At 39.8% G+C, this 288,358-nt stretch overlaps 4 protein-coding genes and 2 long non-coding RNA genes across 16 annotated transcripts; 4 read left to right on the plus strand and 2 right to left on the minus strand.

The window, feature by feature from the left end:
* The first annotated feature begins 17,955 nt into the window (after positions 1 to 17,955).
* On the plus strand, positions 17,956 to 116,121 carry SAMSN1 (SAM domain, SH3 domain and nuclear localization signals 1). Of its 6 annotated transcripts, none has more exons than XM_080374515.1 (16): positions 17,956 to 18,153; positions 32,786 to 32,923; positions 40,665 to 40,705; positions 43,124 to 43,161; positions 44,641 to 44,727; positions 50,912 to 50,979; positions 55,646 to 55,714; positions 60,718 to 60,841; positions 62,005 to 62,378; positions 97,621 to 97,692; positions 98,264 to 98,422; positions 100,443 to 100,563; positions 102,239 to 102,390; positions 104,669 to 104,875; positions 105,881 to 106,031; positions 114,874 to 116,121. In XM_080374515.1, exons 1-16 carry the CDS (start codon positions 17,971 to 17,973, stop codon positions 115,077 to 115,079), a joined length of 2,190 nt encoding a protein of 729 aa, XP_080230641.1. In that variant the 5' UTR covers positions 17,956 to 17,970; the 3' UTR covers positions 115,080 to 116,121. The 6 variants fall into 6 exon arrangements, with proteins under 6 accessions (XP_080230641.1, XP_080230642.1, XP_080230643.1 ...); XM_080374516.1 differs by having other exon boundaries at positions 98,267 to 98,422; XM_080374517.1 differs by lacking the exon at positions 44,641 to 44,727.
* A 7,738-nt stretch (positions 116,122 to 123,859) lies between these two features.
* Positions 123,860 to 145,235, minus strand: LOC308058569. The gene is made up of 2 exons (XR_013925893.1): positions 134,200 to 145,235; positions 123,860 to 131,014 (listed from the first exon to the last, which is right to left on the minus strand). It is a non-coding gene; the product is annotated as an uncharacterized lncRNA (long non-coding RNA).
* A 355-nt stretch (positions 145,236 to 145,590) lies between these two features.
* HSPA13 (heat shock protein family A (Hsp70) member 13) lies at positions 145,591 to 154,718 on the plus strand. The gene is made up of 5 exons (XM_080374525.1): positions 145,591 to 145,753; positions 146,902 to 147,242; positions 148,167 to 148,380; positions 148,997 to 149,164; positions 151,274 to 154,718. The coding sequence occupies exons 1-5, from the start codon at positions 145,729 to 145,731 to the stop codon at positions 151,942 to 151,944; spliced, it is 1,419 nt and encodes a 472-aa protein (XP_080230651.1). The 5' UTR covers positions 145,591 to 145,728; the 3' UTR covers positions 151,945 to 154,718.
* A 2,801-nt stretch (positions 154,719 to 157,519) lies between these two features.
* LOC308058556 (multidrug resistance-associated protein 1-like) lies at positions 157,520 to 208,672 on the minus strand. 6 transcript variants are annotated; one of them, XM_080374492.1, is made up of 32 exons: positions 208,423 to 208,572; positions 206,144 to 206,548; positions 204,335 to 204,497; positions 203,340 to 203,418; positions 202,503 to 202,596; positions 195,730 to 195,791; positions 192,091 to 192,232; positions 190,594 to 190,751; positions 189,347 to 189,524; positions 187,528 to 187,782; positions 185,964 to 186,032; positions 185,235 to 185,372; positions 180,374 to 180,520; positions 178,998 to 179,082; positions 178,814 to 178,880; positions 177,179 to 177,305; positions 175,621 to 175,797; positions 174,929 to 175,096; positions 173,681 to 173,867; positions 171,990 to 172,059; positions 170,975 to 171,035; positions 169,570 to 169,789; positions 168,925 to 169,079; positions 167,659 to 167,814; positions 166,381 to 166,580; positions 165,410 to 165,536; positions 163,920 to 164,021; positions 162,813 to 162,956; positions 162,011 to 162,169; positions 159,622 to 159,788; positions 158,448 to 158,642; positions 157,520 to 157,963 (listed from the first exon to the last, which is right to left on the minus strand). In XM_080374492.1, exons 2-32 carry the CDS (start codon positions 206,144 to 206,146, stop codon positions 157,852 to 157,854), a joined length of 4,167 nt encoding a protein of 1,388 aa, XP_080230618.1. In that variant the 5' UTR covers positions 206,147 to 206,548; positions 208,423 to 208,572; the 3' UTR covers positions 157,520 to 157,851. The 6 variants fall into 6 exon arrangements, with proteins under 6 accessions (XP_080230618.1, XP_080230617.1, XP_080230616.1 ...); XM_080374491.1 differs by lacking the exon at positions 208,423 to 208,572 and adding an exon at positions 207,882 to 207,997; XM_080374490.1 differs by lacking the exon at positions 206,144 to 206,548 and having other exon boundaries at positions 208,423 to 208,672.
* On the plus strand, positions 208,406 to 209,958 carry LOC308058570. Its single transcript, XR_013925894.1, has 2 exons — positions 208,406 to 208,514; positions 208,920 to 209,958. It is a non-coding gene; the product is annotated as an uncharacterized lncRNA (long non-coding RNA).
* A 2,070-nt stretch (positions 209,959 to 212,028) lies between these two features.
* LIPI (lipase I) lies at positions 212,029 to 233,571 on the plus strand. The gene is made up of 10 exons (XM_080374526.1): positions 212,029 to 212,426; positions 217,052 to 217,428; positions 219,052 to 219,160; positions 221,661 to 221,762; positions 223,202 to 223,291; positions 224,469 to 224,636; positions 226,231 to 226,323; positions 228,363 to 228,474; positions 228,850 to 229,023; positions 232,784 to 233,571. The coding sequence occupies exons 1-10, from the start codon at positions 212,378 to 212,380 to the stop codon at positions 232,893 to 232,895; spliced, it is 1,386 nt and encodes a 461-aa protein (XP_080230652.1). The 5' UTR covers positions 212,029 to 212,377; the 3' UTR covers positions 232,896 to 233,571.
* The last annotated feature ends 54,787 nt before the right edge of the window (positions 233,572 to 288,358 follow it).

Consider the following 288,358-nt stretch of genomic DNA (forward strand, 5'->3'; position numbering starts at 1 on the left):
GGGTTAGGGTTGGGAGAGTAACAAAGCACTGAGTTGTCATTGGAGTGTGACTGCAAAGAGAATGCTAAGGGTAGGATTAGACTGCTAAATATTTCTCTCTTGACACCATTTTCATTTGGGCCATGGGTGGTATCTTGCGTTAAGGTTCAGCTCATTCTTCATTTTGGAGTTAGGGTTAAAGTTAGGAGACAGACAAATCCTATATTCCTCATTGGAGTATGGCTGCAGAGCAGCTGCTAAGGAAAGGGCTAGGCTGCCAAAATACTCCTTTTCTGGGCCACTTCTGTTTATCCTTAGCTGAAGCTTAGTCCATATCCACTATGAGGATTAACATTGCAAGCAGGCAAAAAGTTGGGAGAGAGACAGATCTTGGGGCTCTGGATGGAGTGAGGCTGCATGGGGGCTGCCAAGGGAAGGTGTAGACTACAAAAAGATTTCTTCTGTAATAAATTTTTAATCTCAGCCATGGCTTGGGGTCCCATGCTATGGTTCAGAGGACAATACGTTTTAGGTTTATGGTTGAAAGTGCAATGAAGATCAGGTTTAGTGTTAGGAGAGAGGCAATGCCTAGATCCTCTGCTGTAGTGGGGCTGCAAAAGGGCTGGCAAGAGGAGCAGTATCTCGCAGACCAATTTCTCATCTGACAGCTTTTTTGTCTGGGTGATGGCTTTTGAGTGTGGGCCAAGTCTCAGCCCATCCTGGTGATTAGGGTTACAGCTAGAAGAGAGGCAGTTTGCACTTTCTTCACTCCACCTGATAATCGTTTTTTCATTTTCCTTTCTAAGAGAGCTCTATATTTATAGGATATCCTTCTATCACATCTGAAGTTACACCCTTGGACTGGCGTGATGGCTCTGTATGTCAGGGAGTTAGTTCCTTCAACTTGCTGCAGTCAATTTACTTTTGACAACCAAGAAATTTGATCTTTATAATGAGGCATAAATCACAGGAAAGGGTTGTCTATAATGGACTTCAGCAGAGTTAGGAGTAAGAGTGCGGTAGCTCATATCAACCGGATTTTATGAGAGAGAGCTGCACAGTAAAGGACATACTCTTCATGAAGAAGGAGAATTTACAGAAATTTGGGACAGCTAGGTAATAGTGACACAGCTTGGAGGTTGAAAAGATGTTGTTGCCTTGTTATGGTCCATTGTTGCGCTGGTGTGGTGCTTGGTTTGATATATAAGAATACCAGTGAGCCAGGAAGCTGGCTGAAAGCAGAAAGACGGGGTGAAGTGCAGCACGCCTGAAACAGCTGCAGTACGTCTCACTGCTCAGTACACTGAGCTGCATGTTTGTTAAATTGAATTATACCTTTAAATTAATTCAATTGAATGTGAGACGAATGAATTATAAATCATTCTTGGTGAGGCTATAAATATGACTTGATAGAACCTACCACCACAAATAGGAAAAGCCTACAAAAATGTATTTGCATGTTTACATATCACTCCCCTGTGGTGGATTAGCAAGCAGAAAGAAGTCTAAAACCACAGGGGGAAGGTTTAAATAGGATGATGCAGACATTAGTGAATGATTAACAGTAATTTCACAAAGGTGGAGGGTAAGCTGCTCATTTTGCAGGATCTCACAAATGTGTTTTGAACGATTAACTAAATTTGCTCAGCAAAAGTTTAATTAAGGCTGCTACCGATTAACCACAATTATTTAACTCGGTGTATAGACTAGCTGTACACACTATGTCGAAAGCACAGCATTAAGGAACATGAAAGTGTTCAACGGTTCTTGGACCTGCCTGGGCTAGCTACCTTTTTGACACTTCATGTCTAAAGAACAGAGTCACTCAGAGAACATTACACGGTTCTCCTGAAAGCCCTCTGGTAGCCTCTAAGAGCCTTCTTAATCGAGTGCATATACATACACAGCGTACATACGCAGCCAGCTCTGTGGGCCAATGCATGAGTGAATAGGGTCAAATCCCTGTCCCCTTTGGTGAAATGATGGATGCTGCTTTCAACACTCTTGACATTTCTACAAAGCTGCAAAAAACAGACTGGGTCTTGTGTCTGCAAGTGAACTCAAGGCAGGGAATGAACTGAGCTCTCTTGCACCCTCCTTTGCCCCTGTTTCCTCTAACATCCCTCCCCTTCCTTTCCTTCTTTATGAGCCCAAATGTAATCTGCCCTTAGCTGGTTACACTAATATTTTCAAATGCTTCTTACTGTCTTTTATAGGTAATACTGCTTTGGCACAGTTGGACACACTCAAGAGAACAAGTGACATCTGTGTCATCTAACTGCCTTTTTTTTTCTTGTCAGAGGGAGAAAAAAAAAGACTAGTGCCCTTAGTAATAACTTATGATTAGAACTGATTAGGAAATATGTATTTCCTGGAAAGCATTTTGAGAGGAAGCACAAATTCTTCTTTAAAAAAAGAACAAAGAAATCTTTCCATAGTTTTATCAAGACCTTCTTACCTGTCATTTTACTCTGTTGTCAAACGTTCTCCTAGCTTTTTGTGTCATACATTCTGGTTTCACAATGAGACTCCGGTTGTCTGCATCCCAAGCTCCAGTGAAGAGGTGCTGATTGTCAGATAATGGTAGACCAGGAAAGGCACTCCGATGACTTTTGAATGCAGCTTTTCCTCCTAAACAGTTCCATGAATGTTATTAGAAATCAGTAGGAGATACAGTACATTTGCATGGTAGATGTACCAACAGATAAGTTAAATACTGTTTATTGTTAATGTTTTTCACTATTAAGAAGACCCCTACATCCCAGTCAGGATTTTTGTGGCTTCACAAAGCTTGACAAAGATGTCTTACAGAAACAGATCCTCCTGTGACTGAACCTCTTGCTGCTTTTATGTCTAAATCACGAAGTTTACTTGTGTTTTGTGTTCCATCCATTGGCTTGGTGCTCCACAATATACTTTGAATTTACTTTGAATATTTAAGATTTTGGATGTACTTAGTATTTTATTTACACCCCTCCTATGTTATGATGTTTGTAGAGTCATGGCGTTATTCAGGCAATAACTTTGCATGTCTCAGAAGTCCCAGCGTTGCTTCATTAGCAGTTTATATGAATGCTCAGTTCCAAAATATTTGTTACCTTGTTTACAAAGATTTCCAACCTCACACACAAATTAATTAAAAGGCTAACTAATTTTACTGTTCCATTAAGAAAACCATGTGCCTTGCTCTATATTTGTATCCAAGGCCTAAACTTAATTTCTACTGTACCAAGTACAGTATTTCTATTCCTTTATCAACAAGTTATAAAATCTAGCTAATTATTAACTAGCCCTTTCAAAAGCCTGCTTGCTTTCTGTTTGTATACTTCTAAGTTATTATTGCATACAGTAGTACCATAAGCAACACAGTCAAGTAGTATCATAGCCACAGAAATGAAAAAAAAAAGTATTCAGGACTGCAAACCATGAGTTACCTTTGGATCAGGTTATTAAAAGTGTTCATATCAATATGCCTACATGCTTAGTTTGTCCTAACAGCACTTTGAATATTCATAAGTAACTAGCTCATCTATTTCCATCTGTGTCTTAAGTAAAGGACTAATGGCGTCAGGACAGTTTGCTTTGGCATTTATGAAACATGCTATGAAGTACCTGTAACTGATTGTCAGGGTAGCTGGAAGATCATATTTTTAGATTGCTTCATTTTCTGTTATCAGAAAATCCGTCAACCCTAGCTGGAAGGCTTTAGCAAGCCCCCCTGATTCAGGGAGGCCTCCACAATGTGTCGTGCCCTTGAGAATCATCTGTTTAATTTTATGGAATGATATTCAGGTTAAACTGCAGAAGAGTAGACAGGTCCTCCTCCTCCGCCTCCTTTCTTTGTTTCCCCCTCCTGTTCTTCAGAGACCCTGAGGTGTGCGGGGGGCCAAGCGCTGTCTCTGGGATCGGGTCTGTAGGGCAGGCAGAGCCCCCCAGGCTGCCACCTGCCGGGGGGGGGGGGGGGGGGGGGTGTGCAGGGGCAGGGGTGAGGAGCAAAGCAGGGGGGAAGCAGGCTGTTGCCAGCAGTTCCCCCTGTTCTCTGACCTTCTTGGGCACAAGGTAACTCATTCTCTTGCCTTTGAGGCATCAGCTTTCCAGTGAGCTTCCCTCCCCTCCTGGAGGCAGGGTTTGAGCCCACTCCCCGCTTCTCCTGCATGATCCCTTGGATTACTGTCAGTATTGATACCATCACACCAGGTACCCAAAGGGGCAAACTTAAGACCACACGAGTGCCTTATATTCAGGTATATCTATTTTTTCAAGAGCTCTCTGAAACTCCCGTCTTTACAGTAGCATAGCTGTCCCACTTCCCTATTCTTTCAACAATATCCAACTATAATTCAGTCACAATGGCAAGTTTTCTATCGTTACCAAGCATCCTTCAGCTCCATGTGTCACTTCTTCCACTGGTGAACACAAATCCAGGTTTGCCGGCTGACGGGCTCTTTGCTCACCACCCACCCCACCTCGCACCAGAGGAACAGATGGATGTGGGTAGGGCGGTGAAGATGGGAGCCTGTTCCTTAGCAATCCCAGCAGCCGGTGTGTGGCAATGAAGACCTAGAGAAAATAAAATGAACAGGAGGAGTTTCTTACTGGCATGCAGTGCACGAAACAGTTCTGTTTCAATGTCAGCAGGCTATCCCCTGCAAAGCTGGGTGAGCCACAGAAAAATCCATGGACCCTTTTTCTCCACCCTGAATTCAGGACATTCAACTCAGTTTTGAGAATTCCATAGTCTCAGAAACAATTGCCAAGTCTCAGAGAAAGTGCTGGGCTGCTGCAATCTGGCTGTGAGGTGACAGACATTTGTTTAACTGGGTTTAGGTCATTAGGTGGGATATATTCTTCAGGTTAGTCCCAGGACATAAGACAGGTAGTAAGATGTTGTTTTGAAATTCAAAGTAACATAAGGTTACAGAGGAACTCTTTCTCTGGCAGTGTTTCGATGATTTGTGGCAGTCCGTCTTAGATACTGCACTGTGGCTCCAGATTCTTCAAAGTATCTGCTGCTTCCTTTAAGTATAATCTCAGTTTTGTGAAGGTTTAACATTAACCAGCTGTTCCACAACCACACTGTGACCTGAGCAAGACACTGGACTGACTGGATTTCTGTGCTGTTACTGAATGTAGGTTTTAATGTGGATGCAGAAAAATGCAAGATAGAGAAGTTTATTAAATCAATCTCTCTCTCTCTGTATTCACTTCTACTCTTGGAGCAGCTGCTTATGCTCAGCCTCTGAACTGAGTCAGTCAATTTACTCCAACAGACACTAGATCAATCCCTTCATCCATAATGATTAGACAGCAGCAAAATGCACATCTGATAAAATGTGGAGAAATCCAACACAAAACTTAAGCTTCCCTCACAGAGAAAGAAATGAGCCTTAACCGTGACTGAACAGGTTAATGGCAAAACTGTACCAAGTAAATTCATTCTGCAATATGAAAGCAGAATCAAAGACATTAGGCATAAGCAAAAGCATATTAAGGTGCAATAAAAAGAGTGCCTCAAGCCATATTTGTCAGCAATTATTTCTGCATAAAGACTGCCTTATAATTAACAAAAGATTATAATTGAGTTAAATCTTAACACTTTGCATTGCAGATTTTTTGTAAACGAAGTGATTTGTTTGGCTTAACTCTGTATTCCAGGCAACCTTTATGAAAGGTCTGCTTCACTGAAAGCTGCCATCCATCTCTCAAATTCAACAGTTTTATCTGACCTTGCTTCCTTAAATATTTTATGGTTTTTTACAGAGATTAAAAAATACAGTGTGGAGTAAAATTATCTCAACATTGAAAATATGAAATTGCATCTGAAGCAGTGCTTCAGTATGTAGTAATTTACTTATGGTAGCTCTAAAGCACAGATGGGAGAGTATAGAAAGAGGATTAAACTGCTTTCCATATCCTAAACTTTATCAGGGATAACACAGAAAACTGTGTCATTCATTACTGCCTGGGGAGTTCTTAAGTGTTAACAATTTATCTAGCTGATACATTAGAAAAGCTAAGAAGTATTTTTTTTCATTAGCAATAACAGACTGCAACTAAAATGAAAGTCAAAGTTGCATTGCAAGAGTTTTATTCACATGCCAAACAGGAAATTAATTGCTTCACCTGGAAATATTGATCATAATACATCTAAGCCAAAATCTAAGTGTATGTACCCAAGAAACGCACTGTTGAAAAAATTATTTTCCTGGTTCTTTACTTCTAAAAAGGCTATTTTTGTTGCATTACAAATAAAGAATAATGAGAAACTATTTGTGATACTTCATGTCATACAAGGTTTGTGTTTATATACCACGCTTCACATCACAAAAATGAAATGTTTTAGGATTAAGTTCAGAACCTATTAAAATCAAAAGAAAAACCCTCATTAACATTTAGCAGACTTTGGATCAGGCCTATCCAAAGATTCAGCTGATAATACCAATACAAGAAAGAGATTACAACCAAAGTCTCGTTATCCCTTGTAATTATATCCCCCTCATGTTTGTTTTCACTTGTATGCTTTGGTATTTTTTCTAGACACTTCTGTTTCAGCTGTGCACTTAGATTTAGCAGAGCTTTATGACTGCATTAGTTTTTCAGTGATTTCTGAGTTTCTACAAATCTAAAGTTATAATGCTCAAGTGGCAAGTTTACTGTGATTTTCTGTAAAACAGATGACATCACAGAGTTTTTGTTTAGTTTGTAAATAAACCCATTAAAATAACATATACTTGCAGGTTTTCTAGACTGGATTTTAAACCAGTATTCATATATATACACATTTACTTCTCTGCCTCAAGAGTATGTATTTCATCCTGAAAGCAGTGAGTTGATTAAAATTTTTTCCATCAGATTTCTCTGTCAAATTCAGTAGGACTTCTGTGTGAAAGCCTGAACCTGTCATAGACAGCTGCACTGAATGGTTATGTGGTATTTTGCTCTCAGTTTCCACTGCAAATGTTTGCTACAGATCTGTTTTGCATCTCCTAGCTTTTATTCTATCCATCTTTGCTTCCACTGGCTTTTTGTATCTTGGACTCTAGCTTATCTTCCACTACTAGGATTATTACGAAATCAACAGGTAGCATCCAAGTGTAGGATAGCTTTGGAAATGAGAAAACATCTCTCCAGTACTTAAGACCACATAAGCAGATATACTGCTCAGTATACTAAGATGTTTGGACAAGAACAGATGAGTATCCCATCTCCAACAGTGACTGAAATTGTTATTAGTCATATTCAGAAAATTGATTCCAGTCCTTACATTGTGTTTTTTCTTTTTTACTATCTAATCCCTTAATAATATATCATGCCTCTCTTGCTGTATGTGAGAAAAATAATGTGTCTTCTTTAACTGACTGTAAACTTATACCAGCAAAGCTGTGTCTGTGGCTAACACCACTCACAGTAGCATTAAGAGTTTCCAGTTCTGGGATAGGACATATGCATATATGTTTATACTTTCCTATTCAATTTTCATATAGTATCATCATTTTATCTTAAATGAGATTCCCCGTATCCACTCAATTTGACCACGCTTCTACAGCAAGGCACTGTTGACAAAATGGTCTGACTTCACTGTGGTTAATGCTACACCCAGCAGCGAGCTGCCAATAATCAGCTCATTGCATTTGGTTTTCCCACTGCCTTTATGAAATGGCTCCTTCCTCATCCTGACAGTTTATCTCCTGTAAGTTCCCAGAGACTGGAGGAAGGAGGTAAGCAGTGAGTAAGCAGTGAGCTGACAGAGTAAGAAGATGCATGCCATCCTTCATCCCCTTCATCCCTCCAGAGGTCATGCATTAGAGATAACAGAGAAAATTAGAGACCGACAGTTTATGACACGTACTGCACAGTTTACAAACTAACTGGAGAATTAAACTTTTCCCAGATTCATTCTGAGGACAAACAAGTATCTTCACTGTGTGCTCAGGATACAAATCTACAACTTTGGCATGTGGTTCAGGTTTCTGCAGACTTCTTGCCTAAGCACCTATAGCCAGTCCTCCAAAACATTTTATTTTATTTGCTGCAACAGTTTTCATTTCTGCTCCAGTTAACTAAATTAATATTTAATGTTTATTGGAGCTGGGACTGGGGAATCCAATTGTATCCCCTGTCAAGTGACTGCTCTAGCAACCAGGCCTGAGTGCCATGTGCAAACATATGCATATCTCCCCACCTCATCCCTCCCACCCTTAGTTCGAGTGACATATAATTACTCTATATAGAAAAGAACAACTAATTCAAGGTTCTGGAGAAGGAGAAAGTCTCTCACCTGGTGGTTGGAGAAATCACACAGAAGAGGAGAACAGAAACCAGAAGAAAAAATTGAACCCTAATCCCCATGGTGAGAAAGGAAGCTACAGTCGTTGGGCTGCGATCCGTGGGCTGTCAGGTAAGAAGCAGGAGGGGCAAGTCCTGTCCACTTCTTTACCCTTATTCTCTGTACAGCTTCTTTGGGTAAGTTTTCTCTGAGGAATGCAATCAGATTAATCTCAGAGGTAACATAGGAACATGAATGCATAAACTACAGATCCTGATTTATCCTAAATGTAGGGTAGCTAGCTAGCTGCTCAGTATTGTCAGGAGTTCTACAGTATCTGGATTTCTTCACAGACAGACTTTACATTTCTAAGTATCGTTAAGCACCTTAAGAATGAGGAAACAACTTGAACTACAGACTTGAAAATCAGTGTTTTGGATTCAGACGTCCCGTCATAAGTGACTGCTAGGTGACACGTATATGATTATAATTTTTAGTGACTGAAAATAAGCTCAACTGTATGATAACATGGGAATAGTACCACACTCACTGCCATAGGGATGTTCAAAGGCTAACTGTACTAAAAATTGTTAAGTTTTAGATCTGATAATAATGGTACCACGTGAGTGCCTGCAGTGAAGGTGGGACTGTATGTCCTGTGGAGCCATCTTTGAAGTCCCACTTGTACACTATGCTGGATAAAATCGCTTCTAGCAGTTTGTAGCAGTAAGCCAGTATGTGTGTGATTCACTGAGCTATTCCTGATGGACATTTGGAGCTTATTCGTGGACATCACTATCTGCATACAGCAGTGTTTTCTTTTGTGTGTTATTAGGGTAACAGGTTGTTGAACCACATCTGGATTCAATAGAATTAGAGTAAATCTTGGCTGTTCCATGGTTATCCAGGATAAAAGAGTCATCTATTCCATTGAATCCTACTTTGAAGAATTTGAGTGAAATAAGAGCAAGGGGAGTCACAGGGGGATGGGTCACTCTTTGATGTACAAGTCTTTGAACTGTAACTGTATCTGTATTGTCTGCACCCTTCTTGTGAATCTCTGGGTGCCAGTCTTCAAGAACTGTCCTGATTCTTCCTTTTCCTCATAAGTCAGAAGAAGTTAGGCTATACAGGTAGAAGTTTCTATGCAACTACAGAAATATTGCTGTGCAGTTTTCCCTCTGTCTCCTCTTTCAATCTCTCTGTAATCCATTAGGATGATATTAATTCTCCCGTTGAAAGACATTGTTCTACCTAAAGCAGAACAATACTGAAATTTCCTCAACAATGATAGTTGGGGTGTGTGTGTGTGTGTTCTATTTTTTTTAAAAATGTTTGTTCCAGTTTTAAATGTATGTTCCAGTTTTCAAATTATTCATCATAGGCTTTTAGTGAGTTGCCTGAGGTAATCATGTTCTGCTAAATAGAGGCAGGGAGGGCGGGGGGCAAGTAAGATGACCTACTCAACCTTTAGTAAAGTTTCAGGAACTGCCAACTCCAAGCATCTTGTTTAACTAGGATGGATTTAAATGAGTGATAATATCCAGTTACTAGCTCTGAGACAATTTGGCAGTCTGATGTACCATGAGGACTCAGCTACAGCAAGCAAGGCTGTTCTCCACAGAAATGAATATGTGCTGGTAGGCTGCCAAGGTTATTCTAGGGCTGCAGATGGCATCTACAGTTCCCACTGTATAAGCCTGGGTTTAATGTGACTGGTGCAGACAGTGTTGAGCTGATGCAGTTTTTTACTGGAATGTGATAATCAAATTTAAATTTTGTTTTCCCTAAATATTTTAGAACACACTGATATACCATGTGTTGTTCCTGCAACATGTCCTGACAGCAGTGTACAGACTTCTTCCCCTTAACATCAAACTCTTCTGCGTATTTGATTACCTTAATGAAAGCCAGTCATAGTGGGTACAGACAGGGCATATTTTGCAGGTATGTAAAGGCATGAGTTGCAATAGGGCATGAGGACTTTTTTAAAGAGTCCCTAATAGGCAAATACAGTTTGTCTTTTGTCTCTCACATGGCATGGTATGTTTGTAGAAGCGAAGAAAAGCACTGCAACACATGGAGAGGCAGTAAGACAGTATAGCAGGGTCACGGATAGTCAAAAACGAGGACACTCCAAGCTGGAGGCTCTGCCATCACATGCACAGGGATGTAAACAGCTCAAATTTCCATTGCATCACTTGATGTATCCTTGCCTCTAAAAAATAGCAGTGTCGCAAAAATTAGCTATGTGGGCGTAACTGGTTCATGACACTGGATGAGCTGGCATAACTCAGATGAAAAATATGAAGCTTTGCTAACACCTACCAACTAAAAGTCTATTCCGAGTAACTTCCAAAGAATATTAAGGGGCTGTCCAAACAGTGTGGAGCTGTTAAGCTATGTAAAACAGTAAAGTGGGAAGAAGTGTTCTGCATAGCAGCATGTATTACTTGCTGGAACATGAACTGTTTTGTGTGGTTGATTCCAGCTCATGGCTACATTTGCAGCCCTGAAGTGTCTAGATCATTGTCTTTTAAGCAAATTTTATACTTCCTGGATGCATTGGTACTCACATTTCAGAACTGGTCTAGAATATTAAGTTTTATCACTGTATTTCACAGTACAGATTGAAACCTGAGTTGCAGAGTGTTAGAGAAAAGCTTTAGCTGACACAACAGCAGCTGTATAGCTTTTAATGTATAACCGATATGGAATGCTGATCTTCTCTGGTTGTATAAAAGAATTCATTTTTTATCAGGAAGATGGTTTAAAAAAGCTACTGAGTCTAACATAAAATTAGTGTGGTCAAAATGTGGTGCTTGTACAGCAGAGTTTATTTGGAATGACTAGTGAAAGAACAGGCCATGGGCAGCAGGTACATATCTAAATCAGCTAAGGATCCATGAGATATATGAAGACTGAATGAGGAATTTCCGATTCCCTAATTTTGATTTCCTAAAAGGTGAGACTCGGACAAACTTGGTAAGAAAATTAAAACATAAGCCAGGACTTCCCCAATGAAACTGTTAGGCTTTAGTTTTTCAATTCTAGATGTTACTGTGGCTTCGCTGTCTTGTGAGTTACTCCTGATTTGTAAGAGACTGAGGGCAGAGACAGGACCCAACAGTCTCAGCATAGACTCCTGAAGGACAGAAGAATATTTTTAATCTTGTGTTGTGTCTCTAGATATAGGCAGAAGTCTGAACTGGCTGGCTGGGAACCAGCTCCAGTGCAGAAAGCTGCAAGTAAGATGGTGGTATGGATAAACCAGCGCTTTCTGCTCAGAGGCTACTCAGTCAGCTGCGTGGGGCTGTGTGAGCCAGTTGGCTCTTTCTGTGTCACTTGGAGCTCGGTGCCGGCAGCAGCCATCTGTGGGTACTCCCAGAGGTAAAGGGGATGTGGGAACAGGACTGGGGTGCCTATGGCCACAGGTAGTGGGTGCAAGTTAGGTGAGAAAGATTGTCCTCAGGCTGCATCCAACTTAGTATATAAATTGATAGAACTCTGAATTTGCCAGAAGTGCTGAGATCGATAGATGGATTCCTTTTGGCTTCATTTAGCTTTGGATCAGGCTTTCAAGGATGAAATAGATGACTGAAGTCCTTAACCTGAATTCTCATAGGCAAAAGTGGAGAGGCAATCTTTCTCACAGAGTGAACTGGAAAACTGCTGGCTTTTTGAAGTTCTGTTCTTAAATGATCACACACGAGGCCTGGGTTGCTACAGACTTAGAGGGCAGCATCAATTGTTTGGAGCTGTTTCAAGCAGGGTGTGCTTAATAAGACTGCCATCTTGATATTAAAAAAAAAAGCCATCAAAGTAAAAGGGAAGTGGGGTGATGGGAAGCTAAATGTTTGCAAAACAGGCTGGTTCTTTGAATTTCCCAATCCATTACATAACAAAAACGCATGAACTGTGTGATTAAGAATATTAAGTAGTAAGTACAGAAATCAATTCTGTTTCATGAGGCTTCAAATCCCCTTGAGGCTTTAAAATGTTTTTTAAAGTCTAAGGAGGTCGGGGGTGACATCTTTTCTATAAATGCATAGAATTAGTAAGCACAGGGGATTTATTTAACCAGGAAACTTACATTATTGAGATTAGACATCTCGTTTTCAAGGTGCTCCTGGAAGATAATGACTCCTATACCCATAATTCACTGTAGACATCAGTTTTGTCTGATAATACATAAATTGGCCTGACGATAGATGTTAGCAGTTTTCACTCTAAATTGCAGTATAGTGCTAGGTAGTGGCAAAGAATGTGTGGGCCAGATTCAAGGAGTTTCAGTAAAATTATAGAGCAGAGGATTTGGTCCTTCCATTTAGGAAGGAAACAAACATTTCCTCTCTAGAACAGAGATGCAGTTTTTCCTTTGATTAAAATGTAACTGCTCTGAAAAAAAAAAAAAAAAAGTACATCTTCTGGGACAAGGGAAAGAGCAATGCAATTATTTATCCTAGAAGGAATGTTAGCTTTGGGGTATGGGTGAATGTTACAATGAATTGTATGGGAAACCTCATGTGCTTTTATGATGTTGTGATTAAAAGTGATCAGTTAGCAAGAGAAAGTGCATGAAATTCTGATTGTGCTGAATTTGATGGGAATTTTGCAAGTGACTTTAATAGGCACAGGCCTTCCCTGGGATTCTGGAAACTGCAAAATCATTTTACTTGCCTGTTTCGTTCTGAGTTATGGAATATTTGCTCTTGTCTTTATTTGCTTGATTTTCTGGGCTGAAGTGAATGTCGTGGCTATTTATGCTGAAGTGAGCTTAAAATAATCTTTAACCAAGCTAAATTATGTTGCAAATCCTTGTTGCAAAAGTGTAAAATCTGCTGTGTTGAACTGATCATTGCATCTGTAAAATTGTCTTTTCAAAGGAGGAATGGAATACTGCAATTTGGCAGAGGTGAGTGGGTTGCAAAGCTTCTTCCTTACCAATTTTTAATTAGCTGCTGAATGTAAAAGGTGGAAATGAAGAGGCTGTCTCTAAATTGAAGGAGATTCTAAAAGAAAAAAAAAATCAATAGCATTTTAAGAATCAGATTTTTAGTTGGCTCTTCATGGGTCCTTTCCAAACTATTAAGTAGATGCAGTTTAGAGCCAGTGTTTGGAACGTTTGATTCAGGAATATCAAATGTTAGTAGCTCTGTCTCAGAGACACTATTGTATTTGTGGTCTGAAATGGACCTTTCTACCATTTGAAGTATTTTCAGGGGATGTTCATGACAGAAAAGGTTAAACTTGCTTTGTAATAGCAGTTTCCTAGAATGAAATAGTGGCTTATCATAGAGCACTCTGTCGTGGGTTGTGGGTCAACAAGGAAAGCATTCTGCACAGATCTGCCTTACCAGCTGCCTACTGTAAGTGAACAGGAGATGAAATAAGGTAGGGTCTTTATCCAGTGTGCCACCTACATTGCTGCCTTCACATGAGAGAGAATATGTGGTGCATTGAGTAGGCATTTGCAGAAAGTAGACACGCAGACCCTTTCCAAAGAAATGGGAGACCTCTGATGTAATTTCTAAATCTCTTAATTTCCACCAGGATAGCCTGTGAAGCCTAGTAGCAACACACTATGTTTACTTTGAGGCATGATGAAGTAATAGTTCAGCCTTTTATGTGGTGTGAATAGAGAATAAAGTGAACAGTGAATAGAGAAATGTGACCACTTAACATATGATTAGTTATATATTTAACGCATGCTATATCAGGCAGTAGCATTGTTGCTCTTAGTTTTAAATCTATATGAAGATGGTCAGATGACAAATAGATGATGATGAGAGGAGAAGTAGATGTACATTTACTTTAAGGATAGATTTCCTGTGGGAGGAAGAAAACGAGAAGAAAATAGGGGTAAATATTAGTTCCAGATGTACTGAAATGTGTCCAAGTTAATAGTTACTAATATGTTTTTCCTTTGTCCAGCAAACCAAAGATATCTGCAAACCGCACAGCTCTCCTAGTGAGTTCTCCCAGTGACAGATGAAGTTTCACCAGTAGAATGGCTATCATAGGACTGGGAGCCTGGAGCCAAGGCTGAATTGTGAGTACCCAAATCATGGCTCGACCTTAACTGCTTGTATGCCAGGCTAGATTATGGGTAGCCACGTACTGTAAATACACAGCTGAAATCCAGTCTCCTAAAAAGGCCAAGGATGGCTAGAGATCTTAGCTACAAAGTCTATTCACTGTGCAGGAATAGATAGCCCCTATATATGAAAGCCCTGATTTGTGGGCATTTTGGGGTTTTTAATGTGTTTGAACTACTTGCAAGGATGTACAGCCCAAGGATGTAAAAACTATGTAGCAGTGAAGAAAGAGAATCAAACGATAACAGTACTGCAAGATTACAGCTGGGAAGTGAAGATTCAAGGGTTTTCTGTTTAGTAAAACTGATTTCTGCACCCTCATTATAGTGTAGGTTTGCTGTTCTGCTGTGCTCCTGTTGCTGCAAATTGCTCTGTTTATACCAGATAAAATGTATATAGATGGTATAACACTGATGTTACATTCAGACTTACTGTTTTTTTATTTTCAAAGCTCAAATTATGTACACAGGCAGCTGTGGTATCTAGTAGCATTAAGAACTCTTGCTGAGAATTTTATTTATATTATTCACCCTCATCAACCAAAAAGAAACTGTTGCATCTTATTTTAATCAAAATAGTATTTAATAATTTAATTTTAATTATTAATATTATCTAATATTTAATTATTATAGTAGATGTTTCCTCACAGTTTGTAATTTATCCATTAGTCTGGAACCTCATAGGTAATGTCATCATAGGCCTATCAACAAACTTGACCTTTATAGATGTCTATATCAGTGAATTAGTAGAGGTCTAAAATGCTACCTTTTCATAAGAGGAGTCTTAACACTGTAAGTACTAAAAAAGATGCAATAATAACTTTGCAGTCTTTAATCTTAGTGGCTTGTATCCAAAATATCTGCAGCAGTGCTTTGGGATCCCACTTGAAGCCTTCACTGAAGGGTATTTCTTGTAAAGCTATTAGCCCAGAAGAATGGAAATCGGAGCGGGTTAAATTTCTATGTTTCTAGAGCAGGATATTTAAACTGAATATCTTAAACCTGACTTGAATAACTTTCAGCCAGTACTGTCACCATAATGCCTTCGGTATAGATATAAGCAGAGAGCTGATACAGCTGGAAACAAAAGGATGAATGGCGCAGGATATGAGATGAGAGCAATTGAATGCTGAGGGTCTGCCTCTGGGAGAATGAAGGAAGTCAAACAAGCCATCTGGGGCGTGCACTCAGCAGGCACATCCACAGAGTCTAAACCGGTATGACTCCCAGTTTCAATCTCCAGCTCTGTATTTGAGAAAAGCCTGCCTCTTGGTTTTCACATTTTACTTCAATGGAATAGTGCCTAGCTCATGAGATTCCAAGCCTGATGTGATGAATTGCACCTGTCCAACTGGTGAAACAAGAACAACTGAAACAAGAGTTGGCCCAATGCCCTAGAAAGTTTCCAGATGAGCATTTATTTCTCCTCACAAGAGATTGTCTTGTACAACTCTGCATTTTTGCCTTCCTGTATAGTTACTTGCCATATATGTGTATGTCTGTAACTGTAGATACAGGCTGCTTTTTATATTTTCATTTGTTTTTCTTCTTAAATTATTCTCTTTTCTGCATGTCTACAAATACAAGCACAACGAAAACTGAATAGCTTAGTATAAGATCTGTACTTTCTTAGCTATTCTTACCTCAAGGACCTGTGGTATAAAATTAAGAAATTTCCTTCTAAAATTTCAGAGTAAATATGCATAGCAAAAGCCCCTCAAAAGCTACAATCCAAAATCAAGAAATTAAATCAATCTAAATGAAAACATATCCCCTGTGTTACTTAGGCATTGGTTCCTTATTGTATGTTGTCATTTTGCTAGCTCTTCAGTCTTTCTGGAGTTTTGCAGGTAGCTATTACTTTAAATAGGCATAAAAAAAAAAAAAAAAAAAAAAAAAAAAAAAGAGAGAGAAAGAAAGAAGGAAAAAAAGGTAATTCTCCATAGCTAGGACTAGGTGCTTTTGTCCATTGCCCTCATAGTACTTTGCACATGAGGTTTGTGCTGTTATTTCATTTTTTCCAGCTGGAGAACCTGAGGCACAGGAAGGATAAGAACTTCCTCCCTCATGAGGAAACTAGCAAATAAGCACAAGGCAAATGCATGCCCATCTGTGGCAAGCTAGGCCTCTCAAATGTCTAGGCCTCTCAAATGTCTATTTTTGTATAATCACTTTAGGAAAGTGTCACTAGGTGGCAATTGACAAAATCTGTTAGTGTCCCTCAAGTTTGTAGGAGTTAATGAGAAGTCTGTGGTTAACTGGCTTCTAAAAAATAATATTTTTCATGATGCTCTTCATAGCCAACCCTGTTTTTCTAATATGTGAAACCAACCTGAAATTATTAGTGAAAAGGAAGCCTGGGAAAAGCCTTAAAAAAACTTTCATATACTTCACAGTAAATAGGAAAAGTGCAAACTAAAAACCTTTTCCTTTTAAAATCTTGGAACTTATCTGTCCTCTGGTGTTTGTTGGTGTGCCTTTGTGTGAGCCTTGTTTGGGTTTTGTTCAGTGCAGAAACTAACAGGCTAAAATGTATTTATTCTGCCAAAATATGGACATTTCAAATTCACTGTGGTACAGGATCCAACTGCAAAATTACTAGAATAAACTGAAATAGTCAGAAGTATGAGCAATGAAGGAGATGTTTGACATTTATAGATATGAAGCTCTGGGCCCAAAGAAAGGAAAAAAAGATCTTAATCACAAAATGATGCCACCTCTCCATTTGTGGTGTATTTATGTCTTTGGTACCAGCTGCTGCTTGTTCATATAAAAAAATAGTATTCACTTAAGGGCTCTGGGAAATTAATTGTGGGTTGGGAGGAAATATTATTCCAAAACCAGCCTGATTTCAGGTATTTCATAATCTGAAACATTTTGAGGCTCACAGTGCTTTTGGCATTGTTTCTTCTTCAGACTGTTCTGCACTATGAGTGATGGAATTTTGCTGATTTATACCAGTTAGTGACATTGGTTACTGTTTGGTTATCCCTCATCTGCCTGTCCATATACACTGTAATGCCTCTCATTACGACCCATGGATCAGCTTTGAATGCTCTCAATTTTTTAATTTCCAAATTTGCCATGTTTTCTAATAGCAAAATTGGTTTAGTCCTAATCTGTAACATCAAACAGTCAACATGTCAGACACCAGTCTGGTAATTGTTCTTTAGTGTACAGGTTCAGGGTGTGAGGTTTTCATTTGGGTCTGGGTTTTTTCTTTTAGTAATTTGATTGTGGCCCACAGTTGTTGGGGTTTTTTTCCCAAGGTCCCTAAGCAAGATGATTCCTTTCAAAATGTAGTCAACAATAATTACTGAATTTTCTAAATTACTTCATCTGTATAGAAAATCAGCATTTTCCAAGAATTTCTGTGTGTCTTTTGATAACCTGAGTAAACTGAGAATATTTGCCTTGGAGTTAGCTATATGTTCCTGTGGCTTTAGGTAGAAAAAAAATTAATTATTTCTATTAGTTGATAAACGAAATAGAAAAAAACAGCCTGTAAGAGAGCATTTCCTGAGTCCATCATAATCATTCAGACCATGTTTTTGTTTTGTTGGTAAACATTGCTCTTTAATTCAGAAAACAGTTTGTACTGTCCTGGGGAAGCCTGTCTCATTTGATAATGGGCTTTGAATCCAATGGATTATTGCAGGGATTTTATCTTGCAGTAATCTCCAGGGAGAAATGTACAAACAGCTGGGAGAGCAAGGAGGAGCTGCATTGTGCGGCAGGAGTTTGTGGAGCAGAATTTTGGGGTGCTGGAGGGGATCACAATACCAACATGAATCTTTTCTGTTTTTCTCTGGTAAGTGTACACACACATGTTTTTATTTAGTGGGTTGCTGAGTTGATAAACTGAACTGGTGGGTGTGTTTGGATGAAAAAAAATCAAGGTGTTATATCTCAAACTGTGCAAGGTTGTGTAGCAACAGTGAGTCTTTCTAGCATAGACAAAAGAGTTTATGTATGAGAAATTGTACATGGCAAAATATGATTCAGTGAAAATAAGATTAAGCAAAACGCATATACTGTGTACTATCTGTGACTATTACAAAAACATGCAGATTTAAACATGAGGCATTTGACCTGAGCACAGTAAAATGACTCATGTATATGTTATAATTACTAAATGTATGTATGCTATAAATTGCTTTAAGCTCATTTTTTTGAGATAATAGTACCTGTTTTCCTTAAGTAGTGTAAGAGAACTGCTAAAACTTTGAAGCATTAGTTTTCTCTTAGCCAAGAATGAATATATAGTCATCAGGGCTAGCCCACTCATATGGCAATATTTACTCACAGGCAGAGGAACTGATTTAAGACCCTCTTCAGTGTTTTTTTCACTTTCTCTCCTTCCCCCTCACTCACTTCCCTTGCCCCAAGGCAACTGGTCAGAATGAACAGGTAAATCAGGATAGGAAATCCACTGAAACTCTTTCTGTTTTCAAAGCTTAACCATCTGCCGATGCCAATGCTCAGTATTAGTAATGGTAATTAGATGAGTGTATTTGCTGTATTTACACAGCACAGTAGATCTGTCAGCCCGTTTTTCATCTTTTGTCCAGATGTTTAGTATATCTTCCCCATATGTTTCGAAAAAACAATAAAAACCATTATTCAAACTGCACTGACACAAATTCAAATAAGGGAGCTGCTTTGTGTAAACTGTTGTTCCTGATTGCTAATGCTATCTTAGCGCAGAGTACTGGTGTTCTTGAGATCATAAGGATTAAAACCTGCTTTGGAGTACTTAGAGTAAAATGCAGTGGTATTTTAGGATTCTGTGACAAGGGTCACTCACAAAAAAAAAAAAAAAAAAAAAATCCCTGAGAATTCAATGACACTTTTGATCGTAGTTTCATGTCGATACATGTGTATTTCTTCTAAGTTAACTATAACTTTCTGGTACAATCGGTAACAGCTTGAAAATACTGATTTCTGAAATTCTTTGGGAAAGAACAGGTCTACCAGTATTTCATTGTTCCATCGGGGCAGCTTCTTGCTTTCTACGTATGTAGTTTGCTTTTCAAAAAGGTGTTGAGCCTTGTATCAGTTGAGAAATCAGCATTTGAACAAGACATGAGGTAGATTGTGTGGGTGGCAGTCGGTCAAGTTACAGTTTCTCTGTTAAGCCAGGTATGCAGCAGCTGGAGTTTCTGTGAGAGAGATAATGGCTGCAGTAATAATGGATGGTGCAGACAAGTGAAAGCTAGTGCCATGATAGTTTCTGTAATGAAATAATTAGTTCTGTTTAAAGATTGTTGCTAAGAAGATAACCTCTGTTCTTTACAAGCTTTCCGTGGGAGCCATTCTGTTGGCTTTGGTAATCTTTTGAGCACCTAGCAAAACACCTCACAAGTTATCAAGATCTAAAGATAATTCATAGGTCACTAAAGCATTTCATAAAATGCAGAGCCCTGTGCAGCCCTCCCTATGGATGTGACACAGTGCAGTTGCTTTCTGTAATCAGATTGTCTAGCTTGGAAATGAGCTAGTGATCCAAGTATGTACCCTAGCTACTTTCACTCTGTTGTCCTGTGACTGTGAAAAGGCTAGCGACAAAATGGTTGAAGTATCAATATAAGGATATTTTTCTCTTCAAGAGAGTCAATTCAGAAGTAATGCACAGCAATAAAATAATTAGGGTTTAAAGACAACTTTTAAAGACACTAGAGGAGCCAGTTCCTATGTAGATGTGAATAGTCACTGATGAAATCGCTGCTGATTTACATCAACTGCACCTCTAGAGTAACTGCTAAACCTGAAACCAACGAAGAGTTTAGACTATAGGCAGACAGAATAAAAAGAGCTGCCCCAAAAAATAGTATTCTCATGGAAGTATGTTCCTCACGTAGACTGACTGACAAGATTTCAGACTGTGATGAGTGCATGCTTGTGTGTACGTGTGTGTGTACATATATTTTCAAATTATGTTATTTTATAGTTCAGACAACAGTTTTCAACCCTATGGAGTATTGCAGTTGAAGTAAACTACAACTTGAGGGAATTACAAGGATATTCTCTTTAAAAACAGAGTAGAACCAGACTTCTGGCTGATCCAAAGTGGTGGCACACTGTGGTCGTTAAAGGAACATCAGTTTCTGCTGTCAGATTTGACTCTCTGTGGGTTTGCTTCCATACGTGTCCATAAAAGGCATATTTTTGGCATGACAGACACAATATTATGGGCCAGTCTAGCAAGTGGTGACATGGAGGCTGAAGATATGAGTCGCAATATGGTTGTAAGGGCTTTGGAGTCTGGACTAGACTCTGCTTTTCCCAGGGAGGCAGACAGAGATTCCTGAAACCTGTTGCCGCCTGGGAGCCTTTTGATCTCCTCATGTGAGTGCTCCAGCATGGGGTGTTTCCTCAGCAGCACTTTGTGTCCTGAGTTGACATCAGAATGGTTTGGCTTCTCAACTGAGATTAATTTTGCATCAGACGCATTTTTTTGCCTTGGTCTCAAGGGATTTGCAGGCAAATTAGATTTGCCTTCAAACCCTTGTGTCCCTTTTCCATTTACAAAATGATCAAAAGGATAAATGTCCCTTCTTTTGCAGACAAATTACATTAAAATTTCAACCTTAGACTCTGAATTTGCTGTGTCTTTTCCATCTTATGGTGCTTAGCATGTCAGACAATTAAATAAAAACAATACTGTTTGTATTATGGACAATATACGGAGAGGTACCCAGATCAAGCACAGCTTCTGTATGCATTGCAAGAAATTATGTTGCCAAACCATCTGTTTTGATACCCTGCCTAATAAATAGCAACATCCCACAAATCTGAGAAATAGATATTATTGAACATGAAGTTCTTTAGTTAAGGTAGAATATTTTCCTTAGATTATTTTCCTGAATCAACTCTCCAGTATTGAGGGTTAGCAACAATTCACCTGGAACACTACCAGTTGATCCTGTCCTGAGTTATTCTCTTGTCTGGCAGGGTATACTTTTGCTTGTCTTGTAGCATTTACTCCTGGAAGCAGAAGTGTCTCCTTAGATGGGGCCATCTTTGACCATGGTTGTACACTCAGCCCAAATAACAGACTTTTCACACATTTCTCTACAGAGACTCCCATTAAAAACGCACACACATCCAGGAACATGTCCAGGCATTGAGCCTCCTTGGCACACAAGCACCTGAGTCTGTTCTAGCAAACCCTCCAAACCAAGGCAGCTGCATGCAACCTGCCTGTCAAGTACAGTTTTGATGGTGTTTTAACAACTGTGCCAAGGAGCTGTTTGGATGTCTGTTAGTTGACTTCAGACAAGTGTGGGCCAGGGACTGTTCTGGCAGGGGGCACTAGTGCAGATGATCACATTACAGTACTCTGGTTCATTCTTCTTTATTTACTAAGATTGATGCAACCACATATATTTCTGTTGCAAAGAAAAACTGAATTTCAGTAAAGTTTCTGTAAGAAGGATGTGAGGGGCACGAAAGACTTCACACAAGGAAATACTTAAAGACTAGGTCCTACCTTCTTTGGCAGTGAGCAGTGGCATTAGTAATGGAACTAATGAAGACAGGGAACAATTTCAGACGCTTAAGTGCCAGCATCTTGTATATCAGAGACCTGTGTAAGAAGGGCAGTAGGGAAAGGACACAGCACTCCTAATCATGGGGTCACTCAGATTAGTTATTCAAATTGACCACTGATCTTAGGGTTTAAGCCAAATAAGATCCCTTGCATTTGCCTATTTTTCTTCCATATGGTAGCTTGCTAAACACCACTTTTGCTAGTAAAACTTAAAGTACCAAGTGAAAGTCTAATCGCCTTAGTGACTTTCAGTCATTGAACTAGTTATATATTTTATTTTTAGAGCTCATTTAAAGATGTGCTGACGGTACAATGTAAAATGTATTACACCTAATGTTATAAACTGAAACAGCCTCTGGCACTAAAAACTAATGTTTCTATCATGCAAGATGCAGAGAAAATAAGTATTAATAAAAGCAGTGTAGTAGATAAATTATTAATTAGATGAAGCCTCCAAATGTTAAAGAAACCATAGAGTAAATAGAAAGATGCTAATGCTGCTATGGCTATTGGGAAGTGATGTTACTTAGAAATAGATCTGACCTAAAACCACGTGTTTTAACAAAGAATGATTACCTGAATGTGGAAAGACCATCATCTAAAGTGTAGTGTGAGTAGGAAAGATCTAAGAGGTTGAGCTTTGTAGTACTTCCCATGTAATAATCTTCATATACTCCTTGTTAATTTTAGCTGGACTGCTATCATCCCATCATACAGCAGAGTTCACATTTAAATGCTGAGTGGAGAATGACCTGACTGCATTACTAAATGCTCCTCTCTCTGCCTTATGATCGATATAGTCTCTCATGCCATGATAATAATACGCAAAGAAAAGAGCTACAATTAGTTTCTTCTAGATTTGAACTAGGATCTTTTCTCTCCTGGTGCAAAGGGCTTCAAAAGGCTTTCTCATCCCGTGTAGGAGAAATGAAATGTACTAACTACTCCAGGATTTAGTTTTCTTCTGCTGTCTCTTATATTGCTCTGTGATGTTTAGTGTGCTCCGGACTACTAAAGAGTTGATGTTTGAAATGGAAAACTTTACTGAAATTGCCTTTTTTGGTATAAAAAGAAACCTAACAAAACAACAACAACAAAAAAAAAGCAAGAATAATTCATTTTCATTTAAATACTTTGGGTTGCCCTGAAGGAGTTATTTCCTTCAATATTTCCCTCCTTCAAGGGATATATATGCCTACAAAGTATAAAACCAGTCATCAAATGTAACTATTTTGTAAGGTGTGCTTTTTCTTTGTTGGGTGCTCTGTTTCTCACTTTTTTGTGCTTTCTTGCGCACACTTCATTTCTTGCACTCCATTACTCACTTTTGGCCGTCCTCTTCTGCACCTCTCATGTGCACTCACTCTTTCTTATGCCTGCTCTTACTTGAGCCTGCTCTCTTATGCACTCTTTCCTGTTCCCTCACTCTTTCCCACACCTTTGCCTTTCCTGGAGCCCACCTTTCTTGTGCCCTTGTGCTTGCTCTTTGTATTGCCCAGGCTCTCATTCCCATGTTCCCTTTTGGTGGCACTCTCTCTGGCATGTTTCTCACATGCTGTTTCTTATGACCCTTCTCAGTCTTTCTCTTGCATTCTATCACTCACTCTTCCTCTCCCTTTCTCACACACATTTGCCTTTCTCATGCTTTAGCTCTTTCTCGCATACTTTGTTGCACATGCTTGCTCTCACGCGCTCATGCCTTTGTGCACCCACGCCCTTTCTCCTGCCCACTGTCTCTTGCACCTTCACACCCGCTCTTTCTCACATGTGCTTTATCTATCTCCCTTGCATGCCTGCCCTTTCTCTTTTACCCTCTATTCATTCTTTAACATGAATTTGCTTTTTCTCCTCCCCTTCTTGCACCTTTCTGATGCCTGTGTTTTCTCACACCTCTTTCCTGTTACTTTGCATACTTTCTTGTGACTGTTCTCGCTCTATCACACCATCACTTTATTACGTTTTCTTTTTCTCCTCCCATGCTTTTTTTTCCTGCACACTCCTATTCACATGCTGTCTTTCCCCTTCTCTTCCTCTTTTTCTCTCCCGCTTCCCCCCTACCTTCCCTCTACCCTCCTTCTTTCCCTTCTTCCATCTGTCTTTCAACCATCCTTTCTCTCATGCACATGCTCACTCTTTCTCACATGCTGGTGCACCTGTTCCATGACTTGTGCCCTTGCTGTCCTCACAACTTCATGCCCTTTCTTGTGACCCTGTGCTCTTTCTGACATACCTCTGGTTGGATTCTTGCATGAGCTTTTCTTGGTGCTCTCTCACTTCTCTTGTACAAACTCTGTATTTTCCCCACACCCTGTCTCTCTCCCCTCTTCCTGAATGCTTTCTTAAAAGTTCTGTCTCCTCCCTTTGCTCTTCCTCTATCTAGTTCTTCCTTGCTGTTGCTCTCACTGTCTCTCATACTCACATGCACTCTCATGTGCTTACTCTTTCTCAGTTACTCTTTCTTGCACCCTTACTCCCTTTCTTATGCCCTTTCTCATTTCCCCACCCCATTTCTTACAACCTTGTGCCCTTTTTTGTGACTTACTTTCATGCTTTCTCATGCCCTTGCACGCAATTTTTCATGTCACCTCTCTCTTCATGCAATCTCTTTTCCAGCACTCTCTCTTTAATCGTATGAGCTCTCATCTTTTCTTGAACAGGTGCTTTCTCACCCTTTAGATATCTCTCTCTCTGCACACACCCCACACACACCCCCAATCTCACATCCTTGAGCACACTCTTTTTCTTACATCATGATTTTTCTTGCAGCCTCACACCCTTTCTCATAACACTGCCTTTTCATGCAACCTCATATCCTTTCTCACAACCTCGCACCCTAACAACCTGACATCCTTTCTTGCAACCTAACATTCAGTCTTTCTCACAACTTCATGCTTGCTTTCTCAGGTACACATTATTTCTTGCATTGTTTTTTTTTTTTCACCTCTCATGCATGCTTTCACTCTCTCTTCCTTGGTCACCCCCTCCTTCCTTTTCTTACTTGCTAACACCCTCACTCTCTTCCTCCTGTGTTCCCTTTCCTCTATACACTCATGCTTTCTTGTGCACTCCCTTTCTCAAGTGCTCTCACTTTCTCATTCTCTTGCTTTCTCATGTGCTTACTCTCTTTTCTGCACTTGCATTTTCTCACATATTCATAAATATTGCACACTTTTCCCCGTTTTCTTTTGTATCCACCCTTTTCCCTACTTTCATGCTCAGTCTATTCTCTCTCTCTCTCTCCATTTCTTCCTCCTGTTTTATCCCTTTTCCCTCTTTCTCTGTATTACTCCTCTCTCTCCTTTTCCCTTTTCCTGTCATGTGCATTCTTTCTTGTGCATGCTCGCTTTTTGTCATGCATGCTTATTCTCATGCCCTCATGCCCTTTCTCTTGATTGTGCACTATTTTGTAGAATCAAAGAATAATTTAGGTTGGAAAAGACCCTCAAAATTGTTGAATACAACTGTAAACCTAACACTGCCAAGTCCACCATTAAACCATGTCTCTAGATGCCACGTCTACGTATCTTCCAAATACCTCCAGGGTTGGTGATTCCACCACCTCCCTGGGCAGCCTGTTCCAATGCTTGATAGCCCTTTTGGTGAAGATTTTTTTCGCTAATATCCAATCTAAACCTCTGCTGGTAACTTGAGGCAGTTTCCTGTCATCCTGTTGCTAGTGTTCTGGGAGAAGAGACCGACCCCCACCTGCCTACAGCCTCCTTTCAGGTAGTTGCAGAGAGCAAAAAGGTCCCCAGGAGCTTCCTCTCCAGACAAAAAACCTCAGTTCCCTAGCTGCTCCTCGTAAGACTTGATCTCTAGACCCTTCATGAGCTTCGTTACTCTCTGGACATGCTCCAGCACCTCAATATCTTTCTTGTAGTGAGGGGCCTAAAACCGAACCCAGCATTCGAGGTGCAGCCTCTCAGTGATGAGTACAGGGGTCGTTGCTGTTTAACCCCAGCTGGCAGCTAAACACCACCCAGCCACCCTCTCACTTCCCCACCCCAGTGGGATGAGGGAGAGAATCTCAAGAGTAAAAGTGTGAAAACTTGTGGGTTGAGCTAAAGGCAGATTAATAAATAAAGGAAAAGCCACACACACAAGCACGGCAAAACAAGGAATTCATTCTCCACTTCCCATGGGCAGGCAGGTGTTCAGCCATCTCCAGGAAAGCAGGGCTCCGTCACACACAGCAGTTACAAGAAACTCTGAACACGCCCCTCTGCCCTCCTCACAGCTCTGTATGCTGAGCATGACATCACGCGGTATGGAATATCCATTGGGTCAGCTGGGGTCAGCTGTCCCGGCTGTGTCCCTTCCCAAGTCCTTGTGCACCTCAAGCCTACTTGTTGGTGGGGTGGGGTGAAGAGCCTCTGTGTAAGCACTACTCAGGAATAACAAAAACTTATCTGCATTATCGACACTGTTTTCAACACAAATCCAAAACATAGCCCATACTACTATGAAGGAAATGAACTCTACCCCAGCCAAAACCAGCACAGGGGCTGTGTGTCCTGCTGGCCACTACTAGTGCTGATACAAGCCGTTGTGCCATTTCTCACCAAACTGAGGTTTGCTCTTTCTTACTCACACCTCACACTAGCTTTCTCACATGCACTTTCTCTCTTGTGCCACCTCTTTCCCTGTTTCTTGCTCCCCCCACCCCCACCCCTTCTTGCATGGTCTCTCACTCTATCCCTTTCTCCCTCTCTCCCTCTTTATCTTTCTTCTGGGTGCATCCTTGCTTTTTCTTGCAAGTGATCATATTCTTTTTTGTGGCCACGCTCTTTCTCACATCCATGCTCTTCCTCACACCTTATCTTGCACCTTCATGCCCTTCCTTGCAACCCCACTCTCTTTCTCGTGCCCTTGCACTCACTCTTTTTATGTGCATGTTCTCTCTCCTTTTCGCAGTCTCCAGGCTTCTTGCACACACTCCCTCTTTCTTGAGTTCTCTCTTTCTCCATCTCACTCCTTCTTTCTCTTCCCCCCCTTTCTCTTTAATTTGCTATATCCTTGTCTCCTCCTCTCTATACTCCTCTTTTTTCATCTCTTCTGTTCCATGAGTTGTCCCTCTCTCTAACTTGCTATCGCTTTCTCACATGCACACAAGCACTTTCTCATGTGCACTGGCTCTTTATCACACATCATGCTTTTCCTTGCTTGCTTGCTGTCTTATTCCCCTGCTCTTTCTTGCACCAAGGCACCCCTTTTCATTCTCTTATACCCTTTCTCATGGCCATGCCCCCATTCCTGTAATGTTACTCTCTTTCTCATGAACTTGCACCCTTTCTTGCAAAATTGCTCTTGCTTTCTTTTGCGCTTGTGCTTGTTTTCTTTCTCACACCACTTATTTCCTAAACACTGTGTCTTGCTAGTGCACTCTGTCTCCCTCACAATCCCTGCCTCTCACATTCATACACCCTCATTTTCTGCCGTGCTCCCCTCCTCTTTCTGTCTCTTACACCTTCTCTTCCTCTTCACCCTCTTCTCACTTCATCCTTCTCTTTCTTTCCCTCTCTTCATATTATTTTCTCCCTTGTTGTTTCCCGCTTTGTCTCTCCATCTCTAGCACTAGCACTCTTTAATGTAGTCATTCTTTAAGTCCATTTCTTGAGCCCCCCTTTTATTTTTTTTTTTTTTTATTTTTTTTTCTTCCCCGTTCTAGCAAGCTTGCTCTTCCTTGCATGCTTGCTCTCCCTTATTTCTTGCATGCTGGGTCTTTCTCCTGTGCTATCACACCCATCCTTTCTCATGCCGACTCTTTCTCATGCAAGCTCTAGCTCCCTCTTTCTTTAGAGCTTTCATTCTTGGAGTGTCTCTCTCTCTTTCATGCACTTGCTCGGTCTCTCAGCTGATAATGCTGCTTCCTGTGCTTGCTCCCTTTCTCTCAGTCTGTTCTTTTTCTCACATCCTTACTCCTTTTCTGAGAAGCCCCATTCTCATGACCTTATCCCCTTTCTTGTGACCTCACACCCTTTCTCTCAACCTTATCCTTGTTCTTATGCTCTCACACTCATTTTCTCATGCATGCCTTCTCTCCTGCTATACTCTCTCTCTTGTTTTCTGGTGGAGCCTTTCAATCTCTTTTTGAGCTTTATCTCCCCACCCTGTTCTCCCTCTCCCTCTTTCTTCCTCTTCCCTTTTGTTCTTCCTCATTCTTGACTCTCTTTCAGATGTTATCTCTTTCTTGACATCTTTCTCACACACTCAGACTCTTTCTTGCACACTTGTTCTTTCTCACATGTTAAGTCTTTTTCCTGTGCCCTCGTAGCCACATCTTACTGTGCCTGCTCTTTCTTACACATGGTCTTGCTCTTTCACGCACTTGCTCTTCTTCTCATCATCTCACTTTCTTTGTTGCACCCCATGCCCTTTCTCATGCCCTTGTTCCTTTTCTTGAGACTTCATGGTCATTCATTCTCGTGCCCTCATACTTACTTTCTTGCACTTTTTCTCCCTCTTTCTCGAGAGCTCTTTATCACAAGCATTCACTTTCTACCTTGCATACATGTTTCTCACAGGCATGCTCTTTCTCACAAGTTATCTTGTTCTTTCTCATGCTCACTCCCTTTCTCATACCCAATCTGTCTTGTGGCCTTGCACTCTCTTGCACCTTTCCCCCCATTCTCATGACCCCATCCCTTTTCTCACAACATCACTGTTTCTCGTTCCCACATGCTCACTTTCTTACACACACTTTCTTTTTCTTGTGCAATCTCTTTCACGTACCATCTCTTTCTCACATATACTCTCTGCACCTCTCATGTGATCTCTCTCCCCCTTTCTAAACGGTCTCATGATCTCCCCCACTCTTCCCCTTGCTCTCATTCTTACCCTCCCTCTCTTGTTCTTCCATTCTCGGATTCCCCTGTTTTTCTCTCATGGGCACTCTCTCACTCACATTTACTTTGCTGGGCCTGCTCTTTTTCTCAGACCATCACATCTTTTCTTCTAGCAGTTTTTCCTTTCTGACACAATCATGCCTTTCTTGTGACCTCACACCCTTTCTTGCACCCTCGCACGCCATTTTTCTCATGCCCTTATGCTTGCTTCCTTGTGTCTGCTTTTTCTTTTGCATGCCATCTTTTCCCAGCACACTTTCTCTCACATTCTCTCTCTTCCTCCCTTTTTCTTGACTCTTGTCATTCTCTCACATATGCACTTTCTTGCACCCTTGCTTACACACGCTTGCACTATTTTGCACACTTCCTTTCTCAACCACTTTCCCTTTCTCATGCCCTTGCCTTTCTCACACTGTTGTTCCCTGTATGCTTGTTTTCTTGTACTGTCATGCTTTCTGGCCCTCAAGCCTGCCCTTCCTTGCTCCCACCCTTTCCTGTGCCCTCACGCTTGCTCCTTCTCACATGAGTAGTCTGTTTTGTGAGCGTTCCCTCTCATGTGTGCTTGCTCTCATTTTCAGTGATATTTGCTTTTTCATTCTCTCTCATGTACTTTCTCATATGCTCACTTTTTCTTGCATGCAGGCATACTTTCTCATGCACTCTCCTTTTCTTATGCTCCTGATTTTTCTCACACTCTCACATTCTTGTGCCCTCACACCACTTCTCACAACCTTGTGCTTGATCCTTTTCACACCCTCATCCTTGCTTTCTCACTCCATCTTTCTGCCCCCTTCTCCTGTGCCCCCCTCGCCTGTGCTGTCTCCCTCTTTATTTGTTGCACATTCCCTTTCTGGAGTGCTCTCCTTTCTCGTGGCCTTGCTTCTTTTGTGCCCCCTCTCTTTCTCGCACCCTCATTCTTCCTTGCACATGCTTACCTTTTCTCATGCCACCACACTCTCACACGCTTATGTGCTTTATCCCACCCTCATGCCTTCCTTTCTTGTGCCCACCCCTTCCCATGCCCTCACACTCACGGTTTCTCACATGGGGGTATCTTTCTCATGCACTCTTTCTCTCCCCTGTTCTTTAGCACTCTTTCTCACATGTTCTTTCTCTCTCTCTCAGTCTTGCCTTCCCTCTTTCTCTCTCACCCTTTCTTGTTTTATTTAGCTTTTGCTCTTTCTTGCTTTCTTGCTCCTTGTCTCTCACCCTCTCTCTTTCCCTCTCTTTCTGTCCTGCTCGCACTCTTTTATAATTCATGCTGACATTCCCTTGCATATTTGCTCTTTCTGGGTATCGGTACACTCTTTCTCATGTCCACTCCTTTTCTCATGCCCTAGTTCTCTTTCTCATGCCTGGTCTCTTTGTTGCACCTTCACTTTCTCTCTCACAACTTTGCACTCCTGGCAACCTTGTGGCCTTTCCTGCAACCATGCACTTGGTCTTTCCCATGCCCTCATGCTTACTTTCTTCTTCATGCCTTCTCTTTCTCACACCTTCCCACACATTCTCCTTCTTATGCCTTATTTCCCTCTTTCTAGTGTGGTCTTTCTCACATACTCCTGCACACATGCACTCATTCTTTCTCATGCCTTTCCCCTCTTGCTCACTTTCTTGTCTGTGCTCACACTCTTTCTGTGCATTCTCTTTCTTGAGTGCGCTCCCTTTCTCACACCCTCACTCTTTCTGTGCCCTTGCTCTTTTTGGTGCTCTCACTCTTTCTCATTCCCTGGTTCTTCCTCACATGCACTTGCTATTTCCCATGCACTTCTTCCCCATCTCACACACTCACATGCTTCCTTATGCACTCACACCCTTTCCTATGCCCTTATGCTCACTCTTCCTCAGGCAAGCTTTCTCTTTCTTACTTAGTATCTTTTTCATGCTCTCTTTCTTGCCCTTTCTCACTCTCACTTGCTTTCACACAATCTTGTTTCCTTCCTTCCTATCTTGTCTTTCTTTCTCTTCTTCACCCACTCTTCTGTGCGCTTGTTCTTCCTCGTGCACTCAGGTTTTCTTGTGTTCTTTCTCGTGTGCCCTCATGCCTTCTCATGTGCTCCACTTCCTTCATGCATTCTCTTTCCCATGCCCTCATTACTATTCACATGCTTCCTATTCCTCATGTCCTCCCTCTCTTTCACATGCACTTGCTCTTTTTCTGCATACTTGCTTTTCTTACACACCTGTCCTTTCTCACTCCCTTGAACTCCACCTTTTTCACATGAACTTTCTTGTATGACCTTTCTCACCCTCTCCCTCTTTACCTTCCCGAGCACCCATTCTCACATGCTCACCCATATGCTTTCTTGTTGCTTCTCTCCTCTTCTCTCTCCTTATCTCTTTTCCCTCTCTTACTCTTGCTCTTCCCTCCCCCCTTATCTCCTTTTACATATTTTTATTGATCTCTTTGTTTTCTTTTTCTCTTTTCTTACCCTCTTCCTCTCCCCCTTCTCCCTCCTTTCATTCTTCCTCACCCTCTCTTTTCCCTCTTTCTCTTTCTCATGCCCTCTCTTTAACATGAGCTCTCTTTTATGCTTCCATCACTTAATTAAATACTCTCTTCACCAAAGTCCTCTACTATTCCCAATCCGGGGAGAAATATATGGTTACATTTTACATTGTGGAATCACAGAAGTATGTAATAAGGTTTTATACTCATCATTTTTGTCTAGAAATGCTCAATCAACAACTTCAGACTGGGAGCCTGAACCATCATTGCTACATGGCAACATAGTTACAGTAAGAAAAAATACCGTTCTTATGAATAGACAGGCACAGCTGTCTGTTAGGAGCACAAGCCATGTGTAGTGTGCTTCATAAGCCATGCACCACTTTCCCAGGAAGCATTAACTCATTAGTTTCTAGAATAAACTCCAGTATATAACATGAGCATTTTCAGGAGGTTCGGTTTGTAATATTTCTCCCACAATATTTATCTTGGCTTATGAAGACTCTAGTAGACTGAAGCAAATAAAGGCCCATACGTAAACACTGTGGCTGAAAAAATTAGTCATGGCTTTGAACTGCTGTTTCAATAATATTGCCTGTAAATCTTTACGTATTAACAATATAACTTCAAATATACATCTGTGTTTATGTTCTCTACTAGAGGAACAAATGCTTTTAAATAATAATATACCATGTTAATTTCAATGGTGTTGCTATGCTGTATGTCACACTGCTATAAATTTGATTTATTCCTTAATTAATGCAGTTAAAATCAGTAATCAAAATTCATTGGGAAAATGTTCAGTGCAGATCAAAGTGGCAACAGCTAAACTCTAGGATCATTAGATAGAGCATGTTTAGTTTTGCCATCTGCTTTCATTTAACTCCTGAATTATGGAATGGTGGTATGTATATGTAATCCTGGCTCTTGGAACAGTGGGATAAATGTGAAAATCTTAGTTTCTGTTAAAATGTTTATATTCTTGGTGGTTGGAGAAAAAGAACCCTCTTACATGTGCATTATAACATGAGTTAAAAAATTTGAATACAAATGGAATTTATTTTTAATTCTAGCCATTCTCATAATTTTGAGAGCCTAAACCATGGCTCAAATTCTGGGAGCTGGCAGAATTGTTTCTGTTTATTTCCAGAGAATAGGGTTACTTTTCTGCATCAAATTAACATTTTTCTCATAAAGAAGTACTAACTATAAAACATTTTTATAGTTTATATAGAAATTTTAATTGTTTATAGTTTTCATAGTTTTTACGCGAATTTTCACATAGTGTTCAGGTGGAGATATACATGTGATTTTACTCCTTCTGAGAAGATAATGTTCATTTTTCCTGTACCCTCAGCTTTACCCCTGCCAAGCTGTGGAATCAAAGCCACGATACTGTGAACTCTAGCATTTGAGTACTTACTATAATCAGTTTCTATATGCTTTTTAAAGAAAGAAGTCAATAAATTATTTCAAAAGACAGGGGAGCAAAATCACTCTCTATTTCGTAAATCACAACTACTTGCTTTTTTAATTGCTATAATTTTAATGTGTTTACAAGTGTTCATCTTTCAAAAGCTGTTTAAATATGTTTTAGGAGGGCTCAATGGACAGCTTGTATGAGCCTGTCCCAGAACATCAAGAACCCAAGGATACAACTCCTATTGACAGCCGGGCTAGCACTCCAGTGAGCGTGCATGTAAACTGTGGACCACCTGATAGGTCTATGTCTTTGGTAAGTAAAAGTTAATTGCAAAGTTGCATCATATTTTGAAGGCACATGTGTGTTCAGCTGGTTTAACTGCCAGTTTGAACTGTTTAGGCTTTTTAAAGCCACTGTTCAAATCTCATCTCTGTAGCAAATGACCTGATTTCTGTCCAGTCCTAACAAGCACCCTTGAAAAACAGGTCATGAGTTCCTATACAGCTAGTAGCAAAGTGAGGTTAGTGCAGCCCCACTGTACAAGGGAATTTCTCTTTGCAAGTCATAGCATATGAAAATGTTAGGAACAGATATTGAGTTTGTCTCTACAGGATATACTGTTGGTGTCTCTGGGTGTTCCTTTCATTAATAATAATTAAAAAAAAAGCATTTCTAGTATGAGTTTTATGAATTTTGTAACTCATGGCTTCTGGAATAACCTTTACATTTTACAAGACCTCATTAGGCAAACGTGAAGGAGATTGTCTTCTGGGTTTTTTTTCTTCCTAAATAATATTTCCCTACTTAATCCTTTATTATTGGTATGTTATTGGTATAATATATCATTGAGGCTTTGACAAATACTTTAACATAGTATATTAAATTTCATAATCTTTTTCATTTCATAATCTCTGTTCTCTACTTTACAATGCTCCTTCATTTATAATTACTATCTCTATCTATAGCAACATATGATGCAGCCTGGTGAAGGATTAAAAAGAAAACAGGAGGTTCATTATTCAAAGAAGAAAGACTGTCCTCCCTTCAGAAATTATGCCAAGCTTTACCCATGTGCGCTCCAGGTTAGGTGCTGTGTGCCTATGAGACTGCTGGACCTATGGTGTTGCAGTATCACTAAGCAGGTTTGCATACAGGACTTGTGTGAAGAAAGTGCAAGAGCTGGTGGGATAGGAGAATGGCTGGGGAATTGTGGCATGCACTTGTTGAATCCCTAAAGGAATGGAAATAGCCTGTTTTTCTCAGGCCCTTCTGCTGCAACCAACTCTGTGCATGCCCCTCTCTTCCAGATAATCACCTTGGTGCTTTATACAGTGGTCCTGGTTTTGAGAGCATAACAGGGCAGAGATCTCAAGATGATTCCTCATAGCATCAGCACAGATCTATAAGCCTGGGCTCTGAAATATGCCTACATTAACATTTTACTGCAGTAGGTAGGAGATGCTCTCCTGTGTGACAGGTTTCTCCCCATTATCAGGTTGTGACCTTGTTACTGTAAGAATGAGCCACCTCTACACTGTTCCAACTAAGTGTGTTTAATCATGGTTGTGAAATATCACTTGTAACCTGATCCTAGCAAGCCTGTAGTATTTCAGTTGTGTGAAGCTCTAGCTATTTGGCTAGGGCTGTGTTACACAACTCTATTGAAACATGCTGTTCTACTAACAAAGGTGGACATTATAGTTCAGCTCCTACAACTATTCAATCTTTTCCCCCTTTGCTGTGACTACAAACCAACTCTGTAGTTAATGAGAACGACACTAATATTTCCCTGTCCAATGGATGTTCATCTAATAGGAACAGTATTTAAAAGTCAAATTAAAATTAAAATCAGATTTGGTTTTTGGTTTGTACCCAGTGTGTGACATGTGATGTCCTAATATACTTTGAAATAGTTAACTACTAGAAATTATCCTTTATCTTATCAAGATATGGTAAAGACATATGCTATGGTTTTCATGATGTGTAAGACTAAGAATTAAAACTGCAGTGATATTTTAGGTCAGGCTTTTTGTTTCTTGCTTGTTCTTGTTTTGTTTGGTTTTCTCATTTGGCAGCATTACTTTAGGCTCTTCGTTTTATTAGTATAGAGTTAGGTTTCATAATTTTTTTTGCTAAATAAAAGTAATCAACCAATCCAATACAGAACCTCATTTTCATTGAGCCAACATAGAGAAGCAGATCTGCTACTACTGTTGGACCGGAAAATCCTCTGTGTTAATCTAAAAAAATTGTAGCAAAATAGTTTTCACATTGCTCAGTGCTGTTTTCGTGGTATGGCAATGCATAGTCCGTGAAGACACATATACAGCAGTGAATAGAATAATCCAGCACTTTGGTTTCTGCTACCTCTTACCATACATTTCTGTTTTCCTGAAGGGGATATTTTAGTGATGGCACATTTATTCATCACTAAGTTTAAATTTCACCATCAATAAAAGCAATGTTAAATGGGTAAGCAAACTGTTAGCTCACTAGCTATTAACAAGAAGCTTCCTAAGACTGGTGGTGGGTTTTATTTTGTTCTGTTTTCAGAGAATATTCAGCTGAGCATTTAACTAAAAATAACGGCTGGATGCTGTGTCACTGTGCTCGCTGTAGAATCAACATGATTATTTATAAAATACGCTCTAGAAATGGAAAACAAGATTAGTGATGACATGTCGGCAGTAAGACCTATGGAAAAATATCGCTAAGGCCAAAGGACTATGTGTAATCTTATCTGCTATTTCTAGCATGTGAGTTATTAGACCTACACCTTGGATGAAGCTGTTAAGCTTATTAACTGAGCCCATTTGTACTTCTCTCCCATTTTTAATTCCGTCACTTGGTTCCAGGCTGCAGGGCGGCCCCCACAGCATGATAAATTCAGAACATTATTGGCTCCCTCAGGCCCTGATTTAGCCATCTGTCATTATTCAGTAATGCACATACTTAAGTGCACCGCTAAGTAGGTATGGGCTCCAGTGTGTGTTTAAGTGGTTGGCTGAACCATGGCCATGCAGATTCCACAGAGCTGCTAAATCCCCTGAGGGTGGAGCAGCCTGGCACTGCACATTTCCTCCTTAGGAGGCTTTGCCGCCTTCCTTTTTTCTATACATCTTCAGAAATCAATAGGGCAGGTGTTCGAGGTCTGCTCCCCTCAACTTGAAAAGGGGAGGCTAGGGCTGGAGGAGATTTATCCTTATACTGCAGCAAGGTAGTTATTTTCTTGCAGTTGTCTTGTCTCTTGTGACTTGTCCGAATCATAGCTAGGCTGTGACATTCTGCTGGAGACGTGGGATATACACGGTACGGTGGTCACTGAAGCTGTGCATGACGTAATTCAGTGAACATACAATTTGGGCACCTTTTTGAACCATGATTATTTTTAACCCTGGCCAAATATCTGCCCAAATGGCACAGCCTGGAGGAAGAATAATCTTTCTCTCGCGTACACTGTTCTTCTCCCTCACATAACTTAGAAGACCTGTTTGGTTTATAAAATGTTTTGCCTGGAATGTTCCCACCCCAGCTTCCTGTGGTAGTGTCTTGTGCCCGTTATACACACATGCCTTTTGATTTTAATCCACTCAGGGAACTGGCCTGTTAACTTTTTGGTTACTTTTCCAGTTGATCAGCTTCAGTAACAGTAATATTCTCATACAGAAAGACAAACATAGATTTATGGAGTTGTTCCTGAACCTTATGCATAGCAAAACTGAATTGGGCTTTCCTCAGAAACAGTTGGTAGCCAACAGCATGTAATGAATCATATGTGTACTCCTTGCCTATAGCTGTGCTATTAACTGGGAAACTGAATTTCTACCTCTTGAAGCTTGGTGTTGCATTCTTCTACCTCATGAGCTGTCTTAAGCTGCTCAAGAAGAGTCTTCAGTATTAAAACTGTTTTCATTTATTTCCTGTCAGATTGCAATCACCAAACGTCATGAGATCCACATATTTTTCAGCTGCTGACTGTGATGTGATTGACTAGCCTGTGTATCAGAGAAGTGCCAAGTAATTTATCAGTTGTTCTAAGTTATTACCAGGAAAATCACAATCAGTCATGATACCTGCTTTCATCTGCAGCGTTGTAACTGGCATTCGGTTCCAGTGAGGGAAAGAAGAGGGTAAAGTTATCTGAAATGATCATTTGCCTGTTTGCAAGTCTTAACAGACACAGGAGCTCTAGTAAACTAGCTTGTAAACACCAGAGGGACTCATACAATTCTCTAGTTCAGAGTTATTTGATAAAAGCCGGGAGGAAAGGACTTTATTACTAATTTCATAATGCTGACTTTCCATGTGTGCAATTTGTTTCTAGGAAACAGATTGTTCATATTTGGGATAGGGAAGGAAAGAATTGTTCCCATAAATAAAATAATTATGTACTTCAGAGAACGTGGAGAGCAGAGTCTAGGTGAACCTTAATTTGCACTCTAAGATAAAACATTTTTTTAAACCGCTTAATTTCCAGTTTCAGATTGAAGTTACGTATGATTTTTAGTCCAATAGTGAAAAGATTATTAAAAAAAGAAGTACAAACAAGAGTCATTTATTCCTGTACCATGATTTGGCCAGCTGACTCAGACATAGCAAGAAGAGATGTGTTGGATAAAAGGTGACATTTTAAATGGCCATTTAAACCCACTGTCATATTTCGCTGTGGCACTGCATCCCATGATATCCAGTGATCACATGAATATCACCCCAATGTATAACGTGATGCCATAAATGCATCTTTTGTTGGATTTTAAGAAACTAATGCTGAAGCACTGGTTTCAAATCATAGAGCAAAAGATTAAACCTACAGTTCTGTGTTTCATGTTCCACTAGGTGTTTGGCATGTGAAGGCATAAATTAATAGTCTTCCCAGGTATACGGCCACAGTGAGGTTTAGAGAAAGCCCTGGGTCTTATACAGACTCTAACTTACAATATCCTTTGGTCTCTGACCTCCATGCATAATGCTTCCTTTAACAAGACTCTTTGAAATCAAATATTTGATATTTTTTAATGATATGTTGACACTACCCCTTTAAAAAAATCCTTTAAATCACTTCTTCAGCATTTTCCAACTTCTCTGTGTGCCTGTGCACCTCGTGTAGTTATTTCTTTAGAGCTTTTGCAAAGATTTTTCCCAAGACTAAAATGCTGATTTCTTTTCAGCAAGAAATTTACATTACATTGCTTGCAATATTGCAAAGTAGATGATAAATTCTGTATACTCTTTTGATCTTCCCACAGCATCTGTGAACAATTCTACACATGCAAAAAAAAATTCTGTAGAAGCTGTATACAATTATAAGCTTTCACAAATGTTCAGGTACTTAACAGGACCTCCTACACTCAGCTAAAATAACCTCAGTGCAGTAAAACAGCCTTTTCTTAATGCAGTCTCCTGAAGAAGCTTGAAAGTCTATGATGGGTTTTACTGAGGAGGGGAAAAATATAAAATGCTCAATTATGCGCTTACATCGGTTTATGTAGTACATGTTTTGGATTTTCATCATGCAACGTGGATGACATTTTTAAATTACTGTGGTCAGAGCCATGCAAATGTGACAGTATTACACAAAGGAAATAAATTAAACATAAGAATATGAGAAATAGGTCCATACACTGAAGTTTTCATATTTATATAATAATGAATGGTTGGGGGGGGGGGGGGGGTTAATGTCTCTTGTCGCACAGCAGATTGAAGTGGCATTCATCATGGACATTTTTATCCCAGTTTCTGCTTTCCAGGCTGGAAGAAATAGAAATGAAAGTGATACAGTGCTTTGATATTCTGTCTCAGGAGATATCAAAATAGTATAGGGATCAGAGAGCTCTTCTGTCCTAGCATGACATCCTCAGGTTTTCTTAAAGTTAAAATTAACTTCAAGTCCCTGGGTAACTGTGACAGCAAAGGTGCAGTGAGCTGTTTTGGCATTGCTTGCAGAATGAGGCGCACTTTTATTCACTCTCAACAACCACATAACTCTTCTCTTCCTTCCTGCATCTTGTCAGAGTGCATACCATCTGGACACTGGGGACCTTGCAATCTTGCCTCCAGACCAGTGCTTGATTCCAATTTGGTGCCCCTCACAGCTTTTGCAGGCCAACCTGCACAACTTTCAAGCTTACTTGCAGAGTTTCCTGCTCTCTTCCACCTTCCTCTGCATGTAATGGGGTTACAGAGTCTGTCCTTCTGTGTCCCTCAGAAAGCCACATCCCATTGTAACATATGGGGTCCATCTGAGGGTACTAAGGGAGCTGATGGAGGAGCTCACCAAGCCACTCTTCATCATTTATCAACACTACTGACTAACCAGAAAGGTCCCAGCAGACCAGAGGTTAGCCAATGTGGCACCCATCTAAAAGAAGGGTGGGAAGGAGGATCTGGGAAACTACAGGCCTGTCAGCCTGACCTTGTTACCAGGAAAAGTTATGGAGCAGATCATCCTCAGTACCATCACATGGCACATGGGATCAGGCCCAGCCAGCATGGGTTTATGAAAGGCAGGTCCTGCTTGATGAACCTGATTTGCTTCTACGATAAGACGACCCACCCAGTGGATGAGGGAAAGGCTGTGGATGTTGTCTACCTTGACCTTAGAAAAGCCTTTGTCACTGTCCCACAGCATTCTCATGGAGAAACTGTCTGGACATGGCCTGGATGGGTGTACTCTGTGCTGGGCATAAAGCTGGCTGGATGGCTGAGTGTGAAGAGCAGTGGTGAATGGGGTTACATCCAGCTGGCACCCAGTCACAAATGATGTTCCTCAGAGCTCAGTACTGGGGTCAGTCCTCTTCATTCTGTTTAATATCTTTATTGATGATCTGGATGAGGGGATGAAGTGCACTCTCAGTAACTCTGCAGATGACACCAAGTTGTTGGGGAGTGTTGATCTGCTGGAGGGCAGGAGGCTCTGCAGAGGGATCTGGACAGGCTGCACTGATGGGCTGAGGCCAGTTGTATGAGGTTCAACAAGGCTCAGTGCCGGGTCCTGCACTTGGGTCACAACCTCCCCACGCAGCGCTACAGGCTGGGGGCAGAGTGGCTGGGAAGCTGCCTGGTGGGAAAGGGCCTGGGGGTGCTGGTTGACAGCCGGCTGGGCATGAGCCAGCAGTGTGCTTAGGTGGCCAAGAAGGCCAAGAGCGTCCTGGCTTGCCTGAAACAGTGTGGCCAGTAGGACTAGGGAAGTGACCGTCCCCCCGTACTCAGCTCTGGTGAGGCTGCACCTCACTTTTGGGTCCCTCACTAGAAGAGGGACATTGAGGTTCTGGCGCTTGTCCAGAGAGGGGCAACGAAGCTGGTTGTCTGGAGCACAAGCCTTATGAGGAGCGGCTGAGGGAACTGGGGTGGTTTAGTCTGGAGAGGAGGATGCTCAGTGGAGACCTTATTGCTCCCTACCACTACCTGAAAAGAGGCTGTAGGCAGGTGGGGGTCGGTCTCTTATCCCAGATAACAAGTGATGGAACAAGTGGAAACAGCCTCAAGTTATGCCAGGAGAAGTTTAGTTTGGATATTAGGAAACATTTCTTCACTGAATTGGAACAGGCTGCCCAGGGAGGTGGTGGAATCACCGTCCCTGGAGGTATTTAAAAACCACGTAGATGTGCTCAGGGACATAGTTTACTGATGGGCTTGGCAGTCCTGGGTTGACAGTTGGACTTTATGATCTCAAAGGTCTTTTCCAATCTAAATGATTCTATGATTCTATTTTATACTCATAAAATATAAAAGAATCATACTATGAAAGAAATATGATATTCATTCTTGGGGTAAGAATTTTGTTCTCTGTCTTTTCAGGGGTATTATGGCTGTCAGCTTCTTGGGAGCCATGGATATTGAAGCCTCCTAAAATCAAAACACATAACTGCATATGCTTTCTGTTGCACTGTCCTCCACAGCTTCAGCTGTTGGAAAAAGAAAGACTGGACATGTTAGTAGATATTGAAAACACACCAAAAGTACATCATTCAGTGTCTTTCCGGTGAGGAAAATATTTTATATGGATTAAACATTTTGGATTTTCATAGACTTCTTTTCTCTATCTTTTTAAAAGGAATTTCCTGACTTTGAGAGCACAGTGACCAAAAAAAGAAAGTAAGTTGAGACCAGTTCGAGGTCTACACAGTGTCACTATGTTTGTGTGTTCCTTTCATCCTTGTTGTTTTATTAATGTTTGCCTATGTTGCTTTAATTCTCACAGAGTACATGTATTAATGTTGCAGTTGGAAAGCAAGTATCAAGCTTGTAATGCAGTACTAAAGCTCTTTTACCATGACTTTTTCATACACACAAATCTTTCTTCCAAAATATGAGAACCAGGACAGCGAAAATCAAATGCAGTTAATCTCAGCTTGGTTTAACCATATGTCTGTTTTTCTGAAAGATTGAAGTGGTAACCTATTTTGTAGCATGTTTGCACCATTGACCTGATAATCTCCTGAAGATTTTTTTGTTTGTGTTTTTAATCCAAATAAAAATGTAGTTTGAAAAATTATTCAGATAAAGCAGGTCAGACTATATTTTATCAAGCATGTTTGTGACAGCAGCATGCTTTGCATCCATTCATTAAGACACAATGCTATGGTTTGGGCTAATGATTAATATATGTTACTATGCAGAGGAATTTATTTTGAAAATTCTTTTTTGGCCTCAGGTTGAAGGCTATTACATTACTGAAGTGGTCCCCTTCAAACGAAATACAAAACCCTGCCTAGTGGAATGATAGAGGCAGAACTTATCTGTCTGCTGTGACTTTTTTTTTAGTTGGGGTTCCACTACATTCAGAACATCAATGTAATCTATGTCTATTGCTGAGAAATTTCAAATTATGTAAAGATTTCAAAGAAAATCAAGAGCTCCTTTGTCTTAAGTAACAGTTTCAACCCATTTCTGGTCATCTGATAAAAACACTAGTAACTTACCAACTGCAAACACAGAGATATATGCACTCAGATCTGTGAGACCTCATTATCTGTGACCGACGAGGGCCCTGTAAAAATGCTCCCAAAATTGCATGAATTAAAAACCGGACATAACTCTATTATTCACGGTTTTCTCATCATTCCTTAACACTTTTAAGGAAGCCAAATTGCTGTGTAGGCCCCACCCAAGGTTCATCCTACCAAACTCTACCAAACATCATGCAATCACCTAGCTGCCTATGAGTGTCCTGCTTAAATCAGAATTCAGTCTGCCCCAAGAATAGAAATAGTAGTCTATAGTGTCAAATCTTACAATGCAAATAAAACTATTCTATTCTAAAACTAATCCTATTATAAATGAATTATCAGAATTTAGAAGGGTTGTCTAGATAGTTTGACTAATCAATAGAAAAAATGAATAAGCTCGATGAAAATAATTTTACCGAACATGAAAAGATTTTGTAATGAAAATTACTTCATTGTGAGTGTCCAGCCATTACTATCCTGGCATGATACCTCCACTGATAATGCAGAAATTTTCACATTAGCCTTTTCTGTAGATATGGAGAAAGTGAATGAGGAATTATCATTCTCTTTTTCTTACAGCGGGGCAACAAGGAAGTATCAACTGAAACAGAGTAGCAGAAGTAAAATAAACAGAAGTATGCCTTGCTTAGACAGTAAGAATTAAATTGTGGAACTCTGGAAGCAAAAAGAATAAACCAAGTGGTTTCAAAAGGAACTAGTACTTACGGACCAGATCCTTAAAAACCCAATAGTTCTATTGCACCGTCTTGCTCAGGAAACCCTTCAGCATCTATGTGCCTGAAGCTGGGAGATGGATCTCAGTTTTTGTGCTCTTTCCTTTCCGCTGATCATTGTCACAGATTACAGAGTCTCTGGTCTCGTCTAGTACAATCTCCTGGCTTCATCCTCTAGCTCATAAGTTACTGTCCATTGGGTTTTTTATAGACAAAATGAAATTAATTCACAGGGTAAATCTTTGTCGATTCGAAGATTTCTTTCTCTTCTGTTAAGCTAATATATTCTTTAAGCCATCATCTATAAACTATCACCACAGATGGAAGTATGAGTTAGGACTATTCCTTGATGTAAATGTGCAAAAAGCTCAAGGTTTACTTGGGCAATCAAATGTCATCCAAGTTTGTGGGGGTGGTACGTTCATATGTAGCTCTTTGGTTTGACCCATTATTATGTCACCAAACCTCAGAAAATAATTTCTAGAAGTTGCAGGATACTTCAGATCATGTCTAAAGAAAAGTATCTCTTATATTCTTCCTGATGGGTTCCCTGATTCAGTCATGAATTCTTCATTCCAAAAAACTTGAATAACATATTTTTACAGAATGAAAACTCAGAAGCTTTCAGAGCTTTGTGTGGCATGTGGGAGTAGATGATTGGGTGAATGAGAAAAGTCAAGTAACACCAATTAATGCCAGTGGGAATTGCACAGCCAAATCCCTGTGGCCTGCTTTGAAGAATTAGTTTGAAAATATCCATATTTGATTAAATGTGCTTTCGTTTTTCATTCTGCCTTTCAGCTAATGGTAAATTCTTTTAATTCTTTTAGATCCATCCAGAAGTCCATGTCTGAAAATGAAGCATTTGGTTAGTAACTGCTTAAATCATTTACTGTATACTTGCTAATCTCACAGAGTAAACTTTAATTAAAGGGTCTGATTTGCTTTACAGCTATTGGAGCAAATGTAAAGGAAAGGAAAAAATACAGTTAAGCTATCAATATTTTCTACCTCCCCCTGCCCATGCTTTCCGCAGAAACATTTGTAGGTAGATATTGAAAACAAAGTAGCTAAACATAGAAAACAAATTGAGATTTCAAGAACCTATTGTGGGACAGTATGAGAAATACCCAGCATGCCCAGTGTTTCATTTAACCATTTCAATGAAAAACTGAAATATTTCTGATCGAAACAAATTCAGGTCCCTGCTTTTTTCCATGTTAAACTACTTTAATTCAGATTTCACAGACAAGTTCACTGAAGAAGAAATTCAGGGGTTTTGTTTCAGCCTGTCCTGGCACTGCATATTATTATCCACACTTGTGATTCAATGGGTCCTATTTTGTAAATCCCATGTAGGAAATAATCACCAGTTTCTTAAAAAGTAAAAATTCCTTATTTTTTCCAGTGAGAGTTTCCTATTAGCATTTTATTATTTATTCTTTTGAGTCTGGGTTTAGTTGCTGTATCTAGTCCTTACTGAGTAAAAAGTTTTTTATATCTGCCTGTAATGATGCAGTTATATTTCATAACAATGTGTCTCAGATAGATGCAAGTTCCCTTACATTAAGACTTCATTCTGTAGCCCTGCACTGGGAAGACTTTCATGCAGAGCAGCATCAGTTGGGCTGCAGCATCCAGGCTGCAATGAATTCCCAGCACTTAACAGAGTCAACAAGTGCTTTCATAAAGAAAATTTTCTGACAGTCAGAGTGAAACCCAACATTAAAAATACCCAACAAAACAAAATAATAATAATAATAAAAAAAAACGAAAACCAGAAAGCACAAAAACCTTGTAGCTATCAACGTGCTGTGAAGCATGATCACTCTGAAGTTCACCGAGGGAAGAGAATGGCCATCTTGTTCTCAACGCCAACCTAGTTTCTGCCATTCAAGCTGAGACAGTAGTAGCCTTGGAGTGTGTGTGACACACATGTGCGCATCTTTGATGCTATTTCTTGCAAATGCACTGGCTCATTAACTGTAAAATTAAATTATATTTATACAATTCCTGGAAGCAAAATAGAGGCACAGATGTTCTGTGAGCTCATAGGTCTTAAAACCAGGGTTAAGATAACAATCATTTTCATTATGTTTTAACAGTGTTAAATGAGGTATCAGACAGCAGCAAAAGATGGTAAAACTTGAGGCCTGCTCCCAATAAATACCATCCTTCCATCGAATTTCCTATATTGCAAAAATATTAATTCATTACCAAGTTCGAGCAGATGCTACACCGTTCTGCAAGCTTGTTTGATTTGCCTTTGATGCTATTTTTGTAGACCTTCCTGTTATTTCACGTTTGCTGTGAATTCAGGTGACTGCTCTCTGTGCTTTTACTTTAGACAGGAAAAATGTGAATGGCACACTTTGGCAGGGTTCCAGGAAGTCGGAGAATGATTCGTACATCAGAAGGCACTGTCAGCTTGAAGGTAATTGCTAAACATATTTCAGCTGATTTTGCATTTTCCACAAAGTATTTAAAAGGGCACCTAGGAAAATTTCTCATTTTTCACCAGTAATCTAGCTAAATAATTTGTCAAGTCCTTTTGAGATTTACCTTGTCCTCAAAGGGGAAAAAAAAAAAAAAAAAAGTAGTTAGAATAAAGCTTACCTTAAAACTGGGAAGCTAAGAACACACTTTGTGACCAATTCACTCCGTAGTGCAGGAGCCAAGGAGGACTTCCACTACAGCAGAGTGCTGTAGTTGTGTTGTATAGGGCTTGCCAACTATAACGTGAGCCTACAGGAGGAATCCATGTTCCCTGTATACTTTATACTGCTCCAGGTATCTAACAGAGAAACGGTATAAATTTTCCCAGACAAATCCTTGTGACTGGAAAAGAGAGTTGGCAAAATTTTGTAGGCAAATGTTTTTTTCCAATTCTCTTCCTAAACCTGTTTTAACCAACTTATTGAAACAACCTTACTGCTAATATATGGAAAGTTGCTAGTGACACTGTTAACCAGTATAAATTCACTAAAAGAACTGTGGGAAATAACAAGTGAGCAGGCACCTTGTCTATTTAAACACAAACTGGACTCTTAAGAAAAACAAAAAGCCTTGATAATCTGCTTAATGTTGCTTCCAGGAATGGAATTTGTGTTTGTACTTTTTAAAGTCAAGGTAAATTCATTATAGTTGCACAATCAGACTAAACCAGACCAGGTTCAACAGAATCAGAAACCAAGATAAGTGAAATTAAAGTGGATGCATGTTTTGTTCTCTACTTAAGCCAACAAAGTGGGAAGGTGACCATTGCCTTAACTATTAGTATCTCCTGTACAAATGGTTTAGATATCATCCAAATAGCTCCTGTACAAATGGTCTTGGTATCATCCACTGTCAGGAGATTCCGCTGTTACCTGGATATGCCAAAGAAAGCAGAGGACAGGGCACCAGCTTTCCCTCTGGATTTCATTCACTTCACACTTGAAGCTAAAATGGTGAATGCTTGGAAAGTAGATCTGACATTGCGGTACCTATCGTATTTGCCCATGTGTGGGCAAATTGGGTTTCTTGGAACCAGAACCAGAAAAAAGAGGTGACGGGAAAATTTAAAGGAACTCTGCTTTTGTGACGAGCAGATGAGGGGAAAAGGGACCTTCAGCTAGTCTCGTTGGCTTGCAAGGGAAAAGGTTGTAATGACAGGTGAAAGGAATATTAGGCATCTCTCTCCTGACAAGTCTTACTTTTAACCAAACCCATTTTGTAATAATTCCTCAAACTAGTGCAGAGGTTGACAGTTTGGAGGTGGAAAAAGGCTAAGTGAGAAAGCAGAACTTTTTGACTTCCCTCCAGAGTCTTTTCTACTCAAGACTTTTTTTACCCTTTTAAATATCCAAAGCATGCAAAAGAAGCAGTGCACATTTTAAAAGCTGACAAGTGTTGCAATTGAAGAGCAGGGGCCCAGAGGGAACAGGAAGCAAAGCTGGCAGCTAAATAAAAATCTCCTTTTCCCCTACTGCAGTAAAATTATTTCAAGGGAAGCCCCCTTCACACAGTGGTGAAAACCATTGCAAGGAGATTTACAGTGTATCACTGTTGATCAAGATAATTTGTCACTATTGATCAAACCTTTCTCTTAACAGAGATAATCCTTCAAGGTCTGCAGTCTATTGCATAATATGAATTTCTGTTAGCTGTAACAAGCCATGCATGGTGGGCAGCGTAGACTTCTCTGCTTGCTTCAGAGCTGTATTCACAGACCTAACCCAAATCTCACTGAAATCAATGAAAAAACATCCACTGACACTGGTAGCCTTTGAATTAGGTCCTTAATGCTGATGTGTGTATTACCTCTACAGAAATCAATTTTCCAGACTGATAAGGCAGTAAAAACATGTATATCCCACAGACACAACAGTGGTAATACCCGTCTTTGCTCACAAGCCCAAACCCAAATTACAAGTACCAGATCTGTCAGCCTAAAAGCATCATTGTAGAAAAAGTTGAGGGTGCAAGTCACAGTCATTGGGCTTCCATGAAAGGGTATTACAGAGACAAACAGAAAAGAGCCGACACCTCTCAGAGTCAGTGGATGTAATTCTCCACTGCTCCCAATTCACTTTGCAGTGAAGTGACTGGTACCTGTTGCCAAACTAGGAAGAAAAGAACACTGCAGCTTACATATAACTTTCGCATGTGTTGGTGTTTTTGTGAGGGTTTTTTTACCCAAATACTCTATTCCATATTTCAGTGGATTGAAGAGGTGATTTATGCAAGATTTAAGAGTACTGCGGATAACTGTTATTACAGCTAGCAAAAGAGATCATGGCTGGGGGGGGGACCACTAAGGTTTGCTTTGATAACTTGCCATTGTTCATGTGGTTTTGAATGAAATGCCATTAAAAGCAGTGTCACTGTATGTAGTCTTTCAGGCTGAGGTCATTATAAATTGCCTCGCGGTTCTTTGTGATTTAGCTGCAAACAGCTACCAAGTAATACTATTTTGGACTAGGCTGTAAGAGGACTTGTGGGCACAGGACTGAACGCTGCAAGGTTTAACCTTGAGTAAGCTTACAGAGCACAGGGCTACAGTGTGCGGAGATGCCTGCAGGAGGTGAAAGCTAATCAGCCTGCGGACCAGAAACAACCCAGTTATGTTAATCTGGTGTTGCATAAGCACTGCTTGACATGAGTTACACCGCTTCTAGAAGTCCAGCTAGCTCTATATTTAAATAAACAACTGGATTGTCAGACACCTGGCCTTCAGTCACTTCAAGGAGATTTGTAGCTGCTTGAGACAACTTAAACTCTGGTCAGTCACGTTAGATTTGCAATGTAATATACTTTTTAGGAAAGCTTTTGGTTTTATTGTAAACATCAAGTCTGTAGGAGAAAGGCATTGCCCTATTACCACAGAAGGTCTTACAGAAGCCTCTAAAGGCAAACTGGTGTGATAATATTTTCTGTGACTCATTTTTCCTCTTCCTGTTGATGCACATGGTAAATAAAGGAAATTGTTTTGATGGGGTTTTCTATGCAGCTGACCTTGGTTTCAACATGGAACTAGGATGTGAAAAGACAGTTGTTCTTTTTTGTCCAATGCCCAGACTGTAATTTGTAAGTTTTAACACAGTCTTACAACATCCAAGTTGCAAAACTATGAGTAAGATTACTTGTTATTCTGTTACAGTTTTTATTTGCAGAGGATTTACTTTTAGGAAAAAATAATAATGCTAAAAATGTCTCTTGATTCAGGATTTGCCTTAAAAATAACCTATGAAAATATGTGTGCTAACTTGCCTGTACAGTGGCCCTTTAATTGTTCACTCGCATGAGCTTAGGGGTTTTTTTGTCTAGCTTTATACCCATTGTAGTCTCATTCAATTCCAACATAAGCATAGGTGTTTTGAGGACTATTATCTTACCTATCCCTTTGAATATAAATATTCATGATCATATTCAAGCAAATTTTTTCATGTGATCACTGAGGGATCTCAGTCACTCAGAATTATTCACAGAATTAATCTTTCCTTTTCTGTTGATTGTAAAGAAAACAATGGAATCAGTCTTACCTGCCTACAGTTAGCCTTGGTCAATCTGTATGTTAAGCTGTCCTTTTGCAAACAGGAGAACTACTGGTGTTGTAAGATACTCCTCAGCATCAGTAAAGATGCCAAGTTATGATTTATGAGAAAAAAAACCCAACACATTTCTACTCGTTTCTAGTAACTTTGGAAAAATAGGATAGCACATTGTGCTATGATTATCAGACAATTTTGCTTCTGTTTTTCCCTGCTAAATGACTGAATGCCTCTGTGTTGATGGTACGTAATCACTAGGGCCTTTCCACAGCAGTATAATGGTGGAGGCTTTGCCTTAAGATTGGGAGTAAGAGTAGATCTTTCAAAGTAGATGAATTAATTACATTAATGGCAATTAATGACTGTCCTTCACGGTCAAGTAATGGCACTCCCTTGAATATGAATTAACCTGTTAGTTTGGAAAAGTATTTTAAACTATTTCTCGATCCAAGGATTCGAATATAAAATCAAAACTTCTAACAAAAATAATAATCGGCTATATCAAATTGGAAAGGCTCCCCTGAGACCATTTCAAAATATTGGTATTTTAAAGGGTTATACTTTACCATGTTTGATCTACTTGGCAGACCGAGCGGACATAAAAGTTGCATATTTAGAAACCCTTGACTCGGTACTTAGAACTGCCATCAAGGAACGGTTACATCTACCAGCAAGTACCTGTGATGCAATTTTATATTCTAGCACAAGGGGTGGCGGTTTAGGTATTGCCAGACTTGTAGGATTAGTTCCTAGTGTACAGGCTGGAAGGATGGATAGGGTAGCATAGTCTTTGGATAAAACAATAAGAGAAGCTGCTAGGCAGGAGGATATAAAAAATCAATTTGGGAGATTGTGGATTGCAGCAGGAGGAGATAAAGATAAAATACTTGGGATCTAAAATTGGTGATATTTGCTGAGGGGGAGGAATCAGTCTGGGAATGGGAAGTACCTGCTCAAAAAAAACACCTTTCTGAGGCCTTGTAACTGGTGAAAAGAAGAATTTATAAATTTAACTAAACTGGTATCTCAGGGCTGTGGTATTTTGAATTTTGAGAAAGACAAAATAAGTAATAACTGGATTGAACATTATAGGGGCATTCCTCACAGAAAACTTGTTTGGACAATACCATTGAGAACTAACATATCCAGCTAGAGAGTTTCTGGCAAGGGGCAGGTATGAAACCTATATTAAATCTTGTAGACATTGCCAGGTGGAAGGTGAATCCTGTGCTCACATTATCAGTTACTGCCCCATAATACAAGATAATAGAATTAAAAGACATAATCATATGCAAAATTCTGGCTGATGAGTCTAAGAAAAAAGGTTGGTTTCTTTTCCAGGAACCATTATTAAAAGATAAACAAAATGAGTTGTTTAAGCCAGAGGAAAGTCAGGCCCTCGTAGTCAATGTCACAATCAGACATGAGAGCAAATTAACATCTTTAACAGATTCTGCTAATGAAAAAGTAAAAAAATATCAACACTTAAAAGATCAAATTCAAGAATTAAAAGACATCGTCACCATCAAATTTATAGGATTCCCTTTAGGTGGTAGAGGAAAATGGCATCAAAGTAATTACGGGTTACTGGATGGACTTGGACTCTAGCTCCTGACAAGAGAACGTCGCTCAACTTTTAACAGAGCATTATTCTCATCAGCTGACATTGTACATATGTTTGCAAGTTATTCACATGCTATTGTTAGATCTAGTGAGTTGTAACGGTTTGTGGTTTTATGTTATTCATGTGCTATTGTTAAATCTATCAAATTACCACAGTTGTTTATGGATTACAAATGAAGTACTCATTCTCTGCTAGATGGGATTCGAGGTAGTAACTAGGGACATCAAATGAGACTCAAAATCATGACATGTCACTTATCCTGAAAAAGACAAAACTGCCGATTTTGACTTAGGTGGACAGGCCACCTTTACTTAACCTGGAAAAGGAACATGTATATCTCTATATATGTGTGTTCATTAAATAGACTTAGTAAAATTAAAACTCTTTTCAAAGAGTTGTTTGACCTGTTGTTGCTCGTTGTTGTAATGAAGGTACATACCCTTCCCATGCAAATCATTAATTTCTTGGAAGAAATGGAAGGACATTCATCCTTTGAAAGCAGTTTCTAATCTAACCTGAGATAAACACATCTCAGTTACAAAGAAAATTTTTGCCCATTATTTAAATGAATATTCTACACCCTGCTGCTTTAAATTAGCAGGGCAAGAGGAAGTGCTTTGTGGGGCTCTGGGTTAGTAAACTGAGGACTAAGTACAGATGAAGAAGTACGCATGAATGAGTTTTCTTTACAGGAACCAGTTTGCCAATTTATTCTGTAGACTTACTTCAAAGCAGTTTGAGAGAAAATGCCTGCTTAAATGATGTAAAATTAACTTTAGAGAGTCAAAATGTCAGCTCAAAATATCAGGTGTAATTCAAATTAAATTCCTCAGAAGAAGGATTTGAAACAGGATTGAAAAAAAAATGAATTAAAAAAAAATTGAAACAGGACATTTTAAATCATGTTTTCTTTTCTTTTCTTTCTTTTTTTTTTTTTTTTTTTTTTTTTACATAATTCACAGAAGATAATATTATTAGTGATGGGATACATTTGCTGCAAGGAAAGAAGATAGAAGAAACAACATGCCAGGTGAAAAAAGTACTTTGTTTCAGAATCTAACATTTCATTCATATAAAATGTCTATTTCTTGCTTCCATTCAGTATTTGCCTAACTTAAACTTCATACTCAGTGTGCCTATGTATTTGAGAAGCTGAGTTTAAAAGAAACTCTGGTGACTACCTAAGTTGTGCACCATTTTCATTATGCAGACCATATGGATTTTAAAACTTAGGATTTTTTTTTCCCCTGAGTGAATACATTTCTGTTAAATTGATGTGTTGGAATTGTGTCTAGCAAGATCTGTACTAGAGTGTTTAGATCAGTCTTGCGTGATCCATATTGGCATATGTATCCTAATGCTTTCTGAATTTTTATAAACATATGCCATATCTCCTCCTCATAACACTACATTAGTTATCTCACTAGGTTGAGGAATTGAGGAATTCTGACCCTTGGGTTTGCATAATAATAACAATAATTACATAAAAGTAGGTAACAGCCCATCAGCTGGTGAGCAGCAGAGCAGTGAGGAGAAAGACTTGTAGCTCTGGAATTAGAATGACTGGCATTTACTTTTCATTTCACTTCTAGTCCTATGTCTCCCCCAATATTATGTTACTTAAAGGGCCAGGTCATGATGCAACTCAGCTTAGCGCTGCTGATCTCACATGATGTAACAGTTTACCCATTCGGGGAATCCGACTAAAAGTGTGTAATACACACCTATATGTTTGTATGGCTATGTGTCTGTCTAAATGCAGAATTAATACAACATTATTTGAAAGCTGAAAATCTGGTAAATTCTCCTTGAAAGAAGAATATTACATTCAAGGTGAACATTAAACTTTATTAAAGGCTCCAAGCTAAGTTTCCTCTGCTGCTTCCATACAAAGTCAGGAAACCTTTTTGGATGCTTAGGTTAAAAGCAAGAAAAAAGTGTGCATGCATCACCCTGAAGGCACCTGAGAGAAGATGGAGAACTGTGAAGATCCAGACTTTATGCAGTGCTCATCTCTAGTGTAGGCCAGAGACATGATCTGGCTTAAAAAGAAAAGTCTGCTTTACCAGGGGACAGATGACTGTACTGGAAACTGGTGACTTCAGTGTGTTCCAGATTTCTCCTGCTTTCCCTCAGGGTTTTATCTGTCTGTGTATTGTTAGTTTGTTCCCATGATTACCTCCTCCTCTCCCCGCTGCCAAAAAGTAGGTGAGGAGGAAAGCAAGGAAAAAAGAACTCTTCTCTTCTGCACGTCTCGTTCTCTTTCTCTGTTCTCTTCCTCTCACCTTCTAAGTATTAAGAAGACAGATTATTCTTTGATTTCCCACAGCAGTTCTCCTCCTCCTTGGTGTGAGGGATGCCTGACTCTGCCCCTCTCCTGCCATGGCAGCCACTGGGCTGATTCCTGGTTAAGATCCTGGAGGCCATTCCCCAGACATGATAGAATGTGGTTGGGGGGGGGGGGGGGGGGGGGGGGGGGACGGGGAAGGAAGAAGAAATAATAAGTTAAAAGGCCCATGTTTGCTTTGAGTCTGTTTCCTTAAAGTCCCTTAAGGCATCTCTCCATGAACTATTTGCCCCATTTTAAAAGCAAAGTTCTATTTTTGACTTCTCTAATTTTTTTGAAGACTTTTTTGGGGCACATGACTAACAAGCTGTAGAGACTTGGATACCTCCAAGCTTTGGTACCAATTTGAGACCTGTTGAACTTGCTTTTCAAAAATTTAATATTTTAGAATGTTGTTTTGAGTTCTAGTGATTGTTACCTCTGGTCTTCATTATCATTAAGATAACATTTATATAATTCTCTTTAAAGCTTCCAAAACAGTCTGATGATGTCTGTTTTCATTTGCTGCACTGCATTACGCACACAAATAAGGAAATGCTGAGGGAACAGCATTATGTGGGAGGCTCTCACACTTCTGCAAAATCAGCACAAATGAGCACCTGTAGTGCCTGTAGGCTGATGCACACAGCATGGGGACTGAACAGGAGGAATTAAAAGGTCTGTATGCAGTTGTAAGGCTGCATTTTCAGCATGACAGAAATGTGGTGGAATAGCTCATGCAACTGGAGTGTAAGCTGCCATGGACATCACTCCTATCTTCAAGAGGGCCAGAAAGAAGATCCAATGAAATAGAAGCCAGTCAGTTTTACTTCAATCCATAGGAATGTGATGGAGCAAACCCTCCTGGAAACTATTCCCAAACATGTGAAGAACAAGAAGATAATTGGGGGTATCAGCAAGGATTTATGAAATGGAAATCATGCCTGACCAGCCTGAGGGTCTTCTACAATGAACTAGCTATCTTGATGGAAAGGGGAAAACCAGTGAATGTTTATCTTGACATTACAAACCTTTCAGCGCTGTCCCCCAAAACATCCTAATGGGCAAACTAAAGAAATAGGGACTAGACAAGTAGACAGTGAACTGAATTTGAAATAGGTTGAACTGCTGGGCTCAAAGGAATGTGATTAATGGCTCAAAGTCCCACTGGAAACCAGTGATTTACCCCAGGGGTCAGTCCTGGGTCCAGTACCATTTATCATCTTCATTAATCACATGGATGATGGGACAGAGAACACCTTCAGCAAATTCACATTCAGTACAATGCTGGAAGGAGTGGCTGATGCACCAGAGAGTTCTCCTTGCCCATCAGAAGGCCTTCAACAGACTGCAGAAATGGACAAAGAGGAACCTCATGAAGTTCAATAAAGGGAAAGGCAAAATCCTGAGCCTAGGGAGGCATAACCCCTTCTGCCAGTACAGACTGGGGGCCAACTGGCTGGAAAGCAGCTTTGCAGAAAAGGTCCTGGGGGTCCTGGTGGATACCAAGTTGACCACGCCCTTGGAGCAAAGAAGGCCAACAGCCTCTCAGGCTGCATTAGGCAGAGTGCTGTCAGCAGGCTGAGGGAGGTGATCTTTCCCCTCTGCTCAGCAGTGGTGAGATGACCCACCACACATGGGTGCTGGGTCCAGTTATTGCCTCTCCAGTACAACAGAAACAGGGAAAATACTGGTAAGTCCAATGAAGGGCCACAAAGATCATTAAGGGACTGGAGCATCTGTCATACGAGGAGAGGCTAAGAAAGCTGACACTGTTCAGCCTGGAGCAAAGAAGGCTCAGGAAGATCTGATGTATGTGTACAAACACCTGATGGGGGATGTAAAGAAGACTGTACTCAGTGGTGCCCAGTGACAGGATGAGAGGCAACAGGCACAAACTGAAATACAGGAAATTTCATTTAACATAAAGAAAACACTTTACTGATCTGAGGGGAGATCAAACACCGGAGGAGGCTTTCAAAAGAGGCTGTGTAAAGGCTGTCTTTGGAGATATGCAAAACCTGTCAGGACGTGAACCTATGCAACTTGCTCTGGTGACCGGCTCTGAGCAGGGAGCTAACTAATTATCCCCAGAGGTGTATTACTGCCTCAGCTGGTCTGTGGAGTCTGTGATTCTGAGACATGGAAGGGCCATTTTACAAGCAAGAGTAAATAGCATAGATGAACATTTTAGGTTACTTTTCCTCTCAGTCAAGGAAAAAATAAGAAAGAAAAAAAGAAAGAAAAATAAAGATGGGAAAAAAAAGCAGCAAATACGTTTCCCTGAGTACTTCACAAAAACTTTAATCCATTTCCATTTCCTAAATAGATGCTCATTTTTTTCCATTCATTCTGTATGTTCCAGAAAACGGGGGTTTCGAATGGAAGTATGGGTTTAGGGACACAGCATGAGCAACACTGTAATAATTGCACCTTACCATAAAAAGTAGCTTTACTTTCTGCATTTACTTTTCATATCTTTTTTTCTTGTTTGTTCATGTCTAGCAGGGCTCCCTTGATGGCTCAAAGCCTTTGTAGCATATTGGGAAGGACATAAAATATGAAGTAATACAGTCTTTGGGCTAATACATTTTCAAAAATGTTTCATGCCTCATTTCTCACGTAAATTCTTAGGTTGCATTCAGCCTTCAAAGTGTCATTCATATTCATGAAGAAAAAGGGCTAGTGTTCATTATTTTCACTGATAAGCTATAAGCACTGTCAGGCTTGCCCACTAGGGACTGCATCAGTGCCCCAAGGAAAGTGTATTCTCATGGTGTTCCTATCACGAGGACATTGTGACCAAGATGTGATTATAGGCAGATGATGAAAGTGTATATAGTCCTGTCTGCATAGTTCTGAGGAGTCTCCCATTTTCTCTGTACTGTTAATCCAATTCAAACTCATACCCTTGGGGCTCAACATCCCAGACGAGATGAGGCAAACTGAACAAGACCCTTTTTAGAAAATGCATCAGTGACATTTGCTCCTCAGCTAGGGGGTTGTTGCTGAGCAAGAAGTCTTCTGTGGCTTTCCTGCTCATTGAGAAAAGAGAGCCAAGATCTAGGATGAGACCCAAGTATCCCATGATATAATGGATGGCTCTTCCACTGTACCACACACACTGTGATGTCTCCAAGATGTTACTGAGCCCCAGATAACTAAAGAAATTAAGACAGTTCAATTTCAAACTGATTTCAATGGGTGTCAGCTGGTGTATGTCAGCCATTGCTTTTATATGCCCTTAATACTGTGTTGAAAGACTGCCGAGCTCTCAATCTGTTTTCAACGACATGATATTCATTATGTTTACTCATCTTATTTATGTCGGATTTTTAAAAAAAATTATTTTGCTTTTCTTACCATCTAGGTGATAAACTACGAGCAGTGGATTCCACCGCGAGTTCACAACCCAAGTGTGGCTGGTAACAGTGAAATGGTGAGTTGATATGAAAATTGTTCATTTGTTTTTCAGCAGCAGCAACTAGCAGCCTGGAAGAACATGCTGTTAGAGTAGGATTTCCTTTACTGTGTGCTGTTTCCCCAAAAGCTGAAAAATTTTACCCATATCCATATTATTAATCATGATCTTTCATAGAGTACCTTATTAATCTCTGCTATTAATCATGATATTTCTTAATCTTTTATAGAATATTTTATTATTGCTCTGTGGTTTGCAGGAGAAAATCTGCCTATAATCCTAGCCTGCTTAGATTGATTCTGCAGTCATTTTGAGTAGCTGGAGTACCAGACTAAAATAATGGGACTATTTAAAGGTCAGATATGTGTGGGTAGGAGCACATGAAAGATGTTTGGTCAGCACTTGTCTTTATATTGGTTGACCATGGCTTAACTGACATTTGTTAACATAAAATTTATCCACATTCAGTGCATTTTAGAGATCTAACTCTGTATAAATACAGCAGAAAGTCCTCTATCATCATGTAGTATTTTAATATTCTCTATGTCCAACAAGGGTATTACTGAACCTTTTCAAAAATTGCTATGGTACAGCAATGGTAGCACCATTGACACAATAAACACGCAGTAATTTTTTTCTTCTGACTGTTACACTGTACTCTGAATTTAAGTGCATAGGCAATCACGATTAAAACATTGCAGTTCTTCAGGAAAGAAACCAGTTGAGGAAAAATCACAGAGATTAGACTCTGCCATGACTAAGTTCTTTATGCTGAGAAGTGACACGCTGTGCAGGTACTTTTACTGAAATTAATGCAGTTACACCCAGGAAAGAGAGTGCTCAAGAGGACTGAGATTGCTGGAATCTGACCAACAGTGTTTTACACTTGGCTTCCAAATTGCTGTATTTCTGCCATCAGGTTAATCCTCATGACATCTCAGGGAGCAAAGATTTCTAAGGTATTAAGAATATCTTAGGATAAACTAGAAACAGTTTATCAGACACAATTTAGGTCTTTTTTGCTGTTACACATTTTTATTAGTGCATTTTTAAAATGTACTTTTTTTTGTCCATAAGTATTCATGCACACTTCATGCAAATTATGTGCAACTAGAGGACAGGCTGTGATAAGGTTTTTTACACAATTCATTTTTATTTGTGGTGTGACATGATTTTTCATAACTAAAACCTGTTAAGCAGGGAAATAAAGAATATTCTTGTCCATGAGGGAATACTTTCCTTATAGATAGCTTTGCTTTGCTTATAGATTGGGCAAAACACAAGTATAGCTAATAACATTCAAGTGAGCAAATGCTCTGCCTCTAGAACACGGAAGGTGGTGGTGGTGGTGGTGGGAGCAGAATTTAGAAGTCTTCAAATGGGTTTTAAATGAACTTTTTATGAGTGGAAACTTACTGCTCTGTGCACTGGTCTTCAATATTCCCCCATAATTGCTTTTGGAAACCCCTTTCCATTCCACAGAGAAGGAAGGTACTGGAAAGCAGCATACTCCAAATTAGTGTATGTTACTGATCCAGCCAGTACCACTGCACATTCCATCACTACGTTTCCTTCTCTCGTATCCTGGAAGGGCAACTAGAAATACCAGATTCTAGATAACACAAACATCAAGAAGAAAATTGTCTGAAACCAACACATAACATTTGGTGGGTTTTTCTCGCTTTTATGCAGGCTTTCCCTAAGTGGTAGCTGAGGGTTGCCAGGACAATACACAAAACCTGTGAGACCAGCATGGTCAGTTCACTGGGTAGTCTGGTTTTTACATCAAAGAATGTTTTACCTCTATTTGGATAGGCAGCTAAACTTCTGGATTTGAGTGCTTAGGTAAACCAAAATAAAATACTGCAAATTTAAAAGCTGTCCCATCACTAACTGATACTGTATGAGCTTTTTTTCTCCATAAAAGGGGGTCACTGTATTTATTATTTAATCAGTTATGACATGTCACTAACAATAGACTCTACCAAATGAGTATTTTTAAGGTAAAGAGGATTAGAGTTTGCCATTAATAAAATTATCTGAATAGATTATCTTCCATTTATCTTGATGTCTCCATGATGGAAATCCCAGATCATAACTCAAAGTCATCATGTTGCTTTTGTATCGTTACTTATAAGTGAATAAATGATTATTACTACAAGAGATCTATTAGAGCAATATTAGCACTTTAAAACTGGTGTGATTTATTTTGCAAAGACATCTCACAATGAGAGACTGAAAAATTACACCTCAGTTTCTCTCTTTAGCTAAGGTAAAACTGGAGTCCTACTATCTTGAATTTGGAAGAGGGGAGAGCGGGCTTGAAATACAAATCAGAACATGACTGATCTAAGGGTGCTTGGATTTGGCCCACAGTGGATGATGAATACTCAAATGCAAGCTGTGAAAGGGCCTTAAGCTGACTACAGCTTTAAGGTGGGTCTGCTGAGACCTTAACCTACAGTGAAGATCCTCAAGAAGACCTAAAGGGATTTAAACTCCAAGCTGCTAGGTTTTGTTTAGTCTACAAAATAAAATAACTAATTCTTCAAATGGCAGAAATTGAAAGCACCCAGGTTTTGTCTATATTAGGAACTAGCAAAGAGTAATACGTGAGTATCAGCACAGCAGAACATTTGGTCCTGATGAGCTGATGTCCACACTGTGCATTATGGGAGGTCTATCTGTGTTGGAATCCTCTCTGTTAGACATCCAGCAGTAGCTGGAGTTCATCAGTTGAACTTCTAGAAAGCATCTTCCATCTTAATTTCATCTGCACTATATTCAGTTTGTGCCACTTTGAGACCAAAACGCAGCTTACGGGGCTAGTGGTGAAACTCACTCCAAATATATGCCCCTGATGGAAACTAAAATACCAAAGTAGCCATAACTTACAAAAGACACTGGAGACATGAAAAGGTGTTTATATTCAACTCTCTGGCTTCCTGCTATATTCCTGTGTTTGAGTCCCAGTTCCCAGTACAGTCTGCATCCTTCAAGAAACCTAACATGCTGCTGAGAAGGAGGGAGTCTAAACCCAAGTGCTATCCAACATGGGCAAGTCTGCATTAGTCACCGTGTTTAGCAAGAGGAGGACTCCTAAGAACGTAGCCTTGAGGAAAGAAGCCAGCATAGCTTCACCAGCATGAGTCGAATCATGGCATGAAGAAAGCCATTAAAGGTGTATCTAGAGATAGACTAATAACTAATAATTTTACACAGCTAAGAATATTTCATCAGAACAGTGCCTGAAAGAATAAAATAGTTTCAGATTTTTTTTGTGTGTAATTTTCCACATGTGGGTACATGTTTATTTCACTAGGTCATGCTTGGTTCAAGCCAATTTCTAATATTCTGTTAGACCATTGGTCTTACATCAGAAGGATATACCAGATTCTGTAGGCTGTTAAATCGCCATGACAATTTATAGCTGGACCAAGATGAACTGGTAGTGCAAATAACTTGGTGCAAACCCTTTCAAGGTTTGAAACCAAACATCTGAATATACAGGGGAACATCTCACCTATTCTCACTTAGCTTTCACTAACTCTTTGCTTCAATTTATGATGTCAACACAATTGTCTACTGACACAAAACTAACTAAACACATAAAAATGTCTTTTGCCTGGGCATAGAAGTCTTGGACTTCTATTTCTGCTTACAGAGCCTCATGTCTTTGTAGAAAAATACCTGAACTTTTGGTACCTGAAGCACAGCTACCTTTATAAGCAGTTATCTGTCAAGTGAACACTGGTCTTTTTTAAAATCTGAAATTAATATATACCCTTCCCCTTATCATTGCTACTAGGGCTGGATGTAGCCTGTAATATGTGAATGCTGGGGTTTCAGGTGGGCTTCATGCTAAGATTTTGCAAAAAGCCTTTAACCCAAATGAAAGCTGAGGAGTTCAGAATCTCTTGAGACTCCTCCTGAAGCAGCCTGCCCACTATACATTAGACTGTGCTGGCAAACTCCGTGATGACTTTGTCTCAAAGGATTATGCATGTGAGGAAGTAGAAAGGATCTGTGATGTGTGACCTAATTGTTGGGGAGAGTGCAATAAAGGTCTCTGCATTTCTGCCTTCTGATAACATCAGCACTAGCACTTAATCACTTGTAATATCACCAAAGATGCATTGCCACAATAGGCCAAATTCTTTATCGGTGTAAATAGGTGAACATCCATAGAAGCCAGGCAGTATTGTTCCAGAAAGTAGCCATCGGTGGATTATGGTTCTACTAGTTTCTAATATATTTATTTTTTCTGGTTTCTAATGAAAAGCAGATATCCCATGTGAAACACTGCACGTGACTATGGGAGAGAGGTTATTTGCTGTCAGAGTATGAAATTTCTCTCTAAAGCTCACGTAGAAATTCAGTCTGATTGGAGGAGAACTCAAGAGTTTCTGGACTGATTTGCAAGGCTGGTTCACATAAGTGAAAGTGTCTGAGATGGCTGCATGTTCATAAAGTTCCTGCTCCAGGAGCCTGCAGTAGCCAAACCTTGAGTTTCTCCAGTAGGATGTTGTTGGAACGTACAATAATGGAATTGGATTGTCATTTACATCGTTGTCATTTGATCTAGGAAAGGAAATAAGGTCTTGAATAAAGGAATACATTTCAGAACACACCTCCATACATATTTAAATGCAGTAGCTCACCACATCTGGGAATTCCATGCATACCTGAAATGCTTCTGGATAATGTAGTGGTTGCATATATTAAAATGTTTTCTGGAACTAATCTGGAATTAGGTAATAAATAATACTGGGGTATTAAAGAAAAGTAATATGTAAACAGCAATATGAACACTGATCTAAGCTAGATGCCTCTTGTGACTTGCCTTTTCCCTTTTTTGTATCTATTGGTCCCAAGCAGGGAATGCCTTGCTTTTAAAGCATTTCGTAGGTGATTAATTCTCTGAATCTGAGACTTTGTCATTATCAAAAGAATCACCGTGTTGCCCTTACCTTTTATTTGTACGGTTTGAATGCTTCTAACATCTTTAGGTTTTTTGCCAGGGTACAGAACCAGATGATAAAACAGAGTCCATGGGAACATTAAAACGATTGCAGAAATTGGTCCGAACAAAAAAACCAAGTACACAAAGCCTGGAGGATGTCAAGCATGTTTTGCTCCCCCTCAGTAAGTAAAGCATCATATCAGCATTCTTTCCAACATTTGGTAAATGACACTGTATTGAACATAACTGTAAACAATCCTGTCCTGGTCTGTCATTCACCACCCATGATTTTCAAACCCCACTGAGACATTACTGTGATACCACTTTAGTCCTGACTTCCTCATAGTGTGAAAAATTGTTTCCTGTCGCAGTAGCTTGAGTTTTGTAACAGTATATCTTGCAAGTGGGGATTTTATCTAAATAGAATTGTATAACAGTGGGGTCTCCATGCAGAGCACCGCTTGTTTTTAGAGTAGTTCTTAGGTTTGTATCAAGTTTCAGACAAGAAAGGCAAAACTCAGAAACGCAATGATAACTTTCAGTGTTAATCCGCGAGCCAGTAGTAACTGGGAGCACAGGAAGATCTGTGATACGACAAGCAAGTCGTCCTCTCGTCATACCGAATTGCCTAGGGCCGTAAGACACAGAAGTTCCAAACTAATGCTGAGCTCAGGTTATTTTCTGGAGTGCCCTATAGATCATTGATCTGACTGTGCCACAGTTCTTCAGCTGAACTTGTTTTGCCAACAGTAATTTAACAGTGCATGAATTTGTTGTACCATGTGTTTGTGTATATGATTATTTTCAAACAAAAACTAGCAAAATGAGTGTAAACTATCTGAAGGACTACTGCTCAAGCCAAATCATTGCTTGGCTGAAACACATGAGGAAATTTGGATTTCAGCAACTACTTTGTAACTACAGCATACACACTGGGAAGGGGTGGAAGAGGAATTATCCAGAAAAGCTTTCCAAACTTTTCAAGTATTTAAGCTAAACTCATGGTCTCTGCAACTATGCAGCAATATGACATTTAATTAGTAAATTCTCATGTTCAGTGCAGAACCAGTAGCATTTTCCAGGACAAAAGCCTGGAAAGGCTGGAAAGGGAACAAGACACATTTACCAAATGGACAATAAATCTTGCTTTTGACTCAGATGTCTGACCCAGTACAAAATCCTTTTCATCTCCCTAATTATCATTATTATTTGTTTTTTATGGAGTCCTTGGCTTTTTCAATATATATAATGCAACAGTCAGAACTAAAAAAAAAGAAAAAAAAAAGTGTGCTATTTTCTCTATGAATTGCAACATATTATAACAGAAGTATTTGCATTTTTAAAGATACACTAGAAGATGGTTATCTCTCTGAAGAGGATGAAGAAGCACTAACGTCTTGCATGAAGCTGACAAAACCTCAGGAAAAGAAGACCTGGAAAGACAACGTAAGGAGAAAAGAAGCTGAGACTAGGGCAGATTTTATTTCTGCATCTCTGGGCCGCTCATATACTTCCAGGCTTAATAACTTAGGAACTATTTCAATCCATTCGGAAACCGAATTTCACTTGTGGAGTGACTGGAAGCCATTTCCTGATAACCAGCTCTGTCCTTGTGACTTCTTGATTTCAAAAATAGAAGAATGGGAAAACTGTACTTGCTCTTCTCATCAGCCACATCTTACATATTCCCTAACTGATATGGATCTGCAGTACTCCTGGGTAAGTGGAAGTGGTTTCGTTTGTGCTGATATGCATAAAAAGTGGAAACTTTTTGCTCTGATTCAGCATTAAAGAGATGCCGTCATCTTCCATGTGGTTATGAAATGTAATAAACCAAATTTAGATTTCAGGTAAATGGATATGAATGTATTGTTCAGGCTAACACCAGGGGTTCATACAGCCCTAGGTAGCTCATTTTTAACCATGCAGACATCAGCAGCATTGAGGTGGAAGGCTTGAGGCTATTCTGTTTCTCATCAGACACACTGTATTTTTCATCTGTATTCATTAAATTCTCATCCTTCCAGGCTCAGAAAATTTTCTGGAGGTCTGGCGTAAATCAGTAAGCGACAATGAAGCCGGTGGGCTTGGATCAGGCCCCTAGAGGTCACTGCAATACTAGTAAAGGACACCAGAGTTATTTAGACAAATGTCAGAGGTTGAAGGGGGATTGGTGATTCTGCTTTCTTGGATCAGCTTAGCTGGTGGAGCCTATTTTTGCAATTACCTTTGTGGCAGCAAGAAGATCTTAGGGCCAGATACAAAGAAGAGTTTTGTCTGAAATTATCTTTCTGGATAGCTATCTGGAGTATCTTTTCTATGTTCATTGCAGGCTTTTTTAAAGGTGATATTTAAAACTAGAAAAACAAAGGCAAGGAAAAACTGTAGTTGGTGAGGTATACAAAATATGGACACTGCAGTGAGGCTTTTCTCCCTCTCCTCACTGGGCACAGCAGGTCTTCTGGCACTCCACATAGTGGTAAGGACATGGAGGATGGGTGGCTGACTGAAATAATACGTCAGGGAAGAAGTAAAGAGTAGCCTCTTTCCCTTTATGCCCATTCTCTCGACAGCGCTCCAGGGACAGAGCCGGTTCTCACTGTGCAATAAGGCCAACCCCCAGGAAAGTGCATTTAAACGACAGGAGGCAAGATACCTGCTGACCTGCTAGCTGAGTGTTCAGATGGAGACCTGTGCAACCACAACCTCAGATCAGAAAGTCTCCTGCTGAAAACAGCATTTTCTTTAATGTGTGCTCATATATCATTAGGAAAGGCATAGATGTGTGGGTCAATATAGCAACTACATTTCTCAATACATGGATGTAGTAATTCAGTTTCTTTTCAATGACACAGTAGCTGACGTAACAACAGGCAGCACCTGAAACATGGGATTTATCTAGCTGAACGCAGCCCAGAAGATTGTCCTGGGATTTGACATAGAAATAGAAAGGCTAAAGCTTTGATTGATGGAAGTGTAATTAGGAGAGAAAGAAAGCAAACTACCCCTAAAAAAGACTGAGGAAGGTGCAGCCGTAAAACTGTGGACAGTCTCAGCACTGCAAACTGCCAGGGAGAGCCCCTGGAGACAGACCTTTAGGGCAGAGCATTGGCAGAAACAGGCTGGGAGCCATGGACAAAGCCTGCGTTTTGTTGGGTGAGTTCTCCTGTCTGCCACTAAATGGGAGCCCAGAAACCAAACCGCGTCAGGGATGCTGGGCTCCATCATGTGCCTGCTCCTAATGAAAGCAATTTTCAGCATCCCAAGCTAAGGCTGAAGACCCAAGGCAAAATAGTAATAATAGACATGTCGGTCAGATTTATGAGAGCATAAGTGTCAATTCAAATAATTTTATTTCATTTTGTCACAAACAGGTTGTTAACATTCTCTACCCTGGTGAGATTTGTCCTACCCATGTTACTATTAAGTGCCAGCAAGAGGTTTAGTGGGTTTTTTTTTCCTGCATTATAGTCTATTTCGCCATCTGTTTTTCTGACGGGCTCCCTGAATTTAATGTATCTCTGTGGGCTTAGTGTCTTTAGATTTAGATTACAGGCAATGGAAAGTTATCTCATTCTTTGCATTTGCATTCTACCAACTGGCTCAATTGAAGATTACAAAGACTGGATTTTCAGTTTTGCTTTTTAAGAATCAAACAAGCCAACACTGGTGGCTTTGCTAGGAGGGGATCAGACATTGGGGACAATGCAGATGTTCCTTCTGGTGTTGATTTACTTAGAGTAAAACCAATATATTCCATAATAATTTTTCTGATTCTATGAGTAAAATATTTCATTTTCATGGTTGGTCTTGGCTTGGCTACTACTCTGTTGTCTTTCCTGCAGCATCACGTGAAGGTGCGCTACTGAAATGTAGTCGGTATGTCCTGAATTGAGGCAAACAAGCAAAACTGGTTAGATGCAAGACTAAGGTCCAAGACATTGCTATTCCATTAGCAAACTGTGGCTGGTCTGTTCTGGGGGACAGATAAATATCTAGGTTGGACACATATTATCCAGACTCATCTCAGCAACATACACAAGGCTGATTGAGCCTAGTTTTAATTAAAGCTGGAAGTGCAGATAACAAATTAAGTCGTGCTCCCCCGTAATCATGAGGAAAAAGACCTGGATCTCTTAATGATAGATTGCTGTTTAGAGATATAAAATATGAGTGATCCTAATTCCTTTCCTCCAGTTTCTTCCTATGACTCCTTTCTTCCTCTTCCTTTCTTCCTCCTCAGCACTTTACATAGCCTCCTTTATAGTGTTTCATATTGCCACCGATTGTTTCACCTAAAACAATAAAAAGGCTGGCAGAGATCATCCAAGCTGGTCACCTAACCAAAAATTGTGAGAACAGACTGCAAAAGTCACATCCATCTTCAGCTGCAACAGGCTCACCAAACTCCTCCAGCGACTCCTCCTTCAGCCTCCCCCAGTTAAGCTGACAATAAACACCTGTGTTAGCTGACCGCCTCCGGCACAGGGACATCGGAGACAACTCATATCTCACCCATCCCTCACACCTTCATGTATTATGAAAACATTTCAGAAGTCTGCATTTCTGTCCTCTGATTAAATACAGAACTGAGTGTGCTGTGTTACCATTTTATAGCCACAGTGCCACCGTTAGCAACTTTGTGCAAAGTTAACTTAGACATAGGTCATTTTTTTTCTGCATTATTCAGCTGTTTATAGTATAATTAGCGGCTGGTCAAAATTGTGCTAGGGGCAACACAGCGGGTTTTTTTTTTTTGGTGTGTCAGAATTGCCATGTGAATTTATTGTTACTGATACTCTTCCTAAAGATATTTAATTTGTAAATAGTTCTTCCTTAAAAAGTGGAAGAATATATTTTAAAAAATACTGAATACTTCAGCAAAAAAGGAAAAAAAACCCTATGCCTCAATAAAGAAACTACTATGCTGTACATTTTCATATTATCACAAAGTATGTTGAGGAGGGAAATGAGGGATCCAGGCCGGTGTTTGTAATGTGATAAATCAGCTGAAAATCAGGCAGAGGATGGAAGACTGTCCAGACACCACTTTAACGCTCACGTGGCCTTAGTGTGAAAGGTTATTGGGTTTTACACTTCTTATTCCTCAAGCTTAGCCCTGCAGAAAACAGTTCAGCTGTCTGTCAGATTTTTTTTTCCTCCTTTTTTGTATTTTTTAAATTGTGGTTACTAGAAGCTGCCCTTCTGTTACTTGTACGCTAAGATCTTCCTAGCAAAGTAGTACACTTAGAAGTTTCACGTCTATATGACTTTTATACAAGCCCTTTCAGCCTTCTGTTGCTTTTTCTCAATCTGTGCAATTACGTAAGACTTTTGCAACCTTGTGTAAGGCATGGAAAACCCAGAGTCAGAAGCTTGGAAAGTACAGGAGCTTGATGGGCTGGACTGGCCCTGAAACATGCACAGTGTGGAGCACACGGTGGGGTCACAGCTGAGGGGTCCTCTTCATAAAAGTGTTCCCAGACTGTCTTGGACAGCCGGAGACAGAGAGAAAAAAGCTAATGAGTCCCTTTCTCCTCTCCCTCAATACTTTAACATGCTGCTTCACTGGCTGACCCACCCGCTCTCCCAATAACTGTGCAAGGTGGAAGCTGTGCTTGCAGGCTGACACAGGCATCCTTTACAGGAAAGGGAGAGCAGGCAACGTCTCCTGTTGGAGATAAATCAGACAAGAGCTGCTGGAAGGGGGTTTCTCTTCTTGCTGTATCTTAGAAGCATGGTTGCATTTCACAGAAGAAGGATTTAGTCATTGATACCATAAGAATATTTATCTGTTTCAACCTGTGTTTGGTATTCAGTGAGAATGAAAAGATGATGGTCATTTCCCAAGACAGAGAAGACCTGGGAATTTGGTGATTAGGAAGAAAAAAATCTAAGGGGGCTGCAAAGCAAGATACTTTCACATCCCATTTTCAGGTTATGAGGAGAGTAGAAATCTTCCAAAGACTGCTTTCTTTCCAATATGAATGTATTGCATTGTGATGGAATGAGCAGTAAGTTTAAGAAAACTGCAAGTGACTTGATGCCGATGTCTGTGTTCATTCTCTCCATATTCCTCTGAGGAATGTGTTCTGGTCTAATCACAGTTATTTTAGCCCTGCTATTATGGCCGTGGTTCTCTGCCTTTTGAGTGACTTTGTGGCTTTCTGCTTTCCTCCTGCTCTGGCTTGTTTTCTTGCCAGACAAGCCATTTCTCAGCATCTCCCTTTGACCCTTAGTAGACACGTCTAGTTTGACACTCATTTGTTTGTTCAAGAAACACTTATTTCCAGCTCTGGTTTTGGACATTTTCTTGTCCAAGCTTTTCCTGACATGTTCTACTTAATAGTTTCTGGTTCCTTGCTGCTCCATCCCAGCCTTGCTTGCTCGCCACAATTGCTCTTACCCCGCACTCTGCACTGCCTCTGCTGCTCCTAATCATCTTGGTTCTCAAAGAGGTGCTGTATGTTGCCTTGAGGTTTACACAGGATTTTGGATTTGTTGTGATGCCGGTGACGGATCATTGTTCTCTTGGTTAGTGAAGTAGGGGGGAAGAGTGCGGACAGCTGGTAATGAACAAGCAGGACAGAGAATGCTCTTCCTTAGCAAAATCCACTTCAAAGCTGAAAGCTGCATTTACCATTTGCACAGCTAAGAGAATGGCTGCAGGAAGATTTCTACTTCACTTCAGCCAGCAGTTTCTCCTGTGCTCTAGAATGCTGTCGGCTTTAATGGACTTTCTGGCTGCTCAGTTTTCTTAAGCAATTTGTCTGTTTTCTGCATTTTTTCCTTTCTTCATCTAATGCCTTTCTGTTGAGAGACACCTGAACATGCCTTAGAAGAGCTTTCTCAATTGCATTTTGAATCCCTATTTGGCACAAATGTAGCGCTAAAAAGAGTGCCTGGAAATCCCCAAATTGCTTTTCTGAGACACTGGTTTTCAAGTGCTCTGGTCACTCTAGCTGCTTCAGTGCCAGTAACAAGTGGTTGTTTGAAAATCTGTAGCTCTTACTTATTCCTATTTCAGTGAGAAGATAGGAAGACAGGTCTTCACCAAGTGTAAATCTATTTTCTACTCATGTTAGGAAGTCCTGTACTTAAGCTGACGCCCAAAATCTTTGCTTGGGGAAGAGATGAAGAGCAGCTGAAAGGGTGGCAGTAAGCAAAGCAGTCAGAACCATCGTGATGGGTGTTCAGCTGTGAAAACACTCTTTGTTTTCTAAGATATGAAACTGTCCCCAGCTGCTTCTTTTTCATCTTGTCATATCTTCAGTGACAAGCCCCTGACAGCCTTCCTTTTGCATTTTATAACATTCTAGCTAATTTCATCTGTTACCCTGCTCTCCCCATCAGTCGCCCAGCTCAGCCCTTCAGCCTGTGTGCTCAGCATCTCTCTCGCAGAAATGCCCCCGTGCTCCTCAGACTGCGGAGTCTTCAAAGATGCGTGAACTGATAGACAAAAAGGAACAGTGCTACAGCTAAATCTAGCACATGGTTAAATTCAAAGGCACTCCCTATTTTCCCGTTCAAATTCAGTCTCAGAAACATGTGAAAGCTTATTTTGAATTTTAAACCTTGTAAGGAGGTGGAGATTGAAATGTGTTTGTGCACGTCTGTCGTAGTCAAATGGTGGTGAAATTGGAACAGCTTAGATTTTAAAACTGGAGAAAAGTCAAGATCTGTGATTGACTTTCAGTGTTTACTTTTCCTGGAAATACCAAGCAAAACACGAACTCAGCCAAAAAGATAGAAATGCTAGTGAACTGAAGAGCACTCATTTTCCTGATGCTTCAGTGTCTGTAGAGTCTTACTTTGCCTCCTGTCACAGGGAGCTTTATTTAAGAAACTATTACATCAGGAAGTTGGTAAATATTGTATGGCTTCTTCAGTAAAATACAAAATGTGAGAGAAAATCACTTTTTAAAGCATGAGGCTTCATCTCTCAAGCCTTGTGCTTGGAAGAGAGGAGCCTGGGAGGGCGTCCAGCCTCGCTATAGCTGCACCATTGCACCGTGCTGATAGCAAGTATCTGATAGCAAGTATCTGCCGCTGCCATTCTGCACCCTACAGGGATTTTTGCTACTTCCTGCATAGTAATGTGAAAAGTTTAGTGTCATCTGTGGTGACTTTGACCATGCAGTCTCAAAGCAGGTTTTAAAAAACATGAAAAATCTGGTGATGCTGCTCTTCACTATGGTAACTCTTGTCCTATTTTATATTTTTAATACCTTACTAGAATTTTCATAGCTATACAGGGAATTATGTCACACTTTCCATTAATCTTAGAGGCATGTATACCTAACTCTATTAAAAAGCTTAACAATTCCAAACTTTTCCCTCCAAACATTGCTGGACTGTTCTGTAAAGTTGGATTGCTAGTACTTGCTAGTATATATAAGGCAGAATGATAATTAAGTGAATTTATTTGCAGTAAAAGATATTTTAAAATACCACAACATTTTTAATATGGTTACAAATAACTGCAGAAGAACATTTCAATTCACCTCAGCAGATTTCATGGGTTTCCTCTGACATAGCTGTAGGTACTGCAGAGCTACAGCTAGAGAGAGAAATGGAAGGTTAATTTGGATTGCTGTCATGAATGTAGTATGAAGGTAATATAATTGTTGGAAGTGTAGGGAAAATTGTGCCTTTCATATATTTATTCTTTGTAAATGGCATATGAATTCTTAATAGCAAAAAGGAATCCTACCTGCTTCATGAAACATGATGAAGAGTCAAAATATAATTAAATGAAGTGCAGTTGTTGATAACAAACTGATGAAAGGATGACTTCCTATTAACATCCTTTGGAATTGCCAAAATGATGCACTTTTGCATACTGAAAGAAATAGATTGTATTGTCTGTCTGCTGCTTTATGTACCTATGCTGTGGTAATATTATCCTTCTGAGGATCTGTTGTGAGTCCAATATCTTATAATTGACATTTTTCTTCTTGTTATTTTATATTAAAAAAAAAGCTATAATTTCTTCCCATACACCACAGAAAGCAAAAAATATATGTTATTCTTCTTGAGCAGTGCTCCTGCTAAGTGAATCCGCTAATATAAGGTGTGTTTTCATCCTGTGTTGTGCTAATGCATTAGCTTCTGATGCTGGCAGGAATGTTTTGACCAGTGAAGCCATCAGATGCCCTGGCATCTGCCTATCCAAGACTGCAAATTTTTAAATACAATGTATCTCCTTACACAAAGTGATGCAGTTTTACTTCTGCATAGATTCACTTTTGAAACCTAAACTTCGGCCTGATCTTATGCTTGTTGAGTTGGTGAAAAGCTTCCCATTTGTAGTCACAGTGTTTAATTTTCTCTGGGCTTAGCTCAGTATACCTTCTGTGCGTGCTCATCTTCATCCGGGGGAACAAGCAAGCTTAGAAGCTTAGCTTCAGATTTTTCCAGTGTCCCTGATGAAGTTGAAATTAAAGTGCTACCCACATGACTAATTTGGTAAGGATTTTGAGGCTAAGGCTCTGGTAAGGAAGCCACAACCTAAGATGACTGAACAATCTTCACTGACCTTAAGTTACAAGAATACGTAGGTGGTAGATATCAGTGCATACAACAGTGCCTGGTATTCCTTGTCTTCTTCCCCAGCTAATTCAAATAACTTTTCTTTTGGGGTACACTAATTTTCTGGAAGTTCTGGGCTAGATTAGGAGCTGATTATGTTTACTTGCTTGTTTTGTGAGTGTAGGTTGAGCAAGTTATTCTCCTTGGTAAGTTTTTTTTGTGTGCTTTGAAGTGTTCCTGTAAAGCCTGTTTGTGAAATATGCCTTTCATAAATCAGAAGTCATTGGTTCTGTTTTCATCACCCTCACACAGAAATGTAGGAAAAGTCTCATGGTATCAGTGCTCAGCAATGGCATAAATGGAAAAGTGAGAATTTTCAGTGCCAGAAAGGCATTAAAATTTCCAGGGCTGCAGCATTATTATAATGAACGTGTTTCAAAGTCCAGTAAAAGAAATATTTTTGTTGTGGCATTCTCCTAAAGCAGGGTATGTCTTGCATAATTTCAAACTTTTTTTTTTTTTTTAGAAACTGAAAATTTAATTTGAATATTGCATTTTCATCCAGCTTTGAAAAAATAGTTGTGGGTAAGATGAACAAGAATAAAGGCTTGAAAATAAGATTGGTAGTGAAACAATGGAGACACAGTGGACACACCTCTATTTCTACTATTTAAATACCTTCAGGTATAGGAACAGATCATTAGAAGACAAAGACCAGGGCTTTTCAGAAAGAACTGGGCAATGACTTGTATCTGAGTATTCTCTTTTATTTTGAAAGGAATTCACCCATGGTAATGAAATTTCTGGACTGAATTTCTGTAGGCATTTAATTGACTGAAAGAAGTTCACCTTCCCTAATACATGAGCAAAGCAAATTGGAAACTTGAACATAACATAACATAACTCTTGCTGGACGTGCTTATACTCCAATCCATTTGAAGAAATTTGGCTGAATATTTTTTGTGAAAGGACCAAATTGATTAGGTTAAATTACATGAAACTTCTCGTTCACTTCTACTTACAACTTACATTTGGTAGCATACCACAAGAAATGACGACAAACAGTGTGTGGGAAGTAGGAAAATCAAGAGTTCAGATAGTTTAAGATCATGAGATAAAAAAAAAATAATCAGATATTTTGAGGCTTTCTGTATTTAGCTCTGGATCGTGTAGGTGTTCTAATACCTAGATTTCCTTCCTCACAGATCATTCTTGCTTCCACAGAACTCCCCTAAAAATTAACCAGCATGGCAATACGGCAATATGTGTGCCCTCAGTTACGGCAGGGACTTGTGCATTCGCTGCCACGCTAGCTCACAAGACAGATCTTACTCTCAGATAAATACAGATGACAGCTTACGTCCTACAGCAAGATATGTACAGGTGGAAAAGGGCAGAATCAATTAATTCTGGTGGCCATTTTAAGATAGGCAAGATATTATTCAGATTATTTCAGATTAGTCAGAAAGCCTTGAAGTCAAACTCCCAAAACTTCACTTGCAGCTACATTCACTCGAACTTGTTGCATACCTAACCACAGGGTCAAAACCTGAGGATTATGTGCAGTCAGTGATCAACTACAAAGTAAATAAATTTTAATACAATTTCTTACCATTTTACTGAACTTTAATGACAAAATAAATCCTTATTCCAGTTCTTGGTAGAAGCATAGCTTCCTTAACTCTGTGAATCATGATCCAGTGATTAAGGGCGTGGATAATGCAGATTCAATTCCCTGCACTTCCACAGACCTCTTGCGTGATATTATACAAATCACTTAACTTCTCTGCCTCAGGCTTCCTTTGCAAAATGGTGACAGTATGTTATGTTACACATTAGACGGGTGTTGCACAAGCAAGAACACATTTGTGCACCAAAGGGCAGAAGTTCAAACACTTTATTTGCACTTATTATTTCACCTCCATTCAGATTCATCCTTTGCACTGAATAAGACAGCCATTCAATAGAAGAAATGTGGTAAATATTAAAGCTGCATCATTATAACTGAATCATAAATATACATGCACGCATGGGGTGAGATTCAGACATCACAGCATTAATTCTGCCTTTCCTTGGCTTTAAAACTTTATCTTCTTAATCTAATGAGTTTGTATATGTATGGTACATGACTGTGCTACTTTTTAGGGGTTTAGGTATTATTATTTAGTTTTATAGGTGTATTTGAATGAAAGGATGTTTCAAAGGTTTTCGTGAGCTTTCACCTCCCAAACTAGAAGAGCGTAAGATTAACAGTTTTCTTCACCAGTTTGTACAAACAGGCCTGTACCTAGCTGTTGGAGTTTTGCTGCTCCTGGAGTAAGACTGCCCTCCAGTTGGCTGTCTGAGGCTCAGTGGAACTTTTAGCAGATCATGGAGCTTTGGGAGGGAAGTTTTCTTTCCTTTTCATCAACCTCTGCTTTCTGTGGCAGCAGTAAGGTGAAGGAGACAGAAAAGACATGAAATAAAGAAGAATAAAGGACCAAATAGGTGAGAGTAGGAGGTAAAAAAAAATTCTCTAGAGAAGTGGTATGCAAGGCATGAGTCAAAAGCTCATGTACTAAGTGAGAGGGGAAAGAGTTCGATAAGACAATGAAAAAAAGATGAAGATTGGTGGAGGGAATCTGGAAGAAAAGTGGGGTGTTTGTGAAGAGGCAAAGGATCCATCTCTCTTTCCACAGAGCACAGTTTCGGAGACAGCCTCCCCCTTCCATTCCCTTCTCTCTCCAAAGACAAGTTACTGACACGTAAGTAATTACCTTTTACCTACTGAGTACCATGACTGTCCCTGTGAGCGCTTTTAGCCCACAGCCTGAGATAAAGCATGTTATCTTAAACCCTTAATGAAAGAAATTTATGTGACTGTGCTTCACTTCATCTTGTTGATGGGCTAAGAGCAAGTTCCCTCCCCATTAGTGAGGCTCAGCTGACCTGGGGCAACTTAATCGTGACCAGCCAGCCACAGTCCAAAGCATCCCCTGAAGCCCTGAGTGAGGCAAGCAGGGCACTAGCCATGACCGGCACAGAGTGCAGCAGTCACCTGGCCAGTCCTCCTCCGTGAGGGACTCAGTGCTGAAATCCAGCAGGAAAAGTGCCTCCTCTTCTTTATGGGAGAGCTCAGCATGGCTGCAGCTTGCCCACCCTCCATCAGCCCTGCCCTGGACCAAGCAGTTGATGGATCGAGGTAACCAGCTACACCTGCCAGACAGGACGTACAGAGCAGGAACCAGAGCTCCGTGCAGCGCGGTTCGGGCTGGAAGTGAGCATGAGAGCAAATCAACTGCTTGTCTCATTTCCAGTACGAGTGATTTGGCAGGTCTGCTGATGGAGCTAGCCTGACCCACATCCTGCTTGGTTTGAGGATATGGCCATTAATGTTAGCACCTGAATCAAGTTTTGCAACAGATAAGCCCAGAGGTCTGGTGCAGAGTGTTCTAAGCAAATAAAATGTAAGACTAAAACTGATCACCTTATTCTTGATGAAGCATTTTTGTGTTTTAAAACACAACTACAAATAAAGCCATCTTGTCCCTCTCTGTCCCTTCCAAATTATGTTTACGACCAACTTGAAACCATGTTCAAGGAGAAAGGGAGAATAGCATTTTCCTCTGGAAGTAAAATGAAATTGAAGCACCACAAGTGAATATGCAGTGTATCACACTTTATTCCTTTTCATGTTAGCATCTGCACAGTAGTTCTAAAGCTGTGACGGCACAGCCGCTTGACATTCTGCCATCAGTGAAGAAATTCAGCAGGACATGTTTACTTGTAAAAGATGGTTCAAACTACAAAGAGTTTCCTGACAGCAGGTTGCGCATTACAGTTAATCAAAATTTACTTCTGTTGATATTGATTCTAATCAGAGATAGGCTTGCAGACATCATGTACAGAGCTTGGATAAACCTCCTGCTGCACTGCCAGTGCTGGTGTGTTGTTGGTCTTCTAAATGCCAAATGAAACATGTCACGTTTTGTGTATGAGATTAAAACAGAGAGCCTATATTTATTTTTGTATCAGTTCCCTTTATGGAAAATCTCATATTTGAGCTTTCTGAATAGATGTGCAAGGCAGCTGTCACTTTTTATCTGTAAATGCATTTCTGGGAGTCTGAGCTTCAGCTGGATAACTATAAAACAACAGTCAAATAAACCTGTAAATTATGTGGGATAAAATGCCCTTGTAGCTGATTAGTAATCACAGTGTTCACTAACAGAACCCATTGAGATGTTCTAGGCGTGAACGCTGCCATGTAGCTTTAAGCATCATTTTAACATTCACTCTGAGAAGCAGCATGCTTTTCACTTACATGCCTGAACCCACAGCAGCAGCATCCTGCCCAGTTGCTTTCTGTTATCATCACAGACAGTAAAGTGTGTTCTGCTTACAATAAATTGTACAGGAAAACCACCAGTGATGCATATATTTCTGCTGGAAATTATTACATGGATGCTGAATAAGGCTGTGGCTGTGTTTTATAAGACACCAACCTTGCTGACTCTGAGTTTTCCCAACAGGAATACCTAGAAGATATAGATACAACTTTGGCTTTTACTCTTGAAGGTAATAAGAAAGGGATTTGTTCAATAGGTGAAAGCCAATCTCCTTGAGAATCCTTCTGTCACAATAGTATAGATTTTTATTAGTGTTACTACTAACCTGACATAGTGTAGGTATGACTGATCTGTTCATCTACTGCTAATGCATGAGAATGTGTTGGGATCAAAGTTTGAGATAAGTTCTTGGTACTTCGTTTTCACTTTAGGCCAGCTGGTGTTGGGAGCATGCCAAGGACACAGTCTGAGGGCCTGGCAATGAGACACTTTTTCTTACTCATAGAGTAGCAACTACTTTTTTTTTTTTACCAGACACATCTTTAAATATGGTAGGAGCTCTCATAGTGATGCTCTATAGCCTGCCCCTGCCGTATTTCTTTGTGTCTCCGTTGACCTTAGTGGCAAAGGATTAGCATAAGAGAAGGAAAAATGTCAAAAATCTTTTTTCAGGAAGAGAAGGAAGCCAAATAGTGTGAGAGAGGCTGAATTCACAATTCCAGGGACTTGTCTTGATGCTGCTTTGCACCCTGACAGTTGCTTAAACAAGTTTAGACTTTGCTCTGTTGTTGCTCCCACATGCTGCTTCAGTGGATGTAAGACAATAAATATCCCTCCAATGTAAATTATTTAACAAAGGTCAAGTTTTTGAAGAAAACTTCAGATGTTAATTATTAGCTTTGCGGAATAGCCAGTTTCTGCAGGCTTCATAAGAATTATGCTTTTCATGGGATAGGAGTCTTCTTGATATAGTGTCAACACACTGCCAGGTCAAGGGTGTCAACTTAAAATATTGTTTAATCCCGTATTTTCTGTCGAAGACTGTGAGTTTCTGTAGCTTCTTCATTTTTATTCCTGATGAAAATCACATAGGAGCCTATTCAATAGGGAGTTACATACTTTGTTGCATGAAGCCCCTAATCGTTTTGGATCAATTTTCATTACCATTCTGAATGCTGGCAGTGATGAGTTTGCAGTGAGTGTGGGAGTTTCAGAGATGGGACCTTAAGCATCCAGCTCCATTCCCCAACATCCCAATGGAAAATCAGCCTCAGTCTTCAGAGTTAAGATTAAAAGTGACAGTTTTGTTTAAACAGTTATAAAGACAGCCCAGCCTGCAATATCTGCCTTCTTTCATGAGTTGTTGGCAGGGGAGGGAGGGCTTAACTCCATTTTTCTACACTTGTTCCTTTTAGTATCTGCAGAGTCTTTGCCGTGGTAGTTTATGGAGGTAGTTACTCTGCTGAGGAGTAGCAGTGACTGTAACCGTGGCTGGCCCTTGCTCAGATTAGGCCAGGAGAGGGAAGTATCTAGCTATGTTCTGGCCCATAATTAATACATAGGAGGAAATTGTGTTCTGCTCATGAACGTTCCTTGAGGAAATAAAGATTAAATTTATTAAGTAAATTATTCACTGCAAATTATTCACTCAGACCCACTTGCTATTCTGAGATTTCTGCAATATCTAAGGGAGCTAGATCATACAGGGAGAACCATGGACATAAAAGCACAGGCTGAAGGCATGATTCCTTTCTTGTACAAAATACAAGTCTTATTTTAATTAAAATAAACAGAATAACACACTCTAGAGTTGCTTAGCATTAGGAAAAGCAATGTACAGCCCCAAGGTATCTCTGAGTCTCCAGTTAAACTCGGACAAAGTTTGTCTGACAGACAATAAAAAATGAGTTGCTAATACGAAAAAAATCTCTTTTCATTTGCTTTTTGACAGGTGGCCGGTATACTAAACCCTTCAATCTACTTTGCACCCTACTTTTTAGTTTTGTCTCAATAACCAAGCATTGAAAGGATAAGCTTACACCTGCTGTTTAGGCTGGAAGTGATCTCTCCTTTAAAGAGCAAGGGAAATAGATGGAGCCACTGAGAGGTTATGGAGCTGTTGTGGCACTTGACATCATGTGGGAGGAAGGCACATAAAGCACTGGAATGTCCAGGACCATTCATCACGGTCCATTCATTAAAACTCGACAATGATAATAATAAGCTATAAGGTATGTTGCCTTTTATAAATACAATGGCAGTGGGAATCATTCTCATGGGGTCATCTTAATTATTTTTAAGTGGATAGCCTTTTTCCCCATTGGACTTCCCACACAGAAGAGTGACATTGCCTGGGTATTTCAGGATGGAGGAGTCAATCCAAGCCCCATAAAATTAACCTGAAAAACTTCTATTAATTTCACTGGGGCTTGGATCAGGTTCAAAGACCAGCGAGGAAATGGAATATGTTACCTGCAGTCATGTCCAACGGAAAACTATGTAAGAGAATTTTTCTTTTAATTTTGCATAGATATTCATTCCCTTTTGAAAAATTAGCTTCAAATACAGAGGATATAAGCACCCAGCTTATTATTAATTTTTAATTCAAAAGAGGTCCTTTTGAAATGCATCGGTTAACTAAATTAAATGAACTTAATGTTATAGATGTTTGATTTTCTTTGCTTTTTTACTTTTTAAAGCTAGTGTGGGTCAGCCTTCCAAGGGCAAGAACATAATCAGGTCAGCTTTCAAGCTGCTATAATTTTTCTGATATGTGGATGAAGAAAGGAAATAGATATGGGTGGGTACTATATCTCTTGAAATGGCCTCTTTCCTCCTGTTTAACAATAAATATTCTACAGAAAGGAAGCTCATATATTACTCGTCAGATGAGTTCCCATTTTATTAATCATGAAGATTTTAACAATGGCCTGAGACAGGAAATCACAGTCTAATGATCAGCAGAGTCTGATTTAATCCTCATGCTTGGGTCAGATTAAAAAGAAAAAGTATACTACAACATACATCTATGTACATAAACAATCAGGTTTAATTACTATTAAACATGCATACAGCTTTTATAACAACATATGGCCCTACTGAATTACTATGGCTAATTAAGTATCCATGGTCAAGCCTTCTTATGGTTAGAAACGTCAATGGACACTTCAGGCAGTGTTATCAGATCTAGAAAAGAAAAATACCTCTCAGAGTTCATCATTGTTATCAATTAATTATTGATTACTAATTATAACAATTATTATGACTCTGATTGATATGTTATTATTAATAAAATTAATAATGAATTCAACTCTAATCTACATGAGTGTAGTGCTGACTAAAATGTGAAGTGAAACATCTTGGTTAATGGGTTGAGGTTCAACACATACTCCACTGCAATCCAATAACCTGGAGAACAGTCTTGCATTAAACTGAGCAGCATTTCAGCACCTTAACCCCAGTTCCTCCTCCCCTTTTTACCAATTTGGTTCTTAGAAAGTCTGTAAAGGAAAAACTTATTATACGGTTAGAATATAATAATTATTCTCTCATCAGTCAGTCTAAGCCCATTCAGTTGCCCATCCATGGGCATCCAAGGCAGCCTCCAAAACTTTTCTTAAATATTTAAATAGAAGAAGCAAACTGAAATGGTAATTCATATGATGAGCAGTGTCTTATCCCTCCCTGGAGTATTCGTATGACAGAGGAAGAAAAGAGCAATTCAGCCAAAAGACTACTTGCCTATCTAGCATTGTCTCCTCACGCATGCTTTAAAATTCACAAGCGTTTACTGGCAAAGGCGATTCTAAGAAATGAGACCTGTGCATTTCTTACTGGCTTTCAACCATCAGTTCTTTTGGGTTTTGGTTTGGATGGTTCCTTGATTTAACATTCCTTTAAATTTGAGTTCAACCAGATCCAGTATTAAAAATTACATAAAGCAAGAAACGTGACTGTGCATTGGGTATTTGGATTCACGACAGCTGAATTTTTAGTTGGTGCAAGAGACCTTCACAGCGACTTGCTTTTTTAAAAGAGCTTTTATCTATGACAAAATGATAAGTAAAGGTTGCTTAGAATACATTTTCTCAACAAAAAAATAATTTTGAAATAATATTATCAAAATTTTGGGGAAAAAAAATTCATACCAAAGTTTTTTCTTGACACTTACTCTTGAAACTTTTTCTTGCAACTTATTTAGAAATACATGTAATTTTTTATTTGTAGTAATGTTAAATTAAAATTTAATTGATGCTCTGTGGATGGACCAAAAGTTCGAGGTTTGAAATTGAGAATTTGCCTCCATCTTTAAGCTAAAAATTGGGAATTTTTCATGGTTTCAGGTTTTGCGGCCTATGTTTCACCACGAGTCTTACTTAGGATACTTAGGAATTTTGTTTGTTTGACTTTAGCAAATAATATCAAGCAAAATTAAGCAGAAATTCAAAAAAATAATAAAAAAAAATAATACATCCACTTTACCCTCTGGACTGGTTTTCAAGAGGGTATAAAGGACCTTTGCCATTCTCCTCTCTCTTTTTGTTGTAAGCCACCTGTTAGACTTGCCTTTTCTCCTTGTGGCTTTGTCACCAAATCAAAGACAACAGAGGAATGAAAAGTGCTGTTTCAGGGCATCCAAATTCTGTGATGAATGGCAAAAATTCATTCCATCATGCAAAAGAAAAAGGTGGCTTTAGAAAACATCCCTTCTCTACCAAACAGTGACCTTTAATCTCATTGCTTTTATTGCATTCCTGTAGAGCTAGGAGAGAAAGGGAGGTGTTAGGGACCAGCCAGACCATGTACCACAGGTGCACAGTGGTTTGGTTTTTTGCTGGTGGTTGTTTTTTGTGTTTTGGTTGGTTGGTTTTTTTTCTGGACAAATAATCACCCTTGGTCCTCTGAACAGCAGCACACCTTCTTCATATTCGAGTCCCAGCACATGTTGAAATGAAGGGTGCACTTAGTGCCGCAAGGCTGAGTGAGGAAAAATGAGAAAGGAAAAGAGGACAATTTTCTTGAGGTTGTCCAAAGTCTTACTGAGGCCTGACAGTGACACAGAAGGAGGTCAGTTTTAAAGCATTTCTCACTCTGAACTTTATCCTCATTTTCAACAAATCTTAGTGCCTCTCTCTTTCTTCCCCGTCACTTCCTCACCCCCTTCTTCACTCCCTCCCTAAAGACTTCAGCTTGCTCACCCGTGCCGCGAAGCAGCCGTGTGAGGTCACATCCTGACAGAATAAGGAACTGTGTAACCGGTGTATGCATGTGTAGTATGCTTCGTTGTGCTTAGTTTGGTTGCAAGGTAGTAGCAGTTACAGTTCATCTGGATAAGCGTGAATTAAAAATGTTGAAGAGAAAACCATCTAATGTGTCTGATAAAGAGAAAAGTCAAAAGCCAAAGGTAAGAATGTTTAATTTTTATTGCCAATGAATAATAAGAGGAATTCTTAGCAAATTTTAAAAGGAAGACTTCCTTTTAAATCCTAGCTTCAGGGTTTCTTGATGTGTTAGCAAGTGCCTTGGTGCTATAATCTCAGTATATACTCACTTTATAACAGTAATGATCCAATCCAATGAATCATGATTGTGAAGCTGCTATAGCTGTGCTAAAGAGTCCTGGTACTGGGCTTTGTCTATAGTTACATGTTCTGCATCAGCTTTTAACAGAGCATCTCGCAAAAATCCCCTTTCTCTTTCTTATCTATGATAAACTGATGATGTTCAACAGAAGTTTGAGAATCAGTGAAGAATTAGAAAAGCTTTCAGATTTGTTCCTTATTTAATATATTTGCTTTTGCACCACCATAACCAAAAGAAGAGAGGGACTTGGCAATCGGTGTTTGTCATCTTCACTTTTCTGGGAATGATCATCCTTTCAGCCTGAAAGAAATACTCTGAATAAATTGATAATGTGCTACACTGGACACCTTCCACAAACTGGAATTGCAAGAAAGAAAGTGAGAGTTTTGTAAGATGCATAAGAATGTGTCCTGTGCTAGAAATTTCTTTTCAGTCCCTGGACTGGGTGCAAAATTACCTTTGCAAGTGTATTGGAAGCCTGAAGAGAAATGGCTACTGCTAGACCCCAGTGCCTCAGTATCCATTTCTGCCTCAGTTTATCAGTGCTGACAATTTAACCAAGAGATTAGAGGAGCCTTGTAGTGTATCTCTGCTTTCAGTAACTCAGTGTCTCCAAGTTTACAGACCCATCTTCTCACTGCTTGGGAATACACTTCACTTAGTGACTTCTGTGTCCTAAAAGATTATTGCAGGCACTGTTCCAGCAGGAATGTCTTCTGGTTTTATACAGCACTGGCTTTTGTGTATTGCACTTGCGATTTTAGACTATGACTCATTAACAATTAAAAGTAATGTTTTTCCATGGATTTGAAACAATTGTGAACCCGTTTTCCCATAGATTTTAATGTTTTTAAAGCATTTCACTGGCTACTATGGTATGCATTTTCTTCTGTTCAATCATCATACTGTTTTTAATGCCAGGGAAGAAGTATAATTAACAGCTAATTACACTATAGGTTAAGCAAGAAATGTCCACGAGAGACTCTGTGGACGGGCTTTGTTTTCCCATCTGTTAAGTGTTTTCAAAAGCCAGTTTCGATCACTCTCTTCTTCCAGAATAAGACATTCCCTAACAACAGTCTGATTTTCATTTTTTGAGGTTTGTTTGGGTTTTTTTTTTCGATACAGTTAGTTACTCATTCATGAATGCACTCCATGCTGTTAACATGCTGGCATTGTGGCTTTTCAAATATATTTATGTATATCATGGTCATGGATTTGATTCACCGTATGTGTAAAGTAGTGATAAAAAGAGTCTAACCACTTGACTGAGTGTCAAACCTGCTGACTTTGCCGTGCTGACTTTGCCTTATTGTAAATGTTTACAAAAATGGAAATGTCTTGGTGAAGTGGCTCATCATGTCTTCTGCCTCTGTAGCGTGCTTTGAAACACCACCTACTCCAGTCCCACTTTTGCACAGAATTGTGAAAACTTTCCACAATGAGCACGTTTTTGCTGAGTACACTGTTCATCAAAAAGGCATGGGAGGCCACAACCCCATGCTGCATGGAATAGAAAACTTTGCTTGTTGTAGCATGTTTTGAAATATGCTCCACGGAAGCAACGCAAATACTTAAGTTGCTTAATACTGCATTGGGTAATAGGGGCGCAGGTCCTTACCTCCCGACAGAAGTTATGGGATTTCACAAGAGACTTCCCTAGATCACTTCCTGGCTGCCGCTGCTCTGCACAGGCAGCGTTTGGTACCTCCTCATACACGCAGGGCAGGATGCTGTTGTCACTGTGGGGTTCCTGGGATACCTCACCTTGTCTTTAGGCAGCTTAGACCCAGTGTCTCCCAGCATCCGCACAGGGCTGACGCAAGACCTGTGGGAGAGCTGTGAGGTCTGGAGTGTTAAGTGAAAATCAGGTTTGCTACCTTAGGCCCTCAAAAAGGACACCAAAAAGATCATTTTAGGTAAATGAATCTTAACCACGGTGACCGGTTATCTTTATCACAATTGTATGAATTTCTGTGCATTAATTCAAGTGTTTCACCAACATTTGCTTTTTAATCCTTTTGGGTGTATCACTTTCTAACATGAAGAATATCAGCATCCAGTTATGTCTTTTGATAAAGATGAAGGAATACCATGCAAAGCTGGTAAAACACTTCTTGAGGCAATTCGCTCTCCCTGCCCTCTAGCAGTGGTGGGCAAGTCAATGACCGATGCAGGATCAACACAGATTATCAGTATCTAACTGGCAATTCTCTACCTGCAATGCATTTACTTTATTACTGTGGTGCATAAGGGACTTCTGCAGATGTGTTAGGTGCTACACAAACAAAAAGCAGCATCTTGCAACTCTCAGTGTCTGCTGTGAAAGGGTTGATATTAAGCCATGAAATAGTAATATTTCAGGTTTTTTTCCATTAGCCAGCAGGATTTCTATAGTGCTGCAGTCATGCTAGTAACTTCTTTGCATATTTGGCAGTTTTTGCTTATGCATGGATTTGTATATAACTACTGAATGCATTGTATGTACACTATATAAATAAGCATTCATTGTTAGGAAAAAAAAATCTACATCGTGTCATCCCAGAGAAAATTGGAAGAGAAATGTGAGAGAAATCTTTTCGAAAGAGATACTGGAAGTATTCTGATCTTTTGCCAGTGTTTATCATTGTAACTGCACGTACTGCTGTGGAACTGTTGGTACATTTATATATTGTACATCAGCTGAAGACCCAGGTAGCTGAACTAAAGAGGAAAAGTCCAAAGGCTTAAAAATACCCTGCTTGATATTGAAGAAACTCAACCAATTGATGGGCCAAGCTCTCTATTATCAAGCCTATCTAATCTAACCTATCTGTCTGTCCAGGACCTTAAACAACTTTCTATCACAACAGAGCCTCTGCACCTCCCATCAGGACCACCACCAAGAGGCAGCTCTCAGCGCTTCCTTTCCGTCCCCATCTGCCCCCCTTTCTTTTCCATCAGACGTGACATGTCTTGGTTTATATGGTGTAGCTCTTCGGAGCTGCAGTACTATTTGTGAGCAGGTGAGGTCAAACAAACTAGGTCTTACACCTCGCCCTGAGGTTCATGGTCATGCTGGTGGCTGCAGTCAGCCTTAGCGCCACCGGCTCACTGCAGGGAGAACGTGTCTCTTGCATTGCTGGAGTTTTAGTTATGGAGCAGGAAAGTACTATAGAAAGTGGAGGGAATGCTTTTACTAGATGTGTTTCAGCTATGAGTTTGTGCCGTCTGTCCCACCACCCCTTAAAGGGCTGGGGAGGATGAAAGAAGGACCCCTAAAATGATCTGGATTTTAGCCTCTTTGGCCCTTATAAAGTTACTGACATCAGTGTATCTGGGGAGTGGCATGAAGCAGATTTAGAAAGATGGTAAGAGAAAAGATTCTGAGAAATTACACAGGAACTAGTCTTCTGTTCTGTAGACACTTCAGGCAGCACCATATCCTGGCACCATACAGATAAAACACTGTTAAAGCATTTAGCAGCCACTCTGCATTCCACTTTGCACTGATGTACACATTTGAACAGGTGCAAACGACAATGCAAGGTGCAAATAATCTGTAAAACATCCCCTCGTCCACTTCACGGGTTGCAAGGTGCTGGCCACAGCCTATTCTTTTCTCTCTCTCTCTCAAATTCCTACCGACACAGCAAACTTGAGAACTGCTTGATGATTCTTGGCTTTACTTCAAGCTGAAGCAAAGACGACTTTGTGCCATTTTCACTGGCTTGACTGAAGGAAGTCTTGTGTCATTATTCTACATGACAGTTGATCTATGTTTATGCTAAAGGTTTGAGACATTTTTGTTTCCTTATTCTGCTTCCAAATGTACTTGGTGCTTGAAACTCAGCTTACTGCTGGTGTGTAAGACAATTCAGGGTCAATGCCTGTGCATTTTGTTTAGGCAAAAATATGTCCAAGCTTCTAATTAAATCAATATTCACTTGCTTAGGTGATAAACTATTTGTTTTCAGAGTTATGGGGAAATAGTGGCAAATCCAATACGAGGAAATATTTTAATGTGCAATTTTGTCCCCTAGTACTATTTCATACCAATAATTTTCCTTTTTATAAGCTTTAAATGAAACCCTGCTTCCAATTGCACATTTTTGCCATAGAGTTCAGGCCAGGATTTCCTCTTTTTATATATTCTTCACAGAAGGCCTGATCCTGATTCTGAAAACACTTAAATGAATAAATTAGCTGTGATCCCATTGATTTCAATGGGATTTGTCATCTGGGTAAAGTTTATCGCTTGCCTAAGTGTTTGGAGCCTGTAGCGCAGACAGATGCTATAAGCAAATTTTTTGGTGATGCTTTTTTCTTAGACAGTGGCTTGTGATTCTCCAATGGGGAAAACTTATCAAAGAAAAGTAAATAGAAAATAAATACAGCAAAACTAAACACCAAAAATATTTCAAGACATAATTAGATCTTCTGTAGGACAAGGTCTGCAATGAAGATATTGCTCAGTGTTAATAAATATTAACTAGGATTTATCCTTGAGTAGGGAAAGATGAGGGTTTTAGTTTTATTTTAAAGGTAAAGACTGGTAGACTTCTGAAAATGGCAAGTTTTATATTCTTTTCTTTCTCCCTGAAATTTTGAGTGTGAATAAATGAACCACTGCTAATGTCACAGATGCTAATTTTCACAACCAAACCTTGTTTCCATTTGCATTTCATTCTAACAATGATGAGAGGTGATGAGTTGATGATAAGCTGTTTTCACCGTACTGCCCGCTGTGCAAATTTATGCTTATAGGCAAAGATGACACATAGTTCTGTCATTAAAGGTCTTTACTGCATTGTCTCTTGAAGAAAGAACATTTGTCAAAATCCATTTTCACTCTGTAAAATAAGCAGGAATGGATAACATCTGAGAAGTAGTTTTAAGAACCTTGTTTATAGTGGAAATACCTGTGGGCCTTTATCAGGGAGGATTCAGAGAAAGAAAAAATGATACTTGTAATAACCATGTATGTGTAGATGGGGAAAAAAGGGATTGCAGGTGACACTTCAGAAGGTGTGCCCTCTCTCCCTCAGGCTTCATAAAAAACTGGAACAAGGTTAGAGTTAACCTTGGGTTATTTTTCTTGTGAGTGGAAGGCTCTGTAATCATATTATTGCTCGTCTTACCACTGCTAGTATTTTTTTTTTTTTCATTTATATTATCATCTTGCCTCTGGATCATCAGCCAATTTTTTTTATTTTCAACAGCAGTTCCATAAAGTTGTTTGTGTCTTAACATCTATGTTAGCATACCTCTTCTAGAGGTCTTGAAATTTGAGGAATTTTATTCCTCAATTACTCACCAGAAAGTAAAGGTCCAGAGTCTTCGCGGCAAAAGAACAGCTGTCCCTCTCCTGCCCCTTTCCAGGAGGCTGGTTAGGATGTCCAGACTCCACATTTTGATGCTCAGATCAACACACCGGCTCACTGAAGGCTCACACAACTCTTGACTAGCTTTTGTGACAAAGGAAAAAATGACATCTGTGGCCTGGTTCAGTCCTGGCCTCTTTTGTGTGTTCCCTTGATGACAGCACTTTTCAAATTTTCACCGACTTTGCTCAAAATTCATGCAATTTCTCATTTGTTCCCTGTCTTGGTTTTCCTTCACTAGCCAGGCTTAAGTCCTTAATAACAGAATATTTTAAAACAAGTGAGAGGAAGTCTCCTGAAGGGAATATTTTTACATTAATATTCATTTTGCTTAGAGTGACAAATGCAGTTCAGTTCCTTGTTTTCCTAAGCAAGCAAGAGCACTTCCAGAAGCACGCCTGAGCCACCTTACCCAGCCATTTTTAAAAACCAGACTATAAACCCCATCATTTATAACTGTACTGTCTGCTAAACACTGTAGCACAACTGCCAAGGTGACATAAGTCAGCATTAGTTGCCTTTTAATTCTTTAACTGGCTTTATAGAGCACTTGACTTACTTCAATATTGTGCTTCTAGGAAACCCAAAATACGCCAAATAAAACATTGTCTGGGATATCTGTCATTGCTGGAAAAAAGCTGTAAGTATGTACAGGCAGGGCAGGCAGAGGATGTGGCCCACAGTTTTCTGTAGGTTTCAACACTCTTCTAGTAATCTGTGTCAGATAATAAACCCAGACTGAGGTAATTGTAAAGCCATCACTAGGCAGCTTGTATAAGCAGTTTGAGGGTGGCTGCAAACATTTCAACCAGAAGAATCAATTCCTTGATGTGTGGGCAGAAACCCCTAGCAATTCCCACTCCAGAGAAGGAAAGTAAGTCTTCTGGGCCTTGGTACTCACCATATCTCTCAAATTTTGTGTTCTGAAACCTGGCAACAGAGACAGCAGAATTACTTCAGTTGTTAAAAAGTTACACCCTTTTCCACAAATTAGCAATGTCAGTGTTTTTTCTAGACATTTAGCTGCTTGGCACCAGGCTACAGAATATATATGCTCTGAATATTTAGCAAGTCATAAGTCCTTTAAGCCATCCTAATGGAAAACTTTGTTTCATGCATCAGGTGAAGGTGTGTGTCACATATGTTGATATTCACAGCAAGATGAATAACCACATATTTTTTTCACAGGTGAAATTTTTCCTGTATACCCGCTCGCTCTTACTTTTCTAGCCTTTACTATCTTATTCCACTTACAGTACACCCAAGAACATGTTCTTAGTTTTTTATTTCTTCCCAAACCTGAGGCTGCAACTCCAGCCTAGGGAAAAGTTTGGAGATTTTTAACTGCTTCAGGGAAGCTGCTTCTTTGACATATTATATGCTGTACTGTCACTTTTTCCCCCCATACCTCTTTGGTTTATTCCATGGATACATAGAAAGCTGGATAATGACTTCACCTGTACACAGGCTTCAGGCTGCTTAACTGCTAGTCGTAACATTTACTGGCATCTTTCTGGTAAGCTGAATGTCAATAGCAAAGGGTGTGTTCTTTCTAACCTTCACCCAGCACTGAGGCTGACAAGCTTTCTCTGGGAAGATCTAGTGATCTACTGTTTTGCACCATTATGTGTTCTGGGTTAAGTTTTCATCCCTTTCCTACCCTTTTATCTCTTCATCTCTTTCATCATCTTCACAAGAACAACCAAGTAACCTCACTGCATTTGATGTCCGTGGGATGCTGAATGGTTACTTCCTTGAGAACTGTAGGAAGTTGTAAGTTCCTCTCCTTGGTCATGCTGACCTCATTCAGAAGGTATGGCAGGGTTGCTGTTCTTCCAGGTATGTTGAAAGGCAAGTGAGGTATGAGGCTACTGAAATTGTACTTGGCTTAAAGTTTTACTGCAGTGTTTCTCATGGCTTCTTCAGGGAGAAGAGAAGCACTAGAGGAGTGTCGTTCAACCAGAAAACACGGAAAAGCCATGGTGACCACAGTGCAGACCTCTACCGTTGTGTTTGAGGTAGAGACGGAGCTTTGTCACTGGCAGCCTGCAGCTGCAAGACAAAGAAATTGGCTTTCCTTAGCAACAGTATAGCCAAAAGGAGATGTGTGAAGATGAGGTGACAAAGTGGCTGAGGCAGGTGGATGAGCTCTTGCAGCTCACCTCTCTGCTGCGTTCACCTGTGCAAAGTGGATGCTGAGCTTTAGCACTGGTGGATTGCTTTCACTCACCACAGCTGTGCTGGATTTCTCATACTTCTGTCTGCCTGCCTCCTGTTTTAAGATCAGATGTTAAGTTCAAAAACCGTTTTGCAGAGCTGGAAAGGGGACATGGTTCATGAGCAGCTCAGAGCCTGTGTAGAGGGTGCATGAAATGACTGATGATGGTAGAGCGGGCATTCAGGTCTAGTCACAAGTACACAAAGCTCTTCTGATATTTTCTGTTGGGGAGTTTCCATGATTTTCTTCGTGTCACTATAATGGGACTTACATTTGCTTGATTAATGTCTCTTGGTAATTGTGGTAAAATGTTAGAAAACTGTGTGTTTGGGATTTTAGTCAGTATCTGAAGAAAAAGGAAAAGGCAACACATTCCTATCTGTTTGTGAAAGCCTAGAACCTCATGACTGGTACAATCCCCTTCGCGGTGATAGGCCAGATTTGAGTAGGATTTGGAGTATGGCCTTGAATTTGGGGTACAAGGAACACCTCAAAGCCCTCACTGCTCTCTCTGCCTTGGTAGAATTATCTCATTGGTGAGTGTCTCTCAACTACACATGGTTTTCACAGAGGTTGTGGGAGCTGGGGAGGGATGAAAAGGTCAGTCTCAGTTTTGTCATGTGTCAGAGTAAAAACACACTTCAGGGATCTGGTACATTTGTTTTTCGTGAGATGAAACTGTAGTTTTCCACTGAGCTGTGATCGCAATAACCCCATACCACAAAGATAACCAGATGGAGAGAGGGGAACTGATATGCCCGTGCTAGACTAGGACCATTTGCTGTGCCCAGTACCCGCAAAGAGCTGTTGATTGTATTCTTTCCTTTCTGGTATGTGTCCTGAACACAAACAGGATGCTATCCTGTCTTCAGATAACTAGATTTTTTTCCCAGGATTACAGTTATAGAACTTAGGCTACAAAGAAAACCCAGAATGTAACACATCGTAACTTCTGCACTACAAAGTATTCTTATGCAGTGCTAAATCACAGGGGCACCCTGAGCTGGAAACCTTCTTTCAGCTTCCATACTGGTCCAAAGCCAAAAGCTTATTGCATTTATTTTATGAGTTCAAATTTCCAAGGAACATGTTTTAGATTCCCAGGCATGCGTTGTGCAAGCATGTCCAGGTTTTGGAGCCTGCAAGGCTGCAGTGAAGTGCCACATGTGCTTTCTTCCCCTGGGCGATAAGGGTAACTTTGGCCTGTGGATGGCAATAAGCCAACATCGGAACTCATCCTTCTGGAAAGGGAAGAGACATGAAGAGGAGAAAATGGTGACACCGGTCATAATTTTAAAGGGGTCAAAAGTTAACTCATTAAATGCGTATAGCATTTTATTTTATTTTTATTTTGTTTTCTGAGATAAAAATAATGTAAATAAATGGACATATAGATTTGATGAAACACTAAAATTCACAGTGACTGATGATAGATACTGCACTGAATTTTGCTTCTCTACTGTACTGTATCTCCATTAAGGCAATTTCAGCTAATCTCACTATGGATTCATTAATCAAGTGTAGTCAGGATGTCTGAAGGGAGATAATGAGGGGGAAAAAACTGGCCTATTGTTTGGATCTTATTCTTCAGCTAGTTACTTTGCTTATCATGTTCTGTGATATTTGTATCCCGATAAATAAGTCCCAGTCACAATTAGTTGTCATAACAGATAACTAACACATCTTTATTTACTTAGAAGTTCAAAATTGTTCCATAAATAGACCAATTAACTTTGTATTCTCTACATCGCAAGCATGTACAATTTGCAGCCTGCAGTGTCAGTTAACAGTGATATGGAAACAAGGTGGACCAGTAGCTTTTTACATTTCCTTCCTTTTAGCCAAAGGTGCAAGGAGCCATGGAGACAAAGTCCCTAATCCTATATCTTTTTCTTTAAGCACTAACATCCTAAATGCATAGTACAGTATCAGCAGTCTCTTAGCGCCTTCAAAAATTTCTCCTCTAAAAAGCCTAAGAAAAGATTTGTTCATTTTTTACTCATTTTTTACTCATTTAGGATTACACACTGTATATCTGCACCACATAAAGCTGTCACTATATTACATTAAAAAAAAAAAAAAAAAAAAAAAAAAAAAAAAAAAAAAAGAGAGAGAAAAAGTTGAGGTTCCAAGAGTCTGGTGGGGTTGGAGACTGCTGAAGATGGGAATGTTTATAAGCTCTGTGATATTAACTGCAGCACTCAACCTCAGGTGACATAAAGCATGCAAAAAAGAACTTTCTGTCAGTTTTATTATTTCTAAAAAGGTTCCCCTTGAAAGAGAAGAGTGACCTTGCTCTGCTGAGCTGACATATGCCACTGAATTAATGGCTAAGCTTTGCTGTAGGGAAGCTTGCAGAAACATTACAACTCCAATGGCTGAGTTTGCTGTGAACATTAATCAGGGGAACCAACATGATGTATCAAACATTCATTTAAAAGTAATAAAAACTCACTCTCTTTCTCCCCCCTCCCCCAAGTTTCTTAGAATTAGCTTATTGTTGGTCATTACCTGTTGTCAAGGATAAGGCTGCAGGATGGCAGTAAAACTTGTGTAAGGGTTTTCTAAAGTTTGCTTACTCTTCAGAAAAACCAAATGAGCTTTTGGGACGGTCAGATTTAACCGTGACTTAGAGGTTATTTTTTCATCTTGTTTCCTCTGGAAGGTCATTCGAAGGAACACCTTCCACTGAAAATGTGCCTCTCCCTAGCACAGAATGCAGAAGCCGCTTTTCATTCTGGGTGACTCCCCGGGAGCAGGACCAGCTCCCACGTCACGCATGGGCAAAGCGTAAAACAGGCAAGGAGGCTCTCGCTGCCATCGAAACAACCGCTGTAAAAGATCTCGCACGGTTGTGGTACAACGGTTGAGTCGCAGAGGCTCTGACCGGAACACTGTCACGCCAGGCAGGAGTGTTCTCTGCCTCTCCCCTGCTGCCCCGCTCCAGGGTGGGCAGGAGACTGCTGCAGTCAGCAGCTGCGGCTGCTTCCCAGGCTTGCTGGAAGGAGCAGGAAAGCCCTTGGGCACGCTGTGTCTCCCTGCGTGAGTCTGCGTGCAGGCTACATATAGCACAAGGAGGCGATGGGGGAGTACGCTGGCTGCCCCACGCCACGTGTGCTGCACAGGCACAGGGCTCCCTTTAAACCTGAGCCCTTGGGGCTACACGCTTCTCAGCTCATCTTTGGGCGTACATATTTTTGTCTTCACTTAAAGCCTGCAAACACACATGTGAGTAATTTCTCTGGCACAAGAAATCCAGCTGAACCCTGCAAGGTCAGGATCTAGATAGCACACAGCATTAATAAAATTGTGCTGTACAAGTAAGCAGGGAAAGGACTTTAATTGAAGCAAGGTGATTCGTTTTTAAAATATGAGAACTCATCTCTGAATTCACCTGGTGTGGAGAGGGGGAAGTTTCAGGAGAGGAAAGATGCTGGTATTTAAGGGATTAAAGATCAAAGCCTGTGATGCTTACGTAGTGTTTAACCAGCTTGCACTCAGACAGCGCTCCCCTTTGCTGCTGTCACAGTTCTTTGGGGGGGGGTGGTGGGGGTGGTGCATTTCCAGGCCTGTCCCTCGGTGTTTCTGCCCATGTGTAAATGAAGGGTAAAAAAGGATAGCAGGGAGGTAGAAGTGCACATCATGCCAAGTCCTTAACTGTCATTTTCATAGCTGCTCTGAGTTTGTCACACATCCTTAACCTTCTTTTAAAGTCATTTTCTTTTCATGGTTTTGTGTGCCACTGAAAGTCACTTTTAATTAAATGTCATATAAATAATAAAGTCTTAATTACATAATTATTGCAAATACCTGTGTGCACACTCCCAGAATTCGATAGACTGCCAGAAGAGCACTTGGAGTGACTTTTCTCACCGGGAACTGAGAGTGCTCTGCAGCAACTGGGCAGGAACATTGGTTCTCAAAATTCAGGGTCAGTCTGCATTTAAAGAAAGAGGAGTCAGGTCCCTCCCCCCCTGCACATTTTGCAACACTCGGCTGCAAAAAAAACTTTCTTTGTGTTAAGATCGACGTTTCTTAAATTGCTTCCTCATTTAGTTCCTCACAAACGTGCGAAAAAACCCCCAGCAAATCAACACAGCATATTTTTTTGCCAGAAGAAACTGCCTTTTTTGCTCAGGCTTCCTATGCGGCTTGCCTCTTCCTGAGACACTTACAGACCTGCACACCAGCCGGCCTCGCTTAACTGCCCCCGGCCCTCAGCTGCGCTGGGGCCTGCCCTGCACCACGTGCCCTTGGAAAGCACTCGAGAGCCAAGTTTCCAGTGGAAACTGGGATACGGGCTGGGTTACTGGAAATGACGTGCTTCATGTCAGCGTTGGTTCAGGCTTGAAGGCCAGGGCTGGTACCAGAGAGGTACTGATAACAGAGCCGCTCAGCATTTACTTTGGAGGGTGAAGTTTGTTGACCTGGAGGAGTGTTAACTATGATTAACTCATTATTTTATACAGCTTATCTTTTCCAGCCATTTTCTGTCGTTAAAATTAGGGTGTTTGCTCTGAGGCTCATGGTGGCAGTTTTGTCCAAAGACCACTTTGCTCCCCTCTCTCCCCACCTCCACACAGTTACTGAGTACCAGACCACGGTAACAACCACCCTTTTTATAGAGTCATTTTTAAGCCAGTTAAAAATGCCATTTCAGTAGATTGCCCTATTTGAGTTAGCAAGAACAAGCTGTATCTTTTTTATCGCTTTTGACTGGTGAAGTACAAGGTTTAGGCCATGTTTCGTCTGGGCTATAAAGTTATATTAACAGCTTGGTTAGTGGTCAGAAGTTCTATATGTGTAACTAATGTGTAAATAGGAAAAAATCCCTGAGGTAAGAGCGGTCATGATGTCTTGTCTTTTTTGCTTCTCTATTACTCTTTGGAAAGACAGTGAATCTTGTATGCAAATTCTTGTTCTTTATACAGAGGTCAGGAGTTTGTTTTTGTTGCTGTTTTTTCACAGAACATCCCAAAGGCTAAAAATTGGTATCTTGCCTTCTGGGAAAGTAGGAGACAACTTCTTTGATTATCTATGTAAGAAGATAAGCTAGCAGAGTGGAAACATTCATCCCTACTTTAGCAACTCAATTTCATTCTCAGACTAGTCTCCTCCTTCTGAAAGGACTAGTAGCGTCAGAGAACAGAAGAAATGAATCAAATCCTGAGCTCCACTTATCTCCATCGATCAAAGCAGCAAGCACAGACTGTCCTCTTGGGAGGTGCTGTGGCTTCTTCCAAGGAGAAAGGGGAGAATACAAGTGCCTGGCAGGCAAGGAAATTGGGCAACATGCTGAGCTCCCTTTTTGTTACTCCCAGTGGCCACATCTGCCCCTATACTGCTTACATGGTCTGGGTAGTCTAAGGATGAATGGAAGCTAAATATGAAAATGCATGGAGGAATTTGAAGAGATTTCCTTGTGCAAGACGGTCAGTACAAAGGCATTGCATCATGCTGGACTTAAAAGCTATTTTGAATAGGACTTGAAGCAAAACATAATGGGCCAGAATTTCTCACAGCAGGGAACCAGATCTCTGAGCACTGTGAATTGTCCAAAGGAAAATATGAGCTGAATATCACCCACAATGATTATTAGTAGGATAGCTGCTGCCAGTTTTGGCTCAAAGGTTGCCTTTAGACACAGAGAAGCTCTGACTAGTTTATCATAAGAACTAACTGACTTCTCCTATGACATGCCCTACAAGGGAAGGATATACATAACAGAAGGACATGAATTGCAGAACCTCTTGTTGTTTTTCTATTTGCATGCCATACCATTTTCTGGGGAAAATGATAGGATATTTACAGACAAACCAGATCACCAACCTCAGACTGTCCAAATAAAAATAAACAGCAATTACATAGCACTTTCCCTTTTGAAATGATAATTTGAAGTTCATGGATTTCAGGGAATTGAAGATATACAAAAAGATTGAAGAAGGATTTTAAATACTGAAAAATATCTTCAATATTTTCTATTATGCTAATTAGGTATACCCAAGGGGAAGGGATGAAAGTTAATGCATTGATTTGTAGAAATTATCTGATCAGTCCTTGTGTAGGAAAATAAAAGAGTTTCTCTCCTGCCCATGCCTCCATTAGATTTTACTGTGCAAATTCATATTTCCTTAACGTATCCACGGGTAGCTCTTGCATGAATCCAGCTAGAAAGATCACTTAACTTTATAGGATGCTGAATCCTGGTATCAAAAGTCAATAGCGTATTTTCTCCTAGTAGCTTTGCATTTCTTTTAAAAGCTTCCTTTCACCTGGAAATAAGGTCTGTCCGTATCTTCACAAAGTAGGTGTTCCCTGACACTAATGCAGTGACTGACACTATTGAAAGTAATAGTCCCGTTCCCTTTGCAGCCCAGAGCTCCTAAATCTGCTTTTCGTTATCAGTATAATGGGGTTGAATACATTTTTAAAAGGTGGTAGCTATTGATTACTTAATGGAAAAAGTTAGTACAGAGAATTGCTGAAGCAGCCCTATTTAGTGCTCTCCAGTGCAACAAGACCATTATCTAGAATAGTGGAAATCATCCTGTAACCCTTATTAATATTTAATAGGGATGAAGCAACATTGAAGTATACTACAAAATAGCCCAAGGCTTCTGCACATGTAGGATATAAGGTTGTTTCAAGGGTCGAAAAAGAATAACTGATTTCCCTGTGCTCAAGCTGTTTATAGGTAAGACGAACAATAAACAACATTTTTCCTCTTGTTCCTTTTAAAGTATTTGCAGCACATCTGCACTTTAATATACAGTCATTCCTACTAAACATCTTGAGGTGATTGAAAGCAACAGAAAGGTCAGTGTATGTATAGAGATCACTGTGCGAGACTATTTTATACTTTCCCAACATTGCTGTGAATCCCAGCCTCCCTCTTTCTATCTCTACCCCTCCACGCTGCAGGGCACATTTGGCTGGGTTGACAAGCCAGTGAAAGGTGTTAATCCTGTCTAATAGAACCATAATCCTTGGGGCTGTGTTTTTATATCATACTACTGAGCTAACCCCTCATCACAGGCTACTGTTCATCTACTTAATAGCAAAGTTCTTTATGGGAATTTTAGATAAAATTAAAGTGTACAATCCAAATTGTCCTCTTCAATTTCACAAGGTAAAAGCAAACAACCAACAATGTTTAGCCAATGGACATGTTCTGAGAGGTGACAATCAATTAAGAAGAGAGCTGTGTGATTTCCCCCTCCCCCCCTCCAGTGAATAGTAAATGTCATTTTACATGTCCAAAAATATTCACAAATCTGGGTCAGCTTCTTCAAATAAGCTTTGGCTGGGAATATTTTTCAGGTTGGATGTGCCCAGAAATGTGGAAAAAAATTATGTGGTGTTGTTGTTGTTGTTGTTGTTGTTGTTGTTGTTATTATTATTATTATTATTATTATTATTATTATTATTATTATTATTATTATTATTATTATTTTAAGCTGCAGTGCTTAGAACACGGACCTAAAATGTGGGTACACTTTCCTCTTCCATCTGGCTGTGCTCAGGCATCTCCCACTGCTACATCCACATTACTTTTTTGGGGGAGTTGTGGAGCTGGTTAATAAAAAAGTGTGGGAAAACAGGGAAATGAAACAGCAAGGAGCTTTTCAGTTGTGTTCCAAGTGATGCTGATTTTCTGCTTCTCAAATGGAAACTTTAAAACAAAGTATTTTCACATGGTTTCCTGTAGCTTTTCTTTGTCATATTTTCCCCCCTCTGCAAACTAATTTTAGTTTAAAGGTGGCTGCATGTAAGAGATAAAGGAGCTAATATGGATAGTAACCCTGTGATTTGTGAGCAGGGACAGAATAAGATGGGGTTCTTCCTGGATGGAAACCCACAGGGGAGGTACGTGTGTGCTCGGCATAGCTGGTATCATTTTGATAAACTCCTTCCTTAAGATCATGGCTGCAGAGCCTGAATGCCCCCTTGCCACCCCGTGTGGCGTCAGGAGCCTGACACTGTTGCTGGTGAGTCCCACAGAGGTGGCTGTGGACAGAGCAGGTATGGGGCTGTACCAGCACTCAGAAATTTGCAAGCGGCTGAAGTCGTTGCTTAGGTCTTGGTTCAAACAGGTGTTTGGTTTTCCGGCTTTCTGGAGGACGGCGCTCGTGCAGCATCACCAACCCTGGCGCCTGGGTAGGAGACGGGAGGGCAGGCACGGCAAAGGTGCTGCTCCCCGCAGCGCTCGCTGTTCGGGCAGTTCGGCTCCTCTCGCCACCACTGAGGGGTTTCACCATCACTGAGCAGGTTGATGCCAGCATTAGCACATCTGCAATGCAAAGGCAGGCAATGGGACCGGCTATTAAACCAGTCTTTTTCTCCTCTTCTTTTGTTGCCCAAAGGATGGTTTACCTCAGTTGCCTCTGAGGCTACCTCATGAAAATTCTTGGCTGGTAGAGAAGGTTGGAAAGCTGTAACAGTAGGCAGAACTGGGAGCTCACAGGCCCTTTTGAGGCTTGTGGCATTCCCAGATGGAGAGAGAAAGGAGGTAGCTGGAGATGTCAAGGGAAGGGGACACGATACATGCTTTAGAAACCAGGGGGGAGATCAAAAGAGGGCTTGTGTGGCTGGGGGTGAGGGAAGAAAGCAATGGAGCAAGGATCCAGTTTGGCTGAAATCACATGGGCAAGGTAAATGGATTAATAAATGCAGGAAAACCTGTAGCCAGGTAGTCTGAAATCACTTCTTAAATTGTTCAGGATGTATTTATTTTGTGATTTGCTATTTCGTTCAGTGTTTTTTTTTCCTCCACAGGAGACTTTGAATATTCAGAAATATGCTGAGATGATATTGCACAGTACATAATAGTTAAACCCTGCTCAAGAACCCTGATACTGCATTAAAAGACTTCCATTTAGTATGGAAGAGTGAAGAACTTTTTTAAAAAAGAAGTAATTCTGGATTTAGATTTGAGTACTGGTGAAGATATAAAAACAAGCTCTTACACTGTAGAGTGGATAAATATCCGAATTCTGGCCATTATTAGAGCTGCACTTAAAGGGACTTCTGACTTTGCCATCAATGCCAGTTCCCCGCGGTTTGCCACCATAGGCAGCGCGGTGTCAGCCAGCTCTTCCTGTGCGTGTCTGCCAGGTATTTCTGTGTGACCTCTCTTGCAAAAATCTGCTGTGCCACTTCCCTCCTTGCCATGCCACTTACCCACATGCAGAAAGGGTGAAAAGTAGAAGGAAGTAAAAGCAATCCAGTCATGGTCTCTTAGCTTACCGCTCAGGTGATGCAGCCTTTCTAATGTTAAGCAAAGCTGTGGCACAGGGAAAAACTGTACCTGTTTATGTTTAAAAATCATATTTTTGAATCGGAGGACTGGGAAGACAAACATGAGTCCTGCCTGATTATTCTGTTACTTACACCCTCCACAACGTATGCATTTTGGACAAGATGTATTCATAATCCTTGTCACTTCTTGCTGATTCTTGTTGGCAAAGGACTGTAAACAGTCTCCCCACTGCAAAATTAAACTGTATAAATTGCCACAGTTTACACCACCAAAACTGACTCTATATCTTGTATGACATTTATGGAAACATCTTTTTTTCTAAGCTCATAGACAGCAATCCTACTTAGAAGTAACTCATAGAAATCTGTGTATAAGTAATGTGAAACTGATGTAGAAGAACTCATAATTATATCCATTATCTAATTAGTATTTGAAGCAGTATTGTTTCTCTTACTCACTTTTTCTGCTTCTGGCTTTACAGTTACGATTATTTTCCCTATAGTTACCTCTTAGTTTGTTTCTAGCTGGTTATAGCAGTTGATGGTCCGCTGATCTGGGTTAACACAAACAAGTGACTTGACAGTTGTATTTAAGTCTTAATAACAGAACAAAACCCCACCGGTGGGTCAAGGTTTGTCTTCTCATTTTTTATTTTTTTTTTCCTAATTTTTTTTTCCAGCGCACAAGCAGCTTTGGAAGCTTTGACCGTTTCAGGCACCACTCAATATCAAAGACAGATGATTCAGCTGAGGTCTGTATAACACCAAGTTTTACTTTTTGCAGTTCACTTTCCCACAACAATTATTCAAAAACATTGGGAAACCATTGTGGAAATGTACACTGGGGAGAACTTTGCTTGTGCACCTGGGTCTGTCTGGGTGATTAAGTCCTTGCCAAAATGAACAAGAGAATCAGACCTAAACTCTGGTACTTTGATGTGAAGATTAGAAACAGTTTCCCAGAAAGACAGAAGTGCTCTTCAGGTTGGTGTATGCCCAAAGTAACCGGCACACGTATGCAACCTGCAGATCTGTCACTTTTGTTTTCATGATCCATGAAAAATCCCCTCAATTCTTATTTGGGTTAAGAACAAGGACAATCGGAAATAACATTTTCTAGCATAAAATACATTCTTTCTGTCATTCACACATACAGTGGTGTGCTGCAAACGGGTTTAGGTACACAATTCCCCAGGAAAACGGCTATGACTGACTTTGACATCCTAACAGCATTGGTGTCCTTAATATTTCCCTGTAATTCCTATTCCACTACAACAAATTTCATTTTCATGGTGAGTTGTTGCTTACTTTTTTGTTTCAAAGCAGATATCTGAGCTGGAGACTATAAGTGACGTTGGAGAAGCAGTGCAGGCTAAAGCAGCAAATAATGGAGGAAGTTTGGGTAAGAAGATGAGAGCCATTTCCCTTACCATGAAGAAAAAGATGGGTAAAAAGTACATCAAGGCACTCTCTGAGGAGATGGTAAATACAGCTTAAGAATCTCATGTTAGATGATAACGCATGTGAAATAAAAATGTTATAGGCATTTTTCTGTTCATGTTTCAATTGTCATGTTAACACAATCCATAAAACGTGGTAACACATACTGAATAAAAACAGCTTTTGGTAGGCACCTTTTCTTTCATGTCCATGTTAATGTACACACACATGCACATATAAAATTACAGCATCATCCAGTAAGGGCCCAAGATAGACACAGGAGTTTCATATCATTTAATTTTGCTTTTTCCTGAAGAAGCATTTGGATAAGCATCACAAAAATATGTCCTGATGTGGACACAAGGGAGTATCAGACGAACCCCACTGGCAGTCTGATTCTCAGCCTGTACAAAATGCTTCGTTAGAAGAATTTATCTTCTATTCGATTCAGACTGTTTCTGAAGTCCATTTTGTAGAGGTCACCCAGCATCCTTAGAGCATGACAATTCAAATGCCTTATCTGTTTTTACCTTATCAAATCTTGATGAACATATCTTTATAAAACATAAAAAGTATAATGTTTCACACAATGCAAACCCTGTTTTCTCAATATACTGTGACAGTGAGTTCCAAATTTTAAAACATAAGGAAAAAGGACTTCTTATACTTAATCATCCTAAAAAATCTAGCTAGTCTGCCTCCTATCTCACACATATCAATATCAAATAAGAGGGAAAATAAATAAGAAACTTCACAAGTAGAAAACAGTGTTTCACAGGATACCTTTAGACAGTTTCTGGAGGTCAAAGACAAGGAGTCCTATCTCATTAGTTTAGTGTGTGGGGGTTTTTTTGCTAAAGTTCAAGAGGTTGCAAGCCATGATTTTTACATTATAAGAAAGAAAAATCAGAATTTCAAAATCTAGCTTCTGCAAATTTACAGAAATTATTCACATGACAAATTCATTGAATTATCTAGCTGGACACATGTAGCATGGTTTTAATTCCTGCAGGAGATGATGGCAGTCAATACTGGCCTGCTGATTAATCTATGGGCTAGGCTGCTGACTGGTGTAACAAGCACTGTCTTTGTTGAAAACCAATATAGTCAATGCTATGCCTTATACATACTTGTATGGGTCTCTACGTCATCCATGCGCTGCCATTGTTGTTTGACTTCATCAGCCAACTGATGAATAATTCATATTTCCCCAAATATGATGTAACTTCCTATGTGGTGCAGGAAGTTTTATTTGCATCAGAATATCACAGACGTTGACAATGTGGTGAAATCTGCTGAAGAAATTCCTTCCTTTGAAAGCTCATCGTTATTTCATTTAGTTGTTACATTGTCCCTAACTTACCTGTGATTGAAATATGGATCTTATTGTTTGGAATAGGCTGTGATTCCTGAGGTGTGATTTAATGTTATAAACTCAAGGGGCCAATTTCATACACCATTAGATTTTGTGAGGGAAACATGCATCCATTAATTCTGAAATGCACTGGGTTTCGAGGCCAAAGTGTAGGTCAGGCAATGTGATGAGCATGGTGCTAGAGCACACCAATGCTGTACATGTGGGCAACCTGCCTCCTGAATGCCCTGGCTGGGGTGCCAGCCTGCCACCGAGCGCCCATGGTCTTCAGAAGTTCAACACAAAACACAGCTACATCAACTAGCACTTCGCCATGTGCTTTCGGAATTAAACTTTATATTTCCTCCTCTGAGACAATCAGACCTATCTGGCTGCCTGCGAATTCCCCATTACAAACCTTTGTCACTGCTGTGGTATGTTGTGGTCTTCTGGGATGGGGGATCAGTTCAGCTGCTTGAGCAGGAGTCAATGAAGTGAGTGGGGCAGACAGGAGGCAGGGGTTTTCTCCAAGATCACAAGGTGCTGGGCATCCTTAGTATCAGGATACTAAAATGCTTTCTTTCATAGGGTGGTTCATAATAAAGTGTAAGGATGAGTTAATCTCCAATGATGTTTTAAAAGAAAAAAAACAAATGTTTATCTAAAACACATTTCTTGGTGGTTAACATCTGTTTTTTTGTGTTGAAGAATGAAGAAGGAAAAGATGATAATGATCCTGGTGGTGGAACACACACTGAGAAGGTCTCCCTAAAAGCCAGTGACTCTATGGAAAGTCTCTATAGTCTGAACAGTGGCCAAAGCTCATCTAGTAAGTACAGGACATCCACACTTCCTATTCAGTCGCTGGATCAATATTGCTACTGTTTAAGTCTGAGGTATCAGAGCTGGTGATCAAAAATGTGATGGTAGAGAGCTCTTCAGTCTGGCAGGCAAAAGTGTAATTTGACTAAATGGATGGAAGCTAGGGTAGACATACCTCTCCAGAAATAAACTGAGTATTTTTAAGAGTGGAATTATTAAATGAAGTTAAAATGAAATGAAATGAAAAGAAAAGAACAGAAAAGGAAAGGCAAGGAAAGGCAAGGCAAGGCAAGGTAAGGCAAGAAAAAAGAAAAGAAAGAAAAGAAAAGAAAAGAAAAGAAAAGAAAAGAAAAGAAAAGAAAAGAAAAGAAAAGAAAAGAAAAGAAAAGAAAAGAAAAGAAAAGAAAAGAAAAGAAAAAAGAAAAGAAAAGAAAAGAAAAGAAAAGAAAAGAAAAGAAAAGAAAAGAAAAGAAAAAGAAAAGAAAAATATTATAGGGGTTGTTGCTGGTATATATGCCATATATGTCATAAATGTTTCTTGAGGTTATCAGTGCCGTGGTGCTGGCACCCATAGGGTTGCAATCACTGTGTGCAGCCACACAAGCATCCTTTCTGAGGGTAGTGGCTGTGACTTCATCCTTTGCCCTGCAGATGCGAGGCAGACCAAGTCAGAGGTCTCTCTGAGATGACAGGTGATGGAGGCCTGACCTGGTGGCTTCAGGTCATGGTGCAGTGAAGCACAGTCTCCTTCTCCCCAAACCCACTGAAAACCCTCCCCCAACAGGGTAGTCTCAGCCAGAAGGCAGATGAATCTTTGATGAGAAGCAGAGTTCGCCTCCACCTCTCTGTCCATTGCTCTGCTGTGAATATTTGCTGGGCAGCAGGCCACAGCTGCCTATGGTGACATTGCCCTGCCATCACTGCAGGCACCACATGAGCCCTAAGTGGGGACTTGAGATGCAGTCCAGACCATTTGCACTTAGTAGTTAATCTGGTCCTGAGACGGAACTGTGCACTTAAGCAATCACCTCAAACAAAACCATTTTTACGATCATTTTCTATGATGTGATTTGTGAAAATTGTGTATGGGAGTTTACTTCCAACACACTGCTGCTCTTATCTAAAAACATATTTGGATGGGATATTGCAGAGCTTGCTCAAATTTGCTTGAATTACTCTGCTGATATTTTATTGCTCAACTTGGATAAAATGACAAGCAGAAATGTTGATAAGATTAAGACTTCTCTCTGCAATGCAGGTTCCTTTGATGTTTCAGCTAGCTCTGTAATGAAATAAAATAACTTCTACAGTACTTGTTTTCATTTCTTTGAATAAACAGGAGAAGTTCAGCAGAATTAATTCCCTAAATTGCACTTTTAGAGTACATTTTATTAATCTGCAGAGGTAATATTTCAAAAAGTCTGCAGGTAAAATGTGTATTCTTTTAGTATCATCACCAGAAACAGATTATTGTAGTGATGATTTTAATGAAAGATGTCTTATCTATTTTCTTCGGTCCCTTGCAGTATGCTTTTTATTGAATTTATTTTTCCTGGAATGTGTCAAAACCACACAGAGTACACTCTTTCACTAATTCTGTGCTTCTGAACACTTTCCTCTTGGCTGCTGTGCAGAATTGTATGTCGTGGTACAGGAGGTCTCTCAACTTGTCTCTCTTTAAGGTGGGGTGACCAGTTGCTCAGATGGAACGAGCAACAGGGACAGCCTCCGGTTTGATGATGAAGTCCCTTACAGTGGGCCCTTCTGCGGTCGAGCCAAGGTTCACACTGACTTCACACCAAGTCCTTATGACACCGACTCTCTGAAAATCAAGGTAAGACAACCACCAGGTTTTCTTCTTTTCCAGTAAGAATGCCAGGGGACACAATTTTTACGTGTGAAGAATATGTTTACCAATGCATTTCTAACTGTTAGCGCATGTATAATGCTCTAAAAGCAAGATCAATCTGGTTTTTGCAATGCTTTTATAAGGACTTAGTTCAGACAATGCTGCAAAGCCAACTGCTGTGAAAGACTTTTTAAGGCATAGACTCCAGGTAGGTACCTCGTCATGGTGTCCACCTGGATACCACAGCTTTCCTTAGAGTAAAAACCATGTTGCTTCCTGCATACTAGGTCTGGAGTAAGACAAACTTGAGTCTCATGGGATGTGAAGTTGCCTCCCCAGCTTTTCCAGTCACAAGTAGCATGTATCAAAAGTTCAGTGGCACCCGTTGTCTTTAATGAAAACAGTTTGCCTTTCCATTAAGCTTTTCTTTAAGCATACCTTTGAACTATGAATTTTCTCTGGCCCTGACAACACGGCAGGGGTGTGAGCGAGAAAAAGGAGCTCTAGATGTGGACCTGGTTGAACATTATTAGAAAAGCCCAGCTGTTTTCTGCTCCTTCCATGCAGATGCATTCCATATCATCATCCTTCAGACTACTCATGGCTGTAACCTGGACTTCTTTCTTTTCCCTCTTTATAAACACATTCATATCCAGATTATATTCACACTTCAGCATCTTTTCTTCTTCTTCACAGCCTCTTTTTGTCAAAATCCTCATCTGTATTTCACGGCAGTCTCCCTCTCCATTGCCCTGCCAGTCCTTGCAGCCTTCACCACTCACACCTTGCAGCCCTCCACTTCCACCCCCACCTAGTGATTTCTTTCAAAACAGTTTAACTGATCTCAAAACAGCAAATGTCTGCTGGCTCACACAGGTTCCTTTTTTAGTCACTGGGGCTGTGTATCTTAGAATTGTAAACAACTACTCTAGCATTGAAATCCCCTAAATCTGTTTCACAAAGTTTCAGTACCCTGAATCTGAATTCACAGCGCATCTGCAGTTTAGCTTAGAGCCACTGCCTAATCCTCATCTGCATCCACGTCTGAAGTTCCTAAACCTCCATGAGTGTGTAGAATAATATGTGTGCTTATAGAGCTTTAAACAAATGTTTGCTTAGTTTCCATTTCAAACGTGCTCATAGCTCTGAGCTCCATATTCTAACAAAACCAGGTCACTGAAACACAGTCGATTTCATACTTGGGTTTGTACCAAGACAAGGGGCTGCTTTTCTTGCAGTTTCTTGACCAGACCAGAAAAGAGTCAAAACTCTTGGAATTGTTAACAAATATTTTAATAAACTGAGTAGATTTTTAACTTTGTAACAGAATGCCAAATGAAGTCTGTACATGGGGACTTGTTGGATAACTCTTTAAAGACTTTCAACATTTTTATAAATTCTGTGGTACCTGTGCTGAAGAGAGGACTCAATTCTGAGGTCACAGGAGCAAGTTGTGTAGGGGCTATGACTTACAAGGGAACCTTCTTACTATGAGAATTACTCCCAGTGACTGTTTTGCTAAGCTGAGACCTCGGTTCACAACATGCCTGTGAACACCTTTACCAAAAAGCCCTTTTGAAGTAGCTGTGTTGTCACTTTTTTTTTGCCTCACATTTATGAGTGGATGCACAAGTGTGGAGGGGCTGAAGCCTTTAGATCTGTCTGCTAAGGCACCTTCCACTATTTTCTCTGGTGTTAATATAGTAATAGAAAAATTTGTCAGTACTTTGGGAAAGACAGACAGGAAGATATTAAGACAGTTAAATGTTCTTTATTGCCTTTGAGAAATGTAGCTGTTTTTTTTTTTACTGTAAATTGAGTAAAAGTCCACCTTTCACATAGCTCAGCTATCAATTTCTGAAGACCCTTGGGATGCTGGATAATAACATTATCATGTAAATGGTTTGGCACATACTTGAAAAATAACCTCACAGTGTTCCCTTGCTTTTTGCCAAAGCTATGCCCACTGTCCATGGCAAAAGCTGATTGCTGATGCAGCCCTATACCTTTTCAGGGACCAGCTGGAGCACAAGCACCTCTCCTTCCCACGAATTCAGAGATAAGGACTAACTCCTTTTTCTGTAGTTACTTTGCTGAGATTTTATAAAAGCAAAGGAGCTAAAGCTGGGTAGTTTTAAAAAGTTACTTTGCACTGACCAGTTGAGATTCTGTGCTGTCTGTGCTGGTTTTTGTACACAGAGGAAAAGCCACATATAACAAACCAGATGTGTAAGCAGTGTTGTGCTTTTTTTTATTGTTCTAGAAAGGAGACATCATAGATATCATCTGCAAAACCCCCATGGGCATATGGACAGGCATGCTGAACAACAAAGTAGGAAACTTCAAGTTCATTTACGTGGATATTATCTTGGAAGAGGAAGCTGCACCCAAAAAGATAAAGCCACCCAGAGGAAGCAAAAGGACCGAGCCTAAAACATTGCAAGAGCTCCTGGACTGTGTCCACCTGCAGGTCAGCCAACACGTTTCCCCGCTGTATTTGAAACGTTTCACTTCTGTGCACTTGGGTTTGGATGTCATTTACAGGCAGATGTAGAAAGGCAGGTTTCAGTGGTTTTGGTGTCAGCAAAGCTAAGCAGCTTCGTGTCTGTCTTTTATCTGATGAGGCTGCCTTATAGAACTGCATTTTACATCATTTGGGTAGGCTAAGAGGCACAGCAGTGACTTGTCAAGTCACCATAACCTGACTGCAGTTGTGTGCCTAAGCACAGGAGGTGGGTGAGTGCAGCCAGCGCAGGGAGAGGACCGCAGTCTGACTCCAGTGCCAACATTTAGAATTTGGGTTTCTAATTTCTTGTGATCTTTAGGGAGCAATAGTCCTTTTGCACTATGCTCATATTGCACCTCTCTCCCTCACTGCAACCCTAGCTCTCAACTGAGTGTCAAAGCATAATTAGGTCATGATTTACAGATAACATTTTTAATAACAGTTATTGCTTTGGTGCTGATGCAAACACTCCTTTCCCTGGAGTGTGTGCAGTTTCATACCGCATTGACACACTGGTCAAGGGGGACCACACAGCACAGCTGAGGCCTCCCTCAGATTCTCACCTTGCTTATGTCGAAGGGCTCCTTCTGTGCAAAGGCAGAGCACACCCTTCCTCAGAGACCCTCCTGGACCCAGCATGGGATGCATTCGTAGGGTGACCCACAAAAGTCCAGACAACTGGCAGATCAAATAATTTCTGGCAAGCCTCTGTCCTGGGTCCAGTTTGCTGCCTGACTCTTTTAGACAGCTCAGGCATAGATGCTGGGATGGCCAGGAGAACCCTGAGGGATCCACTGCCTCTGTCCTGGCTTGCTCTCCAGCTCTGGTTTTAGGCCAAAGGTGGGTCAATCAGACTGAAGAACAGAGCCCATTTCAACCTGACAAAAAAGTAAAAGAGAAATTGTTCCTATTCCTGTACTAAACACAGTGCTTGTTTACACGAGAGGCTTTGCTTGTTTCTTTCTGTAGGAATATGCCTCAACCCTCTTGCTAAATGGCTATGAAACTCTAGAGGACTTAAAGGATCTACAGGAGAGCCACCTGATTGAATTAAATATTTCAAATCCAGAAGACAGGGCAAGATTGTTGTCAGCAATTGAAAATCTACAGGACTATGACAGTAAGTGTTTAAGCTTTGTTAAGAGTCGTGTGCAAGTTTTAACTGAAGAAGCACTTCTAAAGAAATAGTGATTCTCACACTGACCTGTTAAGCCAGTTTTCTTTTAGATATGAAACATGGAATAAGATGATTGTCTTATTTGTTCAGATAGCAAACCATACATCTCTTCTAGATATGTATATGATTACTATACTAGCAACACGTGAATTATTTAATATTTCTTATGTATAGGTCCTACACTAGAGATTAGTAGTAACTATTGCTTAAGAACAACCCTACTTACGGTTGGGGACCCAACCCTCCAGATGGGATAAGTGACTTCCCAAAAGTCACAAGGTCTGTGCAAGAGCAGAAAATTAAACCTCTCAAACCCTGTGCTAGTATCTTAACCAAAACATAACTTACTTCAAATAGCTACAGTAAAGAATTTTCTTTAAAGTTTTTTTAAACAGCATTCTGGAGAATAAGACAGCTTTTCCCTCCCTCACTTCATCTCACACTTAAATCCTTATCCAAATCAGTTTCTTTTGTAGCAATTTTTTGTAAAAAAAATTAAATATATACTAATAGCTGGTTTGCATCCTTTTCTCAAAATGACTCTGACTCAAGTTTCCGGTGAGCTTCTGAAAGGTGATCATACAGTGTATGTAAATGTATGTGTATTGATCACCCTTGTTTTCTTCACTTGCTCCTTTCACTGGGAGTGGAAAAGCTAGGATACAGAACAGCAAATACTGTTCTCATGATATTTTAATGATATTTCCAGCCTGACTTCTAATTTTAAATAATTTATGCCAAATTCCTAGATACTACAGTTAAGCATCTACTTAATTAGACACTAAGCCAAAGCAGGAGACATTTTCGTCTTCATTGAAATTTGTGCATACTCACCCCTGTGCTGAGCAGTCATTTAATCAAATGTGCACTTGCAACTGAGAAGCATCTGAAAGAAAGAAAAGGACACCCAGAAAAGCAATGTCTTTCTGGGATATTTTAATATCAGTTCCTGTCAGATGCCCACTTTTTATCTCTTCAGTAGGTAGGCAGCTTTCCAATTCTCACTGCAGCACACGTACACATGTATGCACATACCTCCATGCACATATATACCCTGTGTGCTGCAGTACATAAATCTCTCTGGATTTCTACGCATGTCTTTGGCTACCTCATCCATGCAGCTTTTCCTGCGTGTGTTCTCTAACCTCCCGCTTTGTGTGTTTGCTGACCTTGTTTTTACTGTGTGTTTGGGCTGTCTGGGGACCCCATTTGTACATGCAGTCTTTCCTGTTCTCAGTCAGCTTTCAGGGAAAGAGTAAGGTTCTTGTAAACGTGTTAGAGAGGCATTAAAAGGGTTTTCTTTGCCCACCAGGTTCAGTAGTTCTTTCTGGTCTATAGCTTTGTGAGAGAGATGACAGGCTAGAAAAGGGCTCTTGAAGGGCTGTCTATGTAGAAGTGGTGATTGAAAGGGTGAATCCAGGAAAAAAATGGCTACGTTTTCCAAGAATTGTATTGCAGGGATCTAGCTGGAAATCATCTGAAAATACATTTGTTTCCCTAGTTTTCCCTTAAACTGACTGTATGCACATTTTTATATACTTCTTGGTAACTAGCCTTGCTGCACTTGCTGCACCTTTTATTGTGTATGCTTTTCTTTGTCAGTATATTACACCAGAAAAGTTAAAGAAAAAATCTAGATTGTAATTTTGCAGTGTTGCAGCAGTTTGAAAAATGAAACCAAAACAATGTTTTTTAACAGACCACACGAGTGTGAGGATATAGTTTACTATTTATATTCTTTGTGCAACAAAAACCATAGCAAGCAGCCTCAGACACCTAACCTTTTTAGAAGATGAGACCAAGTTTTTCTTTTTCTGAAGGTGTCTTCACACTTCACATTCTACACACACGTGTGCAAGGGCCAAACATAACAAGGTCCTTACACGTACCATAACTGAAAATTAAGGAAATTACCTTAATTATTCAAATAGGGTTCTTCCTAATTGGCAGCATGGAATTAAGTCAATTCTCCAGGCAAAACAGTGTCCCTGATGTTATCTGTATGATAGTTGAGTATTTAAATTCTTGTAATGGTTCTGGAAATAATAACATTAAATCTTATAAAGTAGCCCTTGCTTTAAACTCAGTGATGACACTGTAGTCTTAGATGAAGAGACAAAATGAATATTTGCTTCACATCTACTTTAGATAGGTATAGCCAATCTTTCCAGTATTCATATTCAATAAAATAATATGCCAAGAATTTATGAATACTCACAGGGACCAGAACCAAGACATCTTTATATAATCGTGCCAGCTATAAGCATTCATTTAAAGTTTAGCTGAGTTTCATAAGACTCACGTATATTTTAAGGTAAGCCATGCATAAATACTTTCCTGGTTTAGAGTCTTGATTTGGGACTGAATCAAATCCTTGTCTTGTCTTGGTTGCCAAAGGTTCGTAGCATTTGTCACATGACTGGTAGGGACAGAGCAGAATTTAGCAAATGTGCTTTAAAAAGAAAGATATGAAGACTAAAATTGATAGAAGCTATCTGTTAAGTTGTTATAATGAAAGACAGGGAGTCAAGATGATCTTGGGGATAAGCTCAGCTTGGGCTTGACTTTGTCCGAATCATTTGACCTCTTTGTCCTTCTGTCAATCCAATTGGAAAATTGGGTTGAAAGAGGTGGGTGCTACTGTGAAAGTAAATCCTGCATCTGAACTGAACTTTCCTAGGTCAATATTTTTTTCTTTCCTAAATGGGCATGACTCAGTCCAGCATAAATGATTTTTTAATTAAAATTGATTTTCTGCATTGCTTAGAAGTGAGCAGCATAATTACCCACAGCTACAAGGTAATCTGTTTACCGACCAAGAGTGTTCTAGATATAACTTCAGCACTTCTCCAGATAAAAGTTCACTCTTTTCATAAGCTTTGTGAAAAAAACATACTAAGGCTATAGACTATATTTATTGTTCTAAGCCCATCTTTCTCACAAAGCTTGGAAGACTTCCATGTCTTTGCATTACATTCGTGCTTCTGTGAAGCATGTGTTTGATTAATGGATGGGGTCTCAGGTACGGTCCAGAGCTGAAATGCAAGGGTTTCTGAGTTTTTGTGACTCTGCTATTATTCAGAACAGCCAAGCGTGCGCAAACGTAGCCTCATTTTATTAGATTCTACTATAAATGTAGTAAAAAGAGATTTAATACTTCTTTAATGTGATATCTGATATTGTGAAATGTCCAGATGTTTTTACAGGGCTTTTAATGTCTTTTCCTTTCCTTGGCTTTTTCTTGACATTTATTGCATGTTATACTAAGTGATTTCTTCATGCCGCATACTTGTGACTATATAATTCATGTTGCAGAATAAGCAGTTACTGAGTTTTCTAACTAAAAGACCTGCAGCAATAGTTTTTGCATTATATGCTTCTTAAAGCTGTCCAAAATGTAGCATTTCTGGCAGTGAGAATCTTTTCATCTTACGTTTGATTTAGAGCTGAATGGATTTGAAAGGAAAAACTTAACCCATCTTATACCAGGAATTAAAAACTAAGTTTTATTTAGCAAATGCTACCACATAGTTGGTTTTAGGCAGATTTTGCTTCCTGGTCCTCCACTACCTTCTTTCTACCTTTCCTGGGAGTCCAGGCCCAAATTCACCATCTTCAAATACTTCATGTTGCACAGCTATCCTAGAACTGCAAGGTCTTGTAAGCTCCTCACAACATCCCCCCCCCCCTCTTCCCAGATCTCTTTTAAAAATTTTTATAAGTTGATTAGACCTATACATTTTGGACAAAATGATTGGTTTCCATGAATTCATGGCTGGAGAGGAAAAAAAAAGGTCCTTTTCATAAAGTATTTCTTAATAGCTTTCCATTCTTCTCCCAGATGGCTTCTAGACAGGAGATGGATGTCTGTGCTTTTGCAGGATGCTATTTTTAAAGTGAAGCAGTTGCTGGATGGTTAATGAATAAAGTAATAAAAGAAGTTTGGAACTTTTTTCTTGACTGTTTCCTAGGACACACGGTTTTGTGTGTATAGCCTTAATTCTCTTCTCACTTAGATGATGTAAGTCAAGAGGTTCACTCCTGAAGTCCAGCAGGTTATATTAGTCTGAAGCTATTCTGAGTTAAAGAAGAATTAGACTCATTGGATATGTGCATACAGTTCATTTTATAGAAAAAACAAGGTGCATATGTGCAATTTGGGGAATAATATTGTATGCTTATTTCCCCAAATCCACTTCCTTAGCTTACTTTTCATACTTAAGTGCCAGAAATCCCACTGCCAGTACCAGATATGGTTTGTTCCTTATTTGTTGTACTTGGACAGCAAGATAGTAGATAGCTGAGGGCACGACTTTCAGTTCTCAGTTGCATTCCTTATGTGAGGACCCAGCATCATTTTACACTGGGCAGTCCCTTCAAGTACGTGGGATTTTACAATGAAATGTCAAGGTCAAATAGTGTTCCAAGACAATCTCCCCCTCTGTACTGTGGTACAACTCATTGACCTGGACATAGTATTTCCAGATTTCCCAAGGAAGTTCATCCTTGCATGGGTATTAGTATTTTTCACCCTTTTTCAGGCAGATGTTTGCTTCCAGATTTTAGAGAAAACAGAAGCTTCTTATTTCTGTTTTCACCATAGACTCTCACATCAGTTCAGTGTCCCTCCCAGAAAAGCTATGTCACCGACTTCAGTGAGCACAATTTTTTAAGCTGCTTGTCTGTAAATACCCACAAAAGGTTTACTCCTTTGAGACCCCAAAGTATTGCATGGGTGTACAGAACCGCTTCAGGTTTCTTTGCTTCCTTTTCAAGAAGCATCACCATTTAATGCTTCAAAACCATCCTTTCTGAGTTTGATGCTTTGTGAGTTTTCATTTCATGTTTAAATTTAGGCGGTCTAACTAGTACAGGCACTACAGGCTGGTAGAAGGCCTTGATATGTACCTAGGAGGCCTAACCTCAGCCACAAAGACGCACTTTGTTCTGTTCAGTTATTGTGTGGTGCTGCTCAGTACGTCACCACTGCACCTTCCAGGAAGGCATGCAAGTGGCTCAGGCCAAAGCATCATGCTCCTAGCCTGGTTTTCTTTCTGGGAAAAACTCATGAAGGCAAACTCTCAGAGGGCACAGCCATGAAGTATGGCTGGCTGCTGGGTGCCTTCTTTTTTCTTCCAAGACAAAATCCAAGCCTCCTGCCAGTCATCTGGTTTAAACCAACATAACAACATAGGAGTGATGTGTGACCTCTGTACAGTCTTGAGCTGAATTGCCTTAAATCTGAGCTTAAAGTGCTTTCTTAATCGGGACTTTAAACTCATTAAAAAAGGGGGAAAAGCTGGTGAAGGTAAAAAAAAGATCTATCCCTGCATGTGTCATGCACATCTATGCCATTGAATAACAAATATTCATTTCAAAGATCTAAACAGTGAGGAAAATAAGTATGCATCACACAGCTATTACCAAGGCTAAAGGCCTCACTTTTTTTTCAGCAGTTTGAATATAATCCTACCGTCTAAAGTAGTATTAGAATATTTGTGTCAAAATGATGCATATCGTGGACTCTTCTGGCCATATCAGACAACAGTGACTGAAAGCTATTTATCTTATATGGAACTGCTTTACTGTAGCGAAATGATAAGATCGTTATTTCTGATGACTCTACAACATCTAACAGCAGTTTAATTTTATCAATTCCTGTTTCCTGTGAATTGTATCTTTCTTCTGATGTCCGAAAGATTAAGACAGCAAACTTACCTTTACTAATTTGGAACTTGAACATGTATATGTTAGAGGAAGGAAATAAGTAAAATTGAATGTAAGAGCCAAAAGCTTAAAAAAAAAAAAAAAAGCAAAAAAAAAGCGTAGTTTCTTTTCTCATGAAGCAACAGATATAGTTGCATCATACATATATTTATAACACTCAGTATCCTGCTCAAGTGGTTTAGCAGTTGCTGCATAATATTTAAGGCTACTTTAAAGAGAAAAAAAAACTGTCAGAATTTGGTTTCAGTCTTTTAATCTTACATATGAGCAGGGTGTTCTTAAACTTTTTCTGCTCAAAACAAAACCCAGAAAATATAATATTTTTACTGCCTCAAATACCTGAAGATTTTTGGTTTTCATGTAAAAAAATCTTCCAGTGTTATGGGAAGAGACAGAGGTTTTAAATTTCGGTATGTTTTTGAAATAGAAATTTCTTATTCTGCTAACTGACCTAATGAGATTTTTTTAAAAAAAATCTCAGTTCCAGACTTGTCTGTCTCTTTTTTCCTGAAACAAACAAGGGAAAGAAATCACTACAAAAGAATTCAGGATCTGTTTTTCACATATGAACTACTCAGTTTATCATAACTAGTTACAGGGCACTAATATACTGACTGAAACAGCATTTTCTTGTTAATCCACTAGTTACTTGGTCTTCTTTCCATTGTAAAACAAAGTGGATGGAGGTTCCTCTTTGACCTTGAAAATGTAAACAGGATTAACACTTTTTAGGTCACTGCTTTCCAGGGCAGCAGATGATGCTAGAGCAGCTGTAAAAGTACCAGCAAGCAGCATTAGGCTGATGAGGGGATTACAGGGCAGGGGAGCCCTGTCCGCAGCTGCGCAGGGGGACTTCACCCGGTCACTGGCTGAGCCCTGCCAGCCTCCGGTGACCAAGGCCTGGGACGGGTGCAAGATGCTCATGACACAGTTTAGACAAGGCTTTACTGGGGCATCTGCTGTTATTTGTGCTGGGCTAATTCTGTTGCTACTAACAGCAGCAGGAATACCTTCACTGGTGTAATGCTTTTTGTAATTCCTTCCTGATTTAAATCAGAAATCAATTGGACCTTACATGATCAAATATTTTCCCTGCAAAGAGAGATAACATTTGACATGACAAACTGCGTTCTGTAAAGTGAGGAGATCAAACAGTTACAGATATCAATTAAATCTGATGAAAGGTGTACTCTTTCACCCAAGTGCAATTAACCATTAATTTCTTTGGGAACAAGGTGAGACTTCTATTCTTTGGAAAGTATTTAAAGTCATTTTTTAAAAAAAAAAAATACATCAGGTTAGGTGTATAACCTCAGGTTTAATGCAAGAATGACTAAGCTGAGACTTTGGATTCTTTTCCCAAAAAATCAAATTAGTTTGTTAACTTAATTAGGCAATTGAAAGTTAGCAAAATATTAAAGAGAATTAATCAGTCCAAACAAATCTGCAAGACTTCCATCAAGATCTAAAAGTGTTTCTCAGTACGTCAAAATGCTTTGTGAAATAATTTGGTTGAAATCTCATGCAATGAAGAAAGGTACTGACTCTCCTGCTGTTCTATTTCAGTATTTTCAGAGTGAAACATTTCAACTTTTAATTTCTAATTTATTCTTTGTGATACAACACAAAGTCTAAAAAAATATATGGATCCAAATGTAAAATCTTTCCCATCTTACCAAATCTTATAATTTCCAACAACTGAAACAAATGTCAAAGTGAATTTTTCTTCTAGAAATTTTATAATTCTGGGAGCTAAAATCTAGCTTTACATTTTGACAAAGGATAAAATCCTTCATGTATTAGGACTTCCATTCTGCCTGGACTTGAATTGAGACAGCTTAAATCTGACTAAAGATCTAAAGCTAAGTATTTAAACATGGAGTAACAAGTCCAGTGAAATAAGGGAACTTACTTTGCAAAAGCCAAAAGGTACAATTTCTCTGAAGGGCTAAAATCCGGGGTAAAATTATTTGTTTCCTGTGAGAATTGCTCCTTGTACTTTTTTTTTGGAAAGCAAGCCACAGTCTGAAGTAAAAATACAGTTACAGGAAGGACATAACAAAAAACGTAAGAAAGGGAAAGGCTTTATAGCTTGTTTTCTCAATAAATTTACTGTGAGCAAACCATGTATTCCACAGTCAGAAAATACAAACATGAACTTTAGCCACAAGGTATATTAGATGTATGATATACAGGTATAGCCTGTCTGCAAGGCATCAGCTTGTTGAGCTTTTTTTGAGAGGTCTGCTGATACTCTCATGGAGTTGCAAATTTTTGAGTTTGAACAGATTAGTCATACAGCAGCTAAACAAGGACAATCATTCGCAAGATAATTTGCTTCTAATTTGGAACAGTATTCAAAAATCATACGCAGGAGTTAGGCATCTTAGCTTTCTCTGAGGTCTTTCTGTTTTGGAAAATAACCTTTTGGATATCAAGCTAAGCTTAGGAAGTTTCCATCAGCCACTGAAAAGCCCAGTCTGTTAAAAAACCCAATTACCACATCTTTTTGCTGAGTGCTTGTGAAGACCAGCGCATTCTATCTCACTACAGAGTGCACAGAGTAGGTAAACCGGTGGAGGTTACTTTCGAAAGACACATCATCTACAATGCAGTGCGTTATAAACAAGGCACAGTAGGCTACACGATTAATTGCATGAGCAGGTTCTGAAATACATGAATGTGGGAGGGGAAGAGCTGCCATCTCCACTGTGGGCATGGTGACCACTCATGGTAACTGTTGCACCCGTGGACAGCCTGAAGCACCTCAGTCTAAAGAACGATGCCAGAGTCTCCAGCATTCATCTCTGAGCAGCACACTGCAGGATCAAAGCCAACCTCAACATCAACTTAGATGTTGTTATACTCGTGTAATTGTAGTTTTAGTTCTTTGATACTGATGTTTCTGTTTCTGATAGACAAAAGATATTGATCTAGTCGTGTGTATATTACCAGCTCTGTTTCTACAGTTCTTCAAGAACAGTCACGCTTCTATCTCAAACTCTTTCCCAGGATATTTATTTTGACATTTTTTCCCTTCTTTTTCTATTCTTTCTAGTTGAACAGCAGCAGAAAATTGAGGGTGGTCAGGAGACACGAAGCCTAAGCCCTCACCATGGCTTTGACAAATCACAGTTAAATGACTGCCCAAGAGATTCTGGCTGTTACATCTCATCAGAAAATTCAGATAACGGTAAAGAAGAAGTAGACCCAGAAACCCTGTCTGACATGGTGCAGTCAATAACAATCACTGAGTCAAACTGACTCAGCCCTGCTGCTTTTCTGCAGATTTTCAGAAAAGACAATCAGTATTGCTGGTATGATAGCACAGAAGCAGAACACAAAATATTCTCAACACTGAAAATCCACTTCTGTCTGATGTCTGACGCTTTAGACTGTTTAATATGTGGACACTTGATAGCTAAATGTTAGCTGATAATAAGAATATCTCATGCTTTTCTTTTCAATGAATCCACAGACATTTCAGTGAAAAGGTTTATACATACATATTTATAAATATTTGTACAGCAAATGCATTTTCTATAATAACAGAGAATTGGTTTAAGTAGTGGTACACAATCTGGATGTGTTAATTTCTGGAACCATCCAAAATGTAAATATTGTATAAATTTATTTTAAAATGATGCAGATTAACTACACTGTCTCTATTTTCAGATGTGTTTTACTAATATTTGTACAGAATGTGTTTTCTTTGATATATCAACATAATAAAAAGGTGGATACATTCACATCCTACTTTTAAAAGTATCAAGCTAATTCTCATTAATATTAAAGCTGTTTCATACCGTTCTTCTCCAAGACAGGCTCTAAAGTAAACTATCATCTTGCACACTTTATCCTGAAGGTACGAAAAAACTGCAGTGTAAATCTGAATCGAGTTCTCTGTGTTCATTATCTTTTAAAGAACATAGCCAAGTGAATGGCTTATGCACTGGCAATTTCTTTATTGTTATTTTCACACGTGTTCTCATTCTTCTCAAGCATTATACAGAGAATGCAAGCTTGGAGCAAAAAAAAAAATCAATATCTATGCTATGTTTTTATGATAATTTTTTGTGAAGCTCTTGCCTTTTGTGAGTGGTGTGAAGTTTGTTAATAAAGTACTTGTTTGTATACAAAATTCGGAAGCTAGTATGGTTATAGTGCACTATTGTCTTTCATATGAGATTTTATTGTATTTCCCAGTACATTTTGCACTGGAATACACATTTTAACTGCCTGTCTTCTTTTAGAGTACTTCTTTCAATAATAAACAGAATCATGTGTTTGAGCCCTTTAAAAACTACTTGATTTTTAATGTGGTCATTACATTTCAAAAACTGCTGTCTTCCAAGACTAGCACAGTAAACGGCAACTTCCACTGAGCATTTTTATCAGTGCTTTATTTATATTTTATCTTTATTATTATTATGCATAATAATCTGTATCAAAGCAATAGTGAAACTTTTTGCTCACTAATTAGTCACACAATTTTCATAATTCCAGGCATTTTGCATTTATGTTAAAGTTTCCACATTTTGATGACAGCTTAGAAAAAAATCACCTTCAGAAGAGATGAAACATGGAAAATTCCATGCCAAAAATAGTATTCCTGAAGAAGCTATAAACAAGTGCAAAGCTTTTCTCCTTTTTTCTTTTTTTTTCCCAATTCAAATACTTTCTGTAGTTTTCATGACCCCTCAAATGGCTACTGCTGTCTGACTTTTAATACACAAACCTGTTTTGAAGGCTATAGTATAAAAATGTCCATTTTAGAAAATGGCATGAACTAGATTTCAAAGATTTGGAGTAAATAAACTCTCTTTCGAAAAATAAATAGGAATGGGAGATGCTAAGATTTGTTTCTGGTTGTAACTTACTTTTTATGCTGGCAACAATCATCATCCTTGAGCATCAATGACCCCATATTGCCAGGCATAGTGGGGATGCAGAATCCCTTGATGTGATGGGATGAAATACATGAGAGATGGTTTTTTAGATATAGTAGCGTGTCATAAAATGCAGTACTGACTTTACTTAATATTACTTTAATAACTTCTAAAATAATGTATTTGGATTGGCTTCAATCACCTCTTCATTCTAGAGAATGACTAAAGTCAGCCTGAATTTCTCAAAACGGGGCTTATCTTTTGGCTTTCGCAGCAAGAGATGCTTAGTCTTCAAGTTGCTTCTATCTAGACACCTGTAAAATTGCTGAAGCTGTAAAAATATGTTGAGGTGAGTTTAACATGATTATAACTGCCGAGAAACAGCTAAGTTAGCTGGGTCGAGGACTAACAACCGCAGAGACCAGAGACGTACCGTGACACAAATACTCTGAGCAATGTTTATTTGCATAAGTCTGCAAATGAAAACAGGCCTCCCTAACCAGTTACAGTGAGACAGGCAAGGCTTTCAACAGCGCAAAATGCCCAACGGCTGCTATGATTTTACAGGAATCAGACCCTGCGTATCTTGGGCTAATGGTAAGAGCATAAAGGTGTGAGGTTAACTAGATGGGAACTATGGGCATGAGCTGTGGTTTAACCATTCCTGACCCTTAAGCAGTAAGGCTCTGTCCAAAGGGTTTCTTATTTAGAAAAATGTGTTGACTGAAAGCTTGTTCAAGGCATTTGTAACTTCCTGTGAAGGCAGAGCAGATTAGATCTCAAGCTGAGAAACTTCCGTTCCCTCGAGCTATTCTGAGAAAAAAATGAGGAAATTTCGTACCACAAAGGAAAAAAAATGCTTATTTCCTAAAAGAAGCACACACAGGCTTCTTTTGTCTCTCAGTGGTCTCGTTAATCCCACTGATCAAGGATTAGACTGTAATAGCACAAACAGTTCTCCGACTGGCTTTGGTGCTGGGCTAACTGAATAAAAGATAATTCTAGGAGCTGTTGGAGAAAGTCTGGTGGAGATCTCAGCTACTTTTGAGGAATTTTTAAACTGTCCCAGAGACAGAGAAGAGAAGCAAACAGCAGAGGTTTTGTTTCTCTGCCACTTTCTCAATGGTGTCAGATCCCTTTTCATTTTTATTAACCTTCCGTTATGATTAAGGTGGACTATAAGTTTTGTAAGTCTCTTACTTGGACATAACCAAAAGTCCACTGTTCCCTGGAGTTACAAAGCATACAAAAAGCTGCAAAACCAATCAGTAGAGGTGAAGCCAGCGAGGCTAGCCCTTCTAGCCTTCAGCCAGTGGGGATTTCCCTGCCGCAGAGGGCTGTGGTGCAGGTGCAGCAGACTTTCCCCCAGGGCTGCAGCGCAGGGCTGGCTGCTGGCACGTGTGTTGCTGCCTGCCCGCAGCAGAAAGCTTCTAACTCAGAAAGACTCAGAGGACTGTCGTGGTTTAACCCCGGCTGGTAATAAAGTACCGCGCAGCCGCTTGCTCACTTCCCCCTCACCCAGAGGGACGGGGAGGAGAGCTGCAAAGAAACGTAAAACTCGAGGGTTGAGATAAGAACGATTTAATAATTGAAAAAGAATAAAAAGGAAAGAACAATAATAACAATTATGACAAATCAGTTATAATGAAAAGGGGAAGGGAAAGAAGAACATCCAGAGGGAAAGGAAGAAAGGAACACGCGGTGCACAATGCAGCTGCTCACCGCCCACCGACCGATGCCCAGCCAGTCCCCGGGCAATGACCTGCCCGCCCTGGCCGACCCCCCCGGCTGACATACCAGGCATGATGGCCCATGGTACAGAATGCCTCTTTGGCCAGTTCGGGCCAGCTGCCCTGGCAGTGTCCCCTCCCAATTCCTTGTGCCCCTCCAGCCTTTTCGCTAGCAAGGCCTGAGGAACCGAAAGGTCTCACATCAAAGCCCAAACACGGCACCGCACTAGCTCCTAAGAAGGTAATTAAGTCCATCCCAGTTTGAAACCAGGACAGTGACCCACAGAAATAATCAGGTGGTGGTGGGCGCCTTCATCACCAGGGAAGAGCCATCTCTGATCAAAATTAACACAGCTTTAGCAGTGTTGCCTCATGCTCAGCTGCCTTTGACTGCCGTTCACAGCTGGCATGGCGTTAAAGGAGGGCTGCTCTACTGTCAAAGAGGGTAGCAGAGTGCCAGACTGCAGCCCTGCAATCCATGTGGACTAGCCTGCAGATCCTGGCAGTCATCATCCTGCTCTCCAGGATTTGTAACAAAACTTCTGAAAGTCAGTGGGCATAAATTCATCAGTGTAGAGGCAAGCAACAAGGAGGGGTTTGCATTCATTTTGCTGAGGTGTGAATGAGCACATGAAGCATAAGGCAGAACGTGGGCATATCTGTGGAAATTCTAGAGAAGACTGATCTCTGAGGGACTCAACTAATTACTGGCTGCCAGCTGGACTCTGCAGCACTTGCACAACTCTCTGAGCCCAGAAGTCCAGCCAATTTTCCACCCACCTTACCACTCAGTTATCGGTCCCATACTTCACCAGTCCTACCACTGAGTGGCCAGCGTCTCCTGTGATGTGAGGAAGCCCACAGCTGACTAGCTATGATATAAAAGGGACCTTTATACCATAGTGTTTGCTCCTGGGTAGTGGCAAGTAAAATAATTTCTGGCATTGTCAGGGGATCTGCATCACACCGGTGGAGCCATTGGAAAAGAAGGTTGGTGCAGAGAGCACAAGACAACATTGAAAGAAAAAAAGGATACCTCAGGTGCTATGAACCAGACATGTTCGTTTCTAGATGTCACTAGGTTCACAGGATGAGTACAACCTACCCCTTCCCTGGAAATTTGCTGTTCCATCAACTCAAGATCAGTATTCTTTCTGCCCACTGATACGCACGTATGTACACAAATCAGTGGTGTCAACAGTTAAAGGAAGACATGTCATAGACTCTTTCAGTGCCCTGGGTCACATTGTTGTCTGTCCTAGGACAGCTTCGATGGCTGTTTTGCAACTGAGTCATATGTCATCATAGATCATAGTGTAGAATTGTAGAATCACACAGGTTGGAAAAGACCTTTAAGATGGCTCAGACTTCCTTCCTGCATGTCAGAGGGAAGTAGTTCCATCATGTCTAGTAACAGCATAGTTTCCTTGTTTTGACTGGGATAGAGTTAATTTTCTTCCTAGAAGCTGGTACAGTGCTGTGTTTTGGATTTAGCATGAGAATAATGGTGATAACACACTGGTGTTTTAGTGTTGCTATGTAGTGCTTACCCTAAGTCAAGGACTTCTCATTTTCCCATGCTCTGTCAGTGAGGAGGTACATGAGAAGCCAAGACAGAGCAGAGCCAGGACAGCTGACCTGAACTAGCCAAAGGGATATTCCATAGCACAGAATGTCATGCTCAGTATATAAACTGAGGGGAGTTGGCCGGGCGGCTGATTGCTGCTCAGGGACTGGCTGGGCATTGGTCAGCTGGTGGTGAGCAATTCTATTGTGCATCACTTGTTTTTCTTGGGTTTTATTCCTCTCTTTGTTTTTGTTATCTCCCTTATTGTTGTCATCATCATCATCATCATCATCATCATTACTATTGTTGCTGTTGTTATTATTATTATTTTACTCTATTTCCGTTATTAAGCTGCTCTTATCTCAACCCATGGGTTCTACCTTTTTCCGATTTTTTCCCCATCCCATTGGGGGTAGAGGCAGGGAGCAAGCAAGCAGCTGCATGGTACTTAGTTGCTGGCTGGGGTTAAAGGCTGGGGTTAAACCATGACAGATGGTAAACCCTCTGCCTCTTTTTCACAGCTCAAAGATGAGGTTTTGGATTACATTATCCACTGAAGAGGTTATTTGTATCATGCTCTGACTCAGTCTGCTGGCTGTGTACGTGTACTACTGCTTTGTGCAATGATGCTCTTCGGTCAGTTCCAGGAATGTGTTACATAGGATGGTGTGAATGTCTTCTCTTGGTCTAGGATTTCCTGCATGAGGTGTTCACTTGCATCCCTGATCTTTGGTTCCTGGTAGGTGACAAGGTTTTTCCCTACAACTCAGGGGAGAATGTCAAAGAGGCTATAATATAGCAGTGTTTGTCTTTCTTACCTCATGAACACATTACCCTGAAGCTCCTTATCTGCCTCTGATGTCCTGAGGGCTGGCCAGTGGGCTGGCACTAACTAGCAACCTTGCTGCAGGCTGACAACCAGCCAGCAGCTCTGTCAAGCCCTATATTTTACCTGGCCATACAATAAGGGCTTCTCTGTTCACCAGAAGACCAACAAAAGTTATGTCAAATCTTGTATTTTCTCCTGTCTAGGAAAAGACAAGAAATGCCACTAAAAGCACATGGCAAAATGGACTTGGGGTTAGTAACACATTCGGGGAAACACAGCTGTTAAATCTGCAGTTGCATCAGGTATGCATGATAAACAGCAGTCATTGCAACGAACCCGAATTTCTTGGGAAATATGGATTCTCCAGGAGGAAACAAGTGGAAGGAGGCCCGTGATAGGCTAAGGGGATATGAGATGGTCATTTCATTTTCTGTGGCTAGGCAGAATTTGGTCTGACATGCCTAGCACTGCCTGCTAGGCATGAGATCTGTCTGCTGACAGCAAGAGCACAGAAAAGCTGCCTGTGCCGGGGGGTCATATATAAACAAGGGACAAGAGGGCTGGAGGGCAAGTGGTGTTTCTTAACAGTTCACATACCTGGGGTGCTTATTTTAAACCTGGCCAGCGTCCCACAATGGATGTGTTCCCTGGGCAGAGCCCACAAGTCCTCACCTCCTAAGGCCCACTCCACATGCCAACCAACGACATTAATGTCCCCTTGCTCAGTGGTGCTCTGATGTGAGGCTGTGGCAAATCCTGGGCTTTCTCAAATTATTCACATTCAGAGATCTCAGATTTCAAAGTCTGATTCTCCATGGCTCCTCCATGCTCACAGTGAGCGAGGATTAGATGCACCCTCACTACTCTCCTATTACTTTCCCTGTGCAACCCAGGTCTTCCAGAATACTTGTCCCTCCTCCTCAGTCATGGTTTCTGGGAGTGTTCTCCACATATGGAAGGGCTCTCTTGTTGTGCACTGTACATGGGGGTTTAGGGTGGAATATCAAAGGTATAGACATGTTGTGCAACTCAGCATTAGGACATGGAGACATGTCAAGGGTGTGTGAGGCTTAGGATAGTTTTGACAGACTGTGGACAAACTGTTTAACATTGGCTACAAATCATGTCCATATGGTCAAGGGAGGACATGGGAGGACTTCAACTTGACTCATTCTCAAGTGGGTTTTTTTTCTGCTGAAGGAGCCAAACTGTGTGAATCACAGCTACCTTGAGAGCAAACTAGCATACAAGCTTTAAGAGCTACTTGCTGACTTGGGATGGAGTTTGAATACAGCAGTATATACTCTGCCATCATGACAGCCAGCCTCTGCTGCTTCTGCTCTCTCAGTTTTGGAAGCACCTTCATCTGGACACCACTGACCTGCTTTGCTTGGATGCCCAGTACTCAGTGCAGGTCTCAGTGGATCTGGTTAGCTCAGCCAGGGCCCCAGACTTCTGAAACTTTTCTGTGAAAAGAAAGAAGATACTTGTACGTTGTGCCTGCAATGCACGTTGTATCACAAATCCCTCTAAAATGTTCACCATCATATTTGAAAGCAGTCCCTTGCTGGCTATCAAAAAAACATCCTCCAGGGAAATCACTTCTTAATATACTGTTGACAATATCCTTACACTTTACAGAGTGCAAATGTAAAAGAAATGGAAAGAGAAAGCCACTCATGTGGGGAAAACATGCTTTAGATAAAAATGAATACAGCAAAACTTTCATGCTTTCAAAGAAATCTCTGTACATTACCTAACCACTGTGCCTTCTAAGTTTGTTCTCATCTCTAACATAAGAGGTGAATGACTAGCACCATTCTTTACACCAACATATTAAAATAAAATGTAACTTGGTGGAAGGACAGTTATCTCTCTTTAAATACCTTTGTGGTAAAAATATACAGTAAATACTTACTTCACCTCCTTGCCTATCTGTCTAGCTACACGCCTATTTAAAGACAGCGATGAAGTATCAGAGGGAGCTAAAAGATTATTGGCGTAACTAATAGTTCTGCTCCACTCAATTAATGCTATGAACATGCCTACAGGACATCTACCTGTCTTCTTAGTTCTGCTTTATTTTTAGAAAAAATGTATTAGCAATCTTTGCTCATTTTAGTTTTGTTAAGCAAAATGTGCTTTGTAACCTAGAAAAGGCTTCCATCTGGGACTTTGCAGGGGTTGCTTTTTCATTTTGTTTTCAGAGTGAAGGGAAAGCCATCATGAGTGGAAGTGGTCGTATGACCAGTGACTTTGTCAGCTATGGCTTCCCTTCACCAGAGGAAAAAAAATAATGGGAAAATTGACTGGTTTGGACTGGATTTGTGGATATATGTAAAAATGTAGTTAAGGGATCAAAAATATTGTATGTTGTGAAAAGTGTGATGACTATGGCTATATAGGACAGGCCCTACAGTGAGGTCTCTGAAAGGAAAGACAGTGGTGGAGTGTCTAGCAGAAGAAGACCCATGTGTGCCAAAAGCGGTATATACTGTGACTTATACTTCTTGCATATCAATGAATGTGTGTTTAGTATGACACTGGTTTGTCCTGTGAGACAGACCAACCATCTACAATTCTTGCATAAACTCAGTCTCTGCAGCACCATAATTTCATATTTTACTCTGGAGAAAGACCTAAACCTTGCACAACTGGCAGAGAATTTACACATTTGCCAAAAATAAACAAATTTGTGTGAGATGTGTTTCAACAATATAAGATCCTAGATAACAGGATTAGCTACATACTGTACAGTACTTCACAGTTTCAAAATTGAGTACAGGGGATCATTTAATTAAAACCTATTCAACTGAAAATCCTATTTATCTGAAACAAATGTTTGTCCTATCTATAATATCAACAAACTATTCACATGAGCAACTAGCAATAAACAACAGAAAGATGCACAATGAATGTCAATTAACACAATTTGCTTTCAAATAAACTTGCAGTTTATGTATACAGCTTTAGTACTGTCCTGTGTATCCATTATAAAGGTCAATTAACCTCAATTGCAGCTAGTCAGCTTGTTCTAAAACAAAATCAGTGTAAGATACTTTTTTTTTTTTTTTTTTAATCAGCATCTCAGCAATTCAGTTGCCTGGTACTGAAGAGCTTTTAAATTGCTAAAAGTCTTTGCAAAAAGTTTTATGTTGGGAATTGTAAAAAAAAAATAAAAAAGAAAAAGAAAAAAGAGAGTGAGATTGGCTGAAACTAGTGAGGTGTCACAGTGTAGCTGCATAAGGCTTTTAAAAATATTCATTATTCAGCATATAATCATGGATTCGGAACAACAAAGAGCTTTGGTATGTCTGTGCCTCAAAGGACGAAAATCTTCCTAAGTAAAGCTTTCGATGCATACACTAATCCAAGACTACACTAACAAATCTCTTGAAATGGAAATCCCTGCTGAAAATGGCCTGTGTGCTTTAAACACTACCAAAGATATTTTTTTTCCCTCTCCCCTTTGGCTGCAGAATGTCAGCATTTATGGTAAAAGTCAATCAGGTGCTCACTTGTTCTGCTTAATCAGGAAGAAATGATACCACGTGAGCACTGGGAGCTCTCATCCGGAATTGCACAAGCATCACTAACTCAATGGACCATCAATGCTGTAGAAAGCAAAGGCAAATGGTTAGAAGTCTGACATATTGGTCTGCGAAACATATGCACAACATTTGAAATGAGAATATTCATAATCACACTTTGGAAAATACAGGTGAATCACTGGACTTAGAGAAATGCTTGTTTTCTCAGATGTTAATAATGACATTGCTAATTAAAAAGAAAAAAAACAAAACAAAACAAATCAAAATGAAAACCAATATGGGTTATCAATCCCTTTGCAGGACACCATCCAGTGACCATTCCAGCCACTGACCATACCAGCTATTGAGTCAGGCTTATATCCAACCTGTCAACGTTTGGGAGGCTGTTTAACTCACGTCATAAAAAAGAACAGGAAAGGCAGTGGCTGACACCATGAATCACAATTCTGGCCCTACCAGATGCTTCTACAGTCTTTTTGAATCTGATGGTAGTTTAAAAATGACTACAGTGCTGTACTCTCTCTTTAGAAAAGAAAACATACGAGACTGTGCAAAGACCTAGGGGGAAAAAAGATTGCTTTCTCAGAGTGTACGAACAAACCTGCATTCACAGAAGGTTAACAGGGGCTCTGTGCTTTCTGTGTCCTTCACAAACTTCGTCATTGCTGTAGGCAGACAGTGTTCAGTGCTACAGTGCAATTTCCCGGTACTACTGCTACTGAGGCTCATGGAATATACATATATATATAAAAAAAAACCTAAAACTTGACAACATAATTATACTGGACATGGAACTGTAGGAAAATGCTTGGCCTTCTGGGTAAAATTTGCCTGTGTCCCTAAGACCTATGAAACATTTGCCTACTATTGCAGTCTGAGAACTACAGTCTCGTAACTACATTGGGGTATCCTGACTCACTGCTGCATGCTTTTCCAACCTAAACGATTCTATTATTCAGTGATACTACCTCAGTGCCTAGGTCTTCCTAAAGGTGACCTTTACTTACCACTTCATTGCTATAGCACATATCAAACTCCATTACACTGTTTATAAAGTATTACATAAGTAAAAAGAGCAACTAGTATTTGTTAAAAAAGTACAAGTCACATACATGGCTGATAGGTATGTGTTTTCAATATTCAGTTCAGCTACAAACATGAACATGGTTCATGACTACAGAAGAAGTGAAACATTTTCTTTTAATTTGTTCGCATTGCTAAAAGAAGCCTCCTAAAAACAAGTCAGTGTCTGAATCTCAGCATTATGGTTTCAGCATGAGACAGAGTGAAAACAGATGCTTGGCTTGGCTAGCTAATGATGAATGGTTGATCTGTACAAACCAGGCTAGAAATCTTCTGCTAATCCCTAAATTTCATGTAAAAAGAGAAAATGTGCAGTTATTGATCAAGGATATACTGATATGCTACAGTTCCTTCAACTGAAAAAAAAAAATTACAATGATTTCTCACTAGTTGAAAAACTTTGCAATGAAACAGTTCTGCAGCCCCATAAGAACTATTTGCTAGCAGAAAGCGTGCCTCATAAATCATGGGGTTTGGTCTGGTAACGTTATAAGAAATAGACCATCTGAGTCAGCCAGCCTGGAGTAAGGTAATACTTTCTAAAAGGCATCCTGAACATCATCAGGGTCTTGTGAAACAACATTTTGATTAGCTAAGTGAAAATGAATCACAAGTGTTGGCATACAGCTATGCTATCATTTTATTCAAAGAATGATCAATCGGTAGCAGAGTGATGAAACATTAAACAGAAAGATCAATTCAAGACATTATATTCTTACAAGACTCCTAGATCCTCTACTCAAGACTTGATAGTTTCCACAAGACTTATCAGACATGGATGATAATTACAAAGATATGGTAATTGAGGGCATTAAATCAAGTGTGCAAGCTAGATCTGCTGTCACAGCAAGAACTTCTTCATTGAGAACTGGCAGAGAAGGATTTTCTTCCCCCTCGACTGGCACAGCAGGATCCTCATCCAGCCACTGGCACAGTAACAGGTTCCACTTTAAATCTATTCTACCTACACCCTGTTGAAGTAATTCAGTTAATTGTGTGCATCAGTCTTTGGAGAAATCTTTCATACCGCTAGTTATGTCCTTGGATGAGTATGGTAGCAATCAAGCACTGCTGCCTGCTAGATCTGGAATCGCTGCTACAGAGCCAAGAGTCCACTTAAGCACCAAGGAACCAAGAAGCCCACAAGATCATCTAAGCTTTTAAACACTATAAATCACTCACAAAGGGATGTGCTATAAGCATAAATGTTCACCATGGTGTAAAGCACTATGCAGGGGCAAAAACTAGCCAGAGTATGACTTGACAATTTAAAGAATTTGATACTACTGTTAGTTTATTAAATTTCTTTTTTTAGCTTTAGCAAAAAAGAAGAAAGGTTGAGTAAAACCAAAAGAATTGCAATGAAGGCCAGACAAAACATTCACCCAGACACCTGAGACACAGTTCTTCTACAGACTGTGCCAATATTGACTTCCACATAAAGTTCTATTTTTTTACAGAAAAGATTAACCTTCCACAATTTACTTACTCATGAAATATAAGGTGAACAGAGACACTGATGCAGATGATCCAGTATATTAAAAAATGCATTGAGCCAGGAAACATTCAAAGTTCTGTAATAAATTATCTTTTAAGGTCTGGGATAGTAGACGTAGTGGCTGTGCCAAGCCCTGTTAACTGGAATAGCTGGATTTAGAAGGAATCTGCTTTTAGGGTTGGTCTCTAAAAGATACAGGGGTTTCCTGTCCCACTCATCCTTTAAAGATTATTTTTTAAAAAGGTTATAGATAGCCTATAGATATATCACATTGTTAGGAGCTGAGTAACAAAGTAGATATGGGCAACTGGAAGTATATGTTTCAAAGGAACAAGGTAAAATAACAACTGTTTGAACCCTTCCTATCCTATCCTGTAGAAGTTACCCCCATCATTTATAAGGGTGGGGGAGGAAGAGGCTAAGTTGGCACGATTATCTTTTGATATAAACAGAAAATTTTAGTCTGTGGTGTTCTTCTTCCCCTATTGCTCTGAGACAGCAATTGGAGAAGTAACCAAACAAAAGCAGGGAAGAACTGAGTTTATATGCTGCTGATCTGAATAATAAAACCTTTTCTGCTTCTCTTTCTGGCCCAGGATACTAGAGAGATGAGTTCACACACACACACATGCACCCTTCTTTATTTTTAACTACTATTCCACTGAGTCAGAGAATTTGTGGTCATGCTGGGAGTTTGACAGAGCAGGAGCCTCTGAAGAAATCCCCCCAAACTTCCCACTGACTGGGGAGCTGAAAGGTCTGTAGCTGTTAGGTCCTAACTTAAGGTTTGATTGCATCCAATACCCATGCGGGGTAGTGATACTGCTCTCTGTGCAGTAATGCAGGTCTCTCTGCAGACAATTCTATTCTGCTGTAATACAGCTATTCTTTCCCTTTTATGAAGAAACAAGGGTTGTGGGGGAAGGTTTTGTACAGATCAGTTCCAATTAAGCCCCAGACAATTACAATAGCACTTATTTATTGGAGGAGGCAAATCTTCAAAAAGATAAAATTGCTAAACTCCAGAATCACAGAGCTTAGAGATGGGATGAGTCCCCTATAGGACTGTCCCTTAGTATTTAGGTTTGCAACTTGCCAGCATCTGCTGAGACGAATGGAAAAAAATTGATACAGAGTGGGATGGTCTTTAAAATGAATTATATTTTTCCTTTAAATATGAGTAATGTGCTAGCTGGTGAGAAGTGAAAGGGATGAAAACAGGTGAAAAAAAAAATCTTTCCTTGGGTACAAGATCTGATATAGAGATACTCTCTATGTAGGCTGTGGTAAAAACCCTCTAATGCTTTGGAGGGACCATTGTGGCCTAGCTTACCTGCTGTGATTGAGGCAGTACACGGTTAGTGTTGGGACAGCAAGAGAAATTCCTGGGAAAAAGATTTCCTCTGGCAGGTGTATTGACCCTGGCTAACAAGAAATGCTAAGGAGATGGCAGATTTGAGAACAGGTTTGCAGACCTTGCTCTAGTGTCTCTGCTTTCAGTCAGCTATGTGAATCCAGTGTCCCATACCTTTACAGAGCCAAGAGAGCAGACTATGCAGTCAGGTGGGTTTGGGTTTCACAGCTCTTTGCCCAATATGTGAAGCTTTTGTGATGGCCATGCAAGTTCATCAGTCAAGCATGGAGCTACCCAGACACCATGTCCTCACATGTTCAGGCACTCTTTAGAAGCTGCAGTATTTTACTACCGTATGAAGTAATACGCCCAGCCAAAGCTGGTTTCTACTACCCCTGCCAGAAGGTAAATTAGCAGTAGCAATTTTTGTAACTCCACTTTCTCTGTTGTTTTAAAGTCAGTTGGTAACTTACATGGCCACTTTCTTAGCAAGAAAAGTACTTGTGCTGTATTTGCCATACATGTTCTAAACTATCCGGCATTTAATCATTCTTTTTAATTTACCTGAGAAAGATAACTCCTCTGTGTCTAGTCTTTTCAGGAGGTGACTTACTTCCTGTGTAATTTTACTTCGTGCAGTATGAAAAACAACTATGCTGTTCATCTCTTCCTGTCTTCTCATTTTTAGCTCTAAGGTATAGAGCTCGGTACTGTTGCACATTATGCCAGAGGTCTATTAAGCAGCATACTGGTGCACCGATCTGGAGAAACGTAGCAGTCAATGATGCTGGCTGCATTCAGCACAAGCCTCGTAAATTGTGGGCACATTCTCTGTCTGCATTGCTTAAGAGGTGCTGAGGTAAAAGAGAGAAGCTGTGCTACCTGCATGCATGATTGATTGCCAGCACTGAAATCTTCCCTCAGAGCGTGCTGCTGCTTTTTTGCCACCTTTGCTCCAAGGGTCATGTCAGCAGGGGAGGCAGAGATGAGGAAAAGAAAGAAGGGCACAGGGGATGCGCCCGGTTTATACCACTGTCCATCCATATTCATTGTGACTAAGGCCTTGGAGATGCTGCTGATGCTACATGTCAGAGCAGCTCCATGGCTGCCCCAGCCTGGCTGTGGGCTGGCAGCCAGGCCAGGAGTTAGGAAGCCATAACCAGTTTCCCGCTCTGCTTTAACAAACGTGGACTCAGCAAAGCTGAAGCTCTGGCCCAGTGCCTTTGCTGAAAATGGAGCCTGGGATGCAGTTGTATTTTTACTGCTTGCATTCTCCCTCAAAGTCTGAGACTGGAACATTTATGCAGAATTCATTTGCTGAGTTTTTAATTCTTTGCAGGCAAAACAGTGTGTCAGCAAGTATTGTCTTGCTCTCTGAAAGAAGCAATCATCTTCAGCAGCGCTTCCAGTCAGAGGGTCTCCAGGGCTGACTCCAAGCTTTGCAAAGTCACAGGGGGTGTTTGAAAAAGAAGGGTCTGGATTCAGCTCCAAAGCCTGTCAGACATTTTAAGTACGTCACATGGCACCCCTTGGAAGGTGTCGCTGTCCCTGTATCATGGGTGTAAATTGTAAAGAGACACAAGTTTTGCTAAAAGCTCCTACACAAGACAGAGGTGGCTGCTGTTATGGGTGACACCCTGCTGTGTTTCTCTGCATTCTCCCTGGGTTCACACAGTTCTGAGGGTACCAGCACCTCAGCTCTCGCTGGTGCGAGCTGGCACAGGATTTGGAAATAACCTCTTAGCTGCTGTTTCGGAGCTTCGGAAACAGTGCCCACCCGCCTCGGGCAGTGAGCTACCAGCTGCGGGGCCACGGGGCCCAAGCCATGGCTGTGCTGCCAGGCCACCCTGGCAAAGCCACCTCACCCCAGCGCCTTCCGCTCCCAGCCCCCGAGCAAGCGTCAGGAATGGTATGGGGCACAAAAGCAGAATAAACCCCCTTGCCTTGATAACCATTTCTGAAGTAAGATAAATATATCCTCCACTCACTGCTTGTGACCAAAAAAATGATACTTATTTTTGTTCTTCCTCCTTAGACCCTGGTATTTCTGTCACCGGTGTGTTGGTGGCAGCCACCCCCCTCCCCCAGACCCATCCCTCCCCCCCCGTGCGAGGGTCCCTGAGCAGGAGGCAAACGCCTCACGCTAAACAAGCAAGATCATCGCTGTGCTCTGCTTAGCATCGGCTAGGCCTCGCTCAGAGAGCGGCACGCATTTGGGGGCACCGTGTTTTAAAACAGACAGAGAAATTGGAGAGAGTTCAGATGAGAGCAACAAAAATGATTGAAGAGTTAGTAAATAAGACCTCTGAGAAAAGGTTACAAGAGCAGGGCCTGCTCAGCCTGGAGCAAAGAGGACTGAGGGGAAGCATTACTGTCTACAAATATGCAAAGGGCTGCTACAGAGGGGACGCAGGCCAATTAATCTCATTAGAGAACAAGGACAGAACAAGAAGTAAGAGATTTAAGATGCAGCAAGGGGGAATTTAGATGTAATATTAGGCAAATGTTATAACTATTGGAAAAGTTAAGCAATGGAACAAGTTTACAGAGAAGTTTGCAGAATCGCCCCTACTGAGAAATCTGTGGCTGGGATGAAAGGTTCGTCTGTCAGGGCCGGGCTAAGACTAACGAAACTCAGGATCCTTCTCCAGTGCACAGGAATGTTTCTGAGCCCCTCACGGGCAGATGACAAGGGCTCCTAATAAAGACAAACCTATCAGTTCAGAGGAAAATGAGAGGTTTGTGAATACGCACCTGCATGTGTATGTATACAAACGCTACAGAACAAAAGAAATGTTATTGGTAGCCACAACCCTTACTGTTATCCCACGTTCTGTCCGAAAACACCACACCTCCACATCAGTCTTTCTCCAGCACTACAGAAACCATGACTGGGACATCAGTATAACTATATGCATTCTTGGGTCCCAGTTCTGCATTCTTTTTACCACAGGGTGATGAACTCGTCAGGAAGCTCATGGATCTTGATTCACAACCAAAGGAACACATAATGTGGAAGGTACCATGGTACTGCCATGGATGCTACTGCAACAGTTCCATCATTTTCACCCCTATGCCTAGTTCAGATACAACAGCAGAACTAAACCCAGGTCCTTCCTACTCAGTGATTACCTAAACTGCAAGCCAGAGACCATCAAAGGCACAAGCAGGGAACCACAGATGGTAATGGAAGCACTGAGTCACTCCTAATACTACCTGCAGTGTTTGAACACTGTAGAGCCTGATAAATGCCACTTTCTTGCTATGAAAAGAGTGCAGAGAAAAGCAGTATCCCAAACTCAAACATGCCCTTATATTTAGGTTATCATTACCACTTCTGTGAAGTCCTAAATGCTTTGAAAATCAACATAAGCAACGATTGGCCCTAAGTTTAATAGCTATCAATATATTTGGTGAAAATTTTCTAAAACAGGGATTTCTCCTTTTGTCATTAAAAGAACATACAACCCAAACCAAAAAGACTCACACACTCAGACCGCTCTGAATTTTCAAAAGCTGTTTTGATAATTTTGAAAATTTTGGACTAAATAATGCAATTAATTGCAGCAGGCAGTTTATGTACCATTTAGCCTAGAGCAAGGTTTTATGCTGAAGTTCTAAATTCATTTGAAACAGAAAAAAAATGGGGTGGAGCAATTATAAACAAAGTGTTAGTCCAACTGTGAAACACTGAAAAGGGTGACAGTATAGTCAAGTGCAAGCACAAACTACTTATTTGCTAATATACTGTAGTCATCCTGAGACACTTCTCTCCTTGCTATAGGTCAGTGCTCAGCAGAGGTTATCATCACTGACCAAGCTCTTTCTAACATTTTTTGAGGCTATCGTAAAGGCAAGCAAGAAGCATGTGTTGATAAAGAACTGATTTGAAATGTCAGCCTTATGGGAGAAGGTACCAGCAGAGCTAGCTGGCTTTTTTTCTTTTTTCTTTTTTTTTTTTTACAAGAGGATTAAAACCCTCCTGGTCAGGAAGCAAACCCTGAGGAAAAAAAGCCGAAAGTCTGACAGGGCTGTGAACCTCATAGCCACAGCAATAATTTTGCAAATGACTAATAATAAGTAGTCGATAATCCAAAGGATGATCTCTGAAGTGAAGAGCACCAAATTACTTCTGGGAGAAAATCAATTATCTCCAATGCAGTTTTGTGGCTGCACAGCCTACAATATGCAAATGCACAGAAGTTACCATAGTCACAGAAACCTGAATATCAAACTTAAATGAAAAAAAAATCCAAGGAATTTCACAAGTGCCACTGAAAAAATATCCTCCACATGAATGGATGTATATCTGCTTTATTGACACAGCTACAATGTTGTTCTAATACTCTTCACCACAAAGGCTGACAGCCATCTAGAGATGTCAGCATCTATGAAAGAAATGCTGTGCTGTGGTGAAAGCAGAATGGGGTGACTGGGTCTGGGAGGCAGTACAGAAATCAAATTATCATCAAATACTGCAGGCAGATTTTTAACATCTTTTCTCTTGCTGGGTGGTGTCTTACTCTGTAACTGGGTCACTGAAATTAATGGAACTACTTGCAAGTAAAACAGTACTCAATGTGCCCTAGAGCACCAGAGTCTGACCCACAGTACATATTCAAATGTCACCTTGTATTTTAATGTATCTCAGACTTGAGGGTTTTTAAAAATTATTAATTTAGAAATAGATTCCTTATTGGGATCAAGCTCTTTTTTTTTTTCACTAGAAGCACAAATGTCTTTAGAGAAGATGCCTGAACATTTGGCCACTTGTTACAAAAAATCCCATTTCCATGCGTGTGTAATCCGCGTTCCCTGGAGGTTTTGAGAGCAAGGAGCTTATTGTTGATGAAAAGGAAGAAGCACAGCCTAAGGGCTGCTTGGGAACTCCAGATGGACAGAGGCCTCCAAGAGGAGGGTGCGTTCCTCCAGCATCTGCTGGTAAGCCAGGAAAACGACTGTATGGGACAGACCTCATTTACATTGCAGTTAAGCATTGGGTTTGGGCACTTTGGTTAAAATGCATTTATCCTTTGGATTTAAGGATAATAAAATACTATTATCCCTGTTGGGGCATAATTGGCAAAAGGACTGTATCAATTGTGCTGGGAATGAAGAGTTTCCCTAATTACAAGTACCGCCTTCATGACCACATGAGGGAAACCTCTGAAAAGGCTGGGAAGGAAATGAGACAAGAAAAGTTTCTTCCAGAACAGCTTATTTAGGAGCAAGGATTTTTCTGAGACTCAGTGTATCACTGGTATTTTCTAAAAATGGGAACAGAATGGTGTCACTTCTGAGATGCTGAAAAGAGCTGAAAGTACTTGGACTCCAGCCATGGAGAGAGAGCAAGTTAACTAAGGGACATGGACAAGGACCTCCCAGCCTTATTACATGATCTGAGAAAAGGGACAGGCACTTGTCTCAGGTTTAAAAAACAAACAAACAACAAAAAAAAAAACCACAACAAAAAAGCATTGAGAGGTCTTTGTGCCCTACAGGTGAATTTCCCCAGTTCTGGACAATAAATTTTAGATGTAACAGAAAGGATGGAAAAAGTATTTGTGAATCGCCTTAGTACTTACAGCTGTAAGAGATGGACTAAGGTTAAGACTCCGCTTGGAAAAGGAAGGCTCATCTAATGCCATTTCACTGTTTCTCAAGCTTATTCTGTGATCCCTTTTATACCTGCTGATAACGGGCTCTCCAGAGATACTCACTGCCAGTGAATATGTGGGGCTGAATAACACAGTTCAGAGACAACTTAATTTAGTGTCCCAAGTTGCTGGGATAATTTAAGCTGGAGTTATTTAAACATATTTAAAAAAAAAAAAAAAAAAAAAAAGTAATTCCTACAAACTTGAATATAGACCTTACTATTACCTGTAGTACTTCACTGAAAGTATAGTGAGTTGTAGGAAGCTGCAAACTTGTCCAGTCCACTTGAGTATATGTACTCCCCAGGCATCATGCCGTGAAACCAAAGATTGCCTCCAAGGATGGCTTAGGTCAGCCCATGAAGTTCTGGGCTTTCAGACACCCTTCCTGCTGGGGTGGTATTGCTGAGTTAATTTTCAGACCTGACTTAAACTGACACTGCACCAGCACAAGCATGAGCACTAAACTGCCACTGAGGGAACTCTTCTTTTTTCACTAAGTATAAAGTACAGCTGAGTGGCCCCCAAAAGACATATTTATGGCAAGAACAGTCAGTTGTGGCTGAGACAGCTGAGTGAGAACTGCCGTGCAAATAATGCCTCAGCTGCGCTCTTCACTCTTTTGGGGCAGCACTGAGTTACGCACACTGGCTTGCTATATAGTATATGTTGTGTTCTAATTTCAAGGATATGTATACAGAAATAAATACTAACAGCAAGATGAGAGACTACACACCATACTCCATGCCGCTGGGCATTCCTTTGTTTAGGCTCATTAGTAACAATAATTACCATACTAGAGAAATACATTGGTCTGCCTAACATAGCAAGCAAAAAGAGCTGTCTCAGAAGGAGGCACTATCAAATATTTACATATATTAATTCTCTGAAGGCACTTATGGCATACATAGGCCTTAGAAAAGTTTTGTCCTAACACCTATTTTGTGCAAGTTGGCCAAAACTCTGTGACTTGAAAATCATTATCCTTCCCATCAGCTTCTGTTCTTACTCTTATTGTCAACTCAACAGTCTAGTCTGAGGCAACCACGTTTAGCCTTTTATAAGACATATCTCATCAAGAATTCAGTTCACTAAATCTTGAGAAGATTTTTTTTAGTAGCAAAAGGAGTATGTATATATATTTAAAGATAACATGGGAGTTGGTTTCCTTAGTAACAGGATCTTTCAGCCATTGTGTTTAGTATTTACTCAGCATTGGAAATGTACACTGTATTGAGAAGAAACGTGGTATTTTTATTAGTCTACCCCTACATATATATGCTCAGCAGCAGCAAACGCATGCTGTGTAGTTTGACTTTCCATTTCTGAGTTATATGAAACCTCTGAGAAGAGAGCATACAGAAATGAAACCAGGGCACCTGGTGCAATGTATTTTTGTTACAAGTATTTTGAGAGAAAAAAAAACTGTTGTGAGAATTCAAAGCACTGCACTACAGATATTCCTTGTTTCACAACTGTACCTCCAGCAGCAGAAGAGGGTAAAATAATTTCTATTCCACGATCTACATTCTGATGAAAAAAATCTACAGAAAGTAGTTATGAAAGAGGATATTTCTACAGTGCCACTTTCCACAACTGTATTAATGTGCAGTACAAATTTAACAAGCACTGTTAGATGTTGGTTTATCTGACAAGGGGGCGGGGGGCAAAAGGAGTGAGGGAGGAGTGAGGGAATGTACACTTAAAGGGCTATTTCAAAGCCTGCTTCAGTCTGGGAGAGAAGCAAGGCATCAGTTACAACTGCATCAATTAAAATGCAGGAGAAATTAAGTAGAATAGATCCATTTAATTTTGGGCCCAGCCAGGATGCCAAAAGGTTTATACCTCTTCTTCTTCAAACATGCCATGGGATTTTTCAACCTCCCAGCAAGAGAACAGAGTTGCCTTCAGATGCTAAGCAAAACCCTACCACCTCCAGCTGCCTGGTGCTTCCTGCAATCGAGCAGGGACGGGGCTGGGCTGACTGGGGACAGAGTGCCACCTGCCGCAGCACTGAGCCCTGTCCTTCCCTCTGGTGCTGCGCAGAGCCTGCCATCAGGTTACTCCGAAATCACAGGCAAAACTCCCCTTGGCATTGAAGGATTTTCTTTCAAGCCCTAAGGATTGAATCAGCCCCTTGCCACTTGGCTGGCGAGAGCCATGGGGATCGCAGCATGTCGCTGGTGGTGCAATAGCGTGTCACTTGGGACCTTAGCGACCCAAACACACAGGGCTGGTCCTGGAGAAGACAGTTGTACAAATTAGCCCAGCAGTCTGTTTCTTGTAATAGTCTGTGCGTTACCTCTCGCTCCTAGGGTAAACTGACTATTGCGCCAACAAGAAATCCACTCCTGGGCTGCTCTCTCATTATAATTTCAGATAGTGTAAAACACTTCTGCATTATATCAATTTAATATCTGACATGGACTCTGTCACAGTATTATATCATACCCTTACAGGATGATGGACTCCAGTCTAATACAGCTTTTCCTTCTCTAACTGCTGCAATCCTCTATCCATTTTGCCATTCAGATGGAACACAGCCTGCTCAGAGAGAAAAGCAGAATGTTATAGTCACATAGAATAACTTAAATGTAACGGTAGACGGAACATTTATTCCATATTAAAAAAAAATAAAAGAGCTGGAAAATGGACTTGGAAAGGTACAACAGTGGTGAAAGCAGGTTGAACCAAACAGTTCGGCTCACTAATGCACTATCCAACAAATGCAGCCTTTTTCTTTCATCATGAACAGTTTTCTCCCTGATACTTTCTCAATTTTGTTTAGCTCAAAATATTGCTGTGTAGATGGGTTTGTTACTGCCGAAAATAAGCCAGGAAGATGATGTTACTGGATGGCATTGTCGGACTGTGCACTCCCCACATACGGTCAGGCACATGATTCACCCTGCTTTGTGTGTAGGGCTCTCTCAATGCTCCACGAGCTGGAAAAGCCAGCGGTGCCAAACAGCACGGGAGCAAGGGAGGTTGCAAAGCACCCAGCTGGATGGAGATCAGCAGCAGCAGGCGAAGAGAGGTGGATCAGTTTCCCAGCAGCAATAATTTCCTCCAAGTCAATTAAAATGTCTGTGTTTAAAAAGTGCCTTTTTTTTTCTGCCAATCTTCAGTATAGGATAGAGAAAGCTTTGTGTTTACATAAAGAGGAGGAAAAACAGATAGATAATACACATTGTTTTAAATTGGCATAGAGATAGTAAGTTGATTTTCCTGTCAGGCCCTCCATGAATTATCTCATTAAGATTAACGTAGGCTGAAAACTAAACCACATTTTTCTTAGGGCTGCCTTTTACAGGAAGAGCTTTGCTCCTGTTTATCATACATTTCAGCTAAAATCTATCAATCTGCACTAAAAAAATTAAAGAGTTCTTCTGAGAACCGGGGAAAGGTTTTAGCTAGTAAAGCTTTTTGTCTAATGAACTTTCCAGAAAAAACAAATAGGCTTTGCTTGACCCGGTCAGATTTTAGGGCCACACAATTCAAAACTAAAATATATAATACAGCATTCTTACCCACACACAGAAATCAGAATGAAGACATGGAATTGCAATGAATTAGTAGCCCTCAGTGACTGCAGGTAACAGTCAACTCAATGTTAGTTTATAAGAGATCTACTGTAAAAAAATCAAATTACCAAAGAGGCTTAACTATTTGGCTCCCAATCATATCACATACCCTTTGGAACTATCCAGACATGCCATATTTTCCCTATATTGAGCCAGAATGTGCAATTCAACTTCAAAATCTGCATATTACTAACTTTATCCATACACAGCATGATATACAACTATTCTTTTGTTTTACATGAATGTAATAGCAACAAGGATGCAGACAGATCTTTCACTTTGGATTACTTATTACCACGGCAATTGTAAAACCTTTCTTTACCATTTATTTTTGTTTATATTGCTGGTATGCGTATTGCAGGTATTGTAGATGTGTAGCAGTTGCCTAATTGTATCGGTTTTCAGTAGCACATCATTATATATCTGCATCTATCCTAAGCTCTTCTGTCATGCCTAACTGCTTCTCAAAATTAAAGCATGGAAGATGGTTACTGTAGCGTACAGCAGCCAGAGAAGAACAGGTAGCATGTTGTGTTGCTCCTCGGATCCTTTTCAGCAAAGTGAGGGTGAAGTGTTGTTGCATGATATGAACTGAATCTATGTCTCCCTGTGAGAGGACAGCTATTGTGTGAGTAAACAGGTAAAGGGGGAAAAAAAGGAATAAGTTTGTTGTTCCTGCAGCTGAAGCTGTCAAAGTCCTTAGGAAAGGGAAAATCTGAAAGAATTGACAACTGTCAGCTCTGCTCACTTCGGGATGACTGACAGCAAGAAAAGAGCTATTATACCGAGATGGGAAACATTTGGGGCTTCTCCAGAACGTATGAAGAGATAAATTCTCTGTCCCAACAGTTCATCAGAAATTAATACACTTCTATTACATCTTTCTGAGGTTGCAAAATCCCTCCCTCACACTGCTGTTTAATTGGAATTATTGGTACTGGGGGAACACCTCAGCATGCTGGCAGCCCCAGCCCTTGTTGTGCTATGTGCTAAGAACAGGAAAAAACCAAAAGCAGTCCTGCCCAGTGAGATTGTTTGCACATAGTCAGAAATGTTTCTTAGAAGCATAACATAAACATACAGTTGCATTTTATCAGTATTTTATATTCAGTAAAAATATTCTGAAGCTTAAGGGCTCAGTGCCCACAGATATGCTGGCACACAGATTTCACAAATCTTGTAAAGTCTGTTACTGTGCTGGTGTGTGCATATGCAATAGCCAATTTTTCAAATAGGCAAAAGCATGCACTTGCATATCTGAGCAGCAGGACTGAGCCAAAAGCATGGCAATGAATTATTGGCTGCAAGAAGGTATTGATGCAGTCCAGCAGACCTACACACAGCACAATCATTCAAGAACCAGAGAGGAAGCTGGCACTTATTGTGATTGCACAGACTCATTTCTGCTTCCATGGATGGATCATTTTCCATAGCAGTGCACACTTCTTCAGGAACAGCTCTAACTTTACAGTATCTGCTTCCAACAAACTTCTCTCCAGGCTAAACAGACACTTGCTACTCGCATGACAGTGCATGGGGGAGTGATGCTGAGAAAAGAAGACACGCTGTGGCTAACATCTTTGCTTGTCTTGTAAGCGTAATCTGACTAATGTCGGAATGATTCCATCAACATTGTCAGAAATAGGTTTAAGAGCCCTCCAGGTACGTTGCAATCCTTGGCACAGGCAGACTAATGTGAAGTGGATGCCAACTGACCAGAGGTTCTGAGAAGGTACGAAGCAACACTAAGGACCTTGACTTAGGCTGATGACACTAGTTTTCTTCTGTGTTCTCAACATTTATTTCCCTATTTCAGATGAACTAGAGAATGGAAGAGGCATTGTGGGATACTGGTTTCATGTATTGCACTCAGAAATAAAACCAAAGTAAGTTTGTGTAATACTGGACGAGCTTGTTCACATATTAGTTGTGTTTGAACTAAATCTCTGTGAATCTTTACACAATAATAACCCTGGTTCCTGCAGGACAGATATGTATTACAAAGATCATTAAAAATTGCCACTACCACTTTGCTCAAACAGCAATTATAAATGAGGACATTTGTTTCCCATCAAATCTTTGCTGACCCGTTTTAATACAGATTCCTTTCCTTAAAAGAATGGAAGAAGGCTGATGTTGTCGTGAGCTCTCTGGAATGGTGTTTGAGACATCTTGCTTCAGACTGTGTTTGCCCTCCAAGCTTGTTGTATATTGACTTGCTGAGTCCCTGAATTTCTGTGTTGCCCTGCTTCAAACTATGTAAAGAGGAATGCATGCTCTTACCTATTATTTCTCCTGTATACTTGGATTAGAAGTACTTTGGGACAGGGGCTAGCTCTTCTATGAACATAGCTCCTGGAGTAACATAACACTACCTGCCAGTGATAATGGAAACAGATCTGTGTCAGTGGAAAGATTCACTGTAAAGGCCCAAACGTTCTTATCCAATGTACAAACCTGCTGAAGTACTGTAGGTGACACCTTCAGGAAAAAAATCAAGTGTAAAATAAATACTCTGATACTTTAGCCTCTGTACCCACAAAAAAAAAAAAAAAAAAAAAAGCAGGACTTTTCTCTAACCACACATACTGCCAAACCTCTTCTCCTTTACCTGGGGAGCTTGCTGTTAAAGCAGCTATATTTGAGTGCATTCCTCTGTTTATCCTTTTGTTGTCATTTGTAATAGACAAAACTGACAAGCCTGACTGACATCTGTATGGATTTCATATACATAGCAACAACATGAATGAGAAAATGGCCTCCTGGGAGACTGCTGGGACTCTTGTTCATTATCATTATCACTGTCATGATTCATGTAGATGGTAAGACTCCCAGCTGTATTATCCTCTTTGTGCACTAGGATGCACTTTGCAGCATCTTGTCACCAAACAGTTGTACCAATAATCAGTTTTCCTGTCACCCTCGGAGTTACTGCGGTGTTGTTCTCCCTGATTCCGCATAGGACACTGAGCTGAGCAGAAGGTAGATGATGTGCTCCAGACATCTGCACAAATTCAAGCCAGGACATGATTCAGCCCCACTAACCCAGGCTGCTGTGTCTGGGGAGAATTCAGCTAATCTTACAGCTGCCGTTCAGCCGTTGGCCTTGCAACACCTACCCAAAGTGGCACTATGGTGAAGCAGGAAAAGAAACCAGACCAGTGTCAAAACTGCTTTGTCTCTTCAATTAAAGGTGTCTGCCTTTTTTTTTTTTCTGCCTCACACCACAGCAAACTGTACCAGTGTGCAGACCAACTGAAATTCAAGTAGAGAAGGGGAAGAGAGACCTGTGAAAATCTCATTTCTCTTCCAGACTGTTTTTCCTGGACATCTACGGGGTTACGTTCACCGCAACTGTATTCATGAAAGGGGAAATAGTAATTTCATTGTTAACCTCAAAATGATTTCATGAGGGTTCAGTGAAATGGGTATGTTAAGGCAATTAAACTGTAATGAAAAATGAGGCACCGTTTTCATGACTTACGCCTTTACAAGAATTTGGATAACGATTGCAAAAGGTTAACACACTTTGTATGAATCTGCAGGTATATGTCAAAGACCAAAAGCAGTGTGAGGATGCAGCGCTGCATGGCAGGGACATCTGCTGGAAGCTTCTCACAGTCGTCTCAGGCTTCGTGGCTCAGCTCTCTGGGGCTACCAAACCTTGGAGCAGCCCGAGCTGCTCCCACTGCCTCCAGCTGAGGAGCGGGTTTCTGGCTAACAAAGAATTCATCATGCACCTGTCTGGCAATGGTCAGTCAGCCACTCAACAGGAGCCAGAAATCTTGAAGCTATATGCTGGAATTTAAATGGAAACTTTTGCATCTAAACTGAAGGTTATACTTCTCTTGCAATTGCCTGATATTGAACTGGCTGTCAGAGAAGACTGGGCACTAGTGAAATCTTTCCCAACTGTATACAGCAGGAGAAGATCAATGTTTTAATTAGGGAAAGGAAATATCAGTGAAGTTCTCTGTACATTTGACAATGCGGTTGCACTAAGGCTAAGAATCACAGAATGGTTTGGGTTGGAAGAGACCTTAAAGATGATCTCGTTCCAGCCTACCTGCCGTGAACCTACTTTCACCTAAGTTAAAACTGAAAATGAGGTTTCAGATTTTAGCATCTAAATAAATTGCCTTTCTCATAGAGACATTGAATACATTCTCCACCTAAGAAGTGGATCCAAATCCCTGTCCCCTTTCCTCCTTCACAACAGGAAAACACAGTTTGATCACACTGGGATGCTGGGATCACACTGTGCTTTGACCATATCCCAGCACCCTCTGTTAGTTTTAGACATCGGCTTGAAAACGACTGAGATGGTGCAGAAAGCACTCACTCAGCAAACCCTAGAAAGATGAGGCCCTGTTTTGTATGATGGCAAAAAAGAGGATGTTTTGCAAGTTCCCTTTTCTCTAAGTGCGAGGATACAGCTGATGCAAAGCATTCTACAAATGAAAATGAGCTGTATTTGATTCCACGCATACTGAACGCTTGAACTGTGTTTAGCACATCACAGGTCTATGTTTTGAGTGATACTCCCCAGTGTAGCAGTTTTTTTCCTGCAGACACCAGTTCACATCTGATGGGAGACTGTTTTAGAACCAGCCTCTGCTCTTACATTGTAAGAACAAGTCTCTCCCTCAAGCTACTTTCAGACAAAACCATGTTTACCTCAACCTATCAAAGCACCAGGGGAAAACAACAGCCCCTTAAAGGAAATTAATCCCCTCAACTGTTTTGAAATGTTATAAACAGCTTACTACCAGAGTGAATAGATGAATGAATAAGGACAAACAAGCATGTGGCCCAGACCCTTGCAGGGAGTTAGCTGCATGCCCACCTTCCACTCAGTTCTGCGGTGGGTGAGAGTTGAGGTCCTGGTGGGTGGTGGCCAAGGGCCGGCTGATGCTGCACAGCCAACACAGACCCAGCAGCCAAACCAGCAGATAGGAATATATCTGTTCAGCCCTAATAGCCCACGTCACCACAGCACCTCGCTTACCCTCATGCAGCTACAGCCAGTGAAGCTTTACCGCAATGAAGGGCTTTTTCGAAGGGGTTGTTATGGGTCTGAACTTGCACTGCCCACCCTCAGGCGAGGATGCTCAACATGGCAGTATGTGCCTTGCCTGCTGTTACAGGAAGTGGCTAAAGCATGTTGTTTCAGGGAAAAAAAAAAAAACCAAACCAGCCTTCCAGTGTCCGCCCCTAACTACATTTATGTATTCCCCACATGGCAGCCTGTGGGGCAGGGGCGATCCACGGTTTTCCCTTCTCAGCCAAATAAGCCTCTCCCCTCTATTGACCAATATATTTAATTATTCTGTGCAAAATCAAGCTATTTTCTCCAGAAACACTGAATGTTACCTTGTGCTCCTGAACAACCTGCCCCTGGGTATAGCACCCCAAAATAACAAAGACATGCTCACTAGGATTAGTTCTGCCAGTTTTGCAGATGCAAGATGAGTCTGGCATCTCTGTGCAGAGTCCAGGAGTATCCATGAGCAGGTCCTGATAGGTCATGGAGAAGATGTGGGGAAAAAACTGGGCACTTCTGGACTTCACCTGAGCATGGGTGCTGAAGATCACATGTTTCCTTCAAAAGACTACAGAGTACGCATGGTGGATCCGATCTTCAAACTTCATCAAAGCCAAAAAGAGCTACAGGGAGAAAGGTGCTTCTGAAGAAGTTTCTGGTATTATATACCTTTGCTGCAGGGCAGAAAGCATGCTGAGATGCTCTCCTTGATTTGACTCCCAGGCAGGTGGCCTGTGCTGTGTAATTCTGCGGGGAACAGCCAGGCCTCCGGGGAGTAAGAGTCAGGTGGGGAGACAGGCCTTGAGTGATACATTGAATTCCTGAAGCACCTTCGCTTTGAAGAGATAGAATGGAAGCTATACAGGAAAGGGCATTTTAATTCTGTCCTTCAGCAGATCACCAAGTGATCCCACTATCTTTCCAAGTTTTAACCTCAAGGACAAAAAAACAGAGCTTGGCCTAACCTTTAGAAAAAGGGTTTGATTCAGTATTTTTTAAAAAACATTCCTATGTATCTACATTCCACAATGTGATGTTTCAGATGGTTCCTATGTACTAAAGCGTCAGGTTGCTATTAACTATCAAAAATTATGAGCAAAATTCAGATTAATTGTATGTCCTGTTTAGCATAAACCTTTTTTTTTCTCCTCACCACCCACTGACATTTGCATAAAATACAAAGTGCTTGCTCTGGAGTTATACAAGCAAAGAAATACTGTAAACAATGATTACAAGTTTCCCCCCACTTAAATAACTTCAGAATAAGTACAATTACAATGGTCCCACTTCAAGACAATTAAAGTATCCAACTCCTATGTATAGAAAAGAAATGAGTTAGAAACATAATTAGAAAACAGTCAGATCATGAGTCATTAAGAAAGCTGAATGGCTTAACATTCTCTTCGCTTACCAAGGAATTTCCACTTTCTCATGCAGAGAATGAACCACATCACTGTTAACTATGTTAACCATAAATGGAGAATGCTTGCATATTTTACTGTTAAGTTAAAGTGGTGCTGCGTTTTGCATATAGAAGCAGCTTACAAGAAGTAAGCTCCTGGGAATTACTTTTGGGTTGTGTCTTTCCATCACTTAGGAGAAACAGATGCTAGAGGTGGTAACTACAATAGAATTTAGTCTAACCTTTCTTCCACTATGCTATTTGTGTACCAACTATTAATTTATGATCATTTTCTATTTAAAAATATCTCATTTATACTGCATTAAGGAAACACCAGATTCTCACAATTTCTGCCTGAGATAGAAACCTGATCTGCAAGAACCTGAAAATCCGTTACTCCCTAGGAGAGCAGTGCTTAGCAGAGGAACAGGTGATAAGAAGCAAAACCGCATGGTACTTCACATTTTATTTCTTGGATTAATAAATACTTATTCTCCTCCAGGAAGTGTTTGAGGGGCAGGTTTCACCTGCATTCTCCTTACTTGACTAGATGTTAAGTAGGCAATAAGGAAATCTCCCCTCACCATTGATATAAAGAGGTAAAAGCTGCCGTGGCTGTCTCACTGTTGAACCATTGCATTCAAAGAGCACTGTGAAGTTGCAAAAATGCACCAGAGCACTTCAGGGAGAGAAGATGAAAAGTTTTTACATGGGAGATTGTAACCTTGGTGCAGGACACCCTGCTGCTCTCTCCAGAGACAGGGTAAGAGAGCAGATGAAATGCAAGTACCCTGCTGCAGTGTAATGTGTTGGGCCAAAACCCCTTCCCAGGTCCCAGATGGTCTCGGTCTGCCATGAGAACTGGCCCCGAGAGGAAACGTGAAGCCCCTGAGGAAGGGCTTTCCTTGTGGGTGCCCACAGCCATGGCCATTTCACCACGGCACCCGGCACTGTTCCAGAAGGCCATGGCCGCAGTAGCCCCACGTTGTGCGATAGGATAGTTGGGGCCATCGCTTCACTGTTTCTGCCCCAGGGCTGACAGGGCAGCTGCCCATTTCGCCTTAGCTAAAGGCTGTGGAAGACGAATGCCAGTAATAACCATAAAAAAGAAATAACAATTGCTATAATTATTTTTAAAGGCCAAAGAGTTCTAACGTGCGCTGGTTTCGGCAGTGCCAGATCTACGGTCTCTAACGCCTCACGCCGGCAGCAGGGTGCTGGGGAGGGGGAGCGGGGGGCGGTGACTGCAGCGGCGCCTGCCCGGGCCGGCTCCCGCGCCACGCCCCTGCCCGGTAGCCCGGCTCACCACCGGCCCGTGCCGCAGGCCAGGAGCAGGCTGGAGGCGGGCGGGAAGCCGGCGCCATTACAGCCCCAGGCCGCCGCAGCGGCGCCCAGCGCGCCCCACACAGCGAAGGCAGCCGCCCGGGCCGAACTACCGCTCCCAGCAGCCACCGCGGCGCTGGTGGCGCATGCGCCTGGCGAGGTGCCGCGCATCCTCCCTCCCTCCCTGCGCCGCCCCGCCCCTGCTTGCCGGACGCCTCTTCCCTCAGCCCATTGGCTGGCGCCCGCCGGGAGTAGCGCGCCCCGCGCCCCCTGGGAGCTGTGGTTTTCCCGCCGCCACGGCGCGCCGCTGCGTGTGAGGGGGCGGCCCGGTCCCGGCGTGCCGCGCGGCCCGGCCCGGAAGCAGCCGTTAGCAGCCGGCGGCCGGCGCTGCTGCGGGCGGCCATGGCCGGGCAGTTGGCGGTGCTGGGTGAGCGCGGGCGGCGGCCTAGGGGCCCGGTCTGCCCCTTGGGCTGCTGCGGGGATGTGGTGACCAGGGGGCGGGCGGCGGTGGGGCCGGAAGAGCGCGGGCGAGCGGCCGCCCCGCCGGTGGCGGCACCCGTCTGGCAGGGCCCGGGTGCCTGTTGTCACCTCTCTTGGGGCGGTGGGCGCCGGCCGCCGGCGCCTGGGTTCGCTGGGGCTCTCGCAGTCTCTGCCGGCGGCTTTTCAGGCTGGCGCGGCGGCGGCGTTCGCTGCTCGGAAAGCCGGGGCGTGCGGTGGCGTGTTGCTGAGAAACGCCTTAGAAGATTCTCGGCTAGAAGTAAAAGTGCTCTTTCTCGCTATTCCGTTTGAAGCGTAGTTGTGACCACCCTTCCTTGCTGGCAAAAAGTTTGCCCAGTCTTCGAAATTTAACCTATTTAGATGTCTCTCAGATTTTGCATGTTGGTGCTTGGTTTTCCACTTCCAAGGCATTGCTTTTAGGTAGACTTCTTGGTTTCTTGCTTTGTCGATCATATGTAAAACTAGAAAAAACACAAACAACCCGACAAAACCAAAAACCCTGTTCTGCACTTAAACTAGTCTACCCCTTGGTTTCAAAGCACAGAAGAGATTGAGAGGTGTGGGAAGATGCTCTCTGGGGGCTGTGACTGAAATTGGAGTTAGCATGTGTTGCATCTCCTTATTTTTAGACTTCCATTGAAGTTGGACAAGATGTTTGAGTTGGGATTCTGTTATTTCAGTGTGATTCTGTGCAGCCTCATTAACTAGATGTCCCTTAGGGGTTATTCATAGGCAATTCCTCCCAAAATACCAGTTTGCCTATATTTTTGAAAGACCTTGCAGAAAGAAAAAGAATCACAAGGTGGTGATAATTTGCCTTTGCTGTGCCTCTTGGGCATTTAAAAATCAGTTTAGTGTTTTGTGCCTAAGATTTTTGGCTCTTCTGACCACTTTTTATTGAATTAAGAGACCTGAATTTGCTGGTGCCCTTTTTGAAAACTAAGGAAGTAGCTGAACAGGCTTTAGACCCTGAAATAAAACTGCATGAGGTTTAGTGTATAATACTGTGTAATTTGCATTGATTTCAAAGTTCACAGCAGTAGGTATTCTAACTCTTTTTAAAAATCTGTGTTTCAGGTTCGGCTATTCTGGCTCTCTGGTTAGCTGGCTATCTAGCACAGCAATATTTACCAATGCCTACACCAAAAGTAATTGGCATTGACCTTGGCACAACTTACTGCTCTGTTGGTGTCTTTCTTCCTGGAACAGGGCAGGTGAAGGTTATTGCAGATGAAAATGGGCACAACAGCATACCAAGTATAGTCTCATTCACAGACAGAGGTGTGTATGTAGGATATGATGGCCTAGAACTGGCTGATTCAAATCCTCAGAACACCATATATGATGCAAAACGATTCATTGGCAAAATCTTTACTTCAGAAGAACTAGAAAGTGAAAGTAGCAGGTATCCCTTTAAGGTAAGTAGCCATCTTACTCAGTTCTCTCCAAGCAGTAAGCTATAGGATGCTTGAAACATGTAGTAGGTGACCAGCTTGTCAGACCTTGAGTCATTTGGCTAAATCTGATATGCTTGAAAACTGTAAGAGGTATCCAGAGAAGGGGGGAGGAAATGGTTGTAGAAGTTCTGTTCCTCTGTGTGAGAGCTGATAGTAATTTTCCAGAGGAGTCTGTCTTATACTGTGGAATGTGTTTCTGCATAAACTTCCATCTACTTCTATAAAAGTATAAATTTCAACTTGAAATTCCAACTGAAACTTGACTTCTTTTATAATATTCTAAAAAAAAAAAGTCATGTCTTCTCTATCCCAGTGCATTTTTCCCCTAGTATTTTTCTAGTGCTTACTCGACCAGCAGCAGATCTTGAAAGCTGTTTTTTAAAAAAAGTATTGTGTTAGTTTAGCATAGTGCAGTATTTGCTGAAAAGAGACAAATTCTCAGGTACTGCATTCGATCTTTGCTTTCTTTCCTTGTTAAGAGAAGCTGTTCCAGTACCAACCTGTTTACTTCCTTTCAGAAAGAACCACATGTGGGAAGCTTTATCAGCTGGCTAGACCTAGTTGTTAAAAAGCATTACTTTTATCTCTGAGTGTGGTATTGAAGATTACTACGCAGTTGCTAGGTCTTAACTTTTTTTTTTTTATAATGTCTTACCTGTGCATAGTGGGTGTCACTACTTTGGGTACACTCACACCCCTTAAGTAGCATGTTTTGTATAATACTTGTGATCAAGGAACAAAAGTGATTTAGGAAGTGGCAAAAGCACATTCATGTTTTTCCAGAATAAACAGACTGTATGCAAATAAAACACTTAGCAGGAGCAGGGTGGGACAGCATAAGAAAAAGACTTCTTACCTCTGGGTTGTGTTGCTTTTTCCTCCTAGATTTTCAACAACAATGGATCAGCTGAATTTTCTGTGATGACTAATAAAACATTTCGTATCACTCCAGAGCACATTGGCTCTCAGCTGCTACTGAAATTGAAAGGAATGGCAGAAGACTCTCTTGGCATCCCCGTTTCAAAGGCGGTCATCTCTGTGCCAGCAGAGTTTGATGAAAGGCAACGGGAATCTACCATTAAGGCAGCTAACCTTGCAGGTGATGTCTTTTTATTCCAGTGTTTTTGTGGGAAACTTCTAGGTCTATTTCACTCACAGCAAAGTCTTTGGGGAGGTGATAGAAAACCTTAGAATGGATATTACTTAGTTTTTTTACAGACCATTGACAATTGTGAGGAGCAGCAGAGACCTCTTGGGTAATGACAGGTGCAGCTACTAATGCATAGATTGCTAGAACAACTAAGTTTTACTTCAGGCACAACAATGGTTTTAGTATTCTTTAAATAGAGAGTTTTTACAGAGTACCTTTGGACAGTAATTTAAGGAGAAACAGAACATGTGAAATAAGTCTCCTTAGCAAGGTTTTCCTGGAAGAAATGTGTTTGAGCAAATCATCATACATTACTTTGCCCTGATGCTGAAGCAGTGCTACTTTAGTAGTACTTACCTTAAATAAGGGAAAGAGTTCATTGAGTATTACTGCTTAGAAGACTATTTTCTTTAGATCTCATGTTTTACTTAGGGTAAATTTGATGGGGGGGGGGAAACAACCCACAAACCAAAACCACCCAGCTAATGGCAAATGTCATTATGATGTGAGAGCTGCAGGTTCTTGAAGTGTACTGACTGTTGCTTTGTATCTTTGCTCTTTGTAGGGCTGCAGATTTTGCGAGTAATCAATGAACCCACAGCTGCAGCTATGGCTTATGGGCTCCACAAAGCTGATGTGTTTAATGTGCTGGTGGTGGATTTGGGTGGAGGAACTTTGGATGTGTCTCTGTTGAACAAGCAGGGAGGGATGTTCCTCACACGAGCCATGGCAGGTGAGAAAAATGCTTTCTTTTCTCAAGGAGGAGGGGGGAAAGGAAAGGTACACCTAAAGTCACTGTTAGAGGGGCTTTTTTAAAAACAGAATGTGTTCCCAGCTGCCTTTCATGCAAAATTAGGTTTGTGACTGGTGTCAGAGATTAAGATAATGTCGTGGTTTAACTCCAGCTGGCAATCGAGCACCATGCAGCTGCTTGCTCCCTCCCCCCTCCCAACCTGGAGGGATGGGGAGGAGAATTGGAAAGGAATGTGAAACTCAAGGGTTGAGATAAGAACAATTTAATAATTTAAACAGAATAAAAAGGAAAGAACAACACTAACAATAATAACAACAGTTACAATGGAAAGGTGGGGAGAAGGATAAAATCCAAAGGAAAAGGGAGAAAGGAAAACAAGTGATGCATAGTATAACTACTCACCACCCGCTGGCCAATGCCCAGCCAGCCCCCAAGCAATGATCCCCCAGCCCCAGCTAACCCCCCAAGTTTATATAACACCAAGCATGATGTCCTGTGGTATGGAATACCTCTTTGGCTGGTTTGTGTCAGCTGTCCTGGCTGTGTCCCTTCCCAGTTTCCCGTGCCCCTTCGGCCCTTTTGCTGGCAGGGCCTGAGAAACCAAAAAGTCCTTGACTTAGTGTAAACATTACCCAGCAACAACTAAAACCATCGATGCGTGATCAGCATTGTTCTCACATCGCAGCCAAAGCACAGCACTGTACCAGCTACTAAGAAGAAAGTTAATTCCATCCCAGCTGAAACCAGGACAGATAAGCTTACAGGTTTTTGTTGACTGAAGGAGTAAGTTGTGGCTTCCTTTTATCTGTGACTGTTAACTTTTGTGCCCACTAGTAAAGTGCTGGTGAGTATTAGAATTACTTTTACTGGACTTTTGGAGTCTGGGGGTGTTACAAATCTTTCTATTGCCATTGTCCAAGCTGGAAATACTTGCCAAATCATTGACAAGTGCCTTAGAACTTCCTCGCCTTGTGTTTGGCTCCACCTCAGTTGGGCAGGGCTTGGGAACTGTTAACCCAGAGGTAAGTGTTGTGATATGTATGTGCCAGAGTGTTTAATCACCTGACAAAGAGTTCTGGCAGCAATGTTTGGTAAAACTGTAGTGAATATGCAACTGCTTTTCAGATGACCTGGATTCAGACAGGTCTGAGGTGCAGTGCTAACTGTCTGCGTTGCCTTCAGTCAACAGTTCTGGATGTGAGCTGCTGTGCAGTCCAGTAAGGGCAAAACAGCAAAAAATACTCCAGCAGCTTCATTCTGATTTATCTCGACAGAGGTTCACTAGGTGAATTCCTGCTTTCAGTCAAAACAAAATGGTGGAAACTCTCGAGAGTATTGTTCAACACAGGTGAAAATCTGCAGGGCGTGTTTTTCACTATTGAATGGAAAGCATGAACAATTGTTGGAAAGGTTTTGAAAACATGGTGCAAAAATAATCTTTCAGTTGAGGTTGGTTATATATTATACTTTTTTCCCCTTTCTTTCTGAAGGCTAATACAAGATACACCTGTTAACAGAGCTTGACGTTCACTGCTTGCATTTTATCATTTCCTTCTGCTTTCAGCAGGGTTTATATATATACTTCAGTAGCATGTAGCTTTTTGTGTGGGTGCATGAAGATGTTGAATAACTTGAAACTGTTAGAACAATAATCCAAATAAAGCTGTACTGCAGGCAGAGAGAGAAATTTGAAACTGGAAATTTTACCTGGAAAAACAATTTGCTGTGAGACATTGCACTTCAGTTACAGGGTTCCAGCTAGAAATGTATCAGTGTTTTCTTCTATAGAGAGTACCTCTGAGTTAACAACCACTGCTTTTTTTTTAGTTCCAGGGAGAAAATGTTAAGGAAGGTGGATTCTGAAATAGTTGTTAAATAAAAATCTGGAAATTACTATCCATCATGTGTTTTCCAGCGGACAACAGTTACCTCTACTCTTGCAGTGCTGTGAGCTCTTGGCTGTGCTTATGGTCCTATTATCACTGCTCTGGCCCCTTGAACACAGTCTCCCAGTAAAAAAGACAGTGTGTGCTGCTTTCTGAAGCTTTGAAGGTGATGTGTGTGATGTCTTCTATTCTGATCTTTCAGGTAACAACAAACTTGGAGGACAGGATTTTAATCAGAGGTTGATGCTGTATTTGTATGATCAGCTCCGTCAAACATACGGTTCTCTGCCAACAAGAAAAGAAGAAATACATCGCCTCAGACAGGCTGTGGAAGCAGTTAAATTAAATCTGACTGTTTATGAGGCAGCTACGCTAAGGTTGTTGTTGACTATGCCAGAAAGGAAACTTACAAAAGAACTTCCAGAAAGTGAGGTAAAACCAGACACTATGCTAAAAGGCAAGCCTTCACAAAAAACACAAGATCTGAAAAACTTTGGAGACACTTCAAAAGTAGAGAACAACTTTGTCAAAGTTGTGTTTGAAATGGAAATCTCTAGGAAGCTATTTGAGATGTTAAATGAGGATCTTTTTCAGAAGATTCTTGTGCCCATTGAACAAGTTTTGAAGGAAGGCCACCTGCACAAAGCAGAAGTGGATGAAATCGTGCTAGTTGGAGGTTCTACCCGGATTCCTCAAATACGCAAAGTTATTCAGGATTTCTTTGGAAAGGAACCTAACACCTCTGTAGATCCTGATCTAGCAGTTGTAATGGGCGTGGCTATCCAAGCAGGAATTGTTGGTGGGTCCTGGCCTCTTCAAGTCAGTGCTATAGAAATTCCTAATAAGCATTTACGGAAGACTAATTTTAACTGAAAAGGAACTCTTCCCCAATGCATTCCATCTCTCCACAAGTGTACTCTGATGGTGTATACCTGTCTGACTGGCAGTGGAACCTAACTATAGCTGTATTATACTTCTTTTTAAATCTATTCCAGTTTGGTGTCGCTGTACGCATAACTGTTAAAGTTAGATGTTATTTTAAAGGTACAAGTAATTTTTGAAGTTCTGAAGTGTCCTGTATTTGCTTGTAGATTGGACTGTGGATGAAAATGCTAGTGATAACGCACCCATGTTTTCTTGCTAAATTTTATTAGCAAATCCTGAAGAGGTGTATGTTTAAAATACAAAGGGCATGTCACCAAAGGTTAGGGATAATGTGGTGTGGTACTGTAGATGTTGCCAGGTCCAATGTGTTTACTTCGAAAGAATGTGAAACAGTGTTAACGCACATAGCACTAGCAGTGTTCAGTTTAAATGTATTTATTACATTGAGTCATTTGAGCATTTAAACACCTTTCTAAAAGGCATGATGCAGCTTGAATGAGATTTAACACATTCACTTGATTCTTCTGCTGTTCATAACAGCATAATGGTATTACTGAGGCTATATGGCAAATTGTCTCATGTTTCAGCCAAACTATATTAAAACTTGTCCCTTGCTAATGTAGAGTTACTCAGTGTGTCTCCAAGGGCTTATTACTTCCTGATCTGGTTTTGATGGTTAACATAAGGTGTTGCTGTCATACCACTGATGTTCTCCACAGAGAACAAGGGCATATTGCCAGTTATTTATACCTCCCCCGCCTTATTTGAAAACTGCAGTAATTTTACGTGTCTTAAAGCCACACCTGTATATCTTTCCTTGAATCTGACCAACATGAATTTCATTCTGTATCTGCAAGCATGTGATGTCTTACCCCTGGAGTACCCAAAACCATGCTGTTCTCAGGGAGGAAGTGTGGGACAGAAGGGACCGCCTGGATGAAGTCTAGTTCCTGTAGTCCTAGTGCATGAAAATTCACCCAACTACTTTGTACTTCTTAGCTTGTATCTCTGGTTTAAGTTTTGTCATACCCTCACTCTAAACTGAATGTGGATCAGAGACTGTAGCTGTTCTTTTGGGCAGGAAGCAGTGTGTGTAACTCGGGATTTGAGGTGGAACTTCTTAGGACTTCATTTTAGGCAAATAGTTTGCTACACAGCTATCTGGCAAATGCATGAGGAGACAAAAATTAATGACCTGAAGGAAAAAAAAATATTGGTGACGTTCTGCTCTCTTTGGAATGTGAAATCAGTATCTAAAGGTGGGTTGAATTCTTTTATCTGTGCAGAAGTTTCTCCAATGAAAACACTTTATTCCGCTAAGACTGGCTTCATCATCTATCAACCCAGTCTTAGTCGGGTAAGCTCTAGTGACAGGTGGTTCTATGCATTTTCTTGTATTCTCTGGAATAATTTTGTTTGCATTAAGCTCGCCATGATAAAGCATGGGGCTTAAATTTATTACTTAATCTATGACTCTATTAAAGTAGGCTTATTATTCTCCTGGCGGTAGGCCTGACTTACGGTACTGCCAAAGATCAATTGTGCTGATTCAGCTGTTTGCATAGCTATTGTCTAAAGGTATCTTTGAAGTAATCCAATTATAAACATCTTGAATTGGATCATAGTTCCATACAACCATTCTGTCAGCATTGTTTAACTTCAATTCCCAAAATACTACCAACTAATTTCCTCTATTAAACCAAAGGGACTTTTTTTTTTGAGGATTTTTTTTTTTCTCTTTGTAACCTCTTTGAAAGTGACCCTGTCTAAGTCTGTATGGAACTCCAGGAACTACATCTGCATTGAAACAAGTGCCTCTTCAGTGAAATCGTGGCTTAATATGCCAAGATACGGTACGGTTCTCGTACGCAGTTGCTATTTGGGGCAGATGTAAACATGTATTCAACATATATTCCAGTGTCTTTGGAGTCATTGTGGCCTTCCTTCTGCCCTGCTGTAAATTTCATCTCAAAGTCTACTGGAGTTACAGTAGATCTTTAGTCTTAATTTTTTTAATGCACTGTGTAAAATGAGAAGACCTGTATAAAAATAGAACCGTATCACAGTGAAGTTTAAACTACTAGAGGCTTTTTGCAGTTTTGGGACTGCAGGTAGGAGTGTGGGGAGTAACTTGAAACTGAAAACTCTCAGTGCAAATAAATGAAGTACTTTTTTTCTTTCATATACTCCTTCACTTGGAGGAGTTAAATCTCCTTCAGTGTTAATCTGTCAATTGTAAGGGAAGGGCTAGTTGTTTATCTTAAATATTTCGCAAAAAGGTTATTTATTCAGATTTCTATGCAGATTATTTTTTTAGTAGAAAAATGGCTGCACATTGGGTATTTCACAATGCATCTGTATTTATTAAGTAACTTTTATGAATTCCACCATAAAGTTATTTATTTTGTATCTTTTCATTTTAATACTGTATTTTGGCACAAACTGTTGGATTTTAAGATGTCCACTGTACTAAGTGGGTATTTCCTGCTGTGCACATGTACTGCTTACCAGAAGTCTCTCTTTAAATTGGTATTTGAAGGCTGAAATCTTCCTGCAGTCCTTGAAATCTGAGTGTGGTTACCTGTGGTGGTGGGTCTGTAACAAATTTATTTAGCTAAAGCTTGTTTCACGAGTTAAAATTCTGAAAGTATAAATGTCTCACCAGTTGTATGTTCCTGAATTGTTTCCAAGTGCAGATGTTGAAATGCATTTTATAAATAACATTTTAGAATATTTTTAATAAAAGCAATTTCTGTCCCTTGGACATTTCTTGTTTCAGTTTTGCAGGGAAATACTGTAACGGCACTATTTCCCTGTCTTCCTGAAATGCCTTTGGAGGTTAGAGGATGAGGTTGTAATCCTTAAACTGGTCAGGGGGTTGCTGTACCCTGAAATGACAGTGCTTCTCTGGGAATTGACGCAGAAGTGCTAGGAAATGGGGTGGAAGAACAGAAAAAAAACCTCTTCAAGCTGCAGTTTGTGGTGGAAGAACAGAACTGTGAATGAAAACGCAGGTTGGTGCAAGGAAAAGCAAGGAGTGACTGGGAGGAAGGGGGAAGCACTAACAGGGAGGGAAACCCAAGTCAAAGGGGGCGACGGTGAACTATTTGCTCCTGTTGGGCATGGGAGCAGTTCCCACCCCTCCTGTCCTTCCTGTCCTTGTGCCCTGCCTGCTGGATCACAGGATGTGGGGCAGGAGCAGAGCCTGCCTTCCTCCTGTTGTCAGCACCTGTAGGATGGATGTGGAGAATGGCTCCCTGCAGGTGCAGTGTGGAGGATGCAGACAGGTTCACACAGAATATGAGCAAATGTGATGTCTGACAAGTTGCAGGTTGGGAAGCTTGTCCCAGGTAGGTGCCCAATTGTTCTTCGGTATTTCCAGCTGTGAGAGGCTTTCTGCATGTATGTCATCCTGGCATTCAGGCTGGGAAATGTAAGGTCTAGACAGCCTGGATGATGGTGCAGTTTCATAAATTAATCTTTTAGCCTGCACTATGCATGTTCATGGACTACTGCTGCCCAGAAACAGAGCCAGAGAAAATGCTACAGCGCATTTGTGAGCCTCTTGCTTCCCCAGGGCAAAAGCCATGACTATGATCTTGAAGCCTAGTCCAGCCTTCCCCCAACAGGCAGCCAGGGGCAGAAATGGGGATGGTCCTGTGGGAGAAAGGCGGTGTTTCCCTCAAACGTCTTCCCAGTTTCTCCTGTGTTGCTGCCAGGGAAGTGTCAAGCAAGGGCTAGAAGCAGGACTGAGGGAAGTGGTGCCTGAGCAGGTGCTGCCTGTGGGATTTTCGAATGTTGCAGGGAAGTTGAAGCAAAGCGTGAGCAGGTTCTGCTCCACGCTTCTCTGTGAAAAGGAAAAACGGTCATCGTGCCCTTCTGCACCTTGTTCTCCCTTTAGACTTTGCCCCAACACCCTGGCTGTCCCACCCTTCCCTTCCTTAACCCCAGCAGCCTAGCTGGAAAAGGAAGGGAAGCAGCAGCTCCTCAAAGGGACAGACAGTTGGGTCCCTCACGCCATCTCCAACCAAGCGGAGCCCACCTGCCCAGGCAGAGGGCTCACTGAGAACAGCCTCAGCAGCCAGCGGCCCCTGGGGGGCAGAGCCTTTCCCAGGGGTTGGGTGCCTATGAGTAGCCCCAATGGGATGAGGCTGGGACCTGACCCCCAGGGCTTACTGCAAAATTGCCTCTCCCTGCCTACCCTAAGCCTGTTAGGTCATTCACTTTGGTCAGCTATTGCTGCATGAAAACATATCGGGAGCATATTATGCTGCCTCTGTCTCTACTGCACCTCCTTTTCCAAAGTACTGCTATATGGGAGGACTACAGCTTGCAGAAGGACCAGGAATGGCTATTTGGGTTTTGCTGACACTAGTCCACTATTCTATTTTTTCTAAGACTTTGCAATTACTGTCAGCAGCTTTCTCCAACTGTGGTCTGAAGGTAGGACAAAACTGTACGGCTATGTCAGCCCACCAGTAAGCACAAAAAAACCTCCTCCCCACAAATAATAATAATAATTAAAGTAAAACTTACTGTGCACTGATGCCAGTCCTCAGATTATTTTCTGTGAACTTTGTAAAAGGGGTTGGGTTGTGAGGTACTGGAGTCTCCGTCCCTGGGCCTTATGCCTAAAACTTAGTAAGCAGTTTAGGAATAGGACTCATTTCGGTCCTTCCCCGTTCCTCTTGTGATACTTCCAGGTAAGGGTGGGTTTGGAGGGGAGCACGAAGGTGGGTGAGGGATGGGGACAAGGTTGGGGGAAGCAGAGCCCCAGGAGAGCCTGCTGGTGGCACTTTGAATGTCACAGGGAAGTTAAATGTTGGTATGGAAAGGGTCTGCTCTGTTGGGAAGATACTGTTGACCTCACTTGAGGGGATGGGGGAAGAGGAAAATGAGATGAAAAGCAAAAAGCTGTTCTCTCTCCTGAGAAATGTTGTCATACCAGTCTCTTCCAGACTTGGGTTTTATTTTGTTTTGTTTTAAAGCAGTTGATGGGGATCTTCTCTCAGATTTTGAAGACAAGATTGCATTGATTGATTTGGTATTAAATTTGAAGGGTTTCAGGGACTATAATAAAAATTAAAATTAATGTTTGTGGCCTGTACGGGTTTAGGTATGTTTAACTCGCACTTTCAGCAAATTTACACAACCTGTCCTGCTGCTGTAATTAGCATTGAGGTTTGCATTAGAATCTACAAGCAAAGAGATAGCCGCACCTAACTCCGTTTTTCTGGGATTCATTTACAATGTGATTTTGTAATGCTCAGTTAGATACATAAGATGTGGGTTTCAGTTACTTGAAATAATTTTTTAGTTATTCAGAAATCACAAGGGTGAAAGGAAAATTAACTTAATGTGGCAAATTTATTGCCTCAAGAATTACCTAAGCGTACAGGCAAATATGCATGTCCTAAAAACCAGCACCAAACAACCTCTGCCTGTATGTCCATACAACAAGCAGTTCTGATTTTTTATGAATTTGCAATTATATTAAGAATGTGTTAACTAAATAGGCATAATGTCAGAGCAACCTAAGTACTATTTTTTAATTAAAACCAGCGTGTGAACAGCAAGATTTATTTTTCAGTCTTTACTAGTGCAACACTTGAAATATGCCATGAAAATCACTGCTTCATTATGTTTTCCAGTGCCAATATGATCAAAATATGTGATTTGTATAAAATCAGAAAGACATTTTAAGAAACTTGATCAATATACACAGATAGTAGTTGTAGTAAATAGCAAGGCTGTGAGGAGCTTTTGAGTAAGCTAGTTATTTTACATGGAATATCATATATTCCATATAAAATATGTGGACTGCCAGATATTCCTCGAGTGTTTACTGGAGTAAGGAATTCTCATCTTCATTAAGAAATCAGTCATTAGTTGTCTTTATGTTCTTATGCCAGCCTCTGCAACCATTTCAGAAAAGGCACCTTTTCGTTGTAACAAATTATGTGGTGTATCATATTCGAGAATCCTTCCTGCATCCAGAACGAGCACTCTACAACACAAAAGCACAGATTACAGGAAAAGAAAAACCAGCCCTTCACCCATTATTTTCCAGTCCTTATACAGATGTTTGTGGATACTGGGAACTCTTATTTACAAGAAATATCATTGTACTAGGTAATTCGTTGGTTTCTAAAGCTAGGAACTCCTATATTAAAAAAAAAGCCTTTTGAAACTGGCATTTACACTTAATTGGTAAAAATGCTACAGTGTTGTCCATTTACTCTAGAGAATTAAGTGGTCTTAATAGCAGCTTATACCTCTACCTTAGCAGGAAAAATATTAAATTAATTCTATAATTGGAAGGGGAAAACAACACAGTTTATCAATAATTAATATTGCTGCTCAAGTCTTTTGTGATACCTTGGATTGTACAGATACAAAGATACTAAGATAAAAAGTGTAAAATTTAATTTCTGAAAACTGATGTCTTTAAAGGAAGCCCTTTATTTTAAAAATGGCTTAGCAAAACTTACCTCTCTGAATCCATGACTGTATGTAATCTGTGGGCTACAGTTAATACTGTGCAGTTGTAAAACTCTCTTTTGATGGTGGACTGCACCAAATTATCTGTTTCCATGTCAACAGAAGCTGTTGCCTCATCTAGGACCAAGATTTTTGTCTTTCGAAGCAAAGCACGAGCCAGACAGACCAACTGTCTCTGCCCAACACTGTTAAAAAAATTTTGAGGTCAGGCACACTGAGGAAGGGGAGAATAATATAAAGTAGAGATTACTGTGGAGCCTACCTGTTCTGTATTTCTTAACAACACTTTAGATTTCTGGAAAGACTAGTGAAATATATTCAGCTCGTTTTAAAGTTTTTATTTCTTATTGCTCAGCATACCAGTAACAGTTAAGGTGTGACTCTTAAACACCTGTGGCTGAACTCTGTAGCATAAATGCAGTCTTGCCTTCGATTTCTGTAAGCCAGATCGAATGCTAAAACACTTTTTAATACTGTTCACTGTAAAAGTTTGGATACACCTATATGTTAGCTGTGGTGCATGCCTTCTAGAAACTTCCTCCTGAAAATGATCTGTCAAAAAAATTAAAAGTTGATATTCAGTACACTCCATTTAAGACCTGTCCCTTTGCTGCCAAAAACTTCAGTATTTGCCTTCTTGAGCTTAAGAGTCCTTTTATTCCAAATGTCACCTTCCTTACATAACTATGGGTTAATGTTTTACAAGGAAATAATCGGTTGCTTTGCTTAAGCAAATAAAGCAAAGGAATGAGCTTTCTCCAGTTTTGCCTTCTTTCCAGGTTTGGCATTTTTGGAGGTTTGTTTTGTTGTGGTTTTTTTTGTTTGTTTGTTTTTTAATTTAAATAAACAAGCACTTTTCTATCTAAATCTAATTATGTGGTGCACAAATCGCTCCCCTCCCTGCTCCTTGATTTACACCTACTCATATACTTGGGCTGCAAATAGTCTGCTTCTGGGTTTCCCATGCAGCACCGGCCATAGACTTCACAGAGATGTGACAAGTTAAGCCACCTCAAAGAAACTCCTACTACCAGAATAATTCTATTTAGAATGATGGGAGAAGTGTCATTTTTACACTGATACTTTCTGAAGTAAATTCTCTGAAGGAACACACAGTTTTACAGTACAGAAAATAACTGCAATAGCACTATCTTGTTTATGTACCTGAGATTTTCACCGCCTTCTGAAATCTCATGAAGAAGCTTCTTTGGGAGTGACTGGACAAAAACCTTTAAGTCACACAGTTCCAGTACCTCCCACAGTTCAAGATCTGAGTGTTTTCCAAGTGGATCCAAATTTGACTGCACTGTCCCAGAAAACAAGATGGGGTCCTAAATAACAGCAGAACATGAGTGCACAATGCCAACACAAACCTAAAACACAATCAGCCATAAATCCTTATGTTATTAACATAGGGAACTGAGACAAATAATTTTGGAAATGAAGCTTTGCGAGGTAAATTGTAACATTTTGAAGCTGGTGGATGAAAAAAAAATAATCTTGTGGAGTCTTTGTGTGCTCAGTTCTTCCATAAAGGTGAAATATGAAGAGCAACAGATTTCTTAGTCATTCTCTGTGCTGCCGGGTCTATGGCTGACTTAAAGACCTGCTGGCACCTGGCAACTGCAAAACCACATGAATTATTACTGTTGTCAGCTTTGCCAAGCACTGGATGCTACATTCATAAGCACTTTTAAGAAAAACTAGCAGGCTATGATTGTAAGTCAAATATTCTTAATTTTGTCCGGGAAAGGTGACATTCAGCAATAAGAACAAAAGCAATTATTGCATAAATAAGCATCACTAGCTTTTGTGCACTGGATACAGCAGAGAACATCTGGAACGCTAGACGTAGACTAGTAAATGCCAGGATGCATATGGATCACATCTAGTGCTTACAACCATAGAAACAAGTACTCTAGAAACAAATTAAGTCTAAAACAACTCGTAGAAACAAGTTAAGTCTAAACACTTTTTTTGGATGCACACGATTTTTTTTTTCTTAAAAAGGCGAATTTAAGAAAACAGTACTTGACAATGTATGAATACCTGCACAGATTTATAAATGGAACCGATGTTTCTAGAGGCAGTGAACAGACACCTTGACTAAGTGCAGTCACAGTCACTGTGACCCAATAGTTAGACTGTGAAAGGCCAACACCATTCACTAGCAAGTTCCGTGCAAACAGAACAGTGGTAATTTTGAGGGAGCTAAGCAAACAAAAAGGACTGTATGAGATCTTGTGCATATTCCTCATTTAAACTGCATGTTACTTGCATTTAGAACAGCATCAAAGTAATTTGCAAATCTGTACCTTTCAATATAATTGTTAAAAATCGTTTGTATGAGATACTCTTTCAGATCAGTCAAGTGTATGTGCACACTGAAAGCTTTGGTATCTTGCCATGCCCTTTTTTCTGTCCCAGACTTTTATCTTCGTACAGCTCCATTCTACTGACCTAGGCAGTTCAACCCTCCACATACCACCTATTCTCTTCAAGCTCCAGTCTCCATTTTTCCACCCTTCCAGTTCTAGTTTCCTTCTCTGGTCCCAGCTTGCTAGTCCACTGAACTTTCCTGTACTTCTCTCAACTTAGTTGCATTAATGTGGATCCGACATACTCCGTCCACAGTAAACCAGACCTGCAACTGCAGTTGAGAAAAATACTGTGCAATTTACAAATGTCAGATGTCATCCAGATGTGTAGGGTATTAGCTGCTTAAAACAAGAAAAAGGTAACAGCCAAGCATGTGTGAATTGTTGTGTTTTGAAGTCCTGCAGCATAATCTCATTTGGTTCAGTATTCTCATTTCTGAACCAAAAGTTGTATCAAAACCTGTAAATTTATCATTCCCCTGAGCAAATATATTTCTCAAAGGGAAAGCAGCAAAGGATCTGAAGGAATATATACGCATTTTTTTCTATTCAGCCCATTCTTAGAAAGACCCAGCCTATTCTGTTTTAAATATTAGCCTTGTCTCCATGCTCAGTCTATGGCAGAGACACATAGGAAATATTACCAGGATTAAAGCTCCAGAAAAGCAAGCAAAAAAAACCCCACAAAACAAAAAACAAACCTTCCTTTGGAAAATATCAGATAAATTTATTAAAAATTATGTTCACATCACCCATGCACAAAAACGGTTTTATGAATGGCACTCAGGGAACTGGCAAAAAGTCTTCAGGTGACCATTAAATTTGTTTTCTAGGTTTTACTTTACGCTAGAGCATTTGAATATAAGTCAGTGTACCAGCATGAACACAATCCTAATGATATGTGAACATTTTTCAGGAAAGGATTATGCCAAAAGTACTGAAGATTAATGTCTAATCTAATAGCTAAGATTCTCAAAAGTTCAATTCTAAAACCTGATAGACCATAACAGACCTATTTTCAAAGATCAGTAAAGTTCTATTGGAGTTTTATGCCTCTGTCTCTTGGTAGCCTGTGGACTTCAGGGTTATAATTTCTCCAAAAAAAAAAAAAAGAAGTGTCTTGTGTTAGTACAGGGGAAAAAAAAAAAAAAAGTTATCGCTAAAACACATCTTACCTGTGGAATAATGTTAAGATTTCCACGTAGGTCATGGAGTCCAATAGTTGATATATCGATTCCATCAATAATTATTTTGCCTTCAGATCCCTCTAGAACTCTAAACAAGCAATTTGTGAGTGTTGATTTACCAGCTCCCGTTCTTCCAACAATTCCAACCTGAAACAAAGTATTCTGATGAAGCCTTTAACATTCCAATGTACATATTCTACATGAAAAATTATTAGTGAATTCAGTTTCAACTTCCAGTTCCAAACATCAATTTCTTTCATCAACATACAACCCTATAGGTGGAAACCCACTTTCGGAACACGTGACTGACAATCAGCTCTCCCTCAGAAGCTGTGGAAGCCTACACCTGGTTCCCTGGGAACCCTTTCTGTTTCTCCTCCCTTTTGTCTAGCACTCCTCAGCTCCATCCAAGGACTCTAAACTAGGTCTTGCTTGGTGTTCCTTGATCCCAAACCCAAAATTGATTAGCACTCAGCATATTTCTCTACATAAATATTCATCACAGCGGACAAGAGGTTTAATTTCAAATTTGGACTTTCCCTAAAACTACCAAATTCATAAAACATTATCTCAGTTTCTTACAGGGATAACAATGTCTACATAGTAGAGGAAAATACTTTTCCTTTTCTCATTTGTCTTTTCTTTAATGTCTTATCCACTTAACATCTTCCCTGTTCAACATCATCTTGCCATATCTAGTATTGGAGTTTCCTCTTATAAAATCTTTTTGAAGTAGAAAGTTGGAAAACAGAATTTTATACCCAGATTTATCTCTTATTATATACAGTACCTTCTCTTTACTCCGTGTCTGAAAAGAAACATCATCCAGTGCTAAACCAAGATCTTTCCTGTACTGAGCCTTGTAGTTAACAAACTCTATTATCCCTCTATCGGGCCACCCTTCTGGTGGCCTTTTTGACATTATCCATGGTTTCTGGAATTAAAATCATTGGTATTTCAGTATATGGCAGTAAAAACGTTACAAATTGATAAAAACATTAGAAAGATTACATATTTCTTTAAAAATCCCAGCAGGTTTACGATAATTCCAATGCCACATAATGGAAGGAGAACCTACTTTCATAAACACAACTTGGCAGAAGCACCCTGACTGGGTTTTTTAGGGGTTTTGGTTTTGGGTTGTGTCTTTTTTTAACACCTTATACACACATTTAAAAAAAGTAAACTGTGTGTAACTGGGTAGTTGCTAATCGTATGGTATTTGTTCAATCAATGGACAGGAACTGAGTTTAATCTGATGCCTAATCTCCCAGATATTTAAAATGCATGGGTTTTGAGAAACATTTTGTTTTAAGAAGTAGAGTAGGAGAGAACAGGAAGATGTGGACAAAGGTTAAGAAACATAAACATGGCAGGAGGGTAAAAGAGAATGACGAAGTAGAAAAGCATCTTGTTTCCAAGACAGACCAAGGCTCTCACGCCTCCCTGACATGGGAACTGCTTTCAGAAAAGCATAATAACCAAGGCAAATTGGTTTGAAACAAATATCTCTCCACACATTAGGTGAGTAACATTTAGGGGTCTGCAAGGCTTATCTTCCTCTCTTCCCCTCTTAAAACGTTTCTCTTGGTGGCACGTAGCATAGAGAATTCACCTGAGCTGTAGCTGCATTAGTCTTACTACAAAATCCACTGCTAAGAAGAATGCCAAGAAATTTACTACTCAAAATAGGAATAAAACTGGTATGACTATATATGTAATGAAGAAGCTACATATTACTCTCAACATAAAAAAAATTAGAAAGTATTTAATAACAAATTATAACCTGCTATTACCACTCACCAATATTAAAGTCAGTAATTTTCTATACACATAAATTATGTGTATAGAAATTATGTTCAAGAAGAATGCTCACCATTTCAAGAAAAATGCTCACCTCTTTATCCATTTTTGCAAATTCACAGATTCTTTCAATTGAAACTGCATTGGTCTCGATTTCACACGCTTTACGCACCCAGAAATTTAGACTCTGAATTATCTGGGGAAATAGTTCCGTCAAAGAACATAAACATTTTACTCTACTAAAATAAAGCATACTGATTTCAAAACTTACCCTGACTTTAATTACCTCATAAGTTGGATGCTTAATCACAGAAGCAAAAAAGTGTACAGAAAATGATGGTACACCAAATGAACTATCTCTTAGAAAATCACTGATCTGAGCATTCGTCTGAGCAGTTCTTGTCTGCTTTCAGACTGCCCAATGGCTACTGTAATTTTCACTAACATAACAGCTCCAGAAATCTGAAACTACTTCAAGATCAACAGAAAGTGCAAGGTAATTGTATGATACGTTGAAAGGAAAAACTTATATGGCTCATATTGTATGTACATTATTGCACGACTCCCATGTAAAGTAAACCAGCAGTACTTAACAAAGAATTTTTAATGAAGATATTTGTCTCCCCTGTCTGCCAAATTTGTCATCTTCAAGCACTGGGAATGCTTACGCACAGAGAATAGGTACCACTGCCGTGGCACCAATTCTGTGGTTAAATATTCCCACTTCTATAGGAAAAAAGTGAGCCGAAGAATTCTTGGAGTCAACCATTTTGAGATGCTGTATGTAACTAAATAAAGAATGGCGCCAATTTGACATCAGATGAAGCTGAAAAATTGTGCAGTACCTGTGATTGTCATCACCAAGATTAAGATGATATAAAGGAGATTTTTCTATCTCTGGATAATAGAAAATGGAACTTTTGTGAGTTGGGGGTGATGTGGATATGCCACGACAGGTCTATATATTTTTTTGTATTTCTGTTCATCAGTATCTCTCAGCTGCGTTTCTGAAGCACTCACCACAGTGAGAATCTGAACACCACTAGACTCCTGAGTATCACAAGATCAAAGAAACTTGGTTGCTTAGCTTATGTATACTTAATGCTTAGGATTTACTTTAACTAGCAACTTACCAGTACAGTTTACCTTACCTCGACACATTTCAAATGTGGCTCTCATTTATTACTTTTACAAGGACAACACCCAAGTAAATGATTTTATTAGTAAGCATTCCTACATAACATTTAGTAAGTGAACAAGAACAAGAAATCAAATATGAAGTATGGCTGTGCATGACTAGGCTTCTTATTTGGTTTATCAGAACACTTAAAAACAAGTCATACTCAGTTAACTTGATTTTTAAGTATGTTTTAATAGTTATTGTTTCATCTAAATTCAAAAGTGGATAATAATTGATGTGAAGCTTCTCAGAATTAATGGAATGCAAAGGAAAACTCTGTTCTGCCCATGGGATTTAGTGTTGCTGATGCTACTGTGCATATTCACCTACTCAGCCACATTGTATGTATCCTTCTTTTTTCATATGCAATGTGGTAGCAGCAAAAAAAGAAAAACATTACTTACATTTAGAGCATAGGATATCGATAAACCCACTGTAGAAGAACTCACTGTATTTCCAGCCAGTACTACAAACAGTGCAGCAAAGAAGACCATTAAATTTCCCAGAAATTCAAGCCTGACAGACAGCCACCTGTATTAAATCAAGGCAAAGAAAAAAAGTGAATTACCTCCAAAATTTTTGATAGTACAGCAAACATATTGCTAATATAATGACTCTTTGAGATCATTGTATTAGCCATATACTCACTTTACAAAAGAGATAAGTACTATTATTCCCATTTTACAGATGGACTGGGGAGGGAATATAACATGTCTAGAACTGGCAGCACTGTTAAAAACAAAATGCAGGTGTCTCAACTCCTGGCTAGTGCTCCCTTTACTCCTCATACTGCTTTCCTGCTCTTCCTATCTGGAAAAAAATCCGGTATATGACTGAAAACCAGATCTGAAAATCTTCACCTTGCTAATCTCTGCCCATAGCTGAACTGAATCACAAAGGAAGGAGAGGAAATGGACGTATTTCCTTAAACGCAAAATTCCACTCTCTAAGACCTGCCCAGTGCCTGTAGGTACAGACACCAGGTTACTTTCACGTGAACTACCAAAATATAAATTCAATTTGTTCGTAAACTTGTAAGAGGAACTGTTAGCTGAAAGTAGTACACTCCATGCTCATGACCTATTGGTAAACATTTTTTTTTTAATTTTTTTTCCTGTTCATTGTTGTTGGTTTTCTGTAATAGTCTCATCCCAGGCAGTTTATGCATATTTTCTATAAACCTGCTAGTTTCTGGTACATAAAGAAGAAACCCTAGTGCTTAGACATAATCTACCCATTCATTACAAAAAGTGGTGGATAAATTGTTCTTGTCCTCCTTTTTCCCAGTGGGTTCCTCTGACTAGAGGTAAACACTTAGTTGTGGAATTCTACAGAAGAAAGTCTTAGTCACAGATGCAGATCAGCTGTAAAGTACCTGTTTGAGATAACATTGTTGTAGAAGTACACTAAGTTCTCATACACAACATCATTATTTCTTCTAATGAATCTTCCTTGGTGGCCAAACGCTCGAATTGTTGAGCGCCCTGCAAGAGTCTCACTGAAGTGGGAGATCACAGGAGAATGCGATGCTCCTGCTAGTCGTCGAATTTGTCGTGAACTCGCTATGTAGTATCGCTAATAAAACAGTAGAGACAAAACAGACATTTTAAGTCACTACAGTTTCTTTTACCTTTTTTTGTTTAAAATATTTGCCATATGTATTTCCAGTTAAGAAATCTGTTCAGTAATTCCTGCAAATTTTGAATATGAAAAAGTTGAAAGTGTCTACACATAAAAAAAGCTATTCACAAACAGTGTAGAAAAAGAAAAATCTGTCTCTTGGGACACACCAATATTTTAGTGCTGACATAACTGAAATATATAAATTACTGGCAAGTTTAAAATAGGAGAGTATTACTTCCAAATTCTATAGAAAACGTGCTATAGCACAAGAGGTGTCTAACAACCGACCAAAACTTTTGTGTAAACTTTCAATTTAGAATGTTCTGTTTCCTTCTCAGATGAAATTCAGCCTTTATTTCATTCATTATTAAGGAGATATTATCTGTATTTAAATTATTTAGCAGACTGAATCCAGGCACTCTTTTCCTTCCTCTGTATTCTTATTTTAAGAATCTTTTAAGGTCTTTAATCACAGACCACCCTTTGAGCATCAAGAAACAAGAATGCAGCTGTTAGTCTTCCTGAAACATTACTTTTTGGTTTCTCAGTAGTGTAACTGGCACTCTAGACAAAAAACAGCACAGGTAGTTTAGGCGTTATTCTATTTTACATCTGTTTTTTTAGGGTTACCCTTCAACTTTTAATTTTCACTATTATATACACCGTTTTTTTCAGGTAACTTAATCAAATTTTTCAGTGGGATCTGTATCAATACTGTATCTTCCTAAGAAAAAGAAAAATATAAAGAGAAAAACAGAAGATGTTAAAATTTCCCAAGCATTACAGGATATATTCAAGAAGAGTTCTAATTTCCTTTTAAGAAGCTGAGGATTTTTTTCTGAAAGCAATTTCACATGTGTTCTGTATACATATATATATATATATATGTATGTATGTATGTATGTATGTATGTTTGGGGTTTGTTTTTTGGTTTTCGCAATAAAGAATAATTTAAGCTGGTATCCTTGATTGTTTTGAACATTTGATCCACATATATTGAGAAATCCTTATAAAAGCTTAATGCACTTACTTGGATAGTAAAATAAATGTATCCCAGGGGAATAACTACCACTATGAATAGTGGTGAGGCAGATGTGATAACCAGAATGGTTCCAATAACATCTAGTGTACAATTTAGCCAAGTTCGTAGGTAGTAATTGAAACGTACGTCCACTATAAATAAGTCCTGTAACGATGCACAGAAGAATCAATATTTTATGTGTAAATTCCACTAAAAACTTCAAGAAAGTATCTTTAAAAATGGAATAAAACTGAAATATCTTCAATAAAAATTAGTAGCATCCCCCCTGATTATATCCTAATGAATGTATCCATATATTATTATTTGCCTAAAAATGAAAAAGACATAATACTTATAGACTACTTGTATGTCAGAGAACAGGCTCAGAGTGTGTAAAGTCAAAAAGAGACAGCTCTTGCTATTTTGTTACTCAATATTATTTAGCTTACATAAAGCATATCAGACTGAAAGGAGGCCAGGAATTCAAATCCTAACTCTGTATACTCCTGTTCGTAATTCTGGAAGCATATTGATCTATTACTAATCTCTTACTATATGTGGTAAAGCTTTTTCAAACCCAGTTTATAATATATCACTACCAAAGACTAGGGGCTTTAGTGAAACCTAAATCAACTGATCTTTTAGTGTATTATACAACCACTCTTCTATTCTAGAGAGCAGAGCCACCAACAGTCACTGTATTTGAAGTAATCAGTAATGCATCAGTAATGCAACGATCTAGTTATGATGACAGTGGGAAGTATTAAAGTCACAGTGACTTGTGTATAGCACTTGTATGTGTATTAGAGGTTCCAGTTAAAGCCAAAACACCACAAACAGAAAATAACATCCACTTTATGTCTATACACCTCCAAGAACATGAATTTAATGTATTAATTGGTTTTGACAATAACATTTGATTCTGATATACAGTATACTATCTAAGAAAAATACAGGTTGTTTTTTTTAAAAAAGATCAAGTTTAGGTCTCGTTAACTCATTGCACTGCAGCAGCAGTTTTAGAGGAATTGCCTCCTAATAGTCTTGGATAAGGTCTATACAACTACTAATAATACGGTTTGATGGTTTTGTAAGAAAATAGCTTGAGATAGTTTTTTAAGATTGTATGCACTGAAACAGCTTTCTACTGCTAGATACTGCATTCACTTATTTTGATATCTTTAAGTTTTCAACAATACTAAATGGAATTAAATCTGTAGTCACTCAAGCTTCATTTTCATAAAATGGAAAATACGCATGATTTTTCTCCTTCACCTTTGTGAATCTATTGATGATCTGACCAACTGGATTCGTTTCAAAACACTGAAGAGGAAGGTGCAACACGTCATCTAACAGCTGATGATGCAATGTCCGAGAGGCAGACAGGGATCCCTTGGTGAGCACATAAGCACCACAGCAAATGAGAAGACCTTGTGAATGGATAAATTAAAAGACATTATGAATGGTTGGGGAGGGAAAGGAGATGGAACTTGTTTCTGTCGCTTTTCTACCACAGTGAGCAATCCAACAGTTGCGCTTCACATCTTAGTTTTACAAATGCACATTTTTCTATTTTGTTGATACATCTGACTATTTCATAAGTATGTTTTTCCTGCAATTAAGTCTTTCATGTTAGCATGCCATAACACATCAACACTGATTTCCTTCCTCATTGAGATGCCAACATAACTTCATTTGGTTACACTTTGATATTCCAAAAATTCACAGAAGTATCATAAAATTAAATAGCATTTTCTTCTACATGTCTGTATATTTCTTCTCTCTCCAGGTTAAACTATTATACTGTTTTGCATACAATTCTGTTTATGAAACAACCAGGACTATTTCTTTACTAATATACATTCAGGCAGATCAAACTCAGCAAATGGTGAGAAAACAGTCAAAAATGTTTATCCTTGCCTTGTATGAATCCCAGAAGCCCATAGATGAGAAGTTTATAGTTTTGTGATTGTTTCCACTCTGTAAAATCACTAATTTTGGCTGTTTCTGCAGTCCAGGTGCTCAGCCACAGATTTTGTCCAATGGCTAGTGCATTTTGTGCTAAATAAGCAGCTACGGTGAGCCACGTCCATCGCCAGTTGAAGGCTTGGAGGTATTTCAAAACAACTGATACTTTCATCTAAATACATTTTAAAAAAAAGAATATATTTTTTAAAAAGTTACCCTTAAAATCATTATCATTGTAAATACAGACACAAGTTATATAATGGGAACAGGATAAATCTAAATTATTTTTTAAATAAATCTGACAACTTAGGTATATGAAGACATACTGTAAAAACACTTCCCCTCCCACTACACTCTGCTCTTTAAGGATACATATCATAGGCAAACTTCCTTGTGGTATTTTCCAGTGTCAAGACTTAAAAAAACATACACATGTAGATTATACGAAACAAACAAACAAACAAACCAAACTAATCCCCCCCCAAAACCCAAGGAAACAAAAGTGCAATTCCTGGGCAGTTTGTATGAAGCAAATCTTACTCTATTCATCAATGGGACTAGAAACTTTAGACCTGCCACTCTGGGCTGCCGGAGTCAATGACATTAGTGTCAGCAGGAAAAATCTCATCCTTGGTGTAGATGAGGACTAATGGGACCAAACTCAGCTAGGCCACTTGAAAGGCAGAACTTGCAGAAGCAGAATAACGACAGATTCTTGGATTTCATTACAGGGTCTGAAGTGAAATGAGCTGTAGTTGGCACAAACTTTTCTGTCTCTTCTGCAAACTCCTTTTCTCAAGCGTCTATTTCTACCATCTTGCTAGAAACTCACACCTTCTTCCCCCCTTCTTATTTTAAATAAACTACAGCTTCCTAGTAAGTTTTGACCTTCTCCACACTCCTGTTTCACTTGTTCTTTTTCCCTCCCTAGCAACTGGCACGTTTTTTTAATGGAAACTGCAGAAAGTGTGCTTCTAACATAAAACAATACTGCAGTAGTATTACCATGCAAAATTTCTACTCCCTCCTCCAGTACACAGGTATTTATAAACTTCCTAAAGGTAAGACAGGCAGAATGTTTTTCTAACAGAGGTAAAAGTTTTTTTCATCTTCTTCTTTATGAAATATGCAAACCAGACTGGAGCTAGATGTAATGTGAAAACACAGCCAGTAGCAGATCATCAAAATAGAAAATCTCAGATACCTACTTTAAAATTGATAAAAACCTGTAAAATTTATTTTAAATTCAGTAATGAGATGTCAGGCAACCTTAACAAGAAACAGAAAACTGTAACTGCAAAATAATACGTTTATGGGAAAAAAATAAAGTCAAAGCTTTTTCTTTTAGTATACTTACGCCACCAGTGGCAACTTTTTCTTTATTGTTAGTGAGTGTTTTCCATTGATCGAAGGAAGAACTGCAAACAAGAAACACTTTCAAGTCTTCTTGTGAATCCTCATACAAATAATATATCAATTTATTTCTCAGCAAAAATGGTTACTATAAAATCTTGTAATTTTTTCCTATGGAGACACAAACTGTCCTCACGTGTACTATTTTTCTTGTTAGAATAATATTATGGTCAGAAGACACACTAGGTATGACCTTTTCATTTCTTGTATAATTACGTGTAGAGAAAACTGAGCTTGCCCTGCATAAACATCAGCGAGAGATGTAAGACTGCCCTTTTCTGGGCCATGTAAGTGTTGTGTCGTGCAACTTGGGTCTCAGACCTTGTCTGGGCCCAGGATTAGGGCTTATTATTTGATGCTTCCAGTTCTACTACTTTTGGACCAGGGTGGTTAAGCTTAAGTGTCCTGCATTCTCTGAACTTTCTAGGTTGAGTCTCATCTACTTCATCTTTGCACTACCTTACACAACTGCAAATACAGCACTACAGTGCTTTACAAATCCATCTAGGTGGTTATTCACTATTAGAAAGCCCAGAGGTTTTCTTAAAGGTGGATAAAGACAAATCAATATTACAAAGGAAAAACAAAGAGCATAAACAACTTGTTAATATATCAAAAAGTCAGATTGCTGCCAGGGAATTGTGGTTGCATCCACATCAGTGACCTCAGTTGGTCTTCTGAAAGTCCCCTTCATTCCTGCTTAATGTACTTTGGTACACACTGTGAAGCAGCCCATGAACTGGACCTCCTGAACTCATGCAGCACATTAACTAGACTTCTTTTGTATAAAGTGAAAACAATGTGAGCTCCAGATACACGCTCTCAACTGCTAATGGGCATTCAGGCTTAACCCGTGTTTACACAGTGAAGCATAGTGGTGCAGCCTTCAGCACTTTGTGTTGTTCCAGCACTGCATCACTTAAGCAATGTCTAATTATTTTTTTTTCCAAAATACTTACTCTTTATATTTCAGCAGTTCTCTTTGTTGCAGACTCCTGCCCAGCTGGCCCCCTTCTTTTGAAGAAATCACTGTAATGGGGGGGGGGCCGGAAATAAAAAATGTATTTTCAGTATTATACCATGAGTAAACAGATACAGTACAAGAAGTTAGAAATAAAAAATGGGAACAAATTGATGCATTGCAATAATTTAAATTACGAACACCTTAAGTCGACCTAGTCTTGGAATAAGTACTACACAAGACAGACACATTTATGACCAAATGCTAGAACTGTGAGAGCAGGTAAATCTCCCCCATGAGCCTAGAGTCTCTTTGGAATTCCAGTCTTGCTTAAAGTATTACTATCCCTGTAAATACTAACGTTAGTGTTTATCTCAAAGTATTCTTGGATCATGGCCTGCATTTCTGTTCTTTATGTGTTAATGAAAGGAGTCAACACTTTTTTCTTCCAGGAATGTATTTTTTTCTTCTTTTCATATTTGATGTTATTTTTGTCCACAGACCTGTTAAGACATAGATATGTTTCCTGCGTCCATCTATCCTGCTGAATGTGCCTCTGCTGTATAATTTTGTATCACAACACATTGCATACCATTTCTTCTCTTCATTGGTTTGGGTCCCCTTCCCTCTCTTTATTACGTTTCATGAATAATACATGTTTCCTTACATGGCTACCTCATACTTTCATCCCAACACAGCTAACTCAAGACTGCCCACTGCTTTCTTTTGCAAATTTGCTATTCTGTCTGTCCACTCCCCCCTGTCAAACCCCAGCAAATATTTGAGCGTGCTGGCTCCAGTACAGGGCCTGAATTAATAAGCACACCAGATTGTGCATTGTACTTTCTACAGGCTCAATTTAGAGGTGCTAAGCTAACTGGAAACCAGCATTATAAACATCTGCAGATATTCATCTGTCATAGGACTCTGTGTCATGTGGAGAGATTGCTTCTCTCATAATTAAATAACCACAATTAATATCCTCTTGAAGTACATGATGAAAACAGGTCAAACAGACTGCATTGTCAATGTACGTGTTCCTTTCCTGCAACTCTATAAAGGGCCCATATTGAATAACTCAGGTACAGAAGCTGAATCCCAATCTATATGAATGATTTGTAAGTATGATTTTTTTAAGGTACTATGCAGTATTTGTTTGTTTATGCTGTCTACCTGTTGGCTGGAAGTATTTCATAAGAGTACTAAAAGGTTTTGGTTTTGCCTTTTTAGCCTACAAATGGACCATATTCTCCTTCCCTGCTGTGCTCAATGATTACAGCAGTCTAAGGTGATGGAAACAGGAACATCCAATATAAATCGGGACATAATCAGTAACACTGCAAGATTAATTTGAAATTTCCATAAGTTATTTATTGGGCAATAAATCCTTAGCAGAATCGGGTAACTTTAACAGGTAATTAATACAGTATGTAAAAGAAGAAAACAGCTGCATAAGGCAGTTTTATCACACATTCATTAGTTGAAAGAGTAAACCATTTGATCTCAAGACATTAAAGCCAGATTTTTTTTATTTTATACCCTATAATTCTATACCAAAACACAGACAGAAATACCCTACATTTTCCAGCAATTACTGTATTCATTTACAGGAAGAAGAGGAGGAATATTTTGACAAGCTTGAATGAAAACTAAAAATACTAAGCAAACACAGTATACAAATTTTCTCACCTTCCACTGGGGTTGTCTTTTCATTTGTATGCTCTGCACTGAAGACTTGAATAAGCTCAGTAAAATTAGCTCTCTTTGAAATTAGTTCTTGGTAGGTCCCCATTTGACTTATTCTGCCCTTTTCCATTACTATTATAAGATCGGTGTGAGGCAGGAGCGTTACGTTATGGGTCACCAATATACGAGTCTGGAACACAATGTACCATATAAATACAAAGAATACAAAGTGTATATTAGAAGCAGACATTATATTATGATAGCTGGAAAGATATGGAATTTTTCTGGGATTTTGCTCATTAATTTGTCTATTATTATTATTATTGTTGTTACTTATTGCCTACTTTATTACATGAATTTTAATTGTTGATTGTAATGTCAAACTTTATGCCTATAGCTATTTGCTATGACTTGCACTTATCTGTCTCTTAATGTGTATCTCCTGGTCAGGAATGGTTTAGATTAGGTTGTAAAGATAAGAGGTAGATATTACAGGTTTTAACATACTACATGTAGTTTCATAATCTCAATAACAAAATCTGCTTACAAGTCTACCATCACTAGAGTTCTTGCTTCTGCCAGACACTTATAACCCATGAAGCAGATTAAGAAAAGGGAGAAGCGAGAGAGGGAACGTGAAAGACATTTACTTTATAGTAAGTAACATATTCATAATAATAAGTATTTCATAGTAATACATGTACTTTGTGGGCATCAGCCAGCAGGAATGATTTGTCCTAATTCATGACACTGAGGAGAGATTTTTTTACAAGCTGTCTTACTTTCCCATGTGAACAGCTTTTAAACAGGAGAGTCTATTCCTTCTGATTCTACTTCCCCCTAAGAATTTCTTTGTTCAACAAAAATCCTTTCTTTCTATAACCTATACTGGCTATAACCTATTTACTGCAGTGAGGCATCAATAGTGACCATCATCAAGAGTGATCAATACGCAGATCACAGCACTCCTCAAAAGCTGCCAGGAAAGAAAAATGAGCAAATATTATATGAATCTTCCAGGCTCCCAGGTCAGGCCAGCCCTCAATCTTTTTTTTTGGTCTGTGCTATGCCTTCACAATAGGCTTCAAATTGGCACAATCAGCTGTGCTTTTTATTTAGCCCCTTTCTTCAGAATGACTTTCATCAACACGCTAGGTAAGAGATGAGCGTTTGCAGAATGATCAGGACCTCTACTGTTGTATTGTACAAAGCAGTTCATCCCCAAATTGAAAGGATGACACCCTACTTCACCTTGCTTTTTAGGAGACCTGAAGGTCCAATTAGCTTCTCAAAAAGATGTTTCCCAATGTGTACATCTACAGCAGACAGGGTGTCATCCAGAAGATACAAGTCAGCATTGCTGTACACAGCTCTAGCGAGACTCACTCTCTGCTTCTGCCCTCCACTTATATTGACACCCTAAGAAAAGAAAGACAAAATAATCCACATTTAAATATGAAATACTAAAGAAGACCAGTGTATCACACTCAGTTGCATCATTATTTTTTTCAGGTAATCAAAGTAAATTTTATACTAGATATGAAAATAGAAAGGTTAGCATTTGGATTTTCAAGTAATTAGAGCAAAGCTTGGCCTCTGTTGATTAAATTCCCACTCCAGAATGAGCAAATGCAAATACTTTAGAAAACTACAAAATAACTTTTATTTACAGTCATACAGGCATTTTTAGAGTATAAAGGAGACCTGGAGAACAGGACAGGGCTGACTCAAACTTCTATATAGAGAAGAGCTATTTTAATAATTATAAGAGTTCAGAGCTTGAACAGAAGTTCAAAGTAAGTAAGCTAAGTAAGGAGATGGGCTAGATGTATTTGGCTGAGGACTGATTAATCATCAGTGACAATTATAAAATAGATAATATATAAAACCATAAAAGCCATAACTTAACTTATCGCATCATTTCTGACACCTCAGATTCTTACCCTTTCTCCAATCTCTGTTTGGTCTCCATTCAGTAGCTGTTCCAAATCTGGCAGTAAAGCACAAGACTCTAAAACAAGTTTGTAGTATGGCATATTTAGATTTGCACCAAAAAGAATATTTTCCTGTAAACTGTCATTTTGAATCCAAGCTTGCTGAGAAACATATGCCACTGAACCCTGAAAAGAAATGGAAACAATTTTTTTACTTGGGCTTTCTGAACATGAAAAATAGCTTTTAAGAATACATTTTAAATTCCAGCTTTAGCTCAAAGTAACCGGTAATTACCTCCAAAACTTGAGTATTATTAAACAGTTAAATTTTTTACTAAGTCAGATAATAAAACGAATCAGTTGAATATTCCTGTATAACAGCTTGCCTGTACTAATTTAAGAGCACGTACTTTGAATAAAACTAACAAAGCTGGGACATATATTGAGCAAAGTCTTGCAGGAAAGATGTCAGTGACAAAAAGGCATTGGTTGTAAGATTTACATGCAGCAATACAATTTGATTGTGTTTTTACATAACATGCTGTGGAATGTGTCAGTCATTAGAAATTAAGGTTACAGGACAGAAGTGATAATTAGAAATGCTCCTAGATCTTTTCTTCCATTAAGCTACATGACCTGTGAAAATCTATTAATTTTACAACAACAAATTGATAGCACACACTTACTGGGTATATGCCTTCCTTGTTAAGATTCTACACAGTTTATCTTTTTCCTCTTAATTCCTACTCTCAGATTCAGAACACCTCAACTTCATATTCTTCCCCCATCCCCCAAGAGTGACAGGATACTGTACTAGATTTCCATAGGAGTGGATTTTTATTCAACACTTATTTTCAAGGCTGAGACACTTTTTTAATGTTGCCACATCCACTTGCAACCAGATTAACCCACATTGTGCTTATCCATTGAAATTTATTGGCTCAAACACTGTAGTCGGTTTTCAAATGTTAACTCCCTTCATATCTATAACCTATAAAAAACTTTCCTAAACTCTTTTCTGGGATGGGGACTTTCCCTGCTCTATGTAACTACAAGACAAGTTAAGCTACAGGGTTTCCTATCACCAGGTAAGCCAGCACCTTAATTCCACCTCTGCATAAAGTTCAACTTTTCCCTCTATTTCCACATCCTGTATCTTCTCTACACATAAGCCATTGCAAGAAACATGATCATCTTCTACAACAGTTTATGACTGCTCCAACTGGGTCATATCTGTACAGCTGTTCAAAACCAGCAACCATTAGATGTTTGGGCTCAATATATGACTTAAACACTCATGATTTTTGCACTGAATTATACAGACTATAAAAAAATGAAAATAGCTTTGTAACCACTTTGGTTGAAAACAAAGAGAAACTGTTACACCATTAACAAAGTGTCATTGTGTTGCTTTTCTTTGAAGGTTTAGGAAGCTGGAGCTACCTTTGCCAGTATTTATGCAATCATAAATAGTTGAGGAGGAAAAACTACACTTTCAAATGCAGTTCTGCTTAATTTAGGTATTGACGAGTGGGCAAAGCAGGGCGACACGGACAGACAATCTTACTCTTCTCTGAACTGTTCCTTCAAGTTTCTCCATTTCTCCAAGAACAGCAGAAAGAAAAGATGACTTTCCAGATCCAACCTGTCCCACAACAGCAACTAAAGAGCCTTCAGGAATGCTGACATTCAAGCTGGAAATATTGAGGAAGACAAATTAGTTATCCTCTCTGTAAACATTCCACCATGTATGGGTTGTGGTCACTGAAGAAAGAGATACTCTATTTTACTCTCAGAATGATGAGAAACTAGTACTTCAGTTTGCATATCTTTTGACTATATACTGTTCGGAAACTTGCAATAATGACTTCAAGTATAAATTTATTTGTCTGCAAGTTAAGAGATTGTGCTTTCATCTGATCATAATAAAAATCAAATGGGAGACAGTTTAACCAATAGGTGGTCTTATTTCTAAGGCCTGCAGTGCATGTTCCATCTTACTCTGACAATCACCTGCTAGACTTCTCATGTAGCATCTACTGTAGTCAATGAGTGATCCCTCTTAAGGGAGAAAATAGCTGTTTGGGTAAATAAAAGCTGCCCTTCGTAATCTGCAGATTTTGCTGTCAAAATAAGTACAATATGTACTCATAAACTTTACACAAGGAGAGCCACTTGCTGCATCTGCACCTTATGCTATCTGGATCTCAGTGTGTTCTGATTTGAAGGCCCTACGCTAAGATAAGCATAGTTCCTTCAGACTGGAGCTTGGAGAACAGATGAGGTAGAGAAAGACTGTACCCAGAGACTATAACAGACTTCAATTAAGTCTGTATATGATGCTGAAGGCAGGTTATACCTGGGTACTATATTGCAGGCTATGGTGGCTGAGATGTGGACACTGAATGCCACGTTACGGGAAGTGATCCCCCCAGCCCTGAGAGGAATAAGGTAGATAATGTGGTGAGAGGGTTAGACCAGCTGGGTTGCAACCTCTTCAGCTGCCTTAGCAAAATTTAACAGCTGTAGAGCCCTTATCAAATAGGTTTCTCATTCCACTTGAGAGCTTTTTTACTCCCTCACCTTACTAACCCTCCAATGCGTAGCAGTTTCAGGAGAGCGTAATTTACACCTAAGCAATACCTTGTTAGGTATTGTCAAACAAAAAGAGGGGTTATTTCAGGCAAGAGAGAAAACTGTGAGAAAAGCGGACTTAGTGTTTGTTTCTTCTTTCCAAAGGAAGTCACAGCCCAATTTTACGATCAGTATTCAATGCAAGGCTGCATAAACTACCTTAGCTTACTTGTAGGCAATATAAAATGCTACAATGGCAAAAGGCATCTTGGCAGTTAATGCTCCCCAAAATGCAATTCAGGAAACATTGATATTATAGTTAAATCTCCCTTGTGCAAACTGAGAGGACAGGTGGTAGGAAAGGAGGAAGGAAGAGGGAAGAAGAGGACTGGCTTCCCATAGTACTTATGCAGTACTATGACAGGGAACATGCACTTTATGTGGTTCCTCTTGGAGCATCAGGGAGACCAGGTCAGACTTGATCTTCCAAAGCACACACATTTATGTTCTTTTGGCTATGTAACATCATGAACAATTCTGAATCAGAATATAGTAAACCTGAACAAAATCTCTATAGAGATCACATTCTGCCAAAGGAGCACATAGAAATAAGTAAGAAATAGCTTACTTTTTTAAGACTGGCAGGCCATTTTTTTCCCAGCGGAAAGAAGCACCAATAAAGCCAACAGCATGATCTGTTTCAGTAAATAAAAAAAAAAGCAAAGAGTTGCTAATCCATCCCCTTAATTGAGTTTCTTAGTGATCATCCATATAAAATGATGACTAATTAAAAATTAATAGTTACTGCTTACTTCCACTGTAGTTTGTATTGACATCCTCAGGGTTAAGATCCTCAGCACACAGAAAATCCTCTAAATGGCTCAGAGAAACTTCGGTCTGCAAGATGAACATATATATACATATATATATTATTTATAACATGTCTGTGCTGCCTAATTTTTTAAATAATACTTTAAAAATTCTAGATATTATGGAAAGATATATTCCTTATCTGAAGATAGACAAAAAAGGTATTTAGGTATTTAAAAATTATTTTCCTTAAAATACTAAACAATCTAAAGTAATAAATGAGTGGTTTTTTTCTTTGAGGATCTACTGCTTGGCAGTTATAAAGTAACAGAGCATGCTTGACATAATTCAGTGTTAGAAGATATAGTTAATCAGTGAATGTCTGGTTCCTTTGACTCAATTAGTTTGTTTTCATAAACCTGTGGTGAAAACATTTTAGGTGGTTTTGTTTTTTTAAAAAAACAGTGCACAGTAACTTTCTCTTCAAATAATGAAGAAAGACAACATTTTCCTGAATGCATCATGAGATGTCCACTACTGTGCTGTGAAAAACTGAGATGAGATTGTGCTAATTTTTAATCTATTAGAAGTAAACCTTAGCAAAAGACAAAGTTTTGATATTACATTATGCTAACCAAAAATGAAATCAAATCAGGAAGAGTATTTGCTTACAGTGGTCCCCTTCCTTACAAAAAACTGATTTGTGTACATGCTGTGACAGAGCACGTTCATGAGCAGCTCATATAATATACCCAATAACAAAGTCTTAAAAGCTAGCAGTTCCCAACTCATATGGTAACCCTACTGGTGCACTATTGGGACTGAAAGTTGTTGATATGGTATCCTCAACAGCTCTGCTCCTTTTTTCTCCACTTCCTTCAGTAATGATTTGACAAACACAGTATTGCAGAGTCCACAATAGGTCTTCCCTGCTTGGTACCAAGGGCTCCAATATGTAACAACAGCTGCGTGATTCAAACGTGTGCAGCCCAAATTGTTCATACTTTGTCTTCAGTGGATTATGAAAAAAAGTTGAAAGAGTAGGAGCAGAAGCTGAGACTAGCCTACTGAAGGAAGAATAGTGAGAAACAGAATGCTCACTTTTTTTCAAATAAAATAATAATTATACACATAAAATAATAATACAAATGAAGAACAATTATGTGTTCTACCCAATTTTTATTCTACTTAAGAGACTGAGAGACATCCTTTAAACACAGCCTTCACACTTAATCTTTCCATAAAAATACTGTGCAGTTTCATATCAATAAAATGGAACTTAAAAGAATTAAATTACTTAATCACTCCTAGAAATAGATGAAACATGACTTGAGTATAAATATCAGCCTTTTACAGCACTTGTTCATAATATCTCTACCTGGGCTACAGCAGAGATCACAGATGGTAAATCAAACAAAGGCAGTCGCAAAATGTTAAATAATGAAATAGATGTAAAAACTTTAGTTGCTGTTAAAGCATTCTCTCCGTCCAGATGAAAGAAGACTCCAAACGTAGCCAATGAGACCTTTTAAGTAAAAAAAAAAAAAAAAAAAAAAAAAAGAAAAAGATATATCCACAATCAAAATCACATTATAACTACAATTTATACACAGATACTATTTTTGTTTGCATTTGAAAGGTGTGGGATCCCATTTCTGCTCATGTATAAACAGAGACTCTGTAACTGCTGCAAACAGACATTACTGCATAGCTGCAATACTGAGTGTAGGAACACATACTATAATTTTAGTGAGCAAAAAACATGGGTACTGCATTTGACCCAACCAGATATACATGAAACGATATGAATTAACTTTCCCATCTTAGGAACTGATTTCTTCATTTATAAAACACTCAAACATGATGTTTCAGGAAATTTATATTTTTTCTCTCTTGCTATGATATTGGACATGAAATACAACTATTTACTGCAGGCATTTTTATTTTGATCACTGGATATTTTTTTTTTCCCAAAATCTAGTCAGTAGTCATCAGAGAATAAGATGGGCTCTCACACAACAGGTAGTCAAACCTTCAGACAGAAAATGCTGAATTTAACAACCTGTCCTATGGGGTCTCTTCTGCTTGTTGAGTTTAATAGTCTTAAACTATACTAGGAATCCTAAACTAAACTACTTATGAAGTATAAGGACTCCTATAAGCCCTAAATAACAACTTGATTATTTCACTGCATTTAGTTCAAACTTTGTATTTTTCTTGCTCACTGCTTCAAATATTTCAGTTGTTATCAAGGTAATAGACTGAAGGATGGCCTTAATCCTCCCTTTCAGTACTCCTAAGGAATATTCCTTTTCACCTCTGTGAGTTAATGACTAGAAGATGCCAGTTTGTGTAAATGAAGTTAATGGCGGTCATTTATCCCTAAAGATTTCAGTTTGATCCATAGAATTATTCAGTTTGGAAAAGACCTTTAGGACAATGAAGTCCAACTGTTACCCTAACACTGTCAAGTCCATGACTAAACCATGTCACTAAGTGCCACAGTTACACATCTTTTAAATACCTCCAGGCATGGTGGCTCCACCACCTCCCTGGGCAGCCTGTTTCAATGCTTGACAACCCTTTTGGTGAAGACATTTTCCCTAATATCCAATCTAAACCTCCCCTGGCACAACTTGAGGCTGTTTCCTCTTGTCCTGTTGCTTGTTACTGGGGAGGAGTCTGACACCCACCTTGCTACAACCTCCTTTCAGGTGGCTGTAGAGAGCAATAAGGTCCCCCCTTGAGCCTCCTCTTATCCAGATTAAATAACCCCAGTTCCACCAGCTGCTCCTCATAAAACACATGCTCCAGACCATTCTCCAGCTTCATTGCCCTTCTCTGGACACGCTCCAGCACCTCAGTGTCTTTCTTTAGTGAGAGGCCTAAAACTGAACGCAGGATTCCAGGTGCGGCCTCACCAGTGCTGAGTACAGGGGGACAATCCCTTCCCCAGTCCTGCTGGCCACATTGTTCCAGATACCAGCCAGGCTGCTGTTGGCCTCCTTGGCCCCCTGGGCACACTGCTGGCTCATGCCCAGCCGGCTGTCAACCAGCACCCCCAGGCCCTTTCCCACCAGGCAGCTTCCCAGCCACTCTGCCCCCAGCCTGTAGCGCTGCGTGGGGTGGTTGTGACCCCAGTGCAGGACCCGGCACTGAGCCTTGTTGAACCTCACACAATTAGCCTCAGCCCATTGGTCCAGCCTGTCCAGATCCCTCTGCAGAGCCTCCTGCCCTCCGGCAGATCAACACTCCTGCTCAGCTTGGTGTTGTCTGCAAAATTACTGAGGGTGCACTCGATCCACTCATCCATATAACCAATAAAGATATCAAACAGGACTAGCCCCAGAACTGAGCCCTGGGGAACACCACTTGTGCCTGGCCACTAGTGGATGTAACTCCATTCACCACCACTCTTTGGATTAGCCAGCCAGCCAGCTTTTTACCCAGCATAGAGTACACCCATCCAAGCCATGTCCAGACAGTTTCTGCAGGACAATGCTGTGGAAGACAGTGTCAAAGGCTTTACTAAAGTCTAGGTGAACAAAATCCACAGCCTTTTCATCATCCATTACGTGGGTCATCTTGTCATAGCAGGAGATCATGTTCATCTAGCAGGACCTGCCTTTTATAAACCCATGGTGACTGGGCCTGATCTGCTAGTTGTCCTGCACATGACACATGATGGCACTCAGGATGATCTGCTCCCTAACGTTCCCCAGCACCAAGGTCAGGCTGTAGTTTCCCAGATCCTCCTCCCGGCCCTTCTTGCAGATTGGCGTCACATTGGCTAATCTGCAGTCTGCTGGGACCTCCACAGTTAGCCAGGACTGTTGGCAAATGACTGAAGGTGGCTTGGAGAGCACCTCCACTCCCATCCAGTGGGACTTAGACTTATGTCTAAGTGGTGTAGCAGGTCACTAACCATTTCCCCTTGGAGTACGGGGGCTTTATGCTGCTCCTCCATCCCTGCCTTTCAGTTCAGGGGGTGGATATCCTTGAGAACAACTGGTCTTACTATTAAAGACTGAAGGCAAAAAGGCATTAAGTACCTCAGCTTTTTCCTCAGCCGTCATCACTATGTTTCCCCCTGCATCCAATAAAAGATGGAGATTCTCATTAGCCCTCCTTTTGTTGCTAATGTATTTATAGGATAATTTTTTATTGTCCTTTATGGCAGTAGCCAGATTAAGTTCTATCTGGGCTTTGGGCCTTCTAATTTTCTCCCCACATAACCTCAAGTCATCCTTGTAGTCCTCCTGAGTTGCCTGCCCCTTCTTCCAAAGGTCATAGACTCTACTTTTCCCCTGAGTTCCAGCCAAAGCTCTCTGTTCAGCCAGGCTGGTCTTCTTCCCTGCCAGTTTATCTTTTAGCAAATGGGGATGGACTGCTCCTGTGCCTTTAAGATTTCCTTCTTGAAGAAAGTCCAGCCTTCTTGGACTTCTTTGCCCTTCAGGACTGCCTCCCAAGGGACTCTGTCAACCAGTCTCCTAAACAGGCCAAAGTCTGCTCTCCAAAAGTCCATGGCAGCAGTTCTGCTGACCCTCCTCCTTATTTCTCTGATAATTTCATGGTCAATAACCCTAAGACAGCCTCAAACCATCACATCACCCACAAGTCCTTCTCTGTTCACACCCAACAGGTCCAGCACAGTGCCTTCCATAGCTGGCTCACTCACCCACTGTATCAAGAAGTCAAGTTGAACATTAAGTTATGAGGAACCTCCTAGACTGTTTCTGCTGTGCTACATTTCCAGGGGACATCCGATAAGTTGAAGTCCCCCACAAGAACAAGGGCTAGCAATCACGAGACTTCTCCCAGCTGCTTACAGAATATTTCACCTGCCTCTTCATTTTGGTTGGGTGGTCTATAACAGACTTCCACCATGATATCTGGCTGTTGGCCCCTTCACCTGATTCTTACATATAAATACTCAACCCTTTCATCACCATCATCAAGCTCTATACAGTCAAAACACTCCCTAACATACAAGGCTATCCCACCACCTCTTCTTCCTTGCCTATCCCTTCTGATTTTTTATAACTCTTTTAACCCTTCTGATGGTTTATAGCCATCCATTGCAGCACTCCAGTCATGTAAGCCATCCCACCATGCTTCTGTGATTGCAACTATATCACAGTATTTCAGCTGCACAATGGCTTCCGACTCCTGTTTGTTGCCCATGTGGCATGCATTGGTGCAGATGCACTTCACTTGGGTCACCTGTTTTTTGGGGGGAAGCCCTAATTCCCATGTGATCGTTCTCAGGCACTTCCATGGTTTCTAACACATCAATAAACCTTGTGGCTTTGCTGCCACATGGATCTCCATTCCCTACCTCCACTAAGATGGCAGACCAATGGCCCTCACTAGCACACCCTCCCTCAAACGCTGGCGTGTTGAGCCCAGGCTTATCTCTAGTGAGCCTGGGTTTACCCCATTCCCCCTTCAAATCTAGTTTAAAGCTCTATCAATGAGTCCTGCCAGCTCCTGCACAAAGATGCTTTCACCCCTTTGAGACAGTTGTACCCCATTTGTTGCCAGCAGGCCTGGTGTCCTGTAGACCAACCCATAATCAAAAAAAACCCCAAAATTCTGCTGGTGACACCAGGCTTAGAGCCAGACATTGATCTGCAGGCTCTTCCAGTTTCTTTCCTCATCGTTCCCTGCAACTGGAAGGATAGAGAACACTATTTGTGCTCCTGATCCCTTAACTATTTGTCCCAAAGCCCTGAAGTCTCCATTTACCTTCCAACAGAGTTTAACAGAGGGACTTAAAGATCCAAAAATCTGAATGCATTCCTGATAGAATTCCAATGAAATAAGGCCAGGATGAATTTGGTTCATATTTTTTGTTTTTTTTTTTTCTTTTTCATGTATTTAGAAGTTTAGTCTTTGAAAAGGGATAGCTAAAAATTACAGATCAAAAGTGCATTTCCTTAAAAAGGAGTATAAAGAAAGTAGGTCATTTCTATGTAATTGAAACAGTGAAATGAGATTCAGGAGTTTTGGATTTGATTCAACTTTCTGACCGAGGTCTTTAAAAGCTTGGTCAATTCATAATCTCTCTCATTCTTCTCCAGTTATATACATACATACTATTAGAACCTAGAGAATTGGAATATATTGTGTTGATTTAATGTTTACTGTGAGGCAACATTTGTGAGCCATTCAGCTACTAAAGCAACAGGAAACATGAGAAATACTCCTGCATAAATGAGTATTTTTATAAAACAAACCATAAAAGGAATACACGTCAATGTTAGCATGGAGTAAGTCGTCAGGTACCCAGACGACTTCAAAACATCCACTTCATGTTCTCTAATGCTCATGAGCTTCCTTTGATATGCGGGTTCCCATGCATAAAGTTTGAGGATCTAGACAATCAAACAAACATATTTCAATAAAACAAAAAAGCAGTAACCATGGTGTAGAAAATAAGCTTAAGCTCCAAATGTCATTTTCGAATATTCAGCAATGCCAAACTACAAAAATGTAGATGTTTTACAAATGAAAGCAAGACCTAAGATAACTCTGAAGTAGGTTGTTCTTATGGAAAATATACTCTAGTCACTCTTTAATTCCTCAGATTTCAACTTGTCACTTATGTATCATAAATGATGAGCTGGTTTATTTCAAAATGGGATAAACAACAAAAAAGCTTTTCTTCTATGCTAAAATTTCACTCTGCTACAGGTTTTCAGACATCTATTAACACATTTTATATTATCATTAAAAATGTGGTAGTAAAATTAATGCATCACGGATACTAAGATTTTCAGATCAACTTAAACCAGTAAATATTTTCCAAAATCACGTTTAAGCACATTATGTTAAAACATCTTCACTTTACATTTTTATCATTATCACTGAAATATTAGTCATAAAACTTTAGCCTTTTAAATAACTTACTTTCTATCTTTATGACCTTACAAAAAAACCAGAACACTTATTAATTGTGGCATTACCTTTATTCCATGTAACATTTCGCTTAGTAGCTTGACTCGTTGATCTGAATACCTCATTTGGCTTTTCTGCTTAAAAGACAGCAATGTTTTCATTTTAAAATGAGCAAAAAATTTTGGAAAGTAAAGTATGCGGTGAACTGTAGGCAATAAATACTTTTAATGCTATTTTTACCTTGCTGAATAACATACTATCACTGCAGTTATACCTTTTTCAGTTATACATGCAGGGAAAAAAAAAAGATAGGATAAAGAATTAAGTACATCTAAATAACATTTTCTCCCTAAAATATCTTAACGAGTGTATTTTAGTTTTTTGTCTTTTTTATTTTTATTAACCTTGAATTAAAATCTTAAGAGGCTTCCAGTACCCAGGGCATTCAGGAATGATAATATGGTTTTAATCTTCAAGCAGGTAAATACAGACTCAACAACAATACATTATAATACTATATACACACATACATGAATATATACGTAATAGTATATGAATATAAAATACTGAATACACTTATATGTACATATACAGGAGCTAGGAGGAGAGTTTCCTGTTACTGATTAATACAGTGTTATTGAAAAAAAACTAATCAAAGAAACGCAGAAAGTCTTCTCCCTGATATGCTACACTCAGGCTCTTCTGCATCTCACATTTAAAAAATACCAATTAACAACCTCTTTAATGTTTTGAGTCTTATTCATACAAAACAACAAGTTGCAAACTTTTAGACAGAATGATTTTTTTTGTGTCCTTTGTGTTTCTTCTCTCTCTCTCTCATATCTAAGTAGGGATCTAAGTGCATATGTAGCTGCTGCACGTCACCGTCAAAAGAGGTGAGAGGTCTTTGAATTCGTTTTGGGTTTTTTTCCCCAATGTCTCTAAACTGTCACAGCCGTACAAAAGAATTAATAAAGACCCACAGTCCTCACTGAATGTTGCACCATCAAAGGCAAAATGAAACAGAGACAAATAATTGGCTTCATAGCAGTGCAAAACTTAGGGTTGTAGCTAGATTTTTTATTTTTTCCGTGGAGCTCACAGAAGTTATCAAAGTAACAGGCAATACAGTGCCAAGAGAACTGTAGCATCAGAGAAGCAGAAAAGAAGTAGGAACACATGCAACACCTCTATGGGATTTCCCATCATCTCAGGAGAACGTGCTAAATTTGAGTGAGCAGCTTAGCCTGAGTAATAAAAGTGGAAGAGAGCCGTAATTCTATAAAATCCCTTACTTAATGGAATAACTCATATAATATGGAAAAACATAGCTGTTTCCAAAATTTGAGTTATACAGTAATTCTTACTAATACAAAAGTATTGTTTCGGTATAATGAAAATTTAGCTATCCAACCTAAATACTAGTTTAGCTATCAAACATACGGCTTTCTTACTGCAGTTATGCTTCCCCCCTCAATAAAAAAACAGTTGCAGCTTGGTATTGCTTTTTCGTTTTGAGTTTGATTTAGATGTACCAATATTATTTTATACATGCATAACCTACCCCCCCTCCTTCATTCCTCTATTATGACAGCTTAACCTCTCCTTACTATACTTATTTAAATATCTCACCTTCAGATTTTTTACTTTGGCTGCAATCTGCGCATTTACAGGTATAACCAAAAGGAGCAGCGCAACACCTGCCAGGACTGAGGGGCCAAGCTCTTTCCAGAGAAAGACGACAGCCATGACGATCTGAAAAGGCGCCGACCACAACAGGTTGATGTTTACAGTCATCTCCATGAGTTGCTGAGCATCCGCTGACATCAGGTTAACAATTTCCCCAGTCGTATAGTTTTGTCGTGAGGCATTTGCTAAAGTTAAGGCCTGCAACCAGAAAATACAGTGGTCACAAAAATCCACGGTTTTGATGGGTTTAGCCACCCGGGAGAAGCTAAAAGGGCAATAATTAGAGCAAAGCTGAGCTCAGTGAAACACACTTGCAGCTCTTTATAGTAAATAAACAGGACAGCTCGGCACAAGAAGGGCTCAGCAAGGCCCAGCTTTGGCCTAGTTTAGAACCTCCCAGTGCAGGAGCCAACAGCAGGCTTCACTGCAACCACGTGTAACCTCAGTGTGGCAGGCAGACAGCACAAGTCTCAAGTGTCTCGGGACTGACACCCAGACAAACACACACACGCACACACGCTCTCCCCTCTCCCTCTGTGTTAGTGCCTCACAGTTCTCCACTGTGTCACCTGCAACTCCTGCATGTGACAGGACAGTGCTGCAGCAACTCATCCAACCACACACCCCACGCGCAAAGCACAAGCTGACGCAGCGTTCACTGCCCAGCTCAGAGAGAGGGAGAAGCTCTATCTCTACCTTGTGGATGTGAAAGCTGGCCAGAAGCCATGCCCACCCCAGCCGCAGCCTCTACTCCCCTGTTTGTGATCTGATGAACTGACACACCTTGATACGTAACTTGAGAGAATGAATTCCTTCAACTGATTTGCAATTTACAAGTAAAATTTCATGTACTGGTTCAGAAAATACCTGAGAAGTCTATGTCAAAAGATCAGTTTGACTCTCTGGAGAAAAGAGGCTGTATTTTAAATTAACAAAGATGGTAATTTATTTCAGATTTGTATTATTTTTTTGCTTCCTTAACTTGTGTTTCATAATTAAATACTGCAGTAAAAATACCAGCGTGCCATGTTCGTAACACAGTAAACTAAAGGTGCAGCACGGAGAAACCAGTTTCATCTCATATGCTACATATTAACAGTATAGTACACATTTTTATGTTTTGCAGGTCAGACAGCTACTTTTACATTACTAGCACCTGTATTTCTTGCAGCTGATAATGCTGCCACCTCAGTATACATTGCTAAGGAGGGATAAGTTATGGATAGATTTCTACTATAGCTATCTTAAACATCTGAAGAATAACAAACCTACTACTGGGTACTCAACTCAACGGAAAACCAGCTTCACTAAAATCAGGTGGAAAATATCAGCCTCCAAAGGAGACAATCCAGCAAGCTTCAGCTTCTCATATTCACTACTAATAGATAGTAAAAACAGTGATCATGTATACCCTTACTTCTTCCCAGACATGCAACCTAGAAAGTTTTGCCAGTTTATTCAGTAAATTTGGACGTTAACCCATAATCAAAATAGTAACAGTTCAGTTTCTACATGTATCTCCAATATTATGTCTGTACGGGTGGCTGACAATGTAATTTCAAGATTAGAGTATTACAATAGAAATGCTGCTGAAATTCGGAATTATTATAAATAAATCATAATGAAAATATAAAGTCAATCTGTTAGCCTGACACTGGTGTATAACATCCTGGCTTTTAATCATGCTGGTAAGCGTAATGTCTTTTAACACTGTATGTTTATTTCAGGTTTTGTTTTGAAAAGTAGAAGAATACATTATTACCTTTTTGTATATGAGGCCAACAACTGCAGTCTTGATTTTGACTGCAGTTAGCATGTTGTTACGCTGATATAACTGATGGAGAAGAGTTTGTGAGAGACCTACAAAAAACAGGGCAATAGCATAGCCATATCCACTCTCATACGAACTTGGACGATTTTCCCTGACCATTATCATTGCTCTGAAAATGAAGGAAAATAAATTTTAAATTCTGTGCATTAAGTCACCAACTGACAATAAGAAGTGCAATAAACTGACATACTGGCAACTTGTTTAATTAAGTCAATTTTGGATCCAGATATGGTGGAAGGTCACAAAGAAATACAATGTTAAAAAAAGGCAGGTCTTATCTTTGTTTTCCAATTTGTTACCTTAGAAACAATTCTCAAATACTATTCTAGACATCAGTGTGCTATTGCTGACTTCACAAGCAATGGAGTACAAATAAAGAATGGCATAAAAGGAAAAAAAAAAAAAAAAAAAAAAAAAGAGGAAGATATTCATACTTGGAAAGGTTGTAACTACCAACCATGAAAGTTAGAGAGAAAAAAATCTAGAGGAAAATTCTTATTTTTGTGTAAGTAAGAGGTTATCTTAAATAACCAGCAACTATGATGCCTTTAACTGGATTTTATGGGTAACACTTTTTTTCAGGATTACACTGATTCAGGGTATAGTTTGGAGGTTAACAATAATTATGTTCATTAATCTTTTCCTTATAAACACACAGGTATTTGATAAATTCTTAACACCTCTGTGGTAAGCACAGTTTCTAAAAACCATTTCCATCAACCTTGTTAAATTAACAAATCATGTTACCAACAACATGATAAGAACAGTCACTGCAGTTTTCCATTAAATGCTAAAGGTATAGACTTTATTATATGTTTAAGTGTTGTTTTTTTTTAAATAGATGTGGAAAAATATTGACAAAAAAGCAGGGAAATTAAGTATCTTGGTACTCCATTTTTCTTAACATTTGATTTCATATTAAAGTGTATTAAATGCTTAAATACAATACTGTGGAATGGTTTTGCCTCAGTCCGTTGGTTAAGAAATTCCTGATCTCTTTGAGTTTTCCCTCATTAGCACATTTTCAGATAATCACTGGGGCAGGTGGGGTTAGGACAGGGAAATAAAGTCTTTACACATCTAAGCTGTTGTTCTGTTAGGTTTTGATACTGGTAACCCTTTAGCCTTATTATTACTGTTAGTGTCCAAATATAAAGTGAAACACATTAAAAACTTACTTCATTATTTGAGGACTCATGAAAGCCAGAATGTCAGCTGTAACTTTCAGAAATGCAACTTTAATCAATAAAAATTTAAATGTTTGCCATAATGGCAAAATCAAAGATGGTTTATGGATTTTTTTTTTCTTAAATAGCACTCTTTTGATGTAAGAAGCCTGCAAGATTACAAAAATATGTACAGAATTAAGAGAAAAAAATATTTTTTAACTTCACCCACATTTACGAATATAAAATATGTAACGCTAGAGTGTCCATCTAAAGCCATCACTGTACTTATGATCTGAAAAAGCGCATTTCCTACAGTTAGGAGAAAAGCTTTGGGGTAAGAAACAAAGTCTGGTTTTATTTATCCTGGCTAGCAGTCTTTCAGGAAAGGATAAATACAATTTCTAGGGCTGTCCCAAACACCCATGAAGATACTCAGAAAATAATTTAATCATCAAATGATTATCACAGGTCAAAAAAACTGTGTAGGAAACACAGAGGTAAGCTTCAACATAAATGCATTATCATTTATAGCAGGTTCACAGCAACTTTCTATTTAAGATTGGATAACCCTTCTATTCTTTCAGAGTATTTTCAGTTGTCAAGTAACTATTTTTTCCAGTTTGAATTTATCTTAAACAATTGCAATTTTTTTTGAGTCCTTGTAAGAATAAAGGTAAACTTTCTTAATTACCAGAGTGATGAAGGACAGGATACTTTATATATATTACTTGCATAATAAAAACAGTATCTGAATTAAAATTATCCGTATTGAAAAATACTTTGGTAAAAGGGTTGTGGTGTGTATAGAAGAGAGGGCAAATCTATAAATAGCTAAGAAAAACACTGAAAAGATGCAGTAAGGTCAAACTCTGCAGAGCCCTCTTCTTAGTAAGTCATTAAAACCCAAAAACTACACTCTTACTGGACTCAGAGGTTAGGTCCTCTCTCTTATGAACTTCCTAACATCACAGAGCTCCTAGTGTACTTTAACTACAACAACAAAAAAATAACCATGGCTGAAACTGTCAAGGATTTACATGAAAATCACACAGGATAAGTCAAGCAACTCCCCCCAAATATCTGTAAAACTTAATATTGTTAAAATTAAAGAAAACTGAAGCCTGTTTTGTGCGTTCTGTAAGCCAGTTTCTACTGATAAGGAAGCTGAAATACAGATGCAAAGGTAAGACATGGGGAAACAGACAAGTTTAGAGAGAAATTAGTTGGACAAATGATAATTAATCACCAAAGTAAAAGTCATGGTAGACTCTGTATCAGTTGAAGTGTTAAAATGTAACCAGATATCTTTCTAAGAGGTAAGTTTGAACATAAACAATTTAGAAAAATCCTATAGCCACACTAGAGATCACTGATCACAACTCTGAGTGGCCTTTGTGATACACAAAACGTAGGCTGTTTAATAAACAAGATTACAGAAATCCTCTCCAGCTTCTAGACTCCTTAAAACTTGAAAAGGATATTGCCTATTGTCAGAATTATAGCTACCATGAATCCTGTGGTAGTCTTCTGGATTTCTTTTCGCCATTGCTTTTCAAAGTTAGGACACACACTGTATGGTGAATCACTTTCATTCAGTTCAAACAGGTCATCCCTTTCCAATGGCTTCTTATAGCCTATAGATATTAGTCTGAAAGAAAGCAATAAATTTATACAGCAAGAAATACCAAGCAGAACTACTAACTCAAGAAGCTAATGATATAATTCAGTGTATATACATGGACTTTATAATCCCAATAACATATGCAATCCTCCAAAGACCACAAACTACAGTGGAACATACTTACAGTCACCTTAAATACACTGAAATTCACCTGAAGTAAGAAGAGCCCAAGCAGATTGTCACATCTGAGCAGCAAATTCTGAGGAAACCTCAGAATCTGCCTACATTTATGATCCCATATTTCTTTACAGGAAAATACAATATTACATAAACAAATGCGTAGCATCATTACACACTTACTATTGTGATCTGGAATGAAATACTTTTTCTATCACAGGACTGCATTATCATAGAATCATTGAGGTTGGAAAAGACCCTTAAGATCACCTAGTCCAACTGCTAACCTAACAGTACCAAGGCTAGGACTACAGAATTTCCCTAAGTCCCACGTCTACCTGTCTTTTAAATACCTCCAGGGATGGTGACTCACTATGTTGCTAGTCATACTTGTTCAACCAAGGTAACATTAAACTTCCGGGTTTCAGCACAAGTACAATGGAAGTTTCCTTACAGCAGATCTTCAGCTGTTAAAATTTTGTTTTTAAAAAGTGCTTTTACCCACTTAAGTGTCAACAGAACCTAAAGATGCTCTTAAAAATGGCAAAATAGGGATGACTAATACAGTGAACATGAGGGAACTCTGAAAGAAAATTAGACGATGTGGAATTTTTGACAAGCATGTCAGATTTATGACAACTCAAACTGTGCCATACCATTTCTGAGGTGGGAAAAATGCAAAAGAATTAATGTTGACAATGTTCTCTAACTTAGAGGAAGTCCCAAACACCTAGGAACCAATGAGAGACACATGCATAGATGGAGTGCGTGCCCTAATGCTTTCCAGCTGGTGGGAATTTCCTTCCCTGCTGCATGCAACACAAGTGCAGTGTCTGTCTTCTCCAGTGTGCGCCTCCAGCATATTCCTCCTGTGCCGTCAGCGCCAGCGCTGGCCCTGGGGCTAACGTGTGCCTCATCACAGGGCAGAAAATGACTCAGAAACACCTTTTCGCAGATTGTCATGTTCCTAGTGGGGGTGGACCTCATTATCCCCAAGAGCCACCCAAATATCTACTGAAACTGTAACATTGATAAAAAGTGAATTTGCTTCATAAATTAAGGCAAAAATAACATAGCTTCTCACTAAAAGTGCCACTTTTTGAGACAGATGAGGAAAGCAAGCCCATTGGTACTTGAGTGGGAACTGTTTAAGAATTCTGCATAACTCATCTCAATGCCAAAACTCACTGCTGCCAGAGGATAGATAGATCTACCAAATGCCCTCGGCACTGTAAGCTCCAGATTGCCTGAATTCCAAAGTAACATAATATAGCATTATGGGTTTATTATGTAACAATTAATTTGAGACTTCCTCATCTAGGCTGCAAGCACTTAAGGTAAGTATATATTAGCCATAATATATTGTGTTTGCTTGTGTGACTGCAAAGAGGGAACATATCTAATGTTCACAATATTCAGTTGAATCCAGTTATTTCATAGCCAAATAAGCTCTAAGCAGAACCAAAATCCTCCCCTCCCCCCCCCCCCCTTTTTTGTTAAACATTGTAGAATTTGTTAAAAAATACAAAGCCTAGCTTGGACATATGGGCAAATAATGACATAATAAACACATAAATATCATATAGAAGTGCTGCACTCAGCATAACTTTTCTAGAAAAACTGAAAATTTGTATTTATGGTGTAGAACATAAGGATTGGTAAATAAACAAAGCTACTCTGAAACTAACAAACTTCAACAGGACCAGAGTTTAACTGAATACTCTGAATCTTTGAAACAATCTGATTGTTTTGTCTCAGCTTTTGAATAGCAAATACCATTTACTTTCTTCCTTAGAATTAATAATATTGAATAAAGCAAGAAACAGTTATAATAGTTTCAATTTTTTTCCTCACTTCTAGATTTTTGAAGTGTATATATCTGACTCAAATGGTTTTTAAAGCAGAAAGAAAAATATTAAAAATTAGTAATGGTCACAAGACATAACACATGAAATTGTTTGAAATAACATCCAAAATACTAAGTGACAGGAAGCTGCATGAGTTGAGCTTTCAGTTCCTATTTTTCAGAATATTTTCCAAGAATCATTGTTGTTTATGAGCAGGTGTTCTACAGTAGTAACATGTGCCTGCCATAAAAGAGGGAGAAAAATGAGCATGAAATTGGCTACTTGGAAAATACCTTCAATGTACTACTGAATATTTGTTCCTGGATATCTAGCAAATTTTTGTATCACTACATGGAGTATAAAGGAAACCTGATATTAATTTTTATCTACTGCCACTCTTTACACAGTCAGATAATAAATAAAAAAGGATAGCCTAATCTGTCTTTTTATATCCCACTGTCTAAAAATATTGTCTATTGTGACAAGGGAAGTGCCGGGTCCTGCAGCTGAACAGTAACAACCCCACGCAACACTACAGGCTTGGGGAAGAGTGATTGGGAAGCTGCCTGGTGGGAAAGGGCCTGGGGGTGCTGGTTGACAGCCGGCTGGGCATGAGCCAGCAGTGTGCCCAGGGGGCCAAGGAGGCCAACAGCAGCCTGGCTTGTGTCTGAAATAGCATGGCCAGCAGGACTGGGGAAGGGATTGTCCCCCTGTACTCAGCACTGATGAGGCTGCACCTCAAATCCTGCGTTCAGTTTGGAGCCCCCCACCACAAGAGGGACACTGAGGTGCTGGAGGGTGTCCAGAGGAAGGGCAGTGAAGCTGGGGAAGGGTCTAGAAGTCTTATGAGGTGGAACTGGGGTTATTTAGTCTGGAGAAGAGAAGGCTCAAAGGGGGACCTTATTGCTCTCTACAACTGCCTGAAAGGAGGCTGTAGGCAGGTGCAGAGTATGTCTCTTCTTCCACACAAGTGACAGGACAAGAGGAAACAGTCTCAAGTTGTGCCAGGGGAAGTTTAGCTTGGATATTAGGAAAAATGTCTTCACTGAAAGGGTGGTCAAGCATTGAACCAGGCTGCCCAGGGAGGTGGTGGAATCACTATCCCCGGAGGCATTTAAAAAATGTGTAGATGTGGTGCTTAGGGACATGGTTTAGTGATGGACTTGGCACTCCTGGGTTAACACTTGCATGATCTCAAAGGTCTTTTCCAATCTAAATGATTCTATGATAAGAACATTGTGCTCAGTTATCAAAATATTGATGTTCTATATAATGCCATTAGATAACATACAAAGTGACTGCTACTATGTATAAACAATACTCCATAAAATATTTGAGTATGAGGTCTAAAAGTTGTAAATTTTGATTTTTATACAAAAAGCTAACAGCAATCTCAGGCTTAGGCTTTGGCTCAAGCCAGAATCATGGTGTGGAATTTAAGTGGGTGCTCTGTAATTCTGTGAGCATCAATGAACATCAACAAGCAGTTTAAATTCTCACCTGCTAAACCAGGAATATGTTAATTTACTGAAGAAACAAGCATTCTCTTCAGGGCTGCGTTTCTGTTTAGAAAAAAAAAGGAAAAAGTATCAATGTTACTTGAAAGACTGGAAAAAAAGTTGGTTTGGGTTTTCTTTTTCTTTTACTAAACACGCAGGGTTTAGGAGCTATTTAATTCTGAGGTATAATAAGGTCTATACTTACACTTACTTGCCTGGTATCTTCTCCCACCAATACACTCTAACACAAGGTACGAAGAATGAGAGATCTACAGTCTCGTGACTAGATGAACAACTTAACTTGCTGTAAAAGGATATGAACCGCCACCTTGGCTTGATTTCAGTTTACACATAAACCTTGAGTATATCATACTCATACATGAGTATGATCATGCCAACAGTACAGCACAGGAGCTGAACTTGATGATCCTTATGGATCCCTTCCAACTTGCGATACTCTGATTCTGTGTCCAACACAAGCAAACCCCTCTTACACCTCTGACAGTTAAAATCCTGCGGTGTTACCCCCCTCCCCCATTTGAAAACCTAGCTATCGGAAGTTATCAACTGCTAATACCTAAAGAACAGCAAACTCCTTTCAGGCGCGGAGAGATAAGTGCTACTAACAAGTTCTGTACACACAGATGAGGAGAAGAGCATGAGGCTGGTGCACTGCTGCCGATGTTGTAAGCCAGCGGAGGTAAGTGTAGCAGAGGCGGAGAAATACGAACTCTCTCACACTTCTCGAGGAATGTGAGTCCACACCCAAGACCGACCTCAGCACACCTAGGGAGTAAATTCTCCTCCTCAGTAGCTAACAGCTTTAAAATCGTTTCTAACCGACGATGCAGTTTCGGTGCCTTTCGGTAGGTGGTGGAACAAGCCCAGCTACCGAACCCCTGTGCGGCGGGCGCTGCCAGACCCTCGGTATTTTCCACAATTTTTCTCGTACTTTCAGTAAAAAGCCAAATAACTAAACGATAACCCAAGAAACAAATACAAAACAGTACGTACGCCCTCCCGCTCCAACACCCCCCCGCCTGGGCACCCGCTCGCCCCACTGCCGGTGTCCCACGGCCGCGATGGTGACACCCGCGCAGCGCTGCTGGCTTAACTGTCGCCTTTTACTAGTGCTATCGAAGGGCACAGCAGAATCGTGGTCACAAACACGCCCTGCTTAAATCCTACTCCTATCTGTGGCAAAGTTCCTATTCCCTCAAGAAAAGAACAAGACATACTGAACAAACCCCTGGCCTACGGCTGTTCCCCTCCTTACGAACCGAGGCCACACCCGGGGCGTACTGTCACCCGCGGGGTTTTGGCACACCCCGAGCACGAATCCTACACTACGCCCCACCGGCTCCGAAGCAGACCCCCGCCGGGGGAGCAGCAGCCCCGGGCGGCAGGTACCCCCGCCCCCCCGGGACCGCCCCCTCCCCCCGCCCCCCCGCGCTCTCACCTGCGCGCTGCCGGGACGCGGGTGCCGGTAGGAGCCGCCGCGCTTCCCGCGGGAGGCGGCCATGGCTCCCTGCGGCGGCGGCCACCGGCTTAGCGGCTGCCCCGCGGGAGGGGCCGTCGGGGGAGCTGGGCCCCGGCCCTCCTCCCCCCGCAGCCGGCGAGGCCCGTGGAGCGGCCCGGCCGCAGAGCCGGCGGCGAAGGCGCTGTGCGCGCAGAACGGCACCTGCTGCCGCCGAGGCGGCCGGCCCGGTGCGAGCCGCGCTGCCGGCCCGGTGGGCGGTGGGCCCGCTGCGAGCCGTGCCGGCGGGCAGCGCCGCGGCAGACTGAGGGGGCGGCCTGCGGCGGTGTCTGTGCGTCCTGTCTTGTGACTGTCTTGTGTAAAAAACCTTGGTTTTCCCCTTCCCGCTAGCTGCCCGCTGGATGTCTGCTACCAGCACTTCATTCGTGTCAGCCCTTGCTTAGCAGTGGGCCCACAGCGAGCCCTGGCACCAGCCGTGACCCCCAGTGCCGGCGGGTCGCTGCAGGCCGTGGCTGCCCCACACATCCAGCTCAAAACACCCTTGGACAAAACCGAGGAAGCCCATGTGTGCTGTGGGGCCGGCAGCTGAAACTGGCCTGTCCCTGGCCGATGCTGTAGCACTGGGAACACTGGCAGAGTGTGGACCACATCAGCAAGCTTTGACCTTTCTTATTTACCAATACATTTTAGTATTTGCTTTTTGGAGGATTCATACAGCTTGCTTGCTAGTATTTAGGTGTAGAGATAGGAAGGAATGAACCTATAATAGCAATTTCCATTGCTGTAGTTTTCTTCTTGAACATAAAGTTTTTTGAAGTTACTAAAGATCAGTATCTTGATTTTTACTCTTTAGTTAATATCGCACCTCCCCTTTGGCTGTTGTTGACCTGGCACGTTGCCACCTTAAATGAGAATGCATCACTGACCGCAGTGATGCTGATTTGTCCCATGTTTGGGAGATTGTAACGGAACTAACCATGCACTGTGTTCCCCGTGATACATACATACAGAGAAACAAGTATAAATGCAAGACCTTGTGACAGCAGGGAAAGCAAAGTCCTGTGGCAGGCTAGTAGCATGGGAAGTGAAAGACCAGGGCAAAATAACAATAATTTCAAATCACAACTAACATAGAAAACATTAATTTCATATTCATAAAGATTTTTTAAAGTGACTGAAACAGATAGGGGTTTGAGGCCAAATTCAAATGTTTTAGTTTTTTTTTTCCAGTATTTTATTTCCTAAACATGGTGACAATGTGTTTAAAATATTAACAGGGCCCTCACTAAAGTGCTGTCTTAAGTTACAGATGTGCAAAAGAAATTTTGTTATAGCTGAAGTAACTTAAGCACATTGCCACATTCCCAGCTTTTCTGCATTTAACACCCCGATGAGTTTTAGGTAAACGGATATTGAGAGGTGTTAAAATCCGTACATCCCTCAGGAAAAAAAGAAAAAAAAGACTGGGAAGAAAGAGAGTAAGAAAAATTGTTTCTTTAGAACTGTATTGATATTTTACCAGCCATATGCAATATGATCCTCCTTGACATTCCTTTTGTAGAGTGTAATTGCATAAAACTGATTATCTTACTATCCACTAGGGAAGTCTGGAAGGACACATTAGCGTAGACCTGACTAAGCATCTCTTTCTGTTGGCTAACTCTAGTTTGGGCATGTGTTTTCTCTTCCATTTGATGAACTTCACTTATAACTTAAGCTACTGTTAACATTCTTCCTCTGCTTGATTAAATTTCTTTAACATAGGGAACAGGTTTAAAGAACTCCAGTGTATTTGTTAACTTTTTCCATTATTGTGGGAACTTTTGTGATCAGTGACCTACTGGTATAATGTCAGCATTGTATCTTCCAACAGAAGTTAGATTAGGTCTACATAGCTTAGTCTTGAAGTTACTAGTGGGGAAAAAATGGAAAAAAATGAAAAAGGGGCACATGTTTGTGTGGAAGGGTAGAGAAGAAAAGGATTCTCAAGTTTCTTAAAACATAAGGTATAAATCTTACTTAAGGCACAACTCTTTGTTACCCCAAGTTCTTTCTAGAGAAGATTGAATGCAGTTGCTGATGTCATTTCATGGTTGCCATCCTGTGGCGTTATAGGAATGTCTCTTAGGCTAAAGAAGTAATCCCTTTGGAAAGTTAAAAGCAGCATCTAGAGAAAGTGATTTTATTAGCTGTGATTTATCTTATTCAACAAAAGAGAAATCATTGCAAACTTAATGTTCTTCCACTTCTGAAACTCATTTGGGCTTGTAAAACACATCACCTTTAAACCAGTAAACTTGGATATTTCTTTCTCAACACCAGTGTAAGGATGGAAAGTATTCCTTTCAAGCAACCAATATTACAACCAATAAAACTGAGTTTAATAAAAGCAAAATCCCTTTTTTCTTAACATACACTCATTTGAGTATTGACATTGTAGTTAGTGCAAATGCACATATTTTACCTCAAATTTATTACTGGAAAAAAACAGTCCCAACAACCATACAAGGTGATCCTATCTGAAAGTAACAACAGAGCTAAATCAGAAAAAAAGTTACAGGTGTTGATACTTCAGTGATGAGTACATCTCATTTACAATTTCTAGCCTTCTCACCTCTTCAAATGGCTCCAGAAAATTTTTACACCATTCACAAAAATACATTCTGTAAGTGATAATGATACATATGCTTCATGAGTGGCTGTAATTATGTATTTTCATACAGTCCTATGTAGTGAAATAAAGGCCTTCCATTTTTCCTGCGGGGGGGTGGGGATGGGATATGAACAGGTCACCAACAAGGTTTTTTCCTTTATTAGGAAAACTTTAGCTTCTTAAACATTTCCTATACCTTAAATAGTACTTTCCTTTTTAAATAGGTTGAGACTAAATAAAGTATCAGTATACTTTATGCAGAACACATTTCAAAAATAATATGGATCTTGAACATTCCTTTTTTAATAAAGTGCAAAGATGAAAGATTATATTTATCTCAAATAAAAACAGCAAATAATGAAAAAAGATTAATCCAGTTACACAGTATTAATGCGCCTTTTTCTTAGTTTTGCGCTTCTTGTATTTTTGGTCACGCTCTCTTTGTTTCATTTTGTCATCCTCAACACTAGTGTCACTGTCACAACTTTGCTGTTCTCTCTTTCTTTTAGAGGTGCCTTCATCCACCTGGTGCACTTGACTGTCACTTGCATGTGGCAGGGCCAATTCAAAAGAACTCTGTGCAGACTTAAAATTTGCAGCTTGATTCTGATTGGGAGAAAAGTATAAATTTGAAGGCAGTAGTGGAGTCATCTGATAGTAAGGAAATTGTTGACCCATTGGACTCTGTACTGTGTACTGCTGTGCTAAAAAATGGTTCATCTAGAGAAACAGAAATCTGAGTTGTTAACACTGTAAATGAGGAAGTTCTGAAGAATTTAAATTCGCATGCATTATGGCTTATACAATGAAAATACCAGTAAGTTATAAAATAACATAACACAGAATGTTTGAGAATAAAGCTTATATGTTTTATTAGATCAACTAGTATAGCTGGAAAAAAGTAGACAATTTTTTCATGGCAAAGTTAGAACAGTGACATAATCCAATTTAAGATTAACCTGCTAGTTACTCGTTGTGTAAGGTAATCAAACGGCATTCCTTTCAATTCTACATCTATGTATTTTATAAACATTGGTAACTGCAGCACCTACTGTTAATGTAAAGACATAGACATCTGCAATTTTTTTTTTAACCTGGGTAAACTAATCTTAATATGGAACAAGGCATTCCAACGAGGTATAGTGAATCCATAAATCAAAGCACATGGGACAACACAGTAAGTGCCCAGCTTCTTGCTGCAGTCCCTAAGTATCCCAAGAGTACCTCTCATACAAAATGCACAGCCTAAATACAGGCATAGATTTACAAAGGTCAGGAAAGATCAGCTTTCTTCCGACAGACAGTAATGAGAGTGACGGGGAGCACCTCTGAGTATGTTGTATGAGCAGGCAGACTGCGAGTGAGTTACCTGCTGGGCTAACCCAAATAATGGTGAGGTAGATGTGTGAAGGCACACCATGACAGTATCACTTCCTGCTGAGGCTGCAACAATCTATCACTGCAGACATACTGCAACCCTTCTAGCAGTCAGAAAAAGGGATGAAGTTGGTTGTGTGTGCTGGTCTGCTGCGTTTGGTCTCTCAGTGTTGATGTAGTGCATTGTTAGTGAGGAGTGGGTTCACTGGCGAGCACAGTGGGGGAGAGGGTACACTCCCAAGCTTTCCAGCCACTGTGGAGATGGGAGAGTTTGTGCTAGCACCAGCTCCTCTCCGAGGGCACAGCCTGGGAAGAGGGGAGGCAGGCCACCGCCACACCTGTGCAACACAGAATAGACCTTCTCCATTTTCCTGCTGGGACTGCAGCTAGCAAGAGTAATCTGTCCAGACTTCATCCCTTCCACAGTTACAAAGCGCTGGCCATTCCCCAGTCAGACCGGGTGGCAGCAGTATTGTCCACAGCTGTACCTCACATTAAATGCTGGGTTTCTTCAGTCTTACCAATCCATACTCATCAGATTCAGAAGCTTCATGATGTGTTTGCTGAGTAGGGCTTGGCCCACAGGTTGCCATCTGAAGAGACCAGTTCCCTTGCCTTGTGGAGTACCTCAGACAAAAGATAGGAGGACAAGAATGGCCAGGTGTGATGGAGTCTGTTAGAGGGTAAGTGGGATATGGGTTCTTGCCATCTACTGCTGTGAAAGTAAATCACGAATGTGAAAACTGCGGGGGCATGTAAAGGTCCAGGCCAGAAACCCTCAAACTGCTGTTGCCCTAACTTGGGCAGTGGTGATTTGTTGGGTACGTTTAGGTTTGGGTTTAGGACATTTCAAACTTTCGCTGGGAAATACTGAGTAGAAGACCTAAAAGGTTACTTGACTGAATTAGCTGTATATGAAGAAGCTATTGCTTGCATGGTTTCAGTTTTACTAGGTTAGCTTGTCTCATCAAGGCAATTTGATTTGGAACACAGTACAGGAGAGACCTCCGTCTGTAGACTTCGACATTTCTAGCCTTCCTAAGATATATACCTTTAAGACATTCCTGGAGTAAGAAAATAGTTTGGTTTGGTAGATCCCCTGTTACAGTACCCTTAAGTGCTAAAATCAATAGACCTAATACCATAAATGTTGGCAGCCTAAACTACATTTTGAGACATTAAATAAGGCACCATTGTTTGCAGAAATGCAGAATACAATCAACTTCATAAAAAGCTGCCAAATTTTATACATTTAACACAAACTCACCATCTTTTGAAAGCCTGAGTATTCGTGAGGTAAACTATTGTTCGCTGGAAAAGGAGTAACAGGAAATGGAGGATTTCCATAAGGCTCTTGACACCTAGGAAGAACAAGCAAACGTACAAATACTAGAGGTCCACCACATACTGCTTACTAGAGTGCTGAGACTTAACTCTGGGGCTATAATGAGAATATCCAAGAGGAGAATTGAGATATTAACAACTGCAACCATGAAAAAACTGATAAAACAAGGAAAATACACCCAAAGGCTCAATTAATGAGCAATCCTCACAGGTACTTAAGTGCAGATGCAAGAGTTCTGGATTTTACCATGGGACTTTAGCTTCCACAGACAGTTCTGTCACATTTGTAAATAAAAACATTGAAACATTGGAAAATACTGAAACTGAGATCCAAGGTGTTTAGACTTCCATTGTAACAGGTTTATAACTCTGTATTCATATGTGCATGACAGCTGCTTGCACATATACATACAAAACCCACAGATATAAACTCAGTGGGGTTTGAAAAGATTATTTCCATTGTCATGTTCCCCCTCCCCAGCTACAAGCTCTCTTAGCACAAAACCCGTATTTCAGTATTTTCTCATAGTCCTCTATCTTGCAGAAACAAATAAAGAATGGAACAATCAAGCTAAATGAACCTCTGACAAGCTAAACAACTAAACATTAAAATTAACTACAGCCTGTTGCAAGACATCAGTAAGTATGCAATTAAAGCATGCAACAGCTGTTTTAATGAAAAGCCTGGTCTACCACATCAGCTCATTTTCTTAATAGGATATTTAAAAAATTATAATCATTCACAGGTGATCTTTGTTACCTATATGAAGGTGAATATAAGTCAATAGAGTTCTCAAAACCATGTGTAGGGCTGTTTAGTTCTGATGAGTGAGAACTCCCTGTAAATAAGACAAGAGCATAATGACTATTCAGTTACAATTGTTCAATTAACAAGTTAAAAACACAGAAAGTGTTCTGTGTCACCTGTAGTGTGCTAGTATATCTAAGGTAGTATATAAAGGTAAGGTGCCATTTTATTGTAGGTGATCTATAGAATAATTTTAATAATTGCAAACATTCATTTATCATTTATTCACTTACAGAAGCATAAATCAGAGCTGTTGAAGTAAAAGAGTAGCTCCCATTCAGTTACAGGCACAGGAGATGCTTCTGATTTTAGGAACCTCACCCATTCTACTTAAACCCAGCAACTGCTCTGTACAGCCTGTGAAGGAGCAGCAGAGTGCAGAGCAGTACACGAGTCTTTAATGTTTGGGTTGCAAACACTGTCTGATTATTAGCTAGCTAGAAAGTTTATTTTCATAAACATAACATGAAGAATGTGCCTCTGATTTGACTGTATTTTTTGATTACAATCCCTTCCTGTTAAAACAGCTCAAATAATTCTGTGGCTTTAGTATAAAAACTATCAAACAGCTTGATAGTTGCTGCACTTACCGAATCAAATTTTCCTGCCAGAGTGCAGATTCAAGCTACACCCCGATTCCTAAATGTAATCTGGTGTGAAAATCTATGCTGCTATATTTTCCATACAGTGTGGTCTGAGCTGGCTTGCAAGTTATGCTGTCCTGAACCAATGTACTGTATTCTCTTTGTAAACAAAAAAATGCAAAGATTGAATCCTTCCCTATGCAAAAGCCACAAGAAGTTTTTGTTTCTTAAAAAAAAAATTAAGTGCAATTTGTTCCACCTATAAATCTTCATCTTTTTAAAACCCTGTAGGATTCAAAAATAGTAATTAAAACCCAAAAATTTACAAAGACATAAATAAATCATTGACACTACTAAACATACCAAACCGATACTGCACTTTAATCGGTCTTCCATACAAACGGATTCCATTCAGCAAAGCTATTGCATAAGGCACTGATTCTTTGTGCTTAAAGCAGACAAATCCAAAAGACTTAGGTTTTCCTTCTTTGTCTTTACAAATTGTCACTTTGGTTAATGGTCCGGCCTGAAAGAAATTTGTATTATTTTCTCACAGAAATTAACAGAGATTGGCACTTTGTTCTATGTTGAATATTTCAGGATGTATATTTTGCCAGTCAGAGAGAGTGTAAGTTTCTCACTGAAAGAATCTTTACCTAATTTCGAAAACGTCTCTCCACATTCCCCAAGCTCAAATTCTGAGCCTTCTACAAACAAAAATCAGCTCCACAAATGTTAAAAAGGAACTAAAGCATCACTCTGTAAGTGATGTTTGGTTTTTAATAATCAGATTTTTTAATTATTATTTTTAAAGTATAATGATGATAGCTGCTAAGGGGGAAGACTACTTTATGGACTCCATAGCAAAAGTTATCTTACGCATGTACAGCTGCTAGTACAATAATTGCACAGTTTTTTTGTACGGCTAACATAAAAAAGCAAATTGATAATATCAGCTATGTAAAAATGACCTACCCTATTAAAATGCATCTATTTTACTCTTCCTTAAATTCCCAAAATAGGCAGCATCAACACTGTGGGAAAGCACATCTGAATAAAGTAGTGCTTCCAGAACCACCACAAAAAGTTTTCTGTACTGCCTGGCCCTCATCACAACCGCATGGCAAGGAATCAAGAGACCCTATCATCTATCTCATCAGCGATAACATATTGTTTCTGTCCCATCCCACCCCCCAACCCCCCCAAAAAAAGCTCCCCCAAAACCCGACCAAAACTCCAAACCACACCCTTTGGCTGAAATATCTTCACTGAAGAGTTCCATTTTAATCCTTGCATAGTACATCTAGAACCAAATCAAAGTAGTGATATTCCACAAGAATTGGCTCCACTTTCAAAGAAACTGTCATGTTCATAATAGATATCAAAGATGATGAATCTTCTCTACACAAGACTGAATCAGTGTATTAGTCACCAAATGAACACTTTCTCATCAAAACAAACTGTGCATCTACATGGCTGATTTAACAGAGTGAAAGTAAGTGGCCAACAGCTACCTCCTGCCACAGCTCAGGAGTGTTAAAGATGCAACAACTTACACTAGGTGGATATAATATCCAGATAAGCAATGAATGGAACATAAGTGACAAAAAAATTAATCAGTAAAAAAATTACTGTCTAAATTACTGTAGTAGATTAATTCATTGTTCTGAATAAAAAGACAGCACTCATTGGTAGAGCTGGCTTCTGTTACTACTACTGATAAATACACTGTACTTTTCAGTAGAAGTCACTCAGGAGTCATCTATAGCTTCAGGCAAATACAAGCTAACTCACAGCAGCTTTGAAGCAATTAAACAGTATAAACAGTTAAACATTCAAAAAAACCAACACACAGCATATGCTCAGATGAAGAAAATAATATAATCTACTATTCTGCATTTTCAATGATTACTGTCAAACAACAAATCTGCAGTTTGTCTGCTGTGAGCATTTAGTGATGATGTGGAGCCATCTCCCTTCTTATACCCTCAGACTGAAGATACTGAGAATTGTCATCTGTGATAATGTCTAATTGCTGTATGCTTTTGCCAGCTGTGTATAAACTAATCCTCAATTAAATAAGATGCTTTTGCTGAAAAATAAAACACACCCCACCCCCCATAAAAGCAGGGAAGTCATATAGACAAACACAAAGAATCAAAAATAATGTACCATTTTTTATTATTGGTGCAGGTGATCAGGCTATACCGCAATGGATACTACCTAGGTTGTCCTGTGCAGGAATCTTCAAAATGTTGATCTTGTCTTTCCAAATATCTTGAAGTTCGCTGGGTTTTTTTGTTTGGTTTTCTTTTGTTTTGTGTTTTTTGGGGGAGAGTTTGTTTGTTTGTTTTTAAAGAAGGGATTTCAGTAAGATTCTGAACATGTCTGGTTTTGCTTCAGTTGGCTCCTTAAGGCATTTTTGTTGTTGTCCTGCTCTACACTGCAGATTTAAAAGAAATTACACATACCCAGTCTTCTGATTATTTGCCTAACGAGGCAGATCTGGTTCTTCAAGAACTAGAAGCAACACACTCAAGTCCTTTGCAGATCAGTTTTTTTAAATATGTAGTCTTCCTGTTCATAAATAAAAATATTAACAGTTTAGAAGTAATAATAGGTACTTGCTTATAATTTGATGAGGGAAATGCTACAGGTCAGGCAAAACTGCATCTTTAGGACTATGACACAGCAGGAATATAGAACTGTATACTTTTCAAGAAAGGACAATACTGCCATGAGAAGCATAAGCTGTTGCAGCAAAAGACAGAGAAACCTGAGTGAGAACAAGACGATTAGAAAGAAAACCGTAAGTAGGTGTTACTGGGATGACCTAAAGACCCAGGTAAGTGTCAGCAGTTGGATGACTGCTGCAGATTATGCGGAGTCTGGCAAAACTGCATTTTGAGAACATCCACTTTTCTCACTTTTGTAACACAAGATATATGGTATTACTCATGTCCCCTGGTAAGATAAGCTTTCTTAACCTAATATTTAGTTTAACAGCCAACTGCATAGAAAATAAGGAGGTGAGGTGGGGAGGAAGAAGAAACAACTGTTTCTCAGCCAGTTTTAGGGAAAAGTTAAAAACTGAAACTTAGGAAGAGATGGCAACAGCTAAAAACCCTAAGGACTAAAATATATCAGACAGAAAGGCCTTTTGATGCAAGTGGGGTAGCACGCTGAGGTCTTGCCTGTATCAGATTATAAATATCAGATTAATCAGTGGAATAAAACTGGTGAGTAGAAATAGTTCCATTTAGCAAATGAAACAGGAAGAGAACAGATTATTCTGCCCACCTCGGTTTTTGCACTCTTTATTTTGCAAACTCACCAGAAGGAAGCAAGGTTCATTCTGAGACTGGCGAGAAATTAGTGGACTGGTAGAAGCAAGTTTGTCACCATGCTATCATCTAAACTGTCTGGGTCAGAGTCAGGGACTTTTTAGCTTGACAGAGGATGACTGGATCACACCAGGAGGGAAAAAAAAACAACACCCAAACCCCAAAACACACCATGAACAAATTCAGGAAAAGCCCCAAATCAGCAGCTACTGTCAATAAATCTTGTCACTTGAAGCTTGCATTAGTGATAGAATGGTCCCTCCCCTCCTTTTTTCCTACTTTCCAGTTAATAAGCCTGGCTTAGCTAGAGATGTTGTCAAAGTGAGAGCAGAACTGAAGCCCAGTCAGTGTCGTTAACGTTTGCTGTCTTTGCTGTTTTCTTTCCTCCTTGGCATACCTTATTTCCAAAGAAAGAGAATTAAGCTTAAGTTTGAAAGGTCCAGCTGCTTAGAAACTTCCCAGCACCTCCATGAAAATCTCACCGATGGAATTTCTAGTATCTTCTCAAGCATTAAAACATAAAAATATTTTGATACAAAGGTCATTTATAGGTGGAAGAGCCCCACCTGCGGACAGATCATTCTTACTGCCTCTCGTGCTCTGTTAATGACTTGCAACCCTGCTCCACGCATTTTCAGGTTTTACACTAACTTCTCTTAATCAAATTATTGATCAAAAATTTCTTCCCCTGAACATATTTAAAATTTTTTAAAATGCTTTTTTTCTTGGGGATTTTAAAAACAATTTCAAACCGTTTAGCTTCCTCAGTAACTTGGGGCCCGTCTGCGGCACCACAACTTGCACAACCGGGAGGGGACAAAACCGAGGCAGGGGAGACGGGCGGGACGGCGCGGCTCCCGCCCGCTGCGCGCCAAGGCGACCACCAGGCCCAGCGCCCGCAGCGCTCCTGCCCGCCCCGGCCGCCGGCTGCGCGCCTCCCGGCCGCCCGCAGCGCTTCGCCCCGGCGGCCGCGGCCGCTCGCCGCAGGCCGGGGCCTCGCCTCACCCCTGCCCGGCCCCGGGGACAACAGGGCCGCCGCGCCCGGCTGGGGATCGCCGAGGCCTCCGCCCTGCGGCCCCGTCCCGCCCCTGGGAGCCCGGCCTCCACCTGCAGGAAGAGCTCGTAGAGAATCTCCTCCCGCACGCGGCTCTCCAGGTTCCCCACGAACAGCGTTCGGTCCGCCTCCTCGCACCGCCCCGGTGAGGACATGGCGGCGCCGCCGCCGGCTCCCACCGCGGGAGGGCTCGGGCGAAACGGCCCCGCTGCCGTAAAGCGCCGCGCCGCGCGACAGGGCGCGCTGCTCGGGGGCGGCTCGGTGTCCTAGCAACGCGAGCGCGTGGGAGCGCGGGCGGGTGCCGCGGCGCTGCGTGCGAGGGGCGGGCGGGGCCGGGGGGGGCGGGGCCGGGGGGCGGTGGGGGCGGGGGGCGGGGCCGGGGGCGGGGGGGGCGGGGCCGTGGTGGCTGCCGTTCGCTTCACGGCGGGGTGGGGAGGCGCTGAGCCGGCGGCCAGTTGCTGCCAGGGTGGGCAGGCACCCTCTGTGGGGGCCTTCAACGTTGTAAGGCGCTTATTTCAATTTTTTTTTCATCTTTTTTTGTTGTTGTCAGGCGTACGGAAACACGGCCTCGCCCCGGAGGGTTTCCTTCCCGCCTGGGTGAGGCCGCGGGCGAGCGGCGAGGAGGGAGCAGGGGCCGGTGTGGCCGCCGGGCCAGGAGCCGCAGCCGCTGGGCCCTGGCCCCTGCAGGGCCCTCGAGGGATCTGGGCATCCCTGCGGTGAAGCGTTGTGGTAGTTACTAGTACGAGACACGTGTAGAGTGTCAGATGGTGTACGGTTCGCAGTGTTCCAATGGGAACTGGGATACGATTGCAGCCTTCAAAGTTGAAGTTATACCTGCCTCTTGACTCGTTGTTGCAGGGTTGCTGCAAACTGGTTTCCAGCATATACAGCAGATACTGTTCAGTATCTATTTTTTTTAAAGTGTTTTATGAAGGAGCACGTTTCAGAAGTTACCCTGATGACGAAAACATGTTACTGAAGATTTTCCCCCCTTACCGAAGCATAGATTGTGTGCTTTGCCAACATGCCCATTATTTTCTAATGGAGGCTTACTTACTGTCTTGTCAAATCTATTTAGAAAGGGGTTATCAATTTACAGGAGTTACAAGCCTCAGTGTAGAGTACACAATGAGTCTTAAATTTCTTCCTGCATTTTTCCCTTTGTAATCTTCAGACAGCTTTTTTCATCGTTAAATATACTGCATTGCAAAAGCCAGGTGTGATTTCAGCCTGCCTGAAAGGGAGCAGTGCTCTTAAGCTAGCAGTTAGGATTTTTTCCAGGGAAGTGGCTTGATTCTCAAGAGAAGTGAGAATTGTTAAAAGAAAGGGATTTCCCAAGATTACGAAATCCCTGGGGGCAGAGAGAAGATTAGAAGGGGAAATACATGTGACCACAGATCAGGATATCAAGGCTTGCGTAAGAATCCTATCTTGATCTTGAAAACCACACTGTAATGTTTTTAGCTGTTACTTTATCAGAAACTTTTGGGGATTAACTGAATTGTAAAATTGCCATTCTATTACCTGTAAATGATAATAATCTTGTACTGTAATAAAATGAAGGGTTTATGTGTTTTTTTCAACTTAAATACTTGATCGGTCTTGAAGGGTTTTTAACAGTTGGCAGACTATAGGCTCCCCCGAAAGCATCAGGGTTCATCCAGGAGGTACTGCTGCAACAGTCCTGAGCACTGGGGGGGACTGTCAAAGTCCTGAAGAGGCTGTGCTAGCATCCTCCACTGGTTTGCAGAAGGCATTTTCAGAGCTGGTAATTCTGAATTCCAGTTTGAGAAGAAGTGTACCCTTGTGAGAAAAGCAGTGAACCAGAATGGGCAGTAGCTGAACTTTGAGGGTCTCGCATCTTTTTGATAGTGCACTTGAAACTTGGAGTCACCTTGAAGGTTTTACCTGACAGTGAGATGTCATTAGAAACTACAGTGTAAACAGTGGCAGTTGTTAAGATTTATGAATCTCTAAGTGGCATAAGTGCCGCTGATGGTGAACAAAGTCTCTTTGTCATACGACAGAGAGGTGAGTCCAACAGGCACTAGTTCAGCATCCTGATTAATACACAGAACTTTATGGGCATTGGTTTAGTAAGGGAGTTCTTTCGTGACACTGGTTTCAGAGGGCATTAAATCTGTTTCATGGATTGTTATATCAACATGGGTGGTGCTGTATTTTACTTACACGTAAGTTGACCTTACTATTTTCAGTTCAAGAGGGAACCTAAAATTCCCTTTCTTTTCTGCATTCATGTATAAAAGAACATGCAGTTCATTCATAACTAGTGGCATTAGGTGTATGTAAAGGTACATATATAAGATTTCTTAGAAGATAGGTGACTGGCTCTTGGCTAAGCACAGCAGATGTACAAGGGCTATTACTGCTTCATTTTTAGTGGTGTTGAGCTCTGCATACTTTTAACTTGTATATGAATGCATACTGTATAATGAGCGCATGCTGAGGCTGCCTAACTGGTGGTTGCTTGGGTGCTCTAAGTTTTTGTTGTAACAGTTATCTATATTAAAAAGTAGGGAGAGGAAAGAGCCAAATTGACACTGCACCATTACTTGTTCTAAGTAAAATGGAATGTCAGTAGGGCTGTACGTTTTAATAATAATTAGACAAAATGTCAAAGATTTGAGATGAAGAGGGAATGCAAAGGAATAACAGGAGCTACTTTAGTGAACTTTACTCAGAATAGGGTGACAAATTTGAGAAATGGAAGCAAAAAAATAAGAAAAGGTCATTGATGAAGCCGAATAGATTTTCATATGAGTAGGTACACTCCGTCATCTTTTTCTTATGGCTGCATTCAAAGCAGAAAAGCCTTTGAAGAACCCTCCTAAAGGCTATCCACTGCAGAAGCTTGTGTACTGCAGCTTTGTTGAGCTGCTCAGAATCATAAAGCTAGCTGAAAAAGACCAATCACTTAAAAGTAGTAACAAAACACACACCATCACTACCCTTAACTGTTGTGGAAGGAAGAGAGGGAGACCTAGACCTAATGTTTAGAAGGACTGTGAAGGTTACACTATGCAAGAGACATTTCTGGTATGTGCCTGCATCATATTTGAATGGTTATGTTACGGTTTTCTTTCTCCTGCAGTCGAAATAATTGGGGGCCAGATATAAACAAACTGAGCATCCAGACTTCTCACTTGAATAATGCAGAGTTTATCTGCATTATTAAACTCCAAGAAACTGAAGTTTGTCTTCTTGTATTTACCCAGTGAATTGGTTTGTAAATAAATGAGCTTCATAAAAATAAATGTTTCTTCATCTGTTTTGTAGTTGAGGACACAGAGGGAATGAATTTAAGGGACATACCCAGAACACCCAGCAAGTCATTCTCTGGGTGAGCTTTGTGGGTCTCTAAGCTCCATCTCTCTCCTAGGTAAGTGCTTTCACAGACCTTCTCTGCATTTAGATTAGAGAATGACTTCTTGGAAAAAGCTTAGAAGGTAATTTTGTGCAAAAATAATCTATGTAGATACAGTTCTCAGAAGTATTTTCAAGTTCTTACAGAAAAATCCTTCTGTCACCAGAATGACTTCTTGTTCTAAGTTTCTTGTGCCCATCTCAGTGCCTCTAACTGCATTTGAGTGACAATAAAAAAAAAAAGACACATGGTGGGTAGGGTCTTGAATGTGGTGTACCACTAGCTATTCTGCTTCCTAAATTCCACACATGTAACAGAGTTGTCAGTAATACATAACATTGATTGCTTCTGTGTAAATCTGCTGATAGCCAGAGCGGGAAATGGATTAAAACCCAGTCCCAACCCTTAAAGACCAGAAACTACCCTACCTACTGAAGTAATTCAATAGGAGGAGTCATGAATTGCAGAAGCTTAAACACAGCTTTGCTTTCTGCTTCCTGCTCTACATGTCACTTAGTTCATCAGTGGCATTGAGTTAGGTTAGTAGTCTAGCATACTATAAAGAAACACTCGGTTTGCCACTTGTCTGTGGATTATTACGTATTGCTTTTCTCCATTTCCACATGCTGAAATTGTGTCTCTTCATCTGTTTGATACACTGGGTGAAATCAGGTAAGAACCATTAAGCTTATTTGTAATGTAGTCTCTTGGCTTTATTCAAGCATCGAAAAATGAATATTCCTTCATTTAAATTAACCAAAAGATTAAACCTTTTGAATTATGCCTAATGGAGCAGATGATTAGTAAAGAGAATTTGATCACTTTGAAACTAGGACGTAGGTTTTCATTTTAAAGTAAATAGAAGAAAGCCTGATACTTTATCTCTGGCTGTACTTTGCACAGAGACACACTCAGGTATGTGCACTTAGTACCAAGTAAAGAGGAAATTGTGAAATAGTTTTAACGTGTTAACATAAGTTTATTATTTATTGCTTATTTGATAGGTTGACAGGTTTTCAAGTTACGTGTTATGCTTTAAATAGGGGTTTTTTTTTTACAAAAAAAGTGTGCACTTACGGTGTTCCCCTTTTAAACCACAGAAGATACAACACTTACAAACGTACATAGGAAAGTTAAAATGCACATGTAACATCCCAACACATATCTGTATGTTCTGAATGTACAGAAAAGTGTATGTGACTACTCCCACAGGTGTGCACAAAAGGCAGCTGTGTTCCAGTAATCAATCAGAAATAAGAGTCTGAAAAACTTCCCTTAATGACTCCTTGCTAAACAATTAAAAGTATTAAATCTGTAAATCTGTTTACTGTGGAATTAGGTAAATACTGTAAAGACATAATATTTTTTTTCTCTATTTACTTTTCAAAGAATAACTGCTGTCATTTCACAGCCATTTGTAAATGAGTTGTTTCCCTTTGACATTTGCTAACTATTAAATAGGTTTCATCAGTTAAAATAATTTCCTTGAAATTTTATTTTATGTATAAGTGATTTCTCACTTCCATGAACCAGACTGTGTCTCTGTTTTATGTCACTGTCATTCCAGTAGCTTTAGAAGAATTCTTATTTCTAGCAATCAAATGTTAAGAAATCAAAACATTTGAGTGGATATGGAGGAACACTTCAACAATATCTTACCATGAATCTTTTATATGTTAGACGTGTAGGAGTGAATTATAAGGATCAGCGCTTAAACTTGGATTTAAGAATAATATTTGGCAAAAATGAAATAATTTCCTGTTCTAGCTTTGCATCTGAATAGCAAATGTATTCAAGTAGCTGGTTTTTATTTTAGCTTTGTGTATGACATTTGGGTAATAGAATTTGTGTTCTAGTTTTTTCATCGTAGATCATTAGATGAAAACTAGAGATTAAATGCGACACATTCTATTAACTTCTTAATGTCATGTCACATGTATGGCATTTTACCAGGGTCAGGTTATTAAAATTATTTTCATTAAATTCAAATTGCAGCTGAACAGCTCTCAGTTTCAGAACTTCTTGGATAAGTCTGAGAAATGAGATGAGTTGCCTTCCTGTTAGTTAACTTGTCCAGTAACCTCAGTAAAAGTTACTTTCATTATTCAGTGTCTAAATTAGGAGAATGATAATACTTACTTTTAAATGTAAGTAATTCTGACTTTTCCCATGTGTAATAATTGTAGCTATTGTGATAAGGTAATAATAGGCATAAAATTTTTGTCTGTTTGACTTCAGACAGGCAGTTTCAGGTCATTTCTAATGCTCTGTAACTTCAGCCCTGCTCCAGTTTGCAAATACACATCGGTTTTATCAGGTCTAGTCCAGAGGTGACTGGTTTAATCATCGTAGATACATGGTCTTTCCTTGAGGTCTAGATTCCTATGTGAATTTGTGTCTTTATTGAACCTTTAAGGCACCCTAAGTGCTGTAATTCACATTGTTTACCTTTGTTTAGGTCTGCACTATAGCATCAAATACATTTTTCAGATACCTTGTACCCCCTGCCCCTGCACTTGCCCTTTACTAGTGAGGGCCCACTGTCTGTCTCAGATGTGCAAATATAGTGGATTTGGTTCAGCCTGCTAGCCCCTTGCTGGGAAAAGGAGAAGAGCTAGAGCTGCTTCTCCTATAACTCAAAAATTCTTGAGAAATTCAGCACTTTTAAAATTATTTTTTAAGGAACTGAGTAGGCACTATTTCTCTTCCTACTTTTGCTTTCTAGAAGTTGACTTGTTTTAGAAAGTTGTTAGCAACAGAAACATTGAGAAAGATGCCATCAAATATCAGACAAAAGCCTTGTGTAAAGTAGCACAGTCCACTAGAAGTCAAGAGATGGGCCCAAATTTCTTTGGCCGTAAACCAGCTAATACCATAACGAAGGCGGAGAGGCCATACAGAGCAGCCATGACAGGCACTGGTGGTGTCCTCAGAACACTGAGGTGGCTTATCCATGCAAGGCGACCTTAGCAGCCAAAGGATACATTTTAAGCATTAACTTTTGATGTTAATAAGCACACCGGGGGCGGGGGGGGAGGGGAAACCAAGTCTTTTTTAGACCTTTTTGAAAAATCTCAACTCTTTTGTTGATCCTGACTGAACTACATCTTAGCCTTGTGTACCATAACACTCTGAGTACAGAAATGCTAAATACTGCAGGTTTTCTTGTGCCATTATGTATGTTGACATTACAGATTCTTACCATTTCAAACTCAGAACAGGTTCCTGTGTTTCTTCTTTCTTTCTTGGCAATGGTGTCTTTATGGTGATCCAAAACTAGGGAAGGGTTCTGGGTCATCCCTGTACTATCAGGCAGCCATTTCTTATCACTTGATCAAACAATAAGGCCTTAGGGACTGGCAACTTTGCTACCCTGGCCAAAAGAGGAAGAACGAACTACAATGGTCTTCTGTCACAGCACTTTCTAATCTACCCAGCTGCAACAAGGTCTTTTACCATCTCATACCAGCATACGTGTCATACAGTCCCTCTGCTGCCTTCTTCTTGTCTCACCTCATCCAGGGCCTGCTCTCTCTTCTTCTCTTCCTCGGCTCTCAACCACTTAACCAGCCACACCTGCACCTTATCTACATCAGCCAACCCACCGCCCCTGAAGCCAACCCACAGCTGTATATTATCAATGTTAATTAACCCAGCTTTATTCTTCTACAATTCCTCCTTTTTTTTCTTAAAATTTCATACCTTGTGTTTTTAACAATCATTACAACCTTTTTACAAATAAATTTTTCATAGTCCTCTAACTCCTCTACAAAGCCTCCCTTTTTTTTTCTTTCTCATATTTCATACCTCATGTTTTTACCAACCATCACAAACTTTTTACAAATAAACTTTTCATACAATTCAGACAACTTGTTCCTGAACTCATACTCATATTCCTTCTTCACTTATATCTTGGACTTTTCATCTTCTGCAGGTTGATCACCTTTCTTCTTATCTGCTTTCTTAGCATTTGGGATTTTGATTTCTTCAGAGGGTGGCTCTGATGAACTTATAATGCCTTGTGCTTTCACCTCTTGAGTCTCACTGGACAGCAACCCGAGTGAGCTTTCAGCAGCAGCAGATCTAGAATACTAACACTCACACATCATTCTGTGTCCTGAAAAATTTCTTAACATCCATGTGGTGGCCCTTTTCTTCAACTGGTGACACCTTCAACAAGCACATAAACACCGGCAAGAATACCACCAGGCCGAGCAGCAGCAGCAGCAATGGCAGCAGCCACTCATGGCACTGCACTGCTCCTGCACCTTCCCCTGGCACAGCCGTCACCGCTGTCTGGCCAAACCCGCTCTGGACCTGCCACTGCTGCAGGCTGCTGCCACATCTGGCTGCATACTCTGCCACTATCAGCCATTACCCTCAGTCTCTCAACTCCTCGGTTATCAGGCTTCCTTCTCTTTGATCCCAGTAGCTCACCTTTACTGGTATCTGATCCGGATCCCCAGGCTCTTCCTGCCTATCTCAACACGATCTGGATCGCAGGCTATCCCTGCCTGTCTCCGCTACATTGGATCACTGCCATTACTGTTTCAAACATCCCCCAGCACAGCCATCACCACTGTCACCACTCAGTACACTCAGTCTCATAATTTGAAGGGCCTCACATGGGGCACCAATTGTCACAGCACTCTCCAAACTATCAAGCTGCAACAAGGTCTTTTACTATCTCATACCAGCATACTCTTCGTACAGTCCCTCTGCAACCTTCTCCTCACTTCATCCAGGGCCTGCTCTCTCTTCTCTTGCTTCTTCCTCGGCTGCTGTCTCTTCACTGGCTCTCAACCACTTAACTTAACCAGCCACAGCTGCACCTACATCTACATCAGCCAACCCACCACCCCTGAAGCCAGCCCACAGCTGTTTATTATCAATGCTAATTAACCTAGCTTCATTTTTACAGCCTTCTTGTACATGCAACACGCACTAGTTGTGACAAAATTCTGAGAACCTGAATTTGATGGTTAAGCAGAGAATCTTAGCAACAACACCGACTACTAATTTGTATTTGTTTGCAGAAAATACATTGTTCAGGAACACTTAGAAAGCTCAATTTTGTATTTGAAGAGTTCAGAGGAGCATAGTGGTTTCTGTAGAGCTATTAGTTAAACTGTGGCTCCTCATTGTTCACTGTATGTTCTGGCGCTTCATTCCAAAGGTCTAGAGTGAACAAAATGGAAGTTCTTCACTTTTAGTGCAAAAATGTGGAAAGAAAATTGCAGAGGTGGTATTTCAGGTGGTCTAAAATGAAATGACTGTACTGTTTTAATCTTTTTCAGATGAGGAGAAAAAATGTCCTGAATTTACAGACCTCAATATAGGCAATGCTTTGTCTGGAACAGAACTCCAAGTCCAGCTACTACTGTACACACGGGAAAATCCAAATTGTTCTGAGAGACTGATTGAAAACAATGTTACTGCATCTGAGTACCTTAATAACTCCAAGAAAATTGTCTTTGTTATTCATGGTTTCAGACCAACAGGATCTCCACCGGCATGGCTAGGTGACATAAAGGAGCTTTTACTGTCTTCAGAGGATATTAATCTCATTATAGTTGATTGGAATCGTGGTGCTACAACTGTGAATTACATAACTGCTGTTGAAAACTGCAGAAAAGTTGCAGAAATACTGAAAAACTATGTTGACCAGATGCTGGTAAGGCAGAGTTGCATCTGTTCTGAATAAGTTTCAATAGCATAGTTTGAATGGGAATGGATATTTAAAATATGTCTAAAGAGAAGCCCAGTGAACAATATCAATTTACTGAAGTATTTACAACTTTGCATGCAGTTATCACTGCATATCTTTAACTCCACCTGAGCTCTTATTTCCCTTTCACTGAAGTATGCCTGAGAGAGCATTTGATTTCTTTAGCCAGCTGGAAGTTTTGGGTCTTCTGGAAAGAGTGAATGCACCAGTGGGGAGGTGAAGTGAGAGATATTCAAATGGTATGCAGCATTAAAATTTTACAAAAGCATCACACTACTATTTTTAATATTAAACTATTATAATTCAAGATTTTAAATGGCAAAGAAATCACAGGCAGAGATAAAAATATTTGTTCCAACATGATATAAGCTTCTTGATTCTGGAGGGAGTTGCAGAAACAGTTGTTGATGCCAGTGGTTTTAACTGGGCTTTAGATTTATTGCTTAAGCAAATGAACAAAGCATGTTATCATCTCATTTATGCCAGTTAGATTTATCACTTGATTTTTCTTCTGTTCTCATCACTTCTTTTCCCTGCTATTCTCTGAAATTTTCAGTGCTGTGCAGTAAGAAAATACTCATATGAAATTTGAGTAAAAACCCCAGCATTCTGAGAAATGCTTGGGTGAAAGAAGAGAAAGCATATCAGGATCTGTCCTCTGAGACTAGATACAGTGATAACAAATTGCAGTTATGACAATAAGTTTATTGTTATGGGATTGCAAAATGAAAAAGGTCTATAAGAACAGTCCCCAATCCAGAGTGGGTTAAAAAGGTGTATTTTGCAAATTTCTTGATACAGATTTTTGGTGAATTGCTGGTTACAGATCTGCCTGGCAAAACAATGACAGCAGGGCATGCTTAAGCCAATCTTTTTGTGCGAGTCATCCAGGTGATGGTGGTGGGGTATGTTGTGTCCCTCAGCTATCAGTTTCATACTGATTCATGGCAAGCTGCCATGAGGCCTTTGTTAATTCATTTTGGGACATATGTCAGACCCACATAGCATCCCGTCACTTTGCAGAGATTCCAGCAGGCCTGTTGAAATTGTTTCAGAGTTCTTCAGAGTTTTGGGGTTTTTTAAATACTGCCTGCTTTGTAGAATGGGCATCATAAGGCTTTCCTACAGGTGTGCATTTGGCACCATTATTCAGTGGTTCTGTGGCATAAGGCTTTGTAAATGGTATGTTTTTAATTTATTTTCTTTGAAAAATAAGTCAGAGGGAGATTTTATTTTTTTCCTAGTTCATAGTTTTGGTTCATCTTTCTTGTATCTGATGAATTTCTTCCTTTTCTCTCCCTTGCTCCCCTTCTAGTATGACATTTGGGAAGAAATGTGATTCAAGCTTCCTTTTTAAATTTTTCTAGTCAAAGAATTTAATATTTACTACACTTTTTAACTAGTACAGAATGGCAAACTGAAAAAACTTTGGAATTTACGTTTGTTTATGAAGTTAGAAAGTTAGAGATATAACTTAGAGTACTGACAACAAATGAAAACTAAATCAGTCTGGTGATGTCTGTTCAATTAACTGTGGTTGTGGCTTTGGGTTTTTTTTTTCCCTGATAGGTGGATGGAGCTTCTCTTGACTCTGTGTATATGATTGGAGTTAGTCTTGGAGCTCATATAGCTGGTTTTGTTGGCCAGAAGTATAATGGCAAACTTGGCAGAATTACAGGTAAGGCTTTTAATCCTGATACATGTATTCTAATGTACCTTCTATTGTTGTAGCTACAAATCACATAGATGCTAGCACTATTGACAAATGAGAACTGACTATTTAGTAACATACGGGAGGGAAAATGTATCCCTGATAAAAGTATCTCTGTGAATGTCTGCCTTCAGGATGTAAGTTACAGATGACATTTTCCAACCTGCTTACCTCTAATCTCTCAAATGAGAACTGAGTGCTACATCCAGATGCCACGGAAGCTAAATGATATGGTACCTGAGTTTCTGTCTGATTGACAGAGCAAGTCAGGTCCCTGTGAAGGGAAGTTCAAAAGCTCTTGGTCAGACCACAGTTACCGGGCACAAGGATTTAGTTTCAGTTCGAGCTTTCTGAACATGATGTAGGCTTTAGTACTTTGAGCTGTCTCATACAGAAAGCTTAGATCAGGTGTGCAGCCTGTGTATGGATACTGGAAATTTTACCTCATCCTTGTTGCATAATCAGCATTGCCATCTGTGGGAGTGATGCGTACAGTGAACACTGAAATACCCTCATGTGGGTACAATTTTCAGGACCACACAAAGTTTAGGATTAACTTTTAGATGCTGGTTCCTAAGGCAGAACCCACAGCACTGATTTGAGTGCACAGGCTCCACGTACTTCTTGTGGTGAAAGCAAAACTCGCTGCAGCTAGCCTGTTGAGAAGGAAGCTGACTAAGCTAAGTATCAGAAAAGGTGCAAAGGGGAGAAGATTGTTGGATCCTGATAGCGTTTAGGATTTAAAAAAGCAGCTGTTTCCAGACTGAAAGAAGACAGTTAGCTCTCCCTGAGATTCATACCTCCCCAAACCCTCTCTTTGGGTACTCAAGTAATTTTTTCCCCCAAATGTAAGAGGAGTCAGTGGCCAGCCTTAAGAAAGGGAATTAGGGACTCCTCCCCTTTTTGTACAGTAATCTGAAAGTCAGGGCATTTTCTAAGAGTATGATAGGCTCCAGCTATATTCTGTTTGTTAAGAATATCATTTCCACTTTACACAATTTCCTAGAGTTGCCATCACTGGTTGGGGACAGTCTTGATTGCAATGCTAGGCTAGCAGGTCTGTGTCCTCTCTGTACATTAACTGGGAGCCTCACAGATCCGTATCATTTCTGAACTCAGATGCTCACAGTCTAATGGAATTATATGAAATGTTTCAATCACCTTCTTATAATTACAGATATGGATGACTAAAGACAAAGACTGAGTAGTCCAAATCCACAAGGCCCATAACCTCTTATGTGACTATTTTGATACTTTTTCTTTCAAATGACTTGTGCCAGTGTCCCAAGCTGATGGTGCAAAAGTGAGATTTTAAAAAGGAAAAGATATTTTCTTCATCACTGTTTGGAGGTTTTGGAAATACAAAACTAATTATAAACAATTAAAACAATGACCTTTGTCACCTGGGGTACTATAAACATGAATTCCTGGCATTCCATGATACTTTGTGGTAGTCTGGGTCTTGGTTATCTCAATCTTGAGAGAGAGCCTTCCTAGACTATTTCTTACAGCACATCTGCCAGTTAAATCATAATACAAGTTTTGATAGTCTGAGGTCATACACTGTCCCTTTCAGTCCATGAGAATGTAATTAGGAGTCATTTAAGTGTAGGAATATGTTTTGCATTGACAGTTGTATTTTCCATCTTTGCTGCTTTTTCTTTTCCTGTCTTTGTGCTTTTGTTGTCAAGAAAATAGGAGCAGAGCAACCCTCGGCTAACAATTTTGCTTTCCTGTGAAGGACAGAAATTACCATCTTGAAAATTATCAGACTTCAGGGCTGCACGAAAATAATTCCCTATCCCTAAAATGAATGACAATACGCAGTGTTTATACTTCAAATACTTTGTCACCCAAATCCCCTCCTCCTTTATATAAAGTGCTTTTTGTGGATCTCAGTTGGAATCTCTTGTCATAGTTGAGTTTTGATGTAAGTGTAATATTTCCAGACCTCCCTCAGGTGAAATTGTGGTCAAAAGCTAGTGTTTCACTTAGTTGTATATAACAATTGTTTTTCTACAAGTAATTGCAACAGCAGCTGATAAAACGATGGAGGCATGTTTGAAATTGTCTCCATCCAAGATGTCTTCATCTTGTGTTTTTTGTGCATTTTGTTTTTAGGAAGTACATAACAGCTATGACATTTTCTGGGGAAAAGAACAAAATTAATTCTTCCGAATTGATCCCTAATGCTTTTGGCTTATATTCATCTGGAGAACTGGGAGATGAGCACAACTACTTAGGGAAAGAAATTCAAAGATATGGGTTGATCAGTTTTGTGGTAGGGACCCTTGCTTTGCTTAGCAAGTTGAAGAATAGAAACTTCAGTAGAATTGTGCTGTTTTTTTCTTTCTATTATTATCCCAGGAAAATGAAGTCTTTGACAAATAATGCTCAAATGTTGGTCTTGTATATATCTGTAGAAACAGAGCCCAGGATTTGTAATGCTATTGTTATTTTCATTCAGGGCTTGATCCAGCGGGCCCTTCGTTCACTCGACAGCCTCCAGAGGGGAGACTGGATCGTACTGATGCACAATTTGTTGATGTAATCCATTCAGATAGTGATGGTAATGACATAATCTTAACTTTCCTATTTCAACTCAAAAGCAGGAAAGCAAAAGAGAAGGGACAAACTATTTCAGTAACATCAAAACTGTGCTGCAGAAGTATATTTTGTGTTATTAGAGGGATTCCTGTGCTGTTGCTTTTTAACATTATCTGTACTTTTTAAACTGTACTGTATGTTATTATACCTATTCATCAAGAAACTGAAAGTCAGCTTTGCTAATGAATTAAACAATAATGAACTGTTTTGTTCAGTTCTGAAATAAGTAGCCATGTTATTGAGTTACATTTCATGACTGAACCTGAAAATATCAAAATAACTTTTATGTCCAACACCTAACAGAAGGCATATGTAGATAACTGTATAGTCATGGGTCCATTTATTGTCATGCAAAAATAGCAACTACACAACTGTCATTTATGTCTTGTTATAGTATATTCCTTCTGAATACAAAAACCTGAAGTCTGCACATTGGATAAGGTGTGCCTATTGCATTCATTTATGATACCGTTATTTGAAAAATAGTTCAGTGTTAACATTGTTTTGTTGTGCTAGTGTGTATGAACATAGCAGTTGTAAGCAATGATTATCACTGATTTGGTCCCTTTTGAGACAGACCGTCTCAGCTGTATCACATTAGTACACTACAAATCCACTGCTTAAAATTCTAAATCACATTACTGTAGCATTAAAGTGAAGAACATTGTGAAGGCTGCTTCATCCATGCTATAGTCTGTTACTTTTTTTCTCTCAAAAGCATAAGTAAACCTTTCAAACCTACAAGACATGTCCTATTTTTCATGTAATTTCATATCAGTTTCTTGAATAATATTAAAAATTAAGCATTTTACTATACAAATTTATATGTGAAGCTGTAAAATACCAATTTTTGTAATGCTCCAGTTATGTGAATAAAGTGTGGTAAAAAGGAAGGTAGATGAGACTGAGCTAAATCTTACTCATGGTCTTCCATAGGTCAGATACTGATTTTTCTACTTTGATATGCTGCTTTCATTAGCATAGCTCAGAATCCAATGTCACATGCGAAAAATGGAAAATATTACTCTAATGAAAATTACATTGGGAAGGAATTTTGGTTACTGGAGAGAACATGAACTTCATAAATTTCTTTGTGTAAATAATGCCTCAGCTACAGCACTGAATAGTTGCTTCTGTTCTTTTTTTTCTGTGGCAATAGGAATCTTACGCACATTTGTACACGTTTGTGTACAGCATTTTACATGTGTATAATTTTCTCAAAAAGAAAAAACCCATGGTTTTTAACTCATAACATGACTTGCATTTACAGAACTAAAGAACAGTATGATTGCGAAAAGAAAAATTAAGACCTTTATGTTATTTTTAATGAATGTAATGATAAAATTATTGACTGCATAATGTTGTTTATGGTTTTTTTGGTTCATAATCTTTTTACTTTAGCACTAGGTTTCAAGAAACCTTTAGGAACCATTGATTTCTATCCAAATGGTGGAATGGATCAGCCTGGTTGTCCGCAAACAGTATTCAGTGGTAAATAAAAATGTGTTCAATTAATGAGAAAAGAGTTTGAGATCAAATCAAAAAAGATTAAACTGAATTCAATGGACAATGCACGTATTCAATAATATGGCAGCTGAGGCCATGGTATACTTTATTTTTCATCCCCACTCAGCAAATAAGAAATAACAAAGACATTTGACATCTTTTATTTAAATAAAGATCTTCCTACAAGCATACGTACTCCATCATACCATTATTATTGGTATGATGGAATTATTATTACATATACAGTCTGCATACAGCAATCATTATTTTTGTGTGTTTATATATGGCTAGGCATGGGGAAAGATGTTTGTATCCAAGTGGTTTGGACAGGATCATTTCCATATGATGTGGAAGGCAAGGCTTTCAAGTCTTCCTTGTGTCTTAGGCTCCTCCTGGTTGGCAATGATGAACTAGGGTTTGGACAAGTCTTTTAGGCTCTGGGATGAAAGCAGTTTTACAACACGATCTTTTGTTGTGGAATTTTTCTTATTTCAACCTCCATAAATCTTATGCAAGGTTGCTGTCCATTGCTTTTGTTTACTTTTTTTTGGTTATGTTTGTGTCTGTCTGTGTTTCTGTTTCTAGTCAGCACAGTGCTGCTACAACTTAGAGCAGCTGTAAAAGCATAGGGCTTCCACAGGCTTGCCGTGAGTATGGGAGAATCCATTAAGACTCAGGATCAGCTTTATCTGTACAATTCTCATAGTTTTTTTTGCTAGGAGAGGAAGGAATTTATATATAGAGAATAATCTCTGAAGTGTTCTTCATGGTAATTTTTCTGCCAAAATATTCTGCACTGGATGCAATGTGGCAAAATTTAACTCAGACTCAGGCTTTATAACAAAAAAAATATATGTTTGTATTTTATATATCTATATACATATAAAAAAAATTGATGGGATTTAGTACACTATTTCTTACATATAAAACACTGTAACTTTTTGCTTTACTTGTAATATTCAAAATAGTCTTCAATTTCTTCTTTTTCTGTGTGTACATCCAGTTTTTACACTTGGTGGGCAAGTAGCCAAAGAATAAAGGCATGGGTAACAAAGAACGATTCAGCTAAATGGGATTACTGGATTACTTTGACAACACCTCTTCTTTGATGAAGAGAAATGATTACATATTCTTTGTATATTTTGTTTTTTCTTTCCTGAAGGACTTCAGTATTTTAAGTGTGACCATCAAAGATCTGTTTTCCTCTTCTTATCATCTTTGAAAGGAGAGTGTGACATAATAACATACCCTTGTGACTCTTACTTGGATTACAAGAGAGGAAAATGTGTTGATTGTCAAGCTTACCAGCCAATGTCCTGTCCAGTACTGGGTAAGTGTTACTATATCTGCTCTGGGCTGGGTAAGATTTTCCAGGGAATCCAGATTAGCTCTTTCTGGGTCTTCTCCAGAGATCTGTAGTATTGTTAAGGGATCTGTAGAGACTGATCACAGACAGAGCTGCATACTGCTTAAAGTACTTTAAAGTTTATGTCTTTGTCTGCTTTATAGTTATCATTTAGACACAGGCTCTGAATGTTCCTAAGCTTTGATCATTATGCTTTCCAGTCTGAAATGGGTTCACAATGGATCTCCTTTCTATAGAGAAACTGCTTCTACTTGGTTCATCGCTTTAGGCTTTCACAGTGTGTTATCATCCATAGAGTACATGTGGGTTTTATTTAACAGTAGTAGTGGTTACAGCAACTTCATGGTTTCTCTGGCTTTTCTTTTGGAATCAAGCTTTTATTTGGAGGGGGTTTTAGGTGTTTGGGGTTTTATCGCTTTTAGAGAGGAATTGGGGACAGTTTGAAAAGAGCTACGGTAGTGTGAGCATTTTCTAGTTGTCAGGGTTTTCTCAAGAATGAAACTTTAAAAATATTTAATTAAAAGTTAACATTCAGTTTGTATCACATCTTTTTTACATCTTTATATTGGGATTTACACCCTATTTTAGTTAGATCAGGTTTGAAGAAAAAGCATAGATAGATCTGTATGCTATTTTATAATAAAACCCAACCATAATGGGACCTTATAATATGGCAGAAAGACTTCAGAACTTCCCCAGAAAGGTTATTAACCACGCCTGATGTACTAGTACAGAATGCCCAAGCTAGAGGTGGAGAAATCTTTGACCAGTCAGATGCCACTTTTTTTTTTTTTTTTTTTTAATAACCATAAAACCTATGAGGAAATGGCATGCACCTGAATCCAGGAGCTGGGAAGAGAAACAGCATCCTTTTGCTGCAAGCTTTCCTGCTTACTGGTGTGCAGTGACAGCTCTGCAGTCTGGAATTAGCCCTTGTTGTCCAGTCTAGGTAAAGAGATCAAGAGGAAGAGAATATGATCAGCCATTTTAGAAACAAGGACTAGTTGTCAAGTCCCAAAGACAATAAGCATGGAACTCAAAAGTTCTTTCTGAATTACGTCGATAAGCTTAGGAAGTTTACAGAGTATCTAACATTTTATTAAATAATATCCACAATTATACACTAAAGAGTTTTAAAATACTTACTTTAATGATTAAAAAAAAAAAAGGAAGAAAGAAATTTTACCTAATATGAAGATGTTCTGTAACTATTCTCTGCAAATATATGGGCTACTTCTTTAGGTTTGTTTTTATTAACTCTGCAGGAGTTTATAAGCACTATTTTTTGGAGTTAGTACTCTAGACTAAATCGATTCCAACTATTACCTTATGACAACTTTAGTGATACTAAAATATTAGAAGAATGAAATACTTACATGCTACGTTCTACTAAACTCAGGGGATTCCTGCGTTTTCCAAGTCAACTTGCTTTCTCAGAGAATATTTAAGAAAATTAAAGCCAAATCTGTCACTTTGGGTGAGATTCTTTTTTGTAATTGTATGTGTGTCATGGTTTTGCTAAATGTCTGAAATGAAATATTTAAATTTTGGATTACAGGTTATCATGCTGATAGATGGAAAAAACTGTTAATCCCAAAGACTTCACCAACAAAAGCTTATTTTGATACCTCGGACCGACACCCATTCTGCAGTGAGTGACTGAATACATACATAACAAACTTCATGAATTGTTATGGCTGTTATTTGTTAGCTGATCTGGAGTGAAAGCATGTTCAAAGTAGAAAGTTATTGTTAGCTGCTGTGTAAAATGGTGTGATAAACCATGAGTGTCAGTTCACAGACTGGAGGAAGAAGAATGATTGTGGCAGAGCAAGCAATAAGTGAACTGAGAAAGAAATGTGACTTTAAAAGTAATGGGATGAACTACCAAGAAGTCCAGGAGGGAAGAAGGAAGCCAGAAAATGAGGATCAAGTGATAGGAAAAAACTGGAAGTGAGAGAACCTGTTTAGATATGATCATTGCTGCCATTTTCCAAGAGCAAAAATGGGAAGTGAGACTGCCCTAGCTGGGGGACAAAAAAAAAAAAAAAAAAAAAGAAACCTGTCTTTCATTGCTGTTTCTTCCAAAGGGCCATGGAGAGGTTAACAAAGATGTGACAGATTTTACATAACTCCTATTCCCAGTGGTCTATCAGCTCAACCCAAACACACTACCACTGTTCTCCCTGGCTCCTGTCTGCTTGGGTTTTGCTTTTTCCTGCTCTCAAGGCTGCACAGGCAGCTAGGTCTGTCTCTTCTTCGTTACTTTGACAGAAAAGTACAGATTTGCTTTCACTCTCACACATAATAAAATCTCGGAATTCATCAAAATTCCAACCAGGAAGAATCCTGATGATGGAAGAAGTACACTGCAGAAGAAAAAAGATTATGTATCATATTCTGGGACAGGAGTGGTAGACGAGAGAAAAGAGGGGGACAAATATTATCAAACACAGGAGGAGGCACATGGAGAGGAATGAGAAACCTTGTAATAACAGTGTAAGTTTAAGGGAAAATATGCAAAGTCAAGAAGAAAAATGAGTCTACTAAACCAGCCTGAAAAATAGGTCCTTTGTTAACTAAAGCCTTACTTTAATTCTCAGTATATAAAACCATGAGGAGAGAGAAATTAACCAGAAGTCTTAACTAAGTGAAACTGTAAACCTGAGCAGGGCAAGTTTTTCATACAAGGTGAGGCTTGGTCTTTTAGAAAAGAATGTTAAAAAGCAATATAAAAAACAAAAAGAAAATTTGAAATTGGCTTCCTTACTTCGGGAGTAGTAAAGGTGTGTTTCCTCTGGGTAGCCATAGCACAGTTACAGTGTTGGTGGTGGTTACAGAAGTGTGGTGGAAGGTCAGGTCAGGGTTTCTGAGGGCTCAGCGGGACAGTGCCCGCCCCAGGTACCCAGCCTGTTGTCCTGAGGCCGTGGGCCCTCCAGGAAAGGGGGAGAAGGGGCTGGAGCATGGGAGATCGATCGGATACCTCTCCTCTTCCTGAGTCTTGCCCATGAGTGTGTCTAGTATCCACGCAGAGGTTTTGGTAAGTTGACTTCTCTGAGGGAAGGGTGCTTGGAGGACCTGTATTGTTGCACCTGCTTAGGCTGGGCAATAACAGCAGGGAGAGGGGAGGAACAGCATCGGCACAAGCATGGGAATAATGTCTCTTCAGCTTTACTGCCCGATTAATCTGCTTACCTAGCTAACTGCCCACTTTGCCTATATATAAGGCTTGTGCCGATGCTGTTCCTCCCCTCTCCCTGCCGATGTATCTCAGCTGTTTTCTGGACATGTCTCTGGTGGATAATGTGCTAGTCTTGCCACGCTAATGGCTCTAATATCACCTCTTTGCAGAGCTTGGCAAAACCTGAAGGTGCTCGTTAGGGCTTAATTCTGCTTTTTTTCCTTAGGCAGGTCAAACTTTTCATGCTACTTCTGATGGTAGCTTTCTGATGCAAATCCTTTTTATGTAAGAACTGGAGGAAATGATACACTAATTACACTCCAAGCAGCCATTTGGTAGAAGCTATTTTTTTGTCAATAGCTGCCTTATTCTGCTTTGAGCTGGTAACTTAAATGTAGAGTCACTATTCCTGTCATCAGTCACTGAATACTTTTAACAGGGTGATAATAACAACTGTGTCCTCTTAAGGTCATTCTTTGAATCTTGTCATTTCCTATTTCTTTTTGCAGTGTATAACTACATACTGGATATTACTACTTGGAATAAGAACATTAGGAGAGGTTTCATTAAAGTTAAAATAACAGACTATGCTGGAAACACAGTAGAATCAGAGATGAATAGGTATGTTGCGCTTTGTCTCTGAATCTTTTTTATCACTTTATAAGAATAATTTTCTGAGTTTCCTGAACTTTTAACTTGTTAACTTGTAAGTAAAAAAATTATAATGGGGTTGTTAAGACTTGGCCACGGCTCCTGTTCATAGAGATTGCTCAGTGTCAGAGGCAATGCTCCTCACACTGAAATGATCCTCTCTCCATTTATGAACTCGCCCAGGTTCTTGCACAGTACTCATTTGAATCCACTTCAAGGTATCTTTGTTCTGAACAATCAGAGTTGATATATCTTGCAAGATTTCTGATCTTAATAATGCTGCTTAGCAATAATGAATATTACTCGGCTAACAAAACCCTGACTAGCTATAATGTTTTTCTTCAGTGAAGCTTCAACATTTCAGCAATACAAAAGAGTCAAAGTACTAACTGGATTTTACCAAGACCTTGACAAAATATCAAAAATTTCCTTGACCTTTTCTACGAAGACTTTACTAAGCCCAAAACACAAGCTTAGGATTCTCCAGATGAGTCTGAAATCTCTTAATAATCCAGAAAGGTAAGCATTTGTCACATATCAAAGTTGTGTATCGACTGAACTGCTCAGCATGTTTCCTCAGAAATATGTATTTCCCTCTATTGATTTTTTAATAACATATTCCTAGATGCATGAATATCCTTCTCATCCTACCCAAGATCAAATTTATCATGGGGAAGTCACGCAGGCTGCTGCTGCTGTCTGGTCACAATGGGTTTTCAAGGACCATTTACGTAGACCAGCCTGACTTACACCTGTATGGTTAAGTTCTCCTCCAGAAGATAAATTTTAGTAACACTTTTCTGATTTTAATCATGTGTCCATACACAACTTTTCACACTTGGTTATGAAATTGAGCACTTCAGCTACTTGTGTGACTCGCATAGGCTTTTGGTCTTGTTGCTGAAAGTAGAGACCTTCCAAGACCAAAACATAGTCTATGCTTGCCTATGCTTAAAATTAAATCACCTGCATTTTTTAATAATTAAATATAATTGATAAGCTTTTATTAATTATTGCTGGCTTAAAATACATTAGCGTTATTGCCATATGTTCATTTTTTAGACCTTCAGAGTTACTTGTACAATAGCGCTAGCAATTAAATTTTACTTTTGCGTCTTGTTAAAGTAACATATTATATGGATTAGGTAAGAAATATCCAGGAGCAGCAAGAGTACTTTATTTTAGAGTTGTTACATTTATTTGCTTCATATGAATGGCAGACTCAACAAGGTCAGAATTTAAAATAAAACCTAGTAATGGTTATCAAATAAGTAATGAGTGGGAATAATATTACAGTAAGATTAAGTCTTAAGTCAGTATATTTTATTAACTTGAGAAATAACATTTAAGGCTTTCTGATAATAGGTTAGTAGGAATTGGGTATGGTGCTTTGTAAAAATTATGAAACCTTGTTAAATTAATCTATTATTTCATATTTACTGGAAAAGAGGAGGAGATGGGTGGGAGAGGCTTAGGAAGAAACAGAACACTTAGTAATCCAAATAGTACCCCAGAATGTATATCCATTAGACTTTATTACCTTGTTGAAGGCCATAAGTCTCAAGCTTTCAGGTGAACTGGCATGATTTTATTTAAAAGCATTTGGTGATGAGAGATAGTCAAAGCTCTAAATCATGTTAAATTTTTTTTTTTTCTCAACCAAATGGTGATAAATCAGAAGATATATTTCGTGCAAGGCTATCAGCATTCAGGACTTTTTCAGATAATGATCTAGGAAATAAAGATTTTCAGTGAACAGCCCTTATTGGTTTTGAGTTTTCATTCCCATTATTCTAATTCCTGTTAGTTTTAACGTAAGATGCTCTTGATTTGCTTTAATATAGAATACACTAAAGTCCTTCTTTGTACAGAGCCTCATCAGATGGCACTCATATAGGCACATTAGATACTTTTAGAGAGCAGTGGAAAATAGTGTATTGAATCACCATGTGGAGGTAATTTAAATGCAGATGTTACAACACTATTGGTTGCTATAATTACATAATTGCTCATTGTAATTATAACTACCTATATTTACCTTATTTAGTTACATATAATTACAACAATTACTTGAATACAGGATAATCAACTAGAAACCACATTAAAAATATTTAAATTATTCATATAAAAACTAGTAGGTAAAAAACAGGGGACAGGTGCAGGGATAAAAGACAACAGGGTTCTCAGTCTCCCCAGATCTGGGTTAATAGCAGACAGTGGGAGTTTGGGGAATATCACTGACAATTGTCTACTGGGCTGGGCCGTTGTTCATGCAGATGGTGTGGGAATGTGGGAGTGCTAAAAGGTACATATAAATCTGAGACTCTCTTTCTGGTCTCTGAGATAAATCATTCCTGCTCACCCATAAAACCAGAAAGCTTTCCTAACTTGTGTGTGTCCAGGTGTCAGCTCTTCCAAAATCTTCTGAACCTGTCAGTCAGTTCAAATACAATTTATGGGGAGGGTGAATGTCTCAAAGATATTTAGGCCAGCCACCTTTGGATTTTTTAAACCAAAACAACAACAGGAGTAATAAAAAAGAAGACTTTATTAATACCGCTACTGAACAAGAGAGTCTGGCATGCCCTTGCTTTTTAGTAGAGAGCAGAGAAGCCACACGAGGTGGGGGATTACGAAAGCCTTGCCTAACAAAAAAATTATTTGTGTTTTGCTCCTTGTTGGTGAACTGGAGAACCTGCTGCTCGCTCAGGGCTACTTTCCTGTAAGCCATTCTGGGTACTCAATAATCACAGGCTTAGATGGATTGCACTTCACATGGGATCAAGTATGTTGGAAACCCTATGATTTTATTTCTACTAGTCATCATTATGGTCTGTTGAAGTATTGTCCCCCCTGTGGTTAGATAGAGCCCTTCCCAGGTGATGACTGCTGTTTGAGAATGACCATGCTAACACATTGTGCTGCTGTGTTGCAAATACGGTTGCAAATGTGGTAAAATACAGCATCGTACTGTTAGGTGAGATATTGAAAATCAACTTGGGAAATGGATGCATGCAATAATTTTATATTGTTATGGTCAGAAATTTGTCCTGTGGATTCTTTCTTATAAGGATTTTTAAAAATGCTGGCAATTTCAGTGCTTTTATGTCTCTTTTTTCTTCCTCTACAAAAATAATATAATAGTAAGCCATTAAATTCAAACCAAAAAAAATTGTGCATGAAGGTTTGGATGAAATTCTATGGTTTGCATTATGCTGAATACCAGAATTTGTCTTGATCTTCTTAGTCATAAAATCTACTGTCTTAGCTTTGTGGCGACATTAAAAGGCCTCAAATTCTTACACAGAAATCCAACAGTCCTTTCACATGTAGACAGGTGGAGCCGTGACTGGCTGGAAATCTTGCACTAAACGGCAGCAACAGAAGTGCCTGGTGCAATGTTCTTTCTCAAGCTTTGTCCTTTAGCTGGTCCACTGTACACTACATCCCAGTCTGAGGTGGATTGTGTTGTATAGCCATATCTGTGAGTTCAGAGAAATATAGAAGATAATTTTAAATAAAATCATAGCTTGTACCCCCTTAGAGGGGACATTAGAGGGTATGCTAGTCATTTGCCTGTTCAAACCAGCTCTCACTGTCTGTCGTAGCTCATGAAGGACAGAGCTATGACCTGTCTCTGTCCTAAGAGGCAAAGCACCTATCTTGATGTCAAAAAGTAAGACTTTGTGTGTGACTCCCTGTGTGACCTCTCTGTGTGTATTCATGTAGTATTATGCAGTTCTGAGTTTTCTAGGTCTTTAGATGACAATTTACTCTTTTGCATGAAACTTTCTTATGCGTGCTGTCATTGCAACTGAAAGAGTTAAAAGATATTATGATGTGGTTTTCTACTTTCCTCTGTGGAATGAAAGCAGAGAAACTTTCATATCTAGGGAACTCAAAATAAATTATTCAGGCCCAGTGTTAACAGGAATTGAGCTGTTCTTGTGCCATTGTTATAAAGAATTAATTTGAGAATTAATGGATGAAATATTGCATCTTTGTAGTTCAGACTAATGTGATACACTTCTTACTTGTGCCAGTTTGCACCATCCAGCTGATGTCCTGGTTGTTGTTGTTCGCAGTCTAGCAAAACCACTCAAATGATGTGTAAAATAGGGTGTAAACTTAAGAAGACATTTCTTCCTGTCCTGAGTACTGTCTCTGAGAGGTGGTAAATACTGGAGGTTTAATAATTCAAATACTGAGGCTTTTTTTTTCTATTAATGTTAACTTTTTCTGATGTGCACATTTTTTTTTTCTTCTTCTGTATTTCTAGGCTGCAGCTGTGCAGATATGATTTTGTACTGATGGAGAACATTGAACTGACCTTCAAACCTATCCCTTGTCCAGAGAGGGGGTATATGAAGAGAGAGCTTCTAGTAACTTAATTTCTCTTATAGCAGTGACATTTTGATTCTTCCTCAGGATAAAGACTGCAATGAGAAAAGAAATGAGATATGCTAGATTTATTTTCAAGAGTCTACCTGGAAATACTGGCTTTGAGTGCCTTAGGGTGAAATTAATTGAAAAGTACAGATATCTATGTTTTTGGGAAATTTGAATAAAGTAAATGTATCATGGTGGAGAACATGCAATGGTCTATTCATTATTATTTGTTAGCAGTGAAGCAACTGCTGAATTAAATATGAATTATCTGCATAATCCTGGCACGTTATTTGTCAAGTCATACATATATTTAATTATTTATTATTTGTAATGGCTTTTACATGGAAACAGAATTATCTGTCTACTAAGTGAATTTAATATACTGTACATGTGATCTACAGATCTAATACACAGCAGTTTTGCTGTACTGTGTTCATTGGATAATGTTTTCTCATTAGATAATGTCAGTCTGAGAATTGAAACAATAAGATTTGTGAGCACATATGTAAATTTGCTATTTAAATTAATTATCTTTATGTTCATTGTCGATGAATATTATTGCATCTATTCAGATTTTTTGGGAAATGGACAGGGCAGCGATGTTTCAGATAGGAAGTAATTCTAAAGTCTGTTCTGAATATAACAACTTGAAGATGAAATAAGTGCATTTTCATTCTGTTTCAGTTTGGGCTTCTTGGAATTAGAGCTGCTGCTCAGGTTGAGGTCCATGACAGCTTTGCAGCTATTGGAGTGTGAGCAGGAATAAGTCCTACATAAAGAATTCTTCCTCCAGTTCAGTAAAAGGTTTTCCAATGCCAGACTGCCTTTGCCTTTCCTGATGGTAGTGATTGAAGAAGAGATATGTGTATTTTTCTTCTTTAAGGTTGTTTTATGTATTTGACCCTGATTTCTTGTGTAAATGTGTCCTATGCATGTTTTCCTTTTCCTTTCTTATGCCCCTGCTGTCTCTGCTCTTGACAGCAGTATTTGGGTGAATCTATTAACCAATTTCATCTGAGTGTCAATGGAGCGGGATGTCCAAAACTTATGAATTGTAAGTGTTACTGAAAGTCAACAGTTGGGTTAGAAGGAAGATGGAAGACATTGTCCTAAGGAAGGGAAAGCAAGTTATAACTTCGCCCTTTTCATTGCAAGAACTAGCTCCAGCATGCTGGTCAGTATGTGCAAAGCTCTGAAGCAGCCACTGCACATGCTTTACTTGTCAAGACACACCAGAAAAATACAGAACGGTGGACAGACTTGCTCATGGACTGACTTTTTAAAAAAAAATATTTCTTCTATAGAAATGGTAACTACTTAACCATAGGTTTTCTCAGGTGATACCTTACTCAGCCTTATTATTTTATTGTATACTTCTTTGTTCCTTTCCTCTGAGGCAACCATTAGGAGATGCACAGGAAAAGATGCTTTTGTCTGCTTACATGCATGTGTATGGAGGGGTTGTTGTTTTGTTTTTATTTATCCTCCTTTCTTTTTTTTTTTAACAAAAAAAACCCTGCTGTTATTCTGCTTGTTTTCATTCTGCAGGTTTTTCTCCAGCATTGCTCTGATCAACCCTAGTTTCCCCTTTCCAGGTCTCTGAGCCTCCTTTCTTTCATCACCTTGGCTCCAAGTACCCATTTCTTATATCACTTTAAAAAAGGTGTAGAGACCTAAGAGTAAATTTCAGATATCTTGAACTAGAATCTTTTAATGGGTGACATAGATGTTCAGGCAAAGAAATGTATCGGATGGCTTCTTAAATTTCCTTTTAATGTTGCTTTCTGCAATTTCTCTGAAGTTTTACGTGTTTTTAAAAACCCTTTATATTTTTTATGTTTTATATTTTTGCTTTTTTTTTATTGATTTTATGTTTTGAGAAGAACTGAAGTGCAGAGGTGTGAGTATGATTTTTGACTATAATTTTTTTTGCTTGATATACTCAATTGCAAGTTTATAGATAGAAAAAATAATGAACTTGTATTAGCTCTAAATTGGCAGCATAAAGGGTAGATATACTGCTCTTTCCAGTAGTGGAACTGAGTGCTTGTTTATTACCACAGCTATTATTGATGTAGTTGTCAAACAACAAGTGGGTTTTTTTCCCCTATCTTGTGAATGTAACCATACAAGCTTGATTTTCAACAGCTTACTCTATTTAAAGACAGAGACACATAAAATTCTACCTTTTCAGCATTTGCTGGGGTTGGCATTTTCACCCTTTGCCATTTACTTGCTCCCCAGATTAGGGTAGAACTCTGGTAATGCAGACCTTGGAAAGGAAACTTGCACTAATATATACTTGTAGGCAGTAGTCAAAACTCATGTCCCATGGATTACAAGTCTCCTGCATCCTTTATCTATCATACAAACATACTGACAAAATGATGGCTAGACAAGCCGTTGTGATATATTGAGTTGTGGGGTAGAACAAGACATGAACAAGAAAATGTGCAGAATTGAGGACTGAGATGCCTTCCTGGAATTTTTGTTACAAATGCTGGAAATGTAAGGTAAGATGTGTTGAAAAGATACAAGGAGGCATACAGACATGACCAAGTGTTGCACAGTGGTGCAGTATAAAGGTAATGATAGTATTTTCATATTTAAACACACCTACAGAAAGGGTAGGATAGGAATAGTGACTTGTTGCCTTGATTTGGGTAAACTTTCGGTAAAAAGGAAATAAGCGTCAGGGTTGATAAAAGAGGTTCCAATAAGCAATATGAGGCAGAAAGAAACTCCCCCCCCACCCCCGCCCCCACCATTTTCCTGTTTTAGTTGGTAATTTCCACTTCAGAAGAGGCAGTGCATTTCCAGCTCATAATTGCACTTCTCGAGTGGCTAAGCACTTGGACTGTAGCCTTGTGTCCCAGCACCAAGAAAAATGTGCTGTAATTGTTCGGAAATGCAGTGCTTTTTATGGGTCACTGCCACGTGCTACTTTTTTACTAATTCTTTCATCTCCCTCAAGCTCAGCAGAGGATGCCAGGGTCAGGCAGAAAATGAAAATCTTTCAGGGAGTTCCCTGTTCTGAGGCAAATGATGATGGGTAGTTCAGTAGAGCGCACTTCTGCATCAGCTGTAGAGAAGCTGCACTCATTGCACTACTATTTTGCATTCTCTGTCAGAGTACAAAATATCCATTAATATTTCTCATTTTGCTACAAAAAGGTGAACATATGTTTTCATTGGGAAAATTCAGAATGAGCTGAAAACCCAAAATCAATTTCCATTGAGAAAATCTAAAATGGAGAAATAGGTCATTTCAGATCAGTTTGCCTTGGAATGAAATATTTGCTTTATACAACTGCTCCAAATGCTCCAATTCTCTCTTGGGTCAGTATTTGGCAATAAGCACTGGCCTTCTGGGTGGCCTGGTGGTACCATCGTGCTTTGGTTTTCTCACCTGTAAAATGGAAAATTGTCCAGTCAAGAAACACTTCCCAATTTGTAACAATAAATTTTATTAACTTTATTTTAGAAGTTTGCTTTTTATCTAATGTGTTTAACTGTAAGGAAAAATCTCTTTACGTACAAAGAAAGGTATATCCCATGAGTAAATGAAGGCTTTTTAAATAACCAGTATATGGTAGTAGTACCAAAGGGATCTCATTAGTATATACTTGTAGTAATGTAATCTAAGTTATTTCTATCAAATGCAACAAGATATGGAGATTTCATCCAGTGTTTATATTTAGTGTTTAGTCATGGGGAGATGAACTTTTTAAGTGCCAGGTTTATAAAACTAATATAAGCTTGCTTTTCCTGTGTTTGTATTAGACCTGATTAGTATTTGATAAATTCATCTTTTCTTTTAACTATAATGTTTCAAATGATGTGGCAGTGAGGATATGTCAAGAAACTCATTAAGCACTAGTAATCACTGGCATAAGCAGTAGCTTACTTAGATGAAAGACTGCATAATTATAATACAGGAGATGTTCACTACATCCTCTCTTAATTCACAATAAGTTGAAGTGGTCTAGATTAAATATATCTAGAACAATAGCATTTGCTAGTTGAATTTGGGATGGCTTTATTGATTTCAGTGATGCTATATAATGTTAAGGCTGTGGTTTATGATCTCTGCCTCAGATAAGGATTGATTTCACATTGGGATTATTTATTTCTATAAGGTGAAGTGCAGCTGTGTGTTGGTGGAATTAATGGCTAAGTTTATATGCAGCTGAGTGGAAAGCAATTTAGTAAAGAGATGCTGAAAGGAGGTCAGGTATCTTTTTAGGAAGAAGAAAGCCCTGTAAAAAGTCTACTCTTCTTATGTGAATTTTGTAAATAAGAGTTATAGGTTACTTCTAAAGGAGCATTTCATAGTAATTAATAACCACATGAGACATTAATGTCTGAATGGCAAGTGATGGACTAGTACAGTGCAGCTGATATGAGTGAGGAAGGAAGGATTCAGACATGGGGACCTAAAAAGGTACTAAATCAGGATTTAGGCAAATTCCAGAGTTACCTTCTGCATTTGACAGCTGCCACTGAGAGCACTCAGTGAGTGGGTGCCTCAGCTTATTTTTTCACTTTGAAGTTTCTAAATTTTCTTCTGAGCATATCCAGATGTGTGCATCAGTCGTAGTGCTGAACAGTTTGACACTGCCTCCTCGCTAATCAATATCCCAAGTCTCAGCAGGTTTTTCACCTCCTGCTTCAGTCTGGTGGGCATGCCTCCTGCACATCTAATGCTTTGAACTGAACTCCACACAAAAAGTTGAGATAGAATCTGCCTTCTGTTAAAAAAGTGTAAGGAAATTGTTATGGTATTGCTCCCTAGCGGATACAGTTTGTAGTTAAGACACCCTGTTTGGAGCACAAGTTGGTTGTCCATGGCATAAGGGAGATTTAGGTCTACACCTATGGATTCCCAAGGCAGCACTGGTGCCCTCATGCTCTAAGCCATCCTGGGCTGGACCAGTTTTCCCCCTCCTCTTGAATGTGTGCTGGTGTAAGAATGGGACCAAGATTGGCTGGCACAGAGAGAAAGCACAGGTGAGCCCAGCGAAGGGAGTACTCAGTGGGAGAGGGGCTCTTGGGTGACGGAGCTGTGAGTGTATTTTTTACATTAAATGTTCAATGTGTAAAATAAGCTAACCCTTAAAAATCTGTGTTCAGTTGTTCTCAATTCCAGCTGAACTGTCTGTCCTTTCTTACAAGGTGAAGAAGCAGCAGCCTGTATGCCTGCAGAGTCTTGGATTTACTGCAGCTGCCAAAGAGGCTCTGCACTGTTGCATCAAAATCCAGCCCTTGCATCCTTCTGTGTAATGGAGGAGTGTAGGAGAGAAATACTAATTCAGAGGTTTATGACCAGAAAAGTAATGTGGTAGCTTTTAGATAAGCTTAGGTCCCTGACCTGTTGTGACTTCAGTGCAGCTGGAGACAGTGGTTGTGGCCATCAAGTAGCACAGCTCCGGAGGAGAGGGTTGGTAGCCTTGACCATTGATGTGAGACTTGATTACTCACCATGTGCTCTAGCTCTAGCAAGTCCTCAGACAAGCTCTGTTCTGGTCCCACTGACTGACTCTCCAGTACTGATCGGAGTGCATTAGGTGCGCTTCTAGAAAGTATCTTTCAATTTCATTTAATTTGAAAGCAACCCACTCTGCATGCTCTGAGACCGCTCAGGGATGCAAACTAGGATGTAGTAAGTCAGGATGGTCCTGACTCAGACTGAAAGGCTTATGGAAATACTGCCAAAATGCTGTGGATAAAGGTATCCATGTGTTGTGGTTAAACCCTGGCCAACAACCCAGCCCCACGCAGCTGCTCGCTCACTCCCCCTCACCCAGAGGGATGGGGAGGAGAATCGGAGTGTAAAACTCAAGGATTGAGATAAGAACAATTTAATAGGTAAAGCAAAAGCTGCACACACAAGTGAAGCAAACCAAGGAATTCATTCCCCACTTCCCATGGGCAGGCAGGTGTCCGGCCATCCCCAGGAGAGCAGGGATCCAGCACGTGTAATGGTTACTCGGGAAGACAAATGCCGCAATGCCAAATGTCCTCCCCTTCCTTCTTCTTCCCCCAGTTTATATACTCAGCATGACTTCATATGGTGTGCAATACTTCTTTGGCTCAGGTTTGGACAGGTTCAGGTCACCTGTCCTGGCTGTGTCCCCTCTCAATTTCCTGTGTCACTCCAGCCCTCTCCCTGGCAGGGCCCAAGGAACCAAAAAGTCCTTGATTTAGTATAAACATCACCCAGCAACAACTAAAACCGTTAATGTGCCATCAACATTGTTCTCAGACCAAATCCAAAACACAGCACTGCACCAGCTGCTAAGAAGAAAATTAACTCTGTCCCAGCTGAAACCAGGACACCATGCAATGGATGTGTCCAAAAAAATGGCAAGGTGACACCTCTTTAAAAAGTGGAAGTGTGACATCTGTGGCAGTTAATATTTCCACCATGCCTCAGAATACCAGACATCCACTTGCCTTCTGCTTGACTGAGTAATGGAGAAGTGGTGATTTTTATCATGTTTGTCAACTGCATGCAGTTTACACATTAATTGCATAGTGGATTTAAACTTCTCATACCTATGTTTCTTGCATTGTTCTGAATATGAGTGTAAGGAAAAAGGATAATGGTCCTACTAATACAATGTACAGAGAAACAAAGGATAAACTATAAATGGAGATGTAAGATTATAGAAGAAATGAAAAAGTTGTCAGAAGAGGGCAGCCTTTTCACATAAACTATAAAGCAAAAACAATGCAGACAACATCTTAAATTATTCCTTTCACTAACTATTCCTTTCACAGTTAAACGTGCCAGTGTGGGGTTAACCTTGTTAAAGGAACTACAACATGCACAGAACTCATCACAACAAGAACGCTTCTCTTTTGTGCTACCTTCAAAGGACAGAGGCCTGGCTTTGTAGTAGTAGTATTTTTTTTGCTGTTATGTTCAGACAATAGAGTTAGAAATTATTTTAAGACGAGTCAAAGGGAAGCGTGATCGTCTTTTTTCTTTTTTTTTTTTTTTTTTTTGAGTTAGGGGCAAATGAACTTTGAATACTTTGGGTGTTAAGGTCAAAATACACTTGCTTAAATATTATTGCAGAGAGTTAAGCCAATATTTAGATTAGGAACTAACAAAGCACTAGTAAATTAAATGAATGATGCTTTATTAATGTATTCTTAATCATATCAATCTGTCTCAGTATTTATTCAAATACAATATGTAGTCATGAAGTCTGTTGCAGATAGTGGAATTTATATCATAAGCAGTTGGCAGACTACACTGGTTTTATACAGAGCTTCTTGCAGTCAGTAGACTCCAGCTGCAACTAGTCTGTAACTATTCCAGTGAATATATCACTGCAGTGGAAAAAGAAAACCCCTAAAATTTGAATGAACATCATTTGTGAAGTGATACAAGAGATTATGAAGATGCGTTTGGTTTAATTTCTGGTTCCTGAGTGGAAGGAGTAGCCTTGTGGCTGTGTCTCTGCACGTAATGGAGTCCGGAGTAGGTCAGGGCAATGGAGCAGGATCTCCCGAGGTGGCTAGGTAAGGCGTTATGAAGATCGCCGCCAGTGTAAGTAGTTACATGTACATGACAGTTACATGTGTTATGTATCGATATGTATTGGAACTTTTCCACTTTAAGACCTTTCCTCAAATCTCAAATTAAAATGTCCAGCATCTCAGCAAAGCTTATTAACTCCGCCATTGCTGCCAAGAGACTTCAAGACCAGAGGCACCTCACAGCCAGCAGCTCAGAGCAGGAGCAGAGGGAGCTCTCATCTACCTGTGCATAATCTATGGTCTCTGGACAGGGTAAAATGTAAAAGATACAGGCCAAAGAAGAAGACTAGAGTCAACTCTGTAGCTATACCTTATATCAGCAGAGTTCCTTGAACTTGCAGGGATTTACACCCAAAGTAAAAGTAACCCAAGTGTTTTGGGACCCCCTGTTCCAAAGAGCATATGCAGAATATATATCTGTTGTGTTCTAAGGCTGGGAACCCAACCTACTAGCTATGCAAGACAATGCAATTTGAACACATTTTGTCTGTTCAAAAACAGAAAGGAAAGGAAAAGCAAGGCAACTGGAGGAGTTGGAGTCTTGACTTTCCAGGGACTTAATATGCTTGTGTATATTTAAGATGGGAACTCTGCCCATTTTGAAGTGCTTCTAACTCAGGTTGGTGCTTTATTTTAGTTGATGTGTCAATGAATTTCTGCAAGGTGTAAGATGACACAGCCACTTCTTTCAAAAATCTTTAGTGAATTAGATTCCGAAGCATTTTAACAAAATGGTCTGAAATGAGAAGAAGTAGGTGGAAGTAGTTTGGTTTCTTTTTTAAGGACTGAAAAGCAATAGCTCCTGTATGTACTGGTATTAGGTTTTTCCTGTATTCGAGAGGAATCTATTGTACTTACCACAGAAATAATCTCTTAAAATATATTTTTAAGTTGAACAAACTAGGAGTCTAATTTAACTGGCTTGATGTTAAACCTTATTTTCTACCTCAGAATGCTTTCTTTATAAATTAGGAGGAAAGTTTCATGAATCAAAGTAGATTCTTGAGGCCTTCTGATAGGTGAGAGGGAGTGACAAGTGATTTCCAAGAATGAATTGAAAAACCCTAGGTAACTGAAATAAAGAAATGTATGAGATCAGTGCAAGGCTGGTTTGGCTTTCTGTGTTTCAAAAGAGTCGGATATCGGCCAAGCGAATGTGAGGGACCCCAAACCTCTCACTTTTAAAAATATAAATCAGACATTATCTCCAGTGAAGGAAATTATAACCCTAGAGTTATGTTGTTGGAAAGGCAGTAGGAATGAAGGAGGTGAAATCAGAAGAATCATCAGCTGTATATCTGAATATTTATTGATGCAATTCTGTAACTCCAAGTCTATTTTAATACGTGTCAAGTGTCAAAAAAATCCCCAAATCTCCTTAAGGTTTGGAAATCTATTTTGAGTGGAAATCTAGGTCTAGGCATTTGGCTGAGTGAGGACTCAACTTCATTTAATGAAGTTTTAGACCTTAATTCAGTAAAGCACTTAAACTCCAGGTGATTCAAGTGATTGGTTAAGATGAGAATTAAGTAAACACTTAAACAGGAGCCTACCTAATTGCAGTCTCAAGCAATTAAGTACGTTTTACTCAAATATCAAAGATTTTCTTAGTGCTCAAAACTGTCATAAAATATTTATTGTGTGTATAACATGCATGTTATGCCTTTGTTCCAGTTAAGAAACAAATACACAGCATAAGGAAGGAGCAAACAGTGTCTAAAGGCTCTTTCAGTCTTCTTCCTCCCATCCACCTACTCCGTGCTCATGGATGCTTTTAGTCCATGGTTTCCAACCTTCAGGCATGTGTAAGGGGAAAGTGGGGAGTTAATCATAGCATGGCATACTGCTCAGCCTGCGGTGCATGCTTTGTCATGTATTGGATGCCAAGACATACCCCTATTCCTATAAAATATAGCAAGATATCTTCACTGTGGATGCAGAGCAGATGGGGCTTTAGCTTTTCAGTTCTTATTCAAAGCAATTCTTTCACTTTAAAGCATTTGATTTCCAGCTGATTCTCCTTAAAGGAACAGAGGGCTGTATGAAAGGTGTCAGGAACTGCGCTTATGGTTTGAAGGTGGTGTGGTATATATAACACATATTACCGTATTCTAAGATAGCTGAATGCTGGATATTTCCCAATGTTTTGACTAGCAAAACACATGGGATCCTGGTAGGTCCACATTATTGAAGACACATACAAACTGGAATTTTTCCAGAAACAGTATGACTCTGCCTGTCTGTTAAGATCTGTCTCCTTCAGAGCCTGGTTGAATTGGAGGTAGTAGGCTTGTGTACTTGTCTATGTATATGCATGCATGATGGGTTGACCCTGGATGGATACCAGGTGCCCACCAAAGTGGCTCTATCATTCCCCCTTCTCAACTGGACAAGGGAGAGAAAATATAATTCAAGGCTCATGGGCTGAGATAAGGACAGGGAGATCACTCAACCATTACAGTCATGGAAAAACAGACTCAGCTTGGGGAAATTAATTTATTAGCATCAAATCAGAGTACAGCAACTTTTTCCCCTTAAACACACCCCCACCTAAGGCGCTGCCCCCGCGGCTGCCGGGCTCGGCCTCGGCCAGCGGCGGGTCCGTCCCAGAGCCGCTGCCATGGGCCCTGTGGGACATGGGGGCAGCTGCTGGCAGCTTCTCACAGAGGCCGCCCCTGCAGCCCCGCACCAACACCTTGCCACCCAAACCCAATACAATGCAATAAAAGCCTCACCTCTCATATAGGTTATGTCAGTGTATCAATAAGATCCCTAGGCCACCCTTGATTATCAATAGTTGGATCTAATTAAAAGAAGTGGGATATTTTTCTTTCTCATTTTTGCATTCCTTTCTTTCTGAACTAAAAAAGGAGAAAGACTTCTGGCCAGCAAAATTGTCAGATTTACTTTGAAATCATATGTCCTTATTGGGGAAAGAATACTGCAAAAAAATTTCTTAAACTAGAACCATTTTTAAAACAAATATAAACCCCATATAATATAATATACAATGGTATCGTGTTTAACTCTACCAAGTGAAGGATTTCTGCTGATTTATGTTGTATCTGGTCCATCTGCCCTAACTTCTGCAATCAAAAGGAGTATATATACATATATTTTAATGTCTCTGAATCAAAATTTTTTTTGCCATGCTGTTACTGTCTTTCTAGTTCTTTGAAGTACCTACTTCTGTATATTAAATATGATAAACTGATGAAAGAAAAAGAATATAACTGGGTGAAATGAGGCCAAGGGTTTCACCAGCTGTTCAGCAGCCAGCGCAAAAGGATTGCGGGTTGTTGGAGATCATTTTGAGTGGGGAGGCTCGGAGAGGTCAGGGGGCAGGGGATAGGCAGATCAGCATCTTTATTGTAAAAAAAAACAAACCCAAAACATTTGTCCCATATGTGCAAGTAGGTGTCAAGACTTGAACAGAAGCTGACTGCAAGTGCTTCCCTGAGGACTGATAGACGATGCAGAGCGATGCAGACAAAATGCAATCAGTCACTGGGACAACTGGCAGATCCCTGCTGGAAACCCTTTGGACTTTGGCCTTTCCTGCAAATCTAATTGCTACCCAGTCTACCTCAGTGTATTTTGATTGGTATCAAAGACCTACTGTTTAAATTCCTCCAGCTAAACTGTGTCACCTTCATTGGGATAGGCTAGAAAGCTTGTAGATTTGAGAATATTGTAAGTACCAGAACAACAGTGGTGACAAGTCGCAAAGAATGGAGCCAGAAAATAATGCAAACCTTCAACCTGATCAGCAGTGTAAAGTGAGAGAAATAAAGAAAACTGTAGGAAGTCTTTCAGAAGGAGAGAAAGTCAAAATAATGACAAAAACAAGCTCTGGAACATGCTCAGGGAAAAGAGGGCAGGTTGTTTGGGTGCAGTGTTATTTGGGAAAAGAACTTCAAACTGCTAAGAAGGGACCTGTCCACTGAGGGGACTTTGTTCATAGGACATAGTTGCGTTCTGGGCTGAGCCAGATGGGGTTCATTCTGGTTCAGATGAGCCAGTTTTAAAGTCAGAGCTGGATCCTGAACTGTCAGCTGAAGTGCTGCCTCAAGCAAGTGCTGCTCTCCACCCTGGTACACTCTTTACTGGGAGCTATGCCACCCAAACTTGGCTCAGCAGGCAGCTTCTCCTTCCCCTGCCCACTCAAGCACAGAACAAGAAGTCCCCATCCCTGGAACTGCCTGCAAGTCTGGCAGCTCACACGTTCCTGCACCTCCCTCCAGCAGCAATTTTTCCTCCCAACAAAAAAAACCCACAGGACCACAAAATCTAGTTCACTGCTTGGTTCTCAAGGGTGATGCTTAGTGACAGAATAAGCTTTGTCCTTAAAAAATAAAAGTGTCCATCTCACAAAAAGCAATCCCAATCAACAATAACATTATTGACAATCTTCAAAGTGCAAAGGCTGAAAAAAGAAAAAAATTAAGCATTACAGTATCTACTCCTGAATGGTTTTCTGGTCACAATTGAAGGACTGGAGCAGTGTGATAGCTAGTGCCAGGACTCCTCACTCCATGCCTTCTCTGAATATTATGCAGAAAGCTCCAAGTTTGTTAGCTTGCAAGGTACTGTACTTTATTTTGTTTGTTTGTTTACTAGGTCTTGAAGCATTCAGCAGAATCGGTGGAAGGATTCTTGCCAATTGCAATGGCCTTGGATCAGCCCCACCAAAAAAAAAAAAAAAAAAAGAAAAAAAAAAAAAAAAGAAAAAGTAGAAAAGAAGAGATTATATCAACATCAAATCTAAAGCCAATGAAGGGTAAAAAAATCTATAAACACTTACCTACAGCAGGTACAATGCTAATGGAACTTTGAAAATGCAATCCATTTTAAAAAATAAATATAACCAGAGCTCTTTCAGTAGTTTTATCACATAATCTACAGGGCCATAAACATTGCACTTTGTTTCTGTCTCATGCAAGACTTTGAAGAAGAGATAGTGCTTTGCAGCATACAAATCACTAGAAAAAAGATCCAAGATTGAATAAAATAAGCTTGAAATGATTCTTTAGATGGAGATGCAGCTTTTGCCTACAGCGTTAATATATTACAGTTTGGCATCTCTAAAATATAGCTGTGAAGAATGCTGTGAACCTGCTAATTAATAAAACTCTTTTCCTCAGACATTTCATTAACCTAAACTTTTTAGTTTTCTGTAGATTGAATGTATGCATGCCTGTTTTTAACCTTTGTACAATGTCTCCTAATGTTATAATTAATTTATTCCCACTAGCAAGAGGAGACCATTGGGTTATAGAAGTAATTCAAAATGAAGCATGCATTATTTATAAGGATCAATATTATGAAGTATAATATTTTATTTTCTCTGATGACTTTTAATTTTATAGAAATGAGTCCAGAGGAGACATGAACTTAAAGAGTTAAAAATACCTTGCTTGCCCAGGTGAGATCTCCAATTACCCAGGCTATGTCCAGTATCTTCGAACAGCATCCTATATGGATGCCTTTTTATTTATGTAGCCCAAAAACTGCAGAGGGGTAACTTAATCCCTCTGTTGCACATCTGCCTGGAAAGCGAGAATACTTGGCTGAGGATATTATCCAAGAGCTAGAAAAAGTCACGTCATGTGCATGATGGGGGTGCAGTAACAACTACACCCGGTTGCTTTTCACCCTGACGCTCCATGACTGGAAAAGGCCGGCTTCACTCTTCACTTTCCCCGCCTATTTGATCACAGAAGGAGCATGTTTGGCAGTTCGTGCTGAGGACTGTTGCACTCTGTGGGGGATTGAAAGGAAGCAAGGGGGAAATTTTCCCTTCTTGCAAGACGGGGCTAGTCAGTTTTCTTTGTTTCATTCTGCTTTGATTTCTCTCCAGCTGTATCCATGGTAGAGGAAGAACCACAAGGGTTTTGTTATCTGGTAATCCAGGCGGGAAGTGACCTGACAGGAAAAGGGTGAAGGGCATCAAAATACCTATTCTCTGTGAGGCCACAGCATAGCAAATAACAACCATCAGCTCTCCTTTCATTTTTAGCCAAGAAGGGACTGAAGGACTGTCACCATGTCAGTGGGCTGACGAGCACCTCCTAAATAGATTGGGGCAATCATAGGAAGAACGATTTACTGCTGAGAAATTATCTCAGATTTAATGAAGCTGCAGCCTAATTAAAATATATCCTTTGCATCTTGTCCTTCTTCCCTTTTAGCCTATTTTCTTCCTTCCTGGCGTCATTGCTGATGCCATCACTTTGCAGAGCTCCAGGAGGAGAATTTGCTAGTTTGTTGGCTACCTGCATTCACAGGCACCCAAAGGCTGTATGTCAGGTTGCAACACTGATGCTAGATGAAATGGAAGGAATACTGTTCTGTAAATAACTCACCTGTGAAAAGCTGTCAGTTAATTCACACATTTTTCATTAATGTTTAAGGTTTTGTTTCCTGTGACAGATGCAGTACCAAATATAACTAGCTGGGTACTTCTTCAGCGTGGATATCAGTTAATGTGAATTTTACCACTGATTTAATTCCTTGTGAAGTTAGATTTAAGTCCCCATGAGAATGAGGCCTTTATTTAACAAGCGAAGGTGACAAGAACACTCCATGTTTGGGAAAATAAAAGACACTGCTATAGCAGTAATTGGTTTAGGTATGGTAATTAGGAACATAATATTTTAATAAAAAGGGATGTGAAGGAGTTGGATTAATACTGGTTAGAAAAAGGGTGTGGTAACTGTTGTAGATGCAGGCTGCTGCTCTCCGTGTTTTGCATACCTATGTAGGTGCGGCACAGAAAGACTTTCAGTAAAACTTTGCTGCTGAAATAAACCCTGTTTTTCTTGTTAGTGTAGCAGGTTAATATTGCAGTATTTGGGTTTAATCTCGCCAGTAAGCAGCCTAAACATCTTATTTTAAATGATTGATTGTGCTCTTACTCTATTTTTTTTCTTTTTTTTTTTTCCTTCTGTATCATCTTTTGCGAAGCAATTTCTCGTGTGGTGCCTATATGTTAATGTCATCACAGATGGAAAAATTTGATGAAAAATAGGTTTTCAGGTATTCAGTTATATGCAGACTGGTTTGAATTCATGGTGTTCTTCGGTGTGCAGATGGATTTGGTTTTGCTGCTTTATTATTCATTTTGTTATTCTCCTTGTGATTGTTCTCCTAATTATATGCTTGCATGTTACAAAGTTTAGGGGGTTGAATATCTATTATGTGCCTATTCTGCAGCTCTTCATACATTTTTTCAATATGCTTTGACACCACAGTCATTGCAGAGAAGATCACTAAAACTATCCTTAAATGTCTTTTAACTTGTTAAGGGTGGCACTTCAAGTTTGTTTTCTTTGTCATTCTTATTCCGTGTTTTCCTGCACTAGCATTTTGGCAAAGTGAAATGAAAACTGCAGCATGGCAAGAACAGCAAGCAAGCCAGTAATTATCTACTTTGTATGCTTATGTTGTGAAGTATTCCATCCTGAGTGTTTTGAAGATTTATATGGATGAGTGCTTATTCAGAAACTCGTAGGATTACAATTTTTTTTTTTCTCCAGAAATGGTCTTGTGCCTGCATCAATCTGCTCAATTTAAATCTTGTCTCATCCTTTTTTTTTTTTTTTTCTTTGTAATTAAAAATGAAAGAAGCTGAAACTCCTGTCTAAGTGATCCTCAAACTCTCATTTACTACATGGCCAAAATGTAATTGGAAAAGACTAGCTTGAAAAGAATATCAACAAAAGCAGAAAAGAGCTTTTGCAGACCTAGCTTAATTCCCAGATACAGTTCACAGCACGCCCTCAAGGACAATCATTCTGGCTCAGTTGAGACCCTGGCTGCTGTGGCTCCAGTTACCTGTCCCAAAGCTAGCTAGTTTCAAGGTCATGCTATCACAGCTGTTGAACGCACTGTAATCCTCCTGGGAGTTGGGAAATCCCTGCTGTGGTTGGAGCAGTTTGCAGTCTTGCTAGTTGAATCAGACTTTTAGCAGATCAGTCTATTCAGCTCTTAACCTTTCTGGTCTGACTGCTTTTCTTAAATTGAGAAGCTCATCTGAAACATCCAGTCACAGCTTCTTTTCTTCCCCCCTTCCCTCATTGTGATTTATTGGTTTCTAATTTCTGCCAGCACACTGTTAAAGGGGTGAACCAATCAATGGAAAAATCTGTCTGGTAAAAATAAGCTAAAAGACATCTCGGAAAGATTTTTATTTTTTTTTAACCCAGCAAATTACAGAAATATGTCTTACTGAACTGACTTCCAACCAATTCTATGGGATAACTCGGGAAAGATTAAATGAATCAGGAGTATAAGAATGGTCTGGCTTTACCACAAGAAAGAAACGTGTTTTAAAGCACACCTTTAATCTGTATTTTAAGTTTTCTTTAAAATCGTTACAGCTAGATTGTAAATGGTAGTTTTGTGAATCAGTACAAAGATGCTTGGGTACGTGCCTGTGGCCGTGTTTTCATTAGAGCAGACACAAGAGGCATATTTCCAAAGAATATAATAAATCTTGTCTTTAGAAGTGTCTATGCTGAATAGTTTTGCAATATTTTTTTTTTCCATCTGAAGGTAACATTCAATTGTTCATGTTGGCTTTAGAGAGAGAATATGAGTAACAGAATGTTTTAGTTGTTATGACATGTCAGTAGGAGTTATTGCTGTTTGGATGTCATGTAATAATGGGACATAAATCCAGAAAGAAAACAAATTAAGATTTTAATTTCGGTCTACTACAATATTTTAGCATTTTCTGAAACAAATTAGAAAACTTACCCACAGCAAATTCCAATTTTTTAAAAAATATCTATAGGAGTTCTTATCGAAGCCAATATAATGCTACATAAATATTTGTTTACTCTAAACACTTTTTCAGCAAGAAAACTGTCACAAAATAGCTACATGTGTAAGTGAACAAGAGCATTCAGCAATGCTCAGAATTTTCCAGTTCAATGTACTTCATTGTGCAGGTATTTATGATTGGTTTGGTTATCTATTAAAGTAATCTGGTAATTTATGTAAGTTATGATCTCATGACATTTTTCTAAACCCAGGGCATTGCAGTTAGTAGAGACGACTGCAGGTCTACTTCTCCCTGAATTTCACTCTTTCCAGTTGGATTCCTTATTAGGTGCTTTGCTTGTTAAATAAATAGCCTTCATTCCTATGTCCATGCTTTCCATAAGTGAAAGCTTTCAATACTGAAGTACTCAACCCTCCTGTAAACTTCTATTAAAAAGAGGAGGAATTTTGTCTGATTGCAAAGCACTGAGAAGGGCCTTATCTAAATGCTGCCTAACAGCTGCTCTTATAGTTCAGACTTCCCAGACTGAATTACTCTGCAAGAGTTTTATTTTTCGAGTTGAAAACGAGGACATAATTTTCATTTTTCAGTTATCTGTAATGCATTGGAGGAGTTTTAATTTCTGAAAGAGGAAGAAAGCAGAAAACTTTTTTTTTTTCAAGCAGGCATTCCTTTTATCTTATTAGAGCCATACAGAGTGCTAAAAGGATCAGAAAATATAAAACAAATTCCAAGAGACTGATCATTATAATCAGTTTTGTTGAAGTGCTAAAATTATCAACGCAAGCAATGACTAGCTCTGATTACATCCACTTGTATTAAGAATTCAGAAGCATTACAGGTTTTAGAACACGAACGGTTCAACTAAAGAAGTTCACATGAGAAGTAATGTGGTTGATTCATCAGATTTATATGCTTTTGCTTTATCTAGTAGACACACTTTTAAAAGATAAAATATTTTAACCTACAGACAGAACAGATGAGAAAGAATGCAGTAGAGCTGGAGAAGAGTTCAGAATTTGGGAGTATAGGAAAAATATGATCTATGCAGGCATACTATAAATTTGCATGTATATGTGTTTGTGGAAAATACCATTCAATGGAAAATGCTGCAGGAAAAGGCAGTGGAAAACTCAGAAATGTTTCAGTTGTGTAATCTTTTTGTATTATTTTCTTCTAAGTGGAATTTTTTTTCTGTATTCTGGAATGAAGTAGCATGTATTTGGAAGGAGAAAGGAATTCAAGTTCATTTACAGAAGGCCAGAAAAACATAAAATGCAGCATTTCTGGGAACATATTCTGATTCTCTATAGTGCTGGTGCCAAGTTTACTTTGATACTGCTGGCTTAAGACATTAGGGCCATGGAAACTATAAGTAACTAAGGGTTTGTACCATTTTCTTCAGGCTGCTCACCAGGACAGTTTTGCGGCAAATCCTGCAGAATAAATCTTGGTTGACTCTGTTCCCTTCTCGTGATGATGACACCTGTTGACAGCCATAAAAAGCTAGTGGTAGGAAGCATTTCTCGGTATTTAGGGCAGTGGCCCAGGAATCCAGGAAGTACAATTCAAACTGATGGGTATGGTCAAAGTGTTCACATTCCTCTGCTTCAGTTCTGCATCTGTAAAATGAAAAATAATGGTATTCCTCTGCCTCCCAGAAATGTTATAAATGCATTAAGGCTTGTGAAGCACTTGCTATTTAGTGATGAGGAATGTAGAAGTATAGAAGATGGAGTTCTTTGTGAAAAGAGCTTTTTGCTGTTAAGAAATTCTCTGTAGCATTTATTTTACCCCTAACAATCAGTTTTAGCTGACAGTGTTTTAGTACTAGAGCTTTCAGACATGTCTGCTTTTTTGTTTTAATTTTTAAAAAAGTGCCTTTTATTACAAGTGCCGTCGACACTTCCAAGTCAGACCAAGCTGTGCAGGACTCAGTGACAAATTAAGACTTTTACCTTACAAGATTCCTCTGCGTTCTCTGCCTTTTGCAGCGATCAAGCTTTTAATGAGTCTGGACATACTGTTAACATAGCTGACTTACCCCAAAACAAGCTTACCCCCAAAAAACACTTGCTCACCTGTAATCACTGCAGTGTGGGTTTAACTTCTTGTGGCATCGTATTTAACGACTAATGGGAATAGTAACTTGGAGTTAGTTACCTTCTGCTGTTGGTGTAAGTTCTTGAATTGAGCTTCGTACTAGGAGGAAGCGAATCGGCACTGGCGATGGGGAACTTGAGCCCGCGGCCATCCTGGCCTCGGAGGGGAGAGTGGCCGGGCGCAGGCCAGCCCCGCTGAGCTGGCAGGGGAGCGCTGTGATTCCTCACCGCCTCTGCTGACAGACCGCTGTGCTGCGGAGCACAGCGGTGTTAAGCTGGCGTGGGCAGCGCAGAATCAAAACTTTAAATGATGCTGCGCATCGGTGGGTTTCCGTTGGATGAAAAATCAGCACCCAGGCCCTGCGTGCCTGGGGGCTGCCATCAGCCGTGCCCCTGCTCCCTAGGCCTTGCTGGGCCTGGCACCCCCAAAGGCCGACCTGGTCCTTCCCTGGCTGGGCCGGGGCCTGCAGTGGGGCCTGGGGGTGGCTGGGCTGTGGCAGACCCCCGTTGCCTTCCCTGGCCTAGCTGAGGCTGGGGAGGGTGGGCACCGCTGCCTCTGCCCCCATGTTGCCTGGCACAGTTCAATCCACCATGTTTTATACTGTTCTCATGAGTTGTAATGTCACGGACTCCTTGAAAGTCATGTTCCCAAGTGTTTGATGGTTTAAGAAGGATGTATTCAGCCTGTTGCCTTGGCGCCAGTGCACTGACTTTTTTTTTTTTTTTTTTTTTTTTAATATATTCTGGTGTAGGGGGTAGATGGCAGTTAGCAGGTAATGAACAGCCCCCCCAACCCCGTGTGCCTGTAGCGGTAGGAGCGGCATTCCTGCCACGAGGCCCTGGCACAGCAGTGCCAGCAGCGGCACGCCGTGAGGTGTGAGCAGCCTGGCTCCCAGCGCTGGCAGCGGCTTGGCAGCCGAGAGCGAGGCCATCTCAGCTGCTTGCTGTGACAGCGCTTCGTGGCATGTTCACTTTCCAAATCCTTTTGTGAAGAAATTCTCTCTATGCGGGATATGAATTGGGAACAAGAACATATCTGTGTCTCTGCGCAATTACAGAGCTGCTTCTCTACACGGGTGACAGGTGTAATTTTTGATGCTTGCAGGGTCTGATGGCCACTCTGATGGCCTCTCATGAAATCTTTATGATGGGAAATTCCTGATTCCATTAGGAATACTGAATGAGTAAAGTTGTCAGGGTTTGCTCTGGTACCACATGGGTTTAAAAGTGAAATTGTAAAATCAAATTATGGCTTAAGACAGGAGTAATTGTTTTGAGAGGATTGCTTTGGGCCTTGGAACCTGGTTTGGTTTTGTGTCGTGTTTTAAGATTTAGTAAATTATTTCACACACGTGAGACTTTGTAAAGCAATGGGCACCCTGTATATTGTTTATACAATGAAATAAATAGATCAGAGACCCAAATATGCTGAAATACTTCTCCAAACAATATGCGGTCTAATACTTTCTATGGAATTAAATAAATGTAGGCCTGTCACTTTAAATATATGGAAATCTTTTGACTTTAATGATACAATTGCAAGACCTTCCTACAGCTGCAAAGCACATGACTAATCTGGAGTAAGCCTTTGAAGTGCAAATTGTACATTTCCCACCAAACACTTGAAGTAAAAGATTGGGAAACATCAATTCACGCTACTGACAAAAAAAGACTCAAGTTTGTCACAAGAAGAAAGGTTTTAAATTTGCAATTTTCATCTATAAGATAAGGTGTTAATGAATTTTATATTTTATCCAGATGGGTATGTAAATGTCTTCTGAACTTTGTTACAGAGCATCTATTGTGGAGCTACTGAAAAGCATGGAGACTAGGCAGCTGAGGAGGAAAAACATCTAATTTACCTTGTCATGGGTTTTTTTCCTAGTTCTTTTGTGGGTTCTGACATGGGAGCCTCGTCCAACACTGGTTGAAATTAGTGGAAATACATCTTTCTTTCTTTCTTTCTTTTTTTTATATTATTTTTTTAAGTAGGTTTCAGATCAGGCCACTATTGGAAAAGGCGGAAAATCTCCTTTTGAGTTTAGTCAGAGTAGACAATGTTCAACTCTCCTACCAATTTTTTTTCTTTAGATAATAAAACACATTCAATAAATTAAAAGCCATTTCTTGGGGGAGAGATGGAGGGTTCCATATAAATGACCTTGATTCTGTGGTCCATCAATGGCAAATAGTGAGTGCTCATCTAGTTTCTCTGTAAAAGCAGAATAAGTGCTGTAGAGCAAGAGTTAATTTCCTAAAGACAGATCTATTTTAACAGCAACGAAAAAAAAACCCCAAACTGTTGATCTGTGATGTACAAAAGATTTTGTTATAAGGCATGACTTTTCTATAAGTTGAAATACTGCTTTACGCCGAGAGTGGCCAAGTAATTTGCAACAACCTAATAGGAATCTTAAGTATCCACAGTTAGAGGAACAAATGTTTAAGTGGAATATCCTGTATTTCTATTTGTGCTGCCTGTTACCTCTTGTCATGTCATTGGATACCCCTGAGAAGAGTCTGGCTCTGTCATCATTACACCCATAATGCCTATGTAATTATGATGAATGTGTTTTAAGCTTGTAGCTCCAGATTAGAGTAAATTGAGCAACTGATTTTGTTCTGGATTTATTCCATTTCCTCCTTCAACTCTGTCTCTTGTATTATGGCTTTTGTTTTGGTGTATGAAGTTGTATTACAGATACAGGAATTATGCGACATGAAGTTAAGCCTTTGTTAGAATGTCAGGAGCAATCACCTTTACAGAACCATTCCTTACAGCTAAGTCCAAAGAACTATTTCCTATCTGAAACGCACGCTTAAAGTCATAGGTGGCTGCATATATCTGACTCTTCATAACAACGCAATCCCTGAAACATTTAAAAAAATTTGTTCTGGAAACACTCCTCAAACACAAAATCTGTCTTCAATTACTAGGAATTTTTCAGCTACAGACCATTTTCTAAGTGCAGAACTGAATCCAACCTAGATCTATCTCATGTATGGAATAAATCACTGGGACGAATTTCATGCTTGGCTACAGCAGCCTGAATGTAAAATAGATCCATTGAAATCAACTGGGTAACTGCAGATTTATGCTGCCATTAGTGAGAAGTGATTTGCTGGAAATGTTTGCTTTTTTTCACTCCTTGATTGCTACAGTTTCTATGCCAGTAAAATGTGTAGTAGCTATTATTTGGCCTTAGTAGCATTCTAACAATTAAATTACAAAAAGTTATAACTTACCCAAATCGGGCTTAAACAGTTATTTTAAGTCCTTCCTTCCCGTAGGTAGTAGGAAACCTGAGTTCCCTGCGAGCATGTAGGTTATGGTGTCAGGCTGCTTCTCTGTCCAACTGTTCCTTTGAAATTTAACTCTTCTCTTTAATGAAGATACTATAGTCTTAGAGACAGTAGCTTTTGCATTTTGTGACAGTAGGTGCTGCGTAAGAGGCAGATACTATTAGCTCACCCTGAGGGAAAGAGGCTGTGGGGTGAACTTAATGCTAAGTACCAGAGAAGCCACGAGGGAGAAAGATGTTACCAATGCCCCACTCAGAGGAAAACTTTTTCCAGAATTCACATGTAGTTATTACACATCAGAGAGCTCAAATAGGAAACAACATCATACAACACATTTCATGAGCTTTGTTGTTCCTGCAATTCAGCAGACTGGTAAATAATAGCTTCTCTGAATTAATATTATCTTGTGTAAACAGGGGAAAACAAAAGCATACTGGAGAGGTGGTGGGTCACTGCAAATTGCTAAAGGGCTGTTTGGGTAATCCATTCTTGCAAAATTATTCTCCCTATTCCAGTAGTATGTGAAAACTGTAGGTTTCCTAGCTGCCAGCAGCACCAGATCTGGAGCTCTGTTGCAAGATGGGGTGATGGGGGAAGAATTCTAAGAAACGTTAGCCTTCACTTCTTTTTCAGGCCCATGATTATGGCAGTGGCCATTAATGGTAGACTCCATTGGAAGAAAAGGGCAATGGAAAAATATTTTTCAGGCCCACCTGAAATAAGTTAGACATCAACTTTGTCACAAGCATCTCAAGAATGGCCCTGTCCATTAGCATTTATCACCGTAATAGTTATCAAGCCTGGTTAATGCTACATTTCTTTCTGTGACAACTGCTATCTCTATCACAGCAAATACAATGTATCAAACCCTCGGCATTAATTCAACAGATTGATAGTGTATTTTAGTTTATTGCAATCTTACTGGTCTGCAATGCATGTCTTCCCTTGTGGCTACCTTCTCGTCTTTGGAAAAACACTTTCAATTTAGCAGTTTATTGCCCAATGCACTTCTTAAAATGTCATACAAAATTGAATTTTAATAGACACAGTTGGTAATAATCAATGACCTTTTAGGAGATACTGTGCCAATAAGTGGTTACAGACTATCTTACCTGAAATTCCTCCAGGAATTTAATGAAAACTTTGCAGGCTAGTAGACAGGGCAAATAGTCTCTCTTGCCTTGTGATTGTGGTGTCTGGAGAGAAGGTTTTTGCAAACAGACCAAATGTGTAGACTAAATTGTAAAATATTGTATTATGAGAGACCATATACAGAATTGTCACATCTAATATAGGTTGTGGCTGCGCTGAGATTTTTAAAGTGAAATTCCCCTTACCCCAGCCACCTCGCTTGGAGTGGGTTTGTCTGGCTATGCTGAGCGAAGCTACAGGTTTGTCTGGCTGAGCACCTCCCCTGAGGTCCCAGGTGAGTTAATACAGCTAAAGTTTAAGCCTGCTCTGCTATGGTTAGATTGTTACAAATACCCAAATTAGCTAGATTGAAGTTACACACAGTGCAATTACTGTTTGGATTGTGTTTCAGGTGGACACTTGAAGAAGGATTCAGCTATGGGTGTCTGTACCAGAAATATCAGTTTATGTGAGTGGAACTAATTGTGTGAATTTAGCAGCAGGAACTGCCTTTCTCAGGGAAACAATTCCATTAGTTTAAAAATTGTTTACTAAAAGGGTGACACTAGGATCAGCTTATATCATAAGATGCCATCTGCAAAATGTTAAGCTTCATTAAAAGCTTGGTGTCCTGTGTAGCACATTTGACTGACTTGGTGTACTATGAGACGACTTAAGAGGAGGGACTTGCTCTCGATATTATGTCCTTCAATTCTGTCCCTAAGCAAGGACCTTGATGAAGCCTGGGGAACAGGTTGCTGGGCAGGCAAGAAAGGACACAGGGAAAGAGAAAATACATAGAATAACTTAGGAGGTGGTGTGGGTTGACCTCAGACAGCATCCAAACACCCACACTGCTGCTCACTCCCTCTCCCTCTCCCCGTGATGGTGTAGGGGAGTGAATGGGAAAAGGAAAAAAGAAAGACAGAAAACTCATGGGTTAACATAAAGACAGTTTAATAGGTGAAGAAAGGAGGGGGTGCAAAACAAATAAACAAGCAAAAAGTGATGAATGAGCAGTCATAAACCACCTCCTGCTAGCAGACCAATGTGCACACAGTCTCTGAACAATGGCCATCTTGAAAACCAACTCTCCCTGCTGCCCTCCTCCTACTCTCACCACAACCCCCTCTTCCTGTACCCCATGATGTTATGGGGCATGGAATATCCCTTTGGCCAATTCGGGCCAGCTGTGTCCCCCCTCCCAGCTTCTTGCCCATCCCCAGTTTACTCACTGTGAAGAAAAAGAGGAAGGCTTGACTCTGGAAGCACTGCTCAGCGACAGGCAAAATATCGGTGTGTTATCGACACTGTTTAGTCACAAATCCAAACCAAGGCATCATACAGGCTGCTGTGAAGACAATTAACTCTATCCCAGCCAGAACCAGTATAGGAAGAAAACATGGTCAGTAAAAAGAAGAGCTGGTTATCTATGATGAGTTTTTTATGTTCTATAAGTAGGAGAAACTCAGTGATATTTGTCCCTAATTGAGTCCTGTATAAATAAAAGAGAAGTTCAATGCCCAGTGCTTGATGTTTTCTAACTCAAAATTATGAAGCAGCCAGAATTTTAATTGTCAAATGTTCAAGTGAGGATGACTTACTGAAAAACATCTGAAAGGTGCTTTTGGACAGTTTCAATCTTTTCTGAATATTTTTAGGTTTATCTGTGGAGATAATTCTTCATGTTCAATACAAAGTAAAACAGCAGCTACAGATGCAAGACTGTTAAGAAGCATGGCTTAACCTGCCTATGAGGGTAAAGATTTTTTGTTTTAAAGGAAACAGCCAGATTTATAACAGTGTGCCAGTTAAGAAAAAGGTGCTTAAAATAATTTTTACATAGGACATGCAGGGTTTCCATTTAGGATTGTGCAACGAAGTTTTCAGTGGGAAAGTTGGTCAGTAGGTTTTTGCTATTTAGATATAAAATCTGTTTATAGTGCTACATCCACTGCTTATGACAGTCTGACACAAATAATTGTGTGATAATTAATGGCTTGCCAAAAAGCTTTTCTTATTTTAAACAAAAATATATTCAAAGGGAATTTTAAGCAGGCACTTTGAATGCTCAATTGAAAGTGTATCTTAGCAGACACTATCTGCCCCACTGCTTGAAATGTAACGAGCAAAGTTTGATACACTGCAGAGATGGAACTGAAAAGGAAGTGCAAAACACTAAATAGAAGTATCAAAATGCACTGAACTCAGTGAAATGCTTTGAAAGACATCATATTAACAAAAGGTGACAGTGGAGGGAGGGTTTCCTAAACCAGCAATAATATATTTGTAGCCAATGGAATACCCATTTTCCATTGGAGACATAATCATGTGCTTCAGGAGAGCAATAAAAATCCAAATGAGGCTATGTTTGCTAACCACAGACACTTCTGAATGGGGAGAGGTTGCCTAAATGTACTCCAAATGTTAAGCCATTGAAGTTATTTTTAGTGAGATTGAATCTTGGTGTAGAATTGAGGTGAATTTATTTATTTATTTATTTATTTACATGATGAAATCACATTGAAGCTTAAGGAACTCTATCAAGCTACATTTGATATGCGTGGTAGCTGTGACCTGACAGTAATGGTTTGGTCGGGCACCCCACTGAATGAATAGATTTCTCTTAGTTTAATTACAGTGAATGATGAAAACAATTACCGGGATCAGTTCTGTCTACCTCTTTTCTTACTGTCATGGTTTAACCCCGGCTGGTGACTAAGCCCCATGCAGCTGATTGCTCCGTCCCACCACAGTGGGATGGGGCACAGGACTGGAAGGGTAAAAATTTGAAAACTCCTGTGTTGAGGTCAAGACAGTTTAATAGGTAAAACAAAAGTTTTTTCTTCCCCCAGCTTTATATACCCAGCATGATGTCATATGGTATGGAATATCCCCTTGGCCAGTTCAGGTCAGCTGTCCTGGCTGTGTCCCCTCCCAGTTCCCCGTGCCCCCCCAGCCCTGTCCCTGGCAGGGCCTGAGAACCTGAGAAGTCCTTGACTCAGTATGAACATCACCCAGCACCAACCAACCCCATCCGTGTGCCATCAGCATTGCTCTCACACCACACCCAAAACACAGCCCTGCTCCGGCTACTGAGAAGAAAATTAACTCTGTCCCAGCTGAAACCAGGACACTTACATAGACAGAAACTTCTGGACTTCTGCTGTTTGGGTGAATATCATTCTTACCATGACTGACAACTGGAGAATGTTCTTTGTTTTCTCCATTTTTATTCAGATAAATTGCTGGGTTTTAAGTGGCAGATTAGCTATCAGGAATTCTAAGTTCCATGACAGCTTCTGCTAGTAATGTCTTTTTTTTGTTTTTCATTTTTTCCCTTTAACTTTCACTGAAACTCAGCAGCTCTGTATTTCACTTTCTTGTTTAATAACACATATCTGTTTTAAGGTTGAAATTCTTAACATACATAAAGCATTGTGTTACATCAGTAAAATCACGGAAATTATTTTACGTTAGTCTAATAATGAAAGTAATGGCATTGTAGAAATAGAAGCCTCATTATTCATTGGGATTCAGACTTAGATTAATTGGCATATCAGTTAGGCTTTCTGAGTTGAAAAACCTGACCTAAATACTTTTCCTGTATTCAACCTTATCAACTCTTTAAAGCTCATCTTCCTGATTTAAGGTGTGGATTCCTCATTATTTGGCAAAATGTAAGAGAATTAAGAGGAGGTGTGGATGGTTCCGGAGTGTCTGGAAAGAGCTCAGGCAGCCTATATTTGACCCTCATGTATATGAAACTGAAATGTCACAGTAAGAGGAACTCAAGCTGAATATGAAAGTGATAGAGAAGTTGCTTAACAAACATCTCTCTGATCTTGCCCTACTTTAATAGCAGAGAGATCAAGGTAAAACAGGAACCATTGCTAGGAGTGTAAAACTTAAATTGCACAGCTCCTTAAGGAGCAAAAGATTTAACATACCATCCTGTGTCTTCTATAAATAATAGTAACAGGTTTCTTTTTCCTAGTATGAAGTAAGAAGATAGATGCAAATAACAGAAATAATGGTTACTTCTTCCGCTGCAAGCTTGATTTTTTAAATTTTTGTTATTTTCTTTTTAATTGATTAATTAATGTACGTAAGTGGTATGGACACTGCCATACCTAGTGTAGTAAGTGGCAGGTACTTGCTGAACTGTGATTAATTTACCTCATTCAGTTACATTTGCAGCCAATACTTTTACCTTATGTTTCTCTTACTAGCTGTAGTTTTCAGGAGATATTTTCTTTGCATGGCCTTCTACGTTTTCAAAACTGGGAAAATGACATGCAGAAAAAGACTCTTAGTAAGTACTTGCTGCTAAAGCCCATATCCTTTTAAAATTTTTGTAAAATATAAGCAGTGAGTGTTAGAGACCATACTTGAGAGCATACATAATGCTTCACAAGAGGCAGAAGTAAGTAAAATAGAGGTTTGTCTGTCTCTGCAAAATCCTTTTTCCCCACACCAGCATTCTGCTATTACTATGAGCCTTGCATTATAATGATAGCGTACTTGAAATTGAAAGATTAGTTCCCTAGTAGTCGTTATCTCAGTACAGCGTTTTTAATAAAAAAACATTCCTAATCACTGGAATATTTTACCATTCTGTCATTAGCAGCTCTCCTTTTGTAGGGCTGTTCCTAAGGTAATGTTGAATGAGGAGTGTTTTGAATACAGCCTTTAGGAAGGCTTATGTGTCTTATATGTGTTTGTGCTAAAAAACCAAGTGCAGCTGTCTCCTGCTTTGTATTAGTTTCATACTTTCATTTGTATAGGAAATAGTCATGTCCATCCATACTCACCTACCATTGCTGTAATTTATACAACAAAATAAGAATTCTGGCATATTTTTGGACACACATAGCAAAACTAAAGTAGCAGCTTCTGTGCAGCTGAAAGAGTTGCATGAGCCTGTCTGATCTAATTTCAGAGTTCCAGCTGCTCCGAGGTCAAGGAGAATGGTGAGTAAGATGGAAACAACAGCAGCAGCAGAAAGTGGGAAACCATTAACTAATTGGAAGAGAGAGGTGTCCATCCTTTGGTCAGAGAGAAACCTTGATTAAAATATGTCAAGGGTACAGCTGAAGAAGTTGTTGGGAAAAGGAGAGCAAAATGCCTTCCTAAACATTGTGATGTGAAAGGGAAGGTTAGAAAAATTGCCTGAGGCAGTACAGAATTATTTTTGACATAAGAGGAGGCAATATTGTAGACTTATACGATATAGCTGAACACTAGCTATAGATAGTGACATTAATATAGGTATAGGCCAATGTAAAAGGATGAAAAGAAGACATGATAGTAGCTTACATAGTGGATTAAAGAACTGGGGAAACCGTATTTGTTATTTTCCCTGCTCAGTTTGGAATCTGCAGGTATTTCCACAAGGTTTCCGTAAAGGTTCCTCCAGCTTTAATATTTCATAAGTATAAACTCACAAGAAGTGAGTCTTGGGTAAAGTCTAAAGATCCTATGGTTCTTTTTGCTTGTCCAGAACCTTCTCTTCATGAAAAGTTAATGGAATAAACTCAAACCTTTCAAAAATACTCTGCATGGATTGTGACATACCGAGTGTTTCAAACCCAAACAGCTGCTGGGTAGGGATGAGGATGTGAGCACCAAAGAGCAGACATGAACATTCATTGTCTGGTTCATAATCCAGATTTTTCCCCAGTTGTGTTCTGCCCTTTCATCAGAGCAGAATGTGAACTTCCAATTCTGTTTCCTTCAAGGATAAAACAGCCAGATGCAAGAAAAAGGAGGTCAGTAAAGCAAGGGAAAATTCAGGAAGAGGAAGATACAACTATCATGCATATAAAGCATGCATACTCCACACTGGAATTTTTGAAAAAGCCACTTAAGATTTCAAAAGGTACAGGTATCGCCAAGCATATGATCCTGTGGTACTTTCTGTGGTGCATTTGTTCTAAATATTCCTTTTGGAGGCTTCCCTGTCCTGTGTGATTTAAACTGCTCAAATTACAATGTATTGTAACTGTCCCTGAAAAGCTGCTATGCCAGGCAAGGATGGCTGGAGAGCAGTTTGTTCCAGACTAAAAGTTTCTAGATCCATCACCAGTACCTAGGAAATCCCTAGTTAATTGCTTATATTTGCAGCTGTCCAGCTCATCTGTCCTTATGCAAAAGCAGAGCACAGGTGCTATGGGACAAAATTTAGCTCAGGACATCCTTGCTCAGGCAGCGTGTCCAGTAGTCCAGTCTTGTGCCACTTGTGCCAGTGGGCTAGCTCAAGGCAAGAAGAGCACGCTGCCTCCGTTAGCAACAGTGCAAGGGTCAAGACACTACAGCACAGAAATCAAAGTAATGAAAGTGATTTTTACATACATTTAAAGTCCTTTGGTGTGCAGCAGAAGGAAAATTTCAGAAAAAGCGTTGCTATATATGTGCTTGTCTGCTTTTAACATGAACTCACAAGAATATATGAAAGAGGATTTTAAGAAAACAAAACAAAACAAGAACACTGTTTTGTTAAATCCCATTAGATGAATCTGTTCCCTGGAACTTGTATCTATTTAAAACCTTATTACCAACACACAGAGTCTTCTTTTCCATACTAGCTGTATGTTCTATAAAACACAAATGTAAGCAAGAACAGGAACAAACTGATAGGAAAACTCTTCATAAAATAGTGATAATTTGTTCTTATGGATATTTCTTCTGAGCTATGGAATGCAAGGTACTTTGCTTGGTCAAATCTAAGAAGAACAGATGAACTGGTGTCCTCCTTATTCTAATCTTCCTAACCAGTATATTCATGCTTGGTAGTAGAAATTCCCTTTGGAATTTGAAGTTACAGTCATAGAACTTTCTGGGAAGTTGTATAAAGGAATGATGTTGAATCATTCTTTCTAAACCGGAAAGTCTGATTTGGTAGCTTTCTGACCAGTTATGTCTCAACAAGTTGTTTTCAACGATGGACTTCTATTGGTAAAAAGGCAGTTAAAAAATATGAAAATTATAGTATTTATCACTGTCTTGCTTTGATTCAGAAGGAAGTATGCTTTTAAGCTATTAGAAGTTTGTAGGTAAAAAGCTATATTTAATGTAGAGGATCAAGAAATGCTTTCAAAGTTGCACAAATTCTTACCTAATTAAGATGTAACTTCTCTGCAGTCAGATTCTTCCTATCAAGGTCATTACAAAGTATTATGTGATGTGATATTATTTTCCATTTCATGATGACTGGTTCCATTGGTTTTGTTTGCCATACACAAAACATTAATCTTTTTTGAGTATATATTAATCTATTCCTGTGGTACCTTCTTCAAAGCTTTCTATTGATTTATGCTTTTCATCTGTCATTTACAAGTAACTGTTGCAGCTCCTGTGATTTTTTTTAAATCTATTCCCTAGATCCCTGTTGCTATTGATTTTTTTCCCACTTTTGTGTGCTGTTTTCCAGAATTAATCCTTTAATATGTATAATAAGAAAACCTGGAGCAATCACTTGTCTTTCTAATAAAAGACATAACCAATAGCTGTGGTGCTATATTTCCAACTCCCCATCTTTCAGAAACATATTAATGATTTTTTAGTACACCTATTACAGAACAGAAGCAAAAGGAATTGAGGTTTCTTTGAATATACTGGCTCATTCTCTTTCTTACCTAGACAAAAACGGTTTATAAAAATAATCGAAAATCTAGTTTCCCTTTGGGGGCGGGGGGGAATTTCCACCCCCACCCCCTCCTCCAATTATATTCCCTTCCTCCTCTTAATTGTTTTTTAAAATGCCGTTTTCTACTTCTTTTTAATTCTGCAAGCAGGCTGGTGCCCTGCAGTATCTGTAATGGAATATCACACATAAAATCTGTGAATAATGGGCCAGCAAAGAATTGCAGGTCTGTAAGGGTTCAAGTGAGTTGCAGGTGTTCCGATGGTTTAAAAGCCAACAGAAGTACCTCAGAAGTACTTCATAAATTAGTTCTTTATTAAGTTAGGTAGGCTGGGAACAATAGTTACAATTTTTATTTTCCAATAAAGCTTAAACAATGTGGAGGTACAGAGCACTCTACTCATCTGTGCTTTAAAATGCAATTGGAAGCTTGTTCCTTTCATACATAGTAAACAGAAAGATTATTGTTAATTTTTTTTTGGCAATCTGTTGGGCATACAGACATTAATCTCTCCTGTGCTTGTAAGGAGGTAGCTAGCATACGGGTACATGACTTACCCTGCACCAGAGGAAGAAAGTCAACTTCCCCAGCCTAACACTAAAACCAAACAACCCTCCATCTCCTAGAAATGTGGTTTCACGTGTCTGGAAGTTAAGCAGTGCATCTAATAATAGTCTGAAATAAAATAAAATAAGTCTCCTTCCTGAGTCTTTTAATTGTCCTTACATTATTGTGTGTGTGAATCTAGTCCTGACAACATTACTGAGGTTTCAAAAGACACCTTTGAAGATAGAGAGGAGTAGAATACATATTTTTGTTGTTGTTTGTAATAAACATTTTGTGCCAGAATCCCTATCACTATTTTGGGGGTAATTTATTTTTCCTAATCCATTTCGAATTGGTTTACCACATATCCAGTGATCACTGAGAGCTGCTTACTGGAAAGCATCAGAAATGGCCTGGCTTCCTTCCTTTCTCCTCGTATAGCTTCATATTTTTGGTTCGCTTGTGATGGCTAAACTCACCCCCCTCCCACTACTGTAAAGGTGTAATTATTTGCATAAACAACCCCTTTATTAGGAGCAATTGCCAGTCTTTTCAGTTATGATTTTCCCCACCTGTCCATCTGTTCCCTGCAACATGTTTTCCCAGCACAACGTGACCTCCATGGCTGGGGGCAGCCCTGAGGTTCTCTCCCTTTGCAGCGCAGCGGCCACTGGCATTTGCCTCAGCACTGTGCCCTGTCACTCAGCCTGCTGCAGCCGCTGGTGACAGTCCTGCCCTGAAGCAGGCATGGCGGGGGTGTTCGTTTAAAAGGAACCAAAGGCTTGCTTTCTTCTCTGGTGCTCAGTTTTTTTGCCTCTGAGGCAGAAGAGGAAGTGTTTGAGGTTTGAGGGTTTTTTGTTTATTTGCTCATGTTAAAGAAAAAGTACCCAATAATTCATCTGGTCACTGTGTAGTTTTAGGGTCAGATTACTGGCTGATACAAAACCAGCACTGACCTTTGATTATATATTTTTAAAGGAATTTTGCTACCAAAGAGCTGAGAAGATGAGCAAAGGCTTTCAGTTCAGTTGGTAGAATGCCTGTTGTTTTCTGGGAATGGGAAGTGAGAAATCGAGCTTTTTTGTGAATGCCACTTACTGGTCAAAAGAGACAAAACTAAACCTTTGTTATTAGTGAATTTTTAAAGAAATCTTATGTGATGACTCATTAGTTGAAGTCATGAACAAAGTGTTCAGAAGCAACAAAAGACAGGTAGATGCTGTGATATCCCCCTGGAAATAGAGTCCCTCAAGCATCAAAATGCTTTTAATGCTCATCAGCGGGGGGTTGATGTGGAGAGTGCTTTTTTTTAGGGGGGGGAAGGGTATGGGGTGGGGGTGGGGGGAAAGCCCACAGTTTCAACTTCACATTTAACAGCCTTGCTTTTGGTATGAAAGGCATATTTGACAAGTGAACCCATTACGATAATCAGGAGTGCTGCTGTAACAAGTGCTGTCAGGGAAAGAGCTCCTGTTCTTACCCCCCCCTCCCACCCCCTCCTTTACTTAAAAGCTAAATTCAGTGAGCAGACTCAAGCTGTAAATAATGTAAACTGGAACTTTGGGGCCTGGCTTTCAACTTCTACCCTTTCCTGAAATAAAAGAAAAAAAAAGTTTCCTTTTAGATTTTGATTTTGCATTACAAGAAGTAGCTCCATGAATCAAAGAGGTGTTACTGCTAAACATCAGCTTACTGCTTTAAATGCCAGGATACAGGAGGATGGGAAATGCCCATCCAATGTGACCACAGCTGTATCACCACAGTTTAATCTTACATAGTAACAGAGTAGCCTGTGTGTTGCATGTGTTAGGCGTATATAAGACAAGCCATATACTGGTATAACTATTTTGGCAGGAAAACCACGCTCTTACCAAAATAGTTGTGCTGCTCTAATAAGTGTGTCCAGATTCACTTACGTATTTGAACTCTGTCCATTTACAGATTGTGTGATTACTCAACATGTGGGTTTTGGTTAAGCACGGATTCCAAAATTGGTAGCTGTGAGAGTAATTAAGATCATTATCTTACTATTGAACATTTTCAAAACAATGTAATTGAGACCAAAATTTAATTTCTTTATTCCCTGCAGTTTTATTTGTGGTTTTGCTTTCCATTTGGAAGCGGAGCCAAGGTCACCGGATATTTCAATAACCTAGAGTCAATGGCTGCTAAATGTCATTCCCTTGAATACAATTACAACTTTAAAAAAAAAAGTGCATTGTCCATTTGCTCTAAATGCATCTTTGATGGATGCTTCTGTATCTTTGTGATAGATTTTTTCCCTCTCCTCTATAACTCGATTGGATGAAGTCTTACACTGTTGTAATAATCAATGGTGATATAAAATCAATTAGAAGTTGGTCTGGCATTATGAAATTGAGATTCTGGGTCAGATTCTAGATACAAGGTAATCAAAGTGCATAACCTTCTACACTGTAAGGATTTTAGGGGTTAATTTGCACTGAAAAACATTATAATATTTGTAATTAGGCAGTACTGTTAGTAGTGTAACTGCTTTTGACACTACTTAAATCAAATTATCATTCAACGTCTTAATTGTTAAACTGAGTAATTGGAAAAAGGTAAATGACCTTAGTTCATCCAGGTTATGCAACACTACTTTGTGCTGATATGACTGATATCACAATGATGGGTTTGCTCTTATTTGTCCCATCAGTTTTCTGTTGGACGTGTCAGACACCCTTCAAAATGGGCACCGCCTTTCAGCAAGGAGAACGTTAATCCGGCTTTTAAGTCAAGACTAACTGGGGAGAAAGAAAGGGGTTAGTAAACACGCTTTTAAAAAGATAATGCGACTCACAGCAATGATGGTAGTGATTTGCACATACTTCAGGTTTAATTAGAGGTGTTTGACATATATGGTTTATTCTCCATCCTCCTCTCATTCTGTTGACACATTCCTACATCATGCCTACTAAAAAATGTTTAAAAATCTTCTGATTCTGCTGAAATCATTGTCAAAATACCAATTCATTTCAATGTGCCAAATGTTCATACATGAAGTTCAGGCTTCGTGAAATCTATACAGATATATATCAGCTTACTGAGAGGAAAGACAGTCTCTAGCTGATCTTCCTGTTTTGACTACAAGAGGTGATTTCCTGATTGGTTTGGTTTGGTTTGGTTTTGTTGGTGGTTTTTTTTTTTTTTTTGTTAATTGTTTTTTTCTCTACCTATTGGTAATACTAGTATCTTACAAAAAACGAAAAAACAAAAACCAAACTGACCAACCAACCAAAAAAACCCAAACCAACCCCAAGCCCAAACCAAAAAACCAAACAACAAACAACTTTGCAACCTCTCCAGGAAGATACAGTTTACAGCAGAACTAGTATGATTCTTACAAGAACATTCTTGAGTAGACTATATGTGTTTAAAAAACCTATATGGAACACAATTGGTACATAAAGGTGAGCATTTCCTCTTTGCACAGTCAGTTGATACCTATCACATTTAGACCCTTATCCTCGGGGAAGACTTGAGCAATAAATGTGACTGACCCTGAATGGCTGGGCCACCATGATAGTAACTTTCTAGATTTTATTTCTCTTTCTCTCTGTTTCGTGTATCTCCGGCTCTATTTTCTTTCAGCACAAATGGATGAAAACAAAAAAAAAAAAAGAAAAAAAAAAGAAAAAAAAGAAAAAAAAAAAGATGCAAGACATCCACTTAACACTGTTTAGGTGACATGATTAGAAATGTAGATTTTCTGTATACTTGGAGAGTTTTTCCTAGGTAGTAATTCAGATAACACTGGTTAGAAGGCATGAATACCCACTTGGATGGTTATAATTTAATTAGATAATTTGTACTCCTTTACTAAAAAGCCTAGAAAAGGAAATTCATTCTGCCCTACAGTAGCTAATCTTTTTGAGCCTGGATTGCTACTGGGAACATACAATAAAGTTGGTATTGCTTGGTGGCGTGTTTTTAGGAGGGAAGCTGATAAGTTTGTATGTGTGGACAAGTAGCTGCATTACTTTGGTCTCTTTCTCCCTCAGGCTTTTTCTTTTCTTGTTTTATTCACATTCAAATCTTTCACATCTGCTTATATCATTGCAAAACCAGTTCAAAGCCAAGATTTGATTTTGAGTTTTATTCTTGACTCTCACACCAATCTGTTTAACCATTTATTAAGTGTCTGTCACAGCAGTCTCTTTCTTACCCTGTACACATATTAGGAATCATTAGCTTTGTCACTAGAGGATAAGCATCCACATGGAAAAGCTCTGTAGCGCACACAAGGTGCAGTCTATTGACATTACATCATATGCCTTGTTATATTACCAAAACAATTAGGTTATCTGAGTATCAACACTGCATGTACACATCACATCATTTTTAAATCAGAGCACTTAGAAGCAAAGAAATGAATAATTAAGAACACATAAAACTTTTTCTGCCCACACACTAAGTACATTATTCTTATCAAGACTTTTACCGTACTGGACTATAAGCTCTTCATTGAAGGAAGATTTTTGTGGCTGCTATTCCACACTTGTCTGCTGTCTGACATAAGAGGATGCTGTCTATCTATAGCAAAAGCAGAGGAAACCAAGGAAGATCCCTTGTCTTAAAAATAATACACAATTCATCTATTTCATTTTAATTCTGATCTAAGCTGATCGTTAGCCAGTCCCTAATAATTTCTGAGTATAACTGCTTGGCCATTGTTTAACTTGGATTTTTTGCTACTTGAGCAAAAATTTTATCCTGTGGAAACTGCACTGACACTACAGATGCCAAGAACACATGCCATATTAGAGCAATCTTACCTGCACTGCCAAATATTAACCATAAGGATGTTTTTGATTGTCCTGTAAAATGAGCATACCAAACCGGTCACTACTCTCAGTGAGCCTCCTGACTGGGAATTAGTGGTTAGCACAGGAAAGCAAAGAAACTCTTCTCTGCCGCAGCAGGATATGTCATACATTGCTTTGTGCAGTTGGACACATTCAGTTCATGACTTCTGCCACTAGCATTTTAGCTTTCTTCTTCCATGCTTCATCTCTCAGACCATCTGTGTAGCAAGGTGACTTGTGAGTCTGAAGCCATAGCAGCCTGGATTTTGACACAATCATATCCATAGTCATGTACCAGTGCTGGATGTGCTCCAAGACACTTTCACTAAAGAGGCCTGTGTCTTCACTGCACAATCTGTGATGAAACTAATTGGCACACCTGCTTTCAGGCTGTTGTTGGGAAAACTTGCATGACGTGATTTTAAGTGTGTTACTACTTTGAAAACCTTTTCTGAAGCTTATGTTCCTGTCTACCTCTCAGATCCTGAGATTTCAAAGTCTATATTTCCTCTGGTTTTGCTCCATTTTGCAAAATGTTGTAAATGCCTGGCATTACATTTTGTCATATGTGTATAAATGTGTGTGTATTTATATGTATAATTTTTTTTTTTTTCGCTAACAGGAAGTTCAGTAGGAAAAGAAGACATTTTACAATATACTTTAAACAGTAAAAATCTTGGGAAGACTGTGAGGAATTGCAGATATAACAAAAAAATGAAATTGCATATATAATAAAAATAAAAATAAAAATAAAAATAATCAACTCAGCATTTCAGTTCTCATAGTCCCTTTAAGGTTAGGCAGAGAATGCATGAGCTGTCACAGTTTAGTAGATATTTAGAAAGTTGAGGGGTTTATTTCAGAGGATTTCCATCCATTCAGCCTTCCATACTCCCTTCCATTTCTACAGCTGTTCTCATGTTGTACATGTATTTAGAAAATGCATGCACGTAAATAGATCATATAAGTGTTGATGAACTGAAGAGTCATGCAGTATTGTTTTTAAGATTCACTTTACCTAGCTCTTGTCTGTCTTGATCATTGGTGAACTTTCCCCAAGCCTGCCTTTATTTTGACCCGATTCCTTTATCTCTGAACTATTTCCATCAGCAAGAGGTGAGGTCTGTTTACTCTTTATATGAATTATTAGTAATGAAAATTTCCTTTCTCTCTGTAATATATTAATATTTGTTTCCAAAGTAACTTAGCTCCACTCCTGTAGCAACGCTTATTCTGCAATGCTGAAGCAAAGTTTGTTTGTTGTCCTGGAATGCTTATTTAATATTTCATGAACTCTGAAGATAGCAAGTATTTAATTTCTTGTTTGCTGAGATTCACAAAAGGTGAATTCTCACCCTTCTGATTGAGAGACCCTAAAATGTGAATTCTTATTCTGCTTGCTTAACACTCATCTCTGTGTAGATAAAAGGTCTACTTCAATTCTCATGCTCCTTATTGACTGTTCCACACAAACCCATGCTTTGTTTTGGAGTATTACGTTCACAATAGTGACTTTTTGAATTTGGAGGACCTTGAATCATATTTCAGTGCTTGCATGAGGTCTAGAAAAGATCCAGTGTCAATGGCCAAGGTATTGCTTGCAGTGTCATTGAGGCACTAACACGCAAGGACCAGGGAAGAGGGAAAGAAATGACCTTGGGAGGAAGAGGATCGCACAGGTAGGTACACTCAGATCTGGAGTCACACAGGGATCTGGCTCGATGTGTGTAATCTCGACCATCTCTTCATCTCTATCCCCATGTCCTTGGCTGCAGAATAGGATGGACAGTATTTACCAGCCAGCAATAGCGGATCACTAATCAGTCAGAATACGTGCAGTAAAATGCAATTTATCTGTATTGGTAGCATATTAGTGATTATCCAAGCAATCATGACCTGATTCTTATTTTCAGCGGGTGACGGCTGGCAGAAGCGCCTTGGCAGCTTGCCAGGCGGGTTAACCCCCACCCTTCAAAGGGTGATAACAATTTGCTGTTGGAATAGCTCGCCTGGAAGCACAGTCGATTTTCCATCGTTCGAGGTATTTAGCTGCAGAACGGGCGGGCTTGGGGACGCCGTGGACCAGGGGGCACCCGGCAGCCAGGGCCGCCCCCCGCCCCGCGCCCCCGCCCCCGCCCCGGGCCGGCCCGCCCGCCGCTGTCCGCGGTGCTGAGCGCTCCCGCCGCCGCCGCCGCGCCGCAACTTTCCCGCCCCGCCGCGCCGCGCTCCCGCTCGGGCGCATTTCCCGGGAGCGCGGCCCGTAATTACACGAACTCCTCCCTCCAGCGGCGGTAATTGCACCGCCAGAAGCCCGTCGGAACGGGTGCCCTCCTCTCGCTCTCCTTCCTCGCCCACCCACGTTTTTTCCCCCCTTTAGCAAAGCGCGTCAGCTTGCTCCGCCCGGGCTGGGCAGTGCCCCCCGGGGGCTCCCGTTCCGGCGGGTTCTGCCCGCCGCTCTGCCCCGACAAACTTCGGGCACGCCTCCCCACCTCCCGGGACCGCGCGTCGGGGCCCCCGCTGCCCCCCTCCCGCCGCCCAGGTAAGAGCCGGGGGACTGGGGCGGAGGGGGAAAAAGGAGGGGGGGGACGGGGACGGGGACAGGCGGAATCCTGCGGGTTAGTCCCCCCGAGGCGGGCCGGGGTGCCCCCCGGGGGGCGGGGCGGCCGCCTCCTTCCGGGCCGCTCCCCGCGTCCCTTCCCGGGCGCGGCGGTGCCCACTGCCCCGCACCGCACCGCATCGCCCCGCTTAGCCCCGCACCGCCCCGCTCCGCACCGCGCTGCCCCGCCCCGCACTGCCCCGCACCGCGCCGCACCGCGCCGCCCCGCTTAGCCCCGCACCGCTCCGCACCGCTCCGCACCGCTCCGCACCGCGCCCCCTCGGCAGCGCCTCCCGCCAGGTAACTTCCCCAAGTTTGGCCGGGGCTGGAGCGGCGGCCGGGGGGCGTCCGCCCGGGCGGGGTCTGAGGGTGGGCGCGGAGCCCCGCGGCAGAGCACGTCCCGGGGCAGCACGGGGGCAGGAGCGCCCTTCGCCGCCAGCCGGGCTCGCTCCGGGCGCCGCTGGAAATCTCGGCGCCAGAGCTCAGGGAGGAATCGGTAAAGTGCTGGCACGGCGAAAGGGCACCGGAGTTTCGCTCGCTTGTCCTCTTTTACTTACAGTTGAATGCATAAAAATGCCAGAGCCTTTTATTTCAAATTATGGCTGACGCTGTACAAAGCAGTTGAGCTCGTAAAAGGTATTAGAGTGTAGTATGTAAATTGGAAATTGCAGGCTGCCTTTATTAATTTGAAACTGGCATAATATATTCAATTTTGTTGATGTTAATGGTAAGAAAAAGGCAATAAAAATAGTTGTAATTACCTTGGGGGAAGTAATAGAAATGCAAATGAGTCTGATGGCACTTCAGTATAGGTACGTTGCACCAAAGAAAATCCAACTGTATAAATTTAAGCACTCTGCAACCAACACAACAGGAGGCCTTTCTTTTGCACTTTTCATAACTTTGAATAAGAGGAAAACTGTCCATTGCATACATATGTGTACAGATAAAGAATTTATGCTCAAGAAGGAACATTAATACTTGAGTATCCTTACGTAGGCCTTCGGGGTTGCAAAAATAGTTTCTAATTTTATTGTTTAAAAACTTGGGTCAAGAATAGCCAGCGTACCAGCTGTAAATCTGGGGAAATAACTATCCTGCTAGCCAAATACAGAGCTCATTATTTAAAGTTGTTGATACTGGCTCACGTATTTCAGTTTTAACCTACTATATGTACTTAATGAATTAAAATACTTGTGCAAAACCAACCCTATATTATTCCTAATGTTATTAATTTTGGAGTCACATGGTGCATATTAGGTTTCAGGTACTTCTTTGCAGCTGGTACACATTTCACTGTTTCTCTGGCATTTTTATAAAGCTGGAGATAGCAAGTGCAAAGGTGGTTGCTTTTGGCCGTTACCCAAAGTGTAAGCCAGAAGTACAGAGACAAAATTTATCAAAGGATTCACTCATCGCTGGGCAGCAAGAAGTAGGTGTACTCTACTGCAGTTCAAATTGGATGCAAGTAGGAGGTGTTTACCTGCATTTGCCTGTCCAAGGCTCCATCAGCAATGTGAGCTGGAGAAATGAGAATGATTAATATAGACACAGTGTTTTCATAAGGATATTGGTAGAACTAACAGTTACAATGTACCTTCGCTTGTCAGTCTTGGTAATGTTAATAACCCATGTGCAGTTGAAGAAAACTCAAACCAGATGTATAGGTTGCTTTTTAGTTAATAAGTAGAAACTGGGTGTAAACGTGTGTTCCTTTCTTAAATGGCCTTTACCTGTATGCAGAGGACTGCCACCTGATCTACGTGTTGCTTGAACCCCTGATACATCACTTATAGTGTGCTGTTTCTCTGAGTAGTTGTCAGTGTCAGTGGCACATTTTTCCTTGACTTAAGAATGAATGAGAAAATCTGTGCTGACGTCAGTAGAGCTCTCAAATTCAGCAGAGAATGTTTGTACTGAGGATTCCTTTATTCCAAAATTCCTAAATGAAGCAGGCTGTAAATGAAGATCAGAATACATATGAAAAAAATCCCACCAATCCTATATCCAGTTATATAGAAATGATAAGGGAAAATAAATAACCTTATGGATGAAAACCATTTCTTAGTATGTTTTTACTAAAACTGAGTAGAGTTGATGATTCTGATTTAAATTTTTGTGCAGGTTCAAGTGCTAGGTGGGCGCTATTACCTTGCTTTATCCCTATCCCTCACTGACTACTTGTTTGTGCTAAAATTAAGTTTCCCAACTGCAAGAGGTCATCAGGCTTTTTCACAAGTTGCAAATGACTACAAAATTGGAAGCTGAGTCATCTGTTTAAAGAATGTTTTGAACTTATGTTTTTCTTTTTCAGCTATCTGAGCAGTGGAGAAACTGTTTATCTGACATCAGTTCCTTTGGAATGTGTGCATTTTTCTGTGGAATAACTGATCTTAATGAACATGGGGAATTGGCATCAGATTAAATCTTTATCTATGGTTCAGTTCATTGAAAAAACTTAGGATTGCCTTCACCTCAAGGGCTTTGTCTTTAAGTGTTGAAGGTGGAGAACCTGTTACAGGGCCAGCTAGAAACTATAAGGAACAAAACATTACTATTTATGAAGTCTCTGCTGGTGAAATATTTTGTGAGGAGGAGAAAGTTGTCTGCACCTTTTGGGAGGAGGGAGGGGGAAACCAACCAAAACCCTGGAGCCTAAATACCTGTTTATCTGAGTATCACAGCCACGATATTTAATTAATCTCTGATATCCTACTAATGCACATGTAGCTTGCTATGAGCGAAAGAAGACTCTTTGGAGTAAATAGAATAGCAGTAGCCTGAGAGAAACAACTGGACCCGAGGCAGAAGTCACCCATACTGGACGACATGGAAAAGCATAACTTGACGTCAGGGGTTAAACAGGTGAAAGTAGAGACGTAATGGTAGTCTTTGCCCAAAAAAGCCCTCAGTTAAAGTGTCAAAATGAGATATTGCTTTTATTACTCTGTACTGACGCTCAGGCATTGATTTTTCTTTTATCTGCTGGTCTGCTTCTCAGTTAGCAGAATTTCTTCATCAGCTGTACCTGGCATCTCACAACTTCATGGGGTTTGACTGGGAATTGTGGCTGGGCCTCTGGAAGGTATCATGGGGCTATGGGGAGAATAATGATAAATACTATGTTGATTTTCACAGTATAATATTTTCTCCTTTTCTTACCTGTTTCAAACCATGATGTGGAAAGCAGCTTTGCTTTCTTCATTAGGACATTTCTTACAAAACCCAAGGCCTCCAAGAATGCTAGATTTTCTTTTAAATATGACAAGTGCCCCACAGCAATAAATCCAAACCAACAGCTCTAGAAGAATTTCCTTCCCTGTTCAACCTGTAAACAAGAAATTTTTGTCACAGAAATATGCTAGCTAGAGCCTGGAATCACTGATATAAAATATTGGATGAACGATGGATTTAAGGTGACGTTCTCAAGAAGCTTGTTCAGAATAAAGGCCTCTGCAGCTCACAGACGGCAAGTGCCTTCCCTCAAAGTTAGATGTTTCTAACCCTGGTGGATGAGGTCTTTTAAATCACTAGATGCAATATTGTTATGCATAAGAAAGTTACGCCAAGACTTTCCTGAGGATTTTAAAATTTACTAGCTGTAGTCCTTTTTATCCTATAGAAGCCCAGGCAGCTAAACTCTGGAGATTCTTTAAAAAGAGATGTAAATATAATTCCAATAAATATTAAAACCTGCTAGAATACTCTCAAAACACTTCTTGGTAAATTATGCTCTCTCTGAATATACGAAGGTGTGGTTACTGATATGGGTAGAACATTAATGATCTCATTCCCCTGGGGTTTATGGCCACTTGGATTTTACATACCTAATGTAGCAGGAAAGAAAAACCTAACAAACTGTTCCAATCTCTCAATCTCTGTTGGCACTCACACTCAAAAAAATCAGGTGAATTTTTGACCTTTCTCATTCTTCAGAGTTATTCTGCCCTGTATTTTTTCTTTTTCCAAGTCCACCAAGATTATATTAGGTTAGGCAGGGGGGATTTACAAGAATAACTGTACCAGTATTCCTTAGTACTGGTAGTACTGTAAAAATATGTAGTATATCAACAACACTATAGTAAGTTATTAAATTGTTATCAGATCTCTTAACTATAGTATATTATATATATATACACACATATACTATATGCCTTTCTGACATGTATTAAATAGATCAACTTCCAGCTAATTCAGTTTTTCTAAACAGTCTGTAAAATATTATTACATACATTTGTAACTGTATAAAAAAAAGAAAAGCAAAAGCCAGCAGGGACTAAACTTGCTCTCAGGCACATTTGGAAATCCTGTGCATATCAGATAGCACAACTGGGACTTATTTATTCATACATTGGCAGTTAGGGAAGGTGGCAGTCTTTGATGAACCTACTCAGGCTTTACCATGCTGTTTGTGTGCACCTGAGCTTATCCGAAAATCAGACTGCCATCTCCCATCCCTTAGCTGCTCTCCATTAAGACTTGCAAATCTATTGACTGCTGCAAGAGACTCAATAATTGATTTCTGTGACTGTGCTGCCATGTTGGGGAAGCTGTAGCATGGTTCTGCTTCTAAGCTCCCAGGAGTGCATGGGGCTGCACGGGTTCCCGAGCAAGTTCTAGCAGTGATTTAGCATTCCCGTATGTGTATGACACATCCAGCTCTTTCAAAGTGGTTTCCAGTCATTAAATATACATTACGACACTCCTGCAGATAGTTATTATGCCTGCTCTTCTGACAGGAGTCGGGATTTTTTCCCCTTAATTTTTCTTGTTGAGTCAGAGCACTCTGAAAATTCCCCTGCTAAATTCCACCTCTGAAGAGATGAAGTTATGCTTAGAGCTTGTTAGCTGAGCCATAGTAACTGCCTTCATCCTTCTAGGCAGCAGGCTAAAATGTATCAGCCTAAGCATGCTTGCAATGAAGCATCTTTACATTGTTTTGGTCACCTTAGGTGGCTTGGAAACCCTGCTTCCAGTCTCACCAGCCCAAAAGGCACCAGTGGAGTGTCTCTGTGCTAACTAAAAGAAGTGAAGAGATGCTTTAGCCAAAATGTTTAAGGATCCAGAAGGAAACAAACATGTTACATCAGCCTCTGTGTCCTTCTGATTTGTATCAGAGAGAACAGACCACAGTAGCACGTCCAGGACGCGAGAGGTGGGCAGGTGATACACATCACCTTTTATTCCTTCCTTTTACAGAAATGCAATTATCTTATCTAGTTTTTCTCTCTCTCCTTCAAAGTGTAACAAAAGAAAACACATCTTAAACCTCACCACTTTCTAATGTACATGTAGAGTGGGGAAAAGAAATCAGAGTAATGGATGCTTCAGAAAGGCACTTGTGTTTCAAGCTGTGCATTTTGTCCCTGCTCCTTTTTCTCTTGTTTGTTGTGGACCATCATCTCAGAAATGAGTATTTTTCACAGTTTTTTTTGGTCCTAACCTTTTAGTATTTTCTCCATGTGTGCCTGAGATCAAAATTATTATCATCTGAATGTAATTTAGTACACCTTTCTCTGTGTGATGGGCTGCTATTTCAGAGGGTACAATGCCACTATTAATCATCATAAAGAAAATGCATGAAAACAGTCCAAAATATGTGTCAAGCACTTCAGTGTGATGGATGCACAATAGATGGCACCATTATTATCACTCAGCAACTTGAAAACTTTTGGTCTTCATATTTTCTCCCCTTCAAACATCATTAACTTGTTCATGGGATCCAATACTTTGTGAAAAATATGTGACTCTTCTACCCACTTTTCCTCATCCTTCATGCTGTATTGACAGAGCCAGTTACCTGAAATTTCTTAATGCATTGTAAGTTTACTTCTTAGTGTATGAGATAGCAAAGAAAACCAAAACAAATGATTTTATGGAACAAAAGTCAATTATATTGATTTTGATCTGTTAATGCAAAAGCAGTTTGTATGAATGATTGTAATTAGGAAACTTATGTTTATTGGTCACAGTTTTATTTACTCTTTGGTTTTGTTCTCTTTTATGAATTAGAAAGACTTAAAGGCTAAAATATCATAGTGTCAACTGAATGTGGATTATATTCTGCTTCATTTAAGATTGTTACAAAACAGGTTTTAACAGTTGACTTGATGATCTTAAAGGTTTTTTCCAGCCTAAATGATTTGATGTGTCTAAAAGGGATGTGCTGTCTGGGTTCAGCAAAGTTCACAATGCTTGGAATAAACTGGGGTGGGGGCATGTTACAACTGGTGAGAAATGTTTGTATAGCCGCACAAACTAGATATGCTCAGGTGTAAATTTACAGCAGTTCAAGTACCTGCTGGCAAGTGCTGTTACCTGATTATGGATGCTGTTGCCTGGTAATAGGTGATGATGGCTGTATTTCAGTTGTAGTAGAGGGGGAGCAGGGCTGGATGCAGTCCAGTGCGGAATGGGGAGGGCTGTATGGCTTTGGAGTCTTTCTCTCATGTGCCAGGCAATACAAACTGTACCAGGTGCTGCTGCTGCTGGTGGGAAGACCTGCTTGATTTGTAAATTTAGCCCAAGGGAAAGTTGCACCAAGTGGTATATATGTGGACAGTGTGCTAAGAAGACAGCTTACCTTATACACCAGCAGCACAGAGGCACTTGCTTTCTGCCCCTCTGGAAATCCAGGCACAAGAGTCTTGCTGGAAGACCTATGAGCTGCCCATTGCCTGTGCCTGGAGCCTTTGTAAGGCTCAGTGTTTCACTGCTACAACCACAATACCACAGCTCCTTCCCGTTTGTACAACCCAATCTGTGTGTGAGCGGTGAGTGTCTATCCCTGGTACGCAAATCCAGTGAGATGGGCCACTGCAGGCTGTGGGTTTTCCCTGGGTGAGATCATTTGTGGGATGTGTTCTAACCATAACCTGCAGGAGACTATGTAGGGATGTGTTTTGAATGTGGAAATCGAGCATTATAAAAAAGGTTGCAAGCAAGACTTCTGCAAGTTTGGTGTAGCTGGCTATTTTAAACTTACCCAAACCCTGTTGATGTTGTGTAACATGCTATATACATATGTTGGAAAGGTGGCTTTTTTTTTTTTTTTTTTTTTTTTTGGGGGGGTGTGTGTGTGTGTGAAATCAAGGCAACCAAGTCAGATGTCTACTTTTCACCATGCTGCATTTCATTTTCCTGCAAGAAAGAACATACCTGATTTAAGAGGTTTCTTTTTGTTTCTTTATGAGCACTTTGATACTTTGTATTTTTTTTCTAAAGCATCAGTTTAAGGCTAAGTGCCTTGCTTAGGAATCTTGGCTTTCAGCACTGAATTTTCCTGCTGTTTTGTGAAAGGATTGAAACTGTAAATCCTAAAGGCAGCAACATCAGAATACAAACAAAAAAAATGACTTTTATTTGGCCATTTGTGAAGTAAACCAATATTTTTTCAGTGGTGGGTGGCAACAGAACTGCTTTTAACCACTTGTTGTAGTTTCCACAACTATTTTCTACTCTTTGTAGTGAAACAGCCAATTCCTGTATCAGATACTATGATCTGAACAACTGTAAGAAAAATCTTAAAAGCTCAAGTAATCCAATAATTAAACTTTCTATTGCAAAGGAGATTCCTATGTTTTTGGGAAAAAAAAACCCTATTCAGTCTTAATGAAATTGCCATGAACGTCTGCAGTGTTTTATAAAAGTGAAATTGGTAAGTTTCAATACACAGAAGAATGGGAAAAAGATCTCTCTAAATGCTAAATACCTAGGTTAAAACATATGCCTTTCATTCAGGTACCATTAATTCAAAGTTACAGTATGCCTGCAGGCAACTTTTATTTCTCTTAGCACTACACGTTGTTTTCTTTACAGCGTTAATCTGATGTTAAAAAAATTCAATTAAAAAAATACTACAACTCTTATATTTTTCACTTTAAATTTTAATCAGAGAGTATGGAAGAATCAATAGTTACTTAAATTTTGAAAGGTTCTGAAAGCAAACCTGATTATAAGTTAGTGAATTAATGATTTAGTATGTTACTGAATAATCAATAATTGCTAGCTGATGCTCTGAATCACTCTTACTAAATATGTTTTGGAAAGTTTGTAATTACACCATGTAAGTTTCTGGCAGGCATGCCTAATTGAAGAAGCCATCACAACACAGGGCATATGTTCTGATATCACGAGAAACTGTGTTCCAGCAATGGATGAAGGAACGCGCTCCAGTGGAGAGCTGGAGAGGAAGAGGTGTCCATGTGAGCACGACTGTGCGCCTCAGCCTATTTTATGCTTCACTGGGGACAAGCTCACTGACCTCCTCCTGTAGCCAGGGGAAGACACAGTGTCTACACTGCAGCGAATCTCAGCTGGAGTCTAATTTTGGTGCTCTCCAGTGCCCTCCCAGGGGGTCCTCTTTTTGCTGGCTATGGAGGAGACATAGGAAGGCTTGCCTCCTAAATTAGGAGCCTAGTGTTGGTAGGAATGTTTTCTCCAGCCTTCCCAGCCCCTTCACAACTAAATATTCCCTCATCTTCATGAATCTGTCGTGGTTTTAGGAAGGTGGAAAAAATTCTGGCATGCCCTGCTGCCTCACGTACTCCAAGCCCACTTTCACAGAAAAGGATGAAGGTGACTTTCCCCCTTGTGCTGTAGCACAGCGCAGAAGGTGTGCCTGCAAGGTAGGTGGTCTCTGAACCCTGTTGGTATCTCACTTGTTGATATCTAACAGCTGTCTGCAAACTGACAGGTGTATCAGGTTACCTGTTCTGTTTTCTCTGTAGGGGGCTCTTGCAGATGTGAGGGGGAATTTCATGACTTCTCACTTTCTACTCACAAAGGCGATGGCTACCAGCTAGAAGTGAGGACCAGGAGTGCTCTGGCCCACTGATAGCAGCCCTGACAATGTCCCATGTGGTATGGATACTCTTGTGCTGTTCCTGTATTGCTTCTGAGTTTAAATAGGAAAAATCTAACCATCACTGTGCATTACACTGCATAAACAATCCTGACGCTGCAGGGAGGTCCTCATCGGGTAGTATCTGGTCCCACAGATGGCCCTTTGAGGGCTCTTGTATTTATAATGTCAAGGTTGGTGGCTAACAGACATGAGGTTAAAAAATGCCATCTTTGTAACAGGCTAAGACATTAGTGATATATTCAATTATTTTAAATGCATTAGACCAGGTTCTGATTTCAGTTAGCTGGATATAAACAGGCCTACTGGTACCACAGGTTTCTGTGCATGTAGGGAATACCAGGATCTGGCTTCGGGGACATAGATTTTGTTCAGTAAAATGCATTCAGTGTAGACTTTGCAACTGTATTAACAAAAGTTTAGTCTTTCCATGGCATTTCCTTAGACATCAGTGATTCTGAATGATTATAACATTCAAAATACTTTAAAGGATGTTTTGTGGTTTTGGTGTGTTGTTGGGTTTTCTTTTTCCTTTTATTTCTGCCTGGCTATATAATTCCAAGCTTTTCACATACTTGCTGAAACTCTTGTATCAGATTTCCCTTTCAGAGAGATCCAGCTGGTGAGACACATGACCTATCAACTCTTTAATGACCACCACTGATAAAATAGTTAACTGTGGGGTGGGGTTTAGTTTTTTGTTTTTCTTCCCCGTCTATTTTATGAAAGCAGTTTAATGTGATAAATTCAAAAACATGCTGACTACCGCATAAGCTTTTTTTTTTTCCTTTAGGTGTGTATTTGCTATTACTGGCCTCCTTTTATTAGGGACAATTACAATTTTCAAATGTACAGGAATTCTTGAAGGAGAGGGAAGAGCGGGATTACTTTCTAAACCAAAGCACAGGAAGCTCCAGTAGGGCAAAATAAAGCTTTCAACACCAAGCATATATGATGCTCTTCAATTTTCAGACTGCGGTGTGAGCTAGGAATTACTGTCCTACACAGTGTAGCAATCTGCCTCACTTTATCCTACATACATTCTTTGAACAGTTGTCTTCAGAAAAATGTTATTTATAGCTGTATAAGCCATAGGCTGTAGCGGTAGCTGTGGAGTGTTAGCGAGAAGATGCAATGATTATTTCAATGTTTTCTTATAAATAAATGGATATCTTTTTAATGCATGAGTGAAAGCTATGTACAGGGAAGATGCCACTATTAACAGTGGCCTGAGAAGCTATTTATCTGTTTCTGCTATCTATACCAGATATTTCATTGTTGCTTTATGAAGAAAAAACCCTATACTTTAAATATAGTGAAGTGACTAAATTGTACTTCATCTGCAACAGCAACTTTCACTTTTTATGAGGCAGCAGTGACATTCCCATGATTTAACAGAAAGCTGGCATGCTTTTTCTTGTCATTTACTAAACATTTACCAAGTCTATGCTTGCATAGACTAAATATTGTTTTAACTTAAGTTTCTTTACACAGTTTTAATTATATTAAAAAGGGTACTTAAGTCTACACAGTTGGTATTCTCAGTAAGTCAGGCAAGACAAAAGCATATGAAATAAACCAAGAAGCAACAGAAGGAAAGCAAAAAAACCATAAGTTACTGCCACCCCCAAATCAAATTCAGCAAAGCCTGTGGATTGTAATGGAGCATGCCACAGAGATAGCAACAAATCTCTGGTAATGCAACTGATAGCCTCCTAGCTTTTCATGCCAACACTGCTCCAGGAAAAGTCTCATCTAAAACAAACTTCAGTCCTTTATATGACAGATTTATCCAGGTTAGCTGATTCCCTGCCAACTGACTGCACCTGGTTCACTCTAAATCAGTTACAGTTAATGGTCAACAAATGGGAAAGAGGTCCTCTTGCCATTATCTCTGGGCTGTGAAGTTGGCAGGTGTAGATCTTGTAGCTATTTTTCAGGTAGAGTATTGTTATATGGAAAGTTGGGGGTGGGGTGGGGGCCAGAGTGAAAAAGTGGTGATAATGGGTGGTTTGTTTCTTGGGTTTCCCCTCCCCCCCCCTCTACTTTCTGGTGCAGGAGATGTTGTGTGAACCCAGCTGCATTAAGTTATGTTGAGGTGTTTGCTAGTTCAGCTGAACCCTGGTTGGAGAGACTATAAAGAAGGGTGTGGGGGTTGTCTGGTTTATTTTTCCAGTAGTAAAGACAGAATAGTGATCTAGAAAAAGAAGTAGAGAGAAGGGAAACTCTATAGGTAAGTTTTTATCCCTGGTGTATTTTCTTTTGTGATACTTTTCTTCTTCTAGTAAGTCTGCGTGTGTGCATGCTGGTAGAATAAAATATAGATTTCCCCTGGAGAATTAGCTAGAATGATTAGCGAGACTTTTGTTCCTTGGAGGATGTGATTTATATCTTAGCTTTCCTTCAATAAGTCTTGCAACAACAAAAATGTAAGTATGCTTTTAAAGTCTGCTTGTCTTTTTTTTTTTTTTTTTTTTTTTAAATTTAGTTTCTTTTTGTCTCTTTCACAAGATAACAAAAGGAAAAAGGGCGCAGAAAGAAAACTTCATCTTCCCTTTTATGTTTTCTGACCTGTTGCACCTGCTGTTCCTGTTAATTCAGCATACTTATGATTCTGTTCTTGGTTATTTTACTCCTGTTTTAGAAGGGCTGAAGCAACACTGGTGTAAGCCCAAAGGATACAAAGGTTGTTACTGACTTGGTAGTTAAGCTTTTCTACAGCAATGTAGCCTCTCAGAACGATTATGTTTTAATTAAGAAATGTGTTTGCTTGAGATAAACCTGTTTCCTGGCACCTACTGTGTGGAAAGCAAGCTTCAGGATTCAGAAGAGATTTGCATTTTCTGTTCTGAGTCAGTTTTTGCTTCTCTAACGATAGCATCCTGTTGAATTTTCCTCAAAAAATAGAAGCTCTAGTTTGAACTTTGTTACATATGTGGCAGTGGCTTTTCTTTGCTTCTTTTCCGTTACAAATTGTCTCGTAGAAGATAAGAAATGTGATAGGAATGGTATCTGGCAGGCTTAGATTCCCTCCCTGTCTTTGAAGTCCTGGGTTGTTGTGAAGTGTACAGCTTCATCCCATGCCCTGCAGCCCCTTCTGCCTTGCTCTTTGTCCATCTTCTATGGATGGTTGCTGCAGTGTGAAGAAAACCTCTTGGATTAAAAATTCAAAGTTCAGTTTTTGCTTCTTTTGCTCTCGTTTTGAATTCTATAGATGTTGACCTTTAGGCTTCTTCCTAGTAAGATGGCTGTTGTCTTCCTCTCTTCACTGGTTATGAGCATCCAAAGAAGAACACCTTCTCAGAAGTCAGATGTTTCCTTGTGGGGTTCAGATAAGGCATCTTAATGCTTTCTTAGTTGTGGTATTTATATTACAACTAGTAGGGCTGTAGATACAAATGCCAGATTTTTAGGGAGCTCTAGCTTTCTGTAGACACAGCACAAACAAAAATTATCTTGGAGATTTTAATTAATAGTAGTAAAGTAGGTAAATAACTAATTGAATACCATCTGTTTGCTTACGCTGCGAATCAGAAATGTATCTGTTAGCTTGGGGAAAGAATATTCATGAAACAGACTCTCTCTTTTTCAAGATACTGTTTTTACAAAACTGTTTCTTCGATCATAGGTGATAAAATGTATGTAATTCAGGGCGTTTATTCATAGTCATTGTTTACACTTTTCCTTTGGGAATGCTGTTTTCAGTCCTTTGCTTCTCTTTTCCTCTTGGGGTTAAACAGCCTGAAAATGGCAAGGCAAAACAAATAAACAAATTGTAGCATCCCTTCTTCTCTTCCCTCCATATGCCTGCCTGAGAGGGGATGGGGAGGAACTGCTGAGTGCTGGCTGGGGAGGCCGCTGCTCTGCTGAAGTAACAGCTGTTCTATTGGAGCCCAAAACAAACTCCTAATGAGGAAGTCAAGGTGGTTCTAACACAAGGTGTTGCAACTTTTCTGTGCAAAAGGGCTTCCATGGCCAGTTTTGAAGCAAAAGCCAATTTTTATTTTGGACCGCTACATAGGAAGGTACTTAGTGGTCTGGGTCAGTGGTTGGAGCACTGATCAAGTTAAAAAGCGAAAGTCTGAGTGTCACAGCAAACGGAAAAAAATACCCCTCCCACCAAGCAAGAATCGGGTAGACAAAAATACCACAACCAAGCAAGAAAACTCTTGTAATTTCCATATCCTTCCTTCTCTCCATATGTGGCGGTATGTGGGAAGGGGAGAAACTAAACAGTATTCTTCTACATGACAGCCTGTGTAGTTTTGCTTACATTTTTACTGCACAAATTTTTTTTAATTACAGAAAGCAGAGATTGTTTTTTTATCAGTGATTATAGATTGAAATTGTGGACTGAAGATTACTAGGTATAATTTCAGTTGAACCTTTTGCTATGGATGGCTTCTGCATCTGTGGGTTTCTAAAACTTTTTTAAATGAAACTTATTATAATAGCAATCTTCAAAGTATGCTTGATCAGCCAATATGTAAGATTCCCTTCTGTTAGTATTTTTCCTGCCATGATTTTTTTAAGTTAATTTAAAAAGATGCCTACAGTACTGCTCTCAAAAATTTCATAGCTGTTTATAATGGTAAAAACCTCCTGTGTTTTTTCAATACCATCTTTTTAAAAACTACTTAAGGCATTGTTGCAAGATTTTCCACAAGCTGGGTAAATTACCTAACTGTTCATGTAGCAATTTCTGTGATATTTGCCTGTGCTTTAGGCTAGGAATTACATCCTAATTTTTTTTCAGCCAGGGTCCAGCCAGGCCTGTGTAATTAGTACATTTTTGACAAGTTTGTATTTAATTAAACAGATCTTCTGTAGAAGCAGGTCTGAGTCAGAGTGCTAAAAAGGGGTGTGTGGAGGGGAATAATAAATAGGTAAATGTTGCATATGTCAGTGATGTGGAAACTGTAACCACTGGAAGATGCAGTTGGTCCAGGAAATCTCATGATGAAATGCAGCTTTTAGCACAACTCAGTGTAGTAAAACCCTAAGTTTTTTTAAAATTAAAGTTAAATGCTGATGAAGGGACTTCTCCTCAGAAGAGTTTTTGTACTATACAGCAAAACTTGTAGTGATGGAGTGAAGTACTGCTTGTTCAGGACTCCTAAACCTGACTGGATTGAAACCTGTTTGTGTTTTCTTCTTTTTTGGTGAAGTTCAGGACCTGTGCATGAAAAGTAAATTTGAGATTTTTTTTTTTTGTTTTGTAGTAGCCTATGAGGTAGCAGTCTTGAGCAAATGTAGTCAGGGAGGTTCTGAATGAAAAAATTTTTACCAGTGAATATTTATTAAAATAGAGAAATAGGTGTGTACTAAGGAAACCTGTAAGAATTTAGTTTGGTTTTCCTCCACCCAGAGGTATATTTCCCAAGAGTTACAACTAAAACATTCAATAATATCTCTTTGTGTAGTATCCAATAATGCAATGGCTGGAAGACAAGGAAGTGGCAGAGTAACTGGGCAGAGGCACTGGATATTAGCAATAATTCTGATGCTGTGGAGTCACCAGAGCAGTGGACAAGGACAAGGTAAGTGAAGATCTTTTACTACAGATTTGTTTGTGAAATATTGTGTAGCATTGGTTGGAGAAGCAAGGGTGAGTGATGAAGTGCTGAACTTGTGTGAACTGCTGACAAAATAAGAATATAAAAATCTGAAGTACTTCAGTTAAAAAATCAAATGCTGTCTCGATGCCTATGGGATTATCCAGATGCTTGAATCTGTTTTCTTGTGCTCTGTGATTGGCATGTGTCTTGAAATAAACCTCCTGTTGTTATCCATTGTTGGCTTTCTAGGTGTGAGAAGTTGTTTAAGAGGTTGTAGATGTGGATGCTTTGCATTACTTGGCTGTGATATCTGCCATGAACATGCAATATTCAGAAAGGCTTTTGTTGCAGCACTATAAATACTTCCAATATTGTGTTCCTGTCTCACTGATGGTGGTGCATAATAACAGCTGCAAGAATGCAGACAGACAAAAAAAGGAAAAGTCTACCTTCTTGGGTGTTTAGTTCTGAAAAATCAAGCATTCTTGCCTGTTTCTGATCAGAAGACTGTATCTGAGGCTTGATAACTAGAGGTGATAACAGGCTTTTTGTATTTTTTTATATATTTAGTATAAAAGATGCTCCTATGTTGTGTCAAACGGGGGGAGCGGGAAATCTGTAAGTGATAATTTTGAGGCATTGGAATTAAAAGGAAGTGGATAGTTTTTCCTCTTTAAGATGTGTCAGGTGGCTTTGGGAGATACATGTTATGTGTGAGCTGAGATTTCAATGTCCTTGATTTACTCTCTCAAGTGGGGAAAATGCTGTACTTTTTCCAGCTACAGGCTATCTACTCTATATTACTTTAGTCAATGGCTACCAGCATGATGCTGGCTACTGTTTGTAGCCTGTGCTACGTCCATTCCACCCCGCAGTTTGGGCAGAAATAGTAGTTCTTGGCTGTTGGAATGATAATGGCGTTTACTCTTGGTGCAATTGTAGGTGTAGAAATTGGATATAAACTGTGTGCTACAGTTCTGCAGCAAACTTCTTCACAACTTAACGTTGCCTCTGAAGATGCTAAAAGCCAGCCTCACAGCCCCTGGAGCACTTTTGTGGGGTAAGGGTCATGTTTTGCAGTTCACCAGACATGCAGAGGAGCTTTTCTGTGATACAAGCCATATTTTTGTACAAAAAAGATGGCTTATTTTTTAAAAGCTTCCATTTTGACATTTTAGTTTCTGACTTGGAAGAACAGATATATCTGAAGACTGACTTTTTGTAGTATTGTGCAAAAATGTAACAGGTATGGTAGATTTTTGTGTTTTATGAAATACTGGTGAATGGTATTGGAGAGAAACACAGAAGTAGTAACTTGAAAACAAACTCTTTCTAAGTGTTTAACATGAGGACATTTGTCCTGTGAAACAGGCTTTCCATGATTCTAAACCTACTTTAAGTTTCTGGCTGATGAGTGGTATTGAAGATTGAAGTCCTCATCTGTGAGCTGATCTTTGGGTCATTTAGTTCTATGTATTTCTGTTTTCTAATAATTGCCAGACTAAACTTAGAAAAATGAAACTATAAAACATGACAAAATATTATGTTCTCACTGAACATAAACTGTCTTCCTAAAATTATCAATAACTCTTACTGGAAAAGGGATATGAACTTCCATCATGCTATTTTGCTCTAATTTTAAATAATTTTGCTAGGTTATGAATAATGTGCAGCTTGTGAATATTCAAGTAATACATTTAAGCAGGCCCAGTGACATAAAGCTGGCTGTGTTTCAGTCTTGGTAGACTTTGTATTCTGCTGTGGTGGAAGTTTAGTGTAGACTTTTGAGCATACATACTGCAACTGCTGATGATTGCTTAAACTGTTACTTGAGAAATGTGAATTTTTAATTGTCTGGCAATGAAGTAGTACATTAAAAGCAAGGAACAAATATTTTCTTGGTATAATTACACACACGGTATTCGGAATATGCAAGATCTCTTTAAGTTGCCAGATATATACCGAATTTTGCCGTTGATTTCTATTAACACTTTATTTTAAAGTAAGAAGCAAAGCCCTTTGGGCTTGACTTGCAGGAACCTGGAAAACATTAAGGAGAACTTAAGTAATTTGAGAAAATTATAAAGTTTGAGTGTTCAGAGTCTATCAGGACAATAAAATGGGGAAATAATTATTCTGTGTCTGGGCATCAAACCAAAAGGTTTTAAAAGCCATATGGCTGCATTTAAAGAAAACAGCTTCTGAGTCACATAACTTCAGTGTGAGTGGGTTGCTATGGAAGTTAGAAAGAATCTAACATTTGTTCCACTTCCATTTCCAATTTGAATAGTAAACTCATATTGAAAACCCTTTGTTTTTCAACAGCTATTCCTATCTACCTCTTCTTACACATTAACCCAAACCATTCTCTGTCTTTTGAGGTCTGTGGAGCTGCATCTTGCTCTATTTAAGTGTTGCTTACCATTACTTCAGTCTACCCGGTGTGTCAAGTGGAGACTGGAATATGGAAGAAACTGTGTCCTTGTTTTATTCTGAGCTTTTTCACATCAGTCAAATGTGTAATTTTTAGTTTTGTATCCATTCTGCTTTTCTTG

This window comes from Falco punctatus, assembly GCF_963210335.1.
Source record: "Falco punctatus genome assembly, chromosome: 2".
NCBI lineage: Eukaryota > Metazoa > Chordata > Aves > Falconiformes > Falconidae > Falco > Falco punctatus.

What these genes read in the sequence shown, in the direction of transcription:
- LOC308058556 (XM_080374490.1), bottom strand. Translation starts at nt 208,524, where the DNA reads ATGTCCTCACCGGGGCGGTGCGAGGAGGCGGACCGAACGCTGTTCGTG. An exon ending in ACATATTCCTGGTTTAGCAG is followed by an intron (nt 192,233 to 195,729) that starts GTGAGAATTTAA and finishes GCTTTCTTTCAG; the next exon opens with ACTAATATCTATAGGCTATA. An exon ending in AAGGAACAGTTCAGAGAAGA is followed by an intron (nt 175,798 to 177,178) that starts GTAAGATTGTCT and finishes ATTTCTTTTCAG; the next exon opens with GGTTCAGTGGCATATGTTTC.
- HSPA13 (XM_080374525.1), top strand. Translation starts at nt 145,729, where the DNA reads ATGGCCGGGCAGTTGGCGGTGCTGG. An exon ending in CGGGCAGTTGGCGGTGCTGG is followed by an intron (nt 145,754 to 146,901) that starts GTGAGCGCGGGC and finishes TCTGTGTTTCAG; the next exon opens with GTTCGGCTATTCTGGCTCTC. An exon ending in GTAGCAGGTATCCCTTTAAG is followed by an intron (nt 147,243 to 148,166) that starts GTAAGTAGCCAT and finishes TTTTCCTCCTAG; the next exon opens with ATTTTCAACAACAATGGATC.
- LIPI (XM_080374526.1), top strand. Translation starts at nt 212,378, where the DNA reads ATGCTGAAATTGTGTCTCTTCATCTGTTTGATACACTGGGTGAAATCA. An exon ending in CAAACTTGGCAGAATTACAG is followed by an intron (nt 219,161 to 221,660) that starts GTAAGGCTTTTA and finishes ATTTTCATTCAG; the next exon opens with GGCTTGATCCAGCGGGCCCT. An exon ending in AATGTCCTGTCCAGTACTGG is followed by an intron (nt 224,637 to 226,230) that starts GTAAGTGTTACT and finishes TTTGGATTACAG; the next exon opens with GTTATCATGCTGATAGATGG.
- SAMSN1 (XM_080374515.1), top strand. Translation starts at nt 17,971, where the DNA reads ATGGGCTTTGAATCCAATGGATTATTGCAGGGATTTTATCTTGCAGTA. An exon ending in TAGAAGAAACAACATGCCAG is followed by an intron (nt 50,980 to 55,645) that starts GTGAAAAAAGTA and finishes CTTACCATCTAG; the next exon opens with GTGATAAACTACGAGCAGTG. An exon ending in AGGCACTCTCTGAGGAGATG is followed by an intron (nt 98,423 to 100,442) that starts GTAAATACAGCT and finishes TTTGTGTTGAAG; the next exon opens with AATGAAGAAGGAAAAGATGA.